General features: G+C 46.9%; 3 protein-coding genes across 4 annotated transcripts; 2 read left to right on the top strand and 1 right to left on the bottom strand.

Moving 5' to 3' along the window:
• Positions 1–7,480: 7,480 nt before the first annotated feature.
• Positions 7,481–66,941, top strand: ATP11C (ATPase phospholipid transporting 11C). 2 transcript variants are annotated; one of them, XM_031048236.2, is made up of 30 exons: positions 7,481–7,592; positions 27,847–27,966; positions 29,639–29,728; positions 33,258–33,338; positions 34,323–34,430; positions 35,016–35,144; positions 37,490–37,593; positions 38,516–38,566; positions 39,477–39,541; positions 40,072–40,153; positions 40,510–40,660; positions 41,424–41,621; positions 42,456–42,617; positions 42,951–43,108; positions 43,971–44,042; positions 44,860–44,933; positions 45,576–45,679; positions 46,260–46,441; positions 46,960–47,223; positions 47,931–48,105; positions 48,783–48,885; positions 50,145–50,290; positions 50,643–50,702; positions 51,712–51,839; positions 54,239–54,374; positions 55,806–55,871; positions 56,963–57,066; positions 58,515–58,668; positions 62,386–62,481; positions 63,557–66,941. In XM_031048236.2, the coding sequence occupies exons 1-29, from the start codon at positions 7,566–7,568 to the stop codon at positions 62,476–62,478; spliced, it is 3,387 nt and encodes a 1,128-aa protein (XP_030904096.1). In that variant the 5' UTR covers positions 7,481–7,565; the 3' UTR covers positions 62,479–62,481; positions 63,557–66,941. The 2 variants fall into 2 exon arrangements, with proteins under 2 accessions (XP_030904096.1, XP_005148325.1); XM_005148268.3 differs by lacking the exon at positions 62,386–62,481.
• Positions 66,942–72,020: 5,079 nt separating this feature from the next.
• MCF2 (MCF.2 cell line derived transforming sequence) lies at positions 72,021–127,513 on the top strand. The gene is made up of 30 exons (XM_034063644.1): positions 72,021–72,134; positions 83,736–83,804; positions 84,218–84,332; positions 88,607–88,697; positions 95,032–95,151; positions 96,215–96,331; positions 98,271–98,420; positions 101,114–101,238; positions 101,802–101,916; positions 102,285–102,404; positions 103,736–103,927; positions 105,038–105,229; positions 105,371–105,542; positions 108,475–108,563; positions 109,113–109,201; positions 109,437–109,503; positions 111,329–111,444; positions 111,558–111,627; positions 111,982–112,074; positions 112,728–112,820; positions 113,804–113,929; positions 114,689–114,910; positions 117,208–117,300; positions 118,208–118,286; positions 118,772–118,835; positions 119,534–119,640; positions 119,722–119,834; positions 120,112–120,224; positions 121,687–121,787; positions 125,580–127,513. The coding sequence occupies exons 1-30, from the start codon at positions 72,077–72,079 to the stop codon at positions 125,618–125,620; spliced, it is 3,312 nt and encodes a 1,103-aa protein (XP_033919535.1). The 5' UTR covers positions 72,021–72,076; the 3' UTR covers positions 125,621–127,513.
• A 1,420-nt stretch (positions 127,514–128,933) lies between these two features.
• F9 (coagulation factor IX) lies at positions 128,934–141,003 on the bottom strand. Its single transcript, XM_005148266.2, has 8 exons — positions 140,937–141,003; positions 137,991–138,154; positions 137,662–137,686; positions 135,896–136,009; positions 134,081–134,209; positions 131,691–131,929; positions 130,777–130,894; positions 128,934–129,481 (listed from the first exon to the last, which is right to left on the bottom strand). Exons 1-8 carry the CDS (start codon positions 141,001–141,003, stop codon positions 128,934–128,936), a joined length of 1,404 nt encoding a protein of 467 aa, XP_005148323.2.
• Positions 141,004–233,040: the final 92,037 nt, after the last annotated feature.

The following is a 233,040-nucleotide window of genomic DNA, read 5'->3' as shown; positions in this document are numbered from 1 at the left end:
TGATGCAGGAAGTCAGTGGTACCAAAAGCATCTTATGCAAGGAGCAGCTTTGCATTAGTCCATTTTATATTGTCTGGCACATCCTTCTGTGCAGCTTTCCAAAGGGGCTGGCTCAGGTGGGTTGGGCCAGGCAAAAGCTGGTTCCTGCTTCCATGGGTGTTTATTGTGGGCAGCGGATGTGTTTATAGCAACCTGGTGACACAGGAGTGAGTGTGTTTTGCATGTCTGCATCCCACTTCCCCTCGATGGTGCTCATTCAGGGTATCATTCAGCATGGCCACCAGCAGCTCTCTCTGTGGCATGTGTCCTTCTGAGCCTGAAGGATGGAGGGGAACAGGGAGGCTGTGCTTGTCTGAGCTTTGCAAGGGTTGCTTATGGAGTTGTACGGTGACAGGAGGAGGTGAGGAGCTGTTACAGGGAGTGCCTGTGGGCACACACCTACATCTGCTCCCACCTCCTCACACCAGCACTGCTTTGCACAACCGGGTTTTTGCCTGATGCCTGTTGTCACTATTGAAATTGAACTGTGTGGGATGAAGGTTGGAGGGGAGGAGGCAGAGAAGAGGGGTGGAGAGAGCATGGCTTGGGCAGTGATGAACACACTGCCCAGCCCTCCTGTGTACAGGGCATCTGGAAGAGATGGGGGAGAGCAGGGCAGATGGGAGCATGTGGCCCTGGCTCTGCTGTGCTGTCTCCCACTTCTTTACCTGGCTGGGCTTAACCAGCACTTACACTTCATTGTAACCCTTCCTTTCTCCTCTGTACCCCCAGGAGAGGATAAGAAAGGTGATGTTGACCCTGAAATCCCCACTGAGAGCTCTTAACTTGTCCCACAGATGTGGCCAGGGCAGGAGATCCCCCATGGAAAGCTGTGTGAGGATGCACAGACACCTCCTGCTATACCAGCACTGTTGCATTGTATCAATAAAAGATCAATTGTGCATATTCCCCGCCCCCCATGAGCCTTACTGGGGCAGTGTGAGCCACTGTGGGTCTCACCATCATTTCCAGCTTTCCAGTGATGCTTTGGGAATCATGCTTCCTGGCATCTGCAGTGAGGATATGCCACGCTCCAAGGGACAGGACAGGGAAGGTGAGCCCAGGTGTGGGATGCTCCATGTATCAGGGCTTTTTGTCCATTCCTTCATTAAACCCAAAGTGTAGGAGAGAGATCCAGAGACTGGGATTTGAACATTGCCCAGAGAAGCTGTGGCTGCCCCATCCCTGGCAGTGTTCAAGGCCAGGTTGGACACAGGGGCTTGGAGCAGCTGCTGCAGTGGAAGGTGTCCCTGCCCGTGGGAGGGGTTGGAACTGGAGGAGCTTTGAGGTCCCTTCCAACACAAACCAGGCTGGGATATAGTGCTGTAAAGGTAATTAAGTGCAAACAACACTTGCTAACGGGTGTGTTGTGAGGCAAATGTAATGGATCATATCCTGCAGGGGGCGGCCTGCAGGTGCTCCTCATTCCCTCCCTATAATTGCCATCACATGTTGTAGGGCATATATACAGCCAGGACAACACTAGGGCTTTCTCAGGGTGGCGAAGGTCTTTTCCAGGCAGCTTTCCTCTCTTTGTCCTGCCCCAAAGGTAAAATATTTATGAACTTATAGCAGTAGTAATGAACAGCTCTTGCCCTACAGGAGTAATAGCTGCTGGGAGTGAGCAGCCTTTGCTTCCTGGCTTTGCCATCCCTTGGGATAGGGCTGGATGTATCACAAGCATGCTGACTAGACAGCACTGAGGTTTGGGTCTTTCTCAGGTTGGACTATTGCTGAAAGCTGGTTGTGGTATGTATGTACTTCAATGGATATATGAGCAAGGTTAGTAAGTTTTAAACCTTGGAATGGGTGGTGGGGTTGGTGAAAGCCTGGGGTGGATGGATTTTGCAACATGAGAAGTTGGTTGTTATATAAATAGGGGATGTTCAGGTTAGATCTTAGGCAGAAGCTCTTCCCTGTGAGGGTGCTGAGGCGCTGGCACAGGGTGCCCAGAGAAGCTGTGGCTGCCCCATCCCTGGCAGTGTTCAAGGCCAGGTTGGACACAGGGGCTTGGAGCAGCTGCTGCAGTGGAAGGTGTCCCTGCCCGTGGCAGGGGTTGGAGCTGGAGAAGCTTTGAGGTCCCTTCCAACAGAAACCAGGCTGGGGTCCTGTGGTTTTCTGTACACTCTCCCTTGGCTGCGGCTCCTACCCTCTGTCTCAGGTGGGCTGGGATCCAGCAGGCTCCTGTGGCAGCTTCCCAGCTGAGTTGGAAAGAGGAAGCATTGGGAAATACTCATATTTCTTTTGAGTAAAGTGCACCAGGGCAGGGCTGATCTCCATGGCAGCAGTCACAGCATGGACTGAAAGGTGCTGGTATATAATGTTGGGGCAGCTTGCCCTCTCCCAGCTCTCACTGAATGACCATTGACCGTGCACAGGGGTTTTGCTGGGTATTTGTCAGCTGTAGATCCTCTGTTGTATCCCATTAAAGATGAGAGCCAGAGTGTTTGCTGTCATGTATCCTGCAGAGCTGTTGGGGAAAAGCAAGGCAATCAGGTGAGGGATAACTCCTTAAGCTGCTCTAGGTTCTTATGGAAGAGGCGATGAGGACTTTGCAGGGAAAGAGACAGTAACGAGGACTGGGAATGAAGGAAACATGAAAACCCTCTCTTTCTAGGTTAAATGAGCCTTGTTGGACATGCTCTTGCTGGCAGGAGGAGGAAGGATGCAATCAAATCTGTTTAATGGATGTATTTGTTTCAGGGCACAAGGGAATGTGCTGGGGTCTGAGCTATATGGGTTTGTCACAACAAGGACCAAATATATTTGGTGTGTCCTCCCCTCCTCTTATAAAAAGCTTAGGTTAAAAAGGGGATGTTTTTAGCTAAAACTGGTGGTGTCTCCTATGTTATCCCTCCAAGTCACTGTGTATTTGAATACACTTTAAGAGGAAAGCACCTCTTGAGAAAGATTCAGTGTATTAATTAAAGGGCTTTTGCTCCAGAGCATCACTGGATATGGGATCAAGAGCCCTGTTTGTTTGCATTTTAAAGTCTTCTGCAGTGCTCATGGCCTTGTCTGTAGGAGAACCTTCACCTCATGAAACTGAGTTTGTGTTTCAGTGCAGCTGGGTTTAGCAAGACCTTAGCAAGACCCTAGCCCCAGTCCCTGACCTGGTGGTGTAAATCTGTTTCTTGCCATTCTAACTGGGCCCTGCATTAGACTTTACAACTCACCCTCTATGTGTAGCACAGCTGTAGAAAGATGATGGGGATGATTTTGTAGGTGTTTAAGTACTATTGCTGCACAGGCTTGCAGAGACCAGCATCTGAGCTCCGTGCCCTATTCCAGCAAACCAGCTGCTGATGGAGTGATAAACTCCTTTCAAGTGGACTTAGGGTGGAATAAAGCATGTACAAATCCCCTTGCTCCATGGATACTGCAACAAGGATGCTGCTGCTGAGTCTGCTCCACAGTGCTAGTGCTGGCTCTGAGCTTCCCTGTTCCTTCCTTTTTCCAGGAAGACTGAGTAAAGCTCAGAAGCATTCCCGGGGAGGTCCCTGCTGCAGGTTGTGACTTCCCAGAGGAGGCTGTAAGACCAAAGCAGATGGTTTGGGCACAGGCTGCACAGCAGGGCTTTGGAAACTGGCACCGTGTGATGCTCTCAATCAGTGCTTGTCAGGCCCAACTGATCCAGGGGAATGGGATGCATGGGGCCCAAGGGAAGCACTGAGGCATGCCTCATGTGAACCCCTCTGCAGACAGTTACTGGCTTCCTGCCCTCCTGTGTGTGTTGCAAGGATGATGCAATTCCTCCTTGTAACACCCTCAATGGCATGCTGGATGCTCATTTGCCATTCCTTGTCCTGACTAAGACCTGCTTTACCAGGCAGAGGAGCACAAGGGGAGAATGAAGCCTACACCATGTCCTGGTGAGGGGCAGTGGGTCAGCAGCTAAAGGCTGTGTGTAGAACCTCAGCAGATGCGATGTTTGGGTGGCTTTGGCCTCTTTCACAAAGCCAGAGCCCCTTCTCCTGTGCCCATCAGTCAGCCCTGTGTGGACAGGATAAGCGAAGACCACATTGCAGAGCTGAAGGTGGATTTGAAGGTCTCTGTGTGAACAGACCAGGATCCTGCTTTGGGATCTGCTGGCAAAAATGCTCTCCATGTGAAAAAACAGTTGTCACCAGATCAGTGAAGGATCTACCCTATTCAGAAGGAGGGGAGGGATAATGGGGTTGTCAGCTCCTCCTTGGCATCTTCCCCAAAAGTCTCCCATGGACAGGAATAGAGCCCTGCAAAACTCTGCACAGTGCAGTGCCTAGAGCAGCCCTGAGCATGAGCTCAGACTTTCCCAGATGGAAATGGCCTTAGGATGGCTCTCAGAGGGACAGAAATCACTTCCAAAGTGGATAGCTGGGATGGTGGTCAGAGAGTGCCTTTTCCCTGGTCTTGTTCTCCAATGCTAGCATAAGCTCCACAACTGCCCACATCAGCTGTCGATCCTAACAATCGGATTAACAAGGTCTGCTCCAAGATATCACAACATTAAAGGTAAACCTGCAGTAGTCATCACTAGCCGGGATAGATCATAAAGCAATGCGTCTCCATGGACTTCATACACCTCGGAATGCCCTGAGAATCCATAACCCGGTCCTAAGCCATAGCAAGCTGCTGGCCTGTTCTATAGACAGCTCTCATCCTCCAACCGGCCACACGATGGCAGAAGAAGCAAAGAGCATCACAAAAAGAGGGGTTTTAACTAAAAGCAGCGCGGGCGTATTTGTGTGTCCTCAGATTAGTGGGGAGGCTGGCTCTGGCCTCTTATTAATCTACCTACCAAGCACTAAGGTCCAAAAGCTTCCGTTGCTGCCAATATTAAAGGTTTCGGGATTTAAACTGTCCTGTGAAAGAATGCAATGGACTCTCCCAAGTAGTGAGTAGCTCATAGCAATCCCTTAGGTCACTCTGAGTTAATGCCCTGGTTGGCAGACTATCAAGGAAAGCTTGTCTGATGGACCAGATAACTAGTTTCTGATGCTAATTGAAGTGATGTGTCCCAAGTGAGCTGTCTTGTGCAGAATTCCCCTCGGGATCTGCCCCTTGTGGTTCCTTTGCCACTGGGCAGGGCATATGTGGATGCAGGAGGCCCCTTTGGTACCCCCGTGTGTTATCTGCATGGGGATCAGCTGTCTGTGGCATTAAAAGGTGCGTTAAAAGCAGATTCCCATGTAAAAGACCTGAGAGCTGATGCAGTTGTTACTGAATCAGCAGCTGAATCACCCAGGCTGTTAGAGGATGTGAAAAGCCCAGTCAGGGCTCTTCTTGGTGGGGATGGTTTCTGCTGAGATAGGGGGTTTGCTGCCCTGAGGCCACTGTGTCAGCAGCTAAAGGGATGGTGACAGTGGCCTCGATTTCTCCAGTGAAATCCTGCCTTTGCTGTGCAGGATAAATAGGGAGATGGATGGATTTAAGCAGCCTGGTCCATGGAAGGAGCCTGGTTCTTGCTCTGGATGAGCAGGGGAGACCAGCTTCACCTGAGAGCTCCCTGGAAGAGAGGGAGGGATATGCTCTTCAATACCCTGGTCACAGGCATTGTTGGCAATGCATTAAAGATAATGAATGACCTGTTTGATGCTTAATTCTGTATCACAAGTGTTGCATTTTAGTTCTAATTCCAGCAAACCTCTATAAAAATAGGGACATCAGCATTCCAAACTAAACTGGATAGGGGCTGCAGCTTGTAAAGGTGAGGGATGAGGAGTAACTGCACCTCTAGGATCATACTGAAGGGCAAAGTGTAGCTGTTTTTCTTCTGTAGGTCAGGTAAGCCAGGCTGCCTTGGCAACAATGGGTGCCTGGCCACAAACAAAGGCTGTTGGCTCATCATCCATCACTGCTCTGTTCAACATGCAGGCAGGGAACACATCAGAGAACAACAGCTCCCTCTTCTAGCCACAACAGGCTCAATACAATCAGAAAAGTAACAAAAGAGCAGTGCCCCAGTCCTAAGTTTTAGTTCTCTGCTGCTGTTTTTGTGTGAGGAAGCCTGGAATTGAGCTGGTTGGGCATTATGTGAAGGTGTTGAACAATCCCCATTCATTATTTAGGATGTGTTCAAAAGCACTGAGCATTGTTTCCTGGTTTCCTCTGTTGTGGTTAGGCTTTTGTGTGGCAAGGTAAGGAGCAGTGCAGCTGCACAGGGAGAAGCGGAAGGGTTGCACTGACACACAGGTGGTGCTTCATAGAGCAAATGTGGTGGTTGGTGCCTTGGTCATGGAATCAGGGAATGGTTTGGGTTGGAAAGGAGCTTAAAGCTCATCCACTTCCAGTCCCAACACCTTCCACTGCAGCAGCTGCTCCAAGCCCCTGTGTCCAACCTGGCCTTGAACACTGCCAGGGATGGGGCAGCCACAGCTTTTCTGGGCACCCTGTGCCAGCACCTCAGCACCCTCACAGCAAATGTCTGTGGTGCTATTCTTGCTTTTAAGATGCCCAGTGAAAATCTCTGGTTTCAGGGTCTCTAGAAGCCCATAGCTGTCCTCTGGGCCCAGTCATGGTGCAATGAGGTGAGTTTGCTCAGTGTCCAGGGTGAAGCCTGCTTTCAAACTGGAGCGATGCTGGCTGCTGAAGTGGAAGTGGCTCCTGGTGTTGGGACTGAGCAGGCCTTTGTTTCCGACAGATCCCTGGGGCTGTTAGCAAGGGGAAGCACCAGGAAAACTCTCTACCCTGTGCTGTTACAGAGGATATTGCTACCGGAAATGCTGTTTTACCCTCATGCAATAGCAATGTCAAAAACACAACAGGATTTGTTAGGTTACATCTTCTCTTTCTCAATTCTGGTGGTTTATGTAGAAACATTTCCCTGCTCTGTACCCTCTGGACTGGGGAGATGCTCCCTTGAGGAAGTGCTGTTTCCACTAGTGTTATCCCAGCCTGGAGGCAAGAGGGATGTGGGTTTGGCCTGCATGTAGCCAAAAGGATGGGGACATTGAGAAGAGCTGATCAGCTCCTGTGCCCGGGTATTGTAAGCTGCTGCAGGATTGAGCCCGGACTTGCTCTTTGGCTGTTTACCCACCCAACGCTGTCCCTGCGGGATGTGCTCGTGGGGGATGCGCATGGAGCCTCCCGGGTCCAGTTTGCAGAGGGAAGAAGGAAACCCCTTCCCTGGTCACTCTGACTCGGGGACAGCGCTCCGAGGTGCTCGTGATGCTCGAGCATCGATGTGCTTTCGTGCCAGAGCGTTATCCCCTGGCACAGCGTTAAGGACCAGCCCGTACCCAGCGCTTTGAGGGGGTGCAGCGGGGCTGCCGCTGCCTCCATCCTTAGGACGAGCCCCGGGGGCTGTGCGGGCTCCCCCCGCCGGCCCCGTCCCGCACTACAGCTCCCAGCCTGCTCCGGGGCGGGCGGCGGCGGGACAAAAGCGGGGGCGCGGGGGAAGTGCCTGCAGCCGAGCGGGGCCGAGCGGGGCTGATCGGATCCGTTCCGTGCCGGGCTCTGCCGTGCGGTGCAGCGCGGCGGGGCTCCGCCACCATGGACCGAGCGGGGATGCGGCGGTGAGGGCGGCGGGGCCGGGCGCTGCCGCGATGCTCCGCCGCAGCCTCAGCCGCCTGGTGAGTGCGGGGCCCGGGCGGGAGGAGCTCGCTGTTGCCGTTGCCGTTTCCTGCTGGTGTTTCCCGGTTAGCGGTGGTTTTCTCGGGTGCCGGGGGGGGGTCGGGGCGCAGCGCTCCCGATGGGAGCCGCAGGGGAACCCCACGGCAGGGCCCCGCCGCGCTGCGGCTCCAACCGGGAACTTGCTGTTGCTGTCAGTGCCCGAGCCCTATTCTTTCGTTTCCCACCCCAGAACCTAGAGGAGGGCACGTGCCGGTGCCTGGAAGCGCGCACGCAACCCGCGGGTTTATCCCGGTGGGATGCAGGGCACTTCTAAGGGTGCTTCTCGCCGCTTTGCCACCCGGATACCTTAGAACCCTTCCCGGTGCCACATAAGCGACTGGGAGATTTCACCGTGACCTCATTGCTTGGCCTGAACTCTGTAATTACTCATTTTTTCCTCTCTTCCCATAGCAAGTGCGCTAATCCCGGTGTTCTGACAGCTCCTTCAGGAGCTCCTCTTTATTTACTGGTGTCATTTATTGTGCAGTGCGTGGTTCACAAAGTTCCTGGAGTTTATACACCAGGCGTGTGTTGTTAGAGCAGCAAAGGCACCCATGGAGGTTCAGGAGCTGTTCCCTGAGGCACATTGCACCTCTTGGCACCCCGTTACCTGCCAGAATAATGGGCTCTGCCTGCAAGGCCAGAACCCCTGGGAGATGCATTCCCATATCCACTTTTGGTGTGGAGCTGTTCGGGCTGGATTCCCAGCCTTCCTGAACAAGGGACTTTAATCTCATCCTTTAGTCTGGAGGTCTCTCTGCAGCAGTGCTGGAAGGGGGAAGAAATGGTTCAACTTCCCATTTGCAGGCTGTGTTTCTGTTGCAGGCTCTGGGTTAGCCCTGTGGAGAACACACCTACTGCAGCTACTGGTTTGCAGCCCTGGGGACAAATGGCTCTAATCTCAGTGCTCTGAGTTTCTGGCTTTGATGGCTTTCAGTTTACCTCTGCTTTGTGTTATGTGTTTCCTACCCCAGGAGGTGGTTGGGATGTGGAGCATCTCCTCTGAGTGCAGCTGAAAGTGTTGTTGAGGGGTTTTGGACCTTGTTTTCCACATACTGGCTTTGAGAGTGGCGTTTGGGCAGTTGAGCTGTGTTTGTTATCAAGGTGGTGCATGGGTCCCCCAGCCATGGGCAGATAGCAGCTTCCACTGTGCTGCAGAGGCTCTGCCCTGTCCCCAGCCTTGCAAGATCTTCCCGGAGCTTTGGATCTCTGCTCCTGCTCTGTGGAGGAGAGGACGACGCATGGTGTTCATCTGGATGGGTAGCACGGGCTTCAAGTGATGCTTGCCTTGCAGCAGTGGCATTGCCACTGCAGTTGTGTCCCATCCCTGGCAGTGTTCAAGGCCAGGTTGGACACAGGGGCTTGGAGCAGCTGCTGCAGTGGAAGGTGCCCCTGCCCCTGGCAGGGGTTGGAGCTGGAGGAGCTTTAAGGTCCCTTCAGCCCAAACCAGTCTGGGATTCTATGATTCTGTGTTATTAAAGGCTGCGGTTTATCTGACACTTAAGATCCCATAGGGCTACTTAGACTAACATTGTCACCTCTTCACTCTGGTCCCTGTCAGAGGCTCAAATACCAATGGGTATTAAACTGTTTTCAGATGTATTTCACAGCTTAGGGATGATGAACGTGCCTTGCCCTATCAACAAGACTGTTATGTGGTTCTCTTAGTCCCTCCCATAAGCTTCTTATCCTGGATAGAGTATGGAAGGGGATGTTAAAACAGGCAAGAAGGGCAGAGTGGTGTATATGGGGCTGCTTTGCTGCCCAGGGGTACAGCCTCATGCTCTCTGCAGAAACAAATTGGGTCCTGAACTTCTAATTGTACACTGCTGAAAATCATCCCTGCTGAAAGCAGAGCAGAGTTGGGATCGCTGTGGGGAGGAGGGATTGAATGGCCACAGGTAATCCACTTCCAGAACACACTGTCCACTTTGAAATACAACTTCAGTTCTTTACTGGAATGGAGTCTGCCATTGGAGTCTTATTTATAGTCTCATGCTCCTTGTATGGCTGTTGTGGGGAATGTTGTGGGAGTGCGTAGGAAAGTGCATTGGTGACGCAGGGAGTTTGTGTCAGTCTTCCTTTGTAGGATTTTGGGATGAGTGATACCCACTTCCAACCTCCCTTGGCAGGCACCTGGGAGCTGCTGGTCCCTGAGTCATGCCTTAAAGACAATGTGCCTTGTTTTCCCCTTAAGGATGAGTCACCTGGGTTTTTCCCAGAGGTAGGGGATGTGTGGCGTCCCTCAGGCCACAGCTGCACCGCAGATCTGCCGTGCTGAATCCAGCTGCTGGGAGAAGTAAGTGAGATACAACGGAAGAGAAATGTTGCTGATGGCCCCTGTTGTTTTCAGTTCTTCCTCTCATTTAGCTTGTATTTCAGCTGTCACCCTGATCAGTGCAGAAGCGATGGGGGCACCTATGGGTGCTGTCCCTCCTCTTGGGATGCCCCGTGTTGGCTAGCATCCTGCCTGTGTCTCTTGCTCTGTGGTCCTTGGGTGTTTTCCTCCTCTTGTTTAAAACCCAGGGTAACAACAAGCAGTCTATAATTGGGAGCAGGGATTGTTGTGTGTGTTTGTGCGGGTCTAACAGGACCTTTGTTGTGTTATTCCCTTTTATATTAACTACATCCGCTGGGGCCTGATCCTCTTTGCTGCCCATGCCACGGTAAATCCCTGGTGCTTAGCAAGTGCTGAGCTGCTGGCTCTCGAGAACACTGCCTGATACTGGGGGAAAGACGATGCCTTTTACATGGGCACATGGTGCTTGTCCCTGGGCTGGACCTCTGTTGTGACTTGGTGCCTTTACCTTGTCATGATGTTCCTTTACTGGTCTCCTGGGGTCTCCAGTTATGGGGGTACCCTGCGTTAGGTTGGTGCTGTGTGGTGTCCTCCATTAAGACTTAGCAGCTTCCCTGGGTCAGGACCTGTTCCTTGTTGTGCCCACTGGACACATTGCAGAGGAACAGTAAGGAATCACAGGGGGTTGCTTGGTGCAGCCCTAAAGCCTTTGTCCCATTACGACTCCTAATTTTGCATGCTCAGTGATTGCTTTCACTTGGAGCTTTTCCATATCGGGCTTATTTTACCTAATGTAAACAGTGTGTGAGCACCCTGAGGCAGGGTTGAGGGGATGGGCAGTCAAGGCTGGCTTTAATGTCATCTATGGGGGGGTCCCAGCCAGGCTCCCCTTGCTCTGCATCCCCTGCCTGTGGCCACTGTGCTGCCTCTGGAAGGGTTTCCATCATTGAAGTCATCCTGAGTGTCACAAATCTCCTTTCCAAACCCTTACCCTTCCCAGAATGGTGTGGGACTCATCCTGTGCCTGTGGATGGGGCTTATATATGCACAAGCGGTGCATGGTGTGGGATTTAGGGCTCCGTTGAGGCTTTGCTGTATTTCTGCAAGCCCAGCCTGTAGTTCCCCCATCCTCACATAGCAAGGGGAGAAAGGCTGGTGCTGTTGTGGAGAGGGTCTGGGTTGGGATGTCCCAGCCACCAGGCTGAGCCATAGGCAGGACCAGCACAGGGTGGTTTGTCCTCTTGTGTTACAGATGCTTTGTGTTGGAAGGGACCTCAAAGCTCACCCAGCTCCAACCCCTGCCACGGGCAGGGACACCTTCCACTGCAGCAGCTGCTCCAAGCCCCTGTGTCCAACCTGGCCTTGAACACTGCCAGGGATGGGGCAGCCACAACCTTGCTGGCCCCAAAGCTTTGGGGAGGAATAAAGGCAGGAGGAAGGTCTCAGAGAAGGTGTTTGTTGATCTAAGAGGTGTGTACCGGAGGCTGGGGAGGTGATTCAAGCCTGGGAAGGAGTGGGGCATGCAATGGAGCACTACAGGGCATGTCCTGCCTAGTGCTCTGCAGGAAAAGCACCCCCAACATTGGAGCACCCATTCAACCAGCAGCGCGATGAGAAATGGCCCAAAGTCCCTTATAGAAGGGAAATAAACTCCCTATTGGCTTTTGGGATGGGTGAGGAGGGGCAGTGGGAGAGCCCCAGGAGCGATGTTGGGAGATGTCTGAGCGCGGGGTTGGAGGAGATGCTGGTTTACCTCTCTCGTCTTTGGGTTTTGCAGCAATGTGTAATACAGTCTATTTTAGGACCCGGAGCACATCTGTGATTTTCTTTCAACGCTTGCCTTTTTATAGAGAGTGTGAACCAAACATGCCAGTGTGGTGACTGCAGTTCCCCTTCTAATAGGAACGAAGAGCATGGTAGGAGTTTGGAGCCCTTTCCCCCCCACACTCCAGCTATGTTAACACCTGGAGTGTGAGTCTCTACTCATATACCTTGTGCCTGGCTCCAGCTTGCGCCAGAAGCATTTTGTTTCCATTATGTGACCCAAACCTGCAGCAGCAAAAGCTGGGATTGAAGGGTCTTCGTTCTGCTTCCAAACCACTATGGATTTCAATGGAGTGACTTGTTTTCATGGCCGTTGCTTGGAATTTATGGTGTTTATTTAACCTGATAAGGACCAGTTCCCTTTTAGCAGCTTATGTGTGACCACAGAGACATCAGAGGCTCAAATGGGGAACCTGGAGCTGCAAAAGGCTGTTTGCTACTGCTGCAATCCCTCATGGATGCCCTTACCCTGGAAAATAGGGACATGGGGGTTGGAACTCAATGATCTTAAGGTTCTTTCCAACCCTAACCATCCTATGGGAGTTTCTCAGATCCCTGTACCCATCTCTCTAACCTTTCACAGCAGTGTCCTAACTGTAGCCTTATTCCCAGAAATAGCTCAACCATTTGGCTATAAATACATAAAAACTCAGACAAAAACCTCCTTTTCCCAGCACTGGACAAGCAGCTGCATGAAAGATTCATGTGTGTAGTTAAAGTTTGGAGAGGTTGGCTGTAAGGGGGGGATTGGAGAGCATCTTGGTCAACATTAATGGGAATGGGTCTGCCAGTTAAACTGTGCTGTGCAGTAATGCTTCCCAGTGGGGAGGAACACGTGTCTTGAGGCTGTGTCTTATTCATCACTCAGCATCATTTGTGCCTCCAGTTGCATAGAAGAGTAATAATGGTAGTGGGGGCTGTGTGGGGAAGGTCCAGAGCTGCAGCTGAAGGCATGGCAATCTGCTTTTAACAACCAAAACTGTCAAAGCAAACAGGCTGGCTATTAATAGCAAGCTTTTTCAGCTTTGCCCTCTGATTTCATCCTGTTGCCTTTGTTTGTGCACTTCCTACTTCTGAGTAAAACGGCTGCTTTCTGGCTGTGACCATTGATGTTCCTCTCTAAGGTAGGGGTTCTGTGTGAATACCAGTTAACAGCAGAGAGGCTGGAGTCTATTGTTGGAGTCTGTACAGCCAGGAGAAACCTTCACACCAAAGGTTAGTTTGTTGTTGTACCACTGGCAAGGTTGTAGCGACATCAGGATGGGTCCATGTGAGCATCCTCCTCCTGTGGTACCACGCTTTTTTGCATCACTTAACTTACGAGAGGTGTGCAACAGAAAAGCAACTCTAGCTGCTAATTCCTCGTGGTGTGGGACTTGTGTCCCCATGTGGGACTTTAACCCACTGTCCTTGTTGGTGGTGGACACAGGAACATGGGCATGGGGTGGCTGAGTGCAGCATGTTAACCCCTTTTGCCTTGCCCTGGCAGCATTTGGTTGGGGGTTTTCTAAGGGAGTTTCCTGTATGTATGCAGCTGTGTGTAGGAGGTGTGGTGTTGGGGCTGGAGGTGCTAGTTGAGGTTTTTTCCTGGTGTGTGCGTTTTGCAGCTTGATGGTGGCTTTGATGCCCTCTGCCCTGAAGTGTCCTCTGGTCCCCACTGAGCCCTGCCCAGGGAATGGGTGTAGACTATGGTAGGAGCATTGGCTGCTTTTGCCCTGTGCCCAACACAATCCCATGGGTGAGCTTAGAAAACACTTATCCATGGGTTTCAGAATTTAACTCTGCTCTCATTGTCCATCCCATGGCCATCTGTTCACCTGGAGTAGAGAAGGCTCCTGAAGGGGAGACCTGAGAGCAGCTCCAGTGCCTAAAGGGGTCTGCAGGAAAGCTGGAGAGGGGCTTGGGACAAGGGCCTGTAGGACAGTCCAAGGGGAACTGGCTTTAAGCTGCCAGAACAGGGGAGACTGTAATGAGCTCTTAGTCAGAAGCTCTTCCCTGGGAGGGTGCTGAGGCGCTGGCAGCAGGGTGGCGCCAGAGAAGCTGTGGCTGTGCCCCTATTTCCCTGGCAAGGGTCTATTTGGTATTTCCCTTTGTTAACCTGGGGGCTTTGCAGCTTTCTGTATGTGGTGGGGACCATGCAGAGGCTGATCCCAGCAGCTCAGGGTGCTGGGCTGTGGTTCTTTGCTGCCCGTATAATGAATCACTGTGTTGAGGAACCTCAGACTGCTGGGTGGCTGTATAGCAGTGATCTGTATGAAGGATGCTTCAGTGAGATGCTGTGCTCTGACTGTGTCCTGGGGACACGTGTGGTCAGAAAGTGTGTCCTGCTCATTGGAAATGTGTAGGGAACAGGGACACTGCTGCTGCATGTTGTGCTGATGACTATGAACCATTTGCTATTCTCTCCATAGTTTTGCTCGTCCTGGGTCTCCTGCACCCTTTTTGCTGGCTGGCTCTACAACTACAAGGCATCCCCTGTCACTGTCCAGTGTAACCATCACACTGCAGCGTGCTGAATTGCTTTGAATGATTCAATATCCCACCGTGACTTGTTCACTACTTGGTTACCATTTGATTTGGGCATTTAGATTTGGCTTTTTGCAGTAAACTTCACGCCAAGACTTGGAGCTGTTACATGGATTGCCATCACCTTACATGGTGAGGGTGGATGTTGGTACTCGACAGGCGGATGGGCATGCCTGTTTAAGCTTGGTTTGCTCAACTTGTAGCCTGGGGAAACATGAAACTTCCTGCTTTAAAAGGTCTCCTGCCTTTTCCCAGCTCATGCCTGGCTGCTGTGTCAGGAAAAGCCTGTTCTGCCCACAAGCTGCAGTGACTTCAATACATATATATGCATTAAATATACATGTATACAATATGTATGCATTAATTATGTATATGTGCAATATATATAGGTGCATTAAATACGTATTTTTGCATATGGGCTGTTTCTCGGGTGTAGCCAGAATCCGGGATGATTTGTAGAATCCAATAGCTTTAGTCATTCAGTTTGAGGTGCAATTCCAGCTGAAGCCAGTTTAATCTAAAGGCATGCCTGCTCTTGACACCCAGTTGTAATGGATAGCGGCTGTGGTTCAGAGATATTTATCCTGCTCTCCTTACTGAAAGCCTAATGCACTTAGTTCAGATCCGGCTGTTTGTAAAGGGCTCTTTCCTCTCCTCCTGCAGCAGAAAGGAGCTCTCATAGCCAGGTATTTTGAGAGCAAATCAGGCTCCTTGGTGTTTCTCACAACTCAGACAAGTTTCCTGTCAAGCTCCTTTGTGGCCTTGGATGAGTAATGCTTTGCTGTGTGCTTTTCCCTTGTGATTTCAGCTGAATTGTGCAGCATCTATAGGTGAAAGGGCCCTTGGGCTTGGTAATTCCTAGCTGTGTATTTTCAAAGGGGCAGCAAGCGGTCTTTGTGTCCTGCCTATCTTAAAGCACGCTGTATACCTTCATAAGTTGATATAAAGCTATTAAAGTGGGAAGCAGAGGCAACACTCACTTGGTAGATGTAATTTGTTTGCAGTATTGTGGCAGAGGCACTGATTTGCAAGCCAGAGGGATGCTATTTGTCTTGTTAAGGCTCTAGAAGAGCCGAGTAAGATGTGCAACAGGCCAGACTAGACTATTTGAAGCTGCTTTTTCCCTTTCTTTGGTATTGCAATCCAGGATCTTTCCAGCAGTAATAAATCCCAAGCACCACCAGGCTGCAGTGATGCTGGGCTCCATTGCCTGAGTCTCAGTTGGCTTAAAAGGGAAAAAATCATTATAAAATCTCACTGCTGGGAAGTTAAATGTAGGGAAAACACAAAATGCACTTTGTGAGCAGCCCTTGCACCTTTTGGGGTGATTTCTGGGGAATTCCTTCCCAGTGTTCACATGAAACCAAGCTGCCTGTAGTGCCCCGAGCACTGCATTAGGGCTGCACTGAGTGTACACACTCAGAGCAGGCTTTCTCTTATATGGGCTGCAAAGCCAAGCTTAGAATGCAATATTGATTGATTTCTTATGTTTTAGTGGTGTTTTGCGTGTCAGTCTCGTTCACTCTGAGTTGTGGATGGGTTTTAGTCCTATTTGTTTAGTTCTTACTCTTTTGCCCTTTCCTTCCAGCTTACCTTTTCTTATACATGTTTGCTGAGGGAGTGCACTAGAATTAGCTGTGATATCCAGAGGGCATCATCCTTGCATCAGCCAAATCAATACTCTTGAGCACATAGAATCAGCCACGTTGTAAAAGATCTTTAAGATCATCAAGCCTAACCTTTACCCCAGCACTGCCAAATCCACCACTAAACCATATCACTAAGACATTGTTTCTGTGGGGTGGTTTCCTCCTGGGCAGTTGAATGGATGGAAGTGGGACTTTCCACTTGACAAGTACCATTCCAGTAAGTGCAATGTGGGAAGATCAGATGTGCAAAGAGAGGAAATGTTGGGTTTGAGCTTGTCTTGTAGCTGTGAGAGTAGGAATGCCCTGATCCCAGTGTTTAGGGAAAACAGTGGATGGGGATGGCTGTGAGTCATCTCCTGGGATGCTGCCCTGTTCTGCAGCTGATGGACCACACTGAAACCCTTTGAGTACCAAGCTCAGCATCCCAGGGCTGTCCCAGACCTTGTCTCTATGTCCCTGTGGATAAGTGGATTTCCTTCCCACTGCAAAATGCAGTGCTGGTGTTGCTCAGTGCGGATGCTCGGTCAGCCTTGGGCAGGTTGTGCTTCACTGGGGCTGCTCTGCAGCCGCTTCTCCCAGCCTGGCAGGAACATGAGCCAAAAGGATTTCCTGAAGATAAACAGTTCTAGGCCACATGTGGAGGATTTCTGTCCTGAATGGGTGGGTTGCACTGATTCAGTGTCCTCATGTAACTGTGCCTGCAGCCCCATGGGTGAAACTGCTGGTTACTGCAGTATCCGGACATAAACTGCGCCCAGTGAGATCCATGGCTGATTTTGGATGTGGAGCAATGCGTGAAGTAGGTGATTTCTCCTTCTCTTCTGCCTTTTATCTCCTGCTACTTCTGTAAAGACATTGCTCTGCAGTAGAGCACAGGGTGGGTTAGAAAAATGCAGCTTTTTGGGTTTTTTCAGAGTTGAGAAACTTTACCTGAATGGAGGGGCTGGGACCTTGGGTGCCCATTGCAGTACTGGTGATGATCACCCCATGATGCTGGTGTGGGGCTCAGTCATCTCATGATGCCTGGACCTGCCCTTCCATCTCTCTGGGTATGTGGGAAGTAGGACATCCTCCCTGCAGAAAGCTTTACCTGGAGGATATAAGTTGGGCAGCCCTGGGTACCAGCTTCTGGGCTGCTGCAGTGATGGTATCTGAAGCATCTACCCCTGTTGGGGGGCATCCTTGTTTCCGTAAGGAAAGGGAGGAAACTGCTTTGGGAAATGGGTTCCTTGCTGGTCATTCGTTAGCCTGCTCTGAAATGATGAAAAACCTTAAAAAGGGGCAAAACGCTTGTAGGAGGCAGAGGTCAGAGTAAAGCCTGGCTGGGCTGGGATGCACAACATGGTATTTAAGGGTGCATTTTTGTTTCCATAACTGAAGAGCTAAGGCTTTGGAGGACCATAAAGCAACGGGAAAACCATCAAATTACAGCTCTGCTGGCCGATGCGAGCTGGACAACTGCAAACTGGGAGGGTTTTTTTCCAGTTAGCTCTTATTTTAGCTTTTGTCAGGGCAAATCACTGCTCTGCAGAGCTTGTGCCCTGCTAAAATAGCTGCCGATGAGCAGACATATGCGCACAGCTTGAGCAGGAGGTTCAGAGATGGGAAGACCTCGTTGTATTTGCTTTGTGACCTCTGCAAAACATTTGGCTCTCGTTCAATGTCCTTTTTCAGTTCTCAAGTTTGAAGTGTTCCTCTGAGCCTAAATTCTCAATGCTGGCAGCGCGCTGGTTGGACTTTTCCTTTGGACTGCCAAGAATAAAAGCCCTCTGCCTGTATTCCAGGATGAGCAAAGGGGGAAAAAAGAGCTGAGATCCTGAAAACTTCCAGAGGTTGGATGGTTTGAGGCGGGAGCAAGAGATATCCCATAAGCCAGCCACACTGAAATGATGCTGTCCCAGAAGATGGCAGCTGGCTTTGGTGTATGGCTTTCTGCATCGTGTGTGAACCTGACAGCAAACAGAAGCTATGATCTATATGGAGAGGGCTGGACCATGCTGTAAATGTGTTATCTAGGGAAAGAAACTTGTATTTCCTCTCTCCACCCTTCCTAAAACTTTCAAGTAGCCCTTTCCCCTGTTCCTCCACCCTGCCCTGTCTGTCTCTGTTTTTATCAGTGCCTTTATTTGTCCAAGTCAGCTTTTCCAGGAAACTCAGCCTGGTTGGGCTCTGCTGTTCTCCAGCCCATCGTCCTTGGTGAAGGTGACCTTCCTGCATGCCCATATGGTGAAACAGCACATCCTTGGGATGGAGGGGACATAGGGACAGGCTCTGGCCAGGGCCACTTAGGTCACTGGATGGACTAGGACTAGCATTAAGGATAGGGCAGTGTGGCTTGATAATGATGTGCTACACATCATCCATCATATTGTCATTTCCATTCGGACCAGGGATGAGGTCTGTGTGTTGAGCCCCATCATTTGTTGACCATGGCCTAAAGGACAAAGTCTTGGTCCTTGGTCCTTTCTTTTATTAATCCCAGAGAAGCTGTGGCTGCCCCATCCCTGGCAGAGTTCAAGGCCAGGTTGGACACAGGGGTTTGGAGCAGCTGCTGCAGTGGAAGGTGTCCCTGCCTGTGGCAGGGGTTGGAGCTGGAGGAGCTTTGAGGTCCCTTCAACCCAAACCATTCCATGATCTTCTCATGCATGGGACCTTTGGCTTTTGTGGCTGGAGCCAAACCCTTCATGTCCCTGAAGGCAACCCCCGGGCTGGGTGTGGAGTCAGTGACTGTGAGACTGCAGAGGCAGCAAACGGCAGCTTTGGTTGACGAGAAATGATGCCATTTATATCAGCAATGTTTATTCAGAGCAGCTTCCAGTGTGTGAAGGGGCCTACGAGGGTGCCAGAGAGGGATCCTTCATCAGGGACTGCAGTGACAGGACAAGGGGTGATGGGTTTGCACTGCAACACGAGCAGTTCGGTTGAGGAATGAGGCAGATTGTTCCCTGTGAGGGTGCTGAGGCGCTGGCACAGGGTGCCCAGGGAAGTGGTAAATGCTGCATCCCTGGCAATGTTCAAGTCCTGGTTGGACAGAGCCTTGGGAGCCATGCTCTGGTGTCAAGTGTCATTGCCCATGGCAGGGAGCTTGGAGCTAGAAGCTCTTGAAATCCTTTCCAACCCTAACTATCCTACAACTAAACTACAACTACAACTATCCTATAATTCTATGATTCTAAGAAAAATTTAGCAAACAACAAACAGAGCTGCTTACCCCTATCCTAACCTATAACCTATTGAAACCCCAACAACAGTAACTTACCCCTATCCTAACCTATAACCTATTGAAACCCCAACAACAGTAACTTACCCCTATCCTAACCTATAACCTATTGAAACCCCAACACCAGTAACTTACCCCTATCCTAACCTATAACCTATTGAAACCCCAACAACAGTAACTTACCCCTATCCTAACCTATAACCTATTGAAACCCCAACAACAGTAACTTACCCCTATCCTAACCTATAACCTATTGAAACCCCAACAACAGTAACTTACCCCTACACTAACCTATAACCTATTGAACCCCCAACAACAGTAACTTACCCCTATCCTAACCTATAACCTATTGAACCCCCAACAACAGTAACTTACCCCTACACTAACCTATAACCTATCCCTACTCTATGGCTGTTGCCATCTACCTACGCCTGCGTTTAGGTGCAGATGGGCCACCGGTGTCTGGGGTGGTTGCAGCACCAGACTCAGCACCACGCTGGCGTTTTCTCCTCCTGGTGCCCTGGACGCTGGGGTGCGGGGGGGCTGCAGTGGCTGCTCTCAGGCGCTCCATGGCGCTTTCTGCCATCCCCTGGATCCTCTCCAGGTTGGGGTAATCCCTCTGGAAGTAGGGATGGTAGTAGAAGAGCAGCTACAAAATGCAAAGGAGAGGAGTCAGTTGCCATCGGTGCAAGGAGGAGAGAGACAGAGATGTGGGAAGTAGCATCTGCATCGCAAAAGGCAAACTGGGGTGTTCAACAGGACTTTCTGGGGCCTTTTAAAGCTCAGGTGTTTGGGCTGAATGCAATGTTAGGGTAGAGTTTTGGTCAGTCATAAGCACCCTTGTGTTTCCAGGTGCTGGGAGCAGAGAAAGAAGTGCAGGGTCTTCAAAAGCCTAAAATCCAATGGAGAAACCCAAACAGGTCTCGTTTTAGAGCACCTGAGTGTGGAATGGGCCCGTTGTCAATAATGGTGTTGCTGCCGTGTATCTTGTCAGCATTGAGCAGCTGCCACAAGATGATTGAGGGCTCTTTTGTGTGCAGAGGAACCAACGTACCTGCCCCGGAGCAGGTCCTGCTGCTGCCGCCACTGCCTGCAGCTCGCTGATGGACATGGATATCTCCATGTCCTCCTCCATCCTGCAGAATCCATGCAGGTGGAGGCGGTCGAGGAACTCATTCATGTTGTCGGCCTTCAGGACCCTGCGCGCTCCCCTCTTGCTAAGAACTTCCCTTTCGAAGAGGTTATCTGCGATAACCACGCAGCTCCCGTTGTTGCCCCACTGGATGGAGCGGACGTGGAAGCAGGAGATGAGCTTCCAGAGGGCAACGGGGAAGGAGTGGCCTGCAGAGGTCTCTGAAAGACAAAATTGCCTGGTCAGGTCCCAGGGTTCATCAGGCAAAGCCTGAAGGGAGTTTTCTTTTACGGGAGGTGGGTGGCAGCAGCCCAAGGTGCTCCCGTGTCACCTCTTCGAGGCATGGCCGACGCTGAGGATGCCTCCCCTGAGGACGGCTCCAGCACCGCTCGGTTCCGACTCCTGGCACCGAGTGTCCCCCGAGCAGCCAGGCTGGGTCCTGCTGCTCAGCAGACTGAAGGGCTGTGGCACCAGCAGCCCCTCAAGTTCTCCACTGTCACTGTGACATCAGTGTTCTGTGAGGGTTCTGTGATGGTTCCATGAGGGTTCCATGTGCGGTGCCCATCTCCTGGCAGCAGGCAGGGGAAGGCAGCAGAAGTTTCTAGAAAGCCTCATTGTCTTCTCCTGCAGAGAGCTGTTTAGAGCTGAGAAGTGAGCCCAACTGTATTTGCCTTTGGCCTGTGCTGCTGGGGCCCTGCTGCCTCCCGTTGGCCCTGGGAGCTGGTCCCCAAGGCAGGATGGGGAAGGCTGCAGCGTTGGGCATCAGAGTGCCCAGACCTCAAGTTTGTGCCTTGGGCACTTTCCCCCTGTGCAGAAATGCCCCAAGCCTCTTGTGTGCAGTAACCCTGCTGTGATCTCAGCAGCGCTGCTGCTGTTGCGGCTGTGCATGTGCTGGGTGATGCTCTCAGCTTTCAGCAGGGCTCCATGCTGCTCTGCAGGGTGAAGTCCAAGTGAAACACCACCTGCACTGATCCTGCATGTGAAATAAAGTGGTGCTCTGCACTCCTGTACCTTTCTGGGATGGGTTCCTCTGCTTTTCTTTGAGACAGAACCGTTAGACCCAAACCAGGACACTCAGTGATGTTCTCTCAGCCTTTTGAACGCTGTTACTCCAGTCTTGAGTTGAAGGAACTTGGCTGCAGGAACAGTTGTGTTGGCTGCAGGTTCTGAAGTTCATGGAGCCTGAGTTTAGAGCAGCTCCAGTGGCCAATGTGGCTATGGGAAACCTGGAGAGGGGCTTTGGCCAAGGGCCTGTAAGGGACAGGGCAAGGGGAATGGCTTGAAGCTGCCAGAACAGGGGAGACTGAGATGAGCTCTTAGGCAGAAGCTCTTCCCTGTGAGGGTGCTGAGGCGCTGGCACAGGGTGCCCAGAGAAGCTGTGGCTGCCCCATCCCTGGCAGTGTTCAAGGCCAGGTTGGACACAGGGGCTTGGAGCAGCTGCTGCAGTGGAAGGTGTCCCTGCCTGTGGCAGGGGTTGGAGCTGGAGGAGCTTTGAGGTCATCTTTAAGGTGCAGAGCAGCAGCCGAGCAGCCAGGCTGCTCCTGTGCTCCCCTGCCTTGCAGAGCAGGATGGGCAGAGCCTCTGACATTGACCTGGGAACTTTGGCTTTTGTGGCTGGAGCCAAACCCTTTAAGGTCCCTTTCAACTCAACCGATTCAATGTTTCTTTTGTTCTCTATTGACTCCCCTTTGCTCTTGCTTGTTGTTCTGCCTGGTCTGTGGCTCACATGGTTTTCTTCTGCTTAGGGATGAGGAGCAGAACTCTCCTCCGGTGGGAAATGAGTTTGGAGCTGTGCTCACCTTCATTTCTTCCTTTTGGACCTTAGGGCTCTTTGTATTTGAAGTGCAATGTTGTTTTTTCCCAGAGGACTGTGCGTGTTATTGACCCTTCCCTATAGGGGAGGGCACTTGAGTTGATCCCGATCGATGGCATTCTCTTTTCATCAGGACATCTGCCTAAAAATGTGGTCTCTGTGGGTAAGCATAGTCCAGGCTGCTAAATTATTAAGTCTTTACTTAGAGCATTGCTTGTACTTGCATAGAAACGACTAAGGATAAAGGGGAAAAGAAAGGTTGGCAGGAATCTAATTCAATTCAATAGATACTGGGTGGGCAACAAGGTCACTGTGCTGGGAGAGCCTTTTCCACAACAGCTTCTGGATGAGATGGTAAATTTATGGAGGCTTTTTAGCCTTGTGGATGCGTTTTCCGTGGTGGCTTTGCACTAAAGGAGCCGGGAGCTGGAACAGGCTGTGTTTGGAGGTGGTGTTATTTCTGCATGCTTGTTTGGTAAACCAGGTCGTCTTCTCGACTACTCTATGATAACTGGAGCAATACAGGAGTGATTTGACTTTAAACCATTCATGAGTTCTAAGCTGCGTAATGTGATTTAATCCTTCCCCTGCATCTATTTAATATAAGCTGTGATTTCATTGAAAGGGTTGAGCTTTGCACTTGTACTGTGTAATTATCTCTTGTTTTAGCAGATGACTCCTTTAAAATGCCTGTGGTTTGTATTAGGCCTTATTTCCCCTCTGTGTTATTTAGTGTTTACTTTGCGGCTTGGAGATATCTCCAACAAACATGAAAGGAGTTTCTTTTACTCAGTTTGTTGTGATTTAGGTGCTTTCTGAAACTGGAGTACACGGAATGATGGGGAGATGTCTTTTTCTGCCACTATATCCCTGGAAACGGGGCCAGCAGGTAGCACAGACATTTGTTTTCCATATGGAGGATATAATTAAACCCTGTGTTTTGTAGCTGCCCTAGAAATAGCCTGCTTCAAGTGGCTTCGTGTTAGCGGCGGCTGCAGAGCGCGGGTTCACCTCTCCTGTTGAACTCGGTCCCACTCCATTAATTTTTACCCAGGTTTGCTGGTTTTTACCCAGTTTTGCAGCTTCTCCTGAGCGCAGGTCCTGTGCCTGCTGCTGGGAAGGATTCCCAGAGATCTGGGGAAAGAGGAGCTTTTCCAGCCAGGAGCTGCTGTGCTTGGGCAGGACATCCCTGTGGGAGAAGGGCACAGATGGGAAAGGGGCATGAAAAGAGGCTTGTCGAAGCTCAGGCAAAGAACCTGGGGAGTGGTGTGGGCTGTGGATATAATTTTGCCATCTCTGTGTAATGCTCCAGCAACTTCAAGTCATAAATGATGCTGGGTCATTAGCTGCAGTCATTGGCTTTTATAGCCTTGATCTGATGCCCTTCAAATTGTACCTGTTCTGACTCCTCCAGAAAAGCTTATACCAAAATGCCAAGCCTCAATTGACCTATTGATGTGTTTTGATGGGTTTTTTAAATGTGGGCAAGGTACAAAAGCATTATCCCGTATGCCCTCTTTTCAGAACTGCTGCTTTGGGCAAAAAGTGAGCTTTATACCAAGTTGAAAGGAGAGGGAAGTTGGGTTACATGGAGCTATTTAACAGGAATATGTTCTGTACCTGGATTTCTCCATGGCATGAGGAGGGATGTAGCACAGCAGCACTCTGCCCTGCTGTGTGTACCTGCATCAGTGGTGATGATGCCGTTATTGGTTACTGCAGCCTGGGCACCTGGTCCTGCTCGAGGTGTGCAGTGAGGATTGATGGTGAGCTGCCAGCTCGAGAGGATGCTCCTGGCAGGGCAGCATCACTACCCTCATCTCTACCTCCTGTGATCTGTGTTTCACTCTCTGGGTGTTCTCTTCCAGCTGAGCTCCTTCAGGGGACATCTGGTTTGGATGTCCTCTTGGTGATTAACTCAATGATGGACTTGGTGGGATGCTGGGGCAGTGGAACAGGAGCCCTGAACTGAACCTTGAATCACTGCTTGTCTGGGGCTGTTCTCCAGGTGATGCAGGCAGGACAGTGGCTCTTCCCAAGAGCAACCTCCTCCTCTCCATCCTTTTGATTCGTGGGGTGTGTGGTGTCCCCTGGGGTGCTGTTGGGAGCTCATCTGGGTTATTAGGGCTCCCAACAGCACTCCCAGACCCTCCTGTGGGCAGTCTGACACTACTCATCCCTATAGATCGCTCTGGTCTCCCAGTGCTCCTGTGTACACCATGCTTGAGGCCCAGGGAGGTGATGCAGGTGTATGGGGGGAGCACAGTCCTGTTTTCCTCCAGTTATCCTTTTGGCAGGCTTGGCTCTAAACAGCAGAAGAATCTGGCTTTTGCTTGCACGAGCTGACCCTTGTGCTGTGGACCGTGGGCTTTATAAAACCCCGCAGGCAATGAGGCTGCTGTTTGAATTGGATCCAAGAAATATTTTCTTTCTTTCTTTCAATTTTTTTCTTCTTCTATCAGAATTAATTCTTTTTGAATGAAAAGCAGTTGGGAAAAGTCTCTAAATCCTCTCCCTGCTAATCTGCATGGGTTATGGTTTTCCCCAAAGCCTGGCAGTTACTCCCTAAATCTCGTCTTAGGTCTCCGCTGAGAGCTGTTATTAAGACTTAGCAATCTATTAGTGAGCTGTTGGAGGTGGGCTTGTCAAAGTAAGAGCTTTTAATTGCTGAGCTGAGCCAGCCCCTTGTGCGTGGCTGTGCCATGGTGGAGGGAATGGGGAGTGAAATGCCAGGAGAGGCGGTGGGAGTCTTGGGTAGACCAGAGAGTGAGGACTTGTCCCTGTGCTGGGAGTGCAGAGGGCTCCTGTGCACCATGGATCTTTGTGGGATGTGCTTCATAGAATCCCAGAATGGTTTGGGCTGGAAGGGACCTCAAAGCTCCTCCAGCTCCAACCCCTGCCACAGGCAGGGACACCTTCCACTGCAGCAGCTGCTCCAGGCCCCTGTGTCCAACCTGGCCTTGAACACTGCCAGGGATGGGGCAGCCACAGCTTCTCTGGGCACCCTGTGCCAGCGCCTCAGCACCCTCACAGGGAAGAGCTTCTGCCTAAGAGCTCATCTCAGTCTCCCCTGTTCTGGCAGCTTAAAGCCATTCCCCTTGGCCTGTCCCTACAGGCCCTTGTCCCAAGCCCCTCTCCAGGTTTCCTGCAGCCCCTTTAGGCACTGGAGCTGCTCTCAGGTCTCCCCTTCAGGAGCCTTTTCTTCTCCAGGCTGCCCCAGCCCAGCTCTCTCAGCCTGGCTCCAGAGCAGAGCTGCTCCAGCCCTCGCAGCAGCTCCATGGCCTCCCCTGCACTCGCTCCAGCAGCTCCATGTCCATAACTGAAGGGGAGTTGAGGGGTGAAAGCCCCAGGGCTTCACATCTCCCGGTTTTCCATGGCTATTTATGGATACTCTTGCAGAATGAATCCCTGTGTATGTTTTTCCAGGACTGTTTTAACAAGAACTCTGTTGCTCCCATGTCAATGCCTGTGTTGGGCAAACCCTCACCCTTCCCATCGCCCTGCTGGCAGCATGGCAGGGAAGCTCGCATTTCCTGCCCATGCCGGAGGGATGCCTGGGGATGTGATGGGGACTTCATGCTTGGGGACAGTCTGTCCTTGCTCCCTGGCACTGCCGTGGCATGGATGAATGGCTCTGGCTTTCACTCCCGGGGTGCCTGTTGGCAAGACCAATAGCTGCAATATCTTTAATGCAGCAGATACATCAGGGAACCTTTTTGGGGTGTAGTTTCTCTTTCAGATGTGCTGTTTGCTGCTGTGGGTAGTGGTGATGAGGCTGGGAGGGTGGTCAGCCTGTGCTGGGCTGGTGACGTTCCCTAACTGGGATCCAGATGTGCCCAGTCCATGTTTGGGAGAGCCAGATGTGCCCAGTGGAGATGGGAGCTGCCTGGGTGCTGGTGGCTGCTGCAGGCTCTGCATCCAGGATATGCAGGGACATGTTATGGGGCTGCAAGAAGCTTTTTTCTTCTGCTCTAAGCATCATCCCCTGGAGGCTTGAGGATGCTGTAGAGTGTAAAAGCACTGCTGTGATTAAAGGTGCTGCAGACATGGGTGGGGAGCCAGGGGAAGGAAGAGCTGCTGCTTCCTTTGGGCAGATCCCGCTCCTGGAGCAGCCGGATCCATTCAGTTGCTGCTGCTCCAGGTACACGGATAGGGCTGGTTTAGGTTTTTACCTTTTAATTTGTTTAGGCTTTTCCTTTTGGTGTTTTACCCTTTCCCAAGCATCGCTCCCAGGCCTTGCTTCTCAGCATGGCTTTTCAGAGCGCCTTTTCTCTAGCTGGGTTTCACTTGACAAGCTCCCTGCAGTGGGCCCTTTGGATGACCAGGATGCTGAGCCGGAGCCAGGGCTGAGCCCATGACGGGCAGCTGACACAGGGCAAGGATTTGGCATTTGTGGCACCTGCCCTGGTGGGGTTTCAAAGCAAACAAGCTCTAGGGTTGAAGATTAATGATTAAGTGGAGTATGAACAGTGTCCGCTGGTGCTTTAGCAGCTGTGTCGCCTGTTTATGCCCTTGAACCGTGAACAGTGACAAATCCTCTTATGTTCTAAAATCCACAACTCTAAGACCACCTTGGTTTGGCCTAAGATCACACTTTATAGGTGTTTTAAGGCCATGCTTTGTAACTTGAAGTTTGACCTTGCAATAGACTTCCTGGTGCCAGCTCTCCTCCCTTGGCTGTGAGCATCTGTGGCAGGGACATTTGTTGTATGCGAGGTGGAACCTGGACAGAATGAAAAGCTGGTTTTTAACCTATTGCACAGTTTTCTTGCTTTTCAAAGCAGGCTTTTCCAGTCCACAGAAAGCCTCGAGTGTGCTGGAAGCTGATGGAAACAGAGCCCATGGTGATGGGCTCCTGTAAAGCCACTTTGCTTCCCTTCTCAGGTTGTTCTGCTGCAGTTCCCCTTGTCCTTCCCCTGGTGCTGCAGGGCAGCAAACCCATGTTATCACTCACTGGTGACATCTCCTGCTTTAAAATACCCCCCCAGCAAGACAAGCAGGTGCTGCTGGCACTCCACATGTCTTTTGGGAGGCTTGGGATGTGAAACAGCTTTGTTAGTTCTGGTTTTATTTGAGATATTACAATAGCAGAAGTGCATCTTTTTTAAGGCTAAATCCCAGTTCTTTGAGCACCAGAGTGGTGTTGGGATATTTAGGGTGGACTTGAGGGTTTGACAGGAGAGCAAGCATAAAGGAGGGTGCAGTTTCCATTGTATCCCATGAGGTCCAGATTTAAAGCCTGTGTAGAGACCCAAGGGCTTTGCAGGTTGGATCTTGGAAGAAATGTGTAGCAAATAGATTATATTCCTTATGACTTAAAGTGCTTGGTCAAGATACATTCTCCTTTGAGAAGGAAAACTTGCCTGGCAGATGGGCACATCATGGAAGGTGTCCCTGCCCATGGGGGATCTTTAAGTTCCTTTCCAACCTAACCCATTCTGTGATCAGCTGCCCTGCATAGGGCAGGAGCACAGTGAACATGAGCAGTGACTTGCCCTGGTGGGATCAGTGACTGAGCAGGGATGGGGACCCCAGGTTATAGTCTCGGTGTTGTACTGGTTTTGCTTTAAGACCTTATGTGTGCTTCTGTTCCCCATCCTTTTGCTGGAGCAGAGGAGGGAACTTTTAGGGCTCCAGCCCCCTTATTTCCAGTGAACGCTGCGGTGCAGTCAGCTAGAAACCGTTAGTGCAAATATTTGACCTTTTTTTTGACCTAAAGGCTGATTTTCCCCCTTTCCTGTTGTCCCGCAGTGTGCTGGGGAGGAGAAGCGGGTCGGTACACGCACTGTGGTGGTCGGGCACCGGCCGGTTTCGGAAACAGATGCATACGTGGCACAGAAGTTCTGCGACAACAGGATCGTCTCCTCCAAGGTGAGCTTGTTCCCCATGTCCAGAGTAACTTAGGGACTCTGGATTCCTCAAGGATGGATGGCAGTGGAGCAGCCTGGTACATACCTTACACCACAGCTCCAGCCTCTCTATTGGTCTCTTTTTCTTCCTATCAATCCCAGTGGGGGTGTGTACAAGTTCCTTCTAGGCTGGATGAGAGCAAAGCACATGGACACATTGGGTTTATGGGGTTGGTTTGGTTTGATTTGGGTTTTCCTTTTAAATGTCTCTTAGCATTCCCTTTGGGAAGAGAGGACAGGTGAAGTGTGACACAGCATGAGATGCCAGCAGCTCAGATTTGCAGAAGGCAGTGGGGATGATATTTTATAAATGGATAGGAAAACACAATTCCCTTATTTCTTATTTTGTTCCATGGATTTTTTTTTCCTCTCCTGAGACAGGACAAAAATAACCATGCTCTGTTTATCCCTTGGGATGAAAGGGGAAACATTCAGACAGTATTAATGCAGCTTTTGTTTATGGTGGAGAGCTGCGATGACACCCATCTGCCTTCTGCTTAGCTTTTTCTTTCCATGACATTCATGAAGCTGTTTCAAAAGCTTCGAAGCCAATTTGAGGGAAATATCAAACAAGTGGCATCCCATATTGTCAACACAGCTGGATACAGATTATGTCGCTTAGATTCAGGATGCTCGGCATGCAGTCAGGCTTTGGTTTCATGTCCTTGAGCTGTAAGGGGGGGCTTTTCCTTCTCCTTTCCTTTTTTATACAGCTTGAATCTTATTTGTATTTATGTCTGTGCTGTCTCAGCTTATGCTGGGGAAAGGTTTGATGTGTAACCATCTTTAACTTGTGCCCCATTCCCATTGATGCTTCCCTGGCAGCCAAGAGGATCCTTCCTGTTTCAGTTCCCTCTCTGGCAATGCTTTGCTTTAGCACTAATTCTGCTTCTTCCCTGATTTATTCTTGAATGTAGTGTCCTTGCTGTTTTTTCTCCATTTGCATTTGCTTGGCATCGACTCTTCTTACCTGACCGGTCTTTTCTTATCAAATGGACACTGGTCTTGAGGCTTGGCTGCTTATTACTGCTTGAGGCAGACTGAAAGATCAGATATTGGACCCATTATCTTCCACGTTGTTCTTAAGTTCCACATGTTCTCCAAAGCAAATGATTCAGCAGCCTTCTTAAAATGATAATAAGCCACAATCTAATAACACATTTATGTGGGCAACAGGGCTTTCTTTTAATGGAAAGCAGCTCTAAGATGGCTTTTGGAATCGCAGCACTGTGCATTGCCTCTTCATGAAATCAGATCTACCTAGAAGCTGTCTGCTGAAACAGGACCTGGTTTTATCTTCCCTTCACCATCTCCAGCCATGTGCTTTGGGTTATTTTGACAGAAGAGAAATAGTTGCCTGCTTTAAAGCAAAGAAACAAAGCTGTGAGACACCTCCACTGTTTAAGGATCCAACAGAGAGGGCTGGGCCTGGATGTTGAAGCAGGAGCTCGGTGGTACCTATCATGCTCCCGATATTGAGCAGGGAGCTGCACCTTTCCCTGGAGCACACCAGACACCTCGCTGTGGTGCTCCTCACGGGGTTAAAGCACAAACCTCTTCCCTGTTCTGTGCAGATGCTTCCCCTTTTGTAGCTGTAGTGCCTTGGTCTGTTGGTGACCCCTCTCTCCCCACAGTACACCCTCTGGAACTTCCTCCCGAAGAACCTGTTCGAGCAGTTTAGAAGAATTGCCAACTTCTACTTCCTCATCATCTTCCTTGTGCAGGTAAGAGCTTTGCCAGGGCTGGGTTTCATGCACGCACAGCTTGAACAAGAACTGAGGTTTAGAACTGGCCATGGTGGTTAGAAAGAGATGTGTGGGCTCTTTTTCAGTTGGAAGCTGTGTTATAATTGAGGCACACCAAGCATTAAAGAATTGGGGACTGTCTGAGATGATGTTTGGCTGCTACAGTCAAAACAATCAAAAAGCTATGATAACTTTCAGTGTTGAGATCAGTCAACTGGTGACAATACATGTGATGTTACAGAATTAAGATCTAGTTTTTTGGTCACCTTTATTACTTCTGTTGTGTTTTCCCAAGTTACGTGGTACCTGTGTATTTTAGTTATAGGGAGTTTCCAAGGAAGCAGAAGAAACAGGCTATACGCAGGAAATTGCATAGCTTGAGCTTTGGGAAAGTGAAGCTGCTTTAGGGCTGAAGATAGGCATTAGAACACTACCCCAGCAAATTCAATGGCACTGTGGGGCTACAAAGCAGCCTGCTGTTAGATGGACTTATCTGGGGTTTGGTGCTTCATGTCTGGGGGTATCACTGTCTTCTAGGCTTTGTGTTTAAGAGATGAGTGTCTAAAGTGCTTTATCCTTGCAATAAAGAGTTATGATTTGTAGTCATTTCAGTGGCTGCTGCAGAGGGGGGATCCCAGGATAACAGCCATGGATGGCTCATCCTGGCAGTGTCACACGAAAGGCTGATCTACCCAGCATCATCTGGCTCGCCTCCATCTCCTGATTCCACTGGCGTTGCTCCATTTTGTCAGGCTGAATTTGTAATCTGCCTTGAACCCAAGCGATGCCCTGGAGTCGGGATGTCCTTTTTGTGTAGCTGGCCATTTAGTGATGCAGTATCACGTTTTATCTTCCACCCTTGGGCCGTGAAGAACATGGGATATTCATGTTTTATACTCCCAAAACCAGCTGTAGTTCATCTTCTTGCCCATTTTAAGCACAGGTTTATGTGGGTGAGAAGAGCCTGGCTTTTCCTCCTTGGTTTTACTCTGTGGGCACCTTTAAAATAAGGAAGCAACCCTCATGCTCTATTAGAGAAGCAATAAACCCAAGTGAACTAAACCCAACCTGACAGCACTAATACACTAGCTGCTGTATAGAGTAACCAACTGCCCCTGAGTGCTTGTTGTTCTGGGATGCCACTTGCCTTAAAAAAGCACTCAAGGCCACTCCATTCACTTAAAATACCAAGGGTTATACCTCGGTAAATGGCATCTATAGCTTAAATGTTGCTGCTTATCTTTAAATTAATGGAATTGCCCTATGTGCTGCATGAGAAGTTATCACAGTGCTTGGGGGTTGCTTGGTGCATCTGTTCTACCTGCTGCTGAAACCCTTTATCAAAATGGCTATTGCTCCTTGATTCCAAATGCAGCTCTTGTTTTAGAGAGAGGAAGTACAGGCATTAAACATAAAACACCTATACTGTGCTAACAAAGACAAAGCACTGACAATAGCACTTTGGTTCATCTACTGCAACACTCAAGGGAAACGGAGAGTAAGCTCCTGGTGGAAGAGGTTGGTTTGGAGTAAGCATAGTCCAAGTGTGTTTGTAGACAGACCAAACTGATGGCAGTAAGTTAATTTAGGAGGTGCCAGGGGTGAAAAATGTCCCTTTTGATTAATGGAGGTGACTTCTGGACTGTGTTTTTCAGTCTCCTAAACAATGAGTTAGGAAGAAACTATTAAATAACAAGATTTTGTCACTTTTAAGTGGATCCAAATGCAGCTGCTGAAGTCCTGAAACAGCTCAAAAATAGCTTCAAAGCAGCTGGCCTTTGATGTTCTGGCTTGTTGCTTGTGTGTCCCTCGGCTTTCTACCAGCCACAAAGGGGAAGAGCAGTATTCAGCCACGGATGTGCTGGGAATGCAGTGTCCAAACACATAAATGAGTTATTCCAGGGACTTTGTCTCATATTTGTGCTCCTATTTCTATAAAACAGTGTTTGTGTGGACAGAAATTATATTGTTTAAACAAATGCATACAACTGTGTCTTCAGTGCAGAAGCAGGAGGTCCTTTCCTTTGCCTTTGTCAGCTGAAGTTCCTTTGGTATTCCCAAGATCTGACTTGCCTATATTTCAGTGATGCCACCCTGGTGACTGGCCATTACCTGTGCTGTGTGCAATGTGCCCATGGATCTATCCTCACTTGAGGTTGTTATTCCAAAGACTGGTTTCTACCAATTGGAATGAGCCAGGGCTTTGGAAGTATTTGTTGTGCTTATCTTGGTTTATACTTAACTCACACCCCCTTACCTGCTTGCTTCTTGGGGTGTATTCCTTCCACTTCAATACCTTCTGGCTCGTCTCGCTGTGGCTGCAGAACTGCAGGGTAACATTGCAACGTACAGGGTTAAAATCCACATAGCTTCCTGCCAGCTGATAAGAGAGCCCTGCCCTTAGGACAGCTTTTTGCAGGCAGCTGAAAACAATACCCGTACAGATGCTGCTGTTTGTGAGCCTGCCAGGGAAGTGCAAACAAGGGGAGGCAGACAAAGCCCCTTTGTGGGCACACAAAGCCTTTCTGCTGGAGGTTCCCTCTTGCCACAGCCCTCACCATCTGCCTCTCATGCTCCCATCCTCGGCAGAGACAGCAGGAAAATGGCCAGATGAAGGGTGAGCAGCAGGGCAGCTTGTCCTCCCCTATGTTATTCCCTCCTGGATATGAACCTGTTCTGGTGTTCTTACCCTTCAGGCTAACTCATGATACAGCCCAAAGGTTTAGGTAATGATGGAGCCTGGGTTTGCTGCTTGAGTGCCACATTGAGCTCAGGAAGGATCCAACTATCTACCCCCAAGGCAGTCGCTGTGCTTAAATCATGCTCAGGACTCCAAATTGGAGAGCTTGAAGGCAAAGTGTGGATTTCTGTTTTACTTGAATATTCAGGTTCCATTCTGCAGTGTGTTTCATAGGTCATTTGAGCTGATGAATGTTATTTTTAACCTCCGAGTGTTGATGGTTCAAGGCAATGGGTATTGTCCTCCCTCTCATAACCAGCTGTGTTTTAGGTTTCAGATGTGCCCCATCTTCACTATTAAAGAGGAGAAACAACTTTTCTGTGGCTCAGTGAGAAATGAGGGTGTTTCTCACTTCATTCATTGCTTCTGCCTCTGTCCATCCTCCTTCTGTTCCTCAGTCCCCTGCAGAGCACCCCATGGTAGGAGCAGGCTTGTTGACATCCACACTTTGAGTGCTTGTGCTTATGTAGCCCATTCATCCAGGCTTTTGTTTCCCACTAGAGCAAGGTCAAATGGAGGTTTTAAGCTACTTCTGATAGGGTTTTTCCCACCCAAGGATATCCCATGGTCTTCAGGAGGAGGTGGTGGAGATGGAGGAGAGCACTTCTGGGGATGCCTGCGTGGTCCTTCTCATGTGCCCCTTCCTTCTCTGATGGGTTGTTACGTACACCAAGTGGGATGTGCACCATTCTTCCCCTGTTACCAGTGTTCTTGCTGCTTCTGCTTCCTGCAAGCCAGTTGTCAGCAGTGCATTTATTCTCTCTGCAGGTGATAGTGGACACCCCGACCAGCCCAGTGACCAGCGGCCTCCCTCTCTTCTTTGTCATCACTGTCACAGCTATCAAACAGGTACCAGTGTCAGCATGGGGAGAGGAGGATGCTCTTTGGGACTTGTGGTAGAGGAAAACCCTGAGTGTGTGTCTGAATACACTCTGACATCACCAAAATGAACTGATAGGTTTGATGAACCCTTCTCAGGAGGTGAGACGTGTATACTGGTGCTTTGCAAGAGAGGCTGGGAGCACCAGTTGAGTGTGGTTATTGGTCTCTCTTGTTTTGGCAATATAAAGCATCTCTGTAGGCACTGTTGTAAGCAAGCTGTGAGGGTCAGTAAAGGTTACAGCTGAATTTTTCTTCTCTCTTTAGAAATACTCTCTGAGTCTTTGCAGAGCCACACTCTAAATGTAGCCCACGTTCTGCTCCCATGGTGGTAAATGGAAAGGACGGTTTCTGTTCAGCCACTCAGCTGCTGAAAATATGTGTCCTCATCTTGTTGGTGTTAAAAGCCCTTTTTCCTCCCACCATATGGGTGTGGGCCATTAAAAGTATCCTCTATAGGGGGACTGAATGATAAAAGAAGCTTCTTCTACGGGGGTCAGAAAGGGAGAGTAAGAGTAAAACCCATTTGCTTCCAATCTGAATGTTTCATTCTTTCATGAAGGACTGAAGAGGAAGAGTCTCATCCTGCGTTACCATAGGGAAGAGTTGCAGGGTGCTAAGTGTATTATTCATATTATCAGCCTGTTCTTGCCAACGCTGAGAATAATAGCAACACGTTACAGTGGCTAAGCTGCTCGTTGCATGCACTGCATATAGATGGTGTGTGTTATTTTTAATCTGTTCTGAATCTGTCAAATATGCATATGAAGTTATTAAAATAAATTGATTCAGTCTGAGGCACTTTGGTGGATGCTTTGTCACGCACGAAGGAGGTCTGAGGGCTGCTTGGTTTATTCATTGTTTTAATCTCTCTTCTCTCCATCCCTACTCATCCTCTTGCGTTAGCTTGCTTGCTTCCTCATGAGTTTGTGTCGCCTGTGTTTGCGTGCCTAGGGATACGAGGACTGGCTGAGGCACAGAGCGGACAACGAAGTGAACAAAAGCAATGTTTTCATTGTGGAAAACGCAAAGCAAGTGCGGAAGGAGAGTGAAAAAATCAAGGTAACTCTTCACAGAGAACTCGTGTGTGGGTATTGCTGAAGCCAACAGCAACGCGAGGGTGTGCGGTGCGGAAACGGGAGCAGGGAGGAAGGATGCGCTGAGGTTAGAGCTGCCCCAGTGAGCTCACTGTCAGATGAGGTGCTCCAAGAGCTGATCCTGGTTCAGGAGAGAAGCTGCCTTTTGTTTGATTGCTTTTGAAAAGCTGTCTCACAAAAGCTGTACCGGGGCTGACAAGTGACAGATCCGTCAGCACTCTGCGCTTCCCCGGGACAGGCAGTCCTCTTCCATTTCCAGCTCTCCCAAGGACACCAGGAAAGTACACTTAGCTTTGACATTAATTTATCACATCCCACTTCAGACAAGTACAGTCTCTTGTTCTATAAAGATTTAGCAGAGGAATAAACATTGGACCTCGTGGGCGCTGTGAGCTGGTGCTGGGTTGGGAGGACCTGTTGGGCTGTACAGGGAACCTCGATTTCCCTTTTACCCAACATCATTTCTTCTAGGTTTTGAGAGTAAGTTAAATCTGTGACCATCTAATAACAACAGTAAAGCTGTTCATCTAAAAAGCTTCCTTTTCTCCAGGTTGGAGACATAGTAGAAGTGAAAGCAGATGAGACCTTCCCCTGTGACTTGATATTTCTGGCCTCAAGCAGCACTGACGGGACGTGTTATGTCACTACAGCCAGCCTTGATGGCGAGTCCAATTTCAAGGTGATGGGAATGGATGGGGCAGAGTGTGAGAGCTGGTGCTGGTACTAGGTGCCTGGAGCTGAAGCCGTGCTGGCGCAGGGTTTGTGTGTGTGTAAGTGGTGGGTGCTCCCATGGAGCCCATCCCCGTAGCTGTATTTAACAGCTCTTCCCTCTGTCTGCTCCCTGTGCGTCAGCACCGAGGGCCCCTGGGGCTTGTTTTCTGCTTTATCTCCACCAGCCATTTCTGCTGGTACTGTCCCAAATTTCATTGATATTCACTGGGGCAGCTTCACTGCCTTGTGTCCATCATGGGAAGTGTGTTAGTGCTTCCCTGCACCAGCCCTGTGTCAGTAAAGCAGTGCCTGCAGCTGCTTCAGCTTCCTTTCCAGGACATGCCAATGTATTTGGTGCTTAACCCAGCTTTCCCAGTGCGGTCAGGGACTTTTTGAAGCAGCATTTCCAGACCCATTTGGGGAATTCTTCACCAGCGTGAGAAGAACATTGCCTCCGGGGTTTTTTGTTCTCCCTTTCCCTGAATCAGTCACTGGAATTTAATACCAGTCTCGCTCAGGATGGATCTTCTCCTCAGCTTTAATTCCTTTATTCATGCCGCATTCTCTAACCTGGGGAAAGAAGCAGTAACAGCAAAAAAACCCTGATAGACATCAGAAGACACGAACATTTCATTGCGCTTGTGTGTCAGAAATACTTACTCCTGCAGTTGCTAGTGTCTGTGTAAGACTGGAAGGTACTTCAAAATGACCTGATTCATTCCAGCGTGCTCTGAAGTCAGTGGGAATGCTGTTATCAATCTGATGTGTATGGTATGGGCTCTGTGGCTTGTCTCTTTATGGGTGGCTGTTGATCAGTGCTGGAAAACCTGTGTAGGAGCTGGTGCACCATACTGGTTCCACTAGTGGAGTGGAGCTTTGAAGTGGCTTGAGGCTGGGAATAGATAACCATGTTAAACAGGCAATTGCTTACTTGTGTCAGGTGTATTGTATGCCTGAGGTCACATAACCTCAGAGTCTTGATTGTTACTGACTTTTGAGTCCAAGTGCAGTGTGGAATTGCTGTATCAAGCACTGCAGTGGGTTTTCTTCTTGGTTTCTGGATTCCTGTAGGTGACTGGGAGCTGCCTCCTGTTTCTTGATGAGTGAAGATGAGTTTGAAGGGGGAGGGCATAGAAAAGGCAGTGCTGTTTGGGGAAAGAGGTTTAACATGAGGAACCAGGGTTTGCTGCACAAAGAGGGTCAGGGAAGTACAGCCCAAACCTTATCTGCACTGGTATCTGCTGACCACCTGGGGGGGATTTTTGTGGTGTTTGGGGTATGTCAGGTCAAAGATGTGGGAAGGATGCCAAGGTAAGTGAAACTGGGGCAGAACTATAGAGGGGATCTTGTCAGGGCTCTTTGAAGCACAAATCCTCAGTCATAGGTTACCTAAAAGAACATGTATTTTCTAAATGCATTAAGGGACCCAGGGTGTAGAGACTGTGGAGCTGAAGCTTTCAAGTACCACTCAGTAATTGCACAGCATCCATGGTGACAGCCACATCAACCCCCCTCCCTCCCCCCCCAGCAAGGGCAGGGTTTGGTACCGGGCACAGCTTTGCGTCATGTTTCACAGACCCCATGGTTTATACCAGAAGTGTTTGTGTGTTTGTGTCTCTGCTTCCCATACAAAAAGCCAGGCAGGCTCCCACAGCAGCACAAAGGTGGGCATTGCTGATGCCATGACCACAATGCATGGAGCGTAACGGTCCCCCCCGGGATGCGTGAGAGGGAGATGCAGATGTAAGGAGCGGAGGAGCTTTGTGATGGATTTGTTGCTGGGGATGGATGGAGGCAGCCTGCCGTGCAGCCGCCGTGACTTGGAGCTCTGAGTAGCTCCTATAAATAGAGCCTGGGAGGCAGCGAGAGGATCCTTTGTGGGCTTTCCAGTTAATTGTGAGAGATGAACCTTCGCAACAGCGGCTGCTAAAAATAGGCTGGAGTCTGACAGCGCTCTGCCTGCTCCCTGTGCGCCTGAGCTGCTGTCTGGTTACCCTCAGGAGCATCGGATCGGTGGTCCCTGGGAGCCCCTCTGCCCTGGGGGCACCTACAGCATCACCCCACCCTAGGGACAAGCCAAAGATGCTCTGCTTGTGGTGCATGCCTTCCTCAGGAGCTCATTCCCTCTGTGGTTTCTCTTAAACATACAGGCTTCAGTCTATCACTGAATGATGCTGTGTGGGAGCAGGGTGAGGGTTTGGGTGAGCTGCTGGTGCTGACAAGGCTTTGCTGGTGGTGTTTTATGTAATGGGGTATAAAACCTGGGGATTGGGTTGCTGGGGGCTTGTGATGACACTGTGCTTCTCTGCCCAGACTCACTACGCAGTGCGGGATACTACTGTGCTCTGCACGGATGAAGCCATCGATACCCTCACTGCTACGATTGAGTGTGAACAGCCACAGCCTGACCTCTACAAGTGAGTCTGCCTGTCCTGGCCCTCCTGCCCTGCAGCTGCCTGGTGTCATCTCCCCACAGACACCTGAGTACCACCAGTTAGGGGGGATCTAATAATGGGGGATGGCTTTAAGATGTAAGAGAGGAGATTTAGATCTTAGGCAGAAGCTCTTCCCTGTGAGGGTGCTGAGGTGCTGGCACAGGGTGCCCAGAGGAGCTGTGGCTGTCCCATCCCTGGCAGTGTTCAAGGCCAGGTTGGACACAGGGGCTTGGAGCAGCTGCTGCAGTGGAAGGTGTCCCTGCCTGTGGCAGGGGTTGGAGCTGGAGAAGCTTTGAGGTCCCTTCCAACCCAAACCAGTCTGGGATTCTATGAAGTTCGAATTCAACAAAGCAAAGGGTGTTTTCATCTGAGACCTAAAGGTTCTCAAGGCAGTCATAAGCTGCCAGGCTTCTTCCATATGAGGATGGCGAAGTGGACTCTGCACTACTTCAGGGCTTGATTTCTTCGCAGCAAAACCTCCCTGGTGCAACACTTGGCATGATGAAATGAGCTGTTCTTTGTCGGCTCAGCTGTGGTCATGCTTCATGTGCCCATACTCAGGCCACTCTGCTTCCCAAGTAAAATGCACTGGCCTGAATGACTTCCAGGATAATTGGTCCTTGTGGTTAAATCCCTTGAGGGAGGGTTGCTGGGTTCTGTGCTCTGTAATGGGGATGTGCTGGGGTGCACTGACATGGTCAGGTACTGCTGCTGCTGCTGGCTATCCCTGGCTATGAGGGCTGTGTGGCTTCTCCCTGCCCTGTGTACAGCCATCCTGCTAAAGCTTTGAATTCTCAAATGCACATGTTTGTGTTTGCTTCCATCTCATTCCTTCTGTTTAGTGTGTTTCTGGTAGCTCTTTGTGAGGTGTTTGCAACACAAGTTCCTCATGTTATTATTGCAGGTTTGTTGGAAGAATCATCATCTACAGAAGTAACCAAGAGCCCGTAGCCAGGTTGGTCTTGCAACCCTCTCACTGGCTGTGCTCAAAGAGGTTGGGCCTCTCCATGGAATGTCAAGGGTCTGAACTTGTGCTGCCATCATTAGGGTTTTTCTTTAACCCTAAATGGTGGCTTTACTTTAACCACTCCATGTATTTTATTAGTAATGTATTTCATTACTAAGGGAGGCCTGTAGTCAACCTCCCCACTTACTCCCCTGCTGTGATTTGTTTGAGCCCCTCTTGGGGAAGCAGTGCAGGACCACGGGTAATGTCCTCCCTGCTGGTGGGGAACAAATCTACCAGGCAATTGCCAAATGCTGTTATTCAAAGGGAAGCAGAAACTTAAACTTCAGAGTGTTTCAGGTAAAATATAAGCAAATTATGGTTGTAAGTCACCAAACCCCAGAACAATGCTGGCTGTGGTTTGTGCCGTGGTTTGTCTGTGTGGACCCCACAAGCAACAGAGGGTCATGGGTGGGGGTTTCAAAGGGAAATGAAAATATGAATGGGAGCAAAATAAGCCATTAGCTTCGGTGCCATTGATTGACTGTGTTAGAATGGACAGAAGTTTTTGAAGCCTTCCAAATCAGGTTTTTATGTAAGTATGGAACATACTAAATCTGAATGTTTTGCACATATTCCTCAAAAGCATTACTGATAATCCCCTGTTAAATCTGGAACTTTGAGCACCGAGAATAGTCTGTGTGAGATAAAATGGAAATACAAATATATAAAGAGAGAAAGAAACTCAAGCAATGCCCAAGTTAACACAAATCCAGTAATCGGGTCTAAAGAGCATCTGTTTAGCTTTATGGTCTATTTCTGGGTCTAATTTCTAAAGCAGTTTGAATGTCCTTTGAGTGATGTAACCATTTTCTGTTGTAACCAATTTTCTGATGTAACCAATTTCTGTTACATTTAGGTCTTTGGGTCCTGAAAACCTGTTGCTGAAAGGTGCTACCCTCAAAAATACCAAGAAGATTTATGGTGAACAATTATTATTATACCTGTTTACATACTTTGGATAAATAATGGCAAATGTAGATGTCCATCACTAGATCTGGAGAGGAAATACAGTTATGTTTGGTATGCAAGCTAATTGCAAAGGTGAAGGGGAAATCAGGAGGTGCTGGTTGTATCTGCAGTGCTGCCAAGCTGTGCAGGTTGTGTTAATACACCTGAACAAGCTTTTCTTGTTGCCTGAGGTGGGAAGAGCAGGGAATTGATCCCAAATCCTTTGTTGAGAACGTACTAGGATCACAGTCTCAGACACTTGTGATTGAGGGTGATGTTGCTAGGGAAGACTGTATGTGATCCATAGGCTCCTGCTCATTGCTCTGGGATATACACAGTTAACATTACTTAGCAGCCCTGGAGGTTTCTGTAGCTGTTCTTGTGCAATGCCCCTTTTTAAGACTTGAGTTTCATGTCAATGCTGGTGCCCCATACCTGTAAATGCAAGCTGGGTCCATCCGGGGCTGCAAGTCCCTTATGAGCCCTGCTTTAATACCCTGTAGGCGTTGCAGTCTATACTGGAATGGAAACGAAAATGGCTTTGAACTACCAAGGGAAGTCTCAGAAACGATCTGCTGTAGAAAAGTGAGTATTTCTCATCTGCAAAAGATGGGTAAAGTGTTTGGGTTTGGTTTGGTTTTTAACAGATGACTTGTAGGGAAATAATCCTCTAATCTGCTGCCTTTTGTTTCAGATGCTCTCTGATTGCATAGAAAATCTGTGTATTTGATTGTTATCTTTCAAGAGGCTGCATCACTTAATAGCTGTGCTGTTTAAGAGAAACAAAGTTAATAGAAGTTAATATACATGAACTGACCCTGAATCTCAAAAGCGCTTGTTCTGTAATTCCGTTCTTAAAAGGAAGCCTTGTTCCTGTTTCTTTGCATGGTTTTCTGTATAAAAATAGCTGCAAGAACTGAAGGAAGAAACCTGTTTTTCAGATCTATCAACGCTTTCTTGATAGTGTATTTGTGCATCCTATTGAGCAAGGCCACTGTGTGCACCACTCTGAAGTATGTGTGGCAGAGTAATCCCTTTAATGATGAGCCTTGGTACAACGAAAAGACTAAGAAAGAGAGGGAGACGTTCAAGGTAAGGGGATTTGTGTTTCAGCACCTCCTCTGGCTTTATTTGGATGGGTTTATTTAGTGTGATAGTGTCTGTTGCCAGCCCAGTGAGCCCTGTGGCTGTTGTTTCCTTCTGTCTCTCCTGCTCTTTGTATTTCTTTCCTTTCCCTCTTGTGCTATTGCACTGCAACACTTGCATGGAGCAAGGCAAAGAATGAATACTCTCTATCATAGAAATAAAGCAGCCAATTTAACCTGGATCCTTATCTGAACTCAAGCTATCTTTGAGGTTTGAGTAGGCAAACTTGAGCTGAGGTCATGTCAACCATCTTCCTCACCTTGCTGAGACACAGGCAGTCAAGCCTGAAGGAATGAGTGGAACTGTATATAGATTGGTTATTTGATGGATTTTTGAGTAGGATTTACAGGGATGTCACTGCATCAGTTGTACCCTCACCATAGCTTGCTCCTTGTTCCTATTGCTTGAGATCAGAATGAGCCAGTACTCTAGTGTATTTTGGAGGGGAACATACTTGAATAAAACATTGTTTGGTCACTGTTAAGTAGTGAGATGCACTCCTGTGTTCTACCCTTGTAGATCTGCAGAAGCCAGTGAGATTTCTGCATCAAAGGAAACTGGAATTTGGCTTTGTATCTTAGCTGTATTTTCAGGTTGCCTTTTTCCATTTAACCTTAGAGAAAAGCTCTCTAAACCCCCAGAGGCATTGATGTCAATCACCCCTGAATGGGCACCGACTGCATCATCTTCTCCCTCTTTTCCATCACAGGTCCTGCGCATGTTCACGGACTTCTTGTCATTTATGGTCCTCTTCAATTTCATTATCCCAGTCTCCATGTACGTTACGGTGGAGATGCAGAAGTTCTTGGGCTCCTTCTTCATCTCCTGGGACAAGGAGATGTATGATGAGGAAATAAAAGAGGGGGCATTGGTGAACACCTCAGACCTGAACGAAGAGCTTGGGCAGGTCAGAACATGCTCTGTTTGCATCTGCTTGGGTGAAAACATCCTCTCTGATAGAACTCTTCTTGTAGCAGCCCTTTGTGGTCCCCTCAGGGCAGAGCTTCAGCCGGTTTGGTGGCACTTTCCATTTAATGTGATTCCACTCGCACCGCGAAATGGATGAGGTTATAAATAGAGCATGAAAGAGCAGGAACTGGGTCATGCCAATTGTTTCCATATCAGGGAATATCGGGCGCAGGGCTCTGCCTGTCGGGATGGTTTTGCTTTCACTACCTCAGTTTGAAGATGAAAACCCTGATGTCTCTTCAAGGACTAATGACATTTGCATGCCCAGAGAGATGTGCATGAGACAGCTCAGGCTTCCCTTTCCTTATCTGCGTCAGGAGAGGCTGAGTGGAGGGTCTGTGTAGTGCCTTCAGCTTCTTGTTTGGCTTTAAACCCCATAAATAAGTATTTGGAGTGGTAATTACCTGATTTAAATGCAGCACCAAGGTGAAAAGCCCCCAAAGGAAGCAGCTATAGAAGCACTAGGACCTATAGCAAATAAAGAGGATGAGGGGAAAGCGATGAGCCTGGAATTGGATTTCAGTCTCTTCAGGCACCCATGCAATGGGCTGGAAAACAAAAACAAGCTGCTCTGAGGAGCAAAGTAGTAGAATACACAGTGGTGTAACTCCTATTGGGTATGTTTTGGAGGGCACCAGGTTAAGATAGCAGCAAAGTACTCCCCACCATTGGCAGAGGAGCAGTAAAATGCCCCAGGCTTGCTGCTTTGGGGAGCTCTTCCCTGGTGTGTGGGTCTGGGGTGCAGTGGGGCAGCCTGCTTGCTTGCTTCTAGGTGGAATATGTCTTCACGGACAAAACTGGGACCCTGACAGAGAACAGCATGGAGTTCATTGAGTGCTGCATCGATGGGCACAAGTACAAGGACTGCATTTCAGAGGTGGATGGCTTCTCTCAGACCGATGGACCCCTAAAGTACTATGGCAAAGCAGAAAAGGTAGGGAATGTGTGTGTTGGTGGCTGTTAGGGGCTTGTGGTCACCTCTTGGCTGGTTAAATACAGCCAAAAGAGTGGGTGCTGGTGATGTGGTTTTAAAGCATGCACACACCAAAAGCACCACCAAGGGCTGTGAGGTGGGCTCAGTGCATCCATCCCTGGTGGTGTTCAAGGCCAGGTTGGACAGAGCCTTGGGTGCCATGGTTTAGTGTGTGGTGTCCCTGCCCGTGGCAGGGGGTTGGAAGTGGATGATCTTAAGATCCTTTCCAACCCAGACCATTCTGTGATTCTGTGGTGTTAAGCTGGTAACAAGCCCTCCTTTCCTCCTGCCTAGAGCCGTGAGGAGCTGTTCCTGCGAGCCCTCTGCCTGTGCCACACTGTCCAGATCAAGGAAGCAGACCAAGTGGATGGGCTGATGGGGCAACCGGAACGCAAATACACCTACATCTCCTCTTCCCCAGATGAGATTGCTTTGGTGAAAGGCGCAGAAAAGTAAGGATATGAAGGTGTTAGGGTGTTTCATTCCCTCTCTCCGGTGGAGGGAGGTGAAGGTTATATGAAGGAAATAGGCCCCTTTCCCCAGTCAAGATCACAGCGCTCTATGGGAAGCACATTGTGATACCAGCACTGGGCCTGATCCTCAGCTCTGTGGAGCAATGTGAGCATGTGGGTTTAAACGAGCTCTGTGTAACAGGGATGCTCTGCAAAGAGTCTTCCCTGAGCAGCTTCTTGGTGCTGCAGAGCCTGGCTGGGGGAGAGCCTCCATTGCTGGAGCCCCCATGGCCATAGGTTTTAACCCACAAGAAACAGAGAACAGTAACTGTGTGCATACTGCAGCCAACTTGCATCCTTGGTGTGCAGTGGCAAAATAATGGGCTGGGTTGTTCTTACCAAACCCACACTGGAATCCTGTCAAAGATGCTCAAGGCCAGGTTGGATGGGGTTTTGATCAACCTGCTCTAGTGGAAGGTATCCCTGCTCATGGCAGGGAGTTGGAACTGCATGGGCTTTAAGGTCCCCACCAACCCAAACCATTCTATGCTATTACCAGCCCTTAGGTTTTAGACAGAGCCTGTTGCAACCATATGTAGTTGCCCATGGCTTGTAGACCCAGGAGGCTGCATCCAGAAGCTTTCAGCATCTGTGCATTGCGATGCCTGGCTCCCCAGGTAGTGGGAGTGCTGCCAGCACATCATAGCAGGCTCTGCATGGAGCAAGCAAACTTCCAGTGAGTCTTTTTAGCTCAGGCTCCCTCATTTCATCGTTCTCAGGAGGTGAAACGAGAACGTTGTGAATGTCTAACCTGTGCCAGCGGGTGTTTTCAATGTTGTTCTGTCCTTTTGTTTATTGACAGGTATGGTTTCACTTTTCTAGGACTTGAAAATGATTTCATGAAAATCCGAAACCAAAAGAACGAAACTGAAATGTAAGTGTTGGGGTGGGGGGGATGGATGCTGCAGAGGAGCAGGGCTGCTTGTGCTGCACTGCCTCCCACCCAGCCTACATTGAGTGTGGCCAGCCTGGCAAGGGCAGAGCTGTTCCTTTGTGAGCATGCTGACCTGCCCCAAAACTCACATCCCTTTCACAGAGTGCAGCACAGCAACGTGCAGGCTGAAAGGTTTTGCTTGCAAAAAGCTGCTGGTGGCTTTAGTGGTGTCTAAATTCAGGTCCCTTTAGTGCCTGCAGTCTCTTGTGTTTATCCGTCATCCATACCCCACTGTGCAAGTGGCTGTTGGGATACATGGGGTGGTTGCTGGCCTTATGGGGCCTCACAGCAGGATGCCATAACCCTGAGCTGTGTGATACGGCTGCCATCCCTGTCACTCTTTTCCCTTTCTGAGCTGATAATAATGAGATTTCCCCCTGTGCTCACAGCCTGGGGGACATCCGAGGATCACTGACCTAATCCAGGCACTTCCTGAGAGCCTTGCCTTCCCAAGCAAGTTTCACTTCTTGCTACCCTTATGGTGAAATCCCTTATTTGAATGTTGGAGGCAATGTCTCTGCCTGCAGTCCACAGTGCTGCAGCCTGGGCTCAGTGCACTGCTGGGCGCCAGCACCCTCAGCCCCATGCTCAGAGCAGCACTGGAGGGGGTTTTACTCCACTTTCTTGTGCAGTAGCTGTAAAAAACACACTGCCCAGTGTAGGGTGTATTGGTTCCTGCAGCAAAGCTCGGTGATTTTGTGTCTTAAATAGCTGGTTTTCTTCTGCTGAGTCTAAGCTGCTTTATTTTCTTCTGAAGGTATCAACTTCTCCATGTGTTGAACTTCGATCCTGTCCGTCGCCGTATGAGCGTCATTGTGAGAACCACCACAGGTATAGTTAAAATGCATTTCTGGACTCATACATGTGTGCATATGTACAAATATAGAACACATCCTTCACTGCTGTAATCCAGAGGCAAAGCTGTGAGGTTTTCTAAGCTGCTTTAAGTTCTGTAGCGGGGCTGGTTGGGATAGAGCTGATCTTCTCCATAGCAGCCATTGGGGACCAGCAGCAGATGAGGGGGGGGAATGACCTATGGAAAGCTGCTGCTAGACTTGTTCCAGCCTGAAAGTACAAATACATGGGGGGAGAAGTGAGACCCATCCCCTAAGTAGGATGGGATTTCATGGGGATAGAAGACAGAAACTCAGAGGTCACCATCCATCTCAAGTGTCAGGCCCAAAAGGTTATAGGATGCTGGGTTTATCCTCCCTAGAAAGGTTGCCAGAGTTTCTAAATAGGGAAAACTAAACTGCTGTGTGCAGCCTGTTGAAGAAAGCTTACTCAGAGGCAGAAGGGACACCCCGTGTCCAGCCTGAGGGCACAGGTTAGTGTAAGGCCACTGGGCTTCCAGCAGTCCTGCCTTTAGTCCTGCCAGATTTCCTCCCTCTGCATCACTTGCTGGAGCTATTGAAGCTGTGAAGTCTTTCTGCAGCATGTGATGGCTATAAACTATTTATAATTTGCTTTCAGGGAAGTTGCTTCTCTTCTGTAAAGGAGCAGACTCCTCTATTTTTCCAAGGGTGCAGCAAGAAGAAATCCAACAAACAAAAGTTCATGTGGACCGCAATGCTATGGTGAGCACGTGGATGGAATTTGGCTGGCTCCTGGGGTCAGGAAAGCCATATTCCAAACATAGGGATGTGGCCTTGCTTTGGAGGGAAGTGTTGAAAATCTGAGTGTCACTTCACATTGGTTTAAAGCCAGGCTTTTTTTCCTTTTCTGTTTTGTTGGCTTCCACCTTTAGTTGAGCTTTGGTTTACTTATATGGTCTCCATCATGGTTGTGTGCAAGCATCTCCCATGCCAGTTAAAAATAGACATAACAAGAGCAGGCTGTTTACTCTGGGGAGAGAAGTGCCTGGTCCCAGTTGTGGTCCCTATTCTCTCTGCTGGATGCACGCTCTCAGCACTGGTTCTTCTCTCTGCCATATTAGATGCACATAACAATCATAACCAAGGTTACTCTGATAGAGAGAAGTTACTCTATAAACACAGAGAAATTGGTCTTTTAAGCCAACAAATTGTCATTGCTGTCAGGGTCAGCACTGCCAGGAAGCACTGATGGTGGAGAAAAGCACTGACTCTCGAGTGGGGAGTGGAGAAAACCTGCTTTTAGAGCACTTGCCCACTTTATTTTCCCTCTTTCCCCTACCAGGATGGCTACAGAACGCTGTGCGTGGCCTTCAAAGAACTCACTCAAAAGGAGTATGACAAAATAGACAAACAACTGAATGAAGCAAAGATGGCTCTGCAGGACAGGGAGGAAAAGATGGCAAAGGTTTTTGAAGACACAGAAGCAGACATGCACTTGATTGGGGCTACAGCTGTAGAAGACAGGTAAAGAGGTGGCCTTCACCGCCAGCACTGTGGTATCACTGTGGTGGAGCTGAGCATCCAAGCGGATGCTGGAAGTGCCCAGGACAATTAATTACTCCATGGCACAACCATTACACAGTGCCCTAGTTGCTAAAATTGGCTGGTGTAGTAAGAATTAGGATTTATTAATGAAACTACGGAAGTACTCAAGCTTCTAGAGGGTGAATTAAGCACGCAGCGTTAATTTGCACATCAAAACAGATCCCGTTTCGCTTGCAGATGTAGTAACTGCATGTGTAAATTAAACTCTTACTCTTGACTTGAGGTCTCACAGTGTAAGGCAGTGATTGCTTCTTTTAGCTGCAAATAACAGCTTGGGATTGCTGACTTCTAATCCTCATTCCTATGGCAGTGGTCCCTCCAGCACAAGGGATAATCAAGCAGCTTGTCTGGAGCTGGTGTTTCCTACCTGCAGAATAAGGGTTCTGTGGATTCAGCAAGGCCCAGCCCATGAAGTGATGCTTTACTGCTTCTCGCAGGCTGCAGGAGCAGTTGGCAGAGACGATTGAAGCTCTGCACGCAGCTGGCATGAAGGTCTGGGTGCTGACAGGAGACAAGATGGAAACGGCCAAGTCCACGTGCTACGCCTGCAGGCTCTTCCAGACCAGCACCGAGCTGCTGGAGCTGACGGCGAGGACGGTGGGCGACAGCGAGAGGAAGGAGGATCGGCTCCATGAGCTGCTGATGGAGTACCACAAAAAGCTGATTCAGGATGTTCCCAAAAGCCGGGGGGGATTGAAGAGGTGAGTGAGCAAGAGGACATGGCCCATGTGCTTTTTTGGGTGTGGATGCAAAGCCTATAGAGAAATAGGGCCATGTTGTAGCCCTCGGGACTGGCTCCTTCACTCTGCTCATCATCTCTAGTAGTAGCTGGTTTTGGACTTAGTTACACAGTTCCGTTAGTAAAGGGTGTGTATTAAATCCAAGCTTTTTAAGACTGCTAAGTGAGATGGGGTGAAGATTAATACAGAAGTGATTTTGGAGCAGCTCTGCTCTGGAGCCAGGCTGAGAGAGCTGGGCTGGGGCAGCCTGGAGAAGGCTCCTGAAGGGGAGACCTGAGAGCAGCTCCAGTGCCTAAAGGGGCTGCAGGAAAGCTGGAGAGGGGCTTGGGACAAGGGCCTGTAGGGACAGGCCAAGGGGAATGGCTTTAAGCTGCCAGAAGAGGGGAGACTGAGATGAGCTCTTAGGCAGAAGCTCTTCCCTGTGAGGGTGCTGAGGCGCTGGCACAGGGTGCCCAGAGAAGCTGTGGCTGCCCCATCCCTGGCAGTGTTCAAGGCCAGGTTGGACACAGGGGCTTGGAGCAGCTGCTGCAGTGGAAGGTGTCCCTGCCCGTGGCAGGGGTTGGAACTGGGTGAGCTTTGAGGTCCCTTCCAACGCAAATCATTCTATGATACAAGCAGTTAACTTCCTGAACTCTGATTTTGTTTCAAACATGTTCCATGCATTCCAGAAGCTGGACCTTCACCCAAGAGTATGGCCTGATTATAGATGGCTCAACACTGTCGCTGATACTGAACCCTTCTCAGGACTCTGGTTCTAGTAATTACAAGAACATCTTTCTGCAGATCTGCTTGAAGTGTGCTGCAGTCCTCTGCTGCAGGATGGCTCCCTTGCAGAAAGCACAGGTATTCACTCTGCTTTTAATGGGATGAAGCACTTCATTATGTGATGTGATGCGCCTTTAATCCATCAGCTGGGGATTGGCCTATCATAATCACGTAGGACTTCTACAGCCTTAGGTGTGAGCCTCATCTGAACTTCAGAGTGTGATGGAAACACATCAGTCTTTCAAATGTGAATGTAAACCCTTTGTTTAATATGCCTGCAGGAAGCCACAAACCCAAGCCAAGTAGAATTAAACAAACCCCCCTGTTTGTTCTTTTTCCCTTTCCAAATTCCTCAAGTGGAGTCCATGACATCCTCACTCCAGTGGATGGGATCCAAGCCTGTTAAGTAGTGTGTTTCTGCCCCTCTTCCACATGGGAGGGTTTCCTGCCCCAGAAAACACATGAGAATTCCCATCTTTGGGAGAGCAGGGTCTGGCAGCAGGGAAGGGCAGGATGCTGCTGCCTGGTAGTTGTTTTTAAACACAGTCCTTCATCCCCGTGCAGCTGGATCCTGGCTTTTGCTCTGGTTGGGAACTGAGAAGGAAGTAACAAGGAGGTTTATTGCTGTGAACCCTCCTGGTGTTATTTTGCCTGATTGTTTATCCTGGGAAGCTCTTGCAAATGGGGACAGTTGAGTGTCTCTGGAGGCTTTTTAACTGAATGCTTGGTTTCTGCTCTATCCTTTGTTGGTTTAGATTGTGCGGATGGTGAAGAACACCAAAGGGAGCCCCATAACGCTCTCCATAGGGGATGGTGCAAATGATGTCAGTATGATTCTGGAAGCCCATGTTGGAATAGGTAAGACTCCCTGATAACGCACATCTGACGCCTAAGAGCCGTCTGCTGTTGGCTGGAGCTCAGTCAGTGTTTCTGGTTGCACGTGGCTAAACTGATCCCACTGGAAAATGCAGGAAGTCTGCTACTGTTTTCTTTGGAGCCAGGGTTGGCTGGATATCATCATGTACTGCTCACCTTCAATAGCACCACCCTCTTCATCAGTCATAGCTACAGATGGCCTTCAAAAACTGTATGGCCACACTGAACGTGGTAAAGGTTGGTTGCTGCTCAGAGAATAAAGGCACAAGCAGCAGACGGATGGTGATTGCAGGCAGTTGTGGCACAGGCAGTACAATGCAAACACCAGACTGTGTTAGGATAACAGGCCACAGCTGCCAGTAACTCCACTGGGCACCCACATGTTTCCTGGGGGTTGACGCTCAGCTCTGTTGTATGCCCTGTGTGTGTGACATTGAACCACTGGAGACCTTTGTAGTAAAGAAGGGTTGATGGAAGGGAAAGAACAGCCACTTCATTTGGGGCTGTTGGAAATGCCGCAGTGCCCTGTAATGAATGAGGTCCCAGGGCAGTTGGGTTGGATGTGGCTTTAGAGAGAACAAAACTGCCTTTCTTGAGCTCAGCTCTGTGGGTACATCTGGAACAAGCAGGCGTGTGCTCTGAAATAACCAGGCTGGGCGAGATACGGGCAAGCCCTGGGGAAACCAATTCCTTATCTGTTATCAGGTTTGCTGAGATACACTGCCGCACACTCTTCCATAGGAGCTCTGTCAACTCAACCTAAATATAGCTTGAGAAACTCCAGAGGCAGGTCTGAATGCTGTGGAGCCAGAACCATGCTGAGGATTGCAGCACGTCAGTGTGTTACTCACCTGGGGCACTGAGAGGGAGATACTGTGTTATGTCATGCCCTGAGACAGTAATGTGAACAAACCTAGTGGGTAGCTTTTGTCCAGATTAACCCTTTGCTATAGCATCTGTCAAGATTCCAGTCCTGTAAGAATTATCCCTATACCATAGCTTCAGTACAGATTCCAGTCCCTTAAGGATTAACCCTATACTGTAGCATCAATCCAGATTCCAGTACATTAGGTATTAACCCTATACCACAGCATCAGTCCAGATTCCAATCCCTTAAGACTTATGCCTATACCATAGCATCAGTCCAGATTCCACTCCCTTAGGGATTAACCCTACACTGTAGCGTCAATCCAGATTCCAGTCCTTTAGGGATTAACCCTTTGCCATGCTTCTGTCTCCAGGTATAAAAGGCAAAGAAGGACGTCAGGCTTCCAGAAACAGTGACTATGCTGTGCCAAAGTTTAAACATTTAAGAAAATTGCTACTAGCACATGGGCATTTATACTACGTGAGAATTGCACACCTTGTACAGTATTTCTTCTATAAGGTAAGGATGTGTGTGCACCTTATGCCTTTGCTTATGCTATGGATTACTTCAGTAAGAGGAACAAATAATAAACAGGACCATGTGTAGCTCTGTTTTCCTTCCCTGAATCAGGACATGTCTCTGCCAGGTGCCTGTCAATTGGATCTAGTGCTTACAGGGGAATGTGAGCATGATTTTCTTCTGCAGATACTAACTGCTCCTTGGGTTGGTTTTGTGCTTGGTAGAAAACAGTGCCCTGACTTGTCTGTTAGTGTTGTTTCAGGCACTAATGGTTGGTAATAGGAACAATGAGTTGGATTTAGACTGAGAAGTCCTCACTTCCCTGCTCACTGCTTGTCCTTTGTTTCCCCAGAACCTCTGCTTCATTTTACCGCAGTTTTTATACCAGTTCTTCTGTGGATTCTCACAGCAGGTAACTTCCAGTGATGTGGCTGTAGAGCCAAGATAAAAAGCAAGTGGCGCAATGAGGTGTTCTAGCAGAGACTTGGCTTATTGCACCCTCTCCCTTCCTCACCTTGCTGTAGAGGACAGTAGGAACTGACCTTATTGCTAAATGCTGTTATCTAAAGCATAATATGTTTGAGTCCCATAGCTGAAAAGAAAGAAATCTGCTTTCTTTCCCTTCCCATCCACCACCCAGGAATAAGTAATGAGAGAGGGGTTTAGCTGGTTTGCCACCACCCGATTTTGCTACTTCTGCTTCTCTTAAATGAAGCAGTTTTCAAAGAAGCCCTGATTTGTTCCCCTCTGCTGCATTTCCCTGCATTGAAAGTGTCTCTTAAGAGGCAGAACAGCTCATTCTTTTGTGACAGCCTTTAAAAAGAGACATCCCAAATGTCATCACTTGCTTAGTCCAAGTGAGCGTCAGAGGGACAGATCAGTGCAGAGAGCGGGTTCACATGCTCGGAGACGAGAGCTTTGGCCTTTGTGTCAGCTTAATGGGCTTTTGTGTCTGTTTGGGCTCCAGAGCAATGGTGAGGAAGAGTAAATGATAGATAATTCTCTGCTTCTCTTGGCAGAAGCCTTTTTTCCCCCCTCTTTAAAAGAAGAAGCTGTAGTTCCTCTAAACCAGTCTAGCCTTTAGAGAGTCACAGGAGACAGCAAGTGTATTAATAGAACCAGCAGCACAAGAGCAGCCACAGGAAAGCTGTGAGAAGGGCTGTTGAATCATGGTTTTCTGGAGAGTGAGCTGGAGATGAGACCAGCCAGTTACAAAACTTCCTGGCAATGGGAGCAGGGTCCTGGCCATGCAGCCTGCATTGTATGGAACATGACCCCTGTCAAATGAAACCATCCCATGTGGCTGTGACAAAGGGATGAATCTGTAGGGTATGTACAGAGGCAATAGCTTGAACCTTTTAAATGAGGAGACTTCTAAAGTGGAATTTCTACCTCATTTGACCCTTTCTTTCTCTTTCAAGCCACTGTACGATGCTGCTTATCTTACCATGTACAACATCTGCTTCACATCACTACCCATCCTGGCTTACAGCCTCCTGGAGCAGCACATCAACATCGACACGCTGACCTCGGATCCTCAACTCTATATGTAAGTTACACTGGATGGGGTAAGCCTGTGCACAACTTGGTTAACCATGGTTTAAGCTGTGTTGGTGCAGGAGTGTGAGCAGGTGTCAGTGCTTGTGTTGGTGATGGGGTCACCATGAACTGCAGAAAAGGCTGTTTCTGTCCCTGTGTTAGAGCTGAGCAATGTCCTGTTTACTGCCTATTTCTACTTATTTTGCTGTCTAACAGTATTTGGTCTGACCAATTGCACTGCTGTGTCTCTATAAGAAAAATCAACTGTAGGTGGAATTCTTCATCCATAGGAAAAATCAATCCGCGAGTGTGGCCAAGACCATCCATTCACCTTAGCTTTGGGCCAGGCAGCATGAGCCAAGCCCATAATAAAGCCTGTAATGGATTAAGGGAAGATCTAGCTTTCAGGGGGAAAAAACGTCCTTTCGCTTTGAGGAAGACAAATGTTTCTGAAGCCCAGCTCAGGCAGGTAGTTTCTCAGCATCTCTGTATGGATATCATCCCCCAGGCTTCCCCTCCAAAGGCCGTATCACCAGACCAGAGCCTGTTACCAGGCAATTCTGCTCTTTGATCCACGTACTCGGGAGTTTTCTGCTGCATTGCCCAGGAAAAAGGCAGTTTAAGAGGAGATGCCTGCCTCTGCTTTGCTGGTTGCTTTCTCTTGGTTGCAGTGGGGAAAGGATCCAACCTCCCATGGAAACAGAGATGCTTCCTGTCTTCCTCCCACCCTTGCCCATGTACTCACACTTGGGTGCAGCCCTTCAGGAAGGAATAAGGAAGATGCTTTTTTGGGGAGGACCCTGTTCATGCATCCCTGTTGCTAATTGCCTTGATGGGCAGCAACCACAGGTTGGGACTGCTTTGGCCACTGCTCTGTGCAAGCCCTGTCACCATCATAAGATGCTCCTCAGTGTGGAGGAGCTGTGTGTGGCAGGACCATGCTCAAGCCAAGAGTGATGCCTTTGCAGGGTCAGCATAGGGAATCAGACATCACACAACCTAAAGGCGTTGTGTGAATGTTGCTCTATGTATGGAAAAGTCAGAATGCAGCAAGCGCTGTGAGGGTAGGAAAGGGCTTGGGTGCTTTTGAAGTGAGTACTCGAGTCCATGGTTGATTAGAGCTCTGTGTTCCTCCACTTGTATGGCAAAATGCCACCTCTTGTATCTTTAAATAGGTAATTGAATATTGTGTGACATAGACCGGTAACAACAGCCTCGTGCATTGAGCTGATGACTGATCTCTGGGGTCTGTTCATTGAAGGAAAGCATGAATTGTGCAGGCAGGTAGCTGCAGGTTGAATAGTCATGCCTATGTATGTGCTGCTGAATGCAGGACTGCTGCTGTGTTCGGTGCTGAGCTGCTGCACTGCAGATCTCTAGTCTGAGGGGCTGTAAAAGCCTGTTTACGATGAGCACCGCAGGACTTCAGTGTGGATGCAAAACAGAGCTCACAGAGGGATGTAATTTCCCTCCTTGCAATAAAAAAGCCCCACTTACAGTCTGGTTTATCCATGCTCCTTACTCATGCCCAGACTGGTATGCTAGAGCATTGTTGCTGCATCATCATGCATAGGATTCAATAGGGGGGGTTGGTTTAGAAACTGCAGTTTTAGGAGCCCAGCACCACAGTGTTTTGCAAGGTGCATCTTGCTGAGAATCCACGTATTGCTTTAACAGTTAGGGGTTAAAATAAAAGAATGGGGATTTTTGGTGCTTTTCTCCCCCATCAATCTTCAGATTTTAAAGAAAGTAATCTGAAAAGATCATGATGCAGGTAACTTTGACTCCCTCCTGCCCTGATAGCTGCCCCACACTCCCTGGGCTCTGCCTGTGGTCCATGCACAGCTCTGCCCATCGTGCATCCCTTTGCTGCTGCTGCCTCTGTGCCAGATCTCATCCATCCGATATTCCAAGCTTCCTGCTGCAGCCCCCGTGTTAAAAACACCCTCCAAATGATTTGGGAGGTTATTTTCAGCCTATGCAGAAAGACACTGCTTCCAGGAATGGGCTTTGCAGAGCTTTTCTTAACCAGGGAGTTGGTGCTTTCAACAAAGAGGGGAGCACACGATGTATGTGCTGCATCCCATATGGCTGCTCTGGTTTTGAAATTGAGCAGTAGGTATCAGACACTGTGCGTGGTGCAGGGGGGGTGGGAGAGGCTCAGGATGGTGTTAGAGCTGTTCACTTTGGGCTGGGCTTTGTTTTGATAAGGAGAAAATATGCTGAACCTCATATGGTCACTCATGACCAGCAGCTGCTTATAGCAGACATCTATGGCAGGTATTTGTGCTTCACCTCCTTGTCCCCTACAGCAAGGGCTTGCTCCAAAGCTGATCTCCTGGCTGCAAAGGGCTATACTGCACATCCTAAACATGATGGTGATGTTCTCATTGCTCCCTCTTTTGGCAGGAAGGTTTCTGATAACGCCATGCTGCAGTGGAGGCCGTTCCTGTACTGGACCTTTCTGGGCGCTTTTGAAGGACTCGTGTTTTTCTTTGGGGTTTATTTTCTTTTCCAAAACTCATCGTTGGAAGATAATGGAAAGGTAATGCCACTAAAACACACCCGAAGGGGAGAGCGATGACTGCTGCTTCTGTGCCCTGCCTCTCTGTACGCCTGGCAGGGAATAGCTACATGCTTAATCTGTGCAGTGTCTCGAGTCTTGTCCGGTGGCGTAGCCTTGCTATGGTGTAATTCTGCAGCAAATGCTTGAGATGGAAACGTTTCCCAAATCGCCATGGAAACAGGGCAGAGCTGGTTAAACTCGCTAGGTAAAAGAACTGTCTCACACACGGCTTTATTCCAACCCACCGAGCTTTGCACAGCCTGTTCCATGGTTCCATGTGATGCCAGGCAATGGCCCAGGGCAGGAGCAGGTTAAAAAAGAAATTGGATATTCTTTTTCCTTTTTTCTTTCTTTCTTTTCATTCTGCTGGTTCACTGAGTACAGAGCCAAGCCCTGGTGCAGATGTGGTGACCTGGGGCTGTCTCAGGACCCTTTCCCCAAGGGGGTATGCAGTGTGTTATCCCATCTTCATCGATGGGAAGCCTCTTTCCATCATCACTTCTGACTCTGGAGAACACCTGAGGCTTTTTTTAGCAGCAAACACATGGAAAAAAGCTGATGAAATTTATGTGTCTGCAGGTGTCGCATCAGTGCCAACATTTATAGCCCCAGCTACATGTAGTTAAGCCCCAGTATTGTATATTCAGTGCTTTTCTGTATTTATAGCCATTCAGCTTGTATTTACTAGAACATGAAGCACTGATTTGTTCTGCAAATGCCTTCAGAGGTCAAGTCTGTGTGACACTAAAAGAAGCTGTGTGGTTATGTCCTGTTCTGTTGACACTTCTGCCTGTGAGAACTGCTACCAGCAATAGTTCATGGTATCCATGTCTGTTTGATTGACTCCTTTTTTGCTCCTATTGACTTTAATTTTTGTTGCATTGTTTGGAAGCTTTTACATTTCACTTTCTGTTTTGATGTATGCATTCAGGTCTTGACAGCCTTTGGTAAGCATCCCTCCCATTCATTGCCATCATTTGGATTCACAGACAGTATCTGCTTTTCTCTGTTGTGCGTAGTCACTAGTTACCTGCAACCCAAACCAGATGGCAAAATCCACACTGGTGCCTTCTGCAAACTGAGATGACGGGCAGAGGTGTTGCAAGAAAGCAGAAACTGAATAAATTGCCAAGAAATCATGACATACAGGTGGTCCAAGGACTTGTATCAACATTGCTGTTAGTAGGAGGTTGTACCTGTCACCATCCCAGCTCTGGGTCCTCCGTCTGTGTGGCACTGCATGGCACAGGGTAGAGTAGCAGGTAGCAATCATCTCTCTGAGCATCAGCACCCCGTAGTAGTTGCTCCATCTTGTCCGGTCCCTGCTTGCACCCCTGTCCTCATCGTTGTTGCTGTGCCTCTCCAAGGAGATGGACCCAGACGCCTGTGGCAATGTAACATGTTTTCCAGGTTTTTGGGAATTGGACCTTTGGGACGATTGTTTTCACTGTGCTGGTGTTCACCGTCACGCTGAAGGTGAGGATGTGCCTTTCTTCTGCAGGCACTTGTAATTTTCCAATGCATGTGGATGTGCTGTCAAATCATGCAGTAAATGTGTTGAAGATGAAGTTTCTACCACACCTTAATCTTCTCTTCCATAGAAGCAGAACTTCCTTATTGACCACAGTGTAGAACTTCCTTATTGGCCAGGAATGCAGACCAGTTTGTGGTCTGTATTCCTGGGCTATACTAAAGTATTTATGTCTTAGTTAAACTATTATCTCATTATTTGTCCTCTTTTGAGAACTTCAGTTGGTTATGGTTGATTTCTCCCCACACCTTTAGCCCTTGGCATTCAGTTCAAGCAGGAGAGCAGCAATAGTGACCTTGTATTTGTCCACCTTGTTTCAGACATGGCTTAAACAAGCACCAGAAGGATCACAGAAGCATATCTGTCAAATAACAGCAGCAAATCTGCTTTATTTCCCAGAGCATTCCAGAAGGAACAGTTTGCATAAGACCTTACAAAAGGTCTTTTATGTTTGGCTCAGGACAGCAGGTGGTGGCAGGAGGTCATTACAGACCCTGTAACCTTTAGACATCTCTTCCCTGTCACAGCAGAGGTTGTATCAGATTTATCCTATTAAGAAGTGTCAGTTATAATTAGGACCTCACTGGTTCCCTGTTGATGTTGTGCCAATCTGTATTGAGAATACCTGCACTAATGACAGAGGGAGACTGAGATGAGCTCTTAGGCAGAAGCTGTTCCCTGTGAGGGTGCTGAGGCGCTGGCACAGGGTGCCCAGAGAAGCTGTGGCTGCCCCATCCCTGGCAGTGTTCAAGGCCAGGTTGGACACAGGGGCTTGGAGCAGCTGCTGCAGTGGAAGGTGTCCCTGCCCGTGGCAGGGGGTTGGGACTGAATGAGCTTTAAGGTCCCTTCCAACACAAACCACTCTGTGGTGCTATGAATCTATGTTCCCTGGTGCACACGTACAGAGATAGCTCTTTGGAGAACCTTCAGCTTTAATGTGAAACAAGACTGAGATGTCATATAAATACAATATAAATACAATCAGATGTGCTCTGCATGTAATGCCTGTTCTCTGTCTCTCTTGATACTCACACAGCTAGCACTAGATACCCGATTCTGGACGTGGATGAACCACTTTGTGATCTGGGGCTCCCTTGCCTTCTATGTGTTTTTCTCATTCTTCTGGGGAGGAGTCATTTGGCAAGTATCTGTTCTTCTTTCCCTAGTGCTTTCTTGGGGGAATGCCCAGCACTGGCTTTGTGGGAGTCATGGCTGCAGCATCCCCTCATTTGTGTTATCCAGTGATTTATGGATGTCAGGGTGTGTGCAGCCATGCTCCTTTCTCTACTGGGAATGGATGGTATCTCCATCCAGTTCCCACTAAAAGCTGGTGCTGGAGGGCTGTTGCATGATGAGATGTGCTGGAGGAGGTCTGTCAGCCTGAAAGCAGATAAAGCCCTGGTCATCACTGAAGTGCTTGGCTTTGGCAAGAGGTGGTTTGCTTTTCTGCCTTTGAGGTCATTTCTGGTGCTGAGTCCTTTGTCCTTTATTAGGAGGTTTTGGGATAAGTATTTCAGGATCTGTTTGTGCATGTAGATGGGAACAAAAGGAAAAACTGATGGTAGATACAAAGGGAAGGAGCAAATGGGGCAGATTCAGAGTAAGAGGACCCAGCCCTCTGGGGCAGTTTAAGAGGGAGAAAACAAGCAGGATAAAAGCACAGATCTTGCTGCTGAAATCCTGGATCTAATGAGGAGAAGGAATTCTCTTTGATTTGAGTGTAACCAGGATTTTAGTCTTCGTGTCTTGCAAAAGCAGGCAGGTGAATAGTACATTCCAAATACTATTAACTTTCTGTTTCCTGTGGGGGAGTTAGATGTTAGGGTTGACATTCACAGTAGAGAGCATCTCTCATTTTACACTTCTGCTTTCCTGTGGGCCAATCCCACAAGTTATTGGCTAAATCCCCAGTCCAGCAGCCTGCTAATAAAGATGTGCAATTGATTTAAGCAGCTGAGGGTCACAGGCTTTGTTTAACTCTTTGACATTCCCAACCAACAGATGCAGACCTGAGGTCTAACCAGGTTTCTGTGCTGCAATGTGTGTGTTCCACTGTTGTGTTTAACTCTCATAGCTCAGTGTTTTGGAGTTAATGCACAGCAATGGGGATCCTTGTCATCAGTTGTTTGTGAGGGATTTTTCATAAGCATCTGCCAGTTCACCTCCATCATCAAGGGAGGGAAGAAACAACAATCTGTGGGGACCAAGAGTCTCTGGATCCCCTCTATCAAAAGCAAACCAGAAGCTATAGCAAAGCCCAAAGTTGAAATGAAATTATTTGGTTTTTGACAAGGGAAATAATTTCAGTTTCAGTGATAGCAGCAAAATTCAAACCCCTCCACACCCTGGAACAAAACAGATGTGGAAGATGCAGAATGCATCATGTAAGGTGACAGGACCCCCAGCACTAGTGCAGCTGAAGGCAGGAGGTACACTGGCAGTGGATGGGCAGTGTGTGTCTGTGCTGTATCCATCCCCATCTGAAAGGGAGGTGTTATTGCTGATAGTGTGATCTGAACCTGCTGTGATTCTGACCTTCCTGGGAAGCTTGTGTTAACCACAATGTATTTGTATCCTTTCTCTTTCAGGCCTTTCTTGAAGCAGCAAAGAATGTATTTTGTATTTGCCCACATGCTGACTTCAGTTTCCACGTGGCTGGCAATAATCCTCCTGATCTTTATCAGCCTTTTCCCAGAGATCCTTCTAATAGTTTTCAGGAGTATGAAAGAGAAGAACCATCAGGTAAGGAGCAAGGGGATGTATTTATTGCACAGTATTTTTAGTCTTAAGCACAGGCTGAACCTGTAGCAGCACCGTGCGCCACTTACACCTCGAGGAAGGCTTTCTAGAGTCTCATCTCACTCTTTCACATGCCAGAAATGTCAGGAAGCTCATCTAAAAATATTGCCTGTGTCTGTAGTGAGGAGAGACTCACTTTTCTTGGCTGCCTTCACTGGATGGAAACTGCTATCTCTTGTGAAACACAGTGTCCCTTTCAAACCTGAACTGATCATCAAACCTCATATTGTGTCCTGCAGAAAAAGCTGTGTTTGTGTCAGAGAGCACACCTATGGTGTTCTCCTTGAGTCTGTCCTCAGGTGTTGGTGCAGGAAGATCAGGATCAGGTCTTGTCATGTCTGCCCACCCCTTAATAACCAAGGGCTCGTCCTGTGTTAGCCTGCAATGAGAAGGTCTCATTCAAAGCAGTCTGGTTCCTTAACAGCTCTCCTCTGGTGCTATAGAGGAGGAGGAGGGCTTGTTTTAGCAGTGGAAGCCATCTCCTTCAAGTTGGTTTTGCCACTCCTGCAGATGGTGAATGCCAGCAGTGCCGGGCTCACCACTTGTGCCCTGCTGAGTCCTTCCCTTGCTCTCTGCTTGCCCAGTGATGCTCAGCATCCCTGCAGCACTGCACTGTCACCCCAGCCATGTCCCCGCTGCTCCCTGTGCCTGTCCTCCTTCCTGCAGCCCCTCTTTCCCTGCAGCAGCAGCAGCAAGTCCTGCCTTGGGTTAGTATTGCCATTGGGTTTCATGTCCTTAGGCAGGGCTAGGGCAAGGTGAAGGGACAGGGACCGGTGCTGTTAGTGTGAGATAAGCCCTGTGCTGACACCCAGCAGATGCTTTGGTGGTTCCTGGAAGGTAACCCAGACCAGCACTGTGGTGCCCAGTAAGGGTGGCCATGTCCCAGGACACTTTGGGATGACCTTCCAAACACTGGGGTTTGAAATAGGCTTCTCCCATTGAAACTCTTGTATCCTGTGAGGTTTCAGTGCACTTTCCTCACCTGGGATAACTTGTTAGCTTCGGTCCTTATTATAAATGATAATAGAGTGAGACTGGTTTGGGTTGGAAGGGAGCTTAGAGCTCCTCCAGCTCCAACCCCTGCCACAGGAAGGGACACCTTCCACTGCAGCAGCTGCTCCAAGCCCCTGTGTCCAACCTGGCCTTGAACACTGCCAGGGATGGGGCAGCCACAGCTTCTCTGGGCACCCTGTGCCAGCGCCTCAGCACCCTCACAGGGAAGAGCTTCTGCCTAAGAGCTCATCTCAGTCTCCCCTGTTCTGGCAGCTTAAAGCCATTCCCCTTGGCCTGTCCCTACAGGCCCTTGTCCCAAGCCCCTCTCCAGCTTTCCTGCAGCCCCTTTAGGCACTGGAGCTGCTCTCAGGTCTCCCCTTCAGGAGCCTTCTCTTGTCCAGGCTGCCCCAGCCCAGCTCTCAGCCTGATGATAATCTCAATTTAAAAAGCCTCCAATGAAGTACTAAAGGTTTTCCTCTCCCATAACCTTCAAGTACAAGTTTGGCCCAGTGTCAGTGAATTGAGACATGTATCTGCAAGACAAAAACCCCCTCAAACTGTTCAAGTTGAAAGCGACAGAGGTGTCTGAAGAAATGTGGTTAATTCCTTTGAGGCTCCATGTAATTTCTTCCCATTAAATATAATTTAGTAGTTTCAAGCTTGACACCCCCATTGAATAGGCCGGGAGTGAGTTGAGGAGGGTGACCCTGGAAGGATGACTTGGGGGTTTCTGAGCCCAACCTCAACTCCCCTAAGAGGAGGAGGAGGAGCTGCCTTCAGCTCTTGGCCAGGGGATCCATTCCCTTGTGCAGTGCTTGCTTTTAGGAGTCCTTTAGATGTGTTAAAAAAGGCTCATGTGAAATGATTTAGCAAAGCAAAGTACCTGTCAACCAGAGAAGTCTCTTCATATGCGCATTCCAAACTAAGCACGGGATGAGCTGTATTTAAATGTACATTTGGAGGAAGAGCTTTGGAAGACGCCTGCAGCAGACCCCAGCTCTAGATGTCTGTGTCAGCAGTCAGGCACTAAAGTCAGTCCCTTCGTTTGTAAAGGCATCTAAGACCAGGTTAGATGGTTTTGTATCAATACCCTTTATGAATATCCTAACTTTAATATTGGGGATTCATTTCCCATGGGGAGAATTAAAGGACAAACAGGATGAGGGATGTTATTTAGGTGCCTGAACCCGCAAGTTGGCAGATGACGGTCCCGTTTGGAACGGGAGGATAGAGTTGAAGCTGGATCGATGGGTATTTGCCCTTAACTCAATGGGATAGGGATCTGATCTACCCAAGTTCCCTGTAACAGCGCATTGGCTCTGCTCAGTCTTTATTACACTTCCTGTGTGGAAATGTGTTTTCCTTTGTTTTCCTTTCTTTATCCTGTTTTACTGCATTTGTGTTTGCCTCGGTTTCTGCCTTTCTTGTACTGCAATTTTCTGTCTTTTGTGCTGTTGTGAACCAGGTAACGAAGCGCCTTCCTTCCTCAGGAACATCCACTATCTTCATGCTTTCTCAAACTTCCAGCAATCACAGCTTTTCTTGGAGTGAATAAGGTGATTTCCTTTCTGAGTCACTATGTGTTGCTTGCTCTACTGCTTTTTTTCCTAACGCCTAACTCCTGGAAACCTATGTTTAGATTTGCTCACCCAGCAAAACCTTGCTTTCCCTTCTCCTTTTGCTTTAATTTAGATCTTTTGCTTTAATACTTTGTCTCTTCCCCTTCAGTCTCCAGCTGCACCTCAGGGGGATGAGCTGGTCGTGCTCAGGATGTCCAAGTAGGGTGGATGCAGCCAGTGCTGGTTCACTCTTCCCAGCTATAGTTTTGTGTGTTAGTGGACTAGATACAAACTACTCTAAAGCGTTGGACAAGGTGGATTCAACATTGATGGTCCTCTGGATGATCTGGCAAACAGCTCAGCATTGTTTGATGCAGGAGGAGGTCCCCAAGTGCCCATCTGGCTCCATGCATCACAGAACCCCAGAATGGTTTGTGTTGGAAGGGACCTCAGAGCTTACCCTGTTCCAACCCCCTACCATGGGCAGGGACACCTTCCACTAGAGCAGGGTGCTCCAGGTTTCCTGTAGCCCCTTTGGGCACTGGAGCTGCTCTAAGGTCCCTCCTTAAGGAGCCTTCTCTTCTCCAGGCTGAACCAGCCCAGCTCTCTCAGCCTGGCTCTGGGAGCAAAGGCACCACTTGTTAGTGCTATGCTTGTTTATCCAAGTGAATAAGCTGCTGTACTCGACCCTTACAACAAGGGATGGTCTCTGGCTTGCTGACCATGGGGATGGTGGGGCTACCCCACAGCACAGTGCCTGGAGTCCATGTCTCAAGCATTTGGTTTCACTGCAGATCTGCAGTATTGCTCACTGTTTTAAGATACCAGTTACATGCAGGTCACGGATGGTTTCCTCCTCCCTCAAAAGCACTGTAGCAGAAACTTCACCCAAAGGTGACCATTTCAGGGCTACTTTCTGAACACCCTCTGTGCCTCCTACACTGCAGAACCCAGCCAGTATTAATAACCATGGTATTCAGGGTGTGTGTATTGCTCCATCCCTTAGGATATGACTTAGTTGTCAAATGGTGTGTGTTTTGTATAGTTCAACCATTAGGCAGGGGTGTGTGTTGCATGTTCTATAAGTCTCTTTGCCTCGCTGTTGCAGAGCAGCAGGAAGGCACCTGATTCAGTGTCGGCCAGACCTTCTGTCAGACCACTTCTTTTCAGAGCATTCTCAGATGAGTCTAATGTGTTGTAACAGGTACCCTATTTGAAGGAGTTGGGATGGTTTTCAAAGGCATCGATTAACCAACTGTAACCTCCCCAGATCAATTAAACTGTGGTTCTTGTAATCCTCTTGACTATCGGTGTGGGGCAGCTGTCCTTGTGGAACGGAGATGCAATGCTTGGGATGCATTTTAATGTGGGGATGTTGTGCTATCCAACCTCTTTAGCATCCTGGATGTGCACAGATCCTCTCACACTGAAATGTTTTGCAGTGTGTAAATAAAGCTCTCAATATAACTGATATTTTGGTCTGATATTAACAGATAATTTAATGTGAGAATACAGCTGGGGAATCCTGCTAACTGGTTATAAAAACTAACACTGGTCTATTTACAGTGAAGCATTCAAATGTCAGCTATTAAAATGATTCCAATATTGCATCTGAATAGTATCAAACCCCCTTTTTCTAGGGTGCATGATCTGTCAGATAGAAATAAGTACGTTTTAATTCATCTGCATAGATTGATACTAAACATGTGTACTTGTCTATGTCAACGTATGCCTCAGTGTCTGTATGTACATACGCACACAGAGAGCATCCTGGTACAAGTTGATTTCAAATGTCGTAGTAGGCTGGTAGCAGGGTAAAACAGTAAAAGTGCCTGATTGAATTCACACTTTTTAGGTGAAATATTATGTAGCTGCAAGCCTAAAACTGCAGGCTTGGTGCAAAGCTCTCCTGCAGCCACTTCAGAAGCCATCAGTGTAATGGGGCTGGCACAGAGAGCTAGGCTTTGCCATGCCTCCAATGCATCTGAGCCGTGATCCCTCCCCACAGACGTTAGGTGGTGCTCTCCACTGCCGTATACTGGTGCGGGAGGAGGCTGGGCTGGGGCAGAATGGGAGGCAGGCACCACTTTTGGACTTTATGCAGCATTTTGCTGTCCTATTGCTTGTGAATGACATTTGGCACTTTTACCACGGGCTGATCTTTCTTCTGCTCCTATGAAATGTGAAGCATTTTCCTCTAAAAATAACCCAGGAACAGGTTTGGGCATTCGGGAATGTGACAATTGCAATCCATGTGTGTTTTCCTTCTGATTTTGCAGACTGACCCCTTTGATCTGCCTATGTTAGTCTCGTACAAACGTATAGAGAATGGTTACGTGAAGAACGAAGATGCTGTTACTAATCTGGCAGAAAGATATCCTCTCAGGATACTTTGAAGTGCTCCATGCAAACACTGCATCTTGTCATGCTGTAGGAAAAACCATGGTCTTAACCGTACAGTTCTCTTTAGTCTCACCAAGAACAGTAAGCAGCCGTGCTGATAAAGCAGTAGCCAGGGCACCGGCCCCATGGTACCCGTTTGTCTTTGGTCTTGTGGCATCCCCACCCCCCCAGAAATGAAACCTACCGAATTCTACATCGTTGGAGGCTGAGAAAGCATCTTTAGGAATTCATCCAAAACAGCATGAATTGAAGTGCAAGAGAACAACACCAGCCCCATTTCACACGGGGGCTTCCTCTGCCCATTGCAGATCTGTCCAAGCACAGAGCTGCTGACGTCTCTTGCTCTGCCTGACCAAAGAAGTAGCACAGACTTAAACCCCATAACAGCCCGTTGGGCTCCCCAAAGGCACGGGAAGAGCCTGCTCCTGCAGATGCAGCCCTGTGAGCATCCTGCCTGGTGCCAGGGCTGCCCCCTCCCAACTGTGGGTTGCCAGATGCACGTGGCAGAAATACTTGAAAATCCAGGAGGAATCTTCACCGACAGTGCATAGTGTTCAGTCACATACATCCCTCCTCTGGGAATGGCTGGAAGCAGCCTGTGGTCTGTCTGCAGTGGTGGTGTCCATATGGAGAAGTGCTTGATGCTCAGGAAGCACCTGAGCATCCTTCCGCAGACTGTTTGCTGGTGGCTTAATTCCTGATGGAGGGGGAAGAAAAGATCCTTTTCCCTCGTGTTGTGGCTGTTTGTGATGGAAGGAAGCTGTCGTGGATGTTGGAAGTTGGGCTGTGCTGAGCCGTTTTGCCCGGGCTCATGTGGTTGTGCTTACATTGCTGCACTGTGCAGTTGCTTCAACACTTTAAAGGCCTGAGTGACAGTGCAGCCCTTGGATGATCCTGGGGGCATGGGCTGTGCCTGTAATCCTGCAGGTTTATCAAACTGCATCTTGAGTTATTTGCACTAAGAAAAAAAGAAGCCGGTTTGAAAATGAAAGGAATGCAGGAACTTGGATTTCATTTTACATTTTCTTTGGGTTTTAAATTGGCATGTTCTTTTTAATTCTACCTGTACCACGGTCGCGGGAACTTTCCTCTTTAGGCTGAGGTGAGATGCCTGATGTGATGTTTGGCTTTATTCTTTTCTCTGATACGTGGAAAAAGCAACTTTTTTCATTGTGTGAAGTCATGAGCAGTGATGGAGCACCCTGCGTGCCACCACTGTTGGATGTGAAGGTCCCTCCTCATGCTGCTTTCCCCTCGCCCTGGTGCGCTGCAGAGTAACCGCTGTGGGAAGTGTTGGAGTCTCATTCCAGAGGGGCTGTGTTTGGCTCCTGGTCGCTCAGGCTTTGTGTCGCTTCCATGCAAAGAAGCAACCCTTTGGGACTAGATGAAGATACCATTCAGCAAATTTCATTGAATCACAGACTGCATTTGGGAGAATCAAGTCTTGCTCTCCATGTGCAATCCCTGAGCTCCATCTCTGTCTCTGGTGGAAGCAGGATGCGGATCAGCTCGGGCAGGTTGTGGTGTGCATCATGAGGACTTTGCAATGGGCCTTACCTGAGTGGGAAAGGGATGTGCCTATGGCCAGTGGCTGCTCTTCTGTCATCCAGCACGGGAGGGGATGTACGGACAGGACCACTGTATTATACACACTGCACTGGCCTCGATGCAAGTGGTGTTCGTTAGCAACCGCGGCTCGCCTCCTTGCTGCATGCAAGTAAGGAGCTGCACTTCCAGCATGTGTTCCATGGGCAAAGCTTTTATTTTTCCTTCTTTTTTTTCCCTTTTCCTAGCTAATTTCATGGACCTGGACTTCAACTTGCAGACCTTGTCCCAGTCTCAACTTTTCTTGCTAACATGTGGTGCCTACAGATGAAGCATACGATGACTACAATGAAGATAAGCTCTATATGCCAAATCTAACCTTTCTCCTTAAATATACAGTTGCTGACTTGTGTTTACATAACCTTTAAAATGCAGGCACTGAAATGCCTGATTCCTGTGATTCAAAACCATTCCAAGCCCGGATGGTCCCAAGCTTGCCACCTTGCTTCTCGGTTTGTTTTGTGTCGTGCTCTGTTCCTACGGTCAAAGTCTGTTCCTGTGGAGGTTTTGCTGGTTACATTAGTGGGAACAGAGCAGAGCTTGCCATGTATGTGTGAACTGTCCCAGTAAAGCCACTGAAACAGGCTCATTTCTGCAGCCTGTTTTGAGATGGAACCTTCTGAGAACCAAATCTTTCTCTTCCCCTTTCCAAGTGTCCGGTCTCGGGATGGAGTGAGCCATTGTAATAGCTGTATGTTCAAACCCAAGGCAGGGGTGCTGAGGGGCGGGTTGGAATTAATGGGAGGCACCTTTTGGGGTGAAATGCAGGTTTTCTTGGGCTTGGATCTTCAGCTAGTGCACTGGTGTGGTGTTGGGCAGAAGAAGCTGAGCCTCGTCATTCAGAAGCAGCAGAAGTGAAATTCCTGTTGCTGTGGATGATTTGAGATCAGGGCAAACAGGAGACCCTTTTGGGTTGAAAAGGGAAGAAAAAATGGTGATAGGAGCTGTAGGGTGTAAGACAGCGGGATGCTGGAGTGGCAGTAACCTGACAGTGCGATGCTGTGATTGTTCATGTCCCATACACACATTGCACTGGTACAGTGCTCATTAGTGAGCTAAAAGGTCAGTACAGGCTTATCGGTGGGGAAAACTTGAAGGAAATAAGGCTGGGGTTTCTTCATCAGAACCGATTGAAGCTTAATCCCTTGCTAGTGATGCTGCAAGATAAGAAATGTAATTAAGATTCCCTCTAAAACTGCTTTGTGATAATGGAGGAACTCGGTGTAGTCACAGCTACTTCTCAAAAACTAACCCTGATCCTTCTGAGGATGTTAGAAATGACTTGGAATTGCAGAAAAGCTTCAAATTGAATTTGTATACACACAGATTGAAAACTTACCTAATACTGCACCATTTATCCAGTTGCCCAGCTCTGGGGTTTTTAAAACCATGTAGTATATAGAAGGTGTAAATTCTATACAGGCAACAAGAAGATACATTTTCAGCTTCTTGCAGGAATATATATATATATAAAAAGAGGACTGCAACCTTACATTTTTTCACTTAAATGCAATTTTATACATTTATGTTGCTTTATATAAAAAGGAAATTGAATGTGAATGTTACCTTTTCTGAATGCAACTTGCTCTTTTTTCATTACAGAGACTTTTGTTTGAAGTAATCAATAAACTTTGGTATGTTGTTCTGATTAATAGATACATTTGTCTTGTCTCCTTGGGGGATAGTTTTAATGTGGGCCTTTTCCAAGGCAGTAACAAGAGGGACCATGGGCATGTTCACTGGGGGGTGATGCCAGCAAGGCCATACTTGGTTTTCTGGTGGGAACTGCTGGTTGCTTCTCATTTCATGTGTTTTCCAACAGGTTACTAACAATTCCACTCTTAGTAGTTGCTACATGTAGCTGCCCTATGTACTCTGACCCCATTTCCCTCAAAACTCATGTCAAATTAAGACAGTTCTGTGAATTAAGGGAATAAACTGATTTATCTTTACAGAGGATGTAAACTCAGAGCGTTAGCAGACATTTAGGAACTGCCTAAAACAATGCAGGTCCACGTGCCTGCCTTCAATACAGGCACAAAGAGTTGTTCTTAATGCTGTGCATTGGTTCTGTTGTTGCTGCATGTAATAGAAGAGCTGCTTTTTTTAGTTCAAAGACTAAAAGCACCCAAATGAAGATTATTGTGTGGTTTGTCAAGTGCCTGCTGAAGTTCGGGCCGGATATTTGCATGGATGAACCCCCAACAACGCAATGAAACTTCAGGCCTCAGTGTTTGTATAATACACAAGGGAAATATATGGAGTTCCTATGATTTTTTATAGGAGCTGTCTGATTCAAACCTAAATGTTTGTAATGACAAACCAACAGTTTGAAGGATTCTGTTTTGGCTGCTTGGATGTCTCCAGCTCCCATCAGCCACCGGAGGACAGATGGCTGTGCTATTTAAAACAAACTCTAACCTTTAAGAAGCAGCTTGTACTATTGGAAACCAGATACACGCATTCAGAATCTTAATAGCCTGAGTGAGTGATAGTGAGAAGCATCTGAAGAGCTGGGAATGGTTCTACTCTGCGCTGGCTAGCAAGGAGGATGGGACAACCATAGTAAATGTAATGGTGGGTGATGGCTGCGGGTCACCGGCTATTTCAGAAAGCACCAGATTAGCATTTAAAATGCCCATGTAGCCCTTCATGTCAGGAAGGAGAAGCAGTGTCCTTTGGTAAGGTGGTTTTTAGCAAGGATGTTTTCAAAGGTCAGGCTGCTGGTGTGTGATGACAGCTCCTGGTATGGGAAGGGGCCGCAGTGTCCCCATCTCTCCTTGTTCTCCTGCAGCCCTGGCACAAGGGGTTTCCTTGGTAAAGCTTCACATGTCTGGGGATAACCTGCTAAGCTGGAAACATGGTGTGGCCTGGAGAAAGGGTGTGTGTGCTCCTGAGTGTGTGCTGCCTGCCCAGCCTGGGGTTGTAACAAAAAACAAAGCACATCTTACCCAGGGAACAAGTGAGAGTGGGACAGCGGAGTCCTTTCTCACATTGACATTGGCTGAGAGAGCTGGGCTGGATCAGCCTGGAGAAGAGAGGGCTCCTGAAGGGGAGACCTGAGAGCAGCTCCAGTGCCTAAAGGGGCTGCAGGAAAGCTGGAGAGGGGCTTGGGACAAGGGCCTGTAGGGACAGGCCAAGGGGAATGGCTTTAAGCTGCCAGAACAGGGGAGACTGAGATGAGCTCTTAGGCAGAAGCTCTTCCCTGTGAGGGTGCTGAGGCGCTGGCACAGGGTGCCCAGAGAAGCTGTGGCTGCCCCATCCCTGGCAGTGTTCAAGGCCAGGTTGGACACAGGGGCTTGGAGCAGCTGCTGCAGTGGAAGGTGTCCCTGCCTGTGACAGGGGTTGGAGCTGGAGGAGCTTTGAGGTCCCTTCCAACACAAGCCAGTCTATGAAATCAGTGCAGGCTTAACTGGCCACAGTGGGGCCAGGATTTGTGCCAGTCTGAAGGCTCTGCTCCTCCTAGACCAGCTCGGAAGGAGCCCATAGTGGATGGTACCCTTGGATTGGGGGTGATGCTGCCTTGTGCACATGAAACCCTCCTAGAAATCACACTTTATGAAAACAAACCAGAGCTTAATTAGACTCCTGCACAAGTCTTTGATGTTGCAATACTTACTCCAGAGGTGAGCAATTCCCTTCCACATCAGTTTGACTCCAAACTGCATTCAGCCAGCTCTGTTTTTCCAGTTCTCAGCACCACCCTCAGAACAAATCAAAGCTCTCTTATCCCATTTCTGCCTGTTGGAGTTGGGGCCGATGGGGCTGCGTGATGCGTGGGGCAAAGGTGTTTGCAGCAGTGGTGTAGCAGGAAAAATGGGATTTGGGTAAGCCAGGGAAAACCACTGCAACTATTGAGCCCTGGAGTGATGGGAGCACTTGGAGAAATTAACCTGGCACCAGCAGGACTGTGTGTGGGAGCTGGGCAGGCTGAATTGAGGATGACAAGTTAAATTACCCCTTTGACCAGAAAGTGTTTTCCCCAGCAGCTGTCAGGAGAGAGGTGTTTCTGAAGGGCAGGCTGGGAGATGGGGTGGGTTGAGCTGATGGTGATGGATGAGCATTTATCAACACGCTTTCTAAGCAAGCAATGCCTGCAGCGATGCGTGGGGCTGGAGCAGCCGGACTCACTGCTCTGCCCTTTGCTTTCTCTATGGTCCCATGATGAAAGGTGAAGGCAGCAGCTTATGGAAGCTGTGGAAATGAAACCTGTGTTTTCTCTGAGTGATAATACAAGTATATACAGCAGAGAATTGGCTGATGGGATTATCCGGATCAGTCACAAAAGGTGATTGCATCACTGTGAGGCCTCAGATGTCTGTGGCTGCCGAAAATGGACCATTCCTGGCTGAATAAATAGGTATTTTGGAAGGGTGATTTCTCAAAGCTGGATTATGGCACCAGTCCCAACAGAACCTTCTAGCCTTAAGTTTTGGGGAGAAAAATAAGGTTTTGAATTTTGTTTGGGGTTTGGGTTTTTTTTTTTCTAGCCTTTAACCTGGAATTAATGACAACAGGAGGAGTTCTCCCTACACCTTTCTCCCTCTGATTTAAAGGGAAGGAATTGCACTCACTCTGCAAATAGATGTGCTGCAATTGCCGGCAAGGTTTTGCCTCTGAAAGGGCACTGAATGTTGTTATGGAGCCTGGGTGGAAAAATCCCTAGGAAAGAAATATCCATGTTTCTGGCTGCCTTTGTTTGCTTTTTATCTGTTTCCTTGTTCCTTCTATCTCCGCTTATCATTCCTTGGGCAGGCAGAGTGTAACACTAGTCTCTGGGGGAGACAGATATGTGGAATAACTTCTGGCAGTGCAAATACAAGTGGACATTGCCTGTGCTGAGTGTGTTGTTGGAATAACTGGGCATTCATCCTGACATGGCCAAAAGGAGGGACTGTATGCAGCCAGGTTTCCAAAACAGGAATCCTTGTGGCCATACAGGGTTGTGAGGGACTGATGCTAAGGAAAAGCCATGACCAATTATCCCTCTGTTTGAGCCAGTGCAGCTTTTCCATGCTGAGCTGGCTGATGCTTCCTTGTGCCAGCTGAATTGGCTGGAGGAGATGCTGGTTTGGGATGTGTGGGATTCCTGCTGGCATCTGCTGCTGCAGTCCAGGGGCTCGGATAGGGTGCATTGGCTGCAAAGACCTGGTCCAGATCCAGGCTTCATTGTTTTGTTTTCTGCTCAGAGGGCAAGAAACGGATTGAGTGCCAAACCTTAGGGATAGCATAGCTGTATTCCACTGCTTTAGTTCTCCCAAAGCCAGTGTTAGAAGTGGGTATATATCAGTCAGCCATGGTAGAATAAAGGAGAAATTTTAGATGGGCCTCATTTCTGCATGAGCAGTTTAGGGAAAAGAGCATTCCTGTGATAAGAAAAGAGCAGGAATGTGGTATGGCTGTGTTTCTGTGCTCATAACCTTGCATATGGCTATTTTATAACCACGTTTCACCACTGTGCACCTGAGCTGGGTGTTTTGATGGGTAACAGCACAGGAACCCTCAATGTCACACAAGATGTGCTTTACAACCAGACAGGACATTGCCTGCTGTTCAGTTAGTGAGGATCTGCTGTGGTAGGAATGAGGAGCACTGATTGGATCAGTGTAGGAAGGGACAAGGTCTGTCAAAAGACAAGTGTTTCTCATAGTACCATTGTTAGACCTCGGCTCCTGAATTAATGGCCCTGCTGGCTGGAGCGCTGGAAAAAGGTGGCTATTCCAGGGAGGAGTGTAATTAAAAGGCTCTTTTGGAAAAACAAGACCATCCACTTCCCTGAGCTGCCTCCCTGGGCTGCTCAGGCTCCAGCTGAGAATGAGCTGGCATCGTTTGAACCTCAGCATTGGGGAAACTGAGGCTGGTGCTCTGCTTCAGGCTCTGCCCAGCTCCGGCTGTGGAATGGCTTCATGTTCCCATGGGTTGGTCATGGAATTTGCCTGAATGGTGCCCGCAGGAAAACACTGTTTGTGTTTTAATGGGTTTTTTCGTAGTGAAGTGCTATAGGGAGAAAGGCGGGGAGGGGTTTTGGCTGCTGGGGGGTGTGCTGGGACAGTGGGAAAAGGTGGGAATTAAAAACAAAAATGGGAAAAGGGAAAAAAAGGGGGGGAAAAGGAAAGGGGAAAATAAAGTAAATAAGGAAAAGGGGAAAAAAGGGAAGAAAGGAAAACAGAAAAAAGGAAAGAGAAAAAGGACAAAAGGAAAAATAAAAAAATGAAAAAAGGGAAGAAAAGGAAAGAAAAAGGAAAAAAGGGAAAAATTTAAAAAAGTAAAAGAGAAAACAAAATAGAACAAAAAAAGGAAAAAAGGGAAAGAAAATTTTAAAAAGGAAGTAAGGGGGAAAAAATGAAAAATTATTAAAGATGACAAGAAAAAAAGGGGAAAAGGGAAAAATTCAAAAATAAAAATAAAATAATGAAAAAAAAAAGAAAAAATAAAAGGGGGGGGGAGAAGAAAGGGGAATGGGGGGAGGGACAGAATGGGGATAAAATGGGGATAAAAAGTGGAGAAAAGGGCGGTGATCAGAGCAGGTACCACGGCCCCAGCGGCAGTGGGCAGCGGGCGGTGCTAGGGGCGGTGCTAGGGGCGGTGCTGGGGGCGGTGTCGGGGGCGGTGTCGGGGCCGTGTCTCCGGCCGCCCGATTCCCCCGGCCCCGCCTCGGCGGCCGCGCGGGCCCGGGGCGGCGGTGGCGGCGGTGGAGGAGCAGCGGTGCGGGCGGCGGAGCGGAGCCGGGGGGCATGGCCCTGGCCCCGGCCCCGGCCCGCCCGCCGCCGGGGGGCACCTCGGCGGGGGAGATGGAGCGGTACTACTGCCTGCTGCGGGCCGCCGCGCTGCTGGAGGCCGCTGCCGCCGGTGAGTGCCGCTGAGGGGGCACCGGTACCGGCGGAGAGAGCGGCTCGTCTGGACATCCCTGTGGAGCAGGGAGCCGAGGGGCACCGGGACGGGCAGGGGGGTGGTTGGTAGCGGCCGCTGGGGAGCGTGGGGGGGGGGGGGGTTTGAAGAGCAGGGGTGGTAGTTGTGGTGTCCTGCGTGGTACGTGTGAGGACGGGTGTGTGAGGAGAAGCTGTTCACATTGTGCTGCCGGTGTGTCCTTGTGCTGGAATGCACGGCTCGAAATGCCATGGGAAGACGGGTGTTTGCCGGTGTTAATCCCCTCTCTCAGGTTCCCCTGGGCAGACCTAAAGAAGTCTTCCCTGGGAAGTTGCGCCTTAGCCTGAGGACTTCGTTGTGCCTTTCCCAGTTTCTGAAGTGGAAAAGCAGTGGATGTGTGTGAAGTGTCTCTGTCAGACTGCCCCTGTTCCCTCTCTCATCTTTTGGGCTTTAAACCTCGCTCAGTTCCAGGCTGTGCTGGGGAATGCACTGATTGGTGGTGATGTTGCTGTGCTGTATGGCTGCAGACCCTCCATGCGAGAAGCAAATGCAATGTAGTTCCTTACTCCCTGGCTGTAAGCTGCTCTCCTGCCTCTTTGGACAGACAATGATCTGATGAGCTGTGAAGCCCTGACTTCTTTCTGTTGTTCCCTTGTGGGGAGAACAGTGGTTTTTCTTGCAATGGTCTTCCAGAATCCTGGATATGTGGTGGCATTCTGGGGTGCTCCAGCCTTGCTATGGGATGTGTATCTTGTCAGGCACTGAAGGCACTCATCAATCCTCACTTGTCCACAGCCTGGAGCCCTGCCAGGCACACCAAAGACACACTGACCCCAGGAATGCTTCCAGTCTCATTCCAGAGCACAGTTTGGGGGGCAGGAGGAATGTATTGGGAGTATAAGTCATAGGTGAGGACTTTACCAGTGTGTCACCTGCTTCCTGGGAGCTGCTTGTTTTATAATGTCCTGTGGGATGATGCCCATGACAGCACCTTCTATTGCTGTGGTCCTGCCTGTTGGGATCCCTGCTGCCCTGCTCCTTTGCCTGCACCTTCCATAGGGAGTAGGGAAACAGGGGCAGGGGTGGTGGGGTGAGACAACACAGGGTGCTGCTAGACCAGATGTGATTAAAACAGTCTGATCCTCCTCGTGATGGTACCATCAATACAACACCCACATGCTGGAACGGGAACAGGGTGACACGAGGATGGGGATGCAGGTAGTGAACAGCATCTTCTGTGAGCAATGTGATGGGTGAGAGCAGGCAGTGGGGTTCCCTTAGCATGAACCCTGTCTTCTGACCAGCTCTTGGCAGACGACCTTCGTATGATGCTCATCGGGAATCAAGATATCTCCACAAAGGCATGTTTGTGTGGTTATAGCTGCAGGGTCTGGACATGCGGTTTGGCATCTACATAAAATCTTAAGATGAGATATTGAAAAAGATACAAAGTAGAGTAAGGTTCCCTAAATCATGAGATTAAAAGTAAATCAGGAGGTTTTCTTTCTCCCCTCATCGCTGATTTCTGAGCATTCAGCCTGATTTGGGACTGTGCTTTAACCATCTCCCTTTATACATTGGTGCAGGAAACTTGGTTGTTTCCAGTAGAAGGTGGTGTTTCCCCATTACCTGGGATAAGCCTGTATAAATCCCAAGCCTTTTCCAGCCATTCTCATCTCTACAATGGCTTGGGCTCCCTCCCTGTGCAAGCTCTGTGCTGCCATCAGGGCATCAGGTGGACCGTGGAGCAGTAGTAGTCTGGGAGCAGTCAGTAGTATGTGGGATGTGCTTCCTCTCCCTACATCCCATTTGCTACAACCACAGTTTAATGGTTTGTCATTCATTTAGCAGGGCAAAAGTGAAGTGACAGCAGGGCTGAGTAGGAGGAAAGCAATTAAAGTGTTGTTGAAGTGGAAATATGGGGGGGAGGGAGGAAGAAGGACTCTTCCAAAGCATTGTCTTTGGCATCAAACTGGAGGATGCTTGGAGACATGGAGCTTCCCCTGGAGACAGAAGGTTAGAGCTCGATGTCAGTGGCTGTGCTTGTGGTAGGAGCCTTTTGTTCAAGTCAGGTTTGGTGGATAGGACTTGCAGGGAGATCCTGGAGCTGCAAACAGGCAACTTCGTGCTGACTGACACATGTTGGTGTGATGCTGCTTGTTTTGGTATGCGTGGTGAGCACATCTCGGGTCACACACTCCCCATCTTGCTCTGTGCCAAAGCTTCAATGCTCTTATCTGCCAGCTTGCCCCACTGAAGGCCATTGCAAGTCTGGGTGCAGAGGAGCAGGAGTGTGAGGAGCAGTGGTGTAAGGGGCTGGGTGATGCTGCCTTGTTTTCCAAACCCCTTTTCCTCATGGGCAGTGCTGGACTTGGTTTGGCAGTGGGGCTGGGTCAGGAGCCCCCCAGGATGGAGAGTGCTTGCCTGGGTTTGGGGATGTGCTTTTGTCAACAGGGGAATGCCAGAATTGGGCATCTCCATTTCCATGGAATGGTTTGGGTTGGAAGGGGCCTTAAAGCTTATCCAGTTCCAACCCCTGCCATGTTCAGGGACACCTTCTACTAGAGCAGCGTGCTCCAAGCTCTGTCCATCCTGTCCTTAAACACTTTGCAGCTGAGTTTCCAGGTGATGCCATTGTGGGAATCTGGCTGCACCTTTTAGTTTCCTGGCTCTGTGAGCTATAAAAGCAAATCCATTGCTCCGTTGACTTCAGTGAACTGAATTCCATGTTCCCAAGCAGGTGATGGGGTCCTTCACTGCTGTTGTATCTCCCAAGGGTTGCTTTGTGCACAAAGCTGGAATTTGGCTTGGAAAAAACACCTCTTGCATAGGGTTGAATGATGATGGGAAGGTGCTTGAGGTGTGTATACTTTAATGATGGTCTTATTTGGCTTTGGAAGTCTTGAGCTCTGAATGGGCTGTGGTTTGGAGGCTGCTGGTGCTGCCCAGGAAGGTGTGTTCTGGTGGCAGATGCTAAACACGCACAGATGGCAAACGTGCCGTGGTGCTGATGTGCTCCTGAGCCTCTCGTAGTGACTAAAATTGGGACTAGGAGACAACTAAAAGTACATTGAAGCTCCTAAGTAGCAGAAACGCAAGGAACTGGATTTTCTCAGCTCCCACACTGCATTTGAATCCACACGGGTGGGTGTTGAGAAACTTCTATTACGTTTCTTGCAGTCGATGTAAATGAGTGTATAGTGGAGCTGGACTTTTATCTTTCCCACTTTTCACGTAGGTTTGGGGTGATGCAAGCAGATAGATAGATTATCTGCCTGGGCATGGAAACATGGGAGCATCCAGTATCTTGTTCCTGTGCATTAGTGGATCTTGTGGAACACACAAGCCTTCTTGTCATGTAATTGATTTTTGCTTTGCCTTTTCCAAGTGAAGCTTCCAGTTTGTCAGCTGTCAAATCTAAATGGGAAGAGATTCCACCCCCCAGGAAACCTCAATGATCTCCATCACATGGGGACACCCTGAATCTTTCAACCTCCCATGAGCATCCTGCTTGCTGTCAGCATGGCTCTTGGGGAGACTTCCGTGCACACTCCAGCTCCCAAAACTGACTTGGTGGATGGTATTCCCAAAAAGGTGGGATCCTGAGCTGGCTGCCTCACTGCCCCATGGTGAGCAGAAGGAGGTTGTGCTGGTTTGGTGTGTCAGTAAGGTACCACAGATGTGCCACACCTGTGCTTTGGGTGCTCCTGCTCTCAGCCAGTGATTCCTGATGGGTGGTTGCTAGAGGGATGCCCAGGAGCAGAGGTTCCTGCTCTGGGGCCTGATCCAGGGTCACTCTATGCATGCCTGGATGCAGTGCATCCGATCCCTCTCCGGTGGCTGCTCAGCTCCTATTGTAAGGTGATGATTCAGCTGCCTGCATGATGGTCCACAAGCCTGCTCTGCACTAACATTTTCTCACTGTTTCTTATCTTTATTTTTTCTTTCACATCATTTCCCTTTGCATTTGAGCTCCTCTCCTCAGTGTGTATAAATCTAAAGCCTTTTGAAAAGGTCATTCTCGTCCTCCAGAAGCTTCATTTCAGGGTGGTTTTGCTGCATGGTTTCTTAGCTGAGCACACTGCCAGCTTTGGGGGATGGAGATGTCTCTGTGCTGAAGCATCCACTGCAGACAAGCCCCAGAAGGCCTCGGTGGAGAAGCACAGCCACTAGGTCAGAAGAGAGGACCATCTGGTGCCGTATCCTGCCTCCTACGCTGTGCTGGAGTAGGTGCTTGGGGAGGGATAAAAGGAAGGGCTTGTAAAGAGTGAGCCTTTCCTTAAAATATCCTCCCTAGGCTGACAAAGGTTAATTTAAGGAGTCTTTGAGCCTGGCGTGGTGACCAACCCATCACACCTAGTGCTGGGCTAACCCTCTTGAGGCTTTGCACAGCCTCTTTAGATCCCTGGGTGATTTTAATGTGTTTCTGCCTGATGTAACTGCTTTGATTTCTCATCTGTGACATGAGGTGATGCTCCTGGTGAAGTTTACGTCATGGTTTTCGTTGCAGCATGCTCACATATGGACAGTAGTGGCAGTGATTTGAGGAAGAGAGGTCTGTGTTCATGCTCATGCAGCCATGGAGGGTGGTGGCTGTATTGAGGGACCGTTGCCTATCATACACAAGGCAAGGGAGTTCCTTTGAAGCAGTGGTGTGGTGGCTGCTGCCCTTTAGGTGTCTGATGAAAACACCCTTTGCTTTGCTGAACTGGAACTTCATGGAATCCCAGACTGGTTTGTGTTGAAGGGACCTCATAGCCCATCCAGCTCCAACCCCTGCCACGGGCAGGGACACCTTCCACTGGAGCAGCTGCTCCAAGCCCCTGTGTCCAACCTGGCCTTGAACACTGCCAGGGATGGGGTTCAGCTCTGCCATCCCTTGTCCCCTGGGTTGTGCTGATGGAGGTGGCAGCTCAGCCACCCAGTACAAGTGGGGTTTGCAAGCGCCTCTGTTCAGTGTGTACAGAGATGTTTGCATGTGGCAGGTGGAGGTTTGCCTATTGACAGAACTGGCTGAGAAGCCCCATCATTTTCCTCAGGATCAATACATCATGTCTTCCATAAATGTAGGCATTATAAACCTAATCTAATTACTGATCTTTCCTCCAAATGAAACCTGGATTTGACTGGCTGTAGTTATGAGCTGGTGCCCAGGGTTCGGAGGATGCAGATGCTCCCATGCCGCCTCCAGTCACAGCAAGGTACAAGCTGTCCCCACGGGCAGGGGACACAAAGGGCTTGCAGCAGTTGAGGGTATTGAAGCTTTCTGCCATAAATATTTTAATGGCTCTTTTGTGTTGCTCGCTTGGCACAGGGAATGGCTGCCCCACCTGGAATTACACACTCTGCAGCATGCCAGGTTGGTGCAGCAGCAGCAGCAAGTGTTCTTGCACTGAGATAGCTAAAGCTGAGTTTGGTCCATGGACAGCATCAGTGCCTTTGCAACAGGTACCCCCAAGTGAGTATCTGTATGTCAGGGCAGGATATGTGAGCAGATGAAGGTGGTTTTGGTGCACACAAAGGTGTGTGCAGCTCAGCACTGCTCTTAGAGATGACTGATGGTTACACAGATAGCTTCTGCAATGTACCTGGGATCAACTGCTAATGCAGAAGAGGACCTCAGCAGGTTTTGCACTTTGAGCAACCAAGTCCTTAAGTTTCTTCAGCAGCTGAACTGCTGAAGTGTAGAGAGGAAGGAATTTAATGGATGCAGGATGTGCTTTGTTCCTCACGTGGGGAAAAGGTCCCCACAGGTCTACATCTGTGGCCAAGCTGTTACCTCTGCTGTAAAGGTGCAATTGCAGCATTAAGCTGTTGAGTGCTCTGCAGCCCTGGATGACTGGGGTGGAAATGAGCAGAAATGTCTCTTAGTATTAGGCCCCTTTGCTTTTCTGCTTTATGAATCTTTAGGAGTCCTTGTTATGGGATCTTGGTCCCTGTAAGCCAGCGTGCTCTGAAAACTAACCTGTAGGGAAGAATGATCCCTTGGCCTCAGATCCATGGGAAGGAAGCCACCAAGTGCTGGTGGACTTCAGTGCTGATCCCGAGACCTTCAGCTCTTTGGTGCATCTAGAAACCAACCATGTGGGTTGTGGAGACCTTTTCTTTCCCAGCTGTCCGTGTTGGTCCTACACCATCCAATGTTAGGGTCAGCAGGGGTTTTAGCACCCTCCCTTTGATGTTAGCTCTTGCTCAACCCATGGGCACCACATCAGCCTGATGGATGGGGGCTGCTGGGTTCTTTTCTGCCCTTTGGCATCAGACATGCTCGTTGCCCTGTGGTAGCACTGTATCCTGTTGGCACTTGTGTCTGTTCCCATTCCCAATGAGGATCTGAAGCTGCAGGAGACACAGTTTGCTTCCGGCTACCAGAGTTTAGTGTCTAGGCCAGGAAGCAGCCTCAGGACTGGGCTGTCCTCTGCTCAGACCAGGTCCTGCGGATAAGCTTTTGGTGAATACAGCAGGCCTTGTTGGGGAGCACAATGTCCCATTCTCTGCTTCTCATGGACGTGCAGTTCAGCACGGGATCTCGGCCAGCGTCACGGTGCCTGGCCAGGGGCTCTCTCTGCTATTCCATGCACACGTTTGTTCCTCTTATAGATAAAAGTGTTATTTCTGTTAAGGATTTGGCCCTTCCTGGTTCTGCTTCCCACAAACACCGTGTGAGCACTGCTCTGCCTGTACACAGCATCCTGTCCTATCCTTACACAGGTGTGGGAGGGTGGATGCGATGATGGGGAAATGAGGATCCTGCTCCAGGGTATGAACATGTCAGGGAAGCCACTGCTTGGACCCGATGTAGGTGTGATCCATGGGAAGAGATGGGTTGAACACTGCTCTCTGCTGTGCCCTGCCCTGCTCCTTCCCAAGGGACAGGCATTTGGCCACTTGTGCTGTGTGACAGACCTGCTGGTTACTGCTGGGTGGCAGTTTGCAGGCAGTGTAACCCAGTGCTTCTGCTCTAATCACTCCTTCTGTCTTGCTTGCTGGACATGGTGTGCTGATAGGGAGAATGGGGATGTTCCTTGTGGATTCAGTTGAGTCCAAAGGCTTTGGGAATTGTTCAGTGAGAAAGAAGGGTGAGGCTCAGCGCTTGTCTGAGGACACGGTTGTGGTTTAACCCCAGCACACAGCTGAGACCCACAAAGCTGCTTTCTGCCCTTCTGGTGGGATGGGGAGAGAGCTGGAACAGTGGAAGAGCGAAAACTCATGGGTTGGATAAAGACAGTTTAATAGGTAAAGCAGAAGTGATGCACGCAAGCAAAGCAAGGAATCCATTCATCACCTCCCTTGGGCAGGCAGGTGCTCAGCCACAGCATCACACATAGCAGTGACTTGGGAAGACAAACACCATCACTCTGAGCGTCCCCCTTTTCTTCTTCCCTTATCCACATCGAGCACACCCAGCCATGGGCTGCAGGGCCTCTCTGAGTGCTTTGTGTGGGTATAGCAATGCAGACTGAGTTAGGGGGATACATTGCAGGGTGGTGCATTGGCTTCCTCCTCAGACAAGACTGTGTCTATTCCTTGCCCCAATAAATGTTTAATTTTACCAAGGGGAGCAGCTTCAGCAGGAGGAGCTGGAAGGGCTGCTCTCTGCATTGCGCTGGGTTCATGGCTGGGGCACCCCTCTAAGGGATTGCCTTTCCCATTCCTGCATAAAGCAGATGAGATGGGGATGGCTTAATCCTCACGCCCAGCCTTGCTTGTTCTCCATGGGCTGCTCTGGGAGGGTCACACTGATGCTGGCCTCCCAAGCACCAGACCTTCCTGTAAATGCTGTTGGTTCATCACTAGCCTCAAAGTAGCAGGAGGACAACCAAAGACAGACACTGGCTGATGGTTAGCACAGGAAGTCACTGTGAGAAGTGGAAATAGGTTATAACTGTGCTGCTCTGCAGGCTCCCTTGGCACCAAATAAATGCTGCTTCACTGGGTGTAGACGTCTGAATGGACAAGCAGCCGACAAGAAGCAGGTCACGGATAAACTCAATGTGATCCTTTACCCTTTTCATTTGATTTACTTCAGTTTTGTTTCCTAGACTACGGCAGCAGCCCTCCTCTGAAGAGCTGCTGTTCTTCATTCACAACAAAGCCATCTCCAAATGGGTTTTATAGCTGCAAACAATATTTGGGCAGTGTTGCGAAGCACAAAGCGCTTCTCCGTCGGCTTGGCAGATGTGTGACACAGCTGCTGTCTGCAGATGCTGCAGGGCTGTGAAGTTTGGAAAGGGAAAGAAAACAATAGTTACCAAAGAGCAAGGATCTTCAGTGTTCATTTGAGGTTTATGAGAGGGATTTGGACTCAGACTGTAACTGTCCCCTCCCCACCCTTTGTGGAAGTCCCTCCGTGCTTGAATCCCCCCAAAAGGGAGGATCACTGACAATGAGCATCATTTTCACAGCTGCAATCTGTGCAACAGCCTTGAGATACAGTCCTATGGAGAGGACCCAGCAAAACGTTGTGGGCTGTGTAAGCCAAATGATGGGGACAGGGCTGAGTCAGCAGGTTCCCTACTGAGCCACATTACTTTTTCTCTATGGAGTATAGAGCTCTGTATTTCCCCTTTGTCTTGTCCCTGCTTGGCTTCACACATCCTCTGAAACTCTGTGTCATGGCAACGATCTCCTCCATAGAGGAGTCTCTGAATGTCATAATTGCAGCAGCATTTTGCAAATACCCAGATTAGAGCCTATATAGAAGATGTTACTACACTGTTCTAACAGTTTATCATTGAGGTACTGCTTGGTTTTAGTACGACCCTAAAGCCTGAGGTCATACCAACTGTGTGGGGTTAGCAGTACAGTTTGGGATGCTGTAGCACAAGGTGGTTCAGGCTTGATTTTAAAACAGCAGAGCTCTAGTCCATAGTAGCTGATGATCACAAAGCTTATTTTAAGAGGAATGAGTGGACTGGTGTGAAACCTGGATTTCCTCTGCCTTATGCCAGTGAGATGTGGTTCATAACCAGCGTGGGCTGTACCCTGGGGTCTTTTCTGTACTGTCCCAAAGAGTCCTCCAAATAAGAACCCCCCAGTTTGCTAATGCACATCAACTGAAGCCTTGTTTTTATCTGTGCCCCACTGCTTTTCACTGCTCTTTTTCCATAGATTCATATTTGAGGACAGGGGTCATGCTTCTGTAGAGGATTTATAGCAGCATCCCACTGATGTGCCTCAGGCACAGCAACACGCTTCTGAATCTGTTGCCAACACTTGATTTTCCCTAATGTTTGCCCAAGGGGTTGGGTTTGATGGCCATGGAGCAGCTCTAATGGGACCACAATCAGCCTATTGTTGTGCCTTGGCCTTACCAAAGGGCAGTTATCCTGCTCCTCTGTCGCTTGTTGGATTCTCCTACACTACAGGAGATGGGAAGGGTTTGTAAGGGAAATGCTCCCTGAGTCTTCACTGCCTGAAGTAAAGTACTCCCACCTAGTTTTTCCTTAAATGAGTTATTTTGGGACTGCTCGGAAGGGGCTGGTTTTCTGAAAGGGCTGAATGCCCTTTTCCAGAAATGTCATCCCTTGGGAAGCAGGTTGGAGCTTGGAGCAACCTGCTCTAGTGGAAGGTGTCCCTGCATGTGGGAGAGGTTGGGACTGGATGAGCTTTGAGGTCCCTTTCAACCCAAACCATTCTATGACTCTATGATAAATTGTGGGTGAGATGTGAGAGAATAAGCACTGCACTCTGGGGTTAAAACGTGCATTTTTGAGATTGTATTCTTTTCTATAAAGCGAGGTTTGAGAATATTTGTGGGAAAGCACTTTTTTCCCCCAACCATACCTGTCTCCAGCTTATTTTAATGCTTTCCCAGCCTGTTTCCTTGACAGCTCTCAATAAACCAGCTCATCCCTCCCATACCACTGCAGAACCAGAAACAAAAGCCTCATTTACTTGTACACCTGTAGTTGTGATTGCTTTTACTGCTGAGCACTTGAGTCGCACAGGGGTGTTCTAGTGCATGGCCAAGCCATGGGTAGGGAAGGTGAGCTGACTTCACCTCAGTACAAAGGGAGACAGGCTGCTGAACAACCCCACGCTGTTCCAAGGCAAATAAGTGTTGCTGCGCCTTTCGTCTTGTATTTTCAAAGCCCAGCGTGTTTAATATCATCTGCTTCGTGTGTTGGAGCCCCTGAAGTTATTAAATATGCATTTTTATCAGTGTGAAACTATTGACCTGGAGAAAGAAATCTACTGGTAGAGGAGAAATCTGTTGCTGCAGCTTGTCCTCGAGTTAGGTGAAGCAGTTGAATGTGAATGTTTGAAATAGCTTTGCAAGGCAAACTGCTTTCTTAGCAAGACCCGTTCTGTGGCCTGTTAAAATGAAGAATGCTTCTGTAGATGCCAATTGATCCTTAGCAAACAGAAATCACAGTTTTATCTATAAGAGGGAAAACTGTGTGTGTGGAAGAGCGAAGAGGAGGCCATGGCAAGTGGGGATGCGGGAGCAGGGTCCCCATCACCTCATGCACCTCTCTGCTTCATGCAGCCCGCCAAGGGCCCGGAAAATCCTTAGGTAAAGCTGAAGTGAGCAGAAAGCCTTTGGAAACAGTGAAATAGAATAGAATCATAGTATCATAGAATAGTTAGGGTTGGAAAGGACCTTAAGATCATCCAGTTCCAACCCCCTGCTATGGGCAGGGACACCTCACACTAAACCATATCACCCAAGGCTTCATCCAACCTGGCCTTGAACACTGCCAGGGATGGATAAATACTGATTACGCTGGAGTGTGCTGAAGTATGCAGGCCGTGTCATTTGAAACAGCCAGATTACTCCCTAGGACAGACTCTTTGCAATAATCAGTGTTTAAAATGTGATTATCGGAGAGCACATTTGTATAGATGTGCTTGGAAACCTTTATTTGCAGGAACAAGGTTGTTTCATTTTAAGCTATCATTCCATTTATAGATAAATGTGGACCAGCTCTGAGCATCCCTTGTGTCCAGTCTGGTTTGTGTTTTCCTTCTCCCAGGTAAAGCCATGTGTAACCTTCCATTGCCGCTGACATGGTCAGTGTGCTAAACGTGGCGTGAAACCAGCCTCTCCCATTATTTAATTAAAAAGAAATCTAATAACCCAAAGCCAGCACATCCTTTCCAAGTGCAGATGGAACCACGAGTTCAGAAGCTCATTTGCTCAAAATTAAAGACTCTTAACAGTGTGAAAACCCGGCCTTGTTCCCAGCGTGGCAGCCTTGGATGCTGCTGATGCCAGCAGAAACCTCAGCCCGTTGCACTGCCAAGGTTAGGGAGCACTGGGGGAGTGTGCAGAGTAGGGAGTAAAGTTAGTAACTCCAAAATATAACGATTAATATTGGATACAGCCTGTTGAGCACCCAAACTCCCTTAGTGCCTTTGCTAGAATACATTAACTGCTGATTTATGGCATTTGCCCTGTTGGAGTCATTAGAATCAGTGGTTTCTAGGAGATCCCTATGTCCTTTGTTGTGAGATTTCATATACAATTTAGGGAAGCTACACTGGGTTCAAATCCCACCTTTGGGTGAGCATATTGATAAACATTTGGAGTTTTGCTTCCTTTCTGATGGCTGCTTTTGCTTTTTCTCCCCTCCCCAGAAACCACAATACCCATCTGTGCAAAGGACATCAGTGATGATTTGATGAAGGAGTTTGCTTTTCTCTCCGGTGAGTACAGTGAACTTCTCTGTGGTAATTAAATACCCCAGACAAACTTCCATGCTATTTGGCAAAATGATACTCCACACGGGATATTATCCATCAGGTAGCCTCCAGTGCCACTAGAAAGGTTGTTAATAAAACATTGGGGCAGTTTGAAAGAGTGTATTAGGTTTCTGTTTCAAGCCATGCAAAGTGCTCTTACCTTCAAACACGCAACACATTAACAAGGGCTTTGCTTTGAAATAGTTTTCTGTAGGTTCCAGATTTGTCCTTGTATTTCTGCCTTCTTTTGCTGTCCCATGTAAAGTACACTCAGTAAATAAAGGAAATACCTGGTACCTAATAAGTTTCTTTCTAGTACGTCTGCATGTGTGTTGTGCTTGAAATCATCCTTGAAAGCATCCTTGTCCTTATTCCAGGTGGCCGAGGGAAGGACAAGGCTTGGATTATCACCCTCCCTGACAACGCTCGCTTCAACGAGGTGCCCGAGGAGATCGTATCTAAAGTCCTCACATACCTAACGTCAGTCCCCAGGTATGTGGCTCTCTTCTAGCTCTTGTCTGTGATGGGCAAGACCTGCTTGGGTTAGGCAAGGGATCTTCATGGTAGTGCTATGCTTTATCTTCGGCTCTCAAGGGAAAAGGTGGAATGATGCAAGCCCTTATGGTGTCCAGGTGTGGTATTTAATGTGCCAGTCACTGCAGGGTGAAAAGTGGCCATCATCCATCTGACTTGTAAGCCTGCATGTATCATAAATTGAGTTTATTAAGTTTCTAATTAACAAGCTTTCCTTAAGCTTGGACATGTGTCACCACTTAAATATGCCATGCTGCTGCGGAGTAGTGTTTGACATGTACAACTAGAGAGTCATTACTGTGGAAAAAGCAAAATGAACCCAAGGAAGGGACTAATTACAGGGACAAAGCGTGTGGGGTCCCCATTCCACGCGCTGGCTCAGCAGCGTGCCGCAGCTCCCATGTCTTGGGGTTAAGCAGCCTGTGCCACATACTTAGATTAATGGCCCTCCTATTCCTTATTGCTGAGCCTTGTGACTCAGTTACCTGGAATGCTTAATTTCCTCAAATAATGCCTGTTTTGGCAAATTTCTTCCTGCAGGGAGAGCAGGTTGACAGCAGCTGGATGGGGGTTTTCCATCAGCAGCTGCCTTGGAAGAGGTAAGGGAAGGAAAAGAGCCTTTGGTTCCTTTGGCCTCTTTTTGGATGGACTCTGAAGTCCTGTGGGCATTTGCACTTCCCAGCTCTGCCCGGTTTCTCCAGGGCTTCTGGAAACACCCTGGCATTAGCATGATGAGCAGTCTTGCTGTCCCTCTAATAGGTCCAACTCAATCAAGAAGCTAATGAGAGCTGTGAGCTTGTGGTGATTCAGACATGTTCAGCATGTTTATAGGAGAACCACTTCAGTCATGCTTCTCTGCTCCTCCTACCATCATAACAGCCTGCCTCAGTACCTGACCATCTTGGGACCAATGGAAGGCATGGCTTCTGAGGAGTGGCTGGGGCCTTCGTGCTTGTACAGTTAGGAGAAAAGGGGGCTGAGAGATAACCTCGTGGCTCTCTGCAGCTTCCAGAGGATGGGATGTGGCCAGGGAGATGCTCTTCTCCCTGGGATCCAGTGAAGGTATATGTGGGAATGGTTTATACTGGCCATTAGGAAGCATTTCTTTCCTGAGAGGGGGGTCAAACACTGACAGAGGCTTACAGAGAGGTGGTCGATGCCCCAAGCCTGTTAGTGTTTAAGGGGCATTTGGTCAATGCCCTTAATAATGCTTGAAGTTTTGGTCAGCCCTATAGAGCTCAGGCAGTTGGACTAGATGATCGTTGTAGGTTCCTTTCAACTGAAATGGTGTATTCTAATCCCATTTGTAATTATTCTGTTTGATCCTATTCTGTTCCATTCCATTCCGTTCCATTCCGTGTTGTTTGACTCTCCAACTTTCTGGTATTTAGACAAGCTCTGCATGTTTCACTTAGATCAGGAAGTGCAGTACAAAGTGATTCAGAGCCATGGCTGATAACATGGAGTAGTGACACAGCAAAGGGTGCTAGTGACTATAAATACCTCTGAGTTTCAGTATTAGGCAGCAGGTCCTGCTGTCCTGCTCTGATCCCAGCAGCCACGAGGAGTCTCGGTCCTGTGCTAAACCTCACAAGTGCAGCCTCCGGGATCTGATTTCAAGTCCTCCTACAAAGCATCCCAAGCCTTTATTTTTAGTCTGTTGTGTTCTACAACACACACAAAATTGAGGGGAAGGGGAAAGAAGTGACAAGAAGCTCCCAGAGAGAAACAGTCCTCGATTATGCTCTTTGACTCTGTCGTTCTGCTGCTGGATGCAGATGAGCAGCCCTTGCAGCCTTAGTGAGAAAGCATTGATTGATTTTTATTGTCGGTCTAAAAGGTACCTTGTAGGACTGGATATCTGATGAACTGCAAGGCCTGGCGTGCAAACAGTGATGGGCTTGCTCCAGAGTAAATTCAGCATTTCCCACAGGAGGTTTCAAGGCTTTGGAGCTTTCTTCTCTGTGTCTGTAAGGGAACTGATCAAAGTAGAAGAGTGTGCTTAGAGGTAGCTGAGTATAACCTTGTCCTCAGTAGGTGGCATACTTTGGCATGTGGTTATGAATGAACAGTGCACTACAGCCTCACTGCCTTTGCTGAATTACTTGGATTATAGGTTTTTCTCTTCAGGTTTTGTTACACTGGCAACATTGCTGTATGAGCACTATGGGTATGGGTCTGGTTTTTCAATGACAGTCTGTTGGGAAGTCATAGAATCCCAGCCTGGTTTGGGTTGAAGGGACCTTAAAGCTCCTCCAGGTCCAACCCCTGCCACAGGCAGGGACCCCTTCCACTGCAGCAGCTGCTCCAAGCCCCTGTATCCAACCTGGCCTTGACCACAGCCAGGGATGGGGCAGCCACAGCTTCTCTGGGCACCCTGTGCCAGCGCCTCAGCACCCTCACAGGGAAGAGCTTCTGCCTAAGAGCTCATCTCAGTCTCCCCTGTTCTGGCAGCTTAAAGCCATTCCCCTTGGCCTGTCCCTACAGGCCCTTGTCCCAAGCCCCTCTCCAGACTGGGAGACAGTGGGAGTTGGGGAATTGTTCCTCGAGAACAGAGACTTTTAAAAGCTTTAGGATGGGCTGAAAAGGGTTTTATTTTCCCTCAAACTAAAGGATCCTTTTTCCCCCTTGCTCCCACCTGAGACATTTATCTCATGGAGGGGGTGAACAGAGCTGTCAGAAACCTGCAGTAGTTTCATGTTGCCAAAATTGTTTTAGCTGGAAAAGGTTTTGCCTGAAAAGCTGTGCCCAGTCCAGCTCACGGTGTGTAACCTCACACTTCACTGCATGCCAGAGCTCTGTGTTCAACCCGCGTGTCAAATACACCATCAGTCTTGTCTGCTTTTTTGTGCTGTGCCTCAACAGCAATGTATAAATTCACAGGAAACCTTTGCACTTTGGGTGTGATGGTGGAGATCCTACAGATGTATCTGCAGGACAGAGCTGGGTGCCTCTGTATCTCTTCAGTCCCTTGTTATTATGAGCCAGAGGGAATTCTGTGTCTTTTCCTCTTGGCACAACCTCTAATTCCTTTTAAATGTATTTGCCAGAGATGTGGCTATCACATGCCAGAGCAGCGAGACGTGCATCGAGCGAGAGCTCCTGCACTGGCTTCATGCAGTGTAGTTGCCAAGTGTTGTCTGCCATGTGATACCTCTCAGTGATCCCCCATGTGTTTTCACTTGCCAAACATGACAAGTACCAAAGCCACTGCCTGCATGGGGCTATGCCCAGTGCAGATACCTGACCCAGCATGTGTATTGGAAGCCTCTCTGCAGCAACAGGGTAGGGACATGGCACTAGAACATGGGATGTGTTAATCCGGTTTAACATCCACTAAATAAATGTTGTAGATATTACCTAAGTCTCCTGTAAATGCATTCACATCAGAGGACTGGCTTACAAGCTGGCGTACACTTACCTGTTTGCAAACATGATACCAGTTTGTAACTCAGGCTGCCTTGGGGTGTGTATCATCATTGTTTGAGCTGGTTGTGCTGTGCCCAGTTAGCTTGGGAAGGCAATGTTTGATTACAGATGGGTAAGGAGCTCACTGCCAGCCCAGGCATCCCTGGTACTGCTGCCTTGCCTGGTAAGGGTGGGGATTTCAAAGCAGTTTAAAGGCTTTGGGTGTCAGAGGGATGCCAGGAAACCTGTGCATGCAGAGGGTGTTGGAAAGTGCCTCCTACCACTCACCACCTCTCCAATGGGGCCTTGGGAGGTGCTGGGGAAGCACTGACAGCCTATTCCAGCCCCAGTTCCCCCTCTGCCCTTGCCAGGCTGGCATTACTCTTCCCTGGTGTGATGTTTCCTCTACTGCTTTATGCCAAACCAAGTCATGGCTTGGTTGCTGTAACCTGGGCAAGGAGGTGGCAAGTCCCATCGGAAAGAAGAGCTGACCACAAAGGGATGTGCATCTTGGAACAGTGGCTGCTGCCTCCTTGGACCTCCTCAGAGGTCTTCTCTAGACCAGCGTGGGTTCCAAGGCCAAGCTTTTGTCTCCACCAATGTGTGTCTCCACTAATGTATTGTCTCCACCTTCTGTGCAGTTCGAAGGTGATGCTTCACCCTGGGCTCACCCTAAGGTGGGCTTCCCAAATTTCTTGTTGGAATCTGCTTGGGGAATTGTGGCAATATCACACTGTGGTTTGTGTTCTGGGTTTTTCTGGGGGGGAATAGAATCACATTCCCTTAAGATGTTGCATGGTTATTGGTATTTTCTTATCTCACAGTCAGCATGAGTCAGACACCAGATTTATCCTGATCCTGGATAGAAGATTGGACACATGGACATCAGTCAAAATGACTCTCCAAAAATTAGCAGTAAGTCCTCTTTAATGTTAATCTCTTTTAATGTACTAAGTCATCGTGCCCATTGTGTATCACTTTCAAGAAATCAGTGGGAACCAGGAGCAATGATGCTCGTGCTTTCTCCCTAGGTCGTAGTTTGGTTTATGGCACTATAATTAACTCAGGCACTGCTCTATGCCCCATTTGAGTGTGTAAAGGAGCTCTTTGAGTATTAACTGATTCATTTGCTTCGTTTTGTGCTTCTTCATAGTGGTTCAAATGGGTTTTGTGCCTTGTTCTGTGCTTTTGATGGTGGCTCAATATATGTTCTTTCTAGACACTGGTTATTAATGAAATTATGTTTTACCCAATTGTCAGTGACTGAAAGCGTTAGGTTCTTAAAACAGGCTTCACAAGCATTTGTGTGTGGGCATAGGTGGCAAAACCTATTTTAAATGTCTATATATGCATTCATGTATTTTAAATATGACATATGTTGAGGTGCTACACATCATCAGCACATATCCTGGTAGAACTTACCTCAAAATGAGCTTTTTGCAGCTTGGCAGTGCATTGTGCGCTGTGAAATCAGAGCGTGGTGTTGCAGCAGTTCATGCACGTGTAGGTAAGTCGAGTTTATAGGTGCATGGGTAGGTAGGAGCCAATAAATGCTTTTCCAGCCAGCCCATGCCATGTGGGTAAGTCAGTGAAAATATTCTGTGTGTCTTATTGTTGCCTTTAAGCATTGAACAGTTAAAGACATTGGTCCATCTGATGGAGAATGGAGCAAATGGTTTATACAGAGGAATAGAAGCTCTTACCTCCTTGTGGTTAGGTATGGTAAAGTTAAATCTTGCACTGTTTTAGTTTGTAACACTGGTCCAGCTGAACTTGGTGTTCAGAATGTCAGGCTTTGATGGTGTTTTGCTGATGGGCATCCTGTGGAAGGAAGAGGGGGTTACCTCTTTGCAGTGTGCATAAGATGCCTCTGTCGGTATTTTGGGCTCTGGTTTCCCTGGATGTCATATGCTGAATTTCCAAGCATGGTTACCATGCCATCAGGGAAGAAAGAGCTTTTTAAAAGTACTTCTTTAAAGGGAGCATCAAAATTCAGTTCCGTTGCCAACATTTGCTACTACTGAGAGCATCTTTTAAGGATGATGAGGTTGCTTTGCGGAGTTTGGAAGTTTCAAATGGGGGGGGGGGGAAAGCCCTGTCCTAATTTGTGGCTTCTACAGAATTGTCATTCATTTTGTGCTTAATAAGGAAATCTAATTATGGGGTGACCTTTGAGCACCCACCCTATTTGTGTGCCTGTGTGCGCTGCGTGTCCGTGTAGAGAAGTGACTCTGCCTGGAGTATCGGGGCTGTCTGTGTCGATAGTGTGGAGATGCTCTGTGTAAAGGGGAGTGACAAGCGGGAAACCCGTGTCCACTAAATCTTAAGACTTGGGAATCTTGCCTTAAAACCAGGGTCTGGTCTTTGTGTCCAGGAGGAGTCTGGCTGGACTTGCCTTTGTGCAGGTAACATAGAAGCGCACATCTTGATTTCTTTCTAATCATAAACCTGTGCTGCTATAAAGAAGTCTTCTGAGCTCTGTATGAGTTTGGAATAAAGAAGTGCAAATAAGCTGCATTTCAAATGCACGGTGTCCTATTTTTTCAGCATGTGTATATGTGATTGCAGCTCTGCTCATGTGCATCTGATCCAGAAAAATGTTGGATCAGACCGATTTTTGCTTAACTCTTTGTGTATGTCTCTAATTGCACGAGCAGAGCAGGCTCACGCTGGTGCTACGTGCATTTGGAAGCAAGGCCGTGCAGCCAGGGTTGAGCCTCAGGTTTTGGCAGGAGCATCTTTCCTCGCTCCCCCCCCTAGAATCCTAAAGAACTTGACAGCACACATTGAGACAAGGCGGGGAGGAAGGGGGAAGGGGGAGAGGATCTCTGCGAGCCGCATCCTCGAAGGGAAAAACGCTGGCCTTGATTGCAGGATGATTTTGGGCATTCCACCTTAAAAGCAAACCCGGCGCTAAGGAAGGAGCGCGGTGCTGCGAGCCGGGCGCGGGTGCCGGCAGGGCTGCCTGCTGCCTGCCCTGCGGGGCTGCGGGGCGAGCACCGGGGGACGTGAGGAGGCTCCGTCCCGTTCGCCCCGTCCGGTGCGGCCCCGTCCCGGCTGCGGGGCGATGGCCGAGGCGAGCCCGCGGCGCGGCGGGCTGCGGGCCGGCAGCACTGCGGTAAGGCTCCGGGCCCGCCGTGCTGCAGCGAGCACGGAGGGGGGGAGGGAGGCCTCGTTGTACCGGGGGGTGTGCGGGAGGTGCTGGAGGAAGAGGGATATTGAGCGGAGCCGGTTTAATGGAGTGATTGTAGGAGCATCCTCCGTGCGGACGGGCGTCGGGCATCGCTGTCCCGCAGTGCCGCTGCTTGTCGCATCGCGACATGTCCTGGGAAAGGCTGTGCTCGCTGCTGTACGGTACGAGAGAGCCGCTGGCAGGGAGCGGGCCCTGGGTGGGAGGTGTGCGGCAGCGATGCTCGCAGCATCTTCGGGGGTTAATTCTGCAGCCGGCTGCAATAAAGGTAGCGGAGAGCTTCGGAGTTTCATTCTGGCTCTGGGGGGAGTTAAAGCTCAAACGAGCAGTGCCTGGCATTTTGCGGTGTGACTTTAAGGGACAGCAGAAAGTCATTAAGGTTGGACACTTTTAAGGCTCGGCTGCACTGGGTGCTAGGGCATCTTGTCTAGGTCATGCTGTGCCATGAAAGGTTGGACCAGATGATCGTTGAGACCCCTTCGAGCCTGGTGCTCTGTGATTCTGTGGCTCTATGTTTCTATGAACTTCAGCACCTGTATGTGTAAGGACCATTAGCCTCAGTCTCCATCACTCAGAAGCAAACTTAGTGGCAGATACTACTTTGTGTTCATTGATTTTCGACCTTCTGAATATCCCAGTGAGCTGGAGGGAAGAATATTCCCTGAAAACCAAATTCCTAAAATGGGGGAAAAATCACATTAAATGCATCAGGGTGAGATATTCACTGAAGAGATAATAACTATGATGCTTTCAGTGCATGCCTGTTCTTGTGCTTTATTAGCCTAGTTCATCTATATTGATTATATCAGGGCTGTCTAGAGGGTTATAGTTGAGCATGCATTTAAGCAAGCTGCTGAGCTGGGACCTTAAGGTACACACATTTGTGTCCTCAGAAGGGGGAGTATGTCCTGAGCATGGTCTTTGGTCAGGGAGAGAGTTAATAGTAGTGAAATGTTGCCAACTGCTTGGTTTAGTGGAATTGTGCTGAGAGTTTTCCGCCTTTCCTGGTATGCTGCAGAGGAATCGCAGAGGGCACAGGCTTTAGGAGGTTCTTTTGTGTTTCGTTACCTAACCCCAAGGTCACCAAATGCACGAGGTTCTTTGTAGTGTTATAAGTAATAAGGTCAAATATAAGGCAAGATTAAAGCTCTTATGTCTTTGCTTTCCCGAATGTATTGTGGGGAAGGGATTTTTTCCAGCAGTACCATTAGAGTTGAGTTTGCAGGTAACTTACTACACCTCAGCCCTTAGGAACTACAACTGCAGCAGTGATTTAAATAGATATAGGGCCTCTGTTATATCCCTGAGAAATTACTGGTTTATAATTATATATATATTTATTTATATATATGCACACACACAAATATATATATGGGGGTTTTAACCTTTAGTCCTTTCTCTTAAGTCTGTAGTAGGGTACAAGACATGGTTTGATTGGTGGTTACCTTTCTGCAAGCTTATTTTTGGCTTTGTTTTTTTCAGTGCTTGAAATACATTAGGTCTCATTTGCAAAGCTCTATTTCTTGGTTTGTAGTTACTTATAAGTGCTGACCTTGAATCTATGTGGATAAAATCAGCTGAAAAAGGCCCAAATGCTTTCTAAACTGAATGGAAATCAAATCACCTGGAAACCCATCTGCCTCTGAGGCAATACCATTGGGTGTGTATGGGTGTGAAGTTGTATCAAAGGGGAGTTTGCCCCTGCCGGGTGGGAGGGGTAATGCAGAAGGATGTGGGTGCCAGGTAATGGTCTTTTCCCCTATGCCATGTTGGCATCCTGCCTTCAGGCAACAAAAGGTGTCCAAAGGCACCTTTCTTCTCACCCTGTAGCTGTTGCAGTGTGGTTTTGGCAGGCATTTTGCCTTTGGTTTCACTAAGAGTGGACTCATTACCATGCAGAAGGGCCTAAAATTACATCCTCCAAGCAATTAAAGCATTGTAAGACCAGTGGCCTCACAAGGCTTTGGTTCAAGTCAGTTTGAGCCATAATGCCAGGGATGCCTGTCTTGAAGTATCCTTTCCTTTGAGGTTTACAGCTTGTGGTGGCTTCTTGGCGATATCTTTGAAACGTTGTTGGAGGATGCTACTGTTAGCCTGTCTGCAAAGAAATTCCCACTGGGAAATGGCCAGGATGTAGAATAAAAAGAACATGGACATAAGGGTGGGAATGAGGGAATGACACATGGTAGATTCACAGCTCTGGAGGGAAGGGCATGACATTGAAATGAATGCAAACTGAGAGATCTCTTTCTGGGATCTCCTAGTGCCTAGTGAAGAGTGTCAAGGACCAGTCAACAGGCCTGGAAAGACCAATACCAACGTTTGTTGGCTTCAATAGGGAGCCAATGTAGTAGGGTGGGAGAGGCAGCCAGCTTCTCTGGGATGCACGAGAGGATGATGATGAACTTGCCAGAGGCCGTCCAGTGAGATATGAATGCTGTAAATTTTCAGTTCATTCAAGATGCCTACAGGGCTGTGCCAGAGCTGATGGTGCTTTCCTCAGGGAAGGTTCTCCGCATCCCAGTTCTGATGGTGCTTTCCTCAGGAAAGGGTTTCTGCATCCCAGTTCTGATGGTGCTTTCTTCATGGAAGGGTTTCTGCATCCCAGGCAGAGACTGTCCTCAAAGTGAGGAGGCACTGCAGCTCCTTGGAGATATCCAGTACCCTGTGGATGATTTTCTTTCTAGTTATATGGGAAGCCAAGGTTACAAGTCCTGAACAGAGGAGGGTCTCTGAGATGGGTTTATCATCAGAGCTGTGGCTTGTAGCTGGGCTGTTGGAGAACCTGCTTGGGGTTGTCTTGCAGGAGAGCTGATCTTCCTTGTAGAGCTAATTGAGCAGGCATTGGAGCAGGGAGCTGAACCTGGATCTCCTGCAGCCTGTCATCCATGCGCTCTTGGGCAAGACCTCGGAGCTGCAAAGCTCTGGTGACTCCATGGTCAGGGTTAGGCCTTTGGCCCATCTACATGTTTGATAGGCCTGGAAGTTGGTTCCTTGGGTCTCCCCAAGGATGGGTTGTGGTCATTGCTGTGTGCCCAGGGCTGGCAGCAGTTGTGTGCTGAGCGGGCACTGGGTGACAGAGGAGCAGCACCCAGGGCTTGGAGCCAGCACCAACGTATCTGTTGTTTAATAGTTTGCTTGGTTTTAAAGCCAAATCTTTGTCCCTGGCACCATTCTCATTGATTTCCAAAGGGTATGAATTTGGCACTTGATTCACATGAATTAATTTTCTCCCTGCCCCTACTTAAAATAACAACAGATCAATATATTGAATTCATGTGGCTTATTTGACCCTAAAAGTCATAGTCCATTTCTAAGTGACGCTGTGGGCAGTGGAAGCCACAACTTTACCTTTCCTACACAAGAAAGTGAGTTATGATGCAGCTCATGGATGTCAGATCTCCACTGTAATTCATGGCGTTTTTGAAGAACACTCATGCATATTTACAGGAGCAGTCTTGGTTTAGAAGGCACAGATTAAGTGCCCTGCAGTGCAAAACACCTAAACACGTTCATTACTCTCACCATTGGTATAGATGTTACTACAGTGTTTCAAGGAGGAGGATAATATATGAAGGAATATATGGAGAAATATAACCTGTACTGGCAGGATCTCAGAGTAAATCATATGTCTTAATTAACTCAATCCTTTGCATCATGCACTCAGCCATAATTTAATGAGATGACACCTACTTGCTTAAAACCTCATTTTCCCTCTTAAACACCCTTTCCACAGATCCATTTGGAATGCACCTGCCAGCCTTATGCTTGAAGACAGGAAACTCCAAATTCTCCCCATAAATGAAATGTTGCCTGGTAATTACCAGGGACAAGACTATGCTTGATGCAGTTATGGGATGATTAGTGAGTTTGGCAATACGTTTTGCTGCCTCAATCTGTCTGTTACTCCTCTCGATGTTCCAGCCCTCTGTTCCTTGCTAAGTCGTAGTTTCACTCCTCAAGTCCTGATGCTGAACATTAGATATATTATAGGCATTTGGAAGCTGTTGTTGGACCTGCCATGTCCTTAGAGTGAATTTCCTCTCTGTTTCCTTGCAGGCATCTTTCCCAGGGAACCTGCACCTAGTGATGGTTCTGCGTCCCACGGGGTTTTTCCAGCGCACCTTCACTGACATTGGGTTTCGCTTCAGTCAGGAGGATTTTCTGCTCAAGTTACCGGTATGGGCATGCAGAGCTGTTGTGTCTGTGTGTGATCAATGCACCTCGGGTCAGAGGGTGGCATTGTCACACTCTGCAGGCACCTGTATGTGGAGTCACCAGAGTGTCCCTGCCAGAAATGCTTTATTTCCACCAAATCGGTCTCCATCAAACCTCTCCTTTAGCATTTTTCATCTTCCCTTGTGCAGTTTGCTCCCCACCAGAGTACCATGGCTGGTGGGCTTCTCAGCCTGTTCTCATCCCCCCATATAGGCTGCATGGAGGATAAAACCATGCTCAGGAGTTTGATTAATGTCTAAAAAGTCAAAAGACATGTGCAGTGAGGCTCTTGTGAGGAATTCCATTCCATTCATATACCATTTCCATCTTGGTATAAACTCCATACTGTCATCATGTCGGTGTTTGTTTCTAAAATAGTGACTGAGATGGTGCTTTATGCTCTTTGAGGCAGAGTTTCCACGGCTTCTAAAGCCACCTTGATCATAGGACATAATAATTAAGAGGACAGTGCATTTATGGAGCCTCAGTTGATGCAATTACAAATGCATAAGGCAAACTAATGTTTTCCTTAGGAAATAATACAACTTTGACAAGCTTTGCGTTTTTCCCTCTAAAATGAATGATTGCCATTTGCACAGTCCTGAAAATTCATGATTTATCCCAGGGCAGATCAAGACATCCAAAACCTCATGAATATATATTTGTGTGAAGCACACTTCATAACTTATTAAAGCGTATATATATTTTTCTAGATTACTGGTCATTCCTTGCAAAACCCTGCATTACTTCTGCTCCCAGCTCTGTTCTGCAGTTGGATACTGCAGCATCAGTCTGTGTTTTGCATTCGAGGAAGAAAGCACTTGCGAGATCAGGGTTGGCTTATCAGAATGGTCAAATACATCCAATAAAAGCCATATTAAGCCATAAGCACAAGAAGAAAGCCATTCTGTAGAACAGTATTTAGAGCAAACCCAGTTTTTAGTTACACAAACTCTTCTTAGGCTTGATTTGTGTATGGCTAGAAGTGATGCTCAACCAAGTAACGGTGTTGCCTTGCTTGTAGGTTGTTATGCTGAGCTCGGTGAGCGACCTGCTGACATACATTGATGAACAGCAACTAACCCCAGAGTTTGGAGGCACCCTGGAGTATTGCCACAGCGAGTGGGTTATCTTCAGGACTGTACGTACCAGGGCTGAGCATTGGGCTCTTGGGTGTTTGGGATGGATGGAGGAAGGTTTTCTGTAAGGCAATGAGTAATGGGTAGCTGGAAGTGACCCCTGATGCCAGGTGCATTTCTTGTGTCATATTTGCAAAGGAATCAAGTGGCATTAGGCACTTGATGGGTTTATAAAGAAATTAGATAATGAACTCCCTCCTTTTGAAACTGCTCCCTAAAGATTTGTCATTTTAAGTCTTTATTAAAATTGCCTTAGTGGTAGATATAAAAATAGGCCCTTTTTTATATATATAATGGTTGTTTCATGTGATTAATATCACAAATGTGTTTGGGAACCAGAGCAATGAGACTACTTTCTGCATGCTGACCAAATACAGAGGATTCAGATGATTTCCTGTATCTTTTTTCTTCTTTGCAAGGATTTTCCTTTAATATTGCCAGGAATGAAGTGTTTAATACCCTGAGCTGTTCCTTGCCATGTGTTTCTATGCTTGCTGTAATATTAGTTTTAACTGCAACTTTGTCTCCCAGATTGTATCCCTGCCTGTGGTAGAGGGGTTGGAACTAAATGATTGTTAAGGTCCTTTCCAACCCACACTATTCTATCATTCTATGCTTAATGGCAGATTGGTTTCCCAGTTACCTTCCCAACAAATCACAGCACCAATGAAAAATATACCAGCCATCCTAATGTCCCTTGTCCTGCAGCATCACCCACATGAGCAGATGTGGAGCTCAGCATAAAGGCAAAAGCACAAGACATTGTAGCTGGAGTAACAGCACTATTGTGCCATGAACTTTGTGATGGCTTGTGTAGTGTGTCCAGAGCTCCCACTGCTTGCCTGGGATGTGTTCAGAGGTACCAACAGCACTCATTTCCATCCTACTCTGTCCACTTCACCTTCATTTAGCTCCCTCCCTTATCGTCTGATGAAGCTGCGGATGAGGTGCCCGTGGTTCCATGCTGCATTGTAACTTGCCCTTTGGGCTTGTAAAGCTGGAAGCATCCATCACCAAGAAGCCAAATACATCTCCAAAGGCCTGTGACCTGGAGGTGGTTCCCAGTGTGGTTTAACTAGAGCACTTAAAGGGATTCAGCTCTGGGACCCCCAACATAAGGACATGGAGCTGTGGGAGCAAGTCCAGAGGAGGCCATGGAGATGCTGCGAGGGCTGGAGCAGCTCTGCTCTGGAGCCAGGCTGAGAGAGCTGGGCTGGGGCAGCCTGGAGAAGAGAAGGCTCCTGAAGGGGAGACCTGAGAGCAGCTCCAGTGCCTAAAGGGGCTGCAGGAAACCTGGAGAGGGGCTTGGGACAAGGGCCTGTATGGACAGGCCAAGGAGAATGGCTTTAAGCTGCCAGAACAGGGGAGACTGAGATGAGCTCTTAGGCAGAAGCTCTTCCCTGTGAGGGTGCTGAGGCGCTGGCACAGGGTGCCCAGAGAAGCTGTGGCTGCCCCATCCCTGGCAGTGTTGAAGGCCAGGTTGGACACAGGGGCTTGGAGCAGCTGCTGCAGTGGAAGGTGTCCCTGCCTGTGGCAGGGGTTGGAGCTGGAGGAGCTTTGAGGTTCCTTCCAACACACACGAATCTGGGATTCTATGATATGTGTCTGTAAATATGTGAGATGGATCCTGTGGTGGCTTCTGCCATACCTCCATTATGTAGCAGGAAATAATCTGATAATGCATAAGAATAGGTAGCAAATGCCAAGTATCAGGTGTCTTTGCCCAATATAGTTCTGTTGTGGGTTCAGTCTGCGCTATGAGTCACATCTTGGTGGCCGCCACCTGATGCACCACAGCACGCATCTGGACATCCTACCCACCTTTCTCACATCAAGCTCTTTCCTTCCCTGTAGATCCAAGCCATGGCTCTTTGTTCTCTACTAATGAGCTGTAGGAGCATCCCAAATCCCATGCTGATTGCAATTCTCATCTCCCACCAGGCCATAGAGAGTTTTGCTCTAACCGTGAAGGAAATTGCCCAGATGTTACAATCCTTTGGCACGGAGCTGGCAGAGACTGAGCTACCAGATGACATGTATTCAATTGAGCGCATCCTGGCCCTGCGCACAGAGAAGTACTACCAGCTCAAGGTATGGAGCAGCAGCGTGTTTCCTGCCCCTGTTTGCACAGCAAGGTGGGATCTCTGCCTTCCTTCCATGTGTGTGTGTTGACAGACAAGATGAAACATGACATGACTTGTTCTGGAGGTTACCCATCCACTGAAGCAGATTACCCTGCCAGCATCCAGCAGCCTGTCTCCGCTGCCGCCTCCTTGCTCTTTGGTGTCTGTGCTGTGCTCCTCCTGTGGGATTTGCATGTCTCACTGGCAGAGGGCGGGTGGGAGGCTTCATCACCTCTGTGTCTGTGCTCCCGATGGCATTCCTTTTGCTTCATTCCCATGGCTGGAGAAAGATGCATGCGGAGATCATTGGCACATCTGGAGGAGCGGTTTGCCCAAGGACCCTGTGCCTGATGCCACTTCCCTTGGGGGGGATTACAGGAATGGTGCTGGAGAGCACCCGAAGTGAAGACTTTGTGTGAGTGCACAGCACAGAGCACTCAGGATGTGAATGAGCATGAGCCATCATGTTTTGTCTTAAATAACATTGGCTTCTTTAATATTTTAAGGTTAATATTGTGGTAGGGATTAGGGGAAGCTTTAGTGCCCCCAGATGCTGTTATGTCAACCTGTTGTCTTTGCTGCTCCTGTGTCTTCCTGGGGACAGCAGAAGCCTATCATCAAACCCTCACTTCAGAAACAATTCCCTTGTTACTAGCCTTGCTGTGTGGCTGAAGGATGAGCTCCTTTGCTGTATGACAGTATTAGTTTCCATCAGTCAAAGAAGTGTATCTATTCTCATTTATAATCACTTGTCATTGACATGACTGTGACTTCGCAGAAGGCTGCCTGTAAGAAATAGGCAGAATGACATCCGAAGTGTGCTGTGAGTAGGCATAAATGCGTGTGTGTGTAGAGAGTCTCTTTATAGATACTGCCAATAGTCCTTTATTCTTTGAGCATGAAGAGAGCTGTGGTGTAAAACAGCAGCTACATATATTGCAGTAGGACTTACAGACTGAAACTTCATGCTTAGGATTACATCTGAAGTGTAGGGAGCAAACACCAACTACACAATGGAGACCTGTGTATAAACCAGTCAAGTAACACACACTTTCCTCTGTGCAGAAATAAACTATGTCCTGTGTTTTCATTTGCATATAAAGCACAGCAGCACTCAGTATAAGGCATCTGTTGTTTTTAATGCCTCATCTATTAATTCCAAGTATCAAACCCACTTCTTGGCTTTTGACTGAAGTGAAATCCACTGGACTTATTCTTCTCTTCCCTCTAAGCCCATGAAGGATGAAAGCAGATGAGAAACTGTGTCCAGATTGTGGTGACAGCAAGACACAGGGTTCTTGTCTCTCCCATGACAAGCCCAAGACTGATACAGCTGATTCCTGAGTCCAGATAATGAGTAGATCAGAGTGATTTCTGTAGCTGTGATACTGAACAGGAGCAGGTTGCAAACACAGTGACAAAAATGGCAGAAATTAATTAAACAGAGTAACTAAGAAATGAACCTCTTTGATAAACTGAATGGGAAGAAATTAAGTTCACATCTCTCTGATAGTCAGGCCATTATGAAAGCTTTGAATCAAAAGAGGAGTGCAGGGCTCTGGGGAGGGGGATGTATGAGGATGAAATAACAGCCACCTGCAGTCTAAAGCATGCTGCAGAGTTCCTCATCCCTTCTGGGTCTCCTGCATGTGGTAGTGTCAAAAGGAGATGGGGTTTTGCCTTGTGATTGTCTGCTGAGATGTTTTAGTGACAGGGATGCAATTTGGCAGTGGACACACTGTGTGTGGGAGAGGAGAAGCTCCCATGGCCATGTCCTTCTGCTCCTGGGCTACTACCCTGAAGATGCTGTTGTGTTTAGGTTGCTGTGAGCTATATGGGGCAGGCAGATGCTTAAGCAAGTCTGTGCTTTCTGAATCTTCTCCTTAAAGTGGTTTTGCCATTGTCTCTCTTGCAATAGAAATGTGCCCATCTCCCAAGGTGGACTGTCACTCCTCTATGAGCTGGCTGCCCAATGGAGCCATCAACAGGTTTCTCCTTCAGGGCTTCTTCATCCACTCCTATTCCTTCCTCCTGACCTCTATGAGTGGTCTTTTTCCTGAAAATAAGTGACTAAATGCACCTGTTTGTATGGGGCTGAGCCCAGCACAGCACAAAGCACCTCAGCTGATGCTAGTGAGCACACCAAGGCTTTAAATTGTCTCTAAGTGGAGTCTCATTGACAGTGTTGCTTCTACAGGTATAGGCTCCAGTAAGTGATGCCACACGGTCTCAGTCCCAGTTTTATCCCACTATGGGATGCTCCTCTTACAACATCCTGTAATGACCTTGATGGAGAAGCACAGCCTTCAAGCACAAATACTTGCTTGAATGTATGAGCTTGTAGACAGGTATCTAATACCAACTCACCTGCTCACCAAGGAGGACCCATAGTAATGCTGTCCTCCTGCCTCTTGAATCCTCTAGTGGCCTGATGTTTTCAAGTGTGCCAGTTTCCACCCAGCTTGGTGAGCAGTCTGTGGTTCAGCCTCCTCCAGCTCCAGGGGCTAAACTTACATTAAAGGTCCTAAAACATCTGCTGGGAGTCCTTTGTTCTGATGGATGCCGGTGCTTCATTTCATACAGAGAAACTCAGGTAGGAGAAACACAGCATGACTTATCCTCACCTCAGCAAATGACTGAGAACTGTTTTGCATTATGCAGGAAGATATAACAGCAGTCACAAAAGAGGGAAACTTGCTTTTGAGCAGTTTTGAAGAGCCAGACTCTGGGGAATGCAGCCAGGACCAGCCCCGTGAAAGGCCTGGAGACTGGGAGACTGTGAATCGGTGAGTCCACCAGGGTCCTGTGTGCCTGTTTTGCTCAAGTGGTTTAAGCACAGGTGTGTTGTGTAAATCACCTATCAAACAGGTGAAGATAATCAGGGTTTTGCTCCAGACCCATTGAATTGCTGGTAACTTTTGCCAAGTAACTTTGACCTGCTCTGATTTTTCCCCCCCACTGATTTGATGAGGCTGTGGAGCAGAGGCAGAGTTCTCCCATTCAAAGCCAGGTTGGATGGGGCTTGGAGCAGCCTGGTCTAGTGGAAGGTGTCCCTGTCCATGGCAGGGATTGGAACTGGATGAGCTTTATGGTTCTCTCCAACTCAGAACACTCTGGGATTCTGTATTGCTCAGATAAATAGAGATAGCAGCAACTGCTGCACACAGGTGCTGTCCTCTGCAGTGATGATTCCATGGACATTGTCTCTGAGCTCCTCACAACTCATGTATATGCCTCTGTTAACTTCCTCCCAAGAGCTTGGGCCCAGAAGACCTGAACATGCACTTTCTAGGGCTTGTCCATCTCTGCTTGTCCTTTGTTCCAGCCCTGTCCTTTTCCTGTGCTGCAGGTTACTTGGCCAGCTGCGTGAAATGGAGACTGCTTTTGATGGCTTCTGGGAAAAACATCAGTTAAAAATGGAGCAATATTTACAACTGTGGAAGTTTGAGCAAAGTTTTCAAGAGGTATGATCGAATCCACGCTGCTGGGTGTGGAAGGAAGAGCTGGAGACAGAAAGGAGTGGAGATGAGAGAAGCTTTTGTACTTTTCATTTTAGGAGTGTTTGATTCCTGCTGCAGTTCCTTGGCTCCGGCAGGGCTGGCGAGCTTCGGGAGACCACTGTACTTCCTCATTCAGAGCTAATTTAGCTATCCCTGCCCTGCAGCCACCGAGATTTTGCTGATAGAAGCATCTTTGAGTTCAGTAATTAGTTCTTGGACAGGAGTTTTATGCTTGGATTTAGCAGTCTTGGCTAAAGTGGGATTGAGTCTGAGAATGATTTTCTGCCTGTGCTTTGTATCCTCTTTGCAGCAGTCTTCTTCTTTGTGTCTAGGTCAAGAATGCCATTGAATTTCTCATGGGGCAGCAAGCAGAGCTGCCTGACACTGGTGACAGTGCCCTCCAAGTAAAACAAAGGCTCAAAGACTTGGCTCATTTCGATGGTATGGCTCAGGTGAGAGAATCTTTCCTAGAAAGAGGCACTAATGAAACACAAGAGGCACGGTCTGTGTTTGGGGTAGGAGGTGTTTTCTGACGTTAGTGTCATCTTTTGGGAAGTGGCTGCATGAAAAGGATTGATTTTGTGTCTTTGCTGTGTGCAGAAATGCTGTGATCACTCCGCAAGCCAGAAACAGGCCATTTAATTATCATAGTTAAAACAAATCGCTGAGCCACCAGGAGAATCTAGAGCAGATAAATGTCTGAACATAGGGGAGGCGTGGGATTTAATGAGCTGGAAGAAGAATTATTTATATGCAAAGTGCTTTAGCAGTGCTAATAGGCAGAGACTGGTTACCAGGCACATGGAGAAGCAAAAAAAGTTGCTATCTTGATGTGTCTGTGATTTGAACACAACATATGGATGAAGAAAGACTAAGAGATGCAGGGAAGAGTGAAGAGAGATGATTCACAGGAGCCCAATGGAGGATGTGACTTCTCTAAAGGGATGTGCTTGGCAAGTGGGTCAGGGTGAGTGGAGAGATCCTGAAGGATCTGGAGCTAAGGCTTTCTGGCCATATGGATGAAATGTGTGTGGACAGAGGGGGAACAAAAGGCCAGGCAGGGTGCAACAGGGCAGCAGTCCCAGCAGAAAGCCAGCCCTGGAGAAGACACAACCATTGCACTGACAAGCACCAAGCTTTGCTGCAAAGGGCCTAGTTTGTTTTCACCATAAACCTTAACTGCCCAAGCTGCCTTAATGCTTATGAGCATACTGTGTTTAAACTGGAAATGATCCACAGGTTTTTATAGAGTGCAGTTCCTTGGGATGGTAGCAATACATTTCCAGCATTGCTAGTTTGCTGAGGAGCTGTTTTCGTCTTCATCCTCTTTTTGGGTAACAGGTTTTTTTTCCCAGCTAATGGGTGGCATTTTATCCTATGTAAGCCACCTATTCTGCCTACTAACGGCAGTCATCCCTATGGGTATCTGAAACGTGGGAAAGGGGAATGGCTTTAAGCTGCCAGAACAGGGGAGACTGAGATGAGCTCTTAGGCAGAAGCTCTTCCCTGTGAGGGTGCTGAGGCGCTGGCACAGGGTGCCCAGAGAAGCTGTGGCTGCCCCATCCCTGGCAGTGTTCAAGGCCAGGTTGGACACAGGGGCTTGGAGCAGCTGCTGCAGTGGAAGGTGTCCCTGCCTGTGGCAGGGGTTGGAGCTGGAGGAGCTTTGAGGTCCCTTCCAACAAGAAACAGGTCTGTGATTCTGTGATGCTCTGATTCTGTGTTGTTATGTGTAGATATTTTGATATTGATAAGTGTGCAATCCGTTCTCTTCCTTTCACTGAAGGATCTGATAGGAAAGGCTCAGGTGGTGATACTACATGGACACCAGCTAGCAGCAAACCATCACTATGCCCTCAACTTAATCTGCCAGCAATGTAACGAGCTGCGGCACCATTCTGATGTCTTGTCTGATGAGATCAAAAGGAAGCAGATGCGACTGCAGAAGACCCTGGATCTCCATACCCGCCTTCAGCAGGTAGAGTTCAGAGACACCGGGCCTAAGAAGCAGATATTAGCTTCTCCATGGGGTTAGCATCTCCACTTCTTAGCTGGGAGCATCTGAAAGCTGCAGCTTTGCTTCAGCAGTTCATAGTAGTAAAGTGAGCCGCAGGGATTGGAGGAGTGCTTCACCCCTCACTTAGCTGGTTAATAGCAAACAGCTACCTGCTGCTGCTGTGAACAGTCAGCAGAAAGAGATGGGCATCTCTTCAGAACACCAAAGTTCAGCTGCTGCCGTTGGTCATGATTTCATTACACATCCATCTGTTAATTGACTTTCGAGGTTTTTACACTGAGTGCAATAGAAGGGATGCTTTTGGATAAATGCCAGCCCATTTTTCTTAGAGATTTACGAAGAATGAGCAGAGCTGACTGTAAAATGAGGTGACAGATTGGTAGATAGGCACAGCTGCTGTGTGCTAGCATGGAAGTGGAGTCGTGTGGCTTCAACGCTCCTTGATATCTTAATCGGCATCAAATACTCATTTAGGGAAATTCACGCTAATTAGGCCAGAAGGCACAGGGCTGTAATATGCTTGAGGCTATTAAGAGAAGCAGTGAGGTTTGGCCCTGTCCCATTTCACTGGTCTGGGGGACTTGAGATTTGTTTTACCTCTGTGTGTTCACCTCAGTGTTGCCCTAATGTGTGGGGACAAGGCCATTCATTCCTCAGCAGCCTCCTGGCTGCAAGGCAGTCTCCTCTCTTGGGCTTCTGGCAGTCCTGACTGGTGCTAGTGGGTAGCCCAGGGGCTCTGCTGGAGCATGCCATGATCCTGCTCTCCATGGTCTCCCTTCCCGTTCACAGATTCTCTTGGCTGCCCCATCCCTGGCAGTGTTCAAGGCCAGGTTGGACACAGGGGCTTGGAGCAGCTGCTCCAGTGGAAGGTGTCCCTGCCCGTAGCAGGGGTTGGAGCTGGAGGAGCTTTCTACTAATCAAAACCCAATAGCTTTTGAGGTCTTTAGGAGTACTACTTAGCTCCATATTGAACATACAGATCTAGTAAATGATATTCCTCACGGCAACGTTGGTTTAGCAGGGGTACCACTGATAGTCCCGTTCCCTGCGCTTGCCCTGTGCTGTCCCCAGGCTCTGCAGTGCTGTGATGAAGGTGCCTACCTGCTTGCCAACCAGCAGATGGATAAGTGCCAGTCTAAAGAAGGCGCTCAGAAAGCTCTCCAGGATATAGAAAGGTTTATTGAAAGCTCTTCAGCCTACTTAAACTATGATCCCCAAGCCCTACACTACGATTTTGAGTCAGTCTTAACATCAGAACTAAAGGTAAGCAACCCCTCCGTGTTCCTTGTGACACAGCATAAAGCAAGTGAGTGGGATTGTCAGCTTTATAGTCCTCTGTTTGGGGTCAAAGTGCAAAACAGTGGTAGTTATTTGATCACAGGAGCCTCTTTTCACTCTCTGCAGTGCCAGATACAGTCAGTGCAGGTCAAGCTTGAAAACGTCCGAAGCATGTTTGAGAACCGTCAGTCTTGCTTCAAGAAGCTGCTGGATAAACACGTGCGGCCCGTCCAATTGGTAGCCCCAAGGCCAGAAAATCCACCCAGATCAAAATCACCTCTGTTCTCCCCTAAACATGGTAAAATACTTTATGTTCATGGTGTTTTCAGATGATATTTTTGCTTTGGAAGAGGAAAGCTGAGGATGGTTTTGAGAAACCAGCTCAGCCGTGCTGGCTGATACAGAATTGTTGTGCAATGCTGAATGTATATGAGATGATTTATTGTCTTCCCAGTTTTGTCCCCTACCTCATGTGGGAACACGTTTTGTGCTCCCATACGTGTGTGAATAATAGGGCTAGTTGCTTGGTGTTTATTTTCACTTCCTACTCAGTGAAACAAGGGAGCTGTAAACAGTGTGTGCTTCCAGTTCTGCTTTACTAGCATCTTACTGGGCTGAACACTGGTGAATTAGTACTACAGGGAGAAAAGGCAAGGTTTATAAATGCATTAGCACACCTATTCTCTCTGACTGTCTTGAGCTGGAGCTGACATAGAGGTAGGCTGATGTTTATAAAGGAGCTTGGAGAGATGAGGAGCTCTAATCTCATGAACAGAATTGAGCCTGATGCTTAATACCCTTTGATTCCTCAAGGATGTCTTCCTTAAATCCCAATTGTGGAATAATTAATGCCCATAAAAGTACAGATTCTGGTTGAGCTAAGGTCACTGAATGTTCTGCCCTGATTTTTGGTAATGGGATATGGCACAGTGTTAACTTTAAATGATAACATTAAAGCTTCAATCCCTGGCAGTGTTCTGAAGTAACATCCATGTATTTTAAACCAGGGACATGCTATGTTTTGTGGGAATATTAAGTTCATTGATCTGACTGCAGAAAGCAATGAAACATTTGTGTTTTAACACAGAACTTTAATGATGAATTAGTGAATATTGGTTATGGTGAACTGTAGCAGGTATCATGCAACATTAATTGTGGCTCCAGTCCATAATGTGAATAGCCAAGCTAGTGGAGGGATGGGGATGAAGGTAAAGGCAGTGAGGGGGATAAACCAGTTGAGATGCACGCCAGTGCAGCAAATTAATCCCAGATTTCCTCTTCCCAGGCTGATGCCACCTTCACTAGACCCTGCTGCCTTCTGAACCCCTTTCCTCAATGACAGAAAGTGCTCTGGGTCTTTAAACAGGAGTATTGCCCATTACCTAACAACTTACCCAGCTTTCTAGAAACAGGAAGGCATTAGGGAGGAAATACTGACTTAAAGAGCAGGGGTAAAGGGTGGCCACCTCCATAGGATGTTGTGAGACCATCATCAATTGGCTGGACTCATTTAATGCCTTTATGGGATGCACATTCTTCTTGCAAAGTCACTCAGTTGCCTGGAAAGCACCGGTATTTTCCATTAATCCTCTTCCTGAAAGAGATGATCAAGTGTGTTGAAATGAGCATAGCCAGCAAACAGGGAAAGACAAAAGGCTCTTCTTTGGATAGATCATGCAGAGAGAGCATTTAATAGGACCTCTGTTTGATATGAAACATCAAACTGCTGTGGCCCTGCTGGTATGATGTGCAGTGTCAAAGACACATGCTGGGCTCTGATGGGAGTGCTTTGAGATGGATGGGTTTTATGGCATGGATTGAAACCAAACCACCTCCAAGCACGGTACTTTTGTCCTCTTTTTCTTTCTTTCCTTTGTTTCTCCCCACACACCCCTTCTTTTTCTGTCTGAGGACAGATGCTTCTGCTTTCATCCCTACCCTGGATTTGAAGCCTGTCTGATAAATGTGGGTTTAATTTTGAAACCACTTTTTGGGGAGCAATAAAAGAGTAAAGCTATCCTATCCTGAGCCATAAACCATAGTGAGATGTGCAGAAGTGGTACAGGAGGCTGCAACAGAGCCCTAGTGATGAAGTAAATTCACTCCTGCAGCAGAGCACTGAGCTACAGCTGATGACCATCTCCTGTCTCACTTCCTATCGGTTGTTCCCTTCCTCCCAGTGGGATCACTGGCAAGTCCTTGCTGCTTTTGGGTCTTTCTGTCTGTGATGGGTCACACCACAATGTATGTTTCCAATCTGCTCTCCAGCACCCACATCTCTCTCCTTCCTCATGCGATGTGTTTAGATGTGGAGGTCTAAGGCCTTGTGGTGTGATAATACATCATAGCTTTATCTTACAGTAGCCCCGTGTGAAGATGGGGGCTCTGCTTTCCTTGAGGGCTTGCATTCCTCTGCATCCGTTTTTCTTCCTACATATTCTGTTTCACAAAAGATGGCTCTTCACTTTCAGATCTCTCCAAACCTTCAGTGTAGACACAGCTTCTGTTGCATTTGTATGTGCTGTGATGCCTTTTTCACCCTAATGGAAAGACAGTTCATTAGTCCAGTTAACCTTTTATTTTTCCTTTTCTAGCCTCTTTTTTCTATATGTAAAGAAGGTGCATGTTGCACATCAGAATATGTTCAGAATTTGGTGCAGCCGCTGGCATGTGGAGCTGTCACTGAGACTGGAGAAGTCCATTATTGCTGGGTTTTGTTGGGACAAAAGACCCTTTGGGTGAAGAGTTGTGACACTGACTACTCAGGATTAAGAAGTGTTTGAAAGATGCTGTATAAGTATTATAAATCATACAGTTATTTATTAACAATAGCAATAAACTCTTCTAAGGTGGAGAAACAGTTTATACAGCTGAGCATCTTGCCCCACATTCATAAAAAGACTTGAAACTGGTATCCTAGTAGCCTCCATTTATCCCAGTAGATGCTCCATCCCTGGTAGTGTGCAAGGCCAGGCTGGGCAGAGCCTTGGGCAACATGGTCTAGTGTGAAGTGTCCCTGCCCATGGCAGGGGGCTGGAACTGGATGTTCTTAAGGTCCTTTCCAACCCAAACTATTCTGTGATTCTATTATTTTATGATTCTCTTATTAGCTAACTGATTATTCCTTCTTAAAACACATCCCATTTTTCTTTGTGACTTATTAGTTTCCATGCGAACCATCTCATTTGCTATAGACGCACATGACACCATTATGTTTTCTTCTGCCCAAGGTGTGGATTTTAATTCCAGTTTGAAGTTTTCATTTGATCTCTCTCTTCCTGGGAAGAAAACATCAAGAAAAACCCCAAGTTCTCGCAAGGTAAAAACTGTTCATGAAATCTGAATGCATTTTATGCACTGAAGAGCTGAAACCCACCTAAAAATTGGTTGTATTTAGGCTTTGGATTTGAGGATGCTCTTTTTTGTTTCCTTCAGAAACCCAAACGAACCCTAAACCTTTTCATATCCGTATGGTTTAGTTGGATTATTCCAGTACCCGAGATCTATCTGGGATTGTTTTTCCAAGTCATAGAGACTGATTTCCTATGTGTTATTTCCTGGGTTTGTTCTTTGTATAGCAGAGGTGTCTGTCACTGCACAGGAAAACTGCCCATCTGCTGATGTTTCTCCTATGAACTACTGAATTATGCTACCAGTGTTCCCAGATATTATGTAGCAGAGCATTTTCTGGGAATATTTAGCTGTCCATTATGTGCTATGCCCTTTGTGTGTCTCAAAGGATTTCTTAAAAGGAATCATATTCCATCCTTTCCTTAAGAGTTCCCATGCCAACATCAGGGGCTGGACTCATCTTGTCTCTGCATAACCTCCCTGCGGCTCTTCCCAGTGCATCCCATTTCTCTTCCAGATTGAAGTCATGCACGACTACCAGGAAAAACGGAATTCCTTGCAGTACTTTATTTCAGACAGTGATGACAACTTAGATATACTAAAAGGGTAAGTTTTAATCCCGTTTACATCACTCAACATGACACTTACTTCTGGCCAGTCCTTGCCCCATCCGTGTGTTCCTTCAACCGGACATAGGGGTCATCTCTTGTGCTTTTACCTGTTTTATCATCCCTGTGTTGGTTGTTCATGAGATCACACTGTGGTTTGGGCTGGTTGACCTGCACCATGGGGTTTTTACACATGTAAAGATGATATAATTCTATTTCTCTCTGTATTTTAGCCATGTCATAAATGAGCTTATAGAAACGGAGAGGGTGTATGTGGAGGAGCTCTTCACTGTTTTGACGGTGAGTCACTTCTTCAGGTTGCTCATTACAGTTCCCTGGTGGCTTGCACAGAACAGAACCTGCCACCCGCTCAAACCAAGCAGAGATGTGGTGGGGCAGGTTTCCACCAGACTGTCAGATCCCAAGCTAGTCATAAATGTTCATGTTTCCTCTTTAGGTTTTCTTTGTTGGAGGCATCTGCAGGAACAGTTGGTGTCAGGATGAGCTTTTCATCCCGAATGAGGGAGAAACCTTCTGTTTGTACACAGAAGCACTGGTTATTTACCAGTGCCTGGGGAAATGTACAAAAAGCTGTGATTTTTGTAACTGTTCCTTCATTTCCTTTACCTTTTGGAGACAAAGAAGCTTGTGTTTTCTTCTTGGGAGAATCCTGTCCTGAGTTTGTGAACATAGAACACATGTTTCTTTAGAAACCAGCTTATAATTTTTCATCCTGCCATTTTAGACATTTCTAATGTCTTCCAAAATAGCTCTTGCTGATGGCCAAACCAAGCTGGCTGTTAAATAGCTCTCCCCCTTCATGTTTGACCCAGGAGCAAGCAGGGTATAAATCAGTCAGGCTCCAGGTAGTTACATGTAATTGCTCTGCGCTGATGTTTGTTGTGTTGAATCACTCTCTGTGTGATAAAGCAGTTGGCAAGCACACAGATTTATTGCTGTGCATGTCGAGTCTAGATAGAGAAATATAGACACATAGACTAAAGCTTTCTGAAAATAGTGTTTCCTTTAAAGGGGGCAGCCTGCTTGCTGTGGGTACATAGAAATGACTAATTTTCCAGAGAGTTATCTTCTCCTGCATCCTTAATCAACTACAAAATGCCTGCTTAGTATAAGGAATACTGATTCCAACCACAGTCAGTGTGAGTGATTAATTTGGAAAGCCAGAGAAGATGTGCTGTACATACTGAATAAATTCTTGTGAACATTCTTGTTGCTCATGTTAAAAGGGCCTCGGTTCTTAGTGTGGCTTTAGTTCTCTGTGCAATGCTTAGTGACTAGTGTGGCCAGCTTGAGCTGTGGCTAATGGCCACTTGATGTCTTCTTTGCAGTGATGGTCCTGAGCTCTGGCCATGCCTTCTCCCTTACCCTACAGTTAGGATGTTTACCTATTTTGGTGATGTTTTTGCCATTGGTGTGATGATGTGATGTTACCAAGGGGAACTTTGCATTACTTCCTACTTCCACCCAGCAGCTGAGAGCGCAGTGGTGTCGCTTCCAACTCCTCCCTGGTTTGGGAGGCTGTGATATCAGGAGGGTTAGGGAGCCACAGAGGACAGAGATCCTGAGGCATCAAGGAGTGCAAGACCCAAATGCTCAGCAGGTCTTATACAAGAGCAGGAAGCCTGTTGATTTTGATATATGATCTCAAGCTGCCTCTGCCTTGTGACAAGCCACCTCATGCACTGGTTCTCGTAAGGTTGTGTGTAACTGTATACCCCAAACATGTTATCACTCCCCTGTTCCATGGTCATAGTAGCAGATGTGTTCAACCCAGACAACTGTTCCTCTGGGAGCTCTCCCACAGCCAGGACATAGCAAGGAGAGAATGGCTGAGATTTGCCTTTGGTGAATAAAGAGCATCTCTGCAGTGCTGGCCAGCCCCATGCGAATCATCCTAAGCCGTTCCCTGCTGAACCACAACCGTTGTTTCCAGGGACTGAAAGACAGGGGTTTGGATACAAAAATAGGGAAATAAAAGGATTGTATGTTGAAACAAAGCAGATTGTACTGAAAGTCTGTTCATGTCCCCTTTTCATCTGCCTTCGAGGAGATGCCAAGCCAAAGCCTTACCAACTGAGTGATGAGCCCCTTTTGCATCCCACAGGGCTACAGAGCTGAGATGGATAACCCTGCCATGCTCATCCTCATGCCTCCTGTGCTAAGGAACAGGAAGGATGTCCTCTTTGGAAACATGCCTGAGATATACGACTTCCACAACAAGTATGATGCTGGCTTTATTCCCATCTGTGTCAGACTGATTTCCTGTGATGATTCGGTACCCAAACCGTACCTTGCTCACCGCTGCATTTTGCCTCTTCTCCCATCTCTTGCAGAATTTTCCTGCACAGCTTGGAAAGCTGCCTGGGAGCACCCGAGAGAGTGGGATTTTGTTTCCTAGACAGGGTGGGTGACTCATTTTCCCATATAAAGCAGACTGGAAGGCAAATGTTTCTCCTGGTTTGTCGTATTCTGAGACATCTCAGTTACACCAGTTGAGCGAGATGCCTCTGATCCACAACACCAACAGCAAGTGTGGGTGCATGGCCAGCAGCAGATGGGGCGAGCAACAGTCGTGACTCCAATGTGGTCTGCTGTGATTCCCAGCAGTAATGGGGTTTTTTAACCCAAACTCTGTGACTTAGATATTGAAGCTGGCAACAGAGGGAAAAGCAAATGTACAGCATGGGTATTTGTGTGGTCTGGCTGCCCAGCAAGCTTTGTGCATGTGAATGACTTGCCTTTCGGCTTCCCTTACAGCGAGAGGATTTCCAGATGTATGAGAAGTACTGCCAGAACAAGCCCCGGTCAGAGTCCCTGTGGAGGCAGTGCTCCGAGAGCACCTTCTTCCAGGTGAGCTATTTGTTCCCATTGAGCCAAGCATTATCCTGGGGCACTCACTTGTCCCAAACACCCTCCTCAGCATCCCGCACATTCTGTTTACTGTTGCATGGAAGCCTCACAAAGATAGCAGTTGGAGTTTCTTGTATGCAAAGATTATAAGAGAAGTCCATTCTTTATATTATTTTACATATTTTAATAAAATTCCTTTACTTCCAGGCAGCATATGACATTTTTACATGAAATCTTTGGAGTCATTAAACCACACTAGTCATGCTCTTGGAATCATAGGATCACAGAATGGTTTGAGTTGGAAAGGATCTTAAGCTCCTTCAGCTCCAACCCCTGCCAGGGGCAGGGACACCTTCCACTGCAGCAGCTGCTCCAAGCCCCTGTGTCCAACCTGGCCTTGAACACTTGGAGGGATGGAGCATTCACAACTTCCCTGGGCAACCCATTCCAGTGCCTCAGCACCTTCACAGGGAAGAGCTTCTGCCTTATATCTAACCTGAACCTCTCCTTTTTCAGTTTAAACCCATCACCCCTTGTCCTATCGCTGCAGTCCCTGATGAAGGTCCCTTTCCCTCATCCTTGTAGGCTCCCTAGGAATAACTGGTAGGAATAACTAAATTGGTACAGAACTTACTCAGAATTCTTTGTTCCAGGAATGCCAAAGAAAATTAGAGCACAAACTTGGGCTGGATTCCTATTTGCTCAAACCAGTGCAACGCCTGACAAAATACCAATTACTTCTGAAGGTATTTCCTCTTCTGCTGTTAAAGGGCATCAGGAGATAGATTTGTTTGCCACTTCATTTTCCAGTTGAAGGCTACCTGTAAATCAGCACCAAGCTCTAGATTACATCTTGCTTATCTTAACCCTCTGGAGTGATTTTCAGTGAAGACGAAAACTCACAGAGCTGAAAAAGGAACAAATGCTTTGAATATGAGCCATTTTTTAAGGGGAGAAAGACTGAATCTGGTCAGAGATGCAAAATGATAGAACCACTTCTAAGCAAACTGGACCAGAGATGATTATAAGAGTGTGATGAATAAAATACATGAGATTGATGCATCTCTTCTCCTTGGGTTGTTACAGTGCCTGTAGTGTTTAACACATTTATTCTCATGTCCCCTGTCTGAGTCAAGGCAGTGCCACTTGATAAATTCCCACATTCCCACTTGATTCACATTCCCACTTGATAAAGTGGAAATAACAGTGGGGTAGTGGCCTCTGAACCCCACCTCTTGAATGAGAGATGAGTACACAGGAAGCTGTAAGTGGGCACAGGAGATCAGAAATGAAAGTAGTTTTATATCAATGGTGTAATTCCCTAATCTGCCTTCCATTTATTGACTTTAAGGCTCTGGATTTTATAAATTCTCTTCCTTCTGTCTGCTGCAACCTTGTTTGAAGGCGTGTTGGCAGCTAATGGAAAACCTGAGCCTCCATTCCCCTTTCTTACCAAGCAGGAAAACACAACACAAAGAACTCAGATGGGTGTGATGCTGCTTTATAACCTGACACCAGCCTTAAGGAAACGCAGCAAAAATGGGCCATGCTTCAGTGATGTGTCCCACACCTCATATTCCTTGTGGTTTAGTGTGAGTCTTGTTTCCAAAGGCATGACAAAAGAAACCCAGGCAGTGTAGGTTGCTCTTGGGCACTGGAAACCTTGGGTGAGATGGTAAAGTCTGCTTTGTTCAAGTGCAAACCCGTGCTCTTCCATTCCTATTTTCAGGAGCTGCTAAAGTACAGCACGAGCTGTGATGGAGTTCAGGAACTTCAAGAAGCTCTGGTTGCAATGTTGGATTTACTAAAGTCGGTCAATGACTCCATGCATCAGATTTCAATAACAGGATATGATGTGAGTAGATCTGGGTGATGAGACATGGGATGATGCTTTGGGAATAGATAGTGTTCCAGAATGTATGAGCTAAAAGCTGTACTAGAAGAGCTATGAAGTGAATGGGATGAGGGAGCTATTATGGGTGACAGTTTTCCATCTGATTTCAGAAAATAGGCACATCCAAAGGACCTATCCAAGCTACATAGTGCCCACACTTGCCACCTGGTGGTTCTTGAGAGTATTTTCCAGCATGCATCTTAGTTCTGACCTGGGGTGTCTTCATTCAGCATTTAACAAGATGCTCATTGACGCTGATTTTTGACCCTTGCCTGTTGAAGTGGTTGTCTGCCCTAGGGCTTCAGGGAAGGGTGAGGTTTTGGCTTTCTAAGCTGCTGGTCTCAGTCCTGGCTTCTGTGAGAAGTCCATCCTCTGAGACCTCAGTTCAGGCTCCAATCTCATCTGCCCTCTCCCACTGATGTAGCCCTTGGCCTGGACTTCCATAGGATATGAAGAGCTTTCCTATCTTCCTCGTTGTCTACTTACTGACTTGCATCCCTTCACACAGACCAGCCACAGCCCTGCATCTAAGACCTCTGCTTCACTGCTGGCACCGTGCCCTCACTCCCAAAACATCATCTGATCCTTCCAGGAAGACCTATTCTTGGAGCGACGTGCCTTGGAACAGAGCTGGCCCCATCACCTGCCATTGTTTGGCCAGTCCTTATGTTTCAATTGATGCCTTTTTCTTACTTGCTTTATTCCTCATGCTCTCCCCAGGGTGACCTGAGCGAACTGGGGAAGGTGTTGATGCAAGGATCGTTCAGTGTTTGGACAGGACACCGGAAAGGCCCTACAAAAATGAAGGATCTTGCCAGGTTCAAGCCAATGCAAAGGCATCTGTTCCTGTACGAGAAAGCCTTGGTCTTCTGCAAGAAGCGAGAGGAGCACGGAGATGGATATGACAAAACCTCATCTTACAGTTTTAAGCACTTCTTGAAAGTAAGGACTTTTTACTTGGGGCCGTTGCCATGTCTGTTGTAAACCAGGAACCCTGCAGACCCAGAGAGTATTTTTCCTCTACCACAGTGGCTTGTTTTCTGCTATTAAGGGCTGTAATACCCCATATGGAAGTGCTGTGTCCATGAAAAGCAATTGGTTGTAATAAGCTATGAGGACACCCATAGCTGAAGCAGCAGCTCGGACAGCCTGTGGACTTTGGAGGCACAAGTGTGATGGCATTTACAAGGGACATGGAGCTGTGGGCAAGTCCCAGGGATGAGAGAGTGCCTTTCCCACTGCCTAATCCAGATTTGGATACAGGGGCATGCAACCAGGGAGGCCTTTGTATCTTCCATGTGGGAAGCTCCTCATGCTCCTGGTCCCCAGGGCTGTCTCTAGGGCTGGGGTCTGCCTAGCTGCTCCAGAACCCTGTTTTCCAGCCAGGAGGATGCAGATAACTCTTCTTCCTCCCTCATTGCCTTTCTCCTTTGGCAGGCTCTAACTGCAGCTAAAAGTACAATTATCAGATGAAGAGCAAAATATGGGGGGCATAAACCCCTGTTAGCTATAAATGCTAACCAATGCAAATCCCAAGCTGCTCCTCCAGAGTGGACCTTCTGGCATACTGTGTGTGATGAGCACTTCGAACATCTTGATAAATAACCCCCCAATATGCATTTATCTTAAAATGGGAAAAAATGAGCACTTGGAGGCCAAGCCCTGAGATGCTGCAGGTCCCTGATCTAGCAGGGTCTGGGAAGGAGATGCCACAAGTAGTCAGAAAGCAAAGTAGATGCATCTGTGCATGTTACCCATCGTGTATTAAAAGCAAATCCCAGGCCATATGTTAAGGTACTTCAATGTTTTCCCCAGACTGCATCATTTTCCTTCTGGAGAGCTTGTTTTCCCTGTAGTACTTGTTTTATCAGATGTGGTTTTGAAAGAACTGAAGAGGCAGCTTGGGGAAGGCCTGCTTGGAGGAGAAAATCCTGCCTTAGAAGTCCAGGCAATGTGGCCAGGATTTTGCTTTGCCTCAAGAAGGCTCATTTTCCAGTTGTTTGTGTTGCCACACGGAGAGGTTGGGGTTAGAGAATCCATGGATGCTGCAGGATTGCATCCACACAAAGCCATTTTCAGAATTGCTGTCCTGAGGGCAGAAAAATTTCTCTGGAATGTGACATTTATTTGATTCATGATCATATCAGGGAATTGTTTTTCATTGCAGGGATGTTTCTTTGGGATTCAGAATTAAAGCAAGCTGTTGGGTAGAAGCTGTGTAACACAAACAACAGAACCCCCTAGGATAATATTTGATACACTGTCTAAAACATCCAGTGGTCAGTATCTCTTCAGCTGGGATTCAGTAACTTACAGGATGCAGGTTCATAGCTCACTGTGATGGCAAGGGAATCAGTGCCATACGCTACCATGGCAGAGGATGCAGATGAGCTTTACACTGACCCAGCCTGGTCTGCACTGCAGTGAACCACAGATTACTGAGGACAGTAAGTCCTGGTCAGAGGGAGGAAATTGAATTTCAAATCCCACTAAAATGAATGAATAGACCTTAAATATGTCTATTGCTGACACTTCCTCATAGTAGATCATCTAAAACTTCTAATAACTTGATGCCTTGGTAGTGGTGTTGGAGCCTCTGTATATACTGCTGTGCTAAACAAGATGCATAGTGCTTGCAGTGACTGGATGAGGTGCTCTCTAGGCTGCCCTTTCTACATCCTTTATAATGCTGTCTTTTAAGTTTTCTAGGTTTTTATAGAATCAGCATGAAGCCTGATGCAGCTTCCTAAGGCATCATGGCACTACACTGCAGATCTCTAGACTTAGGTCAGGGACCGCAAGAGGTTGAACTGAAACTCCTAAAGGACTTAAGGGTGTCACAAATGGGGTTTAAAGATTGCTGAAAGAATGAAACATGAAATTAAAGGGAGAAAATAATAACATGGCAGGAAAAAATGTATGTAGAACAATAATGTGCCATGCATTGATAAAGCTTCATATACCCCATCTGAGAAACTGTATGCTGGAAGTGGTACAAGATGACTTTTCAGTTCGCTCGACTGATTGCAGAATGGAAAGTCCCCTAAGGTCCATTGGTTGGTTTCAGAAAGCATTTGCAAGTACAGCAAGCAGGTAATGACTTTCAGATGCTACTGAAATGAAAGTTGATGGAATGCGTTAACTTTGCCAAAACCAGGTTTGTTTGATGTGCTGTAAAGAGCCTCGATTCATAGGGAAAAGGGAGAGGTTTTGATTTTGGGGTTTTTTTGGCTTTGCAGATGAATGCAGTTGGAATAACTGAGAATGTGAAAGGAGATCATCGGAAATTTGAAATCTGGTACAGTGGGAGAGAAGAGGTCTATGTCGTGCAGGTTGGTAGCTTCGGATATTGGGATATTTGTGTTTGCTCTCAACAATGTTAAAGAAATGTTTCCCATTGATCTTTATGGGATTATCAGCCATTTAACTTGCATTTCTTCTTCCACATTCACAAGGAAGCTCTTCCCTGTGAGGGTATTGGGGCATAGGCACAGGGTACCCAGAGAAGCTGTGGCTGCCCCATCCCTGGCAGTGTTCAAGGCCAGGTTGGACACAGGGGCTTGGAGCAGCTGCTGCAGTGGAAGGTGTCCCTGTGTGTGGCAGGGGTTGGAGCTGGAGGAGCTTTGAGGTCCCTTCCAACCCAAATCATTCCATGTCTCTATAATTCTCTGTGCTCCTCTACAATTAGATATCAGAACTGCTCCCAGAGCAAAGTCTTTGTTTCTATGGTGCAATTTCCAGTAGTCTTCTGAGTTATCTACAAAATAGTAACTCAGTTGACCTGATTCCTTTCTGTTTGCTTTGATTTCTTTCCTTTTGTAGCATTTTTAATAGAAATCTATGATGATGGAAAGTGTGTCTAAGGTGTTCACAGGAAACCCATAGCTTTGATTGATATATTTTTCCCTCTATGTTACAACACAGCAGCCAGATTACATTCATAAAGCAGTTGTATATAGCCAAGTATATTCAAAAGGCAGATTTGGCCCTTTACGTGTTTTATCAGAGATACAATGCATGCACATGTGTGCTATTGCTGCACTCCTTGTGTTGTACTGATGGCTCCACAATTTCCACTGTGTTTTGCCTTTGTAACAAGGATCATAATTTTTAAAAGGTCAGGAATGGTTAAAATTTAGTGGTGGCTTTGGATAAAAGGAGATTTTGGATAATTACAGCATAGAAAAGTAAGGTTCTATTCATACATTATAACGGATGCCTCTTCATTTCCTCTTCTAGGCCCAAACAGTAGATCTGAAGATGGCATGGTTGAATGAAATCAGAAAAATCTTGTTCAAGCAGCAGGAGCTTATCAAAGGTACCTTTTTGACCAATTTCTCTGTGGCAGAACCCTTCCTATTTTCACATTGCTCATCTTCAAATCCACTCATTTTCACGAGAGAACTGATTTTCAGCAGCATCCTAGTAACAAGATCCTGCGTAAAGACCTCACTCCAGTGAAATAACATAACTTGGAGCAGTTGAGGCCAGGTGCTCATGTGAAAATGAATTACAGAAGTACAATTTTACATTTGTTATCAGAGACTTAATTCAACAAATCCATAGCAGATGCCTAGTTTTAAGCATATTGTAATCTTCAGTAGCTTGCTCGCTACTGAATTTGAGCTAAAATACCATCTTAATCATAATTAAGTCTGTGCTTTGACAGTCCCCGGATCTCTTTTTCTCTCAACAGAAATCATTGGGGTTGTATAAAAGGTCTGACCTTTAAAACAATGCTTCTAGAGTGATGGTTGCTAATAAAAGACATGGATGTTAAGGTGGTGTTTGTCCTCCTTGCAGTGGAGAAGCAGCAGCCGGGCTTGTGCACAGACCAGCTCCCACTGTCCTCCCAGCTGAGTGATGGGTAAGTCCCATAAGCAACTGTATTTCTCCTCGCAAAAAGTATGTAAAACAGATTCCCCTGCAGCCCTGGTCCAGCTCTGGGGCAGCAGCACAAGAGGGACGTGGAGCTCTTGGAGCAAGTCCAGAGGAGGCCATGGAGATGCTGTGAGGGCTGGAGCAGCTCTGCTCTGGAGCCAGGCTGAGAGAGCTGGGCTGGGGCAGCCTGGACAAGAGAAGGCTCCTGAAGGGGAGACCTGAGAGCAGCTCCAGTGCCTAAAGGGGCTGCAGGAAAGCTGGAGAGGGGCTTGGGACAAGGGCCTGTAGGGACAGGCCAAGGGGAATGGCTTTAAGCTGCCAGAAGAGGGGAGACTGAGATGAGCTCTTAGGCAGAAGCTCTTCCCTGTGAGGGTGCTGAGGTGCTGGCACAGGATGCCGAGAGAAGCTGTGGCTGCCCCATCCCTGGCAGTGTTCAAGGCCAGGTTGGACACAGGGGCTTGGAGCAGCTGCTGCAGTGGAAGGTGTCCTTGCCTGTGGCAGTGGGTTGGGACTGAATGAGTTTTAAGGTCCCTTCCAATGCAAACCAGTCTGCATTTCTATGATGTACTGTTATTATTTCTGACCCTGTTCTTATAAAACCTCCTGGAGTTTACGTTCATTCATAAAATAAAGCTAAGTTTGTTTTCTTTTTCTGTCCTTTCCTCTTCTCTTTGCTCCCCTCAGAAAGCAGCAGAGAGCCTCCATAAGCTCCGAAGAGAACGATTCAGAGCGCACCAGCCCGGTGATGCTGGAGAGTGGGCTCCCGTCCCCCCAGAACAAGCCCAACAGAAGTACGGACCCTTCCCCTTCCTTCAGGACACGCTCTGTGGGTGCCGGGGTACCCCCCTCCTGAGCTGCACACTGTCTTGCAGGCTGGCCAGGAATGTCCCAGTCCCTGGAGATCTGCGAGGGGCTGGAGGAGTGGTCGGGTAACCAATACCTCTCCAACTGCTCGGACACCGAAGAGGAGGATGGGAACCAGCTGGTTAGTACAAGAGATGCAGTAGTCCCAGTGCTGGGGTGCTGCTTTGATTATCTTGCTTTGTTTTGCTCCACTGCTTAATGGATGTGTCTCATCCAGCACTCTCCTATTTCCCATATCTCAACGTGGGCAATGAGGAGATGTCTAAACCGCAGCTTCTTGAAGTAATTTTAATTAAGGTGGCTGATAGGGCTCCGTCGCGCTGCCTGAGGCAGTCAGGAATAACAGCTGTGCAATAGGAAATGCAGCTAAATAAGATCATTTTGTCTTACTACCACAGTCTCCAGGAAGGTACAAAGCCCTTGCAGACTGCAAGAGGAGAGGATCAGAGGACCTGCTGGTGAAAAACGGGGATGAGATTCAGCTCTTGCATGAAGATGGTGAGGGACAGTGGTAGGTATTTTAAGCTGACTTTGCTTTATCTCTAAGAGAGATACAGGCAGTGCTGTGCAGCCTCGCTTGCTTGGTGATACCCTCGTTGCAGCTTCTGATTCAGTTTTGAACTATTCCAGAAAGCTGGAGAATTCATTCCCTTGCCAAGACTAGAGGCTGTATGCACCAGCTTGGCTGGGAAAACCTGTGAGGACCTCTCTTGCCATGGGTGTCTGGGTGATCTGTTTTACCAATGTCTTCCCAGCCCTTCTTCATGATGTTTCATGGTTGAGCTCTTTGCCCACCCAGCTTCGCTGCTGGCTTTGTTCCTCTGGGCTTATCAATAGCAATATTGAGTAACTGCAAGATATTTTCCTCCCCCAGACAGCTGTATGAGTGTTAACCTGTTAATGGCTGTGGACCACCATCCCTCTGCTGTATTTAAAGCTGTGGCTCACAAGATAACAGTGCTGTGAGCATTGCCTGGGCAGTCACTGTACCCAGGCTCCTGCCTGTTGGACCATCCTTGTCTCCGAGGGCATTGTGCCCTCTCCTGATTTTTGTGGCAATTTGGCTGGTTTCTGGCTCTCTTTCCCTTCCAGGGTGATTCCTGACTAGCTCTCTTCAGCCAGCCCGCTCTTGATAGGAGAGAGCACAGCATGCCAAGGCCGTGTTTGGGATGTCGGAAGGGTGATATTAGCAGGAGCCTGGATAAGATTAGTGCAGTCGCTAGCCCATAAATGCACAGACATGGAGCCCTGTGGAGGATTCCTGGCTGACATCTTCAGCCCTTGTACTCCAAGGGCAATTAGAATGGAACGAATGGAATAGTAACAGATAGTTTTAGTTGGAAGAGCTCTACTGTGATCATCTGGTCCAGCTGCATTCTGCAGAACCAGTTTATTGTTAGCAAAAGCCAGATGTAAGGCATCTCAGTTGTGCTGGATGCTCACCACCCCTCATGGTGGTTTTGGCCAGTGCCAAGCAAAGATTTCTCATACCAAACTTTTCTGTTAGCACATATTTCACTGCATGAGACAGAGGGATGTCATTTATGAGCATGAGTATTTCCAGCTGCCTCAGTCTTGGCTTGAATTTACTTACAGTATCCTGATTAAATTCATCCCACCAGTCTAGCTCAATAACAGAGAAATGAGGGAAGTTGTTGCCCTGGGCTCCATCAGTAGTCAACAGAGGAAAGCTGGTACCTCTGGAGGTCTCGGGCAGAATAATGTGTGCTCTGGAGTGCCTTGTTCCTCTCCATTGGCTAGAGAGGGGCCCAAGGCACCTGTGTCTATGTAGGCTTTTTAATTAGGTCCCTATATTTAGGTGAAAAGAACATTTTAAATGCACACACAGCTCCTGTTCAAATGCTTCCCTGCTTTGAACACAGTGTTGGCTGCACGCAGAGCTGTGTAGTGTGCCCGTATCGAACTGCTCTTGGGCTGGTTTGCTGCTTAACTAATGCCGTTGTCATTCCAAGGTTGGTGAAAAACCTCAACAGAAGAAAAGAAGGCTGGATTCCTGTGCAGAGCCTGCAGCTGGTGGTCGGTGACTGCAGATTTCGGAATGCCAAAGTCACAGGTATCATATAGCACGCCTAGCAGACGTGTCTTGTAACTCCAGTCAGGTCTTTTAAGCCATTTGCATTACACTTGATGTACTAAATCCGGCTGCATATGCCTCTGCAGGAAAAACCAGCAAGCAGCTACTCCCAAAAGCCTGCAAAAGTAGTCAGTTAAGCTTTTATTTTGCTGTTTGTTAACACCTTAAGACACTTATGTGACTTTAGGCACTAGTAAATTAAAACCAAGCATTTAAATACGTAGATTTCTTTGCAAGAGCGCTGGGTAGAAGATCGGGGAGAAGAGATGGAGTCTGAGCAGGGATTCCCTGGACTGCTGTGTCTCCTTGCTGCTGTAGCTCAAATCCCATGGGAATAGGAGGTGCATAGGCAAAATCTCCTCCTGCTGCCAAAGATGCCGTGACCTGACCCCCAGCACTTTAAGGGCAATACTTCATTTCTGCAGCTTCCCTTTGGCCTCATTGCTGCCTGCTTGTTAGAAGGGCATTTATAATAAATAGGTTACCAGGTTTTGGCAGAAGGCTTCTAGTCTCAAAAATCCTATTGCTCATTTTCTAGCCATAAATGTACATAGAAATAGGCAGGGAAGCATAACAGAGGACACAAGAAAATGCCTTAAGAGCAGCCTGTCGCCCTTGCTGTGTATCACCATCACCGCTCCATGTGTTGCCTCATCACCATGCTGTCCGCTGGAAATGGGAGACCAGGGTTTGCCATGGGAGAAGCTCAGAAAGCCCACATAGATTTAGTCCAGTTAAATTAAAGATACACTCATTTTGACCATCTGAAACACATTTTGCAAGTAGTGTTCTTTTAAAATACTTCCTTTTTTGTCAAGATCTATTGTTTTGTTGAGCATGAAGGAAGCCTTCTTAAAAGGCTTAAAATCCCAATCAGCTTGTGATGCTTTTCCAGTGTATTTCAGTGAAATCCTTTTTATATAGGGAGGTATTTTCTGTCCCCTTTGATGAAGGGCAATTGAATTTCACAGATTAGAGGTTTCCTGACTGTACATAAGGGGTAGCTTATAGTGGGATCTCAGTGCAGCTGAGAGGGCTCCCCTTGGCACACTCCCACCCTGGAGCACTATATGTTGTCTTCTCAGCAAACCTGGCTATCGCATCTCGCTGGGTCCTGGACCAGAGCCTGGGCAGGAGTGTTCTCCAGCCATAAATTCATCTTGAAAATGGGTGCTGACACTGATGAACACTGATGTACTTTGTCAGTGGTCATATCCCCCAAAGCCTCGAGACTCACAGCTCCAGCTGGTTTATAATGTTGCTGGATGAGGATTTCACAAGACAAAACCACAGAGAGCTCCTCCTATGAGTCTCAGGTGCTTTGCAGTCGTATTGCACTGGGCTCTGTATTCCCTGTTAAGATGGAGCCTGTTCTCTTTCCCTGTTGCTGATGGTGTATGCAGTCTCCAGGCACGATTCTAATTTTACATGCACTCCAGGCAATGTTGTAGGATGAGGTAGGATGGTTTCCTAGACCTTTCAGTGATGTGTCTTTATAACCATAATGTACTTGCACTCTGAAAACTGATTTTCAAACAGTACCTTTGCATTTAGCAATTCCCTTTTCTCTATGGGCTGGTCATGTTATACTGCAGATGACTTTGTCCCATTGCCTGCTCAGGGATGCAGTCTGGATTAGGCTCTTTCCTGCTTCTTCAGAAGATGGAGCTCTTGCTCCAGTATATCAGAGGCAGAATTAGGCAGTCAAGCTTGTAGAACAAAGTAGGGGCAGGAGGGAGCACTGTAGCCCTCATACATTAATAAGCTGCTTGTAAGCTTGATTAACATGTCGGGTCCCCAAGAGCTTCGAGTATGCTGGGGTCACTTCAGTGCTGGGATAGATGCAGTCTTGGCCCTTTATAGGGTAGTTGTTCTGTTATTGCTCAGCTCCAGGTACCCACGGTAAATAGAAATCTATCTCCAGTGACAGAATTTCCCAACCAGAATTCATACAGACCTGAGATGTGGATGTTTTTCAGTGCAAAGCCTTTAGATGGATAGGTGAAATGGTTCTCTTACCCTAACCTGTTTTCTTACATTTATGCTGAGGCCCTAACAGAAAGCTCCCACCACAGGATGGCTGATACCCACGCGCTTCCAAGCTCTTCCTCTCCCCTCTTGCAAATTATCCCAGTGCTGAGCCAGTACAAACCATAATGAAGTTGCAGGGAACTTTCTGCTGCCCAATTTAAGTTATCAGGTGTGTATTAGGTTGATGCCCTGCTCCCCTACCATTGGCAGCCTTGCAAATCCATCATGCAGCCTGTGTGCAGTGCTCAGCTTGAAACACCCTAACGCATCCACGGGTGATTTCTCTTCCTTCCCTCACATGGTTGCACAGATAAATGATGAGTGGTTACTATTGGCAATGCCATGTAACTGTTGATATAGAAGGTATTTTGATGCATATCTCCTTCTGCAAAGGAGGAAACCTTATTAAGCTTTATGTACATCTTGGCTTGCATATAAGCTATGAAGCTGTTTGGGAGGTTGTTTTGAAAACCACTTCTTGTGTGCCTCTTCTGAGGTGAGTCCTTCCTGCTTTCTTCTGAATAGATTTATCCTATTTCCTGTGCGAATCCATGGTGGATTTTTCAGGGGGGAAGGAAGAGCAAAATGGAACTGAAGCACTTGCAGCTTTTTTCACCTGGCCTTTAGAAGTTGGGTAGAGAGAAGGGCAAGTGTTCAGTTTGCACTCACTGCGTGGAGGTTGCATGAGACTGGTTTATTTTACAGAGAGCAGGAAATAGAGTAGCCTGAACAAAACCAGGAATTCAAAGGAAAAATGGGAGCAGTGATAAATGCATTTGCTTATTATGTATATATATAAAAGAAAGATTGCTACAACTTCCAAGTTCTTTTAAGCAGCAAAACACGTTCCATGGCAGGATTTGACTTGAACCCCAAGGCAGGGAGCATTCAGAGCAGGTATGGAAGGATGCTCCATGCCAAGGGGCATGCACCCACTTGGCTTAAGGAGGATGCAGGCTCCTGTTCTACATGCCAGACCCTCTCCTAGTTTGTTTTAACACCCCCCTTGCTAAATCATCTCTTCCAAGCCTTAAGGGGATCCCCTGTGTGTGCTCTTGCAATAAAGCTGAGTAAAGGTTTTCCCCTCGTAGTGCCTGAAGCTCCAAGCTTGCATGTCTTCTGCTCGGCAGGGTGGTGGGGATCGAGCCTCCTGAGCTTGAGGAAGCCCCTTCTGCAGCCTGAATCTACCCTATAAGAGTATCAGAGGTGGCTGATCTCTTGAGCTCCTGCGGGCTGGCATGAGCATGTTGGCTGAAACGTACCAGTTTTGCCTAACTTCCACTTAAAATGCCATTTGTAGCTTTGCAGATGTAGCACAGCTCTTTGCACTAGAATTCATGCACTTTAACATGCAGCCACAGGTTTTTGTATGTATGCAGGGTCCATTGGGCCTTTGAAACATAAAGCAGGGTCTCCTTGTCCAACCCAGTGCCAGTCAGCTTCGCAGAACAGCTATTTCCTAATGCTGTAGAAAAGCCTGACAAAATAAGGAGTCTAGAGAAGATGCTGGCTGGTCATGCTGTGATAATCAAGTGATAGGTGATGGAAATGAGGCAAACCCTGTGGTCCTGCCCTAGGCAAGGCTCTCACTGAAGCAAGTGGGAGTTCAGCTTGTAAGGAGAACCACAGGAAAGCACTTGGGGTTTTTTATGCTATACAAATGTTACGTGATTGCAGGGAACAATGTATTTCACGTAATAAGATGCTTTAATATTAACATCATTCTTCATTACTTTATAGATGCCGCCCTGTGTAACACGAGAAAGTTTAGTTCCCCTTGAATTAAGGGTGAACTATTAGCATCCCATTTTCGATGCTCTTTGGAAGCTTTCAACTAAGTGTTACAGAGAAATAACACAATAGTTGGAGTTGTCCTGTACTGTTCATCACATTCACAGACCTCCACAGCTTCATCTGCACTGAACGGGACCGGGGTCCTAAGCAGCTTCTCATAGTCATCAAGGAAGCCATTTCTGCTCTATCCCTTTGTTCTTTCCTCTCCTCTGGAAAGTACAGTATTTTGTTCATTTTACCTGCTGTTTTTCCATGGCATTCATCACGTTTCATCAGAAAAGTACACTACAGTTTCCTGACACTTTGTTTAGATGCTTGAAACTTCCTCTACAGGTTGAAGGCTTTACCTCCATATATTAGCTGACCACTGTTGAAGTTGCAAATAAAAGAGTTGAGGTTTGGTAAACCAAAAACCCATCACCACCAAAACCAAAAGCAAACAAAGCAGCTCTGTGTCCTGTTGAATTGATTTTTATGGCTGGGTTTTTCTTAGCTGTGTGAATGTAATGTTCTGTAAGAGCATCATCTGGCTGACTCCCACGTGAAGATGCAATAACACTCAAGATCCTCTTTTTGCACTTAGGGCCTGGCTCCAGCCCCTTGCAGTCAGCCCCATTGATTTCAGTGAGGTTTGGATCAGGTCAAACTGACAACTCAGGGTTGTCACCAATCACTTAGGGTCCCAAAGCATCCCGAGGCTGAAACCTGTATTGAGCAAGTGTTGAAGTTTACATTAAATGTATGTACTTTTGGAACACGTGCCATAAATCCAAGTTAAATGTCCATGTTTGCACTAAGGATGTTCTTGTGATTAAGACTGTACTTTTCAGCATCTTTGACATTAACGTATCTATTGAACTTTTGAGAAAGAAAGCGCATATTGAACACTCACCATTTAAGTTGATGTTTCTTTGTCTAGTTTTGCTTTTGTAGAACATAGGTACAGGTGGTTTGACTTTTAAGCAGATGTGTGCAAAGAGCATCTGACTGTGTCGAGAGCAGGGTTAATAGTTTGCATGTGATAGTGAATTTGCTCTGTCCCGTCAAAATGAAACGCTTTATACCATGGACTGAAGGGGGACCTTGATGATCTGACTGATTTGTGATCCAGGGGTTCTTAGATGCAGTCCCACACTGTTAAGTTCAAACACATTGGGGTTGGGTTATTTGATGACCATTTTTGTATGGGGAATCACTGACCCACTTGATGGCTGTGGATGCAGGGGGGTTCCCCACCATGCTGGCACTCAGCAGTGGGCTGGTTCCAGTTTGGGTGGCCAGTGTTGTGGGTAACCCCTATACACCCTCATAGATGTGACCAGCTGAGTATGGACTGAGCAGGAACTGGGAAGATCCCAGTGTTCTTCAGCCACCAGCAACCACAACTTAGGGGGTTGAAGTCACTGATGGTTGTTTCCATCCACATCAAAACTGGTCACAATGCACTTGATAGGTGGAAAACCAGGAGTGTCTACAATGACTCTTGGGGCTGTTATTAGTAGTAAGGATTCCTGTGGTAAGAGTACACATTTTGAGGTACAACTGTAAATACTTGTCTCAAACATAGCACACATTGCGTATTTGATGGTTTTAACTTTTTTTGTCTTCCATAGTTTTAAATCTGAGCTTTTCCTAATTTATGAGGTTGATCAGTTCTGCCAATCTGAATGTACAGTCTGAGGTTTTTAACATTTGAAACTTTGCACACGACATGGTATCTTACCTTAAGTATGCTGTTGAAGTAGGCTCTTCATGTATAGGGGTAAATCACAGTGGAGAGTTTTCTCTGACTGCAAGTTGAAATGAACTATATTGTATATGTACCTGTAAAAAAATGTGTTAAATCTATATTTAAAGATTAAAAACTTGTTAAATAAATTCATCTGGGAATATGCAATTCTGTCCCAATAGAACCTCTGCTATGGAATTTGAGGGGAAGAAAGTAATTCTCACAGTATTGGTTTTATTTAATTTCTTTGGAACAAATATAACCTCTTTACATGCATTTTGGTTTTAAAATAAGCAGTGGGAGATGATCCGATTAGCTTCTTGCTGGATGTAGTGGTAACAAAATTGGGAGAGGCACCTTAATGTTCATACCAGCATCTGAAACAGCAGCTATTGATATCCAGCCCTGCCTCAGGGGTTCTCCATCACTGCATCCCAGCACTGGTCCGGGCTGGGGGTACACTGTGGCTATAGGGGCAGCAGCAGCCCTGTTGGAGGTGGTGTGGGGGACACATCTCACCCGGTGGGAGGGGGGAGACCCCTGTCAATGGGGTTCTGCCTCTGGAGACATGGCGTGGTCCTGTGCATGGTGGCTGCAATGAAGTGAAGCCTGTGCAGAGCTGCACATCCATGCTGGGGCACCATGATGTGTGCATCCCTGCAGTTTTCCATGGAAGGAGATATGAGATGAACCAACACTGATCAGAGGTAACTTCCATTCCTCTGGCATCACTCCCTCCCCTTGAACCAAGCCCATTTGAATCAGCCTGACAGAGGGCTTCTGCCCATCATAGCCTTTACATGGGATACCACATTCCTCTCCATGTGTGTCAGTGCCATTGTCCACCCCAGGCACAGGGCAGGCACCTCCCAGCAAGGTTTCTGCTCAGGCTGGGGCATCCCACACTGTCTGCACTCAGGGGACATCCCACATGCTCCATGGGGAGGGCAATGCACCGTCTCCATCAACACAAGCAGCATCTATGGCTGCAGCCTCTTACCATGATTCATGTGGAGACCAAGACAGGTAATGAGCACTAAGCAGTTCTCTTCATAATGCTAACAAGGCTTAGCAGAAATCATTAGCATAAAGCAGGCCACTACCTTTAGATGAGTTTTATGCAGGTTTTAGGTCATTTATACAGCCAGTTTTATGCCATCCTAAAGCAGGAGGAGCATTTCTTGGCTTTGTTGATGTGAAAACATCTGGCCAAGAGCACTGCAGATACAATGCTTTGTGTGTTCGTCTCCTCCTGCTACAGAGATGGGTTCTATTTGCCTATGGTATAGCAGCCATGGGCAATGCTGGTGGCCCAGGGCATGTGTGAGCTGTGCCCCAGCTCATCCACACCAGCCTCTGCATTTGGGATTCGGGGGTTTGCACCACTCAGCAGTGCAGCCATGGGTAATTAAAAGGCCTTTTTATTTCCTCATGACCACATTTCCACCTCATTCTCTCAACTTTCACCTTCCAAGAGCAGAAATCAGTTCCCTCAGAGAGGTTTATTATAACGCAGTGATGTCTGACCCACACGTCCCTCTCCATGTAACCAGTCCATCCCCAGCGCTGGGTTAGGTAAGCCTTGTGGTTTCCTTTATCCACTTCAGGTACTTGGAGACCCTGGTGTAGATGCCGTACTTCCCTGGCTTGGCACATTCCTCACCCCAGCTTGTGATGCCCGTCAGGAACCACGTACCCTCGATCTCAGTGGTGTATGGCCCTCCACTGTCCCCCCCGCAGGTATCACTGCCCCCGGCCGGGTAGCCAGCACAGAACATGTTCTGCAGGATGGTGGTGGCCGTGCTCTTGAGGCAGGTTGGCCGGTCCACGAAGGGCACCTTGAGGACCTGGAGCACGGTGGCAGGGCGGCCGCGGAAGAGGGTGCTGCCCCAGCCACTCACTGTGCCCATGCCGTGCTTCAGCAGTGCATTGGTGAACTCCCTGCTGCCCGTGCAGATGGGTGTCACATAGCTGCTGAAGACAAGCGGCCGGTCCAGCTCCAGGAGGGCAATGTCGTTGTGGTGCTTGTTGATGTTGGCATTGTATGTGGGGTGCGGGAGGATCTTCAGCACCTGGCGCTGCTGCTCCGTGTGGTCGTCCTCGTTGGTGTTGTATTCACCTGCAGAGGTAAGCATTGGCTTGGGATGGAGCCCTCCATGGCTGGGCCAGTGACCGTGGTCTGAGGATGCCATCCCAATGGGTGGCTGTAAAGGGGTGAGCTCTGCACGCCCCAGCCCTCGGGCTGTGCTGAGGCTGAGCTGCTTGCTCCTTGTCAAGGGGCACTGGAGGCTCTCCCACAGCAGCAGCTCCTGGGTCCCTGCAGCCAGCAGGACCTGAGCCCCCAGCGCTGCCACCAGGCACACACCAGCCCATCAGGTGCCAAAGGCCCAGATGCTTTGGCCAAGGTTAGCAGCAATGTGGGTGTTTTAGGGGTTTAGCACCCTTGTAAGGGATGTTGTCCTTGCATCAAAGGGGGGAAACCTCTAGAATTAAAACCCTTTGCCTAAAATAAATCATTTCTCATTAAAAACAAACCTGACCTTCGCTGTTCCAAACCCCCACAGGGCAGAAGGGGTGTAGGAGGCTACAAAGAGCCCCCTGATGCTCACAGGTGCCCCTGGGTCCCTGCACGAGGCTCAGCTGCCTGTGATTGCAGGGGCAGCTTCGGGCTCCTGTGATTGAGCTGCCGGCAGCCTCTTACCTCCCCTCCTGCTTGTGTGGCAGGCAGAGGGAAGGGTCAGTGTTCTGTGGCCTTGGGTTGGCAAAGGGGCAGCAGTGGGTCTGCCTGGAGCCGGATCCCCCCTCCCGGCTGTGTCCTGCAGAAGGATGGGGAGCAGGAGGACTTTTCCCACTCCTTTCCTCACAGCCCACGAGGCTCAGGGTACGTTTCACCCCTGCTGCGGTGTTCCCACGTGCTTTGGTGTCAGCTCCAGAGCAGACCATGGACTGTGAACAGCATCTGCAGCACTCCTGGCAGTGTCCTGTGCCTGCTGTGTCTGCCTGCGAGGAGCAGCACGGAGCCCATCGGGAGAGGTGAGGCTGCTTTCTGTGCTGGGGTGATGGGGGGTGGAGGCTGGTGCTGCTGATGGATGCTCTGGGAGCAGGGTTTGCAGCACACTGTGGATGTGAGCTGCCTCCCAGGCTGTGCTTCTGCAGGGGGGGATGTGAGACTGATGTGGAGGGAGACTTTCATAAGGCTTATCCTATGCTGCGTCTGCTTACTATTGCTGGGGACCTGAGAATGTGCTTCAGGGATGGGAATGGAGAGGCAAAGGGCAGAGAAGGGGAATGCTTCTTCCATCCGCTGCTCATGGAGCAGCCTCTTAGTTGAAATCCCTGGCTTTCCACAAGGGTTCTGTGCAGTGTCTTGTGCCAATGCCAGTGCCCCATCCCTCGTCTGTGCTGGGTGCTCACCTGCCACGACAGTGACATTGTCCCCTGGCTGCAGGCAATGTGCTGCTGTCACCACCCATTTCTCGTTGATGATGGATCCACCACAGAAGCCCACACCTTCACTGTCCACCAGATGGACCTGTGGGAACAGAGCGAAATCACACCCAGGGTTGGTGTAAATCAATGGGGAAGGAGAGTGGGGAGCAGAGATTGTGTCTGGCTATAGGATAGGCTGCGGTTAGGTTGTACAGACCTAGTGCTGACAGAGATGCTGCTTGTTGGATTGTCCCTGCGCCCTCATGCCCTGTGCTGTCACAGAGGGTGGCCAATGCTTTGGGAAAGATCCAAGCTGGGAGCTAACTTTCCTTTTGACAGCAATTAAAAGGCCTTTGCAGAGTGGTGGGTTGGAGGTTTCTTTGCAGCCCTCCCCATGCTGTGATGGCACTTTGGTAAGGTAGAGAGGACTAGGGTGTCACAGGCTGGGTAAAGAAGGAGCAGCTGGGCTTGGCAGATGTCATACAAGGACAGATACCTTGTTGGTACGAATGATCATGGATCTGTTGAAACTGATGGAGCTGCTTTGTTTCTTGCAAAGCTCCCCTCACTCAGCCTTCGGCTTAATCTTAGTGAATTCATGGACTGCTGGGCTAGAGCTCAAAGCTGCATCCTTTGTGCCCAGCCAGATAAAGCTGCTGTGGCTCTGACTTCCAATATTTTTGCCAGGTAAAACTTACCCCAGCCAGGTAAGTTTTGTTGCTGTGGCATAAAGCTGTATACAGAAAGAAGCTGTGTTCCTGTTAGCCTTGAGATCCATTGATACACTAACCTCAGAGACAGGTTTTGGGTATGTAGAAGTGAGAGGAGCCTGCATTCAGAAGGGAATGAATAGGCAGTGATTGCTGGGGCTGCAGGGGAGCTGCAGAAATAGGCAGTACCTGCCAGGGCACCTCTCCTCTCATGCTGTCAAACCCACCAACAACCCTGGTGCCTGTTTTGACTATGGGTGTGATTTTCGTGGTGGTGGCTGTGCTGGTCTCCGTGGTGTTGTCAAGCCCCTCATCAGGAGCATCATCGTGCTCATCGGTGGTGATGTTCCAGTGCTCAAAGGTGTTTATGGCACGGGTGAACTTGCTCTTTGCTTCAGGAGCCGTGATCTTCCCACAGGGATATGGCACTGGGAGAGAAATAGGGATAGTTAGGACTGGCTGTGTGTCACACTGAGAATTACAGCCATCAGAGGAGTAGGTGAGGAGATAAATGCTGCCTCGTCTCAGCACCCTCTTTTAGGACTGACACAGGCTGTGGCCTGACTGCATGCTCTCCCTGCAAATAGATGCCTGTGCCTTTGAGCTGCAGTGCAGGTTATATGTGAGAATCATAGAATCATAGAAGAGTTAGGGTGGGAAAGGACCTTAAGATCATCCAGTTCCAACCCCCCAAATCCTGCATTGTTTCTGGCATGTAGAAATGACATCTGAACAGCTCAGAGAAAGAAGAAAGCTTGTGAGAGCTCATGTCTGATGGGACAGTGCAGCTGCGCCCTTATCCCACGGGATGCTGAGGTGCATACCAAGGATTCTTGCTGGGCTAGTCAGCTGGGAGTTTGGCTGACATTTCTATAGCCAGTAATTCCAGTACAATAGACGTGCAGCTGGGAGGGGGCAGGAAATACTCATATCTGCTAATTGTACAGATAATCCCACTTGGCACCAAGGTGAGGAAAACATTAATAAACTCTTTATAGAGTTGTAGCTTTTCTCTGTTAATTAAGATCTCATCTGTAGCTTCATTTCAGACGAGCTCTTCCCATTTCTCTCCTACGCAGTGTGTGAGTTCCTGCTGATAGTGGCAGTCAAAATAGTAAATAGCATCAGGCATTGTCTTTCATCTGCAAAGCTTTCGACACCACTGTGCAAACAAACATTAGTGTAAAATCAGATGTAAGTGTGGCCTGCTGAGATTCCAGGCTGCTTTTAAACAGGTCGCTTTAGGAGTAGGGCTTCAGTCAGTGTTGAGTGATGGAAAGTGTTACCTGTGTGGTTTAGGCTGGGAAATGAAGGTTTCAGAGCCAACCAAAGCTAAGCTGTTGCAGGAAGGGCGATTACCCAGCCTGAAAGATGATCTTATTGCTAACAGTGAAACTTTCTGGTCCACTGAAAGTGATACAGTGTGTTAGGCAACACAGGCCTGAGCTCTAATGATGTCCATCAACAGAAGGCCTCCCAGCCTAAGATACTTCCTACACTGACTACTGAAAGTCAGTGCTTTAGGAGCTCAGAGTGTTCCTGTAGCTAGCAGACCTTCAGAAACTAACTCATCTCTGTGGGTGCCATGTGCTTAGGTGTGCAAATCTGTTACACTCGGGTGTTAGAAATCAAAGAGCATCAAGAGTTAGATTGACCTCAGATGACAAAATATTTCTCTACTCCATCTCCTTTTTACTCTGCAAGGTGTGCTTCATGCCCAGTTAACTTACTGTGTTGTGGTGGGTTGGGATTGCACATGTTGGTGTACTTAAGAGATGTTGTAACAGCCTACGAGCAGGGTGAAGTTGGGGAATGTAACAAGAACCAGCTATTCTTTAGCCCTTTATGAAGTTGCAACCTCAAGCAATGCATTTCCCCTTCACCTCACCCAATACCACAGCTAAATCACGGAGTCTAACTGTTGTTGAGGATCTTTGTGTGAAGATATGCACTGTTAGGAGGGCAGCACCACCTTAAAGCTTCACTTTTTTCCACCCAATTATAAGACACTGTGTGAGGTCCAGCCATGAAATGAATTTCCAGGAGGATTTACAGCAAGAAAGATTGTCTTTTGTTCTGAAAATGCCTACAGCATCTTCAATGTAGGATCAGCAATGGAATAGTAGCTCCTGTTGGAAGAACATGGGAGGGACGGACGGACGGATGGATGGATGGATGGATGGATGGATGAATACCAGCATATAGGCTGGTGTAGCTGAGCAACACATTTCTGCCTCCAGAAAACTACTGATCCATATCTAGAAAGATGCAAGTGAGAGAGGTACCTGTGTGAGCAGCCATCTGAAAGCAGCATTTGCTTTGTGAACAAGCTCCTGGACAAGTACCCTCCTTCTCCACCCCCCTAGGCTAAAAGAAGGGTGTTTAAATTGCATTCTTCAAGCCTGACCCCACATCTGCCTTTGGGCAAGCACAGGATCAGGCTCTTTGCATTGGCTAAGCAAGAAAACAAGGCTGGTTTCCAACAGGTCATTGCACCTCTATGAGATTCATGTATCTAAATCCAGGACAAGATTGTGAAAACTTTCACCCAAATCTCTTAAAAGCACTTAGGAATTAACCTGTAGGTTCACAGGACTTTCCATCTTCATGAAGTCTGTAGCCAGCAGCACAGGAACACACAACCTTCTGTGGCGGGTCATGCCTGCAGAAGTGCTTGCAGCCTCCGTTTTTAATAGCACAGGTGAAGTCTGAAAGAAATAGAATCAAAACTGAGAAATCTCTCTTGAAATACAACTGCTCTGAGGTTTATTGGGACTTGGGCCTTTGGATTCACCCTATAACCCACCCTGGTTGTTCCAGGCTATGGAAAACAGACGCTTGTTTGCAAGGAGAGTGTCCTCCATCTGAATCACATCCTTGCTCATGATGGGCACCTCTTTGAGATGGGAGGTTGAGGAATGGCCCTGAGATCGGTCCCTCTGAGCCCTGGCACAGCCTCCTGTTGCTGTCTGAGGTTTGGCAGCCTGACCACAAAGGCCTACTGCAAATATTTGGTCAGGAGCCACGTGATTTCCCCACCATGGTGCTGGTTTTTCCTCCCCCCGTGCTTAGGCAATGCAGGATGCTAGCGGAGAACATCGTGTGTCGGATGGGAGCAAACCCTGACCCCAAGAAGGGCTTTGTCCTGGGATTATCGCTGGGCTCTGTATTTAAAACCTCAGGCAAAGCCATATGTTCTTCCTGACATACCCATCAATCATCACAGCTTGACGTGGGAGACCCGTTTCAGCAGGATGCTTGGTGAAAAGGGTCCCAACCCAAGGCACAGTGAGATTCCCAATGCTTGCCCGTGTCTTCTCCCACCCCACTTGAGCTCTGTGGTGGGAACCCCATCTCTTGCAGGTGGAAAACCACTAATCCACACACACCCTTTTAACTCTCAGTGAGTTTTCCAGTCACTTCACAGCAGATTAACTCCACTCCTACTTCCTCAAGGACACCTCCCTTCCTGTAGCCATTTTCATGCCATCATTTACTATTTTTACAGAGCTCCTTTTCACGCCTCACTTCGAGCTCTATTTCTGTCCCTGTCTCACTTCCACCAGAAATCTGCAATAAGACTATTTAAATTCGATGCGGCTTTGAAATGCTCTTTTCAACGTACTCTCCTCTCTTGCCAGAGCAGCAGCACAACTAGAAAGAGAATCTTTTATTAGTGCAGCGAGTCTAGCACATTATGCCAGTCGCGCAGCCCTGATTATATTATAAATATAAGAGCTGAATATCCCTCTTGCTTAAATTATCAGCTCTTTGGGTTTCATAAACTCCTCAACCCATCGGGGAAAAATATTTGCCTTTTGTTTGCCTTCAGAATCAAGGTTGCTGGTGATAGTTATAATTAGGAATTTAGCTGAGTGCTATTGAGAGGAGGTTGCAGTAATCCTGCCCTGCTGCCCAGTCTGGCAGGAGGGATGGGGAGAAGGAGGCAGAGAATGGGGGCCCCGTTGGGGTCAATGGAAAGCTGTTGCTTCCAGTGGGTGAGCACATTGTCCCTGATTGATGAGCAGCCTCAGAAGGGCTTGTGCTGGGAGATAAAGGAAGGTCTCTGTGTCAACATTTGCGCTGGCAGCCCACAGTGTGCTGAGCAAAAGACCTTGAGCCTGAGTCTCTGTTGACCCCTGTGTAAGAGCAGGCATCTCAGTGCTCAGTGGAGGCTTCACCAAGGGCAGGAGAGGACAGGCTCATGGATCCCCAAGCATGTTCACCCCTAATTCCATTGCCAACAGGCTGAATTAGCACATTCATGCAGTGCCCTACAGCAAGGTGAATGTGTCTGGAACAGCCCTTTAGTAGGATAAAACTCTATGTTCACTTTGATCTGATGGGATTTCAAATAGGGCAGAGCAACCACAGGATGAGCCCCCAGTACATACCTATCTCACAGTTTCTGCCTTCATACCCAGCTGGGCACCAGCACACGTAAGAACTTACTGCATCCTTGCAAACAGCTCCATTTTTGCATGGGTTGGGGTCACACTGATCTCCATCTTGGGGAGAAGAAAATAGGATTAACACGCATGAGCATCCACCATGGCTGGTGCTGACCAAGCCCTCTGTTAAAGACAAGTAGGGACTGCACACCTTCCTTCTTGGTAATGGAAAATAAGTCAGATCTCACACCCAAGTGCACAACAGAGCATCAGCACTGGGGTAGCATCATCATCAGTGCTTTAACCAGGGTCCTTACTATGTAGCTTGTCCCACGTGGGTGAACTCTTGTTGTTTCAGCAGCACTCTTCAGTTTCCCTCATGCAACATCTCAACAGGACCTCATGTCCTGGCCAAATTAGGCAAAGTTAGAAGGTTTGCTTCCTCAAGAGTGGTTAGGATTTCCTAATCTGAGTTATTAACACTACTGTCCTTGTTCTGTGAAGGTTTGGACAAGGCCACTTGAGTTTGGAGCCCTCTCTCTGTATTAGGATTGAGACTCTCAGTTATTGCTCTTTCTTTCTAAACGTTGCACTGCTATCAACTGGTCTGGATTTCTCTCTGTATGTCAGGGCTTTCCTTTTCACAGTTGCCTACAGCTGAGAAGCTGAGGCTTTAACAAAAATACCCAGTACTGCAAACCTGGTGATCTAACACTTCAGAAGAGCTCTTCCAGAAAAGCTCTTCCAGTTCCAACCCCCTGCCACCTTCCACGAGACTAGGTTGCTCAAAGCTTGTCTAAGGCATAGTGATGGAGCTTGTGCATACAATGTGAATCGTGGATGCTGCTGCTGCCTGGTGGGGGCAATCAGTGCTTGGTACCACTTGGTGCTGTGCAAGGGGTGAGCTGCTGCAGGCTGCTGTTGGGAAGAGCAGTTGTAAGCTGAACAGTGAACCCGGATGATAGTGTTATATATGGCATTCATTACTTCTGAAGAGCAGGGAAATGCAGTGCTGAGCTTCATTTGAGCTGGTTTGTCGGAGGACAATCCTACAATACAAATGTAACTTTTTTATGATATAGTCTGGACTGAATAATCTGAATTATTTAAGGCTTTTTAGTGAGATGTTCTGGGCCCTTCGCCAACCTACAGAGCAGTTCATTTATTGAAATATCCTTAGAATTAGTTTCAGATGTTTTAGTGGGCATTGAAATCGTTTTGGTAAGGACTGAGGAGCCATAGGGGATGGAGGCTGAAAGGAAAACGTAGATGGTAGGAGGAAAGTGATGGAGAAGCAAGGGTTTGGGGGCGCTGGTATGAATTCGAAACAGCTGCTTGCTATGGTCATGTTAAGGCTGCAACTGAATATGGCATTTCTAGGGATTCACAGTGTGCCTGCATGAGGATGTGCCTTATCTGGAGAGCTCTGCTTAAGAACAGCATTTGCTGTTTGCTGAAGGGCTCTCAATTATTGCTCTCCTGGTTTAGTCTATAGCAGAGCTGAAACTAGGTACCAAAGAGTGTGACCCAGCCTCAACAGATGCAATGCTCTGTGTGAGCCGGTTTTATTCTCTGAAGTTTGTTTTAAAACCCGTGCTTGAACAAAGAAGATGTTAAGTATTTGGGTTGTGTACAAATGGCTGCCTGCAGGATTTAGGGTGCATGACTCTGACTAGCTCTGGGATAACATATGTATTGTGTGCACAGGCAGCACCAAGAGTTGAATATCATGCACTTGAGTAGGAAGAAAGCAGTGTATGTTTTCTTACCAATGTATGTTTGCCAAAACTCCATCTGAAAGGGAAAAGAAGAAAAGATTCCTTAGATTTCTAATTCCTGGGCGCTGAAGCCATAAAAGGATGACTCTAAAGCAAAGGACTTGCAGGAAAACAGCTACCTCCATGATCCCAGTGGTGACCAGCATCCCTTTAAAGCAGTTCCCAGCCCAACCAATGGATCGCAAGTGAGAATAAACCACAGTAGATCTGCACTTGACCCTGGCAGGTTTTCCCTTTGCTGTTCACTCCTTCCCCTCACCTGAAAGGCTCATAGAGGTGAAGGGAACAGGATATTGCCTTTCTGCAGCAGTGATACTCACTGTTTTCTCTGTGTTCTCAAACACTTCCCGGGCTTCTTCAAAGCTGCATTTCTCCTCTATGCATTCTCTCTCGAGGTTCCCGGGAATGACCTCTTCCAGTCTGTTTGAATTGGCTCTCCTTTGCCTCTGCAGAACCGAGTTTGCCTCTTTGTTTTCAATGAAGACTGTGATTGGAAAAGAAATAGGGGCTAGAGAGGAGCACGCACCATGTGATGCAGCAGGGATGGGCTGTCAGGGCTCTGTTCTCCTCAAAAACAAGCCCTTTTCATGTATTCACCCCTTTGCTGCCCCATGGCTGGGGATGTTTCAGGGGTGTTACCATCTACGTGAGGTTTCTTTAGTGTTTAACTTTAGAATCAAGTCTGGAGAACCAAGGGTTAAAGCAGTCGATAGAAATGGCTGATGGTAAAGGTGTGATTGGGAGTGCTGACGTTTGATGCTTCTATACCATAAAGCAGATGGTGTATCTCCTGTCATAGATGCACAGACTGGAATAATCTGTTTGAGAGGGTGAAATGATAGGCTCTTTCATGCTGCTGTTTAAGAAGGTCTTGTTTGGACACAGAAATTGTCCTGCTTTGTCTCTGCCTGTTTTGGGTGTGAAAGGCCATTTGGAAGCCAGGGTCATTCACTTCTCTCTGTGCTCCTCACGTGCCTGGGTACCACTGTTTCCTGATAGCAGGAGGGGTGACATGAGCCTTCCTCACCCCCTAGGCCATGTTATGTCAATGGGATGCTGTGCATCCACTTTCCACTTGCTGGCCAAGCTGCTGGGCAGAAACCACCAGCAGGGACCCCCAGTCTAGATGGGACGTCCATGGTGGCCACCAGCATTCCATGGTGGCTCCCTGGTGAAGGGCACGAAGATGTGTAGTCCCATTGTGGTCCTATACCATGAAAGCTGTCCAGGAAGAGCCACACACCCCATCAGCAAGGTCAGCATCTTCTCTGGGCTCTTCCTGACTCACCACTTGGAGCCCCCCATCCCTGCTGAGCGCTCTTCCTCCATCCCACCGCTCTCAAATGGACATCATTCACTCACAGCAGCTTCTTGCTTTGCCTCCCCAGCCTCTCCTCGCTCTCCCCCTCACTCAGCGCCCGCAGCCATGTCCCTTTTTGTCACCAGATGGCACGGTAGAGCAGCAAGTCTTGGAGCTGCTGGTGGATACACAGGATACGGACCCTTCTCTGGGGACCCTATGCTGGAAGGGGTTCAGGTACCTGTAGTTGAGCCTGGCTGCTCTGGGGCTTAAGGAGAGCACGGACTATGAGGGGCAAGGGCTCATTCCTTCTCATGGCCAGCTCTTGATCCAGAGCAGATCCCACCCTCTCTCTACCCACATCGGGTCAGTTTTGGTGAGATCTGATGACCCCCAGGCAGGTTGCTGTGACTTACACATTGCCCTGATGGTGCAACCAGCTCCACTGCCTAAAGATCTCTCTGCAAGAGACTGAAGTAATAGTTTTTGCAGAGCTTTTATTCCTCATACAGCAGGCTTGCATGTCTGCCTTCCTCATGCTGGTATGGCTTTGGTTAAAACTGAACTGCATTAAGATCCTGACCTTAAGCTGGTTGTTTGACAGTAGATACTGGTAGGCAGAGCCAGGCTAGTTTCAATCACTGCAGCCCCTGTGGGGTGACTGGTCCCCTCCCAGGTGCAGTGTTGTGGCTTACATGAATATAGACCTCCAAGACTGGCTGAGAGCCTGGAGACATTGAGGGGGTATACCCTTGCTGGACAAGACCTGTCTCTTTCTCCCCATGGCATGGGCTGCAGCCTCCAGCTTGGACAAAGGGCTCAGAGCAGCCACACATCCCCCTGTGTGAACTGAGGAGCTGCATTAGACCCTCTCCTTCATCTCTTCCCAGTGGGATGTGCCAGGCATTGGCTGCAATTAACGTGTTTAATGGAGAGAACTCCTCTTAATGAAAGCAGCTTCACATCCTTGACATCTCTATAGGCTTTCTCCATTGCTTCTTGACCCCATATGCTGCTTTACAAGCAGAACTGGATTTGAACTGAAGGTTACAGGCCCCACAGAGTCACAGGCTTTGTCCTCACCCTGCCTGGAAGCCATCCTCACACCAGGAATATACTCACACAGGACACAGCAACTTCTGAACCAGCATTTGAGACTGTGTGGTCGGGTTCTGGGCTGTGGGGCAGACCTGTCCTGACAGCTGAGTGTGGTATGTTCTAACAGGTTCACCTGGGTGATGGTACCAGCACAGGGCTGTGCTCACTCTTCATTGTTAAGCCAGCATTTTGGAGAAAGACCACGTTTTTAACCTGTTCTTTGCCATGTTTTAATGGGAGAAGAAAGGCCTTGCTCTAAGCAACTACGCACCCTGGATGTGAACCATCCTCTGCTGGAAACGTTGCTGCTACAGATAAATCAAGCAACAGCCTGCATTATTATGTGTGATTGCCCACATCCATCAACTACTCTACCTTGTCTACAGCTTTGGCTGCATCTCACAGCCTTTGTTAAATTCATGCTGGGCTTGGCTTTAAACAGCTCTCACGGTGGCAAATCCAGTGGCTGTTTTATGGATGTGAGCACTTGTTTGTACTCCAGGACAAAGAGATGGCACATGCAGAGCTGTGGGTGTTACTCCACCAGCAACACTCTCCCCTTTTTAATCTTTAATGTGCCTTCTAAAATGGGTGAATCCAGCTTAAAAACTGCAAAAATAAAAAAGAAAAATCCTATTCTTATAAATTAATCCCTGTGACACTTTCTGAGGAAGATCAACATAAGAACTATTATTTCATCCCCCACAAAAGAACCAGAGCTTTAGAGAAAGGAGCTATGAAAAGCAGCAGTCCCTCCAACCTCTTATCTCATGAGGCAGCACAAGCTGTCCTGCTCTCCAGTGACACACTGTGCCAATACCCCCTGCACCCAAAAGTGAAGCACTCAATAGGTTTTAAAGGAACCCACCTGTACTTTCAGCAGCAAGACAAGCTCCCAGAAGCCAGATGAGGAGTACGAGGGGGATCTTTGCCATCTTCCCACTGCCCAAACCACTCGCTAACAGCTTGTCCTGGTGGTGGAGCTCAGTCAATAGTTCCAAAGTGCAAGTGGTTGTTTATTGACTCTGGGTAACCCTTTAATTGAAGGTCGCCAGATGTGCCATTGCTGAAGCTTGAAGTGGGTGCTAGTGGAGGGGGCATGTCCATGTACAAGGTAATTGCAGTCCTTGGGCTCATCTTGTGCCATTTAGGGTATTGCTGCTGTGTTTGAGGGTTGAGTGTGGCACAAGAATAAATCAATTGAGCTTCAGTGATCCTATTTAAAGCACTGGAATTCCCATTCCTATGCAGGTGATGTTGTTGGCCATGAGAAAGTCCACAGTAGTGCTCTCAAAGGCTTCAGCATAATCCATGTTTTGTCCAAAAGAGCAGGCACAATTCCCTTGAAGACAACCCTATAGATGATGTTTCCTCTGGGACAACAGGCACTCTTGGAGCAGGGCTGTGTCAGCAAACACAATCTCTTGTGTTGGGTGGGTTACCTAATATGTGGATTATCTAATTAAAAACCTGGATGAAGTGAGGTGAGACTAATGGTCCATTATCCAGATTTGCTGGGCAAATCCTGGAAACCCATGGAGTTTGAGGAAGGAACCTGCCAATTGGTGGCTTGGACAATGGGCTGCCATAGGGATGTGCTGATAGAATGCTGGCTCCTGGCTGCAGGGTAGCCTTTGTTTAGGATAGGTTGCTCCTGATCCACTCTGGCCAAAGAGCAGACTAAAAAGGAGGGAAGATAGGGGAAATTAAACAGGAAAAAAAGCAGGTTTTCATACAGAAAAGAGTGTATTTTCGTATGAAACCATTTGTATTTAACGGTGGGTTACTTACGTCTTTGAAACTCTGTTTCTTCCCTTCTTCTGGCTTTCCCTCAATCTGAAGAGCTGCTTCATAGCAAGTGATTGCTTTTGGGAAAATACTGAATATCGTACAGAAATAAATGGAGCATTCGCTTCTGGAAAGGTCAGAAATCTCTTCCTCCCTCTCCCCCTCCCTTCCTTGAGCAGTTGTAGCAAAAGTAGGCCAAAATAATTCATTCCACCCTGGGGACTTTCTGCTGACGACCCGGTCCTCAAAACCTGCTTCCCAGTTTCCCCTTCTCCCTGTGCACAAGGCAGAGCTGAAATCCATCATTGCACCCATGCACATCTGGAGCTTGCAGTGCTCTGTTCCAGCTACAAAAAGGTCTTAGATGGAGGCATTTCAAGGCATTTTAAAGCAGAACCCCACTTCTGACTGTGCTAGCGGTGCTGTTGCTTTCAATGTTGGCTTAGATCTAATGCTGTGCTTAAGAGCAGCAGCAAGGAGTGAGCAGGATCTGATGGCTTGTTACAGCAGAAGAGCTTGTAGAGGGGAGCTGGCAGGTTTCACCCAGCAAAGCAAGCTGCTGTCAATGCACAAGAGCCCTGCAGTGTATTTCATGGCACCATGAGTGCTTACAAGCAGGTCTGTGCCACCCAGTGAGGTGCAGTACACCCTGTGTTGGATGTGCCTGTCTCGCAGGCTGGAGAGCTGTTAGTGGCTATGAGGCTCCAATAGCCCTTGGGTAGTTGTTCAAGTGTTTGCTTGAGCTTCTGAACCATAAATCCTGTGTAGTCAGTCCAAAAGATTAAAAAATGTTCTTTTGTGAAGCAAATGGGAGAGGTGTTTATGGTCGCACAAGTTACTTTTGTGTGCAGAAAAGCCCCATCAGCTGCAGGTAAATAGGAGATGCTGAATGCAAGTTACAGCCTTGCGAGATCCGTGTTGCCAAGGTGGAAAGAATCCTTTATTGTCCCTTTCTTGAGCAAACAAAAGGTCCTGGAACCTATCATTCATCTTGTTCCTTCTTGTTCCATTGGAAATGATCTTTATTCATCACTGACAGGAGCTTTTGTTATCAAATTTCTGTGGTAGATAAATGAGTTAGGATGAGGCAATGCACTGTCGATGTAAATTGGATGCAAAGCGAAGGTGGTAATGATCATCTCTCATTTTCTGCGTTTGAGCAAATGCAAATGTTAGACAACAAATTGAGCTAAGATGCTGAAACAATACATCCCCTATCAATAAAGAGGAGTGTAGAGAATGGCCTGCCATAACAAAGGATAATTAGAATCTCATTACTATAAATATTTTACTTCAGAACATAGGTCAGTCAAATTATCTTGGGTTTATGGTGCATATTTCACTTGTAATAGTATTTGCAACATTACTGCTAATTAATCTTCACAGAAAACACCAGCATCGTTAGAATAAACAAGGCTGTTAATACGAATGATTTCTATTGTTTGCTACTATTGCTATCAACTTCTGGAGCACTAAATCGAAAGCAAAGTGTTTCTTTGCCAACAAGATCCCTGGAATCATGACCCCCACCATGGGCGCTTTGGAGATTAAAGCCGTTTAGATGGGTGACATCAATCGGATCTGGATATATTTTGACTTGCTCTTCTATGTTCTCAAATGAAGGCTATTCAAACAAAATCATAGAATCACTGAATCCCAGCTGGTTTGGATTGGAAGGGACCTCAAAGCTCCTCCAGCTCCAACCCCTGCCACAGGCAGGGACACCTTCCACTGCAGCAGCTGCTCCAAGCCCCTGTGTCCAACCTGGCCTTGAACACTGCCAGGGATGGGGCAGCCACAGCTTCTCTGGGCACCCTGTGCCAGCGCCTCAGCACCCTCACAGGGAAGAGCTTCTGCCTAAGAGCTCATCTCAGTCTCCCCTGTTCTGGCAGCTTAAAGCCATTCCCCTTGGCCTGCCCCTATAGGCCCTTGTCCAAACCCCCTCTCCAGGTTTCCTGTATGTTCCCTCTAGGTATTGGAAAATACATCCCCAAGTCATGTTCCTTCTTATTACAAAGGCTTTCTGTGGCAATGAGCTGCTAGGAGATGGCTCTTTTGCTTGGAGGTGTTAGGTTTGGGGTTTTTTCTTGTTGAAATACCCCATTTTTATTGGAACAGAACCATCACACACATGTGGCTGCTGAGGATGTATTTGTGTCAAAGGCAGAAGGAGGTGGTAGGGATGCAGCGTGTTCCCATTAGAGCCACCACCTCAGGTTTGGGATCTGCCTGTCTTTTGGATTGGAGAAGCTTTCAACTGCAAGGGGAAATGAAGTTTATGGGCAGTCAGAACAAGAAAGCTATTTCCATTTCAATCTGATAGATTCCTTTAAAATGTGTTCTGCCTGCACTGATCAATAATGTTAAATAGCCTGATGGCCCGAGGATCTTGTTAAAGGATTGTTCATAATCTCCCTTGTCTCCAAATGCACTCTTCTAAGCGAAAAATCCTCACTCAAAGCCTTCAGCAAATTGCAATTTGCCCTTGCCCTCTAGACAGTGTGGTAAATAATCTTTCCTTAACCGACAGCAAACAAGCTATTTCTGAAAGAGAAAGGGGAAAAAAGAAGCCAGGGAAAGTAATGCTTGATCTTTATTTTCTTTTCCTTCTTTGTTTGATTACTTTGAAGTCGGTGGCTTTTTCTGGAGCAGTGATTGTGGGAAGTTATCCAAATATAGAGGCAGCGCAGCCAGGGAGTCCTTTGCAGTGCCTATCATTCTGTTGTAATGATTAACACACAGGAGAAAGCACCGGTTCTGTTACAAGTCCCGTAGCCTCTGGAGGTACTGAGGTGTATGAGGATGTCAGTGGTGTTAGTGACCAGCCCCAGGTGAGGATATGCCATGGGTGGGATGAAGAAGCCTTGTCCCCTTGGCGTTGGGCTGGTGGGATCGAAGGGAGATGCTGCTGCTGACTGCAGGAGCTGCGTTGGCTCTGAAAGCCTTTCCCCTAACTCTCCTTATATCCATCTTAGGGCTTTCAGTTCCCATGTTGGCCATTGTTCTTCTGCTCTTATGCAGAGGCTTCAATACCTGTCCCAAGGAACAACATCCCCATGCTGAATTCCCTGCAGATACATCCATCATAGGTAGCACTTAAGCTCCATCCCTCCGATTCTATTCAGTTTTTAATTAGACTCCGGAGCAGGAGCAAGGAGCAAACTCTGCTTTCATCTGGGAGATCCCGTGGCTGTGAAATATTTACGGGAAGTAAATAACTGTCAGAAAGTAAATCAGTCCCTGACTCTGCACGGGTGTAAAAGTGCTTTGAAACAGTCTCATCCAAATAAAAGCTCCTCGTGTTGAGTGGCAGCAAGAAACAGAAACACAGGCAATGAATTCCCAATGTAGAAGGTAAACACAATTACTAATTCATGGAGCAGCATGTTTCACAGGAGCAGCTTTAATGTCTTTTTTTTTTAGTTTAAAATAGGCCAGATTTAAAGGAAATCTGGATTTGGTTTGGTCATCATCTTTGCAGGAAGTGCAAACACAGATAGATACAGCCAGCTGCTGAAGATGCTCTAAATTTAGACTTTGCCATCTCTCCTTCAACCTCTAGATAAAACAATGAAACAAAGCTCAGAGGAGACAGCAGCTCTTGCAGGTTTGGATGGGTCAGGTAAATCATGGAGCAAGCACTAGATTAAATGTAAGTTCAAAAGCTAGTTTGCCACTGTGTCTTGGCATGAGATGACACAACCCCTGTCATAGCCCAGGCGCATGTGTGTAGGATAGAGGTTTGTCCTGCCCCAGGCTTGCTGATGTGAATGTGAGTTCTGGAGGTTGCTTTGAAACAGAGCTCTGAAAGGTGTTTCTCCTCCATCAAACCCATTGCTCCTTCTGCTGATGCTTTGTTCAGAAGATGTTGAGAGCCCTGACAATAACAGGATGGATGCAAAGGGGCAGATGAGGGCTGGGAAGCAATGATGCTTCATCAGAATTGCACTGACTGAACTTTAAGTTGCTTTACTGAATGTTTTGCACTTAAACTAATACAAAATCATCTCAAAGAAGCAGCATTCCTATCCTACCTTAAGCAAAGTCTCCATCTTGCTCTAGCTAGCACTCTTTGCGCTTAGGGTTGTATGACAATGAATATGCTGTGTGAGTTGAAGCAGACTGTAAACTTCATAAATCAAATGAAATCTCTCACATGCACGGCAATGCAACCAGTTAAAAGATGTGATGTCTGATATATGACACGCTCCTAAATGAGGCTCATCTCTGAAAAAACGCATGAGTTCCAGAGCTCAGGCTTAGATCCTAATTTGAAATTGCAGAGGATTATCTCAGAAATCACAAAAAGCATCTCCCAAAGGGTTTTGATGGGTGCTTCTTCACATCAGCTTTTTATCTTGAAGGCTGTGTCAAACTCATGGGAATATGAAGAGTTTGTGATGTGTGCTCCTTCTAAAAAGCATCACAGCTCCCAGCTATGAATCCTGATTTGACAGGAAGATGCTACGGATGCTCTTCCCATAAATGAATATGGGCCTGTGTGTTTCTCTTCAAGGTTTTGAGCTTTCCACCTAAGTGCAGGGAATACAGGATGGAAACACAATTCATCCTGCTCAAGTTGTTCAAATACTGACCTTGTCCTGGATCTTCTTGCAGATTTAAGGCCAAAGTGTGCTGCCCCTTGATGCCAGCATCATTGACTGCGATGGGGCTGTGAGTCTGGCCTTCTCTCCTTGAGCTGCCTTGCTGCAAAACTCTGTGGCTGGGAGTCTGGAGCTGTGATAGCACTGGTGTCCCAGTCCTTGGATAAAGCCAGGCTAGTAAGCAAAGCAGCTAGCAGAACTAGCTAGCATAGAGCTGAGACTTCAGGGGAGCTCAGGCACTAATCCATAAAAGCCTATGATCTTTTATGGGAGTCTATGAGCTTTTAAATGAGTCGATTTGTACCTTGCACAAGTGACTGGAGTCAGCCTCCCCAGGAGCTGCTTGGTCACGCTCCAGCCTGTGTTGGACCTAAATGACCATGGTACAAAGTGACACCTAAATTAGTGTTTGTTGTCCCACACAGCCACTACTCTGCTGCTTTTAAAAAGGAGATCTGTGTTCCCTTCAGGAGATGCAATTACTCCATTTTCCTTTCTCCTTTATCTCCTCCCATACAATTCTGCTCTCCTGCACTAGCTATCATAGTACTTCTCAAGTCAGATTAATCATAAGCCATCCTTAATCACAAGCGATCATTTGGTGTTGGAACTAGAGGATTTTAAGGTCCTTTCCTTAAGATCTCTAACTATTCTATAATTCTATAATAGGAAATTCAGACGATGCTTCTGGTTGTAATGGACATTTGCACCAGTGCAAGGCCAGGAGACAAGGCTGCTGTGTTAGCACAGGAACAAATAACCCCCTGGAGCTGAAGCACAACTGAACCCTGGGACACTGCATTGCCTGCTCCAGGTTTAACATACTAATGGGAGGCGAATGAAGCTCAGTGCTAGTAAATACTTCTGACCTGTGCTCCGGCTGTGCGCGATTTACAACATGCTTCAAAATCTGATCTGGGCTATGTCCAATTCTCAGAAGTTTATTCCCAAGGCAGTTATTTATGTACTACCTTCCTGGCTGCCAGGTTTGTTGGGGAAGTGAATGAACATCTTTGAGCAATCACCATAAAATGAAGATTTTCAATGTTAATGGTGACCAAAGAGTTTAAGGAAAGTGAAAGATTACGCAGCAAATCCTGCCTTCCACATCGAGCTCTGAGTCTTTAAATACTTATTTTGCCCAGGGAAGCTGTGAATGCTCCACCCCTGGTGATCTTCAAGGCCACGTTGGACATAGCCCTAGGTGCCATGGTTTAGTGTGAGGTGTCCCTCCCCATGGCAGGGAGTTGGAACTGGATGATCTTAAGGTCCTTTCCAACCCAAACCATTCTGCGGTTCTATGATTTATTAGGAGCATGTCTGCTCTGCTGCAATGTTCAAAGGCTCAGCCCCGTTCTAAAGAGGAAAGCAAGCCATTTGATTAAAACCAAAGAGCAAGTGACATTTCTAAAGAAGGCCTTCAGGTCAGATTACAGTGTTTGGAACAATGATTGGCACTTCTGTCTTCTATACAGTACAGCTAGAAATGGGGCTTGGTTTTGTTTCCTCCCTTAAATCTCCTTTGTGGTTCTTTATCATGGCTTGACCTTGAAGGAGCAGTGGTGGATTTCTCTAGGCAGATCCACCAAGTTGCTCTCTAAGGCTGAGAAAGTTGGGGTTGTTCAGCCTGGGGAATAGAACCTGTGTGGGGACCTCAGAGCAGCTTCCAGTGTCTGAAGGGGGCTACAAGGGTGCTGCAGAGGGACTCTTCATCAGGGACTGTAGTGATAGGACAAGGGGTGATGGGTTCAAACTGAAATAGGGGAAGTTCAAGTTAGATCTAAGGCAGAAGTTCCTTACTGTGAGGGTGCTGAGGCACTGGCACAGGGTGCACAAAGAAGTGGTAAATGCTCCGTCCCTGGCAGTGTTCAAGGCCAGGTTGGACAGAGCCTTGGGGGCTGGGACTGGATGAGCTTCAAGATCCCTTCCAATGCAAACCCTTCTATGATTCTACATGAGGCCTTTGGGTGCTCATTGTCCTGTTTTAAGTTCTGTCTTTCCCTTGCTTTAGCTGTGTAGCAAACAGCTGCTGCAATCTCAGAGGATAATAACTTGAGGTTTGGGAAATGTGAGGAAACTTTATCTCCCCTTGCACGGCTTGAACTGCCTGTACTATTTATTTCTTTGAAAAAACAGTAAAAAAGTTCTAAATCTTCAAAATTGCTCTTTACACCATAGTGAACAGTGGTGAAGGAAACACTGACTATCAAATATAATTTCAGGCTTAATCTACATGTTGTCAGCTGGAAAAGAACCCCTGAATAGTGAGTCCGCATGGGGCTGGCATTGCTTTGCCTGGGGAGGTGCCTGGTACCTCGTGGGAAGAGAGGAATGGTGAAAACCTTAATTTGAAATGTGTGTTCCTAAAGAAAAATTGTCTCTCAGTAAGTGTCTGCAAAGTTATCTTCTGTAAAGGTTGTTGGGTTAACCATAGCTGGAAGGACCATGCTAGGTTGTTTTAACTGCTTAATACTGAGGTTATTCTTATGGGAAAGTCCTGCATTTGTGTGTATGTGTGTGCACACCCCCCAGTGCATGCAGAGCTCAGTGGAAATAAGGGCTTCACAGTGGTCACCTGTACCACAGTACAGGGAGAGAAGACCTCTCCACCAAGAACCCACAGGGAAATGGAAGGAGAGATGGAGCCAGAAGAACCTGCCCATGACAGTGCAATGAAAGAATGCCATAGCCAGATTAGAGAGCTCTGGTTTTCTAGAGAGTTAATCCAGCTCCCTGACTCTTCTTTCAGGCCAATGCCCCATTATCATAGAATCATAGAATCCCAGACTGGTTTGGGCTGGAAAGGGCCTCAATATCATCCAGTTTCAACCCCCTGCCATAGGCAGGAACACCTCACACTAAACCATGTCACTCAAGGCTCTGTCCAACCTGGCCTTGAACGCTGCCAGGGATGGAGCGTTTACCACTTCCTTAGGCAGCCTGTTCCAGTAAGACCAGCAGTGTTTTTGGAGGGTCTGTACAGGGCACAGTCTGTTCCCATCATGCACTAAAGCTACCATGTATAACTGAATTGTCAGTGAAAATTTCTGGGACATGGAGCAATAAAAAGCTTGATAAAAGGAAGTATTACCTATTAAATGAGGCAGGACTTTCTCACAAGTGTGTAATTTCATAGATAAGCAAATATAAAGCTAGGTAATACACCTTGTCTTCAGCTGAGCCTCTTAACTTGGCTTGCACAATGTACATTCAACCCTCCCCCTTGAGTCTGCTACTTCAGCCTCTGAAGCCATCCCCTCTGTCTCGTATTCTTCCCCTCTCTGGTGCTACTCTTTTAGTTGAGCCCTCAGCTAAAAGGGCTGCTGCAGTTGGACTTCATTGTGAAGGATAAGGTGGCAACAAAACTACTGATGGCAGAATGAAGGGAAACAAATTATTGTGCCTGAAATCAAATGAGTTTTAATTAATGCCTCTAATCTGCCGAGTGAAAGTTCTAAATGCCATTTGTGTCTTCATTGTTCCTCTAAACAGTGACAAGCTCATCAGAGGCAAACAAACTGCAATGTGTGCCACTAAACTCGAACATACCAGAAGTGAAAGGAGTGATTTGGGTACGAAATGCATTACAGGGAACCTGCCGTATCCCTGGTGTTCATGCATAGCATCCCACCTCTAGGAACTTTAAGTATCACATAGAACTGGGATTTGACTTGCTCCCAGTTAGGCAGTTTGAGAGCTGCAGACACAGGCCCCATATTCCCAGCCTTGACTCTTGGGAGCAGACCTCTCCCTGGATGCTCCAACGTGGAAAGGTCTGGCTGTGGGTTCCTGTGAAACCAACACCACTGAGCAGTGCTCCTGCATAGGGAAGATTTCTCTTTAGCTGGAGAAGGAATTTAAGCCTTCCAGAAGGTAACTGAATCAGAGTTAAACCTTAGTAACACCTTTTTCCCCAGCACAGGCTCTGTAGAGACCTAAGCAAGCTGAGCTTGGCGAAGACCTTTGTTTTAGTTTTCCATACCGGTTTTTCCCTCTGGTTTCCTCTTAAGCACTACAAAATGTATACCTACAGAAAAGAGCAGAGCTACATCTTGCCAGTGTGCGCATAGCCCGAAGGCTGGAGATGCTCTGCGAGACTGACACAAAATCTGGTAGGGATTTGTTGTTGTTGGTTGGTGTTTTTTAACCTGAATTCTGTGTCCTGCAGGAGGAAAGGAGCAGTGATGTTACAGCAGAGTATAAAGCAGTTCTTGTAAATCTGGGCTTGAATTTAGAGACAGGTTGCTCTCCTCAGAGTGAGGGAAGAGTTTGGGAATTGCCCAGTAGCAGTGGGGATAGGGGGCAGGAGGGGAAGGAAATCAAAAGAGGCTTAAAAGCCAAACCTGTTAAAAGCAACTGGATGGTAGAGTACCCAACATGGGACTGGGATGGGAAGGGACAGAACTGTATCTATGCTGTATCTATAACCACCAAGTTCAAGCCTTACCCAGGCTTCTGCCCCAGGCTCATTAAAGGGAGAGCCTCTTGGGTGGAAAGACCCAGTGCCAACTGTACAAGTGGTCCGAGTCCCAGACGGTGACTGCAGAATGAAACAGAAGCAAAACTAGAACACATCTCTTTGATTTTGCAGCTAGCCCCAGAGCCCCTCAGTCTTTTACTTCTGATCTTTCAGAGGAGCTGATTGCATGTCTTTGAGGCCTTTGGTCCTCTGCTGTAGAAATGAAAGCTCTGAGAGCTGCTGATTCACCTCTAGGATTCGAAGCGGCGTTCGAGAATGATCAAAGACTTCTTTGTGTGGGGGTCTTTCTGTTTCCTCACAGACCTGAAGGGATGCAAATGCTCTACAGAACCTGACATCCCTGATTAACGTTCACTGAATCTGCTCACTGAGGAATCCTTTCTAATAAAAGCAAACTTCAAGCTAAACCAAGCCCTTCTGAGAAAGCAGCCTGTGCATAGCCCTAAGTAAGTCTGGTTTCTCTCCATTGTTTTTAACCGCCCTGCAAATCTGATGCATCCTCATTCAGCTGATGCTCAGTGTGTGAATAATTTGTCAGCCATTTCTTCCTTTTACATTCACAGAATGGTTCTGGCAGATCTCTGTAGTTCTTCCACCCCATAGCCTCCGTGGTACATTTAATAGCAGAAAACAGGCAGTGCTTTGAAATAAAAATGAATTTAGATGCAGAAGGAAAGAGTTATTTCTTGTTGCTGTTTTCTTCTCTGCCTTTTTCTCTCTTTTTTCCCCTTACCTGCTGTGAATAGGGATGTTTTTAAGTCTTTGGTGTTTATGCTTCAAGCAAATGCAAATAAAACAGTGATGGCAGAGTGAAGGAGAATAAAAAGTGAATAAATGAGCTGGGTTTTGAATGTATGCAGAGAATCACAGATTTTATGGACTCTTGGTATGAACAGTGAGTTATAGGAGGAAAAATCTCCTTTGTTCCTACCACTATGGGTTAAAAGAAATATAATCTTTCTGAAGGAGTCTGATATAGCCTATTTGGGGTGAGATTACAAGGTTGGTTGGTTAAGATGCTTTGATACAACAAAATATGCATAGGCTTCTGCAAGACACATAATTTGCTACCACAGAGCCCTTTGTATGGAGTAAATAGGGAGAAAATTAATATTGTGTGTATTAGATGGATTTAAAACTGCCTAACTGATGGTCCTCAAAATGATCCTTGTCAGCTGCTGGTGCTGTGAGTGCTCTTGAGAGCTCATTCCCTTCTCCCTTTCCATGATACTTTCCAGTTGACTGGGAATAGCACTGGCAATGAGATTCCAATGCACAGGTTGGGATAGTGCCATGAGGAGAGATGGCAAACGATGGCCAGAGGGGGAATACGCTGAATATGAGTTCCCCTATAGCCAAAATGTTAGTGGTTCTTGATATATGTGGTTCTTGAGCACATAAAGACTGGGACGGACACTTAATGTACTTGCTATACACCAAGTCTGTCTAGGTCAGCAGTTCAAAATGGGTTAGGGTTAATGGGGGTCCCCTTTAAGAAGACTTACCAAAACAATAGGATTGATTGTCGTGTCTCATTGTGAGAAACCTGAGCAATTGGCTTAGCTATTAGAATAACAGGTTGGTGTTAATCAAGGCAAGTCTTAACTTTCCACATCTGGAACAAAAGGTTGTATGGGGAAGCTTTTCAGCCTAGCAGACAAAGCTCTAATGAGGTCTTGGAAGCTCAAGAGAAGAGTCTTCACATAAGAAACATGAGTGAATGGTCACTAGGACAATAACAGAGGTCATGGCCAAGGACCACTGATGGAGAATTCTAGGTGCATTTAGCATTGATGTGGAATTAAAGAGATGAAGCATTGAGAAGACCTTTATGCACTTTAGGCTGGAGGTTCAAAGCAATTCTTTCACCCTGTACAAGGGTAGGAGTCCCAGGAATGAATCCAAACTCAGAGGTTGTCCCCACTTCTTTCTGAACCTGAAATCTAACAGCCTGGGAGCAACTGTGTGGCTTCAGCACATCATGGAGACTGAAATCCATTCCACCAAGTGGGTCTTGCTAAAGGCATCTCCAGGAATCTGCAGGATCAAAGCTTTAGATTAGACTTTTTGTTTCTATTTCCCATTGGCTTTGCACAAGTGAAGAACCAAAGATGTTTTTAAAATAGGAACTCTCTTTCTTATTCAACATTCATGCCCCAAAATTGATGGAAACAGCAGCAATTAGAGCGGGTGAGAGTGGATAAGGTGCCTCTTCCACTTCATTTAGTCAAGAAACTGAGTTGTCTCCCTTAGGCACTTGTCTTGCAGCTTGTGTGACTGCAGATGGCTGCCACTTTGAAGGAACCCTGTAATTTAAAAGCAACTCTGAATCATCCTGCCTTTCTTGGCATAACACCACTTCACTTTGCTGCTCTGCAGAGGCTGGTGTTCACGGGTTTATCTTCTTGACTGGCAACACACAGCGAGCCTTGCATCCGGGAGTAATGTAGGTGCCTTCAACAAGAGGAGGTCAAGTATTCTGGTCTACTGCCCTACAGCAGGCAGCCCATTCAGCAGCAAGCATTACCTGATGCCCAGTGCTCACATCTGAGCCTTCATTGTCAACCATTAGGGAAGCATCTATCTTATACTCACTCCCCTTGGGATCAAAGCTGTGATGTATGCAACTGTTGTGGGGGGAAGCTGAATGTTTCTTGGGAATAAGGCAACCAAGTCTGGCTTGGTAACATGGACTGATTCAAAGTAGATGTCTGTAAGTGATAGAAAAAGGTGTTGTCATATTGTGCCTCCATGAAGAGCCACAAGACCCAGTCCTGAGGCCTCCAAATAGCATCCCAAATATCCCCACTGTTATTTCAGTGATTTTGTTATCTCCCTTTCCAGTCAGCAAACAGCAAATTGCTGCTGAGCACTCTTCTGCTGGTGGTTTTCCTCCTCTCTGGGCATTTTGCAATGCCATATAGGCACTTTGTAGCCATAGAGGAGAGATCTTGTGGAAGGGGACCTATGGATCTAGACTGATCTCTTGCTCAAAGCAAGATCAGCAGTGAGTTTGCAAGTGGTTGGTGTCTAGTTGTAGCTGAGAGTCTGCTGACCGGGGCCAGAACTGGGGTGGCTTCTGTTCTTTTGGGGTGTCTCTCCATCTGTTGGGCACCACATTTCTCCATTCTAGTCTGTCTCCCCTCTATTAAACTGCCTGGGCACAGCAATCCATGCTTTTCCATGACGAAAATCATTAAGGACACTATATCTAGCTGGCCTCACTTGGTGCAGATGGAAAGTGATGGGCATCAAGGTGACTGTGTCTGTTTTCTCAGGCTATATAATATGACAGCCTGGATCAGAATGGAGGGAAGTCAAAGGCCTAGGTAGGTTTTGGAGTGTCAGCTCCCCACAGTTTGGGAGGTGTTTTGGATTGTCTTTTTAGCCCAGCTACAAGGAGAAAAGGCTGTTTCACTGCAGATTAGATACTAGCTGGTTTAGAAGTGCTTAAGCCACTGGAATAGGAGAATGGAAGCTGAAACTGCCCAGAAGGGTGCTGTATAAATTCATCCCTCAGCTGCCGTTAAGCATCGAGGCTAAGTAATTGCTATCCCTGTTCTCCAGATGTGCTTTGACCTCCTGCTTAATTATCTTTCCCAAACTGGCCCGATCCTGAGATTGCTGGGTTCTGCTGCATAAACTGCTGCCAATGTGCTTGAAAGATTATTTTACAGGCAAAGCATTTTCACAAACAGATTTAATGTTCACTTTTCTTTCTTTCCCTGAGGGCTCTCTACCTCTGTTTATTCCTTATGCTCCGTTATCAGGCAGTGGAACCTAAGGCCCTATTTACTGAGAAAGCTTTCAACTTTCTATTTCTATAAATAAATATGTCTGTATTGCTCGAGTCAGGAGCCTGCTTTTCAAGACTTCTCGCTTTGGTTGGAGCTGGGTTGTTGCTTGGCCTCTGTTCTGCCTTCACATAGGTAAATAGCGGAGTTGATGTTGTTTTCACATTGCAAATTCCTGTGTGCAATGAGATTTGCTTTGCTTTCTGCATCTCCCCATGCCTCATAGGTGGTTATGGAGGAAACATGATCATCTATGGGGAGATGCTTTCCAGTGTCTGAAGGGGGCTACAAGGATGCTGGAGAAGGACTCTTCATCAGGGACTGTAGTGATAGGACAAGGGGTGATGGATGGGTTCAAACTTAAACAGGGGAAGTTCAGGTTGGATGTAAGGAATAAGTTCTTTACTGTAAGGGTGGTGAGGCACTGGAATGGGTTGCCCAGGGAAGCTGTGAATGCTCCATCCCTGGCAGTGTTCAAGGCCAGGCTGGACAGAGCCTTGGGTGCCATGGTTTAGTGTGAGGTGTCCCTGCCCATGGCCGGGGGGTTGGAACTGTATGACCTGGAAGAGTTTCAGGTGCTGGTTTGCCTGCTGCCACTGCAGATTAAACAGATGCTTGACCCCACTAACAGTGTTAGCTGCTGCTGGGGAGAGCCTCTCCTGCCTCAATCTGCCCTCTGGAATAAAGCATTTGTGCATTCAGCAGCAGCACTCGGGGTGGAGAACACAGGCTTCTCAGCGACCTAGTCAGTAAATAACATGAGGCACAAAAAAGGAGCTAATGGTATTTTTATGTAGGAGGGAGACAGGCCAATCATTCATTCACACTCATTTTTACTGTTTTATTCTCCCTGATTCAAAACAGCCACATTCCAGCACCTTTTCCTCCATTAGAGGAGCAGACTTCAAAACCCATCTGCTTTTCTCACACTTGAAAGGGAATAATGCCGTGCTCCATCAAATTGTGAAGGCAGATGTCTCTCTGCATCTCATTTCAACACCTCTGAATCTAACTGCTCACCTCAGTACTTCTAGATGTAAAAATCATGTAGTGATGGCCACAAAGTAAGCCCTCACCTGCACCAGCTGCCACAGATAGGAGAAGGAACTGCAAGGCTTAGTTAATGTCCATCAGAAGAATGCATGGGCAGTCCCCTAAGGAAGCCTATTTGGGTTGGTCTTTGTCCAAAACCAAGACTGAGGAGGAGGGTAAGGAATTTAGGGACCAGCTTCTACAGGTAGACTGATTTTGGGAAAAACCTCTAAGCAAAAATCTCCAGTTTTGCTTGTGCTTCTTCCTGCAGTGATGAAAACATTAAGCTGCAAAGGGAAGACTTCCCAAAGCACTGTGATTGTGGGTGGTGCAAATGGATGTGGCCTTCTATTGGGCAGCTTAAGGTCCTTTCCAAGCCAAACCATTTTATGGTTCTATGATTGCTTTAAAAATCAGGATCAAATTTAATAGGAAAAGACTTATTAAAACATTGCAAAGTGCTTTCCCACATGCATTGTACATGTGTCATTCACTGCTTGGTGTATGCAGACCACTGCTTTCAAAGCTGCAGTGGAAGTTCTCCTTACATAGAGAGTTAGCTCATGGTTTTGCATTATCCATAATGTAACTTTCATCTCTTTTGCCTTATAATTTTCACAGCTCTATCTTAAGGGTAAAGAATCCGTAGTTTAGGGACACTCTTGATTTGATGGGAGCTGATGAATAGGCCGAGATAAATACCATATAAATGTTTCTTTGAAATAATGGACTCACTGGCAGAGTGAATCAGAACTCTGTGTTGCATGATGGTAGCTGTCACTTTATTAGACTACTTAATTCAGCACTGAAGCCATGCTTTATGGCCAGCTATTCCTTTCCTACTTCGTCATTTGTCATCTCCAGCATATTGATTGTGCACCGAAAATATTTGCACATCTTCTCAAATGTAATTTGCAGCTTGAGATTGCATTTAGCACAAGAGTACCAGCAAACTGGAAGTGCAGTGGAATCCCTCAGAGCCACAATAGGGTCAGTTTGAGTGGGTGCCTTTGGGCAGGTTTTGGGTGGATCAGGTATTTATTTAGAGATGACAGAGAAGAGTCGAAGCTGAAAGGATGAGTTGTAACTATTAAATAGATTTTGAGTTCCTATGCAAACAGATGCACTTTGAGAACATAGACTTTGAAGACAACGATCAGTTATAGCTCGTAAAGGCAGTGCAAGTTACTGGTTCATGCTGGTTTTGGGAGGTCATCATGGCATTCAATGAGTGTGCAGAGAGTTAAATTCTGGTGCTTGCCAATGGAAAGATCTGTGCACCCATCCAAAGCTGGAGACTCAGAGCTATCAGACAATCTTAAATGAATGATAGCCTGACTCACCAGCATGAGTCAGGGCTTGTTCTAGAAGGAGAACTCCTTTCTGCCTTAGTGTGCATAGAGGACTAAGTGTCGCCAAAGCTTTGCTGGTGCTTCTCAACGACAACAGAAGAGTAAAGCAGTGAGAAGTAATGAAGTTGCTCATAAAGCTTGCGCAGATGGGAAGAGTCACCCAAATCCCGTTTCATATCCTTTGCAAATACCTCTAGGAATCAAGTAATCTAGGAAGATGCAACTGCCTGTTTCCTCTCTGGAGTCTCTTTATACCAAGTCTCTGCCACAAAATCCCTTGGGTAGTTCTCCTTCCATTTGAATTGTGAAATGCTGGAATATGTACCTGCAAAGAGAGAGCTTCTTGGAGCAGTGTTCTCTAACCCAGGCATCACTCTCTTCTGGTTTACCCATTTTGCCAGTTTCTTTAGGCAAAATTTTCTGGGAAACACTTTGAAAACTGCTTTCAGCTTGACAGGTAAAATGAAGTGGGAATTCTGCCTTCTCTCCACTGTGATGGATTGCAGCTCCCATGTCATACCAACCTCCAGCAAGGTCTGCTGCAATGCTGTGGTCAACCTCTTCCTGTCAGCCAAGGAGGGACATTTGTCTGGAACAGCCTTGGAACCCCTATGAAAAGCACTGTCTCAACAAATGCTACTTTAATGACTGGATGTGGTCCAAAGCCAATTGTTGTAACCACAAAATCTGGGATTTGGGCTGCAGCTGCCAGCCTCTCATTCTCCACAGATTGTCTCTTTGTGGGTGACTTTGCTTGTTGCCTGAGGAAGGAGGTGGATGGGATGGTAAACAGATGGAGAGAGCTGAAAATCCTGAGCCCCCAAAACCTGGAGCTCAAGAGTAATAATATCACAGTGTTCAGAAAGATTAGTCTTTGATCCTGATGGCACAACCTGCTGTTTCCCAGCTGGTCAGCCAGCTCTGGCATCCTCCACTCACAATTGCAATGGCTGGAGAGCTGCTTCTGTGCTCAAATCCTTGCTGCCAGATGTACAATTACCGCTACTGAAGGAGCAGAAGAGCCTGGCTCGGGAGCACGGCAGGCTCCAAGTAGCTTGATTTGCTTTTGACAGCAGTTGCAATGTGCTTTGTGTCTTATGCCCTATTCCTGGCAGTGTTCAAGGCCAGGCTGGACAGAGCCTCGGGTGACATGGTCTAGGGTGAGGCATCCCTACTCATGACAGGGGGTTGGAACTGGATGACCTTAAGGTCCTTTCCAACCCTTAACTATTCTATGTCTAACTCTTGACCATGGCTCACATACCTCACCTCTTGACCCATGCTAGCTGCAATTTGTCTTGTAGCTGAGATTGCTTCAAATGGCTGAAACACATGATGGTGTTTATAAGGTCATGTACAATTTTGTCTGTGGGGAAGGGTGGAAGGGGCAAACCTCATTTCAATGGGGTCTGCTTTTCTTCTCACAGGTCTATGGTTTCTCTTCTTGACTGCTCCTTAATTAGCATGGAAACGGACTAAATATGTTAAGCAAATCAGAATTTCAAGAAGCAGTTTCAGCAGTGCCTCCTGTTTCAGTGTGTGCAGCGCTGTGCACGTCATCATTGAATAATGAATTAATAAATATCTTTGAAGGAATTTTTAGCCCAGAAAGCCTGCACCGCTTTAGCTTCCAGTCAATTGCCCTATTTACAGTGCTGCTTTTTTAGCAGCGCTATCAGTCCTGGAAGTAGCCTTGTCAATATTTTAGTCGCTTTGGTGTGCAGAGCCATAGCATTCACTTGAATTGTAATCCTTAAATTGGCAAGCAAACAGGTTTGCTCAGCTTGCCTGTTCCCTTTTTGGCAACGGAAGCTTGGAAAACCTTCTAAATAGGGTAGGGATGAAGCTCCTTGTCTGACACAGCTGTGAGGTGGTGTTGTCCACAGTTAAACCTCTCTGATGCTGCTGATTTGAAGGCTACAGAGAAACTTTGCCTACAGAAAAAAATCATCTTGTAGGCACATCAAACCCTTTCAGAGACAAAGAGAGTTTAATATTTAAATCACCTCTTTGCTCTTCTGCCTGAGAGAGTTTATCTCCTCCTTCCCTTTTTTGAAGGTATTTATAGCTCACAGACCCAAACCTGCTAGAATACAAGGCTAAAATAGTGGTTTAAATGACAAGCATTTGGACTCAGCTTGACCCCCCTGCACGGGTTGTATGGAGCAAGTAGGTCCCTACCCACATCCGTAATGTCAAAGGAGAGATGCTGGGGGTAGAGGAGCCTTTGGGTGCTGCAGCCCCTCTCTTGACCCCAGTGACTGGTCCTGCCTGATGTCTACCTGTGCTGGGATAGACGGAGGGACACTGAGGAGAGAGGTCCCACACCAAGGTTTGGTGGCTGGGAGCCTGACAGCCACATGGGCAGCACGGTGCTCTGTCCATACCCTCCCTCTCCTTAGTGCTGTCCAGGATGGTTTGCAAGCTCCCACATGTCACCTTTCCCAGTTAGATGAGGACTGTGTCCACCCCTGGAGATACCAATCCCTGTGGTTGCAACTACTGCCTTGAGGGCTCCTGTAGGTTTCATGGCCTTACAGAGGTGTGCTTGTGTTTTAATTCTTTGCAGGGCCTCCTGCTGCTGTGCAGGGATGTGCTGGTGATGGAAAAAGCCTGTAGGAGAGTACTGTCAGATACAGATAGTAGGGCCCCCAGTGTAATGTCAGTGATGATAGGTTAATGACTGACAAGTGCACAAAGTGAACAGACCGGTGAATAGTTTTCCCTGGAATCTTGTTTTGTAATAGCTGTATTATAGAACCATCATAGAATCCCAGGCAGGTTTGGGTTGAAAGGGAGCTTAAAGCTCATCCAGTTCCAACCCCTGCCATGGGCAGGGACACCTTCCACTGCAGCAGCTGCTCCAAGCTCCTGTGTCCAACCTGGCCTTGAACACTGCCAGGGATGGGGCAGCCACAGCTTCTCTGGGCATTCTATGATTCTATGGAGAGCAGTCAGCAGAGCTGGGCTGCAGCTGGAAGTAGGGTATCAGGTCACACAATTCCGCAAGACGAAACCAACATTTGTTCAGGCTGTGTTTCAACTTGTCTCTAAAGCATGTGTATTAAATCCCATTGACTTCAGTGGGACTATTCGTGTCCTTTTAAAGTTACACAAGGGCTTAAGTATTTCTCCATGTTGAAGCCTCCCACTGAGACTTGCATTCATTTTTTCTGCGTAACTTAAATATATCCCAATGGCAATATTTAGTTCTAGCTAGGAAAAGCCAGAGAAAAGATGAATTACACTTCTCATTGAGGCACACTCAATATTTACATAAATAGTTGCTGTGAGGTGTTTTCTAGCCAAAATTACATGTGCCTGATTTACTTAGCAGCATTCTGAGGTCTACAGCTTTTAGCTTTGTTTCTCTTCAATTTCTTTAATGTATAAGACAACTAAACACAGTCTCTGAAGAGTAGTCGATCGTTTAAATTATATCATTAGCATTGATTAGCCTGACAGCATGGCACTTCCATTTGAATGCTGTTAGAGGGTAAGTGACAGCCACAATGGATCACACAGGGGAAGAAACACTCAGCACAGAGGAATGGATGTGGTGCTAGGGGTTTCATAAGGCAGGAAAGAACAAAGTCTTCTTACTACTCAGGGCTACTGCATGAGAACCAATAGGATAAAACCACCTTCTTCAGGTGAAAAATAGCACAAAGAAAAGAGAGTGAAAACACAAAGTTCATTAAGGCTTTGTGTAAACACCACCAAACAGAGTAGTTCTTATTGAAGTATGTGCTGAGACTTCAGCTGTACCAATAGAGCCTGTAGTTTAGGAAGTCCTCCAGCATGGGGATGCTCAAAAGAGCAGGTAGGGCAGGCAGCAGCACTGCTTGCAAAAGCTCCTGCAGCTCCATATCTACCCCAGGACACTGATGTGGGCAGGGAGAGTCAGGGGAAGCAGCTATGGAAAAAAATATCCTTTTCATCCAAGGTTAGCCTCTATGTATGAGAAGGATTTGATCACAAGTATGTCACGTTGTAATGCTCTTGTAACATTGAGAAGGGCCAGGATAGCCCATTCACAGTGAACTGGCCCTGCTGAAGTCAGATTCATTTGAGCAACTCTAAGTTGTATATTTTACATATTACTGCTACACATAACCAGCTTGTAGGATGTGAATAAGTAGTTTAAAATTAACTTATCAAATTAACTCATGGTCTCTATCAGCATCTCTATGACTAGAAGTTGCTTTTAGTGGCCAGGCTGCAGGCAAAGACATGATTGATGTGAACCCTTGGTGTAACTTCCAGTGTGTTATTTGATGGCTCTCACAATTCACCCAGGTCTGTGAATCTGTGGTCTTACTTGGTACCAGATGGAGAACCTTAACATAAATCTTGAGCTAAGCATCCCTCTGGTTCCACAAGGTGATAGTGAGGCAGCTGATGTGCGCGAAACCACTCTTTTACTCCCTCTTTTGATAAAAGAACCTCTTTCCATGGCTAAATGGATAGTCACTGAATAATCTCTTAATTGCAGAAGATCTATCCTGTGTAGCTGAATAATTTGTTACAAACAGCCTCTAAACCCTGGTAATAGCTTTGTGAATACTGCATCGCAAAGGAGCTGTCAGCCTGCCTGTCTACCGCAAGCAGGAGTCAAAACTATGGTAAACCCATTCAGAGCTGTCTTTAAGTGAAAAACTTTGACTGCAAACCCAACAGTTGTGATTGCAGTTTATAACATGCCTGGTTTTGTGATGGTGCTACCCAGCACAGTGGGGAAATCATGTGTCAAAGCTAATTGCTGTGATTCCAACTCATAACTCTCCAGCTCTGGCAGGCTTCTGATACACACGTTCAGCAAAGGCAGTGATTTTGCAGGGATGGATCCACTGATCTCTTGCCCCTTCAGCCATCAGGTTGTGTGAAGTGATTCCATCTCCAGTAATTCAGTGCTGGAGTGTTTCATACTCATGCTGTGCAGGAACAGCTGATAGTACCAGGTGGAGAGCAGAAGTGTGATCTGGCCCAAGGAGCTTGTGTGGAAATTCCAGCCAAGAATTCTTTGTGTTTTCTCAAATGTCCAAGATAGAAATCCTTGAAGATGGCAGTTGGTAATGGGAATGCTGACTCAACCGTAGCTGTAGTCACAGTGGCCTTGCTATGACTCTGCATGGGGAGAATAGATTGTTGTCAGCCAATGACTACATATTTCAATTTTAGGAGCAATTCTCTTGATGCGTTAACCTTATTTACACTTGTTTCGGTACACTCATGTCTTTGGGCTGAATGTCAAGGGCAGCTTAAGAATTAAAGAGAATTAACAACTTCTTCCCATATTCTCCACTGTAATGAAGTTACTTCAGTTTTGTAGCAGTGAAGGGGTGGCAAAAGGATTTGGTGTTGAACAGCACTGTGTTGTTATGCAGATGATGGCTGGGTTCTCATCTTGAACATGCTACTGTGTATGGAGACAAGTCCCTTGAAGTTTGCAGAGTCATAAATGTGTCTATTTAAATTTAGGACACAAGATTATGTGTAATTCAAGGAATCAGTTTAAGCCTCATAGGTTCTTCTCTGGTGCCTTGGGCTATCAGCACAGATGGGTAGGTGGTGGATGGGGTCTCCAAAGAAGAAGGAAGGAGATGGGCATACAGTGATTGCATCACATCATCCCTTTAGGGTTACTGAAGTCTTTGGGTATCGTTCAAAGTCTTGGTCCTTTTCAAAGGTGCTGCTGTCCAAGCATCCTCCAAGCCAAATGTAGTTTTCATGTGTCCTTATTGAAAGGCAGAGAGAGGCAGCAGGGAAGAAGCTTAGTGGCAGAAAGGAGGAGGGTTAGAAAGGAAAACTGAAATGGTACCAATAAACTCTATACCAACAACGATAGGAGCTGTAACAACCAACTTCTATTTGGCCATTTTTACATAGGAATTTCAGTATAGATTTAGGTGGCTAAACTTAGAGAGTCTGATATCTATTCTGTGAAATCTGTTTGAAAGTATTCAACATCTTCCTATTATATTTGAATAATCAGCGTTTTATCGCGCTGTGAAACTGCCTGAACAAAACTCCTTTCAGAAAGTGGTTCTTTGCTCTTACTTGGATAACTCAGGAGAGATGTCCTTTATGAAAAGCAGCCTTCAGATACTTTTCATAAGAGGAGCATCTTTGCAGACTAAGGAGAAAAGAGCTAACCAAGAAGTGAGATCTTGCATGCCCTCTCCCTGCTACAGCTTTTTCTTTTGGAAGGTTGGGTTAGAAGCAGTTTCTTTCCCTGTAACAGACAAAACCTGGGGTTTAGAAGCTTTGTGCATGGTTTTGGAGGAAACCACCACATCTGATTCTTCTTTTGAGCCTGCCCAACAGGATTTTGTTTACCCTGATAACATGAGCTGTGTGTTGTGGAATAATTCACTCTGCAGTCATATCATACTTGAGATTAAACCTGAGCTGATGAATGAGCCCTTCACTTCTCAGTGTAATTGCTAACCATTAAAGCCTTAAACTGGCTTTAAGTCCTATGGCACATAGTGAAATGGTAAAGAGTTGTAATTGTAACCTGTACTTGCCCAAAATAATTCCGGTCTTATTGTACTGTATATAGACTGCGTGGTGTATTATGGTGCAATAATATAGTGTATCACTGCTGTCCATCCTAGCATGGACCCTTGGAGCTGCAATCCATTGAAAAAGCTCTTTGAAGGCTATAAATACCCCAGCATTGCTCCCTGTTTCTAAACAAGAGCAATGGAAGCTCAATATGCGCTGGCTCCAGTGTGACAGATCCTGAAGGCGATTCTTATTCATTTTGATTCTTGCCCAGAACATCTTTTTTGCAGTCCTCCTTCTGTATCACTGAAGAAAACAACAGTGACAGTTCCCCCCTCAGCCCTGCGCTGCACACAAGAAAAGCTCAGCTGACGTTACAGAGCTCAGTTAATCACAAAGTGAAATGGAACAGTGGTCATTTCCCTCCGTTCTGTACAAAATCCAGGCTGCCCTGAAGTGCCATGGCTGGGACCCTTTGCTGATGCAGACTGGCACTGCTGTGTTGATGTCGTTAGTGCTACTTGGTGTTAACTGGCAAATCCCCCAACACAAGAGGGATATGGAGCTGTTGGAGCGAGTGCAGAGGAGGCCATGGAGATGCTGTGAGGGCTGGAGCAGCTCTGCTCTGGAGCCAGGCTGAGAGAGCTGGGCTGGGGCAGCCTGGAGAAGAGAAGGCTCCTGAAGGGGAGATCTGAGAGCAGCTCCAGTGCCTAAAGGGGCTGCAGGAAACCTGGAGAGGGGCTTGGGACAAGGGCCTGTAGGGACAGGCCAAGGGGAATGGCTTTAAGCTGCCAGAACAGGGGAGACTGAGATGAGCTCTTAGGCAGAAGCTCTTCCCTGGGAGGGTGCTGAGGCACTGGCACAGGGTGCCCAGAGAAGCTGTGGCTGCCTCATCCCTGGCAGTGTTCAAGGCCAGGTTGGACACAGGGGCTTGGAGCAGCTGCTGCAGTGGAAGGTGTCCCTGCCTGTGGCAGGGGTTGGAGCTGGATGAGGTCACTTCAATCCAAACCATTCTGGGATTCTAGAAAGATCCAGCTCTATACTGTCATTAGCCCAGCTGATGCATTGGGCTTCTCTGGACACCTTAGTGCTGTCAACAGCTGCTGTTTCCTTGCCACCTGCCTCCTGAATCCCCAGCTCAAAAGATGATGAATTGGAAAACTGAGGCAGGGGTAGGAGGACAAGGAGGTTTCCAAGGCATGTCTGCCTTCTGATGCTCCCTCCAAAAGCCAAATGTTAATGCTGCTATGAGGACCCAGGTTGTAAGGACAGGAGTAGGGCTGATGAAGATCCGTTCAGAGGCAGGAATGTAATAAGGAGTGAATTTCTAAGGAACAAAGTATATCTAGGATTTCTTTATTTGTTGTACACAGTGTGTACAACCTCCCAGGGAATACATCTGCATTTACACTTTCAGGTTAAAATCCAAACCAGGAGAGAAACGGAGGTGTTATTCTTTCTGTGAAACAGCGAAGATTACAAAGGGGAAAAACATGGCCTAGACATGATGAAATTCAACTTGGTCCTTGAGGTGATACTGACATCCCAACAGCAGCCTTGTTTCTCCTCTGCTTCCAGGCATTTTGGCATCGTTGCAAAGTGCCAAAGCTCCAGAAATAGCTAATTTACACCTGTGAGGTTTTGCTTTTCCAGCTCAGGAATGGGAGGCAGGGATGTAAAACCAGATGGGAGCTGTCAGCCAGCTCCAAACCAACGCAAAGCCTCAGGATGTGTTGTATTTATGGAGATATTCACATCAAACAATCACAGAAGATCCTTAGTATCAGTTGGAGAAGGGGAATTTGGTTCCTATGGCCCAGTTCTGCCTTCTTTCCAACATAGGCTTTAAGGAAGGATGAGAGAGGCAGCATAGACATCCAAGCTCCCACTCTCCCATATGAAGCTTGGGCTGGTGGAAGGGACCCTTAATGTACACCGTTAATGTAAAAGGAAGGGACAAAGCTCTTTTCTTACAATATGAAACAGAAGGGGTTAACTTTGAGCTTTCAAAAGTGCATGCACAATGTTCATGTCAGCTGCCCAAAATATTGTTAAACACAAGCGATTTGTGATTTAAAATATTACAAGCCTGCTATTTTTAGTGCAGAGGAACCTTTCGTCATTCTACATTTAGATGGCTTATCAGAATTAAATAAATAACAGCAGTGGTTACTGCTCAAATTAGGTCTGTCTCGGTTTCCATGGCATCCAATCTGTTATCTCCAATATTCTTGCCAGGATTTGTACTGGGGCTCTGGGACAGCAACATTTCTTATAAAGCTTATAAGGAATTATCCTGTAGCAATTTCAGCTATGTGGTTTCTATGAAACCCTGGAATAAATGGATTTATTTAAGATGTGTTGAAGGAGGGTTTTTTTTTCCTTTCTTTTTCTCTTTCTTTTTTTGAACAGTTGTCTATTTTTAGCACTGCTGCCTGCTTTTACGTGGTGCTGCCTTAACTCTTTAGTGGATGTGTTGATGTGCTGCACCGTGGCTCTGCCTGTTGCACTACCGTGCGGGAGCAGATGAGGACTTTGAGGCTTTGATGCCACCAGCAGAGCATATTTGAAAGCCAGGTTTCAGGAACATGGGATAAGAAGAGTCTTTGCTTCTGCCTTTTTGGTACCTCACAGTCCTTTGAAAGCAGCAACATAGGAGTATTTCCACTCGTTCTGAGACACCGAGTGTAGTCACACTCAGAGAAAAGATAGCATTGAGCCAAAGATCTCTTTTTCTGAGGCTAAGACAAAACAATATCAGCTACATCAAGTTGCTGGGCTCACTGTAGAGGTAAATAGGTAAAATACATGTTCCTGTGTTATGTAGAAAGCCAGCCTGGGTGCTTTGATTCCCTCTGACCTAAGACTGTGCAGCTATGCATTAAGAAGACAGTTATATCCCACCTCAGAAGAACACGGTGCGCACAGCAAGCTGTACAGCTGCAGAGAAGAGGAAAGTACACTTGTGATCTAACAGCTGTGTATTTCCCCATAGCTCTTCAATTAATATTACCTTTTACGAGTACATATTTTAGCTCCTTGGCCATTAGGGTTTTCAAGTGAAGGTTTCATTAATCTTTTGGTTTATAGCATTACCTAGGATATAGATCCTGTTCCCTTTTCCCCTCTGGTAAACACTAATTTACTTTGAGGTTATTTGCATCCTGTTGTGAAGAAATTCTGGATTCATGGCATCTTAAAAATCAATGGCTCACTGGGTTTCTAATTTCCAGGTAATATTCCTAAGACAGAGGTACCACTGCATAGCACTGAGATTTATGGCAAACCATAAGTAGTTCTAAACAAGTCCTCTAGTATTTTTATAGGAGTGAATTGAGTAGGAGAGGATAAGCCCTTTTACAGTGCCTTTTATTCAGCAGATCCCGGGAGGACAGTGAGGACCATAGTGAATAATCTGATGTTCAATGTTACTCGCTTGCATCTCAGTCTTAAGAGAGTGATACTAACACTGCCCTGCAGGTCTTCAGCTGGCATAAACTGGAATCCTTTCCCCAGGCATGAATGGAGCTGTGCTGATTTCTATAAGCTTAGGGTGCACCTCTGGCACACACAACACTTCTACCATACCTCCCGTGGGATTTGATTTACTCTGAATCATGACTGAAATATATCTGTGTGTTTAAAGTGGGCAAGAAGTGACAAAGTACTTACTATTTATAGAGTTACATTTACTTTTCAGAGCAAACAGAGCAATTCTCAAGTAGTATTGCAATACAAAGACTTTAATATTCCAGTGCTGTGTCACCCTGTGGTCACTATAAATTCGCTGTGGCTGGGCATGCAGCCCCAGCACAAGTCTATTTGAAAAACACTTAGCTAAGCAACTGCATTAATGCAGAAGCTGACTATTCATGTCGGCACACTCCATCTCCTGACCCACTCTGCATGAATGGAAAAGGGCTAAGCTGAACCTGTGAAATGCTGCACCGCACAGGGAGGTGAGTGAGATTGTGATTACGGAGCTACCAGGTGCTGGAGTACTCTGCTTCAGCTTTTTGCATTGAAAAGAGAGCTGATGGGTAACACATTCATGGTATGTGAGTTGTTGTGGTAGGTGTATCAAGATTCCCATTACTGGTGGTTAAAGTACTGCAGGATCTCCTGTATGTGCTCTGGTCAGAGGTTCTTTTATTCCTGGGGTCCATATTTTAGTGTAATAGTTTGCTTTTTCCATCATATTTACTTTATAAGATTTATTATTACATGACAATACCCAATGCCAAGGCTTGAAATGCTTCCTGTGGTACTATTTGTCTGGCTACAGAGGTGACTTTGGCATGCATCTGTGACACTGGGAATAGGAGGTAGGAACCTTTTTGCCACTTCAGCAGTGGCTTGTTGCTACTCTTACGTTACTGGTGTAGCCAAATTCATCAGGCACCTTTTCAGCTCAAATTCATTGGGAAGGTTCCCAAGGAAGGGAAATTAAAAGCAGTTGTGCCATCTCTGTATCTGCTCTCCCACCTCACCGCAATCAGTGCAGTTTTCAGATGCCTCTGGGCACAGCGTGTTCCTGTGGTTGCACCCAGGCAGCATTGCCCCAGGCTGGTGCTTGGTGCTCTGAAGAGTGAAAGAAGTAACACAAAGAACATTTTCATGCAGCTGATATACCTGGGAGACTTTTCCCATAGCTACTACAGAGTGGGAAGTGGTCCAGCCTGTTCCTACCCTCTCTTGTGCTACTTATTAAATCTTCTCGAAGCTCCTCTTGTCATGTCCTCAGGGATGCAATATATTGAGATAAAAATAACATGGAAATTATGGAACATTTACTGCAGCTTCGGGTTCCTCTAAGCTGAAAATAAACACTGGGTAAGCCCCTATTGAGACGGAGGCAGATGCTCTTGGAAAAGCTCATACATTGCAGAAAGCCCAAGGAACTGCGCTATGTACCATAAAGCTCTCAGGAAAACAATGACACACATGTGTTTTCTGCTGCCCAACCAGCACCTAGAGGCATTGGTGGAGCATAGTATCAGCATTAGAGACCCCTCTTGAGGTTAGACAAGCCACGAGGATCTGAAAGAATGAAGCCAACCAGGTTATGGTTGACAGCATGTCTCAACCTGTCCAAAGCAGAGCCAAATATACCATGGGAAGCTCTATGAGAGGAGCTGTATATTTAGATGCTGGACCAGAGCATCCTGTGCAACTGCGAATATCATGGTTCCTTGCCACATGGAAATATCTGGGAGGCATATAAAAGCTTCTCTTTATCAGTGACTCAAGGATTTCCTGAGGCAGAGGCTTTATTTCTAATGGTCCTGATGAAGTTTTCCCTCATAGATTTGTCCAATCACTCCTTAAATCACCGTAAGCTATGATCACCCACAAATCTGCAGGGGAAGGCATTCCATGGGTCACTGCTTGCTGCTGGCAATGGCCTCTCCTTGCTTTTGAACTTTCTATCTACTAGATTCAGTTCACACTCCTTGGTTCTTGTGCTGAGAGATAGCGAGTGAGTGCCACGTAACCACCTGATAAAATGATAGCCCCTGTCCCTGTGGGCTTACCATCTATTTGTAGACCAGCTGTATGAGGTACATGACATGAATAAGTGGTGAGAAAAAGGGTATGGAAAGGGCTGCAGTGGCTGTGTTTGCACACGGTCACAAACCACCAGTATAGCCATTAGTGAAGGAAGGATGGTTCCTATGCAGTGTGGATGTCTCTGCTGTGTCTCTTCACTCTGCTTTCCTGAATACATCACTTTTTCCTCTGCTAGGAGCAGGCTCTGTTTGTGAATATCTTTGCTGCTGCAGCTGTCAATACTACTGCAGCATTTGGCACTTCCCGGTTAATGTGCTGAACACTGGCAGAGTGCAAATTGTTGTCTGGGCTGTATAAACCACTGTCGTGTTTGTGTCTTGGAGGTAAAGGTGTTAACTCTTTCTGACTTAATTCATTCAGGTTGAGGGGCACCAAGGGATTGAACCTGAAATACAGCAAATCAATAATATAAACACTTTGAGCCTTGTGACCTAAGAATAAACACCAACCGCAGATCGAGTCAAATGAACCTGGGCAAGAGGCACGGGGGAGATGTAGCAGTGGTGTTCTGTTATTGCAGGTCAATAAGGGCTAGATAATGTTTGGCTTTCATTACTGATTAAAAAGATTTCCTTGCAAATGTTGAGAGATTAACACTGAGCTTTCTGTGTGCACTGAAAGGGTAATGTTTAGAAATGATCATCCCGTGTTATCCCAGTGGAAACATGAATAATGGTGCTGCAAACACTGCTGCCCTAGCTGGGGATGGAGCAGGTCCTTCTGCCTGACTCATGGGTGAATTGGGGATGGGCAGTGGGAGGACTTGTTCCTGGTGATGATTTCAGCCTGTGTGGCAGCCTGGTGAGTGGCATTTGAAGGAGGCCCTGCACTGATGATGCCCTGTATATACCAACAGCAACAAGAGCCTTTCCCTGACTCAGTGGGTTTGTAGAATCACAGGGCACCAGGTTGGAAAGGACCTCAAGGATCATCTGGTCCAACCTTTCCAGCTGAAGCACAACCTAGACAAGATGTCCTAGCACCACGTCCAGCCCAGTCTTAACAGTGTCCAGTGCTGGGGAATCCACTTCTTTGGGTAGGGCACTGTTCAAGGCCAGGTTGGACAGAGCCTTGGACAGTATGGTCTAGGACAAGGCAGCCCTGCCTATGGCAGGAGGTTGGAATGAGATGATCTTAAGTTCCGTTCCAGTCCAAACCAGTCTAGGATTCTATCATTATTCCAATGACTGATTGGTCTCATTGGGAAAAAGTTTCCTCTCCTGTCTAACCAAAATCTCCCTGGGAGTAACTCGTACCCCTCATACATGTGACTCCTTGTAAATGCAGGACCCCATCAGCTCCTGGGTGGACATGGTGCGTTACACCAGTGACACTCCAGTTATGACTGAGGAGGTAATTTCATAACAAAGGCCTATTTTTAGGTGCTAATAGCTCAAAACCATTACCCTCTTGGTAGGAATTTATCACACTTGTTCTCATCTCAAAGCTGATATATAAGACTTGGCAGGTCCCCAGATAGCTGAAGAACAGCTGCCTGGGATGTTTCCCAACTGTGGTTTTCACCAGTTAAGTTTGTTTTCACACAGTTTGCAGTGGTTCTTTTTCCTTTGAGATCTTCCCTTGGTAACACGCTACACACAGGCAGGATGCACTCTGCAGTCTCTTCACTTTGGTCTTAAAGCGTACTTATCCAGAGGTCTCAAAGGCACTTGTTCTATTTGAGGAGCAGTTGAGAGATATAGGGGTCTATCAACATTTAGTCTATCTATGTCTAATCTATAGCTCTATAAAATGAGGAGCTGCACACCCTGAAATAAAACCTGCTTTCCTTTATTGCTATGGCCATATGGCAAAAGGAAGGCAGCACAGAGAGGCTGTGCCTGGAGGTGAAGCTGGGGATGCTCCAGTGTCAGAATTGGCACCACACTGCTTTATATGCTGTATCTTTTGCTTTTCCCCTTATTTTAAGAGAGCATTTTCCCATGGTTTGAGTTCATTGTAGCTCAGAGAAAGAGAAGTATTTCTTAGCACTCAGCAGCAACACTGTGAGGCAGAAATTGGATTTTCTTGCTTGGGAACTGCCTAGATTCAGAAATTTGCATCCTTCTCTGCAGAGAGGTAGGGAACTAAGGCATTTAGCAGCTGTTCCTTTAAACATAGTGTTTAAAGCTGCTCTTCTTTTCTCTGGATGTTCTGAAGCAAAACCTGCAGGCTGGGAAATAGCCGGTCCTGGGCAGAGCAGCTAAGCCTCTAAGAACAGTGCTAGGGAGTTATAAAGCTGGTTTTTGTTCAATGCTTTCCCTGTGTTACACCCCCTGTGCTGGTGAGACACTGACCCACTTCCCAGCTGTGATAAGGTAGTGACATGGCTAAAGGCCCTGGAAGGGTTTGTGATGAAATGGCTTCAATAAACACTTTCTGTACCAATCCTAGAAATACCGCTGAAGGAAGGGATGCTAAAGGGATGTGTTCTGGCAGGAATGGGGCTTGCAAAGTAGGTTTCATGGTGCCTAAACACATAAATACATGTGTGTCAAGAGTGCAGGAAGGTCTGTCTGGGAATATGGAGAGAACTAGGCTATGATAATGACCTTACAGCAGCCTTCCAGTACCTAAAGAGAGCTAAAAGAAAGCTGGAGAGGGACTTTTTCTATAGATAGGGAGCAATAGGAAAGGGGGGAATGGCTTTAAACAGGTAGACATGAGATTTAGGGTGTGGATACTGTGATGGTTTGGGCATCAAGCCTGGGCAACTGTGCAGGAGCAGGGATAAAGCCAGCTTATGATAAGCATGGTCCAGCCCAGCAGCAGGGTGACAGCAGTCATCTACTTGCTCCCAGCTTGGGTCAGGATGGAAGGGCAGAGCAGGGAGCCCTGGGTTCAGTGCTGACCTTCCTGATTTCCAGTTTGAGTGCAGCTGGTGGGGGGCACTGAAGCATCCTGCTGCTGAGCCCCTTCATAAGAAACAAGGCACACATGGTGTGTGATGAGGGGAGGTGAGCAGGAGAGATGCTGCAGGTAAAACACACAGCCAAGGCAAGAGGAGGATGCTTGCATCAATGTAACTGGGAATGTGGTCATGTTTGTTTTATGCTTGGGAAGTAGATGGGGCAAATGGTCCCCAAGAGGCAAATGCAGCAGCAGCCTCTGAGTTAGGGGTCCCTGTTCCTGGTACCACACAGCATTTCATCTGCAAAGAGCAAGAAAAGATGAAGATCTCCTTCCTTTTCCTGTGCTGTGTGATGGAGGCTGCCAGATCTGTGAGGGGGATGAAAGGATGTCATGTTCCTTCTATTGCCACCAGTGGAGCAGCAGCCAAGGAGAGGTACAGTCCTTCCTATCAGCAGGTTATAGGCTTGTTTTGCCTTATGCTTTTTGTCTGGAGAGTCCTTTCTCATATTTCCCTGTTACTCATAACTTGTGCAATATCTCCAAATGCTATCTGTGGTCTTAACTTAATAAACCCCCTTTAAATGAGATGAAAACTTCTCACCGCTCCAGTCAGATGCAAAATGGCTGTAATAAGCCATAATGGGCTTTCTGGAGGCTCAGGAAAGCAGCTCATTTTTCCTTTTAAAGCCCTGCTATGAAATAAATCTGAGAGTTTCCTCAGGAATAAATACCCTGGGTTACAGTAAAAGGTCTTACCAGGCTGGCTGATGGCTGGAAGCCTGTACAAATGTGATGCTGCAGTCTGTGCATTGGCCTTCACTGCGAGTTATTCCTTGCCAAGTATTTTTCCTGTGTTATGTGAGATTTCGCCCATTGCCTCCATTTTCCAGCACATAAAAATGCAGCTGGTTGAATGGGAGCAAGAGGCAGAGCCCTATGGAAACTTGTCCCAATGTTCCATCTCTGTCTTGGACCACAGTGGGGTGAAGCCTCCACTTGGGAGGCTTAAAATGGATCTGTCTGTATTTGTTTGCTTTCTGTTATTCCAGAGTCAGGATCCGGTTTAAGCTGTTACCTTTGGGTATGAGGACCATGTGATGATTTCCCATGTGATATCTCTTTTCCTACCTTTTTGTATCCTTACAACTCTCCATTAAACTGATGCTGTTTATGGTTCCAAATGGAGGCCAATTTCAGTTTTGCATTCAGCACAGAACTGAAGGTTTCTGACGGGCTTGTTTGCTACTGGATTTTCTGGGACCAAAACAACACATTTCATGCTTTTAATCCTGACCTGTCTTCCTTTGGCGCTTGTGATGTCCCCACCTCCTGTGACTAAAACTTAAGGAAAAGATCTGTGTGGCTCCCTGCTGCAGGAATCAGTGCATTCACATCACCACAGGAAAAAAACAAACCACAAATCCCCCTTTTTCTACTTGAAATGACTTTTTTTGCAGAGGGTTTGATTTTCATTGCCTTTATTGCCTTTTTTCCCCATCTTTTCCCCTAGAAGACACCATCCAGGCCATGGGTGATCCCAGCATTTTCCATGCAGTTCTGCTGGATATTTTCGTCAGTCTTAAATCAAAGCAGTGCCAGATGGAAGCCCCATGCTCTCCATGGATGATCATTTCCAGCATTCTTCTGCGAGGTTGTATAACATATGTCCACATGAAATTAGAAATGCTCTTTCCTTGCACGAGCTGCGAGTGCTCAAGGGCACGGAGGAGGTTAAGAAAATCACTGAGCCAGGGCTGTTCTGTGCTTTTTCAACACTGATTTCCTAAGAGAAGATATATTAACACTTAGGTTGGTTGCTGATGGGTTGAGGATGGTCTTATTGCTAAAGGCACCTGTATTATAGAATAGATAGGGTTGGAAAGGACCTTAAGATCATCCAGCTCTAACCTCCTCATACTAAATCATGTCACCCAATCTTCTGTTTAAATTGGCCTTAAACACTGCCAGGGATGGAACATTTGCCACTTCTTTGGGAAACACATTGGTAAAAAAGAGTTTTACGTTGGAAGTTGTGTTCTTTACTATCAGGAAGGTTCTGTTTGTCTGTTTTGGTAGTTTGGGGGTTTTTCTCTTGGTATGTTTGGTATTTTTCCTTCCAGACATGTTCAACCTTAGCTGAATGCTATTCCCATTGATACCCATGCAAACTGACCATTGACTTCCTCCTGAGTTGGAGCACTTTCCACACTTTGAGCAGGACTTCCGAAAGCCATCTCTGTATTGGTGTAGTAACCAGACTGAGATTGCTGATGCTGGCATTTGAATGCTCAGTTCTCCTTAGTGAATAGGAGCAAACCCTCCCAAGCACTGTACTGGCTCTGAGGAGGTCTGCAGGGGCCAGCTTGGCCAGGAGGCTCCTACCCTTGCTACCCATACTCTGCCGCTTGAGCACCCAGCCTCTCTGTCCTCTGCCAGGTTGTCTCCTTTCATTTACATCTACATGTTGGGTCATGTCTATTATGTAAGTACAGTCCCTTTGCATCTGTTTGTATGGGTTTTTTTTTGTGAAAAGTACTACATATGTTCTTCAGAGCTATAAAAAAACCTAATATTTAAGCTACTGAGAGAAACAGGGACTGCAAATAGCTGCAATAAACTGCAAGAAAAATGGCGAAGCATCCCTGTTCTTTAAAGGTATTACAAACTAAGCAGATTAACATCATGCTCATGCATGCAGAGAAACCATTTAGCTTTGCTTATTGTAGGCATTTGGTCAAAAGGATCAGATGTTGATCAAATCCAACGTCTTTGTGCTGATGTAAGTAAAACTGTTTTGCTTTGCTGTCGGGGCAGGCAAGAGGAGTATGTAGCATCAGTTACTGTGGGCTACCTGGTGGGTGGCAGCTTGTTCAGGAGAGGTAATTAGGTTGCTTGCAAACATGCTATGCAAATTGTCAGTCTGTTTTCCTAAGGAAAAGAAGCCTTGTTGTGATCCTGCTGTCCTTCTCTGTTGAATATTCTTGGTCAGCTCCAACTAAATAGGAGAAAAGAGCAGAGGTTGCAAAATCTTGGCTTTCTTTTGGTTTTATAAAAACTGGTAGCTAGGCAGAAAGCAGAGAATCCTGCAGAAGAGGCAGCGATGGGAGCTCAAGTTGTCTTAGTCAGCAAAGAGCAGAGATACCCATGTGTGTTGTCTTGGACCAGGTACCTCAACAATGGATGTGGTACATACCCGGGAGGAGGGGAGATGCAGCATCAAGTCCCTAAACTAGAAAGGGATCTAAAGCTGAACATTTTTGGTGCTAGAGGATCTCCTGACAACAAAACTATCCCTTTTCTTCCCTCTTGGTACATAGCACTGGTGTAAAAGCCCTCCCAGGAAGAAGGTGGGAATTGAGAAAGGAGATCAGTGTGCTATGTCCAATCTGATTCTCCACTGCTTGTTGGTATTATCCTCATCCACTTCCAGGCATAATGCCTGCTGCCACTCAGGAGAGCATCAGGGGTTTTGGGAGGAGGGAATTGCTTGGTTGGGATTTTGCAGATGTAGCTTATATTAATACCTCTGTGCTTTCCTGAGCTGCTTGCTGGGTCCTGAGCTGTCAAGTGTCAGGTCAGATGCATTGGGGTTGTCTAATACCATGGGAAAAGACTCAAGAGACAGCAACTGATTTTCACTCTATAGCTGTAAACTCCTCTGAGAAGTTGGGAGACTGGGACCCTCCATGGATTGCCTGAAAATTAGCTTATTACTTGACTGTTAAGCATATTGTATATGCCAAGTAATTAATTTTTACAGCAAACTTGTCTAGGACTTGAGCAAAGGAGCAATTAATTCTCGGGAAATAGATCCATTATCATAATTGCTAATGGATGCAAAATTCCCTCAGACACAGATGGACAAAAAAGCCCTTTCATCTCTCTGATTAGGGTACCTGGAAGTCAGGTCCATGTGTGCGTCACCGATAGTCAAGCCCTTTAAAAACCCCCATCTAGTGCTAATTGTGGTGGCTGAGCTCTAAAGCGGAGGAGAGAGCTCCCCCTCTCCCACAGCTAACACAAGAGAACCCACTTCATCATCTTTTCCTCTCTGTGGGGATGTTCTTCCCCTCATGGGGGTAACTGGGACTTTCCTACTGACAGCAGGAATCAGTGAATGTGATGCTACAAGCATCTCAAACCAGAGAGGCATTCACACCCGCAGTGTTGCAAGGACCCTATTCTGAGAGAGGATCGTGGTCCCTGCTACAAACACCCCAGATTAGTACAAAAGATGGGTTTGTCTCTCTGCAGCCCAACAAAATGGGGCCTAACCAAGGAAACACAACCATAAATGGGACAGAAATTGAATGGCAGCTTTGCTGTGTCATTCTGCAACAGATCTTACATCTTCAGCTTGATTTTAATTGAAAGGGTGTTTGGGAACTTGAAGAATCATAATTAACATTTCATACAACCCAACCCTTGAAAAGCAGCTCACAAAGAGCACTGGGCATTGTGCTGATGCTAAAGACTGTGTGTTTCCCTGGGCCTGGGGACTTCTATGCTTCTCCATGCCCAGAGAGCATCCTTAGGGCCCCAGCTCTGCTGCCCAGCAAACATGAGTCAGCGCTTGCAACTGGCTAATGTAGCACTGATGGGAGATGGGAAGAGGTGAAGGGAATAGAACAAGAGGCTTTTATCAGAGTTGATCCATTGCTGTTTAATCTATAGTGACAAAGGCATTGTTAATAGAACATGGGGATGAGATGTGCCAGACCTTGGGCCTGAATGCTTGTGACGTCTGGAAGCACAGGCAGTTCAGCACTTCATGAGCACCTGCAATGTGCTTCTAGAGCATCTTCTTGCATGGCATTGGGTGACATGACTTTTCTTCTCTAACTAAAAGCCTAATATGATTCAGATCTAGCACATGTCCAGCCCTGCTTTTTCTAGCATCTAGTTAACAGTGTAAGAGAAAGGAGACAGAAGGAGAAAAGATACAAATAAGGAATTGGTGGAATACCAACATTTTGGGATGGAACCTTGTTTTCTTTGTGTTTATTCGTGGCAGTGGGGTTGGAACTGGATGATCTTTAAAGTCCCTTCCAACCCAAAATACTCTATGATTCTATGTATTGCAATCCTTCAAGGAACAAAGGGTAGCTTCTTTCATTAAGCTGTGTTCAAAAGCAGATGGATGGATGAGAGGCTCAGTTACCCAGAGCCCACCTGCACCCCTGGCTGGTGATGAGTGCTGAGCTGCACTTGCTGCCAGAAACAACCATCTTGCCATTAGCTGTAATTAATGCTTTGAAGGATCATCACCTGGTTATATTCAGCTAATAAGCAGTGGTATTAGAGTTCTGCAATGGTGAATACTGTTATATCGGTTTCTGGGGCATATTTCATGTGGTTTAAGTGCATATCTTCTTTTTCTATTAAGTTGGAGAGCCCTTTTCTCTGTTCCTGCTTTAAGGTGAGTCCAAGCTAAGTCGCTGTACAGCATACAATAATGGTATGGAGAGTGGGCTCTTTAAGAAGTATCTTTAAATCATTGCACATTAATTATGAGTTTGACCAAGGGCCAAATTGGGTTCAGTACATCTAATGGAGCAGGGGAATTGATGTGATTTTTTTGTGACTGTACAACCAAGCAGAAATGTACTGACAGCATTGGGAACCAAGGACAGCTTTGAGAGGGAGGCATCAGGCTCTCTTCTATGGGTAATGACCCCACAGGCAGGGCTCTCAGTTCTTGGGGCTGTGCTGCATGACACAAGCTTCATGAAATGAGCTTTGGCTCTTTCTGGGGTGTGGGAAGCACATTGCCTGTTTGAGATCTGGCTTCACATAGCTCAGAGCAGGACTGGCCAGGGGAAGCTGCTTCAGTGCTGCTGGATAACAAAGAACCCCAGGAAAGCCATAAAATGCTTTCTGGGTATGTCAATGCTTTATGTTACTTGCTGGGTGGCTCCAGGGGAAAAAAAAAAGGTCAATTTGCACATCACTTTCTTGTAGTTGTCTATGTGACTGTGGTGATTCCCAACCTTAATTTCTTGCTAATGTGTGCTGGCTTGATGTCCTTGCTGACCGTTCTGTATTCCTAGTTCTAACTAAGTCAGAAAAGGGCAAAACCTGACACCATCTACTAGGCACAGCTCAGAAGGTGAAGGACTAGGTGCCTCACTCATGGAAGTGAATTACCGGTAGCTGAGGAAATGAATCAGAAGTCATTAGTGAAGAGCTCTCAGTTCATCCCTGCTTCAGGAAGAAGTAGCTCTTCTAGGTATTCTTAATGGGAATTGTTCTTACTGATTCAGGAATAGAAGCTGAATTGTTTCTCAAGAAGCGTTATCAGTAAATACAGGTGTACCTAACATTTTGCACAAAGAAGGGAGTTTTTAGTTGATCCAATTCCCTTTTCTCTTCAAATTATTGCCTGATGCTATTTGCTTTAATTATCCCTTAATGGAAAAACAATTGTGACAGAATATTGTACCCAAGAACACAGTACAAAGATCCTTAAGCTGTTTATAGTCAAATTTGGTTAGATTCAGTGGGATAAAGTCACTTGTACTGTTGATTTCAATCTGCTTTACAAGTGCAGCATCCGGCAAAGCAAGCTCACTTGTAAGATAAAGCATCTGTCCCTCCCATACACGTTACTGATGTGTTTGGCTTCTTGCTTTAGCAGCAACCGCTGTGATTAGTAATTGGTACATTAACCACTCAAGGCTTTCATTTAAAACCCTGTGGCTTTGTGGTGCCTGGACGTGAGGGCAGGTAATGGAGTGAGCCTGGCTGCAGGTGAGCAGAGAGCCAGTCCCTGTCTGTGGTTTTATTCTGATGGAGCAAAACTATTGCCTCCAGACTACTGCAGGCTGCTGGGCTATGGTGCTAGTCACTAGGTGGCAATGCGACATGCGGGCACACAGCATCCGCAGAGCTGCTGCCCAGCCTTGGTGTTGCTCAGGGTACCAGCATCCCTCCCTCCTCTCTGGGGAGAGAGCTCTGTTCTGAGGACCCAGCAGTGATGTGGAGCCTGAGATCTCTGATGAAGAATCATAGAATCCTAGACTGGGTTGGAAGGGACTTAAAGCTTATCCAGTTCCAACCCCTGCCATGAGCACAGACACCTTCCACTAGAGCAGGTTGCTCCTTTCTATATTGGTTTTAAATGCATGCATCCATCTTGATGTCCTAAGGTCATTAATCACAGAAACACTGATCTGGAAGAGCTTTTAGGAGCCCAGGCACTGGAGGGGGATATGCTGTGGCCATTGCCAACCCTTCTGTGCCCTTCCCTGGTCCACTCCTCTCCCTCCCAACTTATAGAATCATAGAATGGTTTAGGTTGGAAAGGACCTTAAGATCATCCAGTTCCAACCCCCTGCCATGGCCTGGCCTTGAACACTGACAGGGATGAAGCATTTACCTTTTCTCTGGGCACCTTGTGTCAGTGCCCCACCACCCTCACAGCAAAGAACTTCCTTGTATCCAACCTGACCTTCCCCTGTTTCAGTATGAGCCCATCACCCCTTGTCCTGCTCCTATAGCCCCTGATGAAGAGTCCCCCTCCAGCATCCTCACAGGCTCCAACTTACTGATGGAGTAACAAGCTGAAGGACAGGAGAGATGGGAATACAACAGCATCATGCATGAGATGGAGCCCTCCTCTATCTCCAACAGCCTTCTTGCTGGGGGAGCTCACTACACCCCTGCACTTCTCAGTGAGGGTGACAGCTCTCACCATCTGCAACCGTTTGGGATGTGGCATGGAATCTGCTTCACTAATTCTAAAAGTATCTGCAGTCATACCATGGTGGTGACCTCAGCTCTGTCCCGGAATACCAAGTACCATAAATATATAGAATTCTGGAGAGGAATTTGCAGATTTCCTAGATTCCTCAAGCTGTTTCTGGCAGAGCACTTCCTGGAATCGGTAATGAAATCGGTCATTTTGCACTGCTCTCCAGTGTAATGCATGCACGCTTGCGGTGGCAGCTTTTAAGAGCTGCTTGTTCCCTTTAAGTTCAGTCAACTCATGTCTGAAATTAGAAACTTTTCTGATTAATGGCTTGTGGCTGTTTGCTTTAAAGAAGATGCTCGCTAATGAGGTTTGGGGGTATTTTTCACTGCTGAGACTTGTGTTACTGCCTTAGCTCTGACACAGTGACAGTGATACTTGGTAATGATGCAGTTTGTGCCTCCAAGAACTGCAGCGATTGAAAGCTACACAGCTGTAATAACAGAACACAAGGACAATGATTTTTTCGTGCATTTCCCAGCTTTAGCACAGAAACATTAATTTTGATGCAGATCTGCCAGGCTAAAAGCCTAAAGATTAGGACTACAAAGGATAGGTCACACTCATCCTGACTTGCTTCCTTTAACCTCTGTTAGAGGCTTTGAACCATGCTGACATGTAAATAACATCAGCACTAACCTTTTCATCGTACACAGCTCACAACTGGAGCCCTGAGTCAGAAATAGCAGCGATTTCCAGCTCAAACAGTTCTTTCCAGACACACACAAGCAGGGATGACAGCACTGGAGGTGTTATCACTGGAAGGGCACCTGAAACACAGCTCCCTCTGTTTCCACAGTGGGAATGCAGGGTTCAGATAGTGGTGGCACCTCTGCCTCTCTCCGAGCCCAAGGAGAGTGTGTAAGGCATTAACCCTGGGGTTTACAACATCTCACATCAACTGAGAATCACTGTGACAGACTCTGATGTCCCCAGATGGTCCTTTGCTCTTGGGCTTATTTCCATTTGCATTCAAAATCCTTCATCCTGTAACAGGGTCCTGCAGTGATTTGGGGAGAAGGTGCAAGAGCATCTTCTGTGCCACAGCCATAAATCCCACAACATTGCTCAGAGTCTTGTGCCTGCCAAAGCCCCCCCCCATGCACTTCTTGGACAAGAAGTGATCTCCTTCTTAAACCTCAGAAGCAAGCAGCCAGTCCTGGTTACCAAACATGTTTACATCTTATGGGAGACAGGGATTCTTTTGTTAAAGAACAGAACAAGCCGAATCCCAGCAGAGCCTGGATCTCTAAGATTAGTGTTTCCAAGAGGAAAATGCTTCATTTGCTTCCCCTCTACTCCTTTTTTCCTTCTGTTATATACCTCCTGCTTTGCCGTGATTCCCTACTTTGAAGCTGACTACAGCAGGTTACTCCTCTTTGTATAGTGCAGAGGGATTTTGATGCAATACTTAATTCTGTTATCTGTCAAATGACAGGCTTGGCCCGTGCAGTCCTGCTCCACACCTCTCCTCTCCCTCTGAAAAGGAATCCTATGAGTGTGCTAAGTAAGAAGTGTTTCTAGAGTGACTCCATGAGTATAAATAGCTCGCAGGAGCAGCACCTGCCATCTTCGATATGTCTTGCACTTCCCACAAATCACTCGTGCACGCTGGGTCTGATCACAGCTATTGTTTGTGCTAAGCTTCCTCCTACTCCCATAATCCTCCTATTTAAATGGATGGGATTTTTTGCATATGGTAAAGATTTGGGGGATCTAAATCGCAGCCAAGTATTCTGTGGGCATGACAGGGTGCATGTGCATGTGTTCTGCCAAGGGCAGAGAAATGGGAATGTCGACAGGCACCACACTTTAAATGGAAAGGATATGGCTCTTCCAGAAGTGCCTCCAGTCACGTACTTTGACTCTTATTGCTTCTTTTTAGGAGCTGCTGTTGCTTTCCGAATATAGCAGCTCTGGGTTCATCTGTGAGTCTGTCTGATGGGATCTGTGGCTTTTGGTGGCCTTGGGTGCATCAGCATCCCCAATGCAGAACATGTGCCTGCCCAAGCAATGGCAGTGTGCACTGTCACCCATGCTGGTGTCCCCATATCCATTACTGGGAAGGTCAAAGTTAGGGCTTTGTTTCCCACTAGACTGTACCTGAGGTTGTTCAGGCACAATGGCATCTGTGCTGCTGGTGGTGGCTGTGCAGCAGGATGGCTTCTGCCATCACAGCCTACTTGAGCAGTCCCTCTCCCATCATGGTGAGGTTTTGTCCTGCTGTGCTTCATGCAGGAGGGAGCTTCAAGAGAGCATGCCCCAGTCCTTTGTGCTTCACATCAGCCCATGATTACAACTGGTTGAAACAGGAACAAGCCCTTAAAGTCCAGGATTAGACAAGAATGAGGGAAGAAATACCCCTTTTTAAATAGAGAGCATCTGACAGCATGAGGCTGTGCAGGGGAGCTATGGCCAATGACAACAGCACCCTGAGAAGCAGTGATGGACTGGGGTGTCCAGGAAGGAAAGTCACTGCTGTTGATGATGCTGGATACCCTGTTACTGATGGGCTCAGATGGGTTTGATGCAGGAAGTGTTGTGAAAGACTAGAGCAGTGATTGTCCCCCTGTACTGGGCACTGGTGAGGCTGTACCTTGAATCACCCCAGTGCCATGGGTCAGTGGTGGCCTTGGCAGTGCTGGGGAATGGTTGAACTTAATGATCTTGGGGGTCTTTTCTAGCCTGGTTAATTCTGTGTCTCTGTGAAGAGCACAGTAGTCAGAAGCACCAGGGTCAGTGCTTTCTGTGTAGACTCTTATAGACAGGACTGTGTGGAGCCCTTTCCCTTGGAGCAGTTCTCCTGCTCTTCAAGAGCAAAGCCCTGAACAGGCAGTAGGGTGGTAAGCAGCTATATTTAATAAAGCTGAGTGTCCACAGTATCCTGATTGCCCATTGCAAACATCTAGTTTAATATTTCCTCTTTTTTCCCCCTCAAATTAAATCCCAGCAGCACCACCAATTGTATTAGATCTCCTAGCCTGGGAATGGGGTGCAATCCCTTCTCTCTGAATTCTTCTCTCCATTTCTTTGGAGGAGATGAAGATGTTAGGTTTGTCCTATGTGGAGCCAGTAACACAAAGCAGAGAGGAGTTGGACTTTTCAGCTCAGTTGTTTTTCTGTCTTAAAATCTGTTCATTCTGCAAGTTCCTTCAATAACCTCAGGTTTATAGGCATGAATTTGCACCATCACAGAATCACAGAATGGTTTGGGTTGGAAAGGACCTTAAGATCATCCAGTTCCAACCCCCCTGCCATGGGCAGGGACACCTCACATTAAACCATGGCACCCAAGGCTTCATCCAACCTGGCCTTGAACACTGCCAGGGATGGAGCATTCACAACTTCCCTGGGCAACCCATTCCTGTGTCTCACCACCCTCACAGTAAAGAATTTCTTCCTTATGTACAATCTAAACTTCCCCTATTTAAGTTGTAACCCACTACCCCTTGTCCTGTCACTACAGTCCCTGAGGAAGGGTCCATCCCCAGCATCCTTTTCAGAACTTTGCAGGGAACAGCAGGATCCAGTCAGGCAGTGCAGAGTTAGACAAGTGTATATTCCACCTCCAACCAAAGGTGGATAGGGCATCATAACTGTTTGGGTTGGGTAGGGTTTCAAAACAGCTGGGCACCTGTAGTCCATAAAATGGTCCTGTCCTTTCTCATAAGGATGCTTAACACCTCCAAATTTTCAGAGGCCTGACACTGGCAAACACAGGTTTTATGAAGTTTTCCAGCTAAGACATCTCTAAGAATCCCTTCTTGGTTTATGCAGCTATAAAACCCAAGTATTCATCCTTGCAGTTGATTTTGTAAAGGTCACCCTGAACAAGGCACTGGATGAGAACACAGACCAGTGTTTTACTCAGTGGTTTAGCACCAGAGCTCAACGTGTAAGAGCACATAAAAACTAAGGAGCATTTGGAGGATGATGGTAGAGACATTGCATAACGGTCAGTTATCAAAAGTGAATGTATCCTCCAACACCAATTAAAACTGCACATAGTATTGTTCTGTGCTTTTCTGATTATGTTTGTTTGGTTTGGCTTTACCACTGTTTTTTGTTTCTTTCTGGAATATAAAATCATAGAATAGTTTGGGTTGGAAAGAACCTTAACATCATCCAGTTCCAACCCCCAATATACCGCCTACTTCTTTTGTATACACTTTAATCTCCTTCAGTCTTATGACACCAAGAGATGACAAAAAATAGAAGATGCCATGGTTTTGCTGTGCCTTTTAAAGACGCTTTAGATAGGTATTTGTATGTGTTCGTTTCCAAACAAAAACAGCCAAATTGCTACTTTAGGATCTACGGAGACTTGAGTTTAATGCTTGACACTATACATTCAGATTGTTTGGTTGGCAGTGTGTTCTGAGAGTATAGATTTCATTGAGCACACTGAGCATACCACTGCTTCTTTATTGTCCTGTTTTCCTGCAGACACAGCCAAGGTCAGTTTTATATGCCTTTGCCCATGACTGCTGAAAGAAGAGGCATATGTAGAGGTTACCCATTCTGTTTAATGTTGTCTGCAGCACCCAATGTGGCTTAGTTTTCCCTCAAGCCTGAAACTGCACAGCACAAACCTGCTTAAAAACTACTCATGCTGTGAGGGTTTTCCTGCTTTTCCAAAGCTTTATCAGACCCTGAAACACAGGATAATATTCCAGCTCACCAAGGCTTTCCATCCAGTATCTCCAAGGTGTTAAGGAGGATCTGGATAGTATCTCCAGCTTTAAATGTGCTTGATCACTGGTGGTGGTATCCTTAGTCAGTGGAGGGGGGGCACTTGGGTAATGCTGGTTGCTATTTAAACCAGCAGCAGATGTGTCAATGTGCCAGTGACATTCCTCAGGATGGCTTGGGGAGCCTGAAGTCGATCCATGCTTCTTCTGACTCCGGCTAATTTTAGCCATGGAGTGTTTACAAACAGAGCAGCATTTGTCTCTGCTCCTGATCCAGCAGGATTTCAGCCCCATCCCTGCTGGCATATTCCCTTGAGGAGAAAAAAAAAGACCAAAAAGGGATGCAAAATAGGGATAGCTATTAAAAGCTGCTGAGGGAGCATTCAGACTGGAGGCACAGGAAGCCAAACCTTGTGGCTATAAATAATGTACCTGCAGATAGCCTGGTCCTACCAGGAAGTGGGAAGGATGTATACCTATATATATACACCTATATACTTAGGAGTAATTTAGGAGGATAAAAATGGTGAACAAGGAGCCTGAAAACACCATTTCTTTGTGGTGCTCCAAGGCAGCATTCAGCAATGCTGGATGGAAATGCTGGAGGAAAAGGCCAAATCAGAATGGAATGACAAGAAGTAATCAAGTTGTAGCTACACTTGACAGCTGTCAGCAGCCCCAAACCTGGGTGCAGTCCTGCCTTCAACCAAAATGCCAAGTGCTGGTGCACACCAGTGCTGCGCATAGTGTTCCTGATCTGAATGCACTGCTCAGTTACTGCTTTGAAAGGACGCAGGAGCAAGAAGTCAAAGGAACATCAGTTATGTCAATGCAGTTGATATGGAGCTTTAGAAAGAGACTTATGGATACACACAAACCAGTTAAAACTCCTTCCCCTTTCAGAACCACAAATCCCAAACACAGTTCTTTGAACAGGGAACATCTCCTAAAGGGCTGTGGTTTCCTTCGAAGGATGAGCGAGCAAATCCTCCTGGGTTGGTGAGGCAAGGACCTGCACTTGATGCCGATTGGAAGGAGAGAGGCTGCAGCTGCATGTTCTGCCTTGAGCAAATCCAAATCCCTCAACTTACCTGCGGTCTGCTTTGTAAAGGAAAGCCTCTGGGTCACACAATACTTGACTTTCTGAGCTAAAGCTTTGCTTCTCCCCTAAGATCAAGCAAGCTGCTAGGCCACTGTCACAGCCAGCCACTGTGTGAGGTGGGAATTTAATGGGTCATGAGGGCTCAAGCAAATCTATAGAAACCAAAGGGAAACATTTTTCTCCTTTCTTTGCTTGTGCTCACCCATGGCAATGTGCACGTCATGGCATCAAAACTCGGTTGACACATGAGAAATACCAGCTGCCATTAAGACAATGTGAGAGGTTTATGAGGCAGCTACAAGCTCAGTTGGAAATGAACGGGAGGCATGGGAGTGATATGGCATGGCTGTAGTGCCATGGTCAGAGGAATGGTGCATCACTGCTCAGTGTAATCTAGGTGAGCTTCATCTTCGGATCCTGGGTGAGCACTGAACTCATGTCTTTGTGGAGGAGATGCCAGAAAAGTTCCATCAGATGCTGCTTAAAATTGCTGCAGGTTAAAGACAACTGAGGCACCTGGGATGAACTGCATAGAGCATTAAAGGGGAAGACAATGTAATGCAATAAAGGAACACAAAGTAGTAGAGAGATAATAAGTTCATAACAGGAAAAAGCAACTGATTTTATGGCTTTACAGTTCTAGCTCTGCTTGGTGCATAAGACTCTGTTCAAATTAATCTTGCCTTATGCGCTGCAGCCTCCTCGCAACACTTAGAACTTGCCTTCAAGATTACTTTCTTGAACTGATTTCACATCTTTCCACTTTTCCTTCAAGGATCCACTTTGAACTTTAAGCATAACTGGTGTGGTTTAGCATTCTTTGAGCCCAAAAGTAGCTCTGAAAAACTGATCATTACATTTATCTGTCTGTCAGGCTTGTAAACATCAAACACCGATGGGTTTTTACAATGCTAAAGGAAAAAGTCAGGCATGAAAAATGTTATCCTGTGATGATATTGCATACGCGAGCTTGAATAATGTTAGACCTCTAAAATGCCATTTTCCTTTCAAGTATTGCCATGTGTTCTTTCTCCTGCTCTATTATCTTTCTCTCTCTGTGGTGTAACTGCAGGGAAGGCTCACATCAAGCCATGTAATGCTCCTCATAGTCCTTGCCTGCCTATCGCCTAGGTGGCCCAAGGTTTCTAATGTCAGGTCTCCCATCGCAGTGGGACTTCATGCCCATCTTTTACCTCTGTGTTTCAGGCCCAGATCTGGTATCACACACACTTTGGCTCTTGTTCAGATACTGTTTTCTCTCAGCTTCACAAAGGCTGCAGTGAGATCAGCCACCACTGGCAGTCTGCAGCTTGGCAGAGTCGAACATCAAAGCTCCTGTTCCAGCTCGACTTCAAAACCTTTCAAGCTTTAAGACGTGACCAAGTAGCAGTAAGAGTTGTAAGGGGAAGGCTGTAACGTGCAGGATGATGGGCTCTGGCCTTTTCCTCTTCCTTTAAACCGTAAGTAGTGAGTGACAGTGATTTGTGCTTCTTGTTACTATGCTCATGAGGGGTGTAGGACCACCTTCACCCTTTGACTTGTGCTGGGAACAGCAGCAGAACCACTCCTTAGTCTTTCGTCTTTATGCTCCCTATAGCAAACCTGTCACCAGCTTTGGAGAAAGAGGCCAGGGCAAAAATCTGTTTTCCTAGATCCCCAGACTGGTTTGTGTTGAAAGGGAACTCAAAGCTCATCCAGTTCCAACCCCCTGCCATGGGCAGGGACACCTTCCACTGGAGCAGCTGCTCCAAGTGTCATCCAACCTGGTCTTCAACACTTCCAGGGATGGGGCATTTACCACTTCTCTGGGCACCCTGTGCCAGTGCCCCAGCACCCTCACAGTAAAGAACTTCTTTCTATCTAACCTGAACTTCCCCTGTCCTTACCTGGACCCAATGAATCTCTCATTACATTTTCTCTGCCCTGTCCAGCTGAGGAGAAGGGTGACAGAGCAGCTCTGGGGGGCTCCAGTGTCCAGCCGAGGTCAACCCACCACACTGTGAGTGTGATCATTACCACTAGTGTCTGCTCAGGGCCTCTCTGTTGATCAGACTGCATTATTTAGAGAAATTAAACTGCAATCTCCAGAATGTCCATTAGCTGGAACTCTATTTGCATATAGCAGTTGGGTTTTGGCAGTTAAAGAGAGGAAGATGCTGCACAGCAAGCTGCCTGCCAAAACAAGCTCTTCTGTGTGGTGCTTAAGACTGCGTAGGAATGGGAGTCGTAAAAATAAGATGGGGACCAAAACATCCATCAGAACAAGGATGTATCTGCTGGAGAATGTGCTGTGCTTTGGCCCTGGATGTGCTATTTGTCTCATCTGTAAATCTTTGTGGTTTGTGTTCAAACACACAACTGGCAGTAAAGAAATTTGCCTTAGCATCCCAATTAAAACAACAGTGGTAGACCAGGCAGTAAGGAGATGTGCAATGGGTTTATTTGGACCAGTTTTTCAGGCATCATTAGAAAACAGTGGCAACAAAACTATAGATGTGCCCACTCAATCATTTGCTTATTTCTTCATAATGCAATAGATAACTTCTAGATGCCAGTATGAATATAAAGTTATAATTTGAAATGAGGAGTAAGTGCTCGCATTAGTGAGACTTCACCATGTCTGGAATCTTAAATTTAAGGTTTAATTTAGTCCTGCTCCACCTGAGTGTAGGGAGGGTTTTAGATGTGGGGAACATACCAGGACCCATCATGACAAAGCTAATTTAAACTTGCTGGATGGCTTGAAAGGCACAATGTGTAATTCCTGCTCTGTGAAAGAGCAGAAGCTGGACCTTTTACAAACCACTGCCTGCAGAAAAGAGAACATTTCAACTTGAGAATAAGCCAAAGAACCAAGGGAAAAGTACACTGAGGAGCAATGCCACTGCTGTATCTGTGTGAGCTCCAGAACTCCTCAGGGGATATATGTCTCTACGGATACTTTACGAGGGTGGGAAAAGCGTGTTCCTGACTTGAGTGTTTTATGGACAGAGCACACAGCTACTGGACAATAAGCAGCAACAGTTAAGCTGTGTAAAGGCACTTAGAGTTGACAGCTTCAGACTGTAAATGACACCCGTCTTAGCCAAGCCCATGCCAAGTTAGAACCTACATGTTATGGGGGGAATAAACACCGTGGGTAGAAGCAGAGCTCCGTGCAGCACGTCAGCTCTGCTGTGTGCCTGCTCTCTGGAAGCAACCCCGAGCTGCAAGTGTTCAGAGAGCCCAAATATGATCTGCTCAGCGTGTGTCTCTGCTGCAAAAGCCTCACGTTTCACTTCACACCCCAAGCTTGAGAGACATGACTGTGCTTGGGGTGATCACGTCTGTGCCTCTGGGCAGGAGAGCTCAGGAGTCATGAAAGGATACAGATGAGCTTTGACTGTGCTGCCTTGCAGCCACTCGGTAGAGATGGCTCCATCCTAGCTTTGTGAGGAGCACAAAAGGTGTGAATTAGAGCAATTGGCTATATTTGACTTTAAATCGTGCTGCCTGCCGAAGAGAGTCTTGAATTTAAATCTTCCCTTGCCACTCAGGTGCACAGAACAAATCCGATTTCTTTGCATTAAACATCACTTCTTCCTCTGGGTACCTGATTTATCCGGCAGTGCAGAAATCATTTCTAATTCAGAAACCTGGAATGCTGTCAGTGGGAGGTACAAGCTCCACGTCAGGCCCATGTGTAGGTACGTTTCTGCGTAAGCCTGGCTGTGGTGTGTAGTTTGCTGCGTATCACTTCTGCCACCACAGCATCTAACTGCTCAGCTTCCAGTATTAGAGCTTGAAAGCAACGAGGTGACGTTTTTCGCTACTATAGTTGGGAAAGGGCTGTCAGAGATACTGAGAATGAGATTTGTGTTTGAATATTTGGGGTTAGTTAACAAAAGTCCATTGCAAAGCCAGACCTCACATGATCTACCCCAAATCCAGAGATGCTCACATCAAAGCAAGGAACTAACAAGGGTATCTGAAGACATACATCAGTGCCAACCCCAAATACCCTCTCCACTAGAATACTTGATGTACCTAGACAGCTTTAAGAGTTAAGGCTGTGCAAACTGAACCCAGACTGCAGTCAGCCTTCATGCAAATCCCCTTACATCTTGCATACAGAACACCATATTTTATTGCTGTTTTAACTGACACTTCTAAGCCTTGCAAGCTAGTAAGGGGAAAAACGAACTCATTTCAGAACAGCAGGGGAAGCTCTCTCTGCCCACCCGTAGGTACAGTTCCTCTACATCATGCTGAGCTGCTGGCTCCTTCCAGTGTTTAGTTGGAGTGTATGGGCCTCATTTGGCCAATGTAATAACTAGGGTTGTAAAATCAGATCTCCTGGCAGAGGCAAGATCACTGTCCATAGCACAGCATTTATCACTGGCCTCTGGTGGAACAGACCAGAAGTGTGGATTGTCTGTGACTCTCTTCAATCGCTGCAAGAGCCTTGAAAAGCAGGGTCTAAGCTGTATCAGCTGTATCTCCTCACTGGGGCTCACACTGAACTGCAGCATCCCTCCTTCTGCACTCCTCCCCTTCTGACTCCCTGCTTTCAGAGGTCCAAGTTTGACTGGAGAGAAGCAGCCAAGAGGGAGCCCACGGGTTTGATCCTTCTGGCAAGTCTCTGAAGTGTTAAATAATCTCAGAGAAGGCACATGGAAAACAACCTTGTACTGAAGCAGCACAAGCAGTCAAAGCATCATCTGTACCCTTTTATGGCTCCTGAGCTGTCCTACCCAGAGGCACAGACATGATCATCCCAAGCACAGCAAGGTCTCTACAGCTCCAAGTGTGAAGTGAAACATGAGGCTTCTGCAGCAGAGACACACACTCGGGAATCATATTTGGGCTCTTTGGTGATAGTTCACTATCCACACAGGGCTTACTGAATCATGGTATTAGAGAATCGTATGGTCGTTAAGACTTTAAAGAACATTGGGTCCAATGTTCTTGAAGTCCACCATTAAGCCATGTCCTAAGTGTATGTCTTTTTAACACCTCCAGGGATGGTGACTCCATTTTCCCAGGCAGCCTGATAGCAGAAAGCTGACCATGCCAGGAAAATTCCTTGATTCCAGACACAGAGCAGAGGTTTTGCACAGAGCAGACAGATACATGGCACACCTGTGGTTCAGTTTTGTGCTTTGTGCTTTTCTTAGGGGCAAGTCATGTAATAAATGCAACATCTTCCAAGTGGTAGCTCTGATCCTGCCTCTTCATTCTTAGCTCAATCAACCCTGATTGCCCACACCTCACATCTGATCTCCATTCACCTGGGTGAAGGGGGAGTGTGACTTCATTACCCTGAAGCTGTGGCCGATTGCCTCCCGTACTCCAGGTGATGTCCCAGCAGCGCAGCCCCTTTGCCCTGGGGCAGGACCGCCCCCCCGTAAGCTGATCTGCACCCAGCTGTCCCCGGCGCTGGAGGGAGGAATTTGGCTCCGCTAAATATAGAGGCCGCTCAGCCCCAGCGGCTGCTGCCTCTCCCGGTGACCCCCCTCCGGTAAGCGGCTACATTGGAGGTGCGTTGCTTTTACCTCCGTGGAGGGCAGAACAAGCGGAGGAGCGCCCAGAGGCCACGGGGAGGGCCGTGCCCTGAGCATGTTGCCTTCCCCCGGGATGGGGGTCCCCATCCCTGCCTTGTTCCCTGTTAGTTTTAGTGAGATCCATCATGTTCCCCCCTCCTAACAAGGCCAATCCAGGGGTGGGCTGGAGGAGTCCGGCTGCAGCACCGAGGGGCTCCCCCAGGCACTCCGCGACTCGCCCTTCCCAGCGCTTTATTTCGGGCGCTACGGAGCAGGGCCAGGCTCCAAGGGGCGCCGGCTGCATCGGGTTTCCCCCCCTTCCTCCGTGACCCCCCCCCGCCTTGCTGCGCAGCCGGCGGGGCAGGATGGGTGCCAGCCAACCGAGCTCCCTCTCCCGACGGCGACACCGGGTGTAGGAAGTTCTGCCCCTGCTGAGGAGGTCGGGGCGGGGGAAGCCGTTTATAGCACAGGTGAGTGGAGCATCGGCTGCAGTTGGGGGTCCCTTCCTACCCCCGAGGGGAGAGGCGGGTCAGCCCCATCTCGCACCATGGGGCAGAGCAGCGGGGCGGCGCAGGCTCTGTGTGTCCCCCCTTAGACTGAGCCCCATATCCCCCCACTGTCCCCCTGTTCTTCTCACTCCTGTAACAGCAGCAACAGGCTGCTGGGCTCGGGACAGGACCATGCCGGCGGGCCGGAACCTCCCTTCCGTAGCACGGGGGAGGAAGTGGGTCTCCAAAGCGTGGGCATCCGGGTTCGTGCCACCCCCAGCCTGGCGCCGAGGAACCATCCCAGGGCTGGAGGGCGGCAGGGATGCGCGTTCCCCCCCTTGGTACCGTTTCATGGGGGATCGGGCTGGGTGATGGGGAAGGGGATGCTCGGCCCTGGGAGGGGGCAGCTTTGTCTCCGGTCCTCCTTGCTGCCGGCCAGTGTAAACCTGCCGCCTCTTCTGCAGTGCCGAGGACTCGCGTCCCTCCTCCTCCCATCCGCGGCTGCAGCTCTGCTGCTCCTTCCATAGTATTATTAAGGAAGGATGCGAAAAGGAGGAGGTGAAAAAAACCCTCTCACAAGCCAAACCCAATACACCCAAGCAAACACCCTCCACTCCCCCTCCACAACTCACCGTTCCCCCTCCCCCCCGCTCGGTGGGACTCCCAGGACCGGCTGCGCTTCCTTGGCCCTGGGGAGGGGAGGCAGAGGCGGGGGAAGGAGGGGGCCGGGGCCAGGCAGACACAGAGAGAATCGCTTTTGTCTCCGGCACGGCTGAGCGTGCAGGGGCTCGGTGCTGCGGCTGCCGGAGCCCCCCGCTCCTAGCCCCGCTCAGCTCCCGCAGGCACCGCGCCGGCGCCGCCGGGCTCCGAGGCACCGCGCCGGGGAGCGGGCAGCTCCCCTGCTCCGGGTTCTGGTCCCTATCCCTTCCCCTTGGTGTTGTTTCTGCCTTGTCGGAGGGGAAGATTCCCCCCTCAGCCCCAGCCCCGCACGCACGCTGCCCCCCGCCCGAGCTTTCTTTGGGTCCAGCCGGAATCCGCGACGCTCCCGGGGATTTTCCCACCCAAGCTGGGGTCTATGAGCGGGAAGGTGATCAAGCCCAAAGAAGAGAAAGATGCTTTCAAGGGTAAGGCAGGCGCAGCCGCTCCGGTGAACAGCGCCCGACCGCGGGCAGCCCGACCTTACCGGGAGGGACGGAGAGGGGGGGGCAGCGCTCCGGGGCAAGCTCGGGGGACGGTGGGTGGGCTGTGCCCAGCGTGCGGAGCGCAGCACCGGTGCCCTGGCACGGGGAGGGGGGGGCCGGTTATTGCGGTAGCGGCCAAAGTAAGTGCCCCCCCCCCCCCCTTCTATCCCCGTGTTCGGGTGGGGGGGAGCAGGGTCCGCGGTGCTCAGCTCTGCAGGCGGCCCCGGAGAGCGGAGCCATCGCCATGGAGACGCGGGGGGGCTCCGTGAGGTCCCCCCCAGCCGGGTGCCCCATCCCGGCTCCCCCCGGAGAGGTGGGGAATGGGGTGCCCACTGCGGGGGGGGGGGGGGCACAGGGCATGCGGGGGGTGTGTGTGTCCCGGGGGGGGCACCGGTGGTCCTGCGCTGCGCTCCGCATCCATGCGCTGCGGCGGTACCTGCCCCCGGGGCTGCAGGGCAGCGCTGGCAGCCCCCGTGTGTCGTTGTTCTGTGTGTTTGTGGATAGGTCTGTGTGTCCTCAAGCGTAGCCTCCGGTAGGATGGGCTGGTGGGATGCTCCGACCCTCCCCCCCCCCCCCCCGAGCGGGGAAAAACTGCTCCTGATTTACTAGCTGTATAAACCGTGATGGGCACTTGGCTGGCACTTACTTTTTGAGCAGTCTGAGAGGCCAAATCACAACAATTCAGTCTTTTATATTGTAAAAAACTTTGTGCTTTCCTGCTTTTGAAAGTTTGTGCTTTATTTTGTAGATTTTCGAGACCATTTTATTTTCCTTTTTTACTTTTTTGCCATGGTCTAACTCTTTCCACTTCAATGTTCTGTCGCACGTTCAAACCCTCAGTCTTTTCATCAGGATTTCTCCCAACAACCCAGTCAAGTTGCACTGCAACCCCCCACGTTTTCTGTCTAAATATCTTTTGCCTTTACGTTATTTTCTTTGATGTTTTAGTATTTTTTATGGTGGCCTTATTCACTAAAATGCTCTTTAAATAATTGATCAAGCAACACAGAACAAAGGATTACTTTGCATGGTTTAGAGCTGTGTTATAATCCTACACGAGAAGAACCATACTTGTGCTACACTTGCTTGTGAACTTGTTGGGCTGTTTTAAATCAAACTTACATGTTCCATTTTGTGCTATAATTGCAAGTGTTAATGACATTAACTTTGTATTTGAAATCACTTGCATATGGGGTTTGGGACATCTGTGTATTTCTAAGCACTGGGGCAAAGGCTTTTGTATCTGCTGTTATTGAGTCGGTAATGGTTTAGATGCAAAAGGTTTTGATTCCTGTGGTGACAGTGTACCAGAAGGTGCGTTGTTTTCGAGTATCCCAATCAAAACAGTTGATGCTGATCATCCTGGAGATGTTGGGATGCTCTTTGAGCTCATATCAAAACTTTCTCTATTATTCCAAAGTCAAGAGGCAGGTTTAGATGCAGCTGGAGGAACCGGTTCTTGTATGAGATGGTTTGGTGCTGCTGGAGAGAAGTGAGGGAGGTTAGAATCTGTAAAATAAGGTTTTAAGAACCTAAGGTTTTAAGGTGCAGGTAAGAAGGTAGTGTTTACCAGTTAATGTATAGGCTGTGTGGCCTTCTTTAGCCTCTTCTGTCATAGACTAATATAGGAAATGTTTTTTCCTCTGAATCACCTGAATTTTCTTTTGGTCATTTGATCATTGCTCTTAATGGGAATGTTTTGTTTGGATCTAGTCATAGGAAAAGCAGGCTTTATTTCTTTATTTTAAACATACAGAGAAACAGCAGCTGGAAAGGGTGGGATATCATTTCCTGCGTGTTTCTACTGTGTGGCACCAGGAATACCAGTCCTGACAGCAGCCTGTGTGGTTTTGAGTTAGTTAACCATCCTTTCAAAGGATGGTGTAAACAGGTTTCACATGAGAACAGCTTCTTGGGGTGATGTATGTACCCCACGTTCTGTAAGATATAGGATGGAGTTTTAACACCTGCTGTAAATGCAGGTGTCCCAGGGCTGCATTTGCACAAGAAATGTGGAGTGCTTTGTTAGCAACAACAGTGTCAGCCTTTTTTACCCCTGAAGCTTTCTATGCATTATAGGCTTGTGCAGGAGGTGAGACTTGGGGAAGGCTGTATTCAGTCCTCATGCAAAGAGCTGCTTTGGGTAAGAAGTGAAATGACACTTCCTACAACTGGCTTTTGGGTGGGTCTGTGTAGGAAAGCCTGATTTACCCAGGACCCTGAAAGGCCATGGGTTTTGGTAGGAATCAGCACACAATACAGTGCAGGTGGGCACTGTCTTGCAATGGGCATTTCCATTTAAATTGCCCCCTCTTATATAGCCTGTGGTAGTGTCAGTGGAGTTGTGCAGGTGTAACAGAAGTACAAGAATCTATTTGTAAAGAAATATATATGTGTGTATATATACATTCAATTCATACCTTTTCTTAAGCCAGAGGGAAGTAACGGCTTTATTTGGAGTTTGTTGCCTTGCTTACAAGTCCTGCCTAGAAAACCCAGTGAGGACTCTTGTGCTCCAAATCTGGCTGCTTTTAAAACTGGCTGTCTGAGAATGAACTTACCCCCATCTAAATAAAGCTTGTGTATTAACATAATGAAGTCAGGGATGCGCAACTTTACTTTCTGCAAAGCACTGCATTAACTCTGAATGTATATGTATAAGATCATGGCATAGATGTATTTATTTTCCCTTAACTGTGTGTCAGAGAGCTGCTGGGTACCAGAAGCCTCAGCATCCCCCAGGCTGCCTCACTAAGGTGGATTAGCAGTGATGCTGCTCCAAGGTGGAGGCTCTTTGGGGTACGAAGCAGCTTGGTTTGAAGAACAGCCTTGTCCCAGCTGTGTGAAGCATGGGGCAGGTTCCTGTGTCCATTCTCAGCACTCTGTAGGGTTAACAGGAGCGTGAGGACCTGTGTAACATCAGCTCAGTGCCCTGCAGCCGCAGCCTGATGCTTGGTAGCAGCTTTGCTTCAACAGGGGCTAGTTCTGTGCTCAAGAAACAGCCCTTGGTAGGTTCCCAGTTCTCTTCAGTCGGTTTGTTCTCCTACCATGTGGCTGGTGTGTGTCAGGACAAGTGGCTGTCCTCAGTTCCCACTGAGAACGCTTTCACTTTGCACTTTGTGAGCAATGAGCCTCGGGGCTGTATCAACACAACCTGGTTTGAATGAAATCTCTGTTAACCTTTTATCGGAGGGGGGGGGAGGCACGTGGCAGTGGGAGAATATAGGGCATTGGAGAGCAAGATGAGACCTTGTGCTTTGGATTTAGGCCTTACGGAGCTCCTGCTGTCTGGCATTACAGCCAGGCTGCTTTGCAATTGGCCTGGCTCCTCCAAGGAAAGTCAAGAGACGGAGCAGAGAATCTGCAGTGAAATATGAGGAAAGGATTTATCTGCATTTGTTTTTCCCTTTACCCATTGGGTTCTGTATTGATGCCTTCGCCATCAAAGCAGGCACGGGGGGGGTCTTTTCCTGTCACTGTGTTCTCACTGCAAGGAGCTTTGATGGCTTTGCCCACAAGCCTGATAACCTCAGCCATAAGCTGTGAGACAATGCAGAGTATGGTTTTCTTCTCCAGAAAGCAAAATAGGAAGGGTGTTTTGGAAGCTGATAACGTCTGACCTAAGAAGAGTGCATTGAAATAGTGGCTGCATGGGTGAAGACTGTGGAAGTGTAGGTACTGTTCTAACTTGGTGAGAGCAGAAAACAGAGCACTTGGCAGGAAAAATGGAAGTCAGGATTTTGAGGTATCTATTACTGCTTTTGCTGGCTTTATGGGAATATAGTATAATGCAGCTTATGATTGAAAGGTCTGGAGAAAAGCTGACAGAAATAAAGCAGCTGATCTCAACAGTTATATTTCTATAGTACTGAATCATGAGACAGTAACTTACTTGAAGGACTGAGGAGGAGCAGCGCAGAAGCAGCATGTAAGCTGACCGTGTCTTGGGCTGAGTCCACGGGATCAAAATTAGCAGCGAGTGCAGAGAAGGGGGAAGGGAGCAGGGTGTTATCACCCTTCCCTGCTGCAGGTGGAAGGCAGGGCTCTTCCTTGTGCTATTATCCAAAGGTTGGGTGCCATTCCTTTTGCAGTCCAGACAGAAAGCCTCAGCAGACATCACCAGCAGCTGTGGTTTGATGCATGAACTTGAGTCTCTGCTCAAGATGCTTGCCAGCAGTAGATTGGGTCTTATTGTGGTCAATTGGGGCTATTGACTTACACATCACAACTTGTGTTTGTGTCATAAACGTTTAATGACACTAAAGAATGAGTAGTTAAACTCAATGCTTTTATTCACTGGAAGTCTCTGTGCCTCCAGTCTGAAAGCTGAGATTGCAGATCCAACTTGGAAGAGATGCCTGCGTCGCCCACTGGAAAGCGACAGCCAAAATCTGAGGCATGGCCCACCCCGTCCTGCATATCAATGCTGCAGGTTACAATAGATACTCAGCTCTTGGCTGAGGTCCTGATCCATTCAGAATTCCCATGGACACCAGTGGGAGTTCTCTGTGTCTGCCTGTGGCATTGCCTCTGATTAGTGGGTGGTTGTTAATATGCCCATGCTTGGAATATTTACAGTAGCTACCTCCTGTTATGACTCATTATCTGTGATGGGTTTTGGTTCCACAGACTACAGTAACTCTCTATAAAAGATGCATTTATAAAAGAAACATCCTTCCCTCTCAATGCTCAGACCGTGGTCCCTGACATCTGTTGGTAAAACACCAGCAATTAGAACATGGAAGTGGCTTTTGAGATCAAGATGACAGCATGTTTGAGTTGATGCTTTGTAATGGTTTTCAGTATGAGTGGAACCAACCCACACTAAGGCAGTATTTTCAGGGACAGGCTCCAAGCTCTAGGATTGGTGATGCTGTGGGTTCTTGTATGGCTGCTATCCATGGCAAAGAACTCGTGTTGTATGGAAAGCAGTAAAAGGTATAGTAACTTTTGCTTCTAGAGGGAAACTTACTGTTAGTTGCATCTTCAAATCCCATCTTTAAAGCAAAAACTCCCAGGCAGATGAAGCCTGGGGGATGAGTACCCCCACAGAGCATCCCAGGCTGCTGCGCAGGGGGTGAGTACCAGCATCCACAGGAGATGCATAAGAATTTGTATGGCTCAGGCTTCTGGCATCTCTGGTCTGTGGCCAGCCACACTCAGCTGGAGACTTGTCATTAAGTGTATTTGTGCCATTTACTGTGATTGCCTGCAAGGCACTGGTCTCACCCCTACGCTTTGGGAATCTTGTGCTGCGGTGTAGCCTTAGGTTTAATGAGTGTTAGTTTGTGCCTCTGTTCCTCATTGTGTGTTAATGCCATAGTGTGTTTAGGAAAAGAGATAGCTCCAGAGTTATACTCTTCATCAGGGACTGTAGCGATCGGACAAGGGATGATGGGTTCATACAGAAACAGAAGAAGCTCAGGTTGGATGTAAGGAAGAAGTTCTTTACTGTGAGGGTGCTGAGGCACTGGCACAGGGTGCCCAGAATAGTGGTGAATGCTCCATCCCTGAGAGGTTTCAAGGCCAGGTTGGACAGAGCCTTGGGTGTGAGGCATCCCTGTTCATGGCAGGGGTTTGTAACTGGATGATCTTAAGGTCCTTTCCAGCCCAAGCCATTCTATGATTCTCTATGAACCACTTCCTTGGGAGCAAAGACATGGCAATTCCTGTTGCTCAGTATCTTCCCTGCAATCAGTGAATCCATGCTTTTCTAAAACCCTCTGTGGGTCTAGATGCGTGGTCAATCCTGTGTGCAAACAAAATGTTTGTAAATCTGGGAGGACAAGCTTTGCATCCTAGATGACCTGCAGCTTAGTATGCACGGACCAGGATCTTTGTGCTTGCCACTTAATGCATATTGGAGAAGAATTGTTCTGTTGATTACTGGGTGCTATTACAGATTCAGCAGCTTTAGATCTATTCTGTGCCACTGAAGCTTTCTTAGCCACTCAGATCCATCTTAGTTGAGCCTGGCTTTAGCTCTCTGTGCCCCAAGCGTTGTTTTTCTTTCCTTAGCCATGTCTTTTAGCCTAATAAAATTTCCCACTTTCCCCAAATATGCCTTGGCCAGGCTCACATGAAAAGACATACGTTAAATCCCAACATGAAACAACTAAAGGAGTATAGTATTTACAAGAGGCCTTTTCCTTTTCTTGTGTGGTAACTTGGGTTTCCTTGAATTGTCTGCTCTGGCTTCTTGCTCGATATTTGTACTGTTTTGCTGAGAGGAATGAAGGCGAAAATCATTGGAATTGCACCCTGGGGCAGGTACCAATTCGGTTCTTTTCATGAAGAGAGTGTAAAGTGAGACTGTTCTCCACTTAATTAGTTTTGTGAGAGTGATGTGTAAGGCAAGGTCAGCGGGAAGGGAAGAAAGGGCTGGCATGGATTGAACGCTGCTTACGTTGTTTGAATAATTAGAGCATCACTCTGAGGTGGGAGGGAGCAGAGGGACCGAACTGAAGTGGGAAGAACAGAGATTCCTGAAATAGCAATTGGATTGCCATTGGTCTGGGTTGCATCACGCGCACACCGTTCCAGACCGACGAAATCCATACTGGTGGTGGCTCATTACCTTTGATGCTGTGGTTGTGATTGTAGCTGAAATGAAGGTGTATTTATAGAGATTACTCTGTTCTGTGGCCCAAGTAATCTCTAGATGCTTTTCAGCTGAGGTTTGACATAACTGATATAAGGCTCAGTTTGTAGCTTTAAGAACAAATTGCTTAACCAGAGCATGGTATTTTTTTATGTGCGTTTAGTTACCACCCAATATAGGACAAATGTCTTCTGTCTTAGTGCAATTGGATCAGATTTAGGTATCCTGTAGTCCTCATCTGACCTGAGTGGTCCATGGGCACTTGCTGGCTTCTGTCAAGTGATGGATTCATGGCTCTTGGATGTCAACACAGGGAACCCAATAGTATTGCTGAACTGCTCTGGTGGGCTTCTGTCATCCTGTTCATGTGAGATGTAACAAGTGGGACTGGCAATGAAGATGTGGAATTCCATCAGCAGTGATGGTAGAAACCATGGGATGATTTCTCTAATCTTCTTCCTCTTCCATCCCCTTGAAACATACTGTGCCAAGAGGGAAAATACTCATGTTTGGTTGCTGCTGACACCCACCCAGCTTCTCTCTTGCTCACCTTCCTCAACGGGACAGGGGGAGATGATGATGGAAAAGCTCATGGGTTGAGATGATAAAGATGGGGAGATCACTTATTAATTACAGTCATGGGCAAAATAACCTTGACTTGGGAATAATTAATTTATTGCTGATTAAGATAAAGTTGGATGAGGAGAAAAAAAGGCGAAACCTAAACCACCTTCCTCATTCCCCTTCTTTTTCCCCAGGCTCAACTTCACTCCTTCATTCCCAACTCCTGTACCTCCTCCCCCTGCTCCAGCATTGAGCAGGGATGGGAAGGAGGCAGTAGGCAGTCCATAGGAGTTACCCTCTGCCATTCCTTCCTTCTCAGGCTTTTCCCCTACCTTTACCCCTATTCCCATCCTTCCCATGAGCTGCAGTCCTTCATGATAAACTTGCTCCAGTAAGGGCTTTCCATGGGCTTCGATTCCCTCAGGAAATATTCACCTGCTTCAGCCTAGAGTCCTCCATATGCTCTCTAGGTCTCCAACCTGGATTTCTCCATGTGCTCCCTATGTCTCCAGCCTGCTTAATTGCACTTCTTGTTAGAATGGACTGATTGAAAGGGGTTGAGCAGAAAATTCCCTCTTTCTCCTAGAAGAAGACACAACCTTCCTGTTGTGTCAATAGTTTGCCTTGGGACTTCAGCTCCTGATGCAAAAGCAGCAGGCGATGGCCATGAGCAATCCAGTGCTGAGAGGTCCACACAGGTTTGATTCATATGCTTCATTTCATTACAAGTTTAGGAGTCCTGAGCAGTTCTCCCCTGCCTCCCATCACCTGTATTTGCAAATCCAGTGGTACTTAGCACTCATCTGGATTTGCTTGCCTTTTTCTGTTTGTTTTGTGGTTTTCCTCATGTTTCAGAAGTCTTCCTGATTTTTGTTAAATGAAAGGAAAAAAAGTGCTGCAACTGGGCTTTTTTTTACATAAAATAAGGAAGACTCAATGATAACAAAGTATGTAAGAACCAGAATGGAAAGCTGAACAGGAGAGGGACGGGGAAGACATCTGGAAGAGAAGAGAGCATCGTGGGATGAGCTCCAGGTGACCTGCAGCACATCATCTGCTCAAGCCTGGCTTCAAGCACTCTCTTACCTGCCCAACTTTGTTCTGATTCTGCTTTTCCAGCCATGTTTTCAGGAGTTATCAAAATCCAAGAACGTGGTAGCACTTTTGGCCCCCTTTGCCTCTCTGTTTAGTTCACTAGCACTGGCTGCAACGGTTGTCCAAGTAACTTAGGCTTGATTTACTTCCACACATTGTCATTGTGCTGTCAGATTGCTGACGTAGAAATGTGTTTTTTAACCTTAGGTTTTACATCTGCTATGATTTTTCTGGATACAGCTATCTTTCATGTTCAATATACAAAGTCCCTATGTTGCTCTTACAGCTCAATCTGCCCAAGCTGTTCTACAGCGCTGCCTTGAAAATGTTTAATGTTTTAATTGTAATCATACACAGCGCTCCAAGCTGCTGTCACTTAGGCTTTGTTCCTCTGAGTGCTGCAAGAGAATAAGAAACTGTGATAGAGCCAGTTGCCACTGGAAGCCATGGCCACTTCTTATGGGGTGCAGAAGAATACCTGACCCGTGAAAGTCTCTTTTTCTAGTGAAATAAAGATGTGGTGGTATTTTAGGGAGTTGGAGTATTGGTGGGAATTGCAGGTGTTTGAGCTTCCTGAAGGGATCATGGTTTGTAATGGTTTGGGACCATCATGTAGCTGCTCCCTCCTATCCTTGCTGCAGATGTTGAAGTCCTATTTCTCCTCACTGTAAATAGGAGAAAGGTCTCTGCAACCATAATGATTTACAATCAGTGTAGGTTTGTCATGTGCTGTACTTTACGTTTGCTTCTCATCTTGCATACTAGTGACTGACGTTCAGAGCCTGCCCAAAATAGCTGTTTTCAAGTGATTGGGCAAGGAGGACTGGAACAGCTTTGATTCGCTGGTCTTATTTACTCTTCTTCCCCCTCTGCCCCATGTTTGCTTTCTGAAGAAAGGATATTATTTTTCTTTCTTTATTTTGGTGGAAGGCAATAAAAGGTGGTAAAAGTGAAATAAGTCAAAAGGGATCAAAAGAGCAAGTCTCTTGATGCCTTAACGGGAAGGCTGCAGCAGGAAAAGGCTATGATGCAACTCCGAGGAGCTGAGCAAAGTTTTCTTGGATGAAGTGTGAGCTTTGCTGTTCCATTCCAGTGTCAGGATACTTCCTGGTCAGGGAGGCTGATAAAGCAGTAAGTCTGGTTTACTGTTGGAGTTTGGTTGGTATCTGGCTTGTTGAGCTTATGGGCTTGTGTTACTCGGCCACTGGGAAGTTGCATTGTTGGTTTCTTGGGCTGGAGGAGGAGGTTTGGGTGTTCCTGTTTGTTTGGTTTGGGGTTGTTTTGGTTTTGGGGAGGGTTGGTGTTGGGTTTTTTCCTTTTCAAAATATCAGGGCAGAAAGCCTGTTGTCAAGTTTCGGGTTTATAGTTGTGTTTTTGGGAGAAATTTCTATCATATGATTTCTGGGATATTAGGAGGAACACACTGATATAAGTAATGGTCTTTCCACGTAGGGTATCCAAGTGGTAGGTAGTGGAAAGGAGTGACAGCTTTGTGGTTATTCATGCAGTCACTCATATACAAAGAGAGAACAGCACAGAGCACAGGAAAAAGGTAAAACTGTGGTTTTTCCCTAGTAATACATTAAAGATGTTGTTTAGGACACTGAAGTAGCAACGATGAATGTAGAAGAGAGCAGGGTTATGCAGAGCTGTGCAAATTGTCAGCACTGTTTCAAGGCAGCTTTCAGGATTTAAACATTTGTATTTATTCCCCCATTGGGACACAAGCAAAACTTCTTTGAAGCTCCTCAGGAAAAAGCAGCATGCCAGAGTTATTTTAAGGAGAAAGACCTGTCAGGCTTTCCATCTGTGTCCTTGTTCCACCCTTGGTCTGAGAAGGCCTCCAGTCAAAACAGGGATGTTTCTGCAAGAGTATGATCAGGAAAATTGGTTAGGCACTGCTGAACAACAGCAGGAGCAGATTATGGAATGTCAGGGCTTGAAAACACAACCCTACCATCTCAAGACAGTGGTGTGCATGGCAGGAAGCTTTGCAGTGAGGCAGGGATGGTTTGTATATAGCTTTTGGGACTGGAAGTGTCTTGGCTTTATTTCACTGCACAGTGGTGAAGGATGGCCTTTTGAATTGCTCTGTGATTTCTGGAAGGAAGAAGAGATGCTGGGCTGAGAATGCAAGGGGGAGAAAGTGTGATGGAGTGTTAGGAGAAAGCAAATCCCATGAAACTTCAAGCGATAGAAAATTAGCTTTGAAAAGGCTCTGGAGAGCACGAGGAAGCTGAAAAATGTAATGGAAGAGGGGATATTATGGGCATAATTTATCACTGTTTCTGGGAGTGTAATAATAGCCTGGCTATGTATTTTCTCCCTGCAGAGGGCGGATTTATGAGGACCAGTAAGAAGCAATGGGGGTAGCAGAGGCAGGATGCAATCAGTGAAAAGAGTTCCAATGGTGCCAGGGTCAAGGGAGATGAAGGTAGCAATGGCACAGAGATGGAGATAGGCACAAGGAGAAAAAGGAGCTTAATGAATTTCCTGCAGCTCCAGGGCTGAAGATATGGGTTTATCATCACCATTGGCAGGAGTTGGCAGAACCATTAGCTCTTGAGCCACTGAAGCTGTTGCAGATACTGAGCATATAAAGAGAAACACCTTTGCATACCAGGTTAACTTGATGAGCTGATTACCAAAGTAGGTTTCCCATCATCTGGGTGTTTTGCAGGTTGTCAGAAAAGCACCCAAAATGTAAAGTATCAGGAGAGGCTGAACTTTGAATCAAGAGAGACACAACTGGGCTTACAAATACAGTAAATGAATCATTCAATAGCTATATTGAAAAGAAAGGAGTGTAATGGCCTGGTCAGTCAGAGGTCAAGGATCTAAGAAACCTTCTGTCACTTGAACTAATTTTTGCCCTTTTCAATGTACTAAACTGGGAGTGTCTTTGTGCTGCTATTTAAAATCCGTGTCCTAAAATTGGTTCAAACACTCAGGAATGAAACTTTGTTTAAAGGAAGCCTTCAAATCATCTTCCTTCTATGCTTGAATTTCCCAGAGTCTGGCTCTCCATTAGGATAAAAGTTAAGTAAATCTACCCTGGACTCCCACCGCGTTAGGACAAGTGCTACCCTAACAACCAGTCCATATGATGCACCAGTGTCAGTGAGCCTTGTAACCCCCAAAAGTGAAGTCTGGAATTACTATGTTTGACAACTGAAATCACTGCAAAAAGCTTTGCCAGTCTGTCCTGCAAGGTGCCAAGCATCTCTGCTTGTCATTTACCCAAAACCTTTCAGTGCTCTGGTTTGGGCCCTGTATCAGTGACGGTCCCCATATTCCTGTCATGTCTGGTTCCCACTATCGCAAATTCCTACATTAAATGTATTTCTGAAGGAGTTTGAGGGAAATTCATAGTCCTCCCTGAGTGAGTGACAAAAGGCTTATAAAAGAAAACAACAAAACATAGCAGACTTTCATCCCTGTCATTCAAACGTGTATGAATGAGCTGCTTGTCAGGGTAGTACCTGTCACTAAGAGAAGAGAAAGCATCACTCTTCTTTTATGAAGTTCTTAGAACTGTTGCTGTTAATTCATCAGCAAATTATTATGCTCCATGTGAAACACTTCCCCTATTCTTTTATGCACCTTCTCTTCAAGTGCTTTGGTTCCCTCAGTGGGATCTCTAATTACTGCTTTTGTTAGTGCTTTCAGCCTTTAAAACTATCACTGAGCATGGGGCATGTGTTTGAATAGAAGACTTTGATGGCTCATCTGTGGTTATTTGGGTGACAACTTATAGAGAACAGAACTTGAACCAGTGTTGTCTTGTCAGCTTAGACTGAAACACTGATCAGTATCAGTCTTGCTCAACAATATCCTCGGTGGGAGAGTTACTGCTTTGCATTTCATGGTGCTGACTGCTGTTGTGATGAATATTTTACATGTTTGGTCTCTTCATTTTTTTCTTCCTTTAGAAAAAGGAGCATTTTTGCATTGAATCAATGCTGTGTTTTAAAATAAGCCTGAAGATGGTTAGAGTAAACAGTGGATTTTGAAGTGGGGCTTGATTCTGTAATACAGGATTTGTGTGTAGGATGGATTGCTATGATAGTCCCAGCAGTTTTAATAGAGACTGATGTATTTAACACAAATAGATTTGGCTCCTGAAATCTGACCTTGCAAATCAGCAGAAAACCCTGTTGGTGAATAAAAGGTAGCAGAATCCTGTGTTTAGCTTGCATCTCCAGAGATCGCCTGGAGGATGCTGCAACTGAAATGATGTGGTATGATATTTTACAGCGTGCTGTGCTCGATGGTCTTGGAGGTGGCTGCTGCTTCTCCAGCTCCACTCTGTTATGGTAGTTTGTGCTACAAAATCTGGCTTTGGGAATTCAGGTGTTGAAAGTGAATAATTCAATCTTCTCCATCCTCTTAATCTTCATCTCTTCCTTAATTGTGTTTTACCTTTGTCCACAATTATTGACTCAAAGGTCTTGAAAGATGGTCAATACCTTGATACAAACAGTGGGAATAGTCATTAAAAGGTGGTGGCATCCATTTTTGACCTTGTCTGTCTATGGTCTAGTGTGAGGTGCCCCTGCCCATGGCAGGGGATTGGAACTGCATGATCTTAAAGTCCTTTCCAACCCAAACCATTCTATGATTCTATTATCACCACAGTGTCTGGCAATGTTAGGTTAATGTGCAGTTCTTAACCAGTATTCAGATTTACAGTATGCTAGAGGATGTCTGTGTTTTACCATGTAGAGAGAACAGCTCACGCTTTATAAATCCAAGCTAATACTACTGTGATCAGTGTAAGTTTATTGCCAGATAAATAAGACCTTTATATGGAACATGACTCTACTTTTGTAGGCTTAATACCCTGGCTGCACTGATATGAGAAATCAGTGGGTTGAGGGATGATTAGGCCCAGCTCACACAGCAGTTTGAAGCTATGGGATGAAACCAGATCTGCCTTTGGTTTGAACTTTTAAATCTCATTGCAATGAAGTGGGCTGCCCTCGTCTGCCCAGCTTTATTTTCCAAGATGTAATTACTCCCTGCTCACTGACTTGAGTAAATCAATTAGAACTCCATGTGTGTTACAAGGCTTTGACGTAAGCTGATTGATCAGGACGTGCAGCATAGGAGGGGTGTGGGGCAGATTTTAAAGCAGGAGACTGAAACTTCATGAGTTTTCTGTTGATGTGCCATGGTGGCAGCTAACTTGTGTAGTAACAGGCTTTTCACTGGCTGCTGGGGTATTAAACACTCCACTTGTACTCTGGTTAGTCTTTTATCAGCCTTTCCTATAGGAAACAGGTCGTGACTTGGTCCTTTCCCTTCATTTGGAGGAGAGATTTAGGTTAAGAGAACCACAACCTGTAAAGATTTGTGGTTATCTACCTCTTCCAGTAGGCTGCTATGGTTCATGAATTATTTATCATCTTGGCTACCTCTGGAAACTGGTCCCTTTTTCAGTTCCTCTGCCTCTGTGGGATGCTGTCCACAAGCGGAGGTGGGATGACAAACATGTAAATCCTTCCTCTTCTCCTTATAAATCAGAAAGATCTAGTTTTGATCAGCCTGAAGCACTGGGGACAAACAGCAAAACCAGTGGGCACCTTGCCAGTTGTTCCTGCAAGGAAAAAGTTCCTCCTTTATCCCCAAAGCCGGCAATTGGTTCTACTGCACTGTCTCAACACAGGGCTGGGCAGGGGAACAGCTGCTTGTACCACCAGAGCAAGCACGTGAGGGTGAGGAGAGGCAGGAAAATAGGCTTCTGTTAAGGAACAAACCTTCCAGTTCATCACTTCATGGTATTTTTAGAACTGTAATAGTTTCTTGCCTGTGCTTTTCTTTCCCAGAAACACAATATCTTTGCTCAAGCTACATGTGAACTGTTGGGAATGGATGAGTTGTTTGTGATCCTGAATCTCAAGTGATGGGAAGTATTGCTTGCTGTAAGCTCTGCTCTTTCAGGCCCAGAGGAAGAGCTGATGAGAAGCAGTACTGCCAAATCTTATTTTTAGCTCCCATTCTGTGAGGATTTTTTATCTTTTGGTGGTTTTAAGGTCTGGACCATTCCTGTTGGGGTGTTCAGAACAGCATCATGCTGCACGTTTGGGGTTTTTCTGTCTATATTACTTGGTGATGCAGCCAGGCTGGCTAAATGCCCTGTGGCTGATGTATCCATGCTGTTGATGTGACTGCCACACTGCTCTCTTTGCTCTGTTGCAAGGTATCTTGTAAAGTAAGCACACTGCCCTGGGCTAAACTAATTTGTTGGTATTGATGTAGTTGCTGCATTCTGTCCTCCACCCCATTGCTGTTGTCATACTGACTACATTGTGTTGTCCTGAATCAAGCCAGCTGAGGTGTTTCTGTAACATAGATAGCATAGATATGAAGGGTGTCCTCCATCCACGTATCCCATAGCTTGGTGTGGCACTTCCCAAGCTGGTGGGATATTTCTGGTTGGTTTGGAGTTAGTTCCCAGCACGGCTGCTCTGCTTGATTAGGTTAGGACTTGCCTTCCACAAAGGATCTGTAGTGCTCTGTGCAAGGTCCTTTCCTCACATGCTCATTGAAATGAAACCATTTGGCTTAAAGTACTTCCTATAGAAAGTTCTTTACTGATCGTGTGTCCATGTATCTTTATTTTTTGGCTTCCCTTTATGTTATCCTCTTCTCCTCCTGTTTCTTTCTTGCTCTGGTCCAGGCTTGCTGTCAGTTGATACAAATCCTGTGCCCAGAGTGTGGACCAAGCTCTCTTGCCTTTGCTTCTATTACTCTTAATGCCACCCTCCATCCCCTTGAGCCCTTCCCCTCATCATACTGCCAGCTAGATCGAAATCTAACTGCAGCTCTGCTTGAGCAATGTTTTGCCCGAGGTGCTCACAATTGACTGGAACTGACTCAATCATGATTTTAATTGGCTTGATTTTTGCTATTGGCATAAGGAATAAAAAGAGCTATTTTAGTTCTTCTTTATCCTTGGTCAGTTTTATTAATCCATCTGTGGCTTTAATAACCTCAAAGACTTTCAGCATGGAGAGGTAAGCGTTTCAGAGTGATGCTGGTGCACCAGTGGCACTTGGTTTCTGGTGGGCAACAATATTCCTGTTTGGCCATGCAGAAAATTGCCAGTTTGAGGGGACATGGCACCTATTGATTACTGCAAGGAGTAATATTTCAGGAGGTTGTTGTTTCAGTTGTACTGTCTGTGATCTTTTTCTCCTTGGGCTGCTGATCCTTGCTTTTAGAACCCAGGGAGGATCATTCCGTGCCTGTAACCGCAGAGATGAGTGATGACATGTGTTTGTGCTGCTTTGCTGTGGGTCCAGGGTAGTCAGTTGGCTTTAATTTTTAATGCTTTGATTCTTTGGCAAACACCGGGGGTGTTGAAACTACTCACTCATGCAAAATATGAATTATGCATGCAGACAGGTTTGGTGCCTGAAGGCATTTTCACAGGGTGTTCCTTCAGGCACGTAAAGAACCTAGACTCCTTAGGCTTGCACGTCCCTACAGTGAAAGGACAGATAGCCTTCTCTAAGGGTCCCTGTGACGATAGGCTGAGTAAGTTGGGGCTGTTCAGCCTGGAAAAGAGAAGTCTGCATGGAGAGACCTCATAGCAGCCTTCCAGTATCTGAAGGGGGGCTATAGGGATGCTGGGGATGGACTGTTCATTAGGGACTGTAGTGATAGGACAAGGGGTAATGGGTTCAAACTTAATCAAGGGAAGTTTAGATTGGATATAAGGAAGAAGCTCTTTACTGTGAGGGTGGTGAGGTACTGGAATGGGTTGCCCAGGGAAGTTGTGAATGCTCCATCCCTGGCAGTGTTTAAGGCCAGGCTGGACAGAGCCTTGGGTGATATGGTTTAGTGTGAGGTGTCCCTGCCCATGGCAGGGGGGCTGGACCTAGATGATCTTAAGGTCCTTTCCAACCCTAACTATTCTATGATTCTATGTAGGCTTTCTGCAGTCTGTTACCCACTCCTGCTACCCCAGCTGTAGTTCACTGTTCTCTTGGTTGGGCTGATAGAAGTTGAATAGCAATGTGAATTGTTTGGATATCAGTACTACCACCTTGAATAGCAGATCTGGAATTAAACATACACAAGCAGCTTTGGCTTTCCATCCATAAGGTCCAGTTGGTTGCAAACTTTGGCTGCCCCATGCCTGATGGCTTGAATGTCTCTATAGTTCTAGGCTGGATTTGTTGCGCTGCAGTGATTTAAGCCTGTATGAGATACGATCAAAGCCAAAGGCGATTCAGGCACTGGTTAATTTGGAGTTTTATGTCTTTCATTTCCATCAGACATATTTGTTAAGTTATATTATCTGCTAATTGTATTTCTGAACAGTTTCTTGCTTAGGCCTCTGACTGGGTGTTCCTGATATGAAAGCTGCATTATTTTCTAGAGGAGATAAGTTGGTGACTTACTGAGCTCAGCTCTTGCTGGCTGCTGTTGGCCTCTGTGCTGAAACTTCAGTTTTAGTAGGTAGAGCTTTTCTGCAGTCTCTCTCCTTTATGAAAGAGGTGTTTATTGGAGAAAGCTTTTCCTTGGAAGGAGATGAATTGGTTGTGATTATTTCTATCCCCTATCCCAAGTTATTTAAAACCCATAATCAGTCAAGATGGTTTCGGTGCTACTGAAAAACACCAAATGGCAATAGCTATGAGCCAGGCAGTCCATTATTAGCATCTTCTGACTCTGAAAACCATGTCTGTCTGGAAAACACATCACTTTGAAACAGAAATCCTGCTGGCTGGTGCTGGACTTTGGGTTTTAGAGGTGGAGGAGTTTGTGCTTTCCTGTCATGTGAAGAGCACCTTCTTTCATAGCCTCATCTGGAGGAGTATGAACCCTTTCTACAAGTGATGATGAGGCCAAAGAAGGTTGTTCTTGTGATATTAACAGACTGAAATGGAGGACGAGAGGCCTTGACTGTCACAGACAGGGTCTGTGAGCTGGTATGACATTCAGCTTTGAATGATGGTTGAACACCACAGAATGCTGATGGTGCTGAGGCTCCTGGGGCATCATAGGTGGGACCAACTTCTCTACTAAAAGTTTATTTCTTTTTCCTGCATCAATATTGATGAATAATAATGATTATAATGAAGCTTAGGGTGCTGGGTATTTATAGGAGATGTGGATGAGAATAAAACTTGGTGTAAATGTGATGTCCAGGGCAGTTAGCAGATCTGTTGCTGTGGTGCACGAAATGCTGTGTGTGTTGGGCTACTGATGTGAGTATCCTGTATTCTGGTTAGTTTTATTCACCTTTTGAATCACCAGGGGTTTGGTAACTATCAGAGGGTAACAGTGAGTTGTCCCCTGTGGCTTGGTCCAGGTATTTCTGGCCCTGCCATCCCCATGGAAGGTAGTATGGATAAGGGCTCTGCCTATGGGAAGGGGTGTTTTGCCGGGGTGCTGCTCAGTCCATTTGTTTGGTGTGGAAAGCTTTCATCTCTATCTAATCTTCTGTGGTTCATTCTGAATCCAAGTTAATAGGTTTCTTCAAGAATGAACTGGGTAAATAGGCAGTAGTATAGAGGGAGTATAGTGAGATGATTTGTTAGTCCTCTCTGGTGTGAAGTAGTAATGCTAAACCCTCCTGTGAATCTCCGTGTAGCCTATCATAAATGACATTTTAAACAGTACTTATCCAAAGCCCAGAAGATTATTGCACACTGTGCCCTCTGCCTGAGAACAACAGGTATAATGTAAATGAAACCCTTCTGATCAGATTTATCTTTCAGCCTTTTTATCTTACCAAGGTGAAGAGCTGGCCAGGATAGCTTTATTGTAGTTGAGTGTCATCCTGAGTCCAAAATTCCTAGCTTTTAAATTGCTACCAAAAGGTGCCTGTATTTCAGAGGGTTGCTGAGCTTTTGGTTTTGTGTATCTTATAAACTGGGGACACGCATGTTTTGTGGTCAGGATGCTCAAATCATTACATTCATGTGCTGAATGAGCCAGTACTCTGTGCTTTGATTTGGTGCAAAAGGGATGGTGGAGTGTAATCTTGCCCTCTATACTTTGAGTTGTCTTCAAAACCACTAAGTCCTTTTTCAGTGCAAGACACATAAAGTGTGAAAGCTGTCCTTAATTTAATAGTAGCTGTTTAATATTTAGTATTTCAGGGTTTTTTTTCTTTGCTTCATGTGGAAGGGCACGCTGAAAGCAGATCCCCAGAAGACTGGGTTTACAGGCTGCTTAGCTAAGTAGATTCTCCTTATTAATAATAACAAGGTTTGCACAACCTGGTGCTTCTCATTTCGGTGCAAAAACTTCTCAATAACCATATGCGTCCTCAAACTGTCTTTATTCTTTATATTGGTGGTTATGCAAGGAAATCTGTCTACGCTGCCCCAACTGTTCATTTCCTCTGTGTGTTTTCCCATGGAGGTGTTGCTATTAAACAGTGAGGTACTGAGGATGCTTCTCCACAGAGCAGGATTAGCTGAACAAAATCTGCAGCTTGAGCACTGAGCAGGCACACAGTCTTGAAAGGAAACCATCAGAGGAGAGCTGTGCAGTTAACTGCTGACGTTCAGCTTGGGCAATAAAGACTCAGGGTTATGCAGTTACTGCTCCTCACTAACTATCTTATGTGTGTGTGTCTCCTGAAAACGCTTCTGGGCATCTTTCAAAATAGCATCTCTCTGCCCCTGAATATGTTTAGAAAAGCTTAGTTGCTGGAGAGTCTTAGCATGAAATCTTCATGCTTTTCTTTGGAAGGGAGACATTAGGTATACCTTAGAAAGGCACTAATATTCTCTTCCAGTACTATCATGTGTTCATTACATCCTTTTCTGGGAACCAGCCTCCCTGTGAAGTGCATATAATGGTGGTGGGGTTTTCTTTTGTCCTTGAGCTTTAGTGAGCTTCTGCTTTACTTGTCCAAGGTTTTCTTTTTCCGTTCCTGGTAAATACGCTTGGGCTAAATCCTCAAGTTCCCGGTACTGTCTCCCTGATGGAGTTGCTCTGTAAATACACTGTGTTTACCTTGTTATTGGATGTTTATTGCATGATTGTAGTCCTTTTGACTCTTAGGTGGTTGCAAGGAAAACAGAAGGGAAAGAGATGAACTGCTCCTCAGCAAATGCCTGTGAGTTGTTAAATGACAACTGTAAGGCAGAAAGTTGAGACAGACCAAGAACGTGGAGATGTATAAACTCTTATCTTTGACAGAAGAGCCCCTACACACACAGCTTTGATGTTTCTTACTCCTAAGTAACTTTATTCTTATTCCAAAATTAGTATTTCTGTGGGTTTTGTTGTTTTATAGCAGTGAATTTGGATTTTGAAGAGTTATCATGCTGGGGAAGGCCTGCACACATACAGGACCTACCCAGACAATTGGATGCTGAGAGGGGAGAAGGGGATATCTGCAGTTCACATCGGGGTGCTCCGCATTTGTGACCCCAGCTGTGAATGGGCTGGCACATCGGCAAGGCAGAACACAGCAGTCACTGCCTTGGGACCTGAAGGCTGTCTGTGAGATGGCTGCTGTGTCCTGTGGCTGAGATCTTCCTCTGACTCAAATATACGGTTCCTGTTCTGAAAGGAGCTGGAGCTTGCCTGCAGCATTCTGCAGTGTGATGTGTGGTGCAGTGCAGATACACCCCGAAAGGTGCCAGGAAAGAGAAGTGACACAGGTACTGTTGATCTCATGAAAGCAGAGAGATGCACTTTAGAATTTCTCCTCAAGCAAACCCTCCTACCTCGAAATACCAAGTTTTTCAGCAGTGCATCAAGCCATGGGGTCTCTGTGTCTGTGACACCGCATGATAAGGGCACCAGTAGGTTTTTTGTCCTATGTATCACAGCATCATTGTGGAATGGTTTGGGTTGGAAGGGACCTCAAAGCTCCTCCATTTCCAACCCCTGCCACAGGCAGGGACACCTTCCACTGCAGCAGCTGCTCCAAGCCCCTGTGTCCAACCTGGCCTTGAACACTGCCAGGGATGGGGCAGCCACAGCTTCTCTGGGCACCCTGTGCCAGCGCCTCAGCACCCTCCCAGGGAAGAGCTTCTGCCTAAGAGCTCATCTCAGTCTCCCCTGTTCTGGCAGCTTAAAGCCATTCCCCTTGGCCTGTCCCTACAGGCCCTTGTCCCAAGCCCCTCTCCAGGTTTCCTGCAGCCCCTTTAGGCACTGGAGCTGCTCTCAGATCTCCCCTTCAGGAGCCTTCTCTTCTCCAGGCTGCTCTCAGCCTTTCATGTGCTGTCTCTGGTCCTTCAAACACACCAGAAAACAGAATAAAAAGAGACTTTTGGGCAAGTAGCTCTTACAGAGACAAGCACCTGGCACAAGACAGGAGAGGGAAGTGGTGCCCAGGGAATTAATATCTCTGGCCATTTGCTGGTTCATGGGTCCCACAGAAGCAGTGCCCTGAAGTTAATTTGGAGCTGGCTTTGCACCAGGCTGTGTGCTGCACATCAACACCAGCTTCCAGGTGGATTTGCACACCCCAGCTGATCCCAGGGTGTCCCTCTGGAATTTCTTGGGTATTTTCACACTGTCTTTGGACCTCCCGTTGAGAGGCTGTCATGGGTGTGAGTGTCCTTGGTAATCAGGAGAGCTTGAGAGCTGGTGCAGGCTGACCAAATCCAGCCTAAACAGAGAGCCCCAGCTCCAGGAAATCCTGTGCCCTTGGCCTCAGTGTGCTTTTTGGGATCTGTTATCTTCCCAGCTCACTTCTTGCTGATGCTTTTCCTCAGGTCCTACCTCCTTGCTCCACAGCTGCCAACCTTTCTTATCTCTCCCCCTCTATGCCCTTCTTCCCTCCACAGCTTCTCACCATCCTTTCCCTAAAGTTGCCTAATGGAATACCATCTTCAGGTTAATTAAAAGCAATTGTCTCCAAGCGGTATTTAGCTTGGAGTTTGCTTTGTCAGATCTGGCAAAGGGATTGTGTGACAAAGGCTTTTACAATCTTTCCTAGTAAATTAGTCGAATAGATGACATAGTTCTTTGCTTCTGTCCTTTAACCATTTATGGCTGCAACAGTGCTGCCCTTGTAGGCATTAGTTTGTGTGACTGTGAGCAGAACAGGCCCATAACTGATGCAATTCAGTGCCTTTTACTTAATTTCTTACAATTATGCTGGTTAATTAGAACTTCTGAGAGAGCTTTTAGTTGTTACAGATACACAGGTGCCTGGCTGTTTGTCCGTGGTCCTGCATTACAGCATCTTCAATCATCAGCCCTAATGTCTGCGTGTTAATTACTCCTTTTGTGGGATGAGGTTGGCAAATGAATCTTCATCAAGCAACTGATGAGGACATCTGTGACTTTGTAATTTAAAAGTAAGGTTAATAAGGCCAGCTCCTGGTGGGAATCGACTGGTGGGCTTTGTTGCAAAGGTAATAAGGCTGGCTTTCCAGTTTGGATGCCTCTGTTTTTAAAGAGGGGCTAAATCAGTAACCAGAAGCAGATGGGAAGGATGTTATCCTCTCTGTAGATGTTATTTACATCTGTGTAGAATAAACAAATCACACTAGAAATCCAGGTGTGCACCTTCTGCAGCAAAGTGTTGGGAGGGCTTGTTCTCTTCCCAGTGGTGATGCCGTTGTTGAATATGCGTTCCAAATGGAGCTGGTATTACAGAGTGCCTTCTCTAACTGTGATGCTGTCTTAGGGCTTTCATCAGACATGTTTGCTGTTCTCTGCTGTTCTCTTACCACTCGTGGTTCACTTGAGCAGGCTGATTTGGCATCTGAGCCTTATGTTAATCTATGCACAGATGTCACCGTGGCCAGCGGCTGTGAGGCAACTGTCCAAGCCTGGGAAGACTGGAGTCCCATATGTTCTTGTTCTGTTTTTCCTTCATAGAGGTATTAAAATGATACCTCTTTCATAGTGGGTCCTTCAAAATAGCAGTGATTTGTATTCACAGGGAAAATAAAGCCCCCCCCCAAGAAAGCCTAGGTGGGTTTATGTGACCTGTGTAGCTCATCTGACTTCAGGAGGACAGACCTGACCTGTCTGATGGAGCAGCGTCCCTCAAAGGTTGCCTCATTTCAGCCTGCTGTGTTCAGGAGTTAAGATAAATCTTAGTCCTGAGGCCTGTCCCCATGTGTGTTCCTGGCAGGAGGGGGTATTTGCCCTTACAAAGAAGACAGTATGTTTCATGGTGAGGTTTGTATTTCATGCCTTGATTTAAGAACATCCTCTTCATTTCTTACACCCTTCTTATGGATGTTGAAGATCTTAATGGCAGTGTGGCAGTGGTGTCCAGATGGTACTTCCTGGCATTGGAGGGATTAAAAGTTTGTTGAAGCCATCTCTATGCCTGAGCTGACTATTGCAACCTCTGTCACCTGTAGCACCAACTTTCTAATCTGGGAATTGGAACAATCTGCCATGCTGGAATAGAATTCCTGCTAGGTTTTTAGCACAGCAAATCATATTTTACTGTAACTTATAGCTTTGCTGTTAATGGGAGTTACAGATACTCATTAACTTTGGAATAAATACTCCATTTTACTCGTGCAATTACAAGGCAGTATTAGTATATAATTTTAATCAGCTTTAATATAGAATGTTAAGAAAAATGAGCAGGATTTTAAATATAAATGGCACACATTTAAATGGTAGCTCTTTAGTGTATAATTAATAGTCTGTATGCCCTACATATTTTAGATTACATATAAATGCATTTTGTACACTGAGAGAAGTAATCAGAGGCAGAGGATGTCTTAAAGGTAATAAACCAAAAGTGAGTCATTACATTATTATGTTCATGTCCAAAGCCAGGTAAAGACAGAAAAAGAGAGAAGAGATGTGAAGAGATGGAGGGCAATCGGGATGAAAAACTGATTGTGATGATAGCATATAGCCAAAGTAATGCAGACTAGAAAGGTAAAATGCTTATTTTTATAGTAAAAGATAAGGTTGTTTTAAACCTATTACACAGACCTACTGCTCCTCTCCATTGCCCATCTAGGCAAAAGCTCAATCTGGCACAGAACCATCTCTACAGCATAAAGAGAAATATCTGAAATGAACAATATTTAGCCACAAAATGGGTCCTACACCTCTTTGCTGTTCTAATGGTTTAAAATGGAAAGGGAGAAAGATCTTTTGGTTGGGCCTGTATCATTGGAAAACTGCTTGTATACCTTGCTAGTGACTAAGTGACTTTGCTGCTCTAATGTCATTATGTAAAAGTAATGCAACTGCTAAGTAGTAGTATATTGAGAAGTATGTAAGGTTAACAGGTTCATATCTTCCCATGGATTTTAGCTTCTTGTTCTTATCATAGTTATGAAGCTTAGCAGCTTCCGAAGCTGTTTTGACTTCAGGACGAGGTGCTGGAATACTTGCATTAACAGGGAAAATACTTCTGAGATGATCAGTACCTTGCTGCAAAGCTTTTGAGCACAGGGTGCTGTACACACCTGACTTTGCAATGGTAGTGTCTTTGAAGCTGGTGGATAGAGACATAGAAAAAGACTTCCAGGAAGCTTGTTTGGCACAATCAAAGAACAAGCAGGGACAAACCTATTGGCAAATGTTCACCAATGGAAACGTCTGAGCAGTGGTTTTCATTGAGAGAATGCTGCCTTTCATCAACACTTGGCCCATGAGGCAGGAGTCTGTGGCTGGTGATTCATATCTGCAGTCATTTTCCAGGGTGCAAAACCATGTGTGAAGTTAAATTGCTTGGGTTGGTCTAAACACTATGAAATGCAAGAGAATGATGCAAATGTATCCACGTAGCGCTCTGCCTTCATAGTTGAGGTTATGTCTCCCTTGTTAGCTTGCACTGCTGCACATTCCCCATAGCAGCAATTTTTAGCCAACACAAGGTGAAGTGTAAGCCCTTAGGGTTTTAGTTTTGTAGTTATAACAAATTACATTCAAGCCTTACGTCTGTTGAAAATGTGACATCTTAGTTTGGGTTCTTAAGGACAACGCTATGTGTGACCACAGTGCGTGGGAAATGTGTTCTCCCATGTAAAGCTTCAACTGAGCTGAGTGCTATTGTCTAAAGGAAAGGGACCCAGACTGACACCTTTAGTGAAAGAGAGGAGCATCACACCTCAGCTCTTACATTCAGACCTGCCTGATGAGGTTGTATCCCTGAATCAGCACCACGTGTGTCCAGCCAGGCTAGGAAGTGTGGGAAAGTGGGAAAATATGGTAGGGAATGTGCACAGATACTGCAGACAGTGGTAGGAGAGAGGTGCTGAGGGGCTGGAAAAAGTGATCAGTTGACAAGAATACAGTCATCAGATCTACTGTATACAGAGCCATTTGTTTGGTATCTATGCTACAAAGCATTGTTAATCTAGATAAATGCTTTAATCTCATTTAAGTCCATTGCAGATCTCCTCTGCTGACTTTAATGGGACTAAAACTTGTTTCATTATTAGTTCAGGATGTTTTTCTGGGAGCATGTGTGTGTGAGGAGGGAGTGGGGGATTAAAGGAGAGTATTAGAATTGGAAAACAAATGCACAAATACTTTGGTGTAAGAGGAAGAAACAGCCTGGTCTTTGCTATGGAGGGACAGGACTATTTACCTGCCTCCTTTGCCTGTGGCTTTTATGCTTCACCCTTATCTCAGCTGAGGAAAAGTTTGAGTGTGGCTGTTTTGTGGCTCCTTCAGGAACTGGATGCTGAATGCAGCTTTGGTCTGACCCAGCATGGCTGTTATATTTGAAGGGGTGTTACATGTGCTAGGGATTATTTTTCTCTTTTACGAACACCAGCATGGGCCCCCAAAACCGTGAGCAGTGACTGAGGAGTTTTAGCTTTTGGTGCTAAAAGGAGTTTTGGAAGCCAGTGTTTTGCTTTACAAACAAACCAAACCACTAACCCTTTTGCAACTGGTGAGATACAGCATAAATTATAGCATCTGATGGAGCTGGGTCTGTCTCTGTAATGATACAGTCCAGTGAAGACTTAAAAAGTCTTTCTCAAGAGCAAAATGTTTCCTTGCGCACTTAACTCATCCTTCTCTTTACGTTAGGTTATACCTGCTAAAAATCATATGCTTACATGTATAATCAGTAAGTTACTCAATTCTGTGTCTGTTGAGTATCAAAGCATCTTCTTTCTGTTGTGGCTGTGAGTGTAGCCAGTTTAAGTAGATGACCAAATGAATCAATTCTTAGCATGTTACCCATGCTTAGCAGAGGTTTTGGGGAAAAAGTGTCTTTGGGGCTTGAAGGTGTAAAGCAGAACATTGAATTGTGCTTGTTGGTAGAGATTGTTATATTGTGCAGTCTTTGGTTGTCTCATTGATGGAAATGAATGGCTTTGGGGCTCGACCTCTGTCTGGCTGAGGACGCATTTGTGTAGCAGTGATTTCAGGCGCTAAGCTGGATGACTTGTACTGTAACATGGGAGCCAGCTCTGCGAGGTGAACGCTTCCTCTTAGCTGCTGAGCACTCCCTGCTCCAAATTAAGTTATGGGTTGGACTTGAAGAGATTATATGTGCACAGAGCAAGAAGCAGCCCCGGTAATTGACTGCTTTGCTTTGTTTAATTCTTGATTTAGTGAGACTGCTGAAGTGATGACTCGGTGAGGCAGGCTAAGATGTAATGCGGAAATACCATCTATAGGGTGAGTTGTCCCTTCTAATAGAACCTGATGGGAATATTAGCTTTATTTCATAATTGATTTCCTCTGCAGGAAAAGCTACTTGTGCCCAAAGTATTGCAGTTAAAAGAAGAAGGAGGGAGGGGGGAAGCAGTGCAGCCTGTGGCTGTTGGTGGGCTGATGAGATAAACGGGGGGGGAGCATTTAATTTCCCAAAGGGCTGTGGTGTTATAGGACAAGTGCAGCTGAGCAAGTGTGAGGGTTTTATAGGAGACATGGTGCCTCAGAGGGAAGTGCTGGTATGACTGAAAGGCAGCAAGAAACCACAGTGTTAATGTACTGAATCGATTCTGTCTTGAGGAGCACCTGGGGACAGCAGTGTGGCTTTTGTACTTAAGAATTGGTTTTGCTTATTAGGCTTCCAGAATTTCTGGGAGGTTTTTTTGTGTGCTTGGAATGGGCCATGAAGAGAATTAAAAAACACAACTAAAATGACAGAAAAACCCCACAACCTTCCAAATCCCCCCAAAACCCCAACCCAAAGCACAAACCAAACAGCCCCAGTCAACCCCCTGTTCCCACCCCTCCAACCCCCCAAAATAATCCTGAAAACAAGTACCCAAAGTGTTTAAATGCAAGCAGTTGCTTTTGCAGCATCTCTGAGGTTGTTTATACAAATAAACATAAATAAGGAGGTAAAAACCCTGCCTCTCCTGCACAAGGTTAATATTATTGTATTGATATAATCTGTTATGCAGCAGCTCTGCTCTGGAGCCAGGCTGAGAGAGCTGGGCTGGGGCAGCCTGGACAAGAGAAGGCTCCTGAAGGGGAGACCTGAGAGCAGCTCCAGTGCCTAAAGGGGCTGCAGGAAAGCTGGAGAGGGGCTTGGGACAAGGGCCTGTAGGGACAGGCCAAGGGGAATGGCTTTAAGCTGCCAGAACAGGGGAGACTGAGCTGAGCTCTTAGGCAGAAGCTGTTCCCTGTGAGGGTGCTGAGGCGCTGGCACAGGGTGCCCAGAGAAGCTGTGGCTGCCCCATCCCTGGCAGTGTTCAAGGCCAGGTTGGACACAGGGGCTTGGAGCAGCTGCTGCAGTGGAAGGTGTCCCTGCCTGTGGCAGGGGTTGGAGCTGGAGGAGCTTTGAGGTCCCAACACAGACCAGGCTGGGATTATGAAGAAACATAGGACAAGCCATGGAGCTGCTGGTGTTCAGTGTACAGCAGTTGGTGCTGAGCTGGTGGGAAAGAACTGGTGGAGGAACAGTTTCCCTGTGTGTCATGAGGAGATTGCAGGCAGTTACAGGGTCACTTAAAAGTACAGAGTGTAAAATCTATGTTGAGAGGGAGCTTGTGCTGTAGCCCCCAAAGACAGGAGTGATTCATGAGTAAATGAGGCCAGTGAATCAGGCACTTCACATGTGACACTGCTGTGGGTGTTGTACGAATGTGAAAATCAATGAATGGGACTTAGAAATGACTCAGAGGAACAAAGTTTTAATGGGGCAAGCACTGCTTTTCCTATGTTTAATCAGCCTCTGAGGTGGAAATAGTCAGATTCTGTAAGATGACTTAGGCAGTTCAGGCTCACTTCCTCATGTCGGGAAAGGCACAAGCATTAGCCTTCAGAGTAGCGCAAGTGGTAGCAGGACCATCTGTCTTGCAAAGTGTGCTTAAAACACAAGAGGCCATGATGTGATGGAGTAGTTTGTTGGCTTGACTGGCACCAATATCTAAACAATAGTGTTATTCCTCTCTGTGATATCACCAGCATTGCAGCTGGCCTTTCGCACAAGAAACCCAGTCCTGAAAAGCATGGGAGCAATGGTGGTGAAGTCATAGTCACAGGAGTGGTGCTTTTAGTTGAAGCCAAACTTTGTCAGCTTTGAACATTTCTGTTTTCTGCTTATCCTGAGCCTGGAGATGCTCAGGGGAGAATTACCATGAGTTTAGTGAAATTAGTAACAACATATAAGACAATGAACCATAAGGATATGTAGTACAGTCAGCAATGATGATGATATACCAGCCACTTCTGTCTGGATTTCTTGACCAAGATCTGTAATGACAAGCTTCTTTCTTCTATTACTACCATGCTGTACTTCAGAAGTTCCTTTTCAGACCTGCTGAAATTGTTCTTTTATTGTAGTCCTGTTTGTCCTTAAGACCTGAAAAAGTCTTTATATACTCAACGGGAACGTGTGCTTGCTAAGATAAGTGAATTAGAAGAAAAGTCAGATTTATTTTGCTTCTGTGTGCGTTCAAAATTAGACTCAATTTCATTGTATTTTCACAGTTTAGCAAGAAGTAATCGTTGCTACTCTGTTTTCAATGCAAAAGTCTCACTTGTCCTATAGCCAGCCTGTTGCTATTTAAAAATAATGGGGACATCTAATATTGGAGGCAAAAGTGGAGATGAAGATTGGTGTTTTCTCTTGAGTACTTTTTGACATGCTTAATGAGGTAATGCAGAATGCCTTTAATATGGTCTTTTTTCAATACTATTTAGGAAATCTCTGTGTGTGTGCGTGTGATGTATAATATATGAAAACCATAGTGAGTAGAGATCAGTGATCTCCAGTCTCTGCCCAAGGCATCATTCACTGTGGTATCTGAGCATCTAACAAATCAATTTGCTTGCCATTCAGTCTATTTGACTTCTCTCTGCTCCATCAAAAACCCACTGAAGTTAATAGAGAGGCTTCTATTGATTCTGGCAGTGTTTGGATCTCATCCTAGTTGAGTTTTTTCTTCCCTCTTACTTTCCCCCTTACTCTTTCTGATCCCTTGTCTGAAAAGGAATCAGAAAGCCTCATACCCAGAGAGAGGAGAGCTGCATTTCAATATGTGCCTAAGCCAGAAGCACTTTGAGGGATCTTCAGTGAGGGAGATCTGCTGATAAGGAAGCACTGAGGGAGCCTGAAGAAGCTGAGATGGTTTTACTTAATTTCTTCATCATTTGTCTCTCATAGGCTGGGAAGACTGTAGCTGGTGAGGCCCAACCAGAGACTCACATGTCGTGCCTATAAATTGGGGCAGGGATGTGATGCTGCTGTGAGCAGGATGGTGTGGGATACGGTGGCATGCTCTGGGCATGCAGCTGGTTTTGTCAAGGGATGCTGCAGGACCAATGTGTCTGCTCAGGACTGCATTCATTCAAATTATTGGGCTGAGATCATTTTCTCACACAGCTGAAAGAGTCACTGGAACTGAATGAACTTTGTGGTCCCTTCCAACCCAAACCACTCTGATTCTATGATTCTTTTTCCCCCCTGTAGATCAGTGGTAGGGATGTGGGGAGCTCGGTCTGTGTGCTGATTGCCAGGATTTGGCTGCTGCTGAGCAGAGGAGAAACTGCAGAGCTTCTGCTTCTTGAGACTTCAAGAATGTTGTTCTAATTCATTTAACAGAACAAATAGCTGGTGACTGGGATTTTCTCACACTGACTCAACAGCTTTTGGGGAGGTAGCAGAGTGTGTTTGTTTTTTGATGAGGTTCATCTTTAGATGGCTTTAAAGTTTGAACTGTGTTTTGCACCCTTACAGAAATGCACTGACAAAGAAACCCTGCTCCATGTTTAGACTGATGTCTGTGCCCCCAGAATGGGTTGGATGATGGGCAATTAGAAGCTCAAGTTTAAAAAGAACCTTTTCACAATGGATACCATTTGACAGCACATTGCTAGTGCAGTCAAATTCCTATTCTCAAATAAGCACACATCCCAGTAGAAGTGAATAAATGAAACAGCTTCCTTTTGGCTCCCTGCCTTCAAGGTCACGTTTGTGTGACAACGTTCAGCCCTGGCTTGCATTCACACTGCCTCTAGCTCTCCATCAAGCTGTGAAAATTCCCGTAGGGAAAATCGGTAAGAACAACTGTAACAAAGTCCTTTGCCATTTTTGTTGCATTTGAAGGTGTAAAAATGATGCCTAGAAATAATTAGGGCAGGACGCCTGATGGTGCGATAACTATCATTATTGTGCATGTATTGCTGTTTAATGAGTAAATCCGCTGCTGTCTGCAGCTGGGTCCCACAGAGGTGCTGCTGCTTTGTGGACAGGTGATTAATAATCCAGAGGGATTTCCAGCATTAACTTTGTACTCATTTCTGCTTCTATAAAAGCTGAGCTGGTTCATTCCCCTTGTAGCTGCTCAATCTCCAAGCCTGGAGCTGTCACAGTGCACCCTTCTGTTATTAACTTTGGAAGAGTAGGACTCTGTTAGCCTTTTGGTGGTGAGTCTATGGTATTACTTGTGTGGTACAGTATTGACGCAGTGTAGGGTAACAGCTAGTCGGTAGTGGCTTTATGTGGAATTAGAAAGGCCTTTTGGGTGACAAGCAGAGTAGTTTTTTGTCAAAGACACTATTCTGTAGTGCAGCAGATGCTAAAAATAAGACCCTAAGATCCACTTTATTCCGCAATAGTGGGTAGCAAAACTGAGTTCAGCCAATTAGAGTCCACTTCTTAAAAGCTTTTCCATTTATAAAGGTCTAGATGACATTGCTTTCAGTGGGATATTGTCAATGATGTTATTCATTTAGGTGTCAGTCCTTAAAGTTTCTACCTAGCAAATACTCGTGTGTGTGAAGCCAAGTGCTGTTGCTCTTACCTTCTTTTGTGGGAATAGTTCCAGGGTAAGTGATGGAAGCACTCGCAGATGGAAGAGCTAGTCAATGTGATTGTAATCCAGATAGTGAACTGAGTACTGACATCCATATCTGCTCTAAGGGAGTATTGAAGATGTGCTGCCAGATGTCACAGCAAAAGGGAAATACTAAAAGATGCTTTGGGAAACCACAAAGCCATGATGTCAACTGAGAACTGAAATATAAATAGCCTTGCATGCAGCTAATAAAAAAGAGCTTAACTTTCCTGTTTAGGCCAAACTGATGACTTTTATGGCAAACCTTGGGTACTTGCCAGTTGCCAGGGAATTATCACCTTATAGAAGAGGAGGTTGGATGCACACACTACTATTTGCTTAACACATATATCTTACTGGAGATCATAACTCTTGGAGCCTTTAGCTGACATAAGGCTGGGTTGAACAAGGTATTATATAAATGCAATAATGCAAGAGATGGTAATTGGAAAGGTAATAGGTTTATTTATCTATTTAAATAGATGGGCCAGAAAAAGGGTGAGGGAAGGAGAAGAAAAAAGGCCAAGTGAACTGTAGGAGATGGCAGCAGTTAGTGGCAGGTCGCAACAGATCTGTTGGTGGCTGTTCAATGCCACACAGATACACATGAACAGCCGAGGGAGGTGATGAGCTGGGCACCGGAGGAGACGGGTTCATGCATCCTCAGCACTCCTATTGCTCCCCCGGCACTTGCTGCTGCTGCAGAATGGACTGGAGTGAACCTTTGCCCTGACATAGGACATAAGCTTTTATGTCCATGTCCCCTGGCTCTCAGACTGGTGTCTTATCCACTGAACTGCACTGGCCCCGATGTGTTGTTGGACAGTTAGTTAGGCTTCCGGTGTATTGCTGTGTTTTGGGGCACTTTTGATATCAATATCCTTTTTTTCAATGAGTTAAGTGCACATAAAGCAGGTTAAACCATCTTGAAGTTGCAAAACCCCAAGGAATGAATGAGGAAATATTTTGACATATTTTTTTGGTGACTCTATTAGTGATTTGCTTCATTTTGTTCCACTGAGATATCATTAAACTCAGCATGCTTCCAAAACCGACTTCTGTAGCAGGTAATCACATATATGTTTCTAATCTCCTTTCATTTTCATAAACCTTTAAAGTGCTTAAAGGAGCAAAACATCTCTGTAGGGAGGCTTTCCTCGCAGACAACTTGGCATCCAACCTCCACAGAAAATCAGTGCTGTCTGAGTACTAGCACCTACGTGTCTCTTGGAAAATCTCTATCCAAAACTGAACAGAGAGCTCAAAGATAGGGTTCTTCTGTGGCTCTCTTATGAATCTGCTACAGTAGCTTGTGTCTCAGGCCATAAGTGACACTTAAACAGGCGAATTTCAGGTTAGGTATAAGGCAGAAATTCTTTGCTGTAAGGGTGGTGAGGCACTGGAATGGGCTGCCTAGGGAAGCTGTGAATGCTCCATCCCTGGTGGTGTTCAAGGCCAGGTTGGACAGAGCCTTGGGTGCCATGGTTTAGTGTGAGGTGTCCCTGCCCATGGCAGGGGGGTTGGAACTGGATGATCTTAAGGTCCTTTCCAACCCTAACCATTCGATGATTCTAAGATTTTCTTACTTTGCTTATCTGAAAGCAAAGCAAAGGAATATCTCATGCTGCTATCACACCATGTTTCCCTTTTTAGCCAGTAGTGTCCATACAGTGAAGTTTAGCCATGGTGTAGGTGTGCTCACAGGAAATGCTGAAGCTGTAAAAGACAACTTTAAGTTGGAATTGTGCTTAAAAAGTTTCATGAGACACAACAAGCACTATGCAGACACAGGAATTAACATTAAAGCAACCTATCCTGGTTTCTCAGCTGCTATCTTGAACAGGAACGTGCTTAATAATGAGTTGTCCAAGCAGCCGTGCAAACCCCAAAGTATTTGTGTCTTGCTCTGAATGTTTAATGAATGCTCAAGTCCATCTCTTGTGTGGAACGTTCTGCCTGAGGACTTGTGTTGGAATGGTATTTTTCAGCAGGTTTCATACTTCTGTGCGGGAGAATGCTATGAATACCTCATGATTAAGTCACTTTGTATCTTGCCATACGAGACTGTAAGAGCATAAATTATTCAAGTTTAGTGGGTGTTGAGAGTCTTCTGCATCAGTTGTGCTCTGAATATAGAAACTGGGAGGCTTATTCAGCAAAGACAGACATTTGGAAGAGCTATTGGCAACTTTGAGAGAGCTTGTTTTTAAAAGGATTGAGAGGGTGTGACTCGTCAAAAACAACACCCCAAACCCACAACTGAATGAGCACGTGGGTTTGAACAGGAGTTATTATGCGTGCACTTTGTCAAGGTGGTGTGTGGAAACTAGAGACAGATTGCTGATGGGCATTTGAAACAGCTAAATAAACTAGAAGCTACTGAAGTTTTATATAGCCTGTCCCCATTTCTGTTAACTGATAAATGATGTACCATTGACCTGCAGACACCCAATGTGTTTTTCCCCATCCAAGGCATTATTGGATAACTGTGATTGAGTCAGGCACTTGAGTCCTGTTGGTGGGATCTCATTGTTGTCTTTGTTTCCAAGTCAGTAATCACTGGCTGAAAGTGCATCCCTCTCCTTTGTGTGTGTGTGTGCTTTTGTCCTGTTTGCTTAGAAAATAACATCAAAATATATGAGACTTGATTGCTCAGGGTGTCACACTCAGATCATACTTAGATTAGAGAATTTCAAATGCAAATGGAGGGTAGCTATTGTTCAGGGCAGAGAGCTGCTTTGTCCTCTTTGGTACATGAGGATTTCATTTGGTGCTTCAATAGAAGGATATTGGATTGGGCTCTTTGTTGCCAGACCTGTGTTTCACAGAAGGATATTAGTTGGAAGGATATGAAATATTAAATCCTATTCTTTGCTGCAAGATCTGGATTCCTGTGACATGGACCACCTTCTTCAGCTTCCATTGAATAGTTTCCAGTTTTATGAGGATATCTGCTTGGAACAGGGCCTTTCTTGTCCTTGTGTTTCTGAATCCCTCTCTCTTCTCTGTTGTTTTACAACTACGTTTGCACGGCTGCTGTTGAGTACATAAAGAAATCAAGTGTCCATGGAGAGGTTAGTTTAAGACTGCTTTACTGAGGTGGTCTTTGTGACCATGCATCTGATTCAGCTTTTCAGTTGTGCTGTCACTTACTTGGTTCACATTTACTCTTTTCTGTTTTCTATGGTTAGTTTTCGTATGTAGCTAATCTCTTTCTCATATGCTGGCTACATGTGCTGTGCAGAGCCATGATAACGCAGCAGTAAACAGATCCTGCACAGGATGAAAATGGATCCTTTTAATTAATCTTCCATTGCAATGTGTGTGCTTAAAAATAAAAAGGCCATACAGTTTTAGTTCCTTGTGCTTCTTTTGGCACTGCCAGCAGTAACTATAGCTTTTCCTTCATCCACGTGGCCTCGTCACCCCTTTCCTGCCATTTATAGCAAGCATCCGCCTCCTGTCCCCTTGGTTTCTGGTGTTGAGACCAGCACATAGATGTGTTTTGACCTGCCCCACTTATGCCCACCCTTGTTCCCATCTGTGTTACGTTAGGTTTGGGAGGAGGGGGTTGCTCTCTTTGTACCAGTAGAAATTCCTGGCACGTTTACTTCTGTGTAGATGCTGGTGATGCAAATCAGTGTAACCTTTTTTGGATGGTGGGGCAATGGGTTTACAGCTTGCCTGTCTAGAGAGTCCACTGAACATTATGTTCCCTTTGGGGTCAGGTCATGGGCAGAAGCATGAACATAGATGGGACAAGCATTTTGGCACCATTTGACCTCTATACCTACAAACGTATGATTTCAAGTGCTGTTTGTGTTTGCATTCTCAGTATACGTGCAGATATAATGGCATGCATCTACATGTTTTATGTGTGTACTTCAGGAGTCATTTTATGAGGATCTGGCACGTACTTGTGGATTGCTTTTCATAGGTTCATAGAATGGTTGGGGTTGGAAAGGACCTCAAAGCTCATCCAGTTCCAACACCTTGCCATGGGCAGGGACACCTTCCACTAGAGCAGGTTGCTCAATTTTGAGTTCCACATCCTCTTTGGGAAGGCCTGAGATCCCTTGCTAGCACACCAGATCTCAGACCTGTCTTTCACTGCTGAGATACGAGTATTTTGGGGTAGTCATTTTCCATCAAGCCTTTTGTTGCCGCTTGCTGCGCAAGAGGATTGTATCTTCCTGCTATGTTTCCCAATGAACATCTTGATGAGTAAAAGTGTAATTTGGCAGACATCTGTCCCTACACAAAGAGACACTGTTTACAAGTAGAGAAAAGTTATTTGTTGACATGGTAATTTTGCGGTATAATGTATACTGCAGCCTCAAAGAGCTGCGAGCGATGGCGCATCTAAAAATAGAAAGGCAGGGAATGCATGGATTGCTGTGGGAAACGCACTGGAAATCAGTTATTTGACATTGAAAACTAAATTAAAATGTGTATTTTTTAGGATGTCTACAGACTACAGTAATGCCTCAGAAGAATGTCACAAGGAGAGGGATGGGTCTGTTCTTACATCAGCTTTGGCTGGGAAAGCAGAGGGAAGAGCTAGGGAAGCTTTCTTCTCAGTTGTTGCGGCTGGTGGCATTTAATGTGAAAATTACTTCTTCCTGCTTTTTTTGCCTGTTTTCAATACCCTAAAAATGGATGGATTTTCTGTCTTTATTTCCTTAAGGCCTCTGTGTTACTTCTGTCTGTTGGCAAATGCAGTTGTTTCGTTCTGTAAGTCTTTACTACCTCTTTTTCCTGAAGGTGCCTTGGCATCTGATCTCACTTACAGTGGATTGCCCCATTCCTCAGTTTGTGGATCTTTATGGAATCATAGAATGGTTTGGGTTGGAAAAGACCGTAGGATCATCCAGATCCACCCCCCCACCATGGACAGGAACACCTCGCACTAAACCGTGTCACCCAAGGCTCTGTCCAACCTGGCCTTGAACACAGCCAGGTCTTTTCCAAGGTCTTTGGAAGACCTTGGAAAAACTCAGGGCCAGACCTTCTCTGGGCACCCTGTGCCAGTGCCTCAGCACCCTCACAGGGAAGAACTTCTGAAGGTCTCATTTAATTCAGCCCTTTCTTTTGTAGGCAGGGCTTCTATTAGTCCTATTTATGTTGACTATGGTTAAAAAGGCTATTTTAAATGAATACAGAACAGATTGTACTGCCTGGCAGGGTCATTCTGAAGCTTGTGCTTTCAACAAGCAGCAGAGACAGTTTAGAAACTATCTTTTTGTCCAAGGGCAATGGGAGAAGTGCAAGAGTGGGTATGGTATGAGCATGGTTGCTCTCATAAAATGCATGGCTGCCTTCTCATCGGGGGATATCTCCAGATAAGGAGATGTTGCAGCTTAGTTCTGGGATTGGGAAGCTACACTGGAGTTTCATTGGTTAGTAAATAACGGTGCTGCCTATGCAAATTAAACAAGTGGGAAAAGCATGCTTTGAGGCACATCTTGAAACATTATTGGTAGTACAGCCAAGATTCCTGTAGATGCCTAGCAAATACCTTTAAGGAATGACTGCTGCATTTGAGGAGAAGGGAAACCTTCCAGGTCCAGGCTGTGTCCCTCTTGGTGCCTTGCCTGTGTTTCTGCCACAACTGCATGCATATAGGTACATTGAGGGCCTTTTTGTTACTCTAGGAGAAATGAACCTGATTGTGTCATATTGTACTGGGTTGTCATTGTGTAAGGCTTCTTGTAATGCATAAGGTTAAATGAAGCAGTGTTGCTCAGCTGCTCGCTGCACAATGACCGTGCTCTGTTCTGTTGTGTGTAATGTTATAGTACAGTTGTCATTCTATCCTGAACTTGTAGTATGCTTGTGTAGGTAGTTCACACAGGACAGAGAAATCTGAAAAGCTTTTGGAAGAGGAAGATTCTGTCTATTGTAAAACTATTTAGACAAACAGTGCCTTTCCCCCCTGTTTCATTTCCTCCCCCTCTCCTAAGCCTTGGTGCTAGTATTCAGCAAGTAACAGGAGCAGTTTAACACTGTCAGATGTTCTTACAGCCAGAGTTTGCCGCTAATGAAATGACCTTTTGCCAAGAGCCTGGAAAATGTGTTCAAAGGATTAGTTACTAGAAAGGTCCAAATTTGCATTTCTAGAGATTAGAGTGTAGGTACTTTTGATGGAACCGCATGTGTAAGCACATGTTAATTCTAAAATGCTTGGTCATAGATGGGATTTTTTTTAGGCTTAATTTAAATGCTCAGTAATAAACCCACACATCCTATTTTCACTTGTCAGGGAGCAGGTAAACATAGGTGAAGAAACAGTTTCAGAGCAATGCTATGAGTGATCCCATTAAAGTTGGTAACTGTTTGCAGGTCCCATAAATTGACATTTAATAGTCTTTGAGATCTTGAAAAGATGTTTCTGAGTTGCATCAGTAGCAAGTTGGTTTCATATCGAAGTTTCTCTCTTTGTGTGCATTTATTCAGAAATGAGATAAAAGCTGAACAAATAGTTGTGTGCTCGATAAATCAGTTTTATTTAGCACAGAAAACAAGCTGCTTGGGGGGGGAAATATTATATGATCAGAGTTATTACTTGCATTTGCTTGATGAATTCTTGATTTGTGTATTGCTCATGGCAAGATGCTTAAAAACCTTCAGGATGGAGAAGTTAAAGTGATTTGTCCATTTTCAATAAGTTTAAATTCTGTAACTGAACCAACCTAATGCTGTTAGTGAGGTGTCTGTGTGTATATATATATATTCCATCAATAGTGTGCTATTTTAAGTAGGGTGTTTTTATCTCTCATTTTGAAGGAGTAAGTTATTTTTTAAAAGAAAGCTTAAATTACAGGATTGGCACAACTTTGAAAGAAAATTCAGACAATTCCTGTTTTGGTGACAGCTCTTATTCAAGGTTTTACTCAGATTTTAGTCTTCACATTTATTCTGTGCACGCCGTTGCAATGGATTTCAGTAGTAAGTAATTGATTGGAAATGAAGTAGTAGACTTGTAACTTGTGATGAAGGGTATGTAAAACAAGGTGTGATTTATAGGTCTGCCACTTCCTTTTAAATTACGATCTTCCATACAGAACTAACTTTAGGAAGAGATTAAATACTTTGAAAGGAATAACAAGAAGTAAATGCCATGAAAACTGATAGTTTACTTGGCTGTTCATTTCCTACCCCCCAAAAAAGAAGAGCATGTATATAATCATAGGAGAGAATTACACTGTGCTGTGCAAAACCAGACCTCCTACCCCACTGCCAGGAATTCAGGGGAATGAATTGAATTTGGTATTCAGTCTGTAGCTCTGAAAACTCTTAGAAGCTCCTGTGGTGTTCTACTGATGTGATTGATTAGAGAAAGAATAGCTTGAGAGTTTTTCTCTTGTAGGAGAGATGCAGCATATTTTCTTCATTTTATTTGGTGAATTCTTTAACCTTCATAACTTACCTTTATCCATACACAAGACATAAAAATAAGGAGTATTAGCTTGGGTTTTGTTGGCTTTGTTAATTTGTATTCTTTGATGCACTGAAACAAACCACTCCATCGCTATTGCTATGCCAGTATTCATCTCTTACTATATTGCAATCTAAATTCTTAATGGCTTCTTCTCAATCCTGAGATTCTTTTTGAGGCTTTTGAGACGAACTGTGTCCCATAGACAAAGCAAAGGCACATGGGTCTGTTCAGTGATTTTAATCTGCTGCAGCATATGCAGAAGTGTTTCACGTAGCAATGGGATCCCTATTTCCCCTCCTCAGGAACTCCACAATCACATTTATTTGCTATATTTAAAAAGTGAGGAGATTCCAGCCTTTCCCATTATTTCTTTTCACCATTTCACAGATTCCTTATATTGGGACAGATTATAATTGCTTTTTTTTTTCTCCCTTGGTCCATAAATATAACAAATCTTTTACTTCAAGAAAGACAAACTAGTGCACACTGTATTTCACTGAAGCTTTCCAAAGTTCATCCTGCTGTTGTGAGGCTTTGGTTTTAATTCCTTAAATATTTTCTAAAGAACTGTAGGTATTAAATATGTGTGTGTTTAAAACATCCTAAACAAAAACCCCAAACCACATTCGTAGCAGCTTTTTAAGCAGGGATGTGCTCCCTTTGGTCTGGAGTGATTGGACTTTAGGGTATTGCCTCTGCAGTAGTGGCTGTTCCCAGGAGGTGGGCTTCAGGCACCAGGGCCATGTGAATGTCATGGATGAAATCCTGGCACCTCTAAAGACAAGTGCTGATGACTGTAAAAGTCTAGGGTTACAGTCAAGGTCTTTTATTCAGTCTGGCCTGAAATGTCACAGCCATCCCTTACAGTAATGCAGCTTCCCAGGCTCCGTGGGAAGTGGGGAAGCTGCTGGTGAGCCTGGCTGTGATTGCATCCATGCACATATACTTGTGATACGCAGCATCTCGCACCCCAGAGCTGCTGCCCCTCTCCCAGGGCTGGACACCCAGCATGGGGGCCCTGGGTTGATGGAGCAGGGGTGAAGTCAAATGTCTCAGCCTTGGCAGCAGCAGGGGTGTGAGATGCCATCGTGGCACCTTTGGGGCTGGAGGAGCTGCGGCACCAGACAGCACCAGCTGCTGGGTGGTTGGGAGCAAAGCTACTCCCAAGAAAGCCCCCTCCCTGCTTGGGTCCTGCCAGCGCAAACTGGACAGCTTTAGGGCAATGCTATCTCTATGCTTTTGCAGTTAGCATGTGTTTAAGTCACTGATTTCTGCTGGTTTTGGTCGTGACAGTGATTTCATCTCCTGGCCCTGCTGTCTTTCATGCTCTGTCACAGTGCTGTTCATCCATGCCCATGGAGCTGACTCGCTTTTTCTGTCCTTGCTTCACTTTCTACATCCTTTCTACAGCTTACCAAGACACGTGTCCTTGTGCCAGGGCTTCCTGTTGACTTGATAGAATGATAGAATAGTTTGGGTTGGGAGGGACCTTAAAAGGTCATCTAGTCCAACCCCTCTGCAATGAGCAGGGACAATTTTATCTCTTGAATTTATCTGCTGCTTTCACCTTTTCCTCTTTGTTCACATTGTTGCTGGTAAGACAGCGTCCTGTTCTGCTTGTGTTGAGCTGGGATATTTTTCTGCTCCTGTATCTTTTTGCCCCAGGTTTCATCCCTCTTCATTCTCTTTCAAGTACTGGAAGTGTAGACTCTGTTGGAAAGACTCATTAGAGCATAGTAGTTCAAAACGTAATCCCCTGAAGTCCCCTTACAAGCCAGCAGTCAAGTCTTGGTAGAGTCAAGCAGTCACCCACAGCAAGAAAGAGCTCATGTAACGAGTCTGCTTGATAGAGTACTGAGGGGTAAAGCCCTAGAGAGAACAGGAACTCAAGAAAGCTGGATAATATTGAAGTGTAACCTGCTCCAGGCTCAGGAGAGAAACATCTCAACAGTTCTTGCTAGGTTCTCAAATACTGAGAAATCCTCCAATGTATAAAATGAAGCTCTTCCCACAAAGCAATTCCAAGGGAACGTGCCTGGGGGAATGGAAACAGCACTGCTGTTCTCTCTGTGTAGACTGGACACAAGTAAGTTCTCTGCTTTCTGTGGCAGAGGTGAAAAGTTGCAAGAGTTTTCCTGGGAAGCTGATTTGTGGCAGACGGGAAAAGGTCAGGCTGCTCCATCAACGAGGAGTGAAGTCTCACTTCTGCCTCCACAGTGTGACCTTGCATCCCTGTGAGCCGAGCCCATGACATTGGCACGTACCAAATCCCTCAGCTCTGTGGCAGATACTGAAATCATCTTTCAGACTCCTCCTTCCTGATGCAGTTTGGATGCTCTCAAAAAGCATCCTCATCCCCACGTTCATCCCTTGTCTCAGCCACCTTG

Source organism: Melopsittacus undulatus, chromosome 6 (genome assembly GCF_012275295.1).
Source record: "Melopsittacus undulatus isolate bMelUnd1 chromosome 6, bMelUnd1.mat.Z, whole genome shotgun sequence".
NCBI lineage: Eukaryota > Metazoa > Chordata > Aves > Psittaciformes > Psittaculidae > Melopsittacus > Melopsittacus undulatus.
The sequence above is the reverse complement of the archived record's forward strand: the minus strand, read 5'-3'. Positions and strand labels throughout refer to the sequence as shown.

Coding starts and splice junctions, on each gene's coding strand:
- ATP11C (XM_005148268.3), top strand. CDS start 7,566: ATGCTCCGCCGCAGCCTCAGCCGCCTG. Junction 34,431..35,015: donor AGGAGAGTGAAAAAATCAAG/GTAACTCTTCAC, acceptor CCTTTTCTCCAG/GTTGGAGACATAGTAGAAGT. Junction 40,661..41,423: donor AAGAGAGGGAGACGTTCAAG/GTAAGGGGATTT, acceptor TTTCCATCACAG/GTCCTGCGCATGTTCACGGA.
- MCF2 (XM_034063644.1), top strand. CDS start 72,077: ATGGAGCGGTACTACTGCCTGCTGCGGGCCGCCGCGCTGCTGGAGGCC. Junction 112,821..113,803: donor AATACCAATTACTTCTGAAG/GTATTTCCTCTT, acceptor TCCTATTTTCAG/GAGCTGCTAAAGTACAGCAC. Junction 120,225..121,686: donor GAAGATGGTGAGGGACAGTG/GTAGGTATTTTA, acceptor TGTCATTCCAAG/GTTGGTGAAAAACCTCAACA.
- F9 (XM_005148266.2), bottom strand. CDS start 141,003: ATGGCAAAGATCCCCCTCGTACTCCTCATCTGGCTTCTGGGAGCTTGT. Junction 137,687..137,990: donor TTGAGAACACAGAGAAAACA/GTGAGTATCACT, acceptor TTTCCCTTTCAG/ATGGAGTTTTGGCAAACATA. Junction 130,895..131,690: donor GAGGAGAGGTGCCCTGGCAG/GTACTGCCTATT, acceptor CTGTTCCCACAG/GTCCATCTGGTGGACAGTGA.